The 288040-nt window shown below is 46.2% G+C and overlaps 1 protein-coding gene across 3 annotated transcripts; it reads right to left on the reverse strand.

The window, feature by feature from the left end:
• Positions 1-34292: 34292 nt before the first annotated feature.
• On the reverse strand, positions 34293-243309 carry OLFM2 (olfactomedin 2). Of its 3 annotated transcripts, none has more exons than XM_060272127.1 (6): positions 243064-243309; positions 106277-106426; positions 77708-77866; positions 58622-58841; positions 51357-51463; positions 34293-35248 (listed from the first exon to the last, which is right to left on the reverse strand). In XM_060272127.1, exons 1-6 carry the CDS (start codon positions 243118-243120, stop codon positions 34571-34573), a joined length of 1371 nt encoding a protein of 456 aa, XP_060128110.1. In that variant the 5' UTR covers positions 243121-243309; the 3' UTR covers positions 34293-34570. The 3 variants fall into 3 exon arrangements, with proteins under 3 accessions (XP_060128110.1, XP_060128109.1, XP_060128108.1); XM_060272126.1 differs by lacking the exon at positions 243064-243309 and adding an exon at positions 190521-190840 and having other exon boundaries at positions 77708-77863; XM_060272125.1 differs by lacking the exon at positions 243064-243309 and adding an exon at positions 190521-190840.
• Positions 243310-288040: the final 44731 nt, after the last annotated feature.

The raw sequence follows: 288040 nt of genomic DNA on the forward strand, positions 1-288040 counted from the left end.
ATAATTTTATATATATTACAAGAGCACTGTTGCCTTTAGGTGAACATTTCCCTATTGTAACATGTCGGTTTCAGAAGCTGGATTTCTGTTACTTTCACAGCTGTTATAAAAGGCAAAGAATCCTGCTAAAAGAAGGGGGGCAGAGAATCTAGCACACCACTTCTCCCATATAAGTCTTGAAGACGACCAGTCCTTCCCTCCCCTCTCCCCACATCAATACACATAGATGGGACTGCACAGTCATTGCTTTCACAGCAGGCAGTGCAGTCTAGTAAATTTCTCACTTCACAGCTCTAGTGATTTTTGCCCTCCATGATAGTAGGGAGGTAATTAAGCTCAAGCAGGGATGATTATTAACCGCCATTGGGAAAGTGTGTGCAACAGGCAGCAAGGCCACGGATTCCTGCTTCTGCCATTCAGATAGATCTTCTCTGAGCTGCAAATGGACAACCAGCTTACCTCAGAGATCAACTCCACCTTCATCAGAAAAATCCTGTTGTTTTCCTCTCCTCTCCCCTCCCCTCCCCTCCTTTCCTTTCAGGGGGATCTTCATTGTCTTTCTTGGGGGAGTTTAAACATGGTTTATGGAATTATGTATTTACCTTCTTTCAATATACAGTATATGCAACTGCAGTGATTTATATTAAGGATGGGGAACCTGTGAACTTTCTGGATTTTGCTGGACTCCTTTCCATCACCCCTGACCATTGGCCATGCTGGCTGGGGCTGATAGGAGTTGTAGTCCAACAATATCGGGGGGAGGGCACAAGTTCTCCATCCATGCTTTATATTATCTGTAGCCGGGCTGTTGATCATTCGTGCAAATTAATGAGCGAGTGAAAACCTGGTGGTAAATCCTTACATGAATTCTCTTAATCACCCTCTGGAATTTACTAGTGAGCATATCTCTATTTTCTTATATCCAAAAATGCAAGAAGGGCCTTTACACTTGCCAGAAGCTTGGCTCTGCCCTCCCCGGTACTGGAAGGATCCTTCAAAAAAGTCCCATACGCCCAGAGACTTTGTGCCTGCCCATTGGGGGATATAGGAACAATGGCGTAGCAAGGGGGGAGATGGGGGCGGGTCACCCCAGGTGCCACCCTGGAGGGGGGTGACACTCGGCGCCCCCCACTGGGGAATTTTTTTATTTTCAGTTGCATGAGATTTTTTCAACTGTTCTTATATGTTCTTTCAATGCTGATTTCATATCTGAAGTCGGTTTTGTTCTGTAAGCTCTAGGTTTTTTTTGCAATTCATGATTTTCACTTTTCACCAGAGCCAGAGCCGCGTGGGGGGGGGGGTGACAAAAAAAATCCACACTGGGTACCACCTGGGCTTCCTACACCTCTGTATAGGAAGCCCTGGACATCTATTTTTTAGACGTCCTTTCTATAATGAGGCACGTAGAGATACTATTGACCACTTGCTGGAAAGGCTTGCTGACCTCCCGGAAAAACACAAATTAAATCTTCTCCTTTTAGGTAAAGATCATAAGACGACCTGGATGGTCGCCAGATTCTGTCTACAGATCTGTAGGCGTAGACCATCCCCCAATACAAATTAGTCCATCAAGAAAATCCCTATACTCGGACCCACGAGTGACTCTGGGCCAACTTTTTATGGTAGTTTTTCCCAAAGTGTCTATGTGTTTAGATGCTTAGTGCTTTTAAAACATGTAAGTCATTGCTGTATATTGTTTTAAATGTCTGTTTTGGAAGTGCAGTCCCATTATGTCTTTTACAAGACTGGGGAGGGGACTCAAGATGTATTAATATACTGAAATAAGCAAACTAACACATCATGTTACTTTGGTACCATTTCACGTGGGAGGTTGGAGGATCCTTCAAACTCAAATGCTGAAACCATGCCAATTTCCAACTCTGTTGTTTCCAGTCTCGCATTAGTACCTTTCAGATTCGATCTCCACATTTGTTCCCTCTTGGCATCAGAACAGATTTCTCCTGCCATTGTTGTAAAAATCCAGTGACCTGATGCAACCTGTGTTTCATGTCTCAGTCATGGGTCAACACTTGTTCAGCAACTCTGAATTCTCCAGTTTGCTGAACAATACGTGGTCTTTCCACAGCAAAAGCTGGTGCCTCCTATTACAATGGGAGCATGGCAGCCATACATAACAAATGGTGGCATAATGGTTGCTCCCTTCCTGTGCTGCTGGGGCACTGTAGAAATCCCCAGCCCATATGCCAGGAATCTAATGGCAGCACCATACAAGTTCTCTTAGGTCCTAGTATCAGTGCTGGCATGGTTTAGGGCTGGCTCCTGCCCCATGGTCCATGTTTTGTGACTTACTCCTTGTGGCTTGGGAATGGAGGCATGGCCTGGGCGGGGTTCCAAGGACTGTATAGAGAGGCCTTGGAGGGTCGCTTTTGGCCATCTGGCCTGAGATTCCCCACCACTGGCATTAAGTCATGGATAGCTTAGTAATATAAACATGCTCTGAAGCTGAATCTTGCTTAGCTTGAATTTCCTGCTCGTGGTTCTTTACCACCACAGCCTTTGCCAAAATGGCCTGTTGCCGAAAGACCAAAGCTGGAACTGGAACAAAACAGTCCGATCAAACAATAGCAATGCACACAAGTTACATTATTTATTCCAAGCATAGATGGTTTAAAGTGGGGAGGACTGACGCTCCAAATAAAGGAGTGCCCTGTAGCAAAAGCCTGTGTTCTTTCCCTAACCAGGGAGGGGGAAGTTGTGGCCCTTCAGATGTTGTTGGACTCCAGCTCCCATCAGCCACAGCCAGCATGAGCAATGATGGCCATTGTTGCCACAGTTATTCTGTCCTTGCCTTAAACTGAAGGTGGAAGGATGGGGACACTACAAAATGGCATCTTAGAGCACAAGTTCCTGCCAATGCAAGCAGCACAACTGCAGAACATCCAGCAGAACAGGATGGACGGTACATTTAAATAAGTGCAGAGCCAAGAGGTACCAAAGACTCTGGCACCATCTCAGACTCTGCTCTTGCTCATAAGCAGATAATGGGATTAGTGGGGATTATCCCCTTGTTCCCCTACTGGCTTCTCAAGAGTTGGGGATATAAATGTGACATGATGATGCATCCAACTCGCTTCCACTTAATACTTCATAATCCAAATGTGGCCATTTCCCCCCCTTGTCCCTAAGGATTTGGAAGAGAGAGAGAGAGGTGGAGAAAAGAGCTGAGTTATTGTCAACCATATGAGGCTATTAAAAATAAGACATCATTTCAATTTTGGAGTGAAATATATCTAGTTTCCACTTTTTGTGTCTGCCAGAGGATGTGTTGTTTTAACTGCTGTGTGGCAGGCAGAAATTTGACCTCCAGCAGGGACTATGACACGTAAGGGAAAACCACACTTGCTGAATCTTTGCATGCCATAAAGCGACCCTGACCATTAGGTCCAGTCGTGACCAACTCTGGGGTTGCGCGCTCATCTCGCATTATTGGCCGAGGAAGCCGGCGTATAGCTTCCAGGTCATGTGGCCAGCATGACAAAGCCGCTTCTGGCAAACCAGAGCAGCACATGGAAATGCCGTTTACCTTCCCGCTGTAGCGGTTCCTATTTATCTACTTGCATTTTGACGTGCTTTCGAACTGCTAGGTTGGCAGGAGCTGGGACCAAGCAATGGGAGCTCACCCCGTCACAGGGATTCGAACCCCCGACCTTCTGATCAGCAAGCCCTAGGCCCAGTGGTTTAACCCACAGCGCCACCTGGGTCCCCATACAAGTGTTTAAAAGCATGCCATACAAGTGTTTAAAGGCACCATATATACCGGTAGCAAGTGCTAAACTTTAAAATCCTTCCACACTTACTTAGCACTATCTTAGTGTCCAATCCCTCTCCATCCACTAGTGCCTCCCCAGATGTTGTTGCACTTCAACGCCCATCAGCCCCAGCCAGCAAGATCAATCAATCATCAGTATTTAGCCATGGGCATAGCTGGGGACAGGGTGGGCAAGGGGAGGCAGCTGCCCTGCCCTTCCCCGCACATCTGCAACCAATTGTGTTGCAGATAACTCCATTCTGTCTCCCAGCATAAAGCCTGCCACCCTAAAATAAATCCTGGCTGTGCCCATGGTTGTAGCAACATCTGGAGGGCCACAATTTTTCCACTCCCACTCTAGAGACAGTGAGCTGAAGGAAGGAAGGAAGGAAGGAAGGAAGGAAGGAAGGAAGGATCTATCTATCTTCTATCATCTCTCAAGCACCCAGAGCGCCGCTATGCCTGTGAGCATCCCCTAGTTCAGTGGTGTCCAAACTTTTTCCAAAGAGGCCAAATTTGATGAAGTGAAGGGCCGTGAGGGCTGACCAGAGGGCCGACCAAAGTTGTTAATGTTTTTTCTAAGATTGAAGTGGTTGAGGTTTTTCTTAGGATAAATAAGCTGCCACAGGGGCCGCATTAAACCGACCGGCGGGCCTGCCGTAGTTAGAAGCGTCATCTTCCTTCCTTACCTTCCTTACTGTTGAAATTTATCTTTTCTTGGAGCAGGGACCTACCTTTTCTTGTTTTGCTTATACAGCTCTGCAAAGCACCCTTGATTGGATGATGGTGATGATGACTGCAACAACAACCATGGCACATCTGGATGTCTGTCATTTCAGAAATGGGGTTTGCTGTTTCAACATATTTGACCTCACAATCCAGACATGAGGATGCTTCTGCCTCTTCCTGCCCTGCCTTGTTGATGCCCTGGTGAATTGCCTTATTGCTGTATTGATCTATGCAATAGCCTTATTTGGCCATATTTGCTTATTGATGGGTGCACATGGGCCTTCCATGGTCCAATAAGCCCTTTTCAAGAGGAAAATTGGCTGTTTCCCTAATGAGAATGCTGGCTCTGTTAAGAATATTGTTGTTTCCAAAATCTGGGCAATCTTGGAAGATTCTTCATACCTGTTTTATCTTACAAGATCTTTGTTTTATCTTACAAGACACTCTCTTCTGTTGTCCAGAGGACAATGGGTGGGCCTTCTACGCAGATCCTTAGATCTGCTTTCCAGCTAATGGCCAACATTTACAGATGTTTGTAATGGATAACTGCAATCATAAAGCTGACTCCTGTGTTCCTCATTGTGGACAAGCAAAACCTCAGCATCACTAAAACGGCTCTAGTGTGGAAGCAATCTTAACTCAGCTCTGTATGGCATGGGAGAGCTTTGAAATCTCTCAGGCTAAACAGGGGTCTCCTTGAAAAAAACCCTGTTCCTTTTCTTTTTTTAAAAAAAGTCAAGGACAAAGTACTATAATGCCAGTGATCAGATTCATCAGTTTGGCTCTTGGGAACAGGCCAGGGGAACTAGGTACTGGCGAATAAAGCTTCTTTTATATCTGGACCACCCTTCTCTTAGTGGTTTTGTTCTTAAATCAGTCAGAGAGTTGGCTCTGGGGAAAAGGGACATTCAAAGGGATCTGCCGTCCGGAGCACCAGTTATGGCCCAGAGATGGTGTGTGCTCTGTGGTCCATGAAGCCTATTCTCTCTGGATTTAATATAGCAAGCATCAGATACTGCTGTGGGCAGAACCCATGTGGGTGCTAAGAGCAGAGGGACTGCAGATATTTATTTTGTAAAGTTAGAGCTACAAACCTAGGGGTTACTATTTGTAAAAATTATATATTGCTATTCATGAAGAGCAGCACAGTGGTTTACAACAGTTATACATGAAACCATACAATAAAAACATATTTAAAAAGTTAAAGCAGTAAATCAACTATTATGGAAATGTGCATTCTTAATTGCATGCTTAAGGCAGATAAAATACCAAGGTTTTAAGCAGGCTTCAAATGGAAGTTGCCTGCTGAATTTATTTATTTATTGAATTTGTATACCGCTCTTCATCCGAAGATCACAGGTGGTTCACAACATAAAAATACAAAATGAGAACACAAAATACATAATAAAAACAAAAACAAACCAATAAACCCCCTTCCAACAAACACATTTTAAAGGACATAGAATGTTAATCAGCCAAAGACCTGGTTAAAGAGAAACATTTTTAGCTGGTGCTTTAGCTGCTAAGGGACGCTTACGCCGGCTCCCTCGGCCAATAACGCAAGATGAGCGCCGCAACCCCAGAGTTGGTCATGACTGGACCTAATGCTCAGGGGTCCCTTTACCTTTACCTTTTAAAGATATGTAAGGAAGGCAAGGTTTTAAAACCAAGTTTATATATGTCTATAGTTTTAATCAGTGCTCAATTGTGTTTTAATGATTGACTTTTTCATGCTTTTAGTGTCAGGTAGTGTCACAGTGGCCGGAGTGGACTACTTCAGAGTAACGACGCTACGCAGCTCTGCATTTTATTCTTTTATTGGTGCTGCGTATTTACAGTGCTCAAGTCATTGCTATTTACACGGAGCGATGTTGTCAGTCGGTTTCAGAACCTCCTAATGGCTTTTGGCGCGTCTTTCTCCAACACAAAAGCTTTGGCAGACCCATCCTCTTGCCCCTCCTCTTCCTGCGTAATTCTGGAGTTGGGGGGATGGGTCTTCCCCCCTTACTTGCCCCTTCCTGTCCCACCTGGGACCCTGGCTCCTCTACCTTGCCTGAGCCTCGGACACGACTTCCTGCTTCCCCACTGGAATCGGAACTCTCCCTGCTTTCCCCTTTGCTCGGGGACGGGCTTGAACTCAGGAGGGGAGGGACTTCGCGATATCCCCTGTCCCTCACATCCACCCCCCTCCCAAGCTCTCCTTCACCCCTCCCCAGGCCCCCCCCATGTGTCGGTGACGACTGGAAGCCTAAAAACTCGGTGCTCTCCGAGCCCGTTGGTGTGAACACCTCCCCCCAGTCCTGCGAGCCCCCCCCTTCCGCCTGGGAGGACGGGAATCCCAAAAAGTCCGTGGCGTCAGAGCTGGTGGGGGTAAAAATGTTTTGCCAATCTGCTCCTTCCTCTGACTGGGTGGATCTTGGCGACACCCATACCTCATCCTCTGGTTCCTCAAACTCCGCTTCCCAGCGCCATGGTGAGCTGTTCTCCCGTGCCTCCTCCTCCTCCCCCTCCCTTTCCATGTGCCAGGGCTTGGGTCTGTGGGGAAAGAGGGCGTGAAATTCTTCCACCAAGAATTCCTCCTGTATCTGAGTGGCGGGAACCCATTCATTCTGGGACGGTGGAGCATCCTCCCATGCCATGAGGTACTCCAGGCCCCCCACCCCCCACCTTGAATCCAGGATGGCCGTGGCCTCATTGAGTTGCTCCCTGCTTTCCCTCTCCCCCCCTCCCTCGGGGGTTTGTTCGCTGTCTCTGAGCCTGCTGCTTTCCCTGTACGGCGACAGCAGCGATCTATGAAACACTGGATGCACCCTCATGTCCTCTGGCAGTGCCCGCCTGTATGCCACCGGGTTGACCTGTTGCGTGACCGTGAAGGGGCCCAGCCATTTGGGTGCCAGCTTTTTGCACCTCCCTCTGGTGGGAAGGCCCTCCGAGGACAACCACACCTTGTCCCCCACCCTGATGACCTCCCCTTGTCGCCTGTGGCGATCTGCCCCCTTTTTGTACGCTTCCTTGGCCCTCTCCAAGTGTTCTCTGAGCTGCTGGTGCACCGTCTCCAGTTCCTCTGCCCAATCCTCAGCCTGTGGGCCCTCCTCCTCCTCCTCCCTCTCCCTCTCTGGGAAAGATCTGAGGTCGCGCCCGTAATTGGCCTTAAAGGGCGACACCCCTGTGGAGACGTGCACTGCATTGTTGTAGGCAAATTCTGCTAGTGGCAAGCGATCCACCCAGTCCGTTTGCCGCTGGCTGACGTAGCATCTCAGGTACTGCTGCAGAATGGCGTTGACCCTCTCCGCTTGTCCGTTGGTCTGCGGGTGTCTAGCCGTCGACAAGCTGACCTCCACCTGCAGGAGGTTCATGAGCCGCCGCCAGAACCTGGAAACAAATTGGCGGCCACGATCCGAAATAACCCTTAAAGGTAATCCATGCAGTCTGAAAATGTGATCAACAAACAGTTTGGCTGTCTCTTCTGCCGAGACTGCCCTGGCACACGGTATAAAGTGACACATTTTGGACATGAGGTCCACCACCACCAACACTGCAGTCTTACCCCTGGACGAAGGCAGATCTGTGATGAAGTCCATGGACACCACTTCCCACGGCCTGTGTGGTGTGGCTAAGGGCTCCAGCAACCCTGGTGGCGCTGCTCTGACCACCTTCGCCCGCTGGCAGGTGGTACAGCCCCTTACATAGTCTCGAACATCTTCCCTCACCCCTGGCCACCAGAAGTGTCTCATGACTAGGTGAGTGGTCTTGTCCCTTCCAAAATGCCCCGCTGTAGGGTTGTCGTGCATCTGCTTGAGGACCGTACGTCGAAGCTGGGTGGTGGGTAGGTACAGCGCACCCTTGTAGAAAAGCAGCCCTCTGCGTTCTGCAAAGTCTTTTGCCTGCTCCCTCCCCCCTCTCAGTTCTCTGAAGATGCGGTTGGCAAATTCATCCGCTGCCGTCAGTGCTGTGAGTTCTGCCTCGCTCACCACTGCTGCTCCGCAGGACCATGCCGACGGGGGGAAAATGTGCCTTGGGGCTGGTGGCGCCTCCTCCTCCATGTACTCTGGCTTGCGGGAGAGGGCATCCGCCCTGACATTCTGCTCTCCTGGGATGTAGTGTATGGAGAAGTTGAAGTTCGAGAAGAACTCCGCCCACCGTATCTGCCGCTGGTTGAGCACCCTGGCAGTTCTCCAGAACTCCAGGTTCTTGTGGTCTGTGCACACCTGGATGGGGTGCTTGGCGCCCACCAGGAAGTGTCTCCAGTGCTGGAACGCCGCGTGGATCGCAAGAAGTTCCCGATCAAAAACTGTGTAGTTTCGCTCGGGCTGGGTCAACTTCCTGGAGAAGAAGGCACAGGGTCTCCACTCTCTGTTGGCGTCCAGTTGCAACAAAATGGCGCCCACAGCCTTATCAGAAGCATCTGTTTCAATGCGTAGGGGCGCGTCCTGAACCACGTGGAACAGGTTCTGGTCTGAGGCGAACACCCTCTTGAGGCTTTCGAACGCTGCTTGCGCCTCTGGTGTCCACCTGAACTTCTGCTTGCCTCTCAGGCAGTCAGTGATGGGAGCCGTAACTCGAGAGAAGTTCTTGATGAACTTCCTGTAGAAGTTGGCAAAGCCTAGTAGGCGTTGGGCATCTTTGCGCGTCCTGGGGCTGTGCCAGTCCAGGATGGTCTGCACCTTGTCCTTGTCCATTGCCAGCCCCTTGTCTGACAGCTTGTAGCCCAGGAAGTCCACCGCCTTGGTGTGAAACTTGCACTTCTCCAGCTTCACATACAGGTGGTTCTCCTTCAGGCGCTGTAACACCTCCCTGACGTCCTTCACGTGCTGCACTGGGTCGTTGGAGTAAATAAGGATGTCATCCAGAAAGACCAAGCATTTCCTGAAGAGTAGGGACCCCAGGACGTGGTGCATGAAGGCCTGGAAGCATGCTGAGCCCCCTTGCAACCCGAAGGGCATCACCAGATATTCAAAAGAGCCCAGAGGCGTGAACATCGTGGTTTTCCACTCATCGCCTTCCCGGATCCTGATCAAGTTGTACGCCCCCCTCAGGTCTAGCTTGGTGAAAATCTTGCCTCTGCGTGCCGCTGTCAGGAGATCATCCACTCTGGGCATGGGGAAAGCCACTGGCTCTGTCACCGAATTCAGCCGTCTAAAATCCACCACAAGACGGCGCTGTTGCGTGTCTTTCTTGTCCACCCAGAAGACCGGGCTGCCCCCTGCTGCCTTGCTTTCTCTGATGAACCCCCGCTTGAGGTTCTTGTCGATAAAAGCGCGCAGATCCTCCAGTTCCTGGTCTGACATGGCGTACAGCTTGGCTGGGGGTATAGTTGCCCCAGGCACCAGGTTGATCTGGCAGTCAAAAGGCCTGTGTGGGGGCAGGTGGTCGGACTCCGCTTCACTGAAGACCTCCTGCAGGTCCCAGTATGGTTTGGGTATCGCCTCACCCCCTTTGACGTGCATGGTGGCCACCGTGGCTATCGGAGGCCCCTCCCCTGGTTGGTGCTGCATGCAATGTTCCAGGCAAAAGTCCGATCCAAAAGTGATGCATCTCTGATGCCAACTTATGGAGGGGTCGTGGCGCGCCAGCCAGCTCATGCCCAAAACGATTGGGGGGTCTGAGATGGTGGTGACGTTGAATGCCAGTGTCTCTGAGTGCCTTCCAACCGTCATTCTCATGGGGGGGGTTTGATGAGTGATGGCCCCTCCCAGCAGCTCTCTGCCGTCAATGGTTGCCACGTGCAGAGGAAAATCCAGCTGCAGAAGCTGGATCTGGTGCTCTTCTGCAAAGTTTCTCGAGAAGAAGTTGGCTGAGGCACCACTGTCAATTAGGGCGAGGACCGTCAATGGATAGCCATTTGGGAGCGTGAGCGTCACTTCTAGAACCACTCCTGCTCTGGGAGGGGTGGGCTGGCTCTGCTCCTCTCTGTGCGGGTGGGTGGGCTGGGGCTGTTGTCTGCTGACTGTGCCTGGCTGCCGCCCCTTGTCTCCTGCAGCCAGGCTTTCCCGTTTCCCTGCTGTGGTGCTGCGTCAGTGGGGGAGGGCACAACCGTTCCCGCCTTTCCTTGCCACTCCCTGCGATGTGGGCAGTCTCTGACGAGATGCTGGGGGGAGTTGCAGAGAAAGCAATTCCCACCCCTTCCCTCCTTGCGTCTTGGCGCCGCTGGGGTTTGAAAAGCCCGCGCGCGCGCGCTATCAATCTGCATGGGTTCCTGGTCCTGACTGGCCCCAGGCGTGGCTTGAAAGGGTTGTTGAGGGAGTGGCTTCTCCTGCGACCGTGGGAACCAAGCCCGCTTTGCGCGCGTTGCTTGCTTGTCGCTCCATCTGGATTCCTGCCTCACCCCCACCGCCAGAGCCGCTTTGCTCAGTTGATCCATATTACTGGGCTTTGGACCTCTCGAGAGCTCATCCTTCACCTCCTCATGCAACCCCAAGTAAAACGCCGCTTGCATTGGGGCAGACTCCAGATCCCACCCCAATCTGTGCACCAGCATGGTGAATTTCGCCCAATACGCGCGAACTGTCATATTTCCTTGGCGTAAATTATGAAGTTCCTCCTTAGTCTGGTCCATATGACTATCGGACGAATACATCGTTTTCAAACCTTCTAGAAATAGTTTGACATTCTTCATGCAAGGATTCCTTGTTGCAATTAACGGTCTTAGCCACTCCCTGGCCGCCCCTGTAAGGTGCTCCACAATAAACGCTACTCTGTGCTCATCATCAGGGAACTCATCGTGGTGCAGCTCAAGAGCATACACAATCTCAGTCTCAAAGCCCTGAAACTCCTTCGGGTCTCCATTGAACTTGCTTACTAGGGTCCCGGCTCTCCTTCCTGGCAGCACTTGGACTTGGGGTGCCCCTCCCGCCTTGTTTTTCTCTGCATCCAGCTTGTTTTGGAGGTCTACCGCCACCGCCCTTAAATGCTGCTCTTTTTCCTGGAGCTCTCTCACCTGTTCCGCAAGTTGTAGCCGGTCGTCCTGGACCTTCTTAGTCTCCTCTTTAGCTGCCTTCAATTCTCCCTGCGCCTGCAGCGACAGCTGTTGCAGTTCTAGCTGGGCTTGCTCAGCGATCTGCCGCCACTTCTCCGCCTCTGACACGCTCATCCCGGCAACTCCAAAGTAGCCCAAAAATGATTAGGAGGTTGCTGTCACAGTGGCCGGAGTGGACTACTTCAGAGTAACGACGCTACGCAGCTCTGCATTTTATTCTTTTATTGGTGCTGCGTATTTACAGTGCTCAAGTCATTGCTATTTACACGGAGCGATGTTGTCAGTCGGTTTCAGAACCTCCTAATGGCTTTTGGCGCGTCTTTCTCCAACACAAAAGCTTTGGCAGACCCATCCTCTTGCCCCTCCTCTTCCTGCGTAATTCTGGAGTTGGGGGGATGGGTCTTCCCCCCTTACTTGCCCCTTCCTGTCCCACCTGGGACCCTGGCTCCTCTACCTTGCCTGAGCCTCGGACACGACTTCCTGCTTCCCCACTGGAATCGGAACTCTCCCTGCTTTCCCCTTTGCTCGGGGACGGGCTTGAACTCAGGAGGGGAGGGACTTCGCGATATCCCCTGTCCCTCACAGGTAGGTAGCTGTGTTTTTAGTGGTTCTTGTTTTCCTCTGTTTCTTGTTTTTCCCATCAGGTTAAAAGGCGGGGTATAAATATACCAACAATGATTACCAAAACCTCCAAAAATTTATTTTAAGATTCTCTATACAATTCCAAGCTACACTAGGCACCACCAACAAGAAAGGGGGTGAGATTATATTTCATCTTGCCAGCTAGGAAGATATTTTTGCTTGACTTTTTCACCCCAAGGTAAACTTTCCATCACTGCATCTCCAGGTAGGGCTGGAAAAGGCACCTGCTCCAAACCCTAGAAAGCCACTGCCAGTTGGGGTTAACAATACTAAGCTAGATGGGACAATGCTATGTTCCAGACCAGAGAGATGCATCCTCGACTGACCTTGCTTTCCCATTAATCAGCATTCATCGTTAATGAGCAGCTAAGGCAACGAGGCAGCATTTAGCTCGCCACCGCCGCTCCACCTCCTCCTGCACTTAACCCTTCCAGATTTCAAACCCTTTTTCTCAGCTCTTAAGAGGAGCGCGAGAGAAGCAGCGTGAAGCTAGCTGGGAGGGAGACTTTCAAGACTCGGCAGCCGTTTCCCCCTCTTTAGCATCCGAATAGCCTTCTCCAAATCGAGCCTGACACTGCGAATCCCAGAGTGCAGGTCTATTCTTAGCTTCGAAAACAGCCATAAAAATCAATACAGCACAAACTGCTCCCTAATGGAGAACAATCAAATCATTGAACTGAGGCCCAGCCAGGGGAAGAGACGGGATGATAGAGATGCATTTGAGAGGGAGAGAGACTGAAGGAAGCCAGAGCTGCTCTGCAGAGGGAAATCCAGGCAGAGGACATCCAGGGGAGGGTGCGCCAGGCAGGCTGCAACGAAAAGAGGTTGCAGGGAAGAATTTGCAGCAAGTGGCAACTGTGTGTGTGTGTGGGGGGGGGGACGTTTTCAAGAGGAGAGTGTTGTAATGGCAAAGACGACACGACTCAAGGCAGGTTGAATTCAATGGGAAGGCGACCAAGAGCAGAGCTTGAGCGCTTCCTTTTATTGAAAGCTCAGGATGACAGTTAATCATTACAACGACAGTGTAACTTCTAGCCAATTACAGCAGTGCAGTCCCATACAAGGTGATGTTTCCTGTAACGTCACAACCGGTCACTCCCTAAGACATCCTCCATAGCCCACGTGTTGTTTTGCCATGCCCTCTGTCCATGCTCCAAGCACATGTCACTCTGTAAACACCCCCTCCTAGTTCCCATTGTGTTGCCCTCCTTGGCTTGACCCATCTGGTTTGTCCTGATTCATCCAGTTCCGTCCAGATCCTCCTAGATTCTTCTGGCTCTGTTGTGACCTGTTGCCCTGCTGACCTGAGCCTCTGACCTGTCCTTCTTCACGTGTTTCCCATTCTGACATTAGCCGGTTTGCCGCGCTAATGCCCACACTCTCAAAGATCGGTGTGGCTTGCCAGCACCAGATCTCAGTCATTCCCACACATGCCAGTGCCATTTCCTCGTGTAATCCCCACAGGAGAGAGCACCCACCAGTCCTTGACACCAGTCCTTGACACCAGTCCACTGCATCATGACTGCATTATCCACCCAACTACCAACACCACTCAAAACTCCATCTGAACCAGGAGTTCACCAAGGCCTCATTGAGCACATGAGGTCGTAAATACAAATTCCGATGGCAGTGGCATGGAGGGGGTGGTTCTCAGGAAGTGGGAGTTTAATGTCAGGTGGGGTGGGGGCCACCAGTCAGAGAAGGTGAAATTGGGCCTCCAAGAAATGTTGGCTCCTAAGAAGAGGGTGGATGAGACAGCACAACAGGATCCAGAGGAGATATCAAGCAGGCTCACAAAGAAACTTCTCCTCCCATGATATTGGATACCTCCAGTCAGACTTCTCCTCTTGTGGGGCCACCTCCACAGCACCTAATAAGCCTCCTCCTTCTGGTGAGGCAGCTGAGAGTCAAATCAGATGCTGAGCAGGCACCAACTCCAATCTCCATAGGCCCAACCCACATGAAGGAGTGCTGTTTGCTTGCCCAGTTCAGGGACTCGGGCCACTTACCTTGCTAAGAGCTGTCGCTTGCTGGATCAACATCTTCACTTGTGCTCAGCCCTGCTTCTTAACTTTTATTATAAGGTAAAGGTAAAGGGGCCCCTGACCATCAGGTCCAGTCGTGTCCGACTCTGGGGTTGCGGCGCTCATCTCGCTCTATAGGCCGAGGGAGCCGGCGTTTGTCTGCAGACAGCTTCCGGGTCATGTGGCCAGCATGACAAAGCTGCTTCTGGCGAACCAGAGCAGCGCACGGAATCGCTGTTTACCTTCCCGAACTGCTAGGTGGGCAGGAGCTGGGACCGAGCTGGGAGCTCACCCCGTTGCAGGGATTCGAACCGCCGACCTTCTGATCAGCAAGCCCTAGACTCTGTGGTTTAACCCACAGCACCACCTGGGTCCCTAACTTTTATTATACAGGTACTCAAATGTCAGGAGGGAGGCTCAAGGTTATTTCTAAGTGGCTTGTGTAAAAATGGCCAAGCCATCCTTGATATCTAGGATTGAATCTGTTTGATACACACACAGAGGAACATTCCATTATGTGAATCCTGAAGTCTGAACCACAAACCTAATCCGAGATGGAACCTGTCAATTCCAAAGATGCCTTCATTCATTTCAGGGAAAATGGATAATGTCAAGAGAGAAATCCTCATTAGTCTCACTAATGCATAGCACTTGTTTTGCTTTGTTTTGTTTTTACCCCCCACTCCCCATTCCTACAAATATTACTTTTTGTATTTGCTTTCCAACACAACATGCCCTTTTAAAGCCAGAAATGTGAAACTGACGAAAGTCTTCCTATCAATTCCATAGGTCATAGTGTTGCAAGTTTCTGAGAGGTGTGAGATTCCAGGGGTTCCAGGCACCTACCCAGAGTTTGTGCTCCTTTAGGAATGAGGCACAGCAGAGACTGTGGTGTCTTTAGGATATATGGTTTCTTTATATATACAACATGAGCATACGATGGAGGGGTTCACAGTAGTAGCACCCCAAGAGGGCATTGCTTCCCCCATAGCCACAGTCATGGATTTCAACAGAAATCCAGCATCACTTTGTCTTTTTGGCTTCCCAGCCAGCTCCCTTGCTTCCAGCATCTAGTTTACATCATTAGAGGGATGCGGGTGGTGCTGTGGTCTATACCACTGAGCCTCTTGGGCTTGCTGATTGGAAGGTCAGCAGTTTGAATCCCTGCAACGGGGTGAGCTCCCATTGCTCTGTCCCAGCTCCTGCCAACCTAGCGGTTTGAAAGCATGCCAGTGAAAGTAGATAAATAGGTACTGCTGTGGCGGGAAGATAAACAGCTTTTCTGTGCGCTTTGGCACTTGTCATGGCCCTCTGTGCGCCAGTAGCGGTTTAGTCATGCTGGCCACATGACCTGGAAAACTGTCTCTGGACAAATGCCAGCTCCCTCGGCCTGAAACCTAGCCTGGCTATTCCAGGAATTAGAAGGCGTCCCAGCCATGCAGCCTGCCCCTACCCAACTAATGCCATTAGTAAGACACTGATGAAATTAAGGTCTTCTCTTCACCAGAAGTGGAAAATCTGTAAATTTCAATTCTCCTTTCTCTCCATGCTTATTTAGTTTTAAACTTTAATCAAACACTTTACAAGGCCTCTAAATCAAATGGGGCCTAGATCCATGTTGGGTCAGTCCTGGAACATCCCAAGTCAGTTAGGGGCTGCTCTGAAACACTGGATTGGGCCCTGAATTGAAGGGTGGGCATGCACAGTGCTAGCCTATACCTCTACCAGCTGATACCAGTTCCCCAACAATGTTTGGGACGGGTCCTAATGTATAGGCAGCTGAACTACAGGGCTCAGCTGTATGATAGTTAAATGGGATTTCTCATATGCTACTAAGCCAGAGGAGCCCAAATTCAAGCACACATAAAATGTGAGGCTGCAGTCCTGTTCTCAACCACAGAAGGGCTTCCCTCTCTGAGTAAATGTGCTTGGGGTGGAATGGCATAGGCATGTTGACATAGGGTTTCTTTTTCTGGTCCTGCATTTTAAACAAGAAAATACTCCACAGATTCATTGCATGAAATAAGAAGGTGTGGATGTGTAAATATATCAAACCTGGGGGTTCCCCTCCAACAATTGCCAGATCAAACTAATGTGCAGGTGAGGATGCTTTGCTGGCTCTCACCTTCACAAATTGTTGCCTCGTCAGTTATGCCTTGTTGATTTCACTTCTGAACAAGGACATCAGTTTCCTCCCTGTTATTTCTCCTGGTTTATTACTGACAAACAGGCGGGAGGAAAAGTGGTAACAGCAGGTAAGGGGTCTGCTTTATCTGAGGCATGTGGCTGTGGTGGTGGGTTTTGTTTTTTGACAGGTTGAAGTCTCAGAGTTCTCAGACATATTTCATTAAGGAGATGAGTTACAGATCCATCTCGCTGCCAGATTATATATATTTTAGTTTATTAAATTAACTAGCACTCTTTAACTTGATAAATCCCCAGTCACAGATTTCCACATGTTCATAAGCAAAAGTTACATCATGCAAATATGCACCTCCCCAGGCAGCCTTGTGAGGGCAGTAGCTGGCAAAAGTGCATCTCACTTAATAAATCCTGGGAGAAGTTATTAAAGGAAGTGGAGCATTGTCCTGTCATTGCCATCCATCCATATGAATGAATAAGACATTTTGTAAGTGGAGGGGTAATTGAACTTGGAAGCCTGGAACAAGAAATGGAGAACCCAACAGCCTCATCCACGGGCTGTTTATGGGCTTTGTTCTAGCAAGCGAGACAGTGGGAGAGTCCAAGATAGTACAGAGATGTCTGGAGGGAAGCATGAACCAATAAATGAGATACCAGGAATAATGTATTATTTTTTAAAAATAGATATTTCATTCTGCCTGGCATCTGTCAGGCTTCAAGGCTTAAAGAGAAGAAGCAGATATGGTGAAAATTCTAAGAATCAAAGAAAAGTGACAGACGGTAAAATATTTAGAAAGCTGGAGTTATGAAGAAAGCTGGAGGAAAGAGAATCTCAGGAACTTAAGAGATGGGCGGCGATGATGGGTGGCTAACTGTGTAATCTTACCATAGAAATGTTGATCAAAAGGTAAGTTTCATTAGCTCAGTGGGACTCAGTGGAGAGTGGTCCATTAAGACAAGGGGGCACTGTCCCACCGAGGTTGCATTGCCTCCACCCGGCCTCCACCATACTTCTAACCAGCCTAGAGGGTGTCTCTGACTGTCAGCTTCCTCCTCCTCAGCCAGGAGGAGGATGAGACAAAACCAGAATGAATTGCCTCCCTCACTGACTCTTGCTCTGCCAGCCACTTGCTTTGGTGCCAACTGCTGCTGGCCAGCTCTACCAATCCCAGTGGGCACCAGCCGCTACAGATAAGACTTATTCCCAAATAAGTGTGCATCATTGACTGATCATTTACATTTTAAAAGTAACATTAATCTATTCAGATAACAGGATGGTCTACACAGGATTTCAGCCTAGCTTTCTGTCATTCTCTGTGTCTGAAAATTATAATAATCTGAGGCCATGAAATTTTGCACAATTTATACAGGTCATAGATTTCATGGCACAAAATATAGGTTCCTCTTCGGCAGAATGTTTATAGCACCATCCTAAAAGCCAGTTATAACACCAAGGTGACAGTTCTGTATCAATCTACCTGCATGTAAGGTGTGTGATATAGGGACCCAGGTGGCGCTGTGGGTTAAACCACTGAGCCTAGGGCTTGCTGATCGGAAGGTCGGCGGTTCAAATCCCTGTGACAGGGTGAGCTCCCGTTGCTTGGTCGCAGCTCCTGCCAACCTAGCAGTTCGAAAGCACGTCAAAATGCAAGTAGATAAATAGGAACCGCTCCAGCGGGAAGGTAAACGGCATTTCCATGTGCTGCTCTGGTTTGCCATAAGCTGCTTTGTCATGCTGGCCACATGACCTGAAAGCTATATGTCGGCTTCCTCGGCCAATAATGCAAGATGAGCGCGCAACCCCAGAGTCGGTCACGACTGGACCTAATGGTCAGGGGTCCCTTTAAGGTGTGTGATGAGCCTGTTGGGAGCTGGAGTCCAACAACATCTGGAGGGCCACAAGTCCCCCACCTCTGTTGTAGCATCTTTTCTACTCAATGTATACATTTTAAATAAACTAGTTCCTTCTAGGATTTCACTGAGTTATTGGGAGGTGGGAATATTTAAGGTTAATTGGGAAAATGGCATTTGGTGAACTTGACACATTCTGAGAAAAACCTCCACACGTTTCTGCCACCCTTTACTTCAGTACCTGTTTGCTCCTTCTTTCAGAAGCTGCATCAGCAGCAGTGAAGAAACAGAAAACAAAAGGGGGGAATGTTTTTATTTCAGGCAATCATGTTCTAGCCAACAACAAATTACATAGCCAGCATGAGGACATCACACTGTGCCACTGTCTGAGCTAGACCGAGTGAGCCAGGAGCCAGGAACTGGTAATCAGAGCTAAACAGCTATCAGGATCAAAGTGCACATAAGAATGCTGAACAGGAGACCAATCCAGGAATCAGAAATGGCTCAAGTAGACCTTGTTGCCCCACTGAGACAGGAAAGTCTTGTTAATTGTTTAATTCACACTGAAATGGAGAATGCCTGTGTGTGTTGATGAAAAGGTTTAACTGGAAGATTCCATTGTAGCTAAAGAAGAGCTAGAAGCTCCTATCTGGTTTGATAATTAACTGTTTTTGTTCTCTGCTCTAACACATAGTGTTTAACCTTAGATAGGTGATTAAGGTATTGAATTGCAAATAACCATATTGGGAGTGGATTTTTTGTCTTTTTTTTTTGTCTAGCCAGAGTGGAAGTAAGATGTGATTATGAAGTTCTCCAGGAGCTGCATAGCCTGAGGCAGGATGCAGGCCAATACAGGTTGGAATGGGGGGGGGGAGAAAGTTTTGATCTCAGTCCTGTTTAAAGTCATTTTTAAATGCTGAGCTTGTGCTGGATATGCACATAATCTTATGGAACAGTTTGGATGTATCTTTTACTGTTTTTTGTTCTGTTTTGCAGAAAGTTCTGCAAGTAAAACTTTGAATCAAACTTATGGGTCTGGATAATGTTCTATTCCAAAATGAGTCAGGTTTTATGCATTCAGATGCCTCAAGCTGCACAGTATTAATATCTGCAATAAGCATCTTATGCTCTTTCATGCCCAGGAGGTTTCAATGGCCAGCATAGGCAGAGTCAATTCAGAATGTTCTGTCCTGAGAAGCTGTAGTAACACTGCTTGTCACATGGGCAGCAGTCAGCCATTCCTTACAGCCATCAAGATGTCAAGATGTCACATTGCCAAATCAAAGTGAGGGTATTGCTTCATACCTTTGCTTAGAAAGGGCAAGCATGTTTGCCCTATTTCCCCCTCCTCCCCCAAAATAATCAAATTGGGAAAGGCACATTTCATGCATTTGTGAGAAGCTGTTGCAAAACAGTCCTCCACCTTGTTATAGCTAAGCTCTGCCTATTACATAAGTCATCCTAAATTCTTAACACTCTCTGTTAACAAAGGCAGTGACTTTGCAAAAGCCTGTCCCCAGAATGTACCACTTTTCAGAGAAGTGGAAAGTAGAGAACACATTTTTGGAAGGGGTGGGTGGATGCTATGGCTCAGTCTTTAAGCACATGGACAAATAAGGGACAAGTATTTCTGATTACATGCAGAGTGCACTTCTCTCACCACAGAATAAACATGGTACATTCTTATACATCTGGGATCAAGAGGTTGGGCTTCCAAGTCAAAGGTCCCAATACAAATGAACCAGTTTTATGTTTTTCCTACAGAGATCCCTGCTTTAAATATTGGCAAACCAAATGGGGAATTTTTGTTTTTCAAAACCATGGGGCCTCGTACCCAAAAAATTAAAGCACAGAAAAGCAACTGCATGAGGAGGGGGCAATTCCCTTATTAAAATTATATTATGAAGTGTATCCACTTCAGCATCTGCTCTCATATCAAAGACTCAAAAGACAAACAATGGGTGCAAATTGAACACTTTTTATTAGAACAATCTAATCCACACTGAAACCCAGTTATCAGAAAAGAAATTATTAATAGCCCTAAATCACAGGATAGCACACTGAGAAGAAATTTATATGGATGCAGAAGAACAATTTAAGAAATGCATCTATAACATGGTTAATGTGCTATCAAATTAGTACATTCATCAGATAACAGCATATTATACAGCAGGGTACCAGAAGCTTAACCCAATTTGAAACAAATGATCAAAAGAAAGGGTTGATATCCATTTTATATACCATGTTACTTAAACTGGACATAAGATCAAAAGACGCCCTGAAAGGAGTGTGGGAATCTGACTAGAATTAAACTATCATGGCTGAAGATTGGGGAACATGTCATTCTAAAACAAATTCATATGGATTAAAAGAAAATACTTTGAAAATGATGCAAAAATGGCATCTAATGCCTACAAAAATAGCCAGAATGGATAAATCCTGCTCACCTGCTTGCTGGAGGGGATGTACAGCTCACAGTTCATTGTCCAGTTCTGGGATGAAATATTTGTAGAAATAGCAAAAATACTGAGGAAACCTGTAAAATACCCAGATCCCCCTGAAATATGTAGTATTGTTGGGTATATTCAGTGGAGACAACCAAGGTTGATTATACAAACATGTAATTGTTTACTTATTAATGGCAGCAAGAATTGATAGGTTAAAACTGGAAAGAAGCAAAGGGTTTGAATGTACAAAAATTGTGTAACATAATTTCTGGGGGCAAACTGATGCAAAAACTACATGTGGCAAAAGGCAAAAAATAAAAACAAAAACCTTGAGAGACTTTCATGGCAGACTGGTGGCCATTCATTCAGCACAGGAACAAAGACTACAGGACAAATTGTACCTGCCATCAAATGCCAACAGTGCCCTTCAGCTCTCTATATTGGACAAACAGGCCAAACCCTACACCAAAGGATAAATGGACATAAATCTGACATCAGGAACCATAAGACAGAGAAACCAGTAGGAGAACACTTCAATCTCCCAGGACATTCTATGCAAGATCTCAAAGCAGCTGTTTTATTACAGAGAAATTTCAGGAACAGACTGGAAAGAGAAGTTTCTGAATTGGAACTCATTACCAAGCTTAAAACCATGGAGCCACCTGGGATGAATAAAGACATCGGATTCTTATCTCATTATGCATGATCAAGCTTTCTTTGGCGCCTCAACCCTTGCTCCCCCCCCCGGACTAATTGCAGTCATCAGCAGTCGTTAACAGCCATCTACAGGTTTACCACTCCCATCAGCCCATCACCCATTCCCACCCACCCCCACCACCATCTGTATATACATAAGGGTCTGGTTACTTCTGTTTCAGTGTATCTGAAGAAGTGTGCATGCACACGAAAGCTCATACCAAAATAAAAACTTAGTTGGTCTTTAAGGTGCTACTGAAGGAATTTTTTTTCTATTTTGCTTCGACTCAGACCAACACGGCTACCTACCTGTAACTGTACCTGCCATATTCCACAATATATGGGTGGCTTAACATTTTCCTTCTTATTGATATTAGCAACTTCCAATCTCTCACATTTCAGTGCTTGTATGAACTTTACTATTACTGTTTACATCTGAACTATGCCATTTCAACAAACAAAAAAAAAAACACAAATGAACCACAAAACCAGCAACCATGCCATGCCAATCAGCTATTTGATAAGGAGAAGCAGTGTGTGTTTGTGTGCACATGCATGCCCATGTGAGGCCACTACCTTGCTGAAGCTATCCAGGTCTGGGTATGGTGGCAGCACCTGGGGACTCTGAGTTCCATGATGGGAGAAAGGTGAGATCTAGATGCTAATAAGGAGATGGATTGGAGTGTTGGAGAAAGATTCGGATTGTGGCAACTTTGTATTTTCTGAATTTCTTTTTGCTTGGACCTCACCATTCCCCTCCTCACAAAGAAGCCCATGCATGTAACACAGACAATGCTTCATGCATCTATTAAGTGGACTATAGTGCACCAAAGTTCGTGCCATAATAAATTTGTTAGTCTTTAATATTACAACACAAGACTCTGCTGTTTTTCCTGTCAGGGACCAAAGCCAGCTCCAACCTCCTCTAGAAATGGACTACTTAGAAACCAAGCAATGACTGCAAATGGCAGGCAGGCAGCATAGCGGAGGTGCACTGGCTCCTTTGCCTGAGGGTGCGGCTGTGTTGATGTGGAAAAAGAATTCTCTGCCTCAAAAGGGGACTGCCATTCCAAAGAAGCAAAGCATTAAAAGGCCAGAGACAGAAGGAGAGGAGGAGGGAGAAGCTCAGGGTCACTGAGCTTAATCAGGCCCAATTGATCCCTGATTCCCAGGCTATAATTCTACTAGTGGCAAGGTCTGGCCAAGGATGGGGGAGGATGCTCTGTTGTGCACCACAGAGCACAAATTGCTGTCTCAAGGACTGTAATCATGGAGGCTGGGTAATAAAAAGCTCAAGGAATCAGGCTGCAAACTGAGAGTAACTGATGGGCACACATGGTCCAAGGTCCATGAGGATGAGTCCCTGACCTAGAGGTCCTGCCGTCTAAACCCAGGCTTTTCAAAGCACATTGCAGAGTCTCCAGCTGTGATCCATTTGAGAGAGGGAGGGAGTCCCAGGTGGGCAGGAGGGGGGAAGAGAGAGAAATTATTCTGACCTGAAAACCCTGATTTCGTCTCAGTTTTATATGTGCTACAAGGTAGCTGTGCTTGTGCTGAGGAGGTCCCTCAGCATGCTCAGAGGCACTTCAATCTTTGTTATAAACTTGGCACATTCCAGAGCTGATCCTGATGTTAAAAACAAGCTGGGACAATATCTGGGGGTCGGCAGTATCAGATACCTGCTGAGGTCCATGCCTCAGCAAGAAGCCCCTGCAAGAGGCCCTCCTGGCGCTCCTGCCATTGCTGCCTGCTGTCTCCCTTTGACCTATAGGAAGAACATGGGAGAGTGATAGGTGAAATGAACCTTACATTGCTAGGAGAGCTCTCTTGTGTTAGAACACTGCAAAAATGAAACATCCTAAGTCTCCTGCTATGGGAAAGGGGTTGATCTCAGATGTAAGGGTGTGTGTTTGTGTGCCTGTGTGCATAGGGACAAAAGGCACAGTTTTGGGGGGACAGAGACCAACGACCATGTTAGACATGATGGGAGAGGGTGAGAGTCCCTTGAAATGAAAAGAACATCTTCAGAGAAGACTTTTTCTCATGACTGTGTCAAGAAGAGAAAGGGTTAAGCTCCCCCAGTCCAACTTGCATGGTCTCAAGGCAGGTCAGGCTCCCCCTCAGCTGCAGTGTACATGGTTGGTTGGCATCCATCTGTCTCAGGAGACACCATAATATCAAACTGTTGGAGAGTTACAACACCTGCTGCGTCTGTAGAGACTGATACAGGAGAGACATGTTTTGTTGCAAGTTGGGCAGATGAAGGTGTCCATTTGTGCTGATGCAGGTGTATCATGACATTTCTGTTTTCTGTGATCCTCCCAGCGGTCATTCCTCCTCTGGTCACTGCTGTGGATACATGCGCTGACTGATTGGAGGTTGAGCATTTAGACCTGGCATCTCATGAAATGTGGGCATGTTTCAGGGTGTGTGTTCAGTGTGAGGAGAAGCTGAGCCAGTGCAAACAGGAATGGAGCAGAGCAGCAAACATACATGATGATATTTCCAGAGACCTTTCACAAGCAGCATAGAAGGTCTTGGTGTGCTTGCTGGCCCTTGTGAGCAACAAATTGGTGGCCCATGGTCTAAATTATTTAAGAAATGATTAGAGAGTGGAAGAGGTTCTGTTCCTTCTTTTGATGTCAACGATTTTGATGCCAACACCCCCAACACTGCAAAACATTAGATGGTTTCGTTGCTTGCACTCAGTTGGAGCAGCTTATTTATCTGTTTCCTTCTTTAGCAGATGTGGGGTAAATTAATTTCTATGGGCAGAATTGATCCAAATTTAAATACCGTACTTTTTAAGTGCCTGGGATTGCAGAGGGAAAATTGCTATAAATGGGGATTGGAAAAGTACACAAAAGTACCCTCCAATACCCGGTATTTCTCTGATGAAAATAGGGGCGTCCCTTTCTATCATGAAAATTTTACTATTTATACCCCACACATCTTACTGGGTTGCCCCAGCCACTCTGGGCAGCTTCCAACCTGTATGAAAACATAATAAAACATTAAATAGCCTTTGCTATACAGGATTGCCTTCAGATGGCTCGGTGGTTCGATAACTCCATATCCTCCAACATTTATCCAATGAAAATAGGCTTATCTAAGTCAAGGATGTCCCTGTAAATAGGGACACTTGAAGGGTATGCATATGGGTGCATCACTGGTGTACTGTTGCGGTTTATAAAGTTTGTTTTCCTGAACCGTGTTAATAGGGTCAATGTAGGCTAGGGTCATGAGCCATATTGCCCCCACCCCTGCCCCATATACCTGCTGTTTAGTTATAAAACACCATTCACAAGAAAGTAATTTCCAGCACAATCCTAAAGATGCCTATGCAAAAATGTGTCCCACTGAATTAAAGGGACCCCTGACCATTAGGTCCAGTTGTGACCGACTCTTGGGTTGCGGTGCTCATCTCGCATTATTGGCCGAGGGAGCCGGTGTACAGCTTCCGGGTCATGTGGCCAGCATGACAAAGCCGCTTCTGGTGAACCAGAGCAGCACACAGAAACACTGTTTACCTTCCCGCTGTAGCGGTACCTATTTATCTACTTGCACTTAGACGTGCTTTTGAACTGCTAGGTTGGCAGGAGCTGGGACCGAGCAATGGGAGCTCACCCCATCGCAGGGATTCAAACCACCGACCTTCTGATCGGCAAGCCCTAGGCTCTGTGGTTTAACCGACAGTGCCACCCGCTGTGCTTACTCCCAGGTAAATGAGGTTAAGATCGCAACCTTGGGGTGCATTGGGACATGGGTATTATTATGTACTTTTCTCAGTTGGTGCTTTTACACTGCATTGCTTGTAATGTTATGGAATTGTGGATTGATATACCACCAGCGGGTGTGGTTTGTGACACAACAGCAGGAATGAGTGGATGAACCACGCCGAGAAACTGTTGCCAGAACTTGGAACATAGTTCATAGCTTGGTACATAGCTGAGCCAGATCATTGATCCATGTAGTTCAGTACTGACTACACTGTCTGGTGGCAGATCTCCAGGATTTCAGAGAACCTTACCTGGAGATGCTGGGGATCAAACCTCAGACCTTTGGTATGCACAGAAGATGCTATGAGCTATGATACTTCCCCAAGATTAAATGGTTGGTATGCTTTTGGCATATAAAAGATATAAAGCTGGGGTATATGACAAGCTAACTAACACTCTTCCCTGTTCCTTTCCTGGGATGTTTTGTTGAAGGAGGAATCTCCACATTATGCTGTGAGATCAATTCAATTGTAACTGTATTCAAAGATGCCCTGAAAATGCATGCTATAAAAGTCTTCTACTTCCTTAGAATAGGTCTGAAATAGTGATATTGAAATGTGTCAAACAGCACAGTTTCATTCCATTCTTCTGACCTGAAACAGCCTCCCTGTTTTTTTGACTAAAACTCCCATCTTCCTTAGCTAGTAGGACAGGGATGATGAAAGTTTTAGTCCAACAGCAGCTGGGGGCCCAATTTTGAGAAACACTGGACCACATGGTGCTGCTAAAGTAAAACCTATTATCTCTCATAACCCCTGGGAGATGTGAAGGCACTTGAATCCTCTCCCACTGCAGAGTATAGAGTAAATGAGTTTGTTGTATCCTCCCAGGCAGAGAATATCTCAGCCCTAAGCTCCATTGCAAGATGGACGGTGCCTGCCTTTGATCACTTCTTTGAGTCAATTTGGTGTCAGCCACTGAGACGAGCGATAGGATCTCCGCTGCTTAAACAAATGTCCACTTGGCTATGCCAAGAGCCTTATCTGTGACACAAGAAGGCGGATAGCAAGTGCCTAGGTGAGTCCTGCTGTAGATCTCAAAGACATAATCTGGGTCTCCACAGGTCTAACAACATTGATTAAAAAGTGTGAGATTATGGCTAAATCGGTAACCGACCATAACCCGATAATGGTAAAGATTAGGGAAGAGAGGAAAAGTATTAAAAGGTGGAGAATGGATGACAGACTATTAGAAGACGAAACCTTTGTTGGAAAACTGAGGGAGTCGGTGAGGGAATTTTTCCAGCTTAATGTATCGCCAGAGGTAAATATAACATCTGTATGGGAGGCTAGTAAGGCCTATATCCGAGGATTATACATACAACAGAAAAGTAGATATAGGAGAGACAAGCAGGAAAAGATAGAAAAACTGAAATCTGAGATTGAGTTAACAGAAAAAGAATTGGGGAAAAATCCAAAAAATGCCAACATAAAAGTACAAATGAAAGTATTACAGAATAATTTAAAACAATTAGTGGATGAAGAAATAGAGAATAGAATTATATGGGCAAAACAAAGAACCTTTGAATTGGGAAGTAGATCCGGCAAACTATTGGCCTGGCAATTAAGGAAGAGACGGAGTCAGCAGCAAATTATTGCAATTAAGGATGGGGGAAAGCTTAAGACCAACCCAGAGGAAATACAAGATGGCTTTGTGAAATATTACAGTAAATTGTATAGAGGGGAAAACATTAATAATAAGAAATTAGAAGAATATTTAGATAAATTCACTGGATTTGGCATTAGCTTAGAAGAATTGGAGAATTTAAATAAACCAATTTCATATCAAGAAATTATAGATGAGATAAATAAACTTAAATTGGGGAAATCACCAGGCACGGATGGCCTAACAGGAAAACATTATAAAGTCTTACAAAATGAATTAAAAGAAGTGTATAAGGTAATGGTTGATGAAATTTTAGAGGGAAGAGAGTTTCCAAAATCGTGGCAAGATACATACATTACCCTGATACCTAAAGATATCGAGAGAAGAGAAGAAATAGGGAATTATAGGCCAATATCATTATTAAATATTGATTATAAAGTATTTACTGGAATTTTAGCCAACAGATTAAAAGGTGTATTAAATAAAGTAATAGGCAAAGAACAACAAGGCTTTCTACCCCAAAGGAAAATGTCTAGTAATATTAGAATCCTATTAGATATGTTCGAATATGTGGAATGGAACCCTAGCAAGAAGACAGCTTTCATATTCTTGGACGCCGAAAAGGCATTTGATAATCTGGCATGGGAATTCATGATAGGGGCGTTGAAGAAATTAGGAATTAAAGGAAGATTTATGGAGGGAATAAAGGCCATATATAGTAAACAGCTGGCGAGGTTGATCATTAATGGGGACATATCAAAAGAATTTGAAATTTCTAAGGGAACGCGGCAGGGATGCCCATTGTCCCCATTATTATTTATATGGGCACTGGAATTTCTAATAAAAGACATCCAAATGGATAGGAACCTCAAGGGCATATCGGTTGGGAGAAGTGAGTACAAATTGCGAGCTTTTGCCGATGATTTGATAATAATGTTGGAAGACCCTGTGGAGACCTTACCCAGATTAAAAAGTAAATTATTAGATTATGGCAAGGTAGCGGGCTTAAAAGTCAATAATCAAAAAACTAAATTGATGATCAAAAACATAAGAAAGGAAGAAGAAAGGGAAATACAAATGATTAGTGGGTGGGAGATAGTAAGGAAAATCAAATATTTGGGGATTACTATTTCCAATAATAAAGCAGATTTATTTGATAATAATTACGATAAAATTTGGAAGAAAATAAAAGAGGATTTAGAGCATTGGAAGGGACTGAATCTAACATTAGCAGGTAGGATTGCCGCAATTAAAATGATGATCTTACCTAAACTGATTTTTCTATTTCAAATGTTGCCGATAAAATTGAAAAAAGAAACATTCGAAACATGGAAAAGAGATTTAAATAACTTTATTTGGCAAGGAAAAAAGGCAAGAATACAATATAGGTTGCTAACAGACGCAAAAGAAAGAGGAGGTTTGGGAGTTCCGAATTTAAGACTGTATTATGCTGCATCTTGCCTGTGTTGGCTGAAAGACTGGTTCCTGTTGGATGATTTGGAGTTATTGAAATTGGAAGGCTTTAGAAATACTGGAGGCTGGCACGCATACCTATTAAAGGAAAAGAAAGGTGAATATACATCCTTCAAAAATCATATATTTAAAAAACCTCTGTTCGATATTTGGGAAGAATTCAGATGCTTACTAGAACCTAAAATACCGTGGTGGGCTTCACCTGTAGAAATGTCAGCAACAAGCAAAGAACCCAAAGGGAATAATTGGCCAACATATAAAGAATTAATTGAGAAAATAAACAACCAATATGAGCTAAAACCATACAACCAAATTGAGCAATATTGTCAAAGCTGGTTACATTACCTTCAAGTGCAATCGATCTTTAAAGAACACAAAGTAATTGGATTCGAGGAGGAAAGATCAAAATTACAAGAATTACTATTAGAAAATCAGGGGAGATCATTGGCGAAAATATACAAATTCTTGCTGGAATGGGAAATGAAAGATGAGATGGTAAAAGATGTAATGGTAAAATGGGCAAAAGATATAGGGAGGGTAATCTATGTTGAACAGTGGGAGAAACTATGGATTAAAGATATAAATTTCACAGCATGTATGACAATAAGGGAAAATATATGGAAAATGGTTTATAGGTATCATCTCACACCAGCAAAATTAGCTAAAATTTATAGAAACAACCAGGATAAATGTTGGAAATGTAAAGAGAAACTGGGTGATTTTTTTCATTGCTGGTGGAACTGCGATAGGATTAGCTCATATTGGTCAAAAATATACGAAGAAATGAAAAAAATGCTTAGGTTGACATTCGAGAAAAAACCTGAGATCTTGCTGTTGAGCATGATCCCAGAGGACATACCAAAAGATAGGAGGAATATACTTCTTTATTCGTGTGCGGCCGCTAGAATGCTGATCGCCCAAAATTGGAAAGGAGATAAGGTTCCAACTATTCAAGATTGGCATATAAAATTGACTGAATACATGACACTTGCAAAGCTAACCGCAACGATCAGAAGGATACCAAAACAAAAAATCAAAGATGAGTGGAAATATGTGGATGAATATTTTCATAAACAAAAAATAAGCACAAAATTAATGATATGTTTAGACTAAGAGACACAAGAGGATAGGAAACAAGGTGATGGGAGGAGAGAAAGGCAATTGATGTAAATAAAAGGAGAAGCTTAGTAAAATTTATTTATGTGAGGGAACCGATGATAAGTGTTGGGAAGTCAAAATTTTATCTTACTTTACACCTTTTCTATTTTTACTTTATCTACCTCTATTCTTTGTTTATTTCCCCTTCCTCCCCTTCCTCCCTTCCCTACCCCCCCGTCCCACCTTCCCGTACCTCTGACTTACCTGGATTCCCTTTCCTTGTTCGTTCTTCCTATGTTTGTTCTTTTTTCATTCTTATTCTTTCTCTTGTCCGGTTCCATATATTCTTGGCCCCCAGATCCAATTGTAAAGATTAAGTTTTGGGTTAGTGGGATTTTATGGCCGATTTTAGAATGCTACGATTGGAAAAGGCTGTTTATCTGTTATACGTATTTTCTGGTTTTGTAACTGGATTATATGTATTTTCTTTTGTATGTATTTTCTTTGTAATTTTGTAATTTTTAACAAGTAATAAAGGTTTTTCAAAATGAAAAAAAAAAAAGAATTATCACTAGCTGACAAAGCACAAGATATTCACCCTGCAATGTAAGTGCTCTCTCACGCTCCCCCCCCCTACAGTTGGCATTCTTCCCTGCATTTAAAAGAGAAAAGGCCACTCTAAATGGCCCACCTTCTGTGCTTGCATTTTGTTGATGTCTGTAACACAGATCTGAATTTTGTTCACAAAACTCAACAGTGGAGGCCATTCTGCCTAGCCCCCCACCATGGGGTAGCCAGGATTTATGTTAAGGGAGCAGGCTTTATGTTGGGGGTGTGTGGAGAAGCTCAGTTAGTTAAATATTGTTATTGATTTACTTGATTTACCGGCGGCAGCTGCCCCCCTTGGCTACGTCCATGCCCCCCCAAGACATTTTGGCACCTGAGGCGAACTACAAAATGGCGCCCTCCCAACTAGGCAAGAAGGGGCAGGTGAAGATCTACATCAGGAACAAGAGGCAGGGAAAAGCAAATCAACCTTACTTGATGATTGAAGAGGGAATAAAGTCCATCTAGGGCTCCCTGCTCTAGAGGTGTAGAGCCCAGGTGACCTCAAAGGGCAGCTCTTGCCATTTCCTCCCGGGGGGGGGGCAGGGGAGAGACCAGCAGTGCTTCCTATTTGCCACTGTAGATGCAGCATTGTGGGGTGGGCTGCTGAAGAGGGTGCGCTGCAGCCGTCACTGCTATCATGGCAGCAGCAGTGGGCAATGCATTTCTTGGGGGCGAAATCTGCTGCCTCTGTGTATCCTGCTGCCCAAGGCAGTTGCATAACCTTGCCTCATGAGTGGGCTGGCCCTTGCCACACTTTGAAATTCAGATTGAGGCAAGGAAAGTTTTCCAGTCTGAGGGCCACGTTCTTGCCTGGGTAGCCCTCCAGGGACTGCATGCCATTGATAGAAAGAGGTGGAGCCAGAAGTGGGTGGGACCAGAAGAAAAAATAGGGAAGAGCAATGGATGTGACTCTTACTTTAGCAGCAGAATGCATTATAGCAATGGGAAAACCAGCACTTGCACCTCTTTCACCCCATCTCTCGATTCTCCATTCAGGCAAACAAGAGTCATTCAAGGACAAATTCCAGACTAGCGAAAGCACCCAAAGAGGGTGAGTGAAGCGTAGAGCTGATGAGGAGTGTGGCTTTGGGAAAATCCCCAGACCCAGGTTGAGAGACCTCAAAGGCCACAATTGGCTCGCAAGTCCCAGTTTTATATAATAACTACTATCATTAAGCCCGTTAAATTAACGGGTGCTAGAACAGCCACTTCCCGCCCCAACTAATTAGTCTATACATACCGAGAGGGAGGTCCTCTTGTTAAATTGAGGCAGCCTCTGGAGGTCTGGAAGAGGCGGGTTAAACTCTGGTCGGGGCGGCGAATGGCGTTTCCTGTTTCCAGCCAGCCTCCCTCCCTCTGGCAGGCGAGCAGCATGAGAAGCCTCCGGGACAGGTATGGAAGTGGTATGGGAGCAGAGCATGGTCACGGCAGCCTCTGAGCATATGCAGGGCACAGGAGGAGCGAATTGGGGCGGGGGATACAGAGAGGGAATGAGGCGCTGAAACTGCTTGCGACGTCCGAACTCTCTGCTCTCGAAGTCCCAAAGGCTGTCCGTGGGGCACATGCGCAGTAGCGCAATCCCACGGACACAGGGACTGGACGCAGAGACACTTGGATATTATTATAGAGGATAATAATAAATTTATTATTTATACCCTGCCCATCTGGCTGGGTTTCCCCAGCCACTCTGGGCGGCTTCCAACAGAAGTATTAAAATACAATAATTTATTAAACAGTAAAAGCTTCCCTAAACAGGGCTGCCTTCAGATGTTTTAAGGAACTCTCTTCCGGTTGAGATCAGAGAAGGCTCCTCCCTATTGAATGTTTGGCACCTTCTGAAGTCTTTTAACTGAGGGGAAAGGAGGAATTTGGGGAACAGGGAAGGGGTGTCTTGATGTCTGCTTGGAGTCTGTTGAATGGACTCGATAAGCAGCAGGACTGATACTGTGGAACCGAGGTCTACATTCCAAGATCAGCAGACAGGATTCTAGAAGCAAGAGGTCCCCATGCCTCTTGTGATTTGTGAAATCTGTTTTTTCTGTCAGCATTAACAGGCCACAGAGATCGCAGCCTCCTGCAACAGTAGCCTCTCTTAACTTCTAATTTTACATACCTCACATGGACACCTTTTCAGCTCACTTCACAACTGGAAGGCCTTCAGTCGACCTTGGAGATTGCATTGTACCAAACATAGTCACCTGGCTAAAGCTGGTTTGTAAGAGGCCTGAAAGTATCCTGGGAGATGACATGGTTCTGCCTTTTTGATTGGTGGTGGTGTGGACTTGCCTTCCTCCTGCATGACCTTGTGTGTTTTTTAAAACCCCAAGGTATTTAAAACAAAATATTTAAACTCACGTTTCTTCAACCTGTAAAATTCTGCCAGGAAGAGAGACAGCTGTTTTGCCGAGGGCATAATAGGACTGTTCTTGCAGCTAAGATATTCTGTTCAGTTTCAAGGGAAGTTCACAACACGATTCACTCTGAATAGCAATCTGCTAGGTGCTTCATTGGGCAACTTGTCGGGAAAGGCCAGAAACCATTGGCTGATGCTCCATCCTGCTGGGCTACAGCAGCTATTTTCTTGCACAAATTATGTGCAAGGGTACTGCTAGGGTGGTGTGGGAGAATGGCGAGTATGCTTGGCACAACCAAATCTCCTGGGAACCCACGGTATCTATCGTGTTGTGTCTCTCCCTGTCGTTTCTCTGGCTGTCCCTTCATGCAAGCAGCCTCTGCTGAGGAGGACATATTCTGTCCCATATTTGCATCAATTTGGATTACTGTACTGATTGCTCCTAACATTAAGATTGAGGAGAATGACCTCTCCTCAGAGGAAGGTGCTTGTTGTGTCTCTGCCTAAGGCATTGCTCTGAGCTTGCCTCCTTCATGAGAAGTGTAGGTAGTTGCCTTACACCAGATCGGACTCCCTGTTCACCTTGCCCAATCCTGTTGATTCTTCCGCAGTGCCTCTCCACACTCTTGGGCAAAAAGAGGTATTTCCCATCACCTGCTAAATGACCAGGTCAGGAGATGCTCAGAATGGTGATTCATGCAGAAACCCAGGAGGGATGCTTCTTCCAGAGCAGATCATTTTACCAGTTAAGAGGGCTTCTCCATGGCTTTTCTGACCAGTTCCTGCCCTGCTTGTTGTTCCTTCCTCTGCAGCACTCAAGCCATGCCTGTGCACAACCACTAAGCTACTGTCCCTCCCATTACACAGGAGACAATGTTGATAAACACATGTCATTTTTTCCTATTCTTTCCTTCCCTGTCTATGAATGGTAGACTGCAGAGCTCCCACTGGCAACAACAGCTCCCACTGTATTTTCAGCTTAAGAGCAGCAAAACAACTTTCCAGGCTGCAAACTGGGAGTTTACGGGCAGACGTAGGACTGGGCCAGCCAGCCTTTTTCAGATCCATCCCACTTTTGAATCTGTTTAGACGCAAGTCTGTTTTGTCCCATTTATGCATAAATTTGCCTTTTAAAAAACTCAACCACTTGCATAGACATCCACATTTAAGGCCCTATTTTTAAAAGCATTTTCAATTTTTAAATTTCTTTCTGTAAAAAAATACACATTTTTTAAAAAATGTATTTTGGTATGCAAAGCAGTGGAGACCTAAGTTCTAGCCCACACATTAGTCTGGGAGGTTTCGTACACCTCTTTCCTAATATGTTCATTTTTGCATGGGATTTTGACTAATAAACACATTTTTGTAAGCTGTCCCACTAACAGAATGAATTGTTGTATGTTATTTCCGCCAATAGAAGCTGTGTGTGTGCACATTTTTTGCTTGAAGAACTGCAGTGCAAAATTCAGATCAGTGTCAACGTAAAAACATAAGAAGAGCTTTGCTGGATGAGGCCAGTGGCCTATCCAAGTCCAGCATCCTGTTCTCACAGTGGCCAACCAGATGGCTGTGGGAAGCCTGCAAGTAGGAAATACCTGAGAAATACCTGCATTTTGGGTTGCATATTGGTTCAGGGAATTTTGAATTCCATTGGTTCCCATTAAAAGTGAACCAAGCAGTCTTCGCTAGTGAGATGGAGCCAGCCTAGCTGATGGGAGGCAAACTCCAACAGAAGAAGCCCTTAGCACAGCCTTTGCCAACCTGAAGACATCCAGAGGTTTGGGACTACAATAACTACCATCCCCAGTTAGCACATGCTGGTTGGGGCTGATGAGAGCTGTAGTCCAAAACACAGCTTTAGAGAGGGCTGGGGGGGGGGTGCAGAACTGGAGCTCACAGCCTCCCAAGGAAGATTTTCCTCTTGCGTTTCCTTGGAGCTGGATCTTTGTTTTCAAAGCCAATGACCACATCCCCAGTTAGAAGCCTGCATATCTCCCAGCACCCAAGTCATTCATTGCACCAAGAAGGGCCCAAACTCCATCTAACCTCAATGAGATTGTCTTTATTTGCCACCAGTAAATAAATAAAATAAAATCAATACAAAAATAAAAAATAGCCGCCGCCCCCCAAAGAAGCCCCAAACCAGATCCATGCGTCATCAACCACAGGAAAGAGAGAAAAGAGAGAAAGAGAGAGAAAGAGAAAGAAGAAATCTGTTTGCTTTATTATGTAGAAATAATGGCATCACGGAGTGTTTTCCCAGGCCACTGAGTTTGCAGGCCACATTGCTCCCCCACCTCCCAAACCCGCAAGGATAAGAGAGAAAATGAACAAAAATGACAACTGAGAGAGAGTTGAGGCCTCTTTGCTTATGGGATTATAACTCCCCTGAAGTCTTGATGACATGGAAAAGAGTCACGTTGTAGATGACCTGGTGGCCATTGTTCCAGGTATAGAGGACCCTCTCCCGGGGGTTGTAGTCCAACATGGATATGTGGGAATACTGATTGTGGAAGGGAATATCCGTGTACTCATAGCTAGAAGTGTTTGTGTAGTAGGCAAAATAGATCTTAGCCCCAGCCAGGTGTGAATTGGTCACATAGAGGGTCCCGCAGATGATGAAGGATTCACCTGCACTCCGCTTGGGGTAGCCGGTGTCCCAGCTACGGAGAATCTCCAGCGTGACAGGGTCCATCCTGCTTACTACAATGTTGCCAGCATTCTGGTTGGTGGTGTAGACTGCCCAGAGCCCATTCTCGTCCACCATGAAGTCGATGTCTGAGAAGCCGCCCCAGGAGTAGGGGAAGGTGTTGTTGTAGCCAGCGGTGTTGAGGCTGCGCTGCACGACCACACTCCGCGAACGGAAATGGTACTTCACCACTATGTTGCTTTGGTACTTGTTGTAGTAGAGGGACCCATTGTAGACCACGTGGCCGGTGCCAGCCCAGGGATGAGGCAGCAGGTGCTGGACAAAGTTTTGGCCTGTGATGAAGTCATTGAGTGTACGGTACTCCAGGACACGGCGGCCTTTGTAGTAGCCATCCATGTACCAGACCTGAGGGAAGAGCACAAGGGGCATTAGAATGGCCTCTGCTGAGATTACTCTGTACCAGATCACTTCAGTGTAGCTATAGGAAGAACAGGTATTTTGAGGTCCAAAGCTGAAAATCTAAATGGAAAAAAGAGACCAGAAAGAAAGGGAGGGAGGGAAGAGAAAGAGGGAAGGAAGGAAGGAAGGGGTGAGAGAGTTGAAAGAAAGAGGGAGAAGGAAGGAAGGAAGGAAGGAAGGAAGGAAGGAAGGAAGGAAGGAAGGAAGGAAGGATGGACAGATGGAAGTGGTGAGAGAGAGGGGGGGGGAGGAAGGATGGAAGGAAGCTGGGAGGAGGGGCGGAAGGGGCTCCCTTCCGTCTCTCCTCTCACCTCGCTCGCTGTCACGGAACAGCTGGTTTCCCACTGCGCGTGACTCTGGCTCTGGCTCTCACCTTCGTGGCTCTGGCTCTGGCTCTTGCATTCATTCCATATGACTCTTGGACTTTTCCCCTTCTTTTTTGGGAGGTAAAAAGTGCGTCTTATGGAGCGAAAAATACGGTAATCAGAAATTTAAATTGGGATAAATTTGGTGCTACTCTAGAGCAGGATTGCCAAACAGGTCGACTGCGATGGACTCTCTTAGGTCTGATTGATTTCTGTCAATCGCAGCCCAGCTTCTCTCCAAGGCAGACTGTGAGAGCTCAGCACACTCCTCTAGAATGATGCACGTGCAAAGGCAGAAGGAGAACAAGAAGCGAGCAGGCTTGAGGCAGGAGGTGGGAGGAGGAGGGCATGGTGTGTGTGTGTGAGAGAGAGAGAGAGAGAGAGAATGAGTGAGAGAGAATGAGTGAGAGAGATGCCCTGCGCAGAGAGAAAGGAGAGAGAGAGAGAGAGAGAGAGAGAGAGAGAGAGAGAGAGAGAGAGAGAGAGAGAGAATGAGTGAGAGAGAGAGGGAGAGGGAGAGGGAGAGGGAGAGGGAGAGGGAGAGAAGTCCAGCGAGCTCTGACTGGCTCCTCAGAGAGAGAACTTTTGCCTCCCTTTCCTTCCCACCAAATCCCCTCCCCGTGTCTAGTTAGCCACCTCCTTCCACACAGACACCCCGTGCAAGCTCCTAATCCTTCCAGTTTGAGTGTTTTCCCTCACCCCCAACTTAAACTCCCCCCTCCCGCGTCCACTTAGCCACCTCCTTCCACACAGGCACCTGTGCATGCTTCTCATTCCTCCAGTTTGAGTATTAATTGAGCCTGTATTTGGCTGGTTTGGATGGCGCTGGTGCTGACCTGAGCAGACAACGCAGACGTCACTGGCCCACCTCAGAGCTGTGCAGATGGGGCTTGGGAACAATCCCTCGCGAGTGTGTGGCGCAGCCCCAAAGACTCTGGGTGCAATTGGTGCCTTGCACTTGGTTGGAGCGTGCCGCTAATTTATTAATGAATGGGGGTCTCAAGGTGCAACTGACCAATTGGAGAGTCCCGCTAGCCATGCACACTGGAACATTCTCCCTTTCAGCAGCTCATTAGGTGGGGTGGGGTGGGGTGGGGGGAGTCAGAGCCTCCCCTTCACTAATTCTTCAGACCCCAAAGGGGCAGCTCACAAGAGGCACCCTGCTCTGCCCACTTCAGCATCAAAGATGGGGAGGAAATTGCCCCACCCCAAGGATACAGCCCTCCCCACTTGCCTCCTCAATTGTTGGACTCCTGTCCTTAATGCATATTATTAATTTTCTTTGCAAGATCATAACATGTGGGACAAACTTGCCCACTTCTAAATCAAATTTACCCTTCTGTGCCCCTCATTTTTCTGGTTTTGCCACTGGCAGCAGTACCCACCATTTTCTAGTATTATTATTAGTACTAGGTGGCCCGGCCATGCGTTGCTGTGGCTCAGTCTATTAAATGGACCCTCAGAGTCTCCCTTCAGACTCCCCTCATCTTCAGAGTCCCCCTTCATTTTGTTGAAATATTTTACATGTGTTCTGTTTACACAGGCTCATCCCTGTGACTCCCCCCACCCTGTCCCGACCCATGAGGTATGCTGCCCCCTCCTCCTCCATCTCCCACCCAGGTGAGCCCCGCCTCCACTCGGCCCAGTCTGGAAAGCCGAGCCGAGATGCTGTGGAGAGGGAAGCTTTCCTAGGTGCAGTACCAGTGTATTTGTTGCTAGAGGGCGCTATTTTGCAACCTCTCCTGTGCTCCCAGCATGCACTTTCATCTGAGTTGTGAGTTCTGGACCACGTGGTTTTGGGGTTTTTACCTGGCCCAGGTGCAACATCTGTCTATGCAAATGGTATGGGGTCACTTGCATATTCGCTTGGGAGGTTGTGTCAAAATTTGAACGCAATCAGTCAAGCAGTTACGTAGAAAATTGGAGACACACCCACATGGCCAGTTTACATTTATATATATATATATATATATATATATATATATATATATATATATATATATATAGATTATCATTTCAGAGAAGAGGAAGAAAGTGGATGAGAGAGAGCAGGATAAAAAGAATCAAGAAGAGGAAGTAGGAAAAAAGAAATAGGGGGTGGGGTGAACAGTGTAAAAATACTAAAAGTGATCCAACATTGGAGGATGAGAGTGAATGTAGGTGGGGTGTGTGGAGGAGAGGCAGACAGAAGAGCTAATTTGTCCTTGGCTAGGGGGCACAATCTGGACGGTTCTGCCAGGGCCGTAAGATCACCTAGCTGTGGCTCTGGGCCTGGAGGGGGTCTCAAATAAATACAGCAAGTACACACATGCTAACAGGGGGTGGGGAGAGTATGTTTAAGTTGAAGAATGACAATGGGAGAGTGTGGTAGATCACTGCCAGTATTTTATGCTCATTAGTAGATCACAGCCTACTTGATTTGGATGTGCCTGCTCTAGAAGATCTAATGATTGGTTCTGCTCCTTTTATATTTGGAGATGATTAAAACAAACAAACATCTGATCTACAAATCTGCCTCACACCTGGGACACTGCTACACACCCCTGTCTCCCCAAAAGGAAGGTTGAGCATAAAAAGGATATGGATTGATATTTGACTCTCAGCGAGCATCTTCAATGGACAGTAAACTGAATGGGGGTTAGACTGCAGCAAAGGCGAATTGCATCCTGTTCAGCCATTGTGAGACAGAGGAGGTGGATGTAGCTGCCACATATTGAACAAAATGGCACTGTCTCATTTATGGGGATCAGGGATTGGCACAGTGAGTGATGGATGGGGAGGCATCAGACTCAACACCCAACGGACTGGGAGGCTTCAAACCTTTCAAGAAAAGGAGTTGACAGTTCACAAACAATCAGCCTGTAATTGAGATGATGGTCATCAAGGGGCATGGAGTCAGAGAAGACCTTGCAGTGACGGGTTGGGGGGGGGGAGGAAATTTGGTTCAGTCTGCATTGTAATGAGAAATTATCTCATTTGCACTTCCCCAGAACAATAAAAAACCAAAGGCACAACTACCTATCTAAATTCACACTCCTCCCTCATGCCTACATCAGGGGTGCCAACTTGAACAAAATATTGGGAAGGGGCAGGTAAGCCTCGCCCTGCATAATCAATCACATGATGTGGTGCATGCACACCATTTGAATGGCAATGCCCATCAACTTTAGATGGCTCAGCTGCCTCAAATATTTTATTGGGGGGGGGGGCTGAAGAGTTGGCTCCTATGGCCTACATCCCCCCATCCTTAAATTTTGCAATGCAGTCTCCAGCCAAATATGTCCAAAAATGCATCATTTAGCAGAAAGTGTGCATTAAAAAAAATGCTTATGGATTAGCAAAAATAATACATAAAATGCATTAGACTGCTAGCAAAGATGGGTACTGTTTATTACACAAAAGCTTCATGTTAAAATGTATATATTAGAAAAGGCTCTAAAAGCACTAAAAGGCTCATGAATTTTCATGAGTACTTTTTTTAATGTGGGGAACATAACTGAAGAATGCAGTAGTTGAGAGACCCAAATGGCCAGAGGTGCCTGTTCTATGGATTCCCTGAATGCAGCAGGTGAGGGAAGCGGATGGGAGCATGGCCTTTGCATGGGGAGCTGCACAGAAGGTGCCCCCAGGCACAAAGGAGGAAACCCTTCATCGCACTCCTGTACTTCTGTACAGCAGCTGTGTAGAGGAAAGAATTTTGATACATGCAGCCTTTCATGCAAGGTTGAGAAAAACTGCTAGAACTGCCACACTTGGGCCAGCTGAAGGATCAGAAGTGCTGATCCTTCCAGCAGAGCTGCTCTGAAACGATAGCTAATGGGAAGCAAAGCTTAAGACAGCACACAAACAGTTAAAACTTCAGCTCCACCCCTTGGGGAACCAGATTAGCTAGAAGCCTGGAAGGCAGAACATTGCTGCCCAATGCTTTGCAATCTTGTAGTTGTTGCACACTTTTAGTATCTGCATCTGCAATCATCCCCCTGGTTCCTTCTTCACACTCCACCCTCTGGTTGTATCTTTCTCTGCACATCTTCCACAGGGGTACCTTGAACAGCTCTTAGTGTCAGAAAGTTCTTCCTGAAGTTTTGTCGGAATCTCCTTTCTTGTAACTTGAAGCCGTTGGTTCAAGTCCTGCCTTCCAGCTTGCTCCATGTAACAGCCCTTGAGTTATTGGAAGATGGCTATCATATCTCCTCTTCTCCAGGCTAAACATATCCAGCTCCCTCAACTGTTACTCATAAGCCTTGATCATTTTGTTTGCTCTCCTCTGCACACCTTCCAGCTTGTCAACATCCCTCTTAAATTGTGGTGCCCAGAAGAGAGTGAGACTATGACGTCCTTTGATCTGGACACTAGACTTCTATTGATGCAGCCTAGAATAGTGTTAGCTCTTTTTTTTTACTGCTGCATCATACTGTTGACTCATGTTAAGCTTGTGGTCTACCAAGACCCCTAGATCCTTTTCACATGTACTACCGGTATCTGCTCTATGATTTTGTCGCACCACTTGCTCAGACCACTTCACTGGAAAAGGCCCCAGGCGTTGTGCAGACCCAGATCTAGGGCTTTCTTCGCTCCCTCTGATCCCCAGAGGGTGCACGAGGTTGCTTCAGCACAGGACACTGGTGCACCTGTGGAGCAAGCTAGATAGGAGACTCAACTGCCTTTGGTGCCACATGCAAGATGGCAACACTCTGAAATGTGACCTCTGGGCAGTCAGCACAAGTGCTGATCACAAGCCGAGTCACCCCAGTGTAGATCTCACTCTCACATCCTGGGATGGAGCTCATAGTCACAATGCAGGATGGGGAATGTGCAGGAGATAACAGGTTCTGCTTAACCCTCCCCTTGCTTGCCGAGTCTTTCACTGTAGCTTGCCTTCATAGTTCTCTCTCTCTGTTTTTCCTTCAGAGAATAAGCTTTTGGTGGGAGATGGTGAAAAATAACCTGGTAGCGAAGGTTGCAAGGGGCAGTTAGCTAGTGGGACCCAATGGTAGTCCCCTGCAAATGCCTTGGCAAGCACTTCTAAAGCCCAAGCAGTACATTCTTCCAATCTCAGCTCATTGTCAGCTGCACAATTGGTCCAGACCATTAACATGCTCATCAGCAGCTCTCACAGGCCCTGACCAGATGCCAGATTGGAGAGCTCCACTGTTTGCTTCAAACATTGGCAAAGGAGACGGGAAGCCTTGAGTGTATAAACTTTGCCGGAGGCTTCTTTGCTCTCTGCCTAACACTGGGGCTCAGCAGAGCAGCCCCGGGGATCTGTGCCTTTCTCTTCCCCTTTCATTCTTCTTTAAGCAATTAAGCCCATTTGATGGAGCAGCTGACATCTCCCTGCATCGGAATAGCTGTGTTTGGTGCCTGAACTGGATCCCCCCTCCCCCTCCCCTCCCCCCCTCTCTCTCCAAAGCTCAGGGCTACCTTTTGAAATTTAAAATATAATTCACTCAAAAGGAAAGGCATAGTGGGAGGGGGAGAGAGATACAGCCAGACATATAACATGCATGCTTTCCAAGTCCCCTGGAGCCAACTGTCAACTAGAAAGAAGACACTGGGAAAGTTTGCATTATCACCAGAAGTTAATTGGATGGGACTGAAGACTGAGAGTGCAAAAACTATGGTTTGGAGCTTGATCATTTGACTTGATCATTAAAATTTGCCGCCTCAGCACCCACCACCCTCAGATAACTGCTGGGGATCCACTAGTGTTAATTCCTCCCCTGTTATCCCAATGCTAGGTCAATGAAGCACCATTTTAAATTCCCCATAATGCCCTGGAGCAACCTTTCCCAACCTGGTGCCCTCCAGGTGTTGCTGGACTCCAGGCTCTTATCAGTCCTAGCCACCCTGTTCAATTGCCATGAATGCTGGGAGTTGTGGTAAAACAACATCTGGAAGGCATGAGGTTGGAAAGACAGCTCTGGAGCGCCACTTGGTTCAGGGGCACTGTGGGGAATTTTAAATGGTGTCTCAGAGACACCTACTGCAGTTGATAGTGGCAAGGGGCCCACCGATGTTGGAGGGGGTCCAACGGGAGCACTTGCTGAGAGTCCTCTGAAACCTGGAGATATTGTTTAACTGTTACATATGTCAGGTTTTAGAAGAGTGTTCCTGGTGGAAATATCTCAAGAGAGAGCTGGTTAAATCCAAAGAGGCTATGTAGGGTAGTAGACAATGTGGCCAGCTCTGCCTAAGGGGAAACCCTTTTCAAATTCCAGTTCAACCAGGGATCCAGTCTCTCATGTAACTTCCCAGTTACTGATCACATTTCTATCTTGCCTTCTCCTTCCAAGGAATGGTGTATCCTCTTAGTTTAGACTATTTTGACATTCCAGTTCTGGGGCCTCATTTGTGACTCATCTGGGTGATAAGAACATACAAAGAGTCCTGCTGAATCAGGCTGATAACCCACCTAATCCAGCATCCTGTTATCACAGTGGCCAACCAGATACCTGTGGGAAACCCACAAGCAGAATTTGAGCACAACAGCGTTCTCCTCTCCTGTGGTTTCCAGTAGCTAGTGTTTACAAGGTGTCCCCTTCACACTGCCAAGACAGACATGAATTTGAGATGGCAGTGGAAGTTGGACACAAAGCCTAGATTCCATGTGATCCCTAGCCTATGTCCATGTTTAAAGTGATCTGGGCTACTGGCATAGCTGCCAAGTTATCCCCTTTTTAAAGGGATTTTCCCTTATGCTGAATAGGCTTCCTCGCGAGAAAAGGGAAAACTTGGCAGCTATGGCTACTGGCCACAACTTAGCCATTGCAGTCATGGGAGATTTGTCTTCATGAATTCCAACATGCATTGGTCCTGGACATGAGTCCCCTACCAGCCAACCTTCTTTTTCTTTGGCGATCACTTGTAGCCGTGTAAAATTGTCTTCCATAAACACAGTTTTAACAATGAGTCCACAAGTGACTGTGGAGGCCAATTCTGGATCCGCACATCCTTCCACAGTGGGGACATTGGTTTATGGGCGGGAGTTGATCACGGTGTGGATTTGCCAAGCGTGCCTTCCTCTTAGTACGTTTCTCCCTTGCATCCTGAGTTTGAGTGTCTTCAAAGCCTGTTCTCTAACTGGAGTGCTCGCAGACCAGTGTTTCCCAGTTATCAGTGTTTATACTACATTTTTAAAGATTTGCCTTGAGACAGACTTTAAACCTCTTTTGTTGGCCACCAGCATTACGCTTTCCATTTTAAAGTTCAGAATAGAGTAGTTGCTTTGGAAGATGATCATCAGGCATCCGCACAACATGACCAGTCCAACGAAGTTGGTGTTGAAGAATCATTGCTTCAACACTGGTGATCTTCGCTTCTTCCAGTACACTGATATTAGTTCGCCTGTCTTCCCAAGTGATGTGTAAAAATTTTTGGAGACTCCGTTGATGGAATCTTTCGAGCAGTTGGAGATGGCGTTTATAAGTGGTCCATGTTTCACAAGCATATAGTAAGGTTGGTAGTACAATAGCTTTGTAAACAAGCATTTTGGTTTCCCTGTGAATGTCCCGGTCCTCGAACACTCTGTACTTCAATCGGGAGAAAGCCGCACTTGCAGAGCTCAGGTGATGCTAGATTTCGGCATCAATGTTGGCCCTTGTGCAAAGGTAACTGCCTAGGTAGGAGAAGTGATCAACATTTTCCAACGTCACACCACTGAGTTGGATTTGTGAGCAGAGGGGTTATTTTATACTTGTTGGTGCAGCACTTTGGTTTTTTGGATGTTGAGTGACAGGCCAAGGTTTTCGTAAGCTTCTGCAAAGACATTTAGGATGGTTTGGAGGTCATCCTCTGAGCGTGCGCACACTACGTTGTCATCAGCATACTGAAGCTCTATGATGGATGTTACGGTAACCTTACTTTTTGCTTTCAGCCTGCTCAGATTGAAGAGCTTTCCATCTGTTCGATATATGATTTCTGCTCCGGTGGGGAGTTTCCCTTCGACGAAGTGTAGGATCATGGCAATGAAAATAATGAATAGAGTTGGGGCAATAACACAACCCTGTTTAACACCTGATCCCACTGTGAATGGTTCACTTTGAGAGCCATTGTTATCTGCGATTGTTGCTGTCATGTTATCATGGAGGAGCCAAATGATATTTACAAATTTATCTGGGCAGCCAATTTTCAGATGTACAGTCCACAGGGTATTACGATTTACAGTGTCGAAAGCCTTAGCCAGGTCGACAAACGCCATATACAGGGGTTGGTTTTGTTCTCTGCATTTTTCTTGAAGCTGTTGAGTGGTGAAAATCATGTCCATTGTCCCCCTAGAGGGCTGAAAACCATTTTGGGATTCAGGAAGGGTCACTTTGGATATTGTTAAGTTTGCTAAGATCCTTGCAATAATTTTGCCAGCTGCAGCTAATAGAGAGATGCTTCGATAGTTTCCACAGTCAGTTCTGTCACCTTTTTTTAAAGAGATTGATAATTTTGGCATTCCCAAAGTCTGCTGGGATTTCTTCTCTTTCCCAGATTTTTTTTTGCTGAGCTTGTGAAGTTGTTGTGTAAGTTCAATTTGGCCCACTTTGAAGATTTCGGCAGGTATCCCATCAGGTCCACTGGCTTTGTTGTTTTTCATTTGTTTAATAGCTGTACACAACTCTCCCAGATTTGGAGATATTGCAAGCTCATCTCTAACTTGTTTTTGTGGAATTTGTGAGAGGGCCTCAGCAGCTACGGGGGAGTTGTGGTTAAGGAAATGTTGGTAATGTTCTTTCCAGAGCAGTGCAATAGCTTCTTTATCTTTTAGAAGTGTGTTACCCTCTGCATATGTAGGGGGCATATGCCATGATTTATTGGCCCATAGATGGTCTTTGTGGCTTTAAAGAAACTCTGTGCATCATGAGTGTTGGCTAAATGCTGGATCTCTTGAGCTTTTTTTTATCCACCAGTTGCTTTTTAGTTCTCTGGTTCTTCTTTGAACCTCAGACTTAGCGTTGGCATAGGTTTTTTTCTTAGTTGCACAGTTTCTCTCTCTTTGCCAGATCTGAAAGGTCTTCCTTTTCTTGTCAATCATGCGTTCAATCTCACTGTCATTCTAATCAAACCAGTCCTGGTGTTTCGTGGTTTGGTATCCAATAGTTTGTTCACAGGCTGCAATAATGGATGTTTTTAGCTTGGTCCAGTTTTGTTTTTGCAGAAACGTATGGGTAGACTGACCAGTCAGCTATATGGTTAGCCTGTCCATGTGCAGAATACATGCAATGTTCTTGGTGATAATCTATATATTTAGGAAATAAAATCATGTGATTTTGGAACCCTTTAGCATACTTTAGCATACAGAGAACCAGCATCTCTTGGAGAAAGCTAGTCTGGATTCCTTCATCCTCACACCCCAGAATCCCGGGGCTGCCAACCTGTATTATTAGGCCCATGGGTAAAGGGACCCCTGACCATTAGGTCCAGTTGTGACCGACTCTGGGGTTGCGCCCTCATCTCGCATTATTGGCCGAGGGAGCCGGCGTATAGCTTCCAGGTCATGTGGCCAGCATGACAAAGCCGCTTCTGGCAAACCAGAGCAGCACATGGAAACGCCGTTTACCTTCCCGCTGTAGCGGTTCCTATTTATCTACTTGCATTTTGACATGCTTTCGAACTGCTAGGTTGGCAGGAGCTGGGACCAAGCAACGGGAGCTCATCCCGTCACAGGGATTCGAACCACTGACCTTCTGATCAGCAAGCCCTAGGCTCAGTTTGTTTAGCCCACAGCGCCACCTGGGTCCATGGTTACATTTTATTTTTGACCAAGTGCCATGGGTACCACCCACTCTGGTCACTTCTAATTCCCCTCCCCAGATCATAAAAGAGTGCACAAACACATCACTTTTCCAATGGATCTGGGTAAAAGTCATATCCAGAAGAATCCAGAATCTTGGAAAAGCACATGGAGCTGAAATTGGAAGTGGGGAAGGTTGTCGCTCTTCCAACTTCCCCCTTCAGCTCTATGTACTTTTCAAGAGAAAAATGGTAACCAAGCTGACCACCTCACAACCATGAGGGCAATGTCTGACTTGGGGTCTCAGAGGCAAATGTGTGGCTTGGGGGCTCAGGGTCCCATTGAGCCAAATGGAGTGCTGCTCCACCAGTTTACAACCAATCCTGGAGGTGGCACTGTCAGCTTCTACTTCCTTTGTCTCAACTGGGAGGAGGATGGAGACAAACTAGAATTAGTTGGCTCTGTCCATTACTGGTTTTGCCTACTGTTGATTTTCTGCCCTACTAGTCTCAATGGGCACCAGCCACCAATGCATACATACCCCCCCCCCCAGCCCCACTGCTTGTACTGAATCAGATGATTGAGCTATCAAGCCCATTCTGCTACCTATTCTCTATTAACTGAAGATACCGAGTCTGTGAATGCTGCTTGTAAACTCTGGCCAAGTAACTCATTCATTATGGGCTTTCTGCCATCCAAATTTTGTCTCCCATTCGTTTCCCTCTGCTTTATCCTGCCAAGAAGCTCAACTGAAAAGACTAAGTAAACATATCCCAACCTTTATGGATGATTTATGCTTGTTTTATTAAATGTTTTCTCTCCTTTAATTTACAGAGTTAAAACACATTTTCACTCTTTTTCTGCTGATCAAATGCTTGAGTAGTTTTTAATAACTGAAGAAGCATTGTGATAGCAAGAGATGGGCAAGATTGATTTCACACTTGGAGGATGATCAGACGAAGTTCCCCTCCTTGGTCTCTTCTGCAGAGCTGGGGTGGAAGGGAGGGGAGCCTGTTTGGATTTCTTCTCAATAAATCATTTGCTATGGAGTCACGGGACTTTGCCAAGTCCTTGAAAACTGGGAATATGTGATCCTGCAAAAGTTTATAAGGGCTTGTATTGACTGAAATTTACATTAAGCCTCGGTTAACATAGGAGCCCATGAAAGAGACTCCACATTATGAGAAGTCTCCAAGTGATTGTAGCAGCTAGAGGTTTGAACAGCTGCTCCCTTCCAACCCTGTTTTAGCACCACCACAGCATCAAGGTTCTTCTTGGGCTCAAAGCAGCAGGGGAGACTATAAGGAAGTTCCTGCCCAATTCCCAGCAAGGAGGGAAAGTGAACTAGTAGTGAGAGGTAGTGCAGGTAGCTATCACAGCTGTTGGAACTCTCAGCTGCTATATTCACCCAGAGACTTTTGACCATAGTGAACCTCATTCACATGTTCTTGTATGAACTGGAGATAAGCTTCTTTTACATGTAACTTGAAAGACAAAGAAGCAAGTAGAACGATACACTGGAATTACAAAATTTGAAGGTACCATATTGTCATCTACTCAACCCCCCTTCCACAAAGTGGAATAATCCTCAAGACAGATCTTCTGATTGACCCAAATAACTAAGACCACAGAATTGTGGGGAAAGCTTCAGTCAAAAGGACCAATATGTTTTTATAAATAGGAATATGAAGGGGTTAAGACACGTAGGGTTCCTAAATTCCTAGAGGGCACTCTATGAGGTAACATCCTCTACTTGCACAAGCAGGACAAATATAATGGCTCTTAATTTTTTGAACTTACTCCCACCTGAGGAACAGGTAGGGTTGCCTTTGTTTAATTTCCAAGCAAAGGGTCTGCTGGTTTCTCTTTAAGGTTTCCAGACTCAAAAGAGAGCAGAGCAATTAAAGGCACAGAAGTCCTGTCCTCTATTGAGTCTGGCAACCCTAGGAACAGTCTTTTTCTCGTCATGCAGCTATAGGGATAAGATGCAGGGTCTGTGCTCTCCCAAGCCCAAGCACCATCTTCAATCTCAACCACGTATTTTTTGAGTAATTTAGAAGTAGCTTTGCCTGTCTTGTATTTCTAATTGCTCACTGCTGAGTCCTGAGCAAGACTATTACCTGTACGTAAGTAAATGTTACATTCTTCATGTTTACAATACAGTCTGTTGCCTGATTATTTTGTAGAAGATAAAGAGGGGAACCCAGCCTGCTGGGGCAGTCTTAATCAATATATATAAGTGTCAGCTCCGTTCCTTCAGTGACAGGGAAAGAGAAGGCAGGCATAGAGAGAGAAGAGAGAAGAGTGGAATGCAGAGGGGAGGGAGAAGCAGCAGGGAGCAGCCATAACCTGATCTCTGGACACAGGGAAAACGAAAGGGAGAGCCAGAGTGAAAGAATGCAACTTGTCAGTTCAGACAGTGACACAGGGATACAGGGAGTGCCCTCTCCAAAATCTCGTAGACTCACAAGACCGTCCGAGAAGCGTGAAAAGGACAGGAAGAGAAGGTGGTGGGGGTGGGGGTTTCCTGGACTAATAAATCAGAAATAATTAACTGCCGGAGTCGTCTCGCGTGTGTGGGAGAGACCCAAGCCATTACAATAAGGTTCCAGTTTAAATGCTGCAAGGGATGGTATATTTTTAATTCTGCAAATCCAATGCTATAAATCTGGTGAGGCAAATTAAGTTTCAGCAGATAAATGAAGTTTCAAATTCAGCGGAAAATCTTTTACTCATAATTTTCATCATACTCAATTTACTATAATTCTCATTATAAATGATGACACTAAGATTGTTGTTGTTGTTTAGTCGTTTAGTCGTGTCCGACTCTTCGTGACCCCATGGACCATAGCACGCCAGGCACTCCTGTCTTGCACTGCCTCCCGCAGTTTGGTCAAACTCATGTTCGTAGCTTCAAGAACACTGTCCAACCATCTTGTCCTCTGTCTAAGATTGTAGTCCTGCCCTATCTCCTAGAGGAGCACAGGGACAGCCACACAACATCACTTAGTTGGCTTCACATATACCGGTATGAGAGTTTAAAAACAATGCATCTCTTTCCTATGCTTAGGCATCATATTACCAGACTAAATTCCAACAGTTAACATTTCTGGTATCCCATTTTTCAATTTTTGCCTACAATAGGGATTCTGAACTTCCTAGGGACCAAATAGGCCACTTTCAAACACGTACATTTCTCACAGAGTATCAATTAAGCTGAACTGCAAAACCAATGTAAATTAAGTTATAAAATATGCTGACTTAGTCATCCCATACTTATCATAGCTGCCAAGTTTTCCCTTTTCTCGCGAGGAAGCCTATTCAGCATAAGGGAAAATCCCTTTAAAAAAGGGATAACTTGGCAGCTATGATACTTATGTTGGAAAACTCTGTGTGTGTTTGTTTAAACAGCCAGCTTCTCTGTCAGTTTTTGGTGTGACCAAGAAAAAGAGAGTTTAGAGCTATGTCGACAGGAGGAAGCTATGTTTTCCAGGCCACTCCCAAACCCTCTTTTACAAAAAGGTTGATAATTGGGGATGCATCGTGAAGGTGGGAAGATAAGAGATAATCCTCTGACTTCTCAACAGATTGTATAAATCTTTCACCTTTTCAGTTGAGATAAGATCTCAATCCAGCCCAGTACCTCCACTGCTGAGCCATTCCCCCCCCCTCTCAATTTATGTCTGCACCACACACTTAAAGCACATTTACCGTATTTTTCGCTCCATAAGACGCACTTTCCCCCTCCCAAAAAGGAAGGAGGAATGTCAGTGCATCCTATGGAATGAATGCGAGAGCCAGAGCCAGAGCCACGTGCAGCGGGAAATGGGCTCTCGGGCTGCTTCTGTGACAGCGAGCGAGGTGAGAGGAGAGATGGAAGGGAGCCCCTTCTGCCCCTCTTCCCAGCTTCCTTCCTTCCTTCCTTCCTTCCTTCCTTCCTTCCTTCCTTCCTTCCTTCCTTCCTTCCTTCCTTCCTTCCTTCCTTCCTTCCTTCCTTTCCCCTCTTTCTTTAACTCTCTCTCACCCCTTCCCTCCCTCCTTCCTTCCTTCCTTCCTCTCTCTCCCTCTCTCTTCCACCCCCACCCTCGCTCCCTCTCTTTCTTTCTCTCTGTCACCCCTTCCTTCCTTCCTTCCTTCCTTCCTTCCTTCCTTCCTTCCTTCCTTCCTTCCTTCCTTCCTTCCTTCCTTCCTTCCGTCTTTCTCCCCCCTTTCTCTTTCACCCCTTCCTTCTCTCTCTTTCTCTCTCACACACACCCCTTCCTTCCTTCCTTCCCTCCCTCTTCCAACTTGAAAAAAATATTGGGAGGGGGCAGGTAAGCCCCACCTCACATACTGTATCAGCCTTTCTCAACCTGTGGGTCCCCAGATGTTGTTGAACTACAACTCCCATCGCCCCTAGCTAGCAAGGCCAGAGCTCAGGGATGATGGGAGTTGAGGGATGATGGGAGTTGTAGTCCAACAACATCTGGGGATGCACAGGTTGAGAACCGCTGCAATTGATCTCAAGACAAAGTGCATGCACACTATATAATGACAATGCCCATCAACATGGGGGGGGGGACAACTTCCTCAAATATTTAATGGGGGAGGCAAAGGCACCTAGGCCTCTAGGAGTTGGCTGCTATGCCTAGGACAATTCAAGAAAGCAATTAATTTTTTTGCTTTCCTCCTCTAAAAACAAGGTGCGTCCTATGGTAAGGTGCGTCTTATGGGGCGAAAAATACGATATACCATAGCTCCCCCCACAAAAAATTCTGAACTATAGTTTGCTCCCCACAGAGTTATAATTTGCACCACCCTTTTCAAACTACAGTTTCCAGGATGGGGGGGGGGCAGGGTGTTAAAGTGCTTTAAATCCTAGAAGCTGTAGTTTACACCTCACAGGGCTATAATTCACAGCACCATTAAACTACAGGTCCCAAACTAGAGGTCCCAGGATTCTTGGGCAGGGAAGGGGGAACCAGCCCTGTACAAGTGGTATAAATGTATGGTGTGGCTGTGACTCCAGCCCACCACCAGATTAATATGAGGAACAGAAAAGGAAAGGGGTTCTGGGTGACTTGAGATTACTATCAGAAGTAAAGGTAAAGGGACCCCTGACCATTAGGTCCAGTCGTGACCGACTCTGGGGTTGCGCGCTCATCTCGCCTTATTGGCCGAGGGAGCCGGCGTACAGCTTCTGTGTCATGTGGCCAGCATGACAAAGACGCTTCTGGCGAACCAGAGCAGCGCACGGAAACGCTGTTTACCTTCCCGCTGTAGCGGTACCTATTTATCTACTTGCACTTTGACGTGCTTTTGAGCTGCTAGGTTGGCAGGAACTATCAGAAGTAGTAGAGCATAATAATCCTGTACCCCACCTCCAAGTCCAAGTCCAATGTCAAGTGGTGGCAAGAGTTCTCCTTCTCTCTTCTAAGATGTTAGGAGGATAGGAAGCTGCTTTATGCAGAGTCAGACCGTTGTCCATTTAGATCGGTATAGTCTACACTGACTGGCAGCAGCGTTCAGGATTTCAGGCCGGGAATCTCTCTCAGCTTTTCCTGGAGTTGCTGAGGCTCAAACCTCCAATCTTGGACATGCAAAGCTGATGCTTTACCCTTGAGCCACGACCCTTCCCCTGTTAATGAGCACCATTTTCTCCCCCTGCCTTTTGCTACTCTTCCATCTTACAATCTAGACAGAAAACTAGTTTATGCCATGTGTTTGGTACAGTCTCAAAACTTAGAAGGTTTGTGCTCATTTAGTCAGGTTCCACTCATTAAAATCAAATAACCTGGGGGAATTCTGTGAGCTTAGTCTAATTTATATTTGTGCTAGGATTAAACAAAACATTAACCTCCTGGGTTGTGGGCTGTTGACATACAAGCCAGCAACCCCGCTTACGAGCAGCTCCAGCGTCTCCTGAGAGCAATTCAACCTTGATTCTAAATAAGTGAGCCTAGGGGAATTTCGTCTCTCATGCACTCACCCGGCTGTCAGAACTTGGGGCCATGGTGTCCGTCATCCAAGAGCCAAATCTGGAGCCTGATGCCCGGATGGTGATGGGGTTGCTTACCCCTGTAAGCTTTCCACACCCTGAAGTACAAAACAGAGAGGGATGAGAGGCTTAGAGGACATGTGAGAATGGAAAAGCTGGAAGCAGGTCTCATTGGCCAAGGAAAAACAATGTGGCCCACCTGGTAGATTTTTGTCTTGAGACCCGAGTTCAGATTCCTCTTTGGCTATGGGATCCCTGGGCAGCCCTGGACAAATCACTGTTCTTTTGTGAGGGAACAGAAGTTTGTTGGTTTGGGCCCAGTTGCAGTGCCACCCCCCCACCCCCACCCGTGCAGTGGCTAAATGTAAATTATTATTAATAAACTCAAGCAGGCAATGGTGAGGATTAGTAAAGACTGCAACTTTATTGATTACAGATACAGATGGATTTTTGGCTCAGGCATTGATTGGGTGTATATCCATTCCAGCCCCCACAGGGGAAAAATATTTAATTTAAAAAGGTTAAGGGAGCTCAGTCCCCCTGAGTTCCTGCTCAAAAAAATCCCCTGAGCCTTACTTCAGCACTGATATCACTGCATGATCAACATTGTTGGCTTAACTTGAACAAAACATTTCCCCCTGATTTAGAAAACCACAACCTCTCAAAGTTAAATTCCAAAAGCATTCAGAATTCTTCAATGCCACATTTGAATGAGTTCAATATATCCACACTGTGCACTGTATGCTCTGTGATAATTCAGCTCTCGGTTAAGCAACCATACCACTGAATCAGCAGCAGAACCTACAGGCCGCAAATGAAGATGCACATTTGCCCCGCGGATTCTCTTCCACCCATTTCCCCAGCACTTTGCAGTCATGCAGTAAACGTGAGTTGCATTGCAAGCTGGAAGTGGGGCGACTCGTCTGAATTGCCCCTCTGATAAGTGCACCCTAGTGATGTTCTGACATCTCTGCATCTTTTACTTTTCTGTTCAGCACAGCAGTAAGGCCCACATGACACCTGGATTATTATTCGCAAGGTATCAGCAGTGCAGCAAAACAGTCTGCGCTCACGAGCCCAGGAGAGCTCACGGCAACTGCTGCCTGGAAAAGAAAAACATATGGTGGAGCAGCTAACAGAGGCAAGAACTTGCTCCAGACACCCCCATGGGTTGCATTTAGATTTCAGCACACAGAATGGAAGGCTTTGCCCTTTATAAAGGTTCTATCAGTATTACCCGCTTTACATCCAGCTCAAACATGCAGCATCAGCATGTGGTACAGCCCTTCCTGGGCTGTTCCACTTCCAAGTGCAGCTGGAGTTCCTTCCTGCCCAGGGAGAGAGAAGGTTTTAACCTAGATTTCTCTCTGGCATCTCTCCATGAGTGGGAAATTTATACCTGCGGGGGGACATTCAGATGTATGATTTTCTGTCATAAGTGAGCTTCTGAGGCTGGGGTACTCTCTGTCATGAGCCCCATATGAAAGTGTCATGGAGGAGGTGGCCTGATCCTGAGGAATAATTGGGGGGGAGAGAGATCAGAGATGTGGAGTCCTACTGGAAGAAGAAGAAGAAGAGGAGGAGGAGGAGGAGGAGGAGGAGGAGGAGGAGTTTGGATTTGATATCCCGCTTTATCACTACCCGAAGGAGTCTCAAAGCGGCTAACAATCTCCTCCCCCCCCCCCACAACAAACACCCTGTGAGGTGGGTGGGGCTGAGAGACTTCAGAGAAGTGTGACTAGCCCAAGGTCACCCAGCAGCTGCATGTGGAGGAGCGGAGACACGAACCCAGTTCCCCAGATTACGAGTCTACCGCTCTTAACCACTACACCACACTGGCTCTCACTGGAATGGAGGAAGTGTTGGCAAGACCCAAAGAAATCCAGGAAATGGATTGGCAGCAGTGTGTAATATGATGAGCTTGATCCAGGCAATTGGGGTAGCAGAGGATTCTGCTCTGGTGCAATTGGACACCCCAGTCCAATCCCTCCTGACATAGAACTGCCCCCAGTGCCTCCCCCTGTCCTGGATGAGCCCCCTTCAGAGAGGAGCCTCTTGAGAGCAAATCAGATGCTGGGTTGCTCCACCTCATGAACAGACCTTACAAGCTCAGCCCACCCAGAGGAGTACCTGCTTCCTTGCCAATCTTGGGGCACAGGTTGTTTGCCACCCTAAGTGCCATGTCTTCCTCTCCTTCAAAAAGTAGGTGCAGCAAGCATATTGCTTGTTGGCAGTGGCATAGCATGGGGTGAGGGAGGCTGTGGTCTTGGGTGCAGAATTCCGAGGGGGCGCAACCTGGCATCCCCACAACAGGCTCCCTGCCAAGGCCACATGACTGCCACCTTCCAGAGCTGTGGGTAGGTGAGCTGCGCTGGGCCAGGCCTTTGGGGCTGTGGTGGCATCCCCTTCTCCTAACAGCCGGCAAAGGGATGTCCACCCCAGGTGGAACTCCTGCTGGCTGGAGCCCTGATTTTTTCCTGGCCTGCACCAGTTCTTCCCCAGGGTCTCCGTCCCAGTATGTGTCCTTGGGTGAAGTGCACACCTCACAGAGGGAGCACAGAGAGGAGAGCTGTCTGCTTGCCCAGGACCCACCAGCACCAGCCCACACACTGCATGGCCAGGAAAGGTGGACAGGGAAGAGCTGCACTTGGCGCCTCAGCCTGCTCTCTGTGTCCTTCCTTTTTTTTTTTAATAATTTTTATTAATTTTTAGAAAAAGAAAACACATACAAAGTATAGAACATAAACTCTGTCCCTTCATTTTCCCTCCACCCACAAGCCCACCTCTGCCACCAGTGAGACCCATGGGTATTGGGGAACAAAGGGGTCCATTTTAAGCTGGGTTTGACCTCCCCCCTCCTTCCTCCCCCCTCATCCCCCCCCTGCCACTGAGAGGACAAAGGCGGAGGATCTCTGGGGATTGGCTTATCCCCCAGCTATTTCTTCACTGTACTGGAAAAAAGAAAAACAAGGAAAAAAGGGAAGAGAAAAAAAGCAAAAATATAAAAAGGGAAAAAAAAGGAAAGAAAAAAAAAGGAAAAAGGAAAAATATTAATGGCTTCCACGACTCTCCTCCTCCTGGATTTCCCAACCTCTTTACATAGTTATGGCGGTTTTTCTAATCCAATTCAGAATCTTATTCTTATAATATTAACACAATCCTCCTCCTTCTTCATGCTGTCCCCCTCTGAGCCCCCCCCCCCTGCCACTGGGGTAGCCCGAGGAGTCCAGCAGTCAAAAGGTTCCATTTTTGTGTCTGGGTTTCCCTCCACCCTTCCCTCTCCCCTCAAGGCACCCCCTGCCACTGGGTACCAAGAGTAAGAAGGGGGAGACAGGCAGTTTTCCACCCAAACACCTCCTGATCACCAAAATTATTCAAAAACAAACTCTAAGCATATTTCCTCAGCCATTCTTTTTACTCCCTCCAGAAAGCTCTTAACCTTAAACTATAAAAATCTCTCCTCCCCCCCCCAATGTCCCTCCTCCCAATTGGATCAGCATATCCTTTAACAGGCCAAGATTCCGACACCGTTGTTCATAAACCAAAAAAAGTACCTTAGACTAAAATTTTTACCCCACACCAATTCTTTCCCACATCCACTTCCAGACCTCTGCTCCTCCCTCTTTCTGCCTTTCCCTCCCTTCACTAACACCATTCAACATTTCAGTCTCTCCAGGATTTTCACTTCCATCAATCTTCTCTTCACTTTGCTTCTCCTTGTCGGCCTCATCTCTTTGTTCTGATCTTTGTTTTTCATCATCCAACACATATTTTTTATGGTCTGAATCAGTCTCCAAATTGTCCTCAAATTGTTGCTCCTCACACACAATCTCATAATCAAAATTGTCCTCTAAATCTTGCTCTTGCACCTCATTCTCCTTTTCTGTTGGATTGAAGCATTGCCTTTCCTTGTAGATATCTTCCCATGTTTGTAGATAGCCCAGCACAGCCTCCTGGAAAGCTCGAGAGAATTTTGTTTTCATAGTTCACTTGACCACAGGCAGACCAGAGATAAGGGCAGAAGGGTACTGGAAAATTCCTCTCTACCACGTTGTCGGCTCCATCTTGGCTGTTCTTATCCTTTGTCTTTAACCTCATCAGATTTCAAATTTACAGTCCACTTAAATCCTTTTAAAACCTTTTGAATCAATTTTTGCAATTCACAGGAATAAAATCGTCTTTCTTAGTCCTTTAACAATTTGACAGCTTTTGACAGCTGTCAAAGCGTCCTCCCCTTTGTTGCTGCTGAACCTCAAGGGGCAACGACACCGGGGGTTGGGGAGGTTTGGAAAAGTCTTTCTTTCTCTTGGGTCCGCAATCTTGAAAGAAGTTTTCCCTTTTCGGCTTGGGAATATTTAATGCGCCTCCCGATTGTCCATTTGGAAGAGATCGGCTTCCGTTACTTTAGAATCTCTTCCTATCTTCAAATTTAAAATTTTTAAGATCCGAATGGAGATTTGACTTACTTTGAAGAAGTCTTTTGTTTCCTTGGAAGAATCCGCCGCTTGCAGGCTGAGGACTCGGAGCTTCACTTCAAGGAGGTAAGATGAAACCCAAAAATGGCTCCCGCGACTCCACTCCGCTGGCTCTCGATTGCTCTACTGAGCTCTCGGGCAGCAGAGGATTCGCGTCCGGAGCAAACAGCTGGGCACTATGTCACCGGGACTCTCTACCCGGTGTTTTTTCGGGGAGTCCGCTCGCTCTGCGGACTTCCCCCCCCTCCACGAAGCCAGGGACTTCGGAGCACGAAGTCCCTGCGTCCAACTTCACCAGCGCGACGAATCTGTGTCCTTCCTCTTAGACCTGCTGCAGCTGCTAAGCCCACCAAGGAGCACCAGCCGCTACTCCTGCTGGGAGATCACCGAACTGAGAGGGCAAACGTGGCAAGTGGCAGGCAATCTCCATGAGCAGCACCCACTGAAGGCACAGCCAAGTCCGCATGTTGCCTCCCAAACAATGCCTGCAAGGGGGTTAGGAGGCGCAATCCTTGCCCTACCCTGGGCGCTGGCAACACATGCTACACCACTGCCTGTTGGATCAACAACTCAGCATGCACCTAGCCAAGTACCTAATCCTCTTGCGCACCTGGTATACCTTGTAACCATGGCTTGCTCATGTACCTGCACCGATTTAAGAATTAAAGTCTCTGGCAGAAACCAAGCTGGGAGTTTGAGTTCTTTGTCTGGTATGCCCTCCCATCCAATGGCAGGCTTTTGCTCATCTGGGTGTAGCCTTCAGGCCTTGGTTGCTCAGGTACAAAGGGAGGACCAGTCTTCCTCCAACATTTAGTCAAAAGCAGTGCAAGGAACAGGCAACTCTGTAGGCACAAAAAAATGGCTCCAAAAAGGTTTGCCAAGTGGCATCCGATGCTGACAACAAGTGAGGAGGGGAGAGGAGGTGGAGGAGGCACTGAAAATACCTCCATTGTACTGACTGGTGGGGAAGTGGTTTGATACATGCTGTGCTTAGTTCATCTTTATTAAATGCATTTGCCGTCCTCTCTATCGCTGGGGTGCACTCCTGTTGTCTGTTATTTGGCTTGATTGCAGGCTGTGAAATTCAGGCTTAGGAGAAAATGCACTTGGCTGATGCTTCCGTTTTTCAGCCAGGTGTCTTTTCTCTCCCCTTTGCTCTTTATTTGGTTACAGATGTATCTGTCATCATTCTCCTGCTGTTAAAGTTTTCCAAGCTTACAATAGGGCATTACTTTATTCAAGCTTGTAAAGTGTCGTTGCACAATGACTGCTGTAACATCAATAATAATAGAGCCTGGGTTTTCCTACCTCAACTCTGCTGTGAGGCAGAGAGAGGAAGCGGTCACCCACATGCAGCTCAGAGCTGGCAAGCTCTCAGTCTGCTTAATCTGTAAACCAGATAATCAGCTCACAAACAAGTTTGCATGCAAAGTGCTGTCAAAGTGTCTTCATTTTCTCCAGATTCCAGGATCCCAGTTCAAAGCTCTGCTCTCCTCCACCTGAGTTTTCCCTCCAGGGAAAATCAGGCAAATACCTTGAATGTGCCCGAACAGATCTACGTAATTGCCAATTCCTGTGGGGCAATCTGTATGTCTTGTCAGAATCTAAGGTTGATAACATGCCAGCATCTCAGGATGTGATGCTTTAGCTCTCTCAGCTCTGTTTTTTGGATTTTCCAACTCTAAAGCCAGGGGAAGTTAATAGCATTCCCTAAGGAAATCTACCTTCCACACTCAGTTCTGTGAGGGACTTTTACATGCAGACTGCAACGCACATATGGCAGGGTAGAATTACTTTCACCCTTCAATCTTTGACTTGCACAGTGGCTCCTCATTGGCAAGATGGCATGGGAAAGTTCTAGCAACAGCCTTCCTTTTCAGGAATAGTATGCCTCTGAAAACTAGACGCTGAATACAAAGGAAAGCAGGGGGCTATTGTCCTCATCTCTTGTTTGAAAGTTTTACAGAAGCACTTGATTGGCTGCTGTTAGAAAGAGGGTGCTGGACCAGGCAGACATTTAGCCTAAATTAGCAGGGAAAGCCAGTGTGGTGTAGTGGTTAAGAGTGGTAGACTCGTAATCTGGTGAACCAGGTTCGTGTCTCCGCTCCTCCACAAGCTGCTGCTGGGGGACCTTGGGCTAGTCACACTTCTCTGAAGTCTCTCAGCCTCACTCACCTCACAGAGTGTTTGTTGTGGGGGAGGAAGGGAAAGGAGAATGTTAGCCGCTTTGAGATTCCTTCGGGTAGTGATAAAGCGGAATATCAAATCCAAACACCTCCTCCTCCTCCTCCTCCTCTTCTGACATATTGGCATGGAAAAGATTAAAATGGCCACTACTCTCTTGCTGAGACAATCTAAGCTGCCATTTCTTTCTTAGCCACAACAGGAAGCATGAGCAATAACTATCCTTTGTCTTACAAACAAGAGCAATTCTATGGTAGGGTTGGGGACAGTGTTCCCCAGCCTTAACTCCCTGGATGTTGTTGAACTAAAACTCCCATCATCCCCATATAGCCCAACAACACTGAGGGACTCGAGGTTGAAGAACACTGCTCCAGAGCAAGGATGAGGACCCTGTGGCTCTTCAGAGGTTTTTGGCTTTCACCCACCATCACCCCAGTCAACTTAGGTAATGATCAGTTTTAGTCCAGGAGGAGCCCAAGTTCCAAACTCTGCAATAACAGGAAGAAAGAGGATTGAATACATCTACCACCTCACTTAGAGGGTGGCTTGTGAATCAGTCCACAGAGGAAGAGAGAAGAGGACCCAAAAAGTACCCACCTAGCTTTTGCATGCAAGCATGCAAGCGAGCTTCCAGGACCAGCACACGCTGTTGGAGCTCCTCGTAATCATAGGCTCCCATCTCTTCCTGGATCTGCAGCAAGCTGCCCGAAAGGTTCCTCACTTCTTCTTTCAGCTGCATGATGGTGCGGGTGTCTGACTTGTACTGATCCAGCACAGGGATAAGTGGCATCAGCTCTGCCATTTTGTCCTTTAGTTCCTGCCAGTGGGGAAATGAGAAATCAGAGGTGCAATAAAAGGACACTAGCAAAGGGCTTTGGAACCTGTGGTCCTCCAGGTGATGTACAACATCCCATAATGACCATCTCTGGCTCGAACCCGCAACCCTGAAATTAAGAGTCTCATGCTCTACCGACTGAGAAGGTTCTCAGTAAAGTGCTGTTCAATGGGCTTCCTTACCTACAATGGTAGACCCCAACCCTAGGATCCATGGGGGGGGGACACTGGTTGAGGTGAGTAACTGCCACCACTATAAAGTATTTATGTAGCAGTAGCCATTCCTCCCCTCATCCTGTTCTGTAGGCTCTCAGTAGAAAGGGATAGTCAGGGGTTGGCAAGGCTTACCAGGCATGGCCTGGATCACTCCCGCGGAGATCCTCCGTGGGCCGGACCGGCAGAGTGCAACGCCGGAAATCGCATCAGCGCATGTCTGCGGTGCCGGAAATGGCTTCTGCGCATGTCCAGATACCGTAAATTGCGCCTGCGCAGATGCGATTTTCGCCGTCTGGGCATGCGCAGAAGACATTTCCAGAGCAGTGGAAGTGAGTCCCCATGCCACGCTGGTTTAGCGCAGTGCGCAGGGACTCGCCGAGTGGGCGGCTCGGTTTGGGGGCATCTCATGGGCCGGTTAAGTGACCTTCATGGGCCTTAGGTTGCCGACCTCTGGGATAGAGTCAGGCCACATCTGCAAGGGTCAGGGAAGTCAGAACCATGGGCAGCTCATAGTGGCCCTATTGCCTCCTGTAGCATCTACTGTATGATGTTATCTCAGCAAAGAGCAGAAGCCTTGTCTAACCTGAAAAAGTCTCACCTTCTTGTAGGAGCTGGCTGTGTTTTTAAAAAGGCTCTTGCTTGATTTTGTATCCTTTGGCTTCTGCAAGGCTGAGGAAGTGCTGTTGATGACTCCTGAGACCAAAGAAAGGGATCCTTCTTCTGGCACGGAGGCCATGGGAGAAGGTACTAATAGATCTTCCTTTGGTGAACCAGCCTGTACCTTGCTCTCCTCTGAGTCTTCCTTGCTATATTGTGGGTCCCGGGGGGGGGGGGGGGATGGAAGAGGAAGTTGACACAACATCTGGGTCATTGCTTAGGAGTGGGGAATGACGACCCGTTTTTTTTTTTGTTGCAATGGCCATTTCACCTCAAAATGCCCAAGAAGATGAGTCATCTTCCAAGACACAGCTGAAAACAGAAATGGTGCCTGGAAGCCTAGGGTTCCAGCAACTGCTTGGAGATGCCAGGGGCTGAAAACATCCTTAAACCTGTGTGTGCTCCACATAAACAGTAGTATACCATCAGCTATTTTCTCTTTCTATTCAAGCACAGAAACACTGCATTGCTCTCTTTCACCTTCTCCTAATGAAGATCAAAGGCTTCCTATCTTGTTTACCACAGGCCTGTTAATGATGACAGAACTCCTGGAATATGGTTAGGGAGTCATAAATATGCACAAGGCATATTTTGCCTCCCAGATTCAAAATCAATAATAATGCTTATGCTAACTCTGGTTCATTCCAAGCACTTTAAAAACACAACCTACATCATTTGATGTTTGAGAAAATTAGATGTTTGAGAAAAATAGAAATGATTGGAATGGATAAGAAAAGGAAAAAAGGATACTGTTAGTAAGAACCTGTGAAAGACAAGATAGATAAAAATGTATAACAAAAGGGATGGGAAGTATCTGTGTACAAAGGTAATGAGTGTATATATTCTGTATCTTTTCTTTTTTTCCTAGAGGATAGACTTGGTTTGAATGTTTTTTTTAGATAAGGCTTTATAGCTTTTTTCTTCTTTTTCTTCTTTTTCTTTTCTTTTTTCTGAATTTGTAACTTTGTGTATTCTTCTTATGTATATTTGTGTTTTTATTCATCGTGCTTTTAAACAATAAAATTAAATTTTCTATTAAAAAATAAAATAAATAAATAATAAAATAAATAAATAATAATAATAATAATAACAACACAACCTAATTGCTCACTACAGCCCCAAATAACACCCCTCATTATTTGGGATAGCGAGCAAGACCTAAGCAATGAAAACTGCACCCACAGTTTGAAAGGGGGGGGGACATCCAGCCCATTACCAAGAGAGAGCAAGTCTCCTCCTGTGGACAGATGCTCCATGCCGTCAAGAGCTACATCATACACACTCTAAACATATCAGAAGAGCCCTGCTGGATCAGGTTGGAAGCTCACCGAGTCCAGTATCCCATGGGAAGCCCAGAAGCAGAATCTGAATGCAATGGTACTCTTCTCACCGTTCTCAGCAACACTCCCTCTGACACTGGAAGTAGGACATAGCTAACATGGGTAGTAAACAAGCTGGTTCTAGAACTGATAAGGCTCAGTTCCCCACCCCTGCCAGCTTGAAAGGGGCAAGTATCTGGAGCAGAGGGGTCAGATGACTGAAGGCATACACAGCCGAGAGGCTTCTCACAAGAATGTGGTGGCCAGACTGAGAACCACTCTAGATGTAGCTTATGGAGGACTTTCGCACTTTCCTTTATTGCCCTCTCAGGTGCCATACCTGCCTTCCTTCCTTCTCGCTGTATGTAGCCAACAGCAGCCGCTTTAGAAAGAGGAAGGAATATTTACATTAGGAAAAGGGCAAAGGAGGAAAGGGAGAAACACTGTTTCCCAGAGCACCCCCAACTTTCAAAGCAACCACAAGGGGCTACAAACTAGTAAAAAAGAATAAGAAAAATGGAGGGTGCAGGAACAGAACAAAAACCCATAGAAAGTGCAGAATGACATATCCACTTTGGTTCTAAGAGAGTGCAGCAGATCTCAGAGTTTTATAAACAGGCAGCACCATGGAATTGGCTCTCTGGAATCACATGCTTGCCATGAGTAAGAGGACTCTGGCCTGCAGTGTGAGTCTCCCAGAAGTTTCCTTCTTCAGTCAGATGCCCTTGTGGTGAAGCGAGAACTTGCAGGGCGGATCCCAAAATTCTGCCAGTGGAATGCTCCATGATTCCAAAGGGTATTGGGGGGGGGGAATCCTCTTGAAGGTGGGTGACGTTTGGGTGATAAAAGTCCCAGTGAGAGGCTAGGAAGAGGCATGTACAAGGACATTCTTACAGACCCATTTTGAGAATGCGTGGCAGGAGCCATAGGCGCAGAAGGAAAGGCTTATCTAATCCAGCATGCTGTTCTCACAGCAGCTAACCAGACTACCAGAGGCCTATGGGAAGCCCAGAAGCAGGGCATGAGCACGATAGCAATAACTACACATCAGAGAATTCTTTGGGATTCTTTGAAAAACTGTTTCAAAAGCCCTTGGACTGCCAATGTAGGTTTGCTAGGAACCCTCCTGGAAGTCAAATTACTTTCTTAGGAACGAAGGCAAGAACATAGAAAGTTGGTCTTGTATTGAATTAGGCAGCTGCTCATCTAGTATAGCACTGCCTACTTTGGCCACCTCATGAGAAGAGAAGAATCCCTGGAAAAGACCCTGATGCTGGGGAAGATTGAGGGCACTAGGAGAAGGGGACGACAGAGGACGAGATGGTTGGACAGTGTTCTCGATGCTACGAACATGAGTCTGAGCAAACTGCGGGAGGCAGTGCAAGACAGGAGTGCCTGGCGTGCTATGGTCCATGGGGTCACAAAGAGTCGGACACGACTAAACAACAACAACTCTGGCAGTGGCTCTCCAGGATTTCAGAGGGTGGTCTTTCTCAGTCCCACCTGCAGATGCCAAGGACTGAACTCTTTCTTCTGCATGCAAAGCAGGGGTTCTGCAGCTGAGCTATGGCTCTTACTTAATTAGTGCTAATTACATGATTTACTGACGGTTTCCAATCCTCACCCCCACCCTGGGTATATAAACCTGAAATCCAGATGACACCCCATATTTTTCCTCAGCCCACAAATGTTACCACTTTCCCTGCCCACTTTCAAAGGAACAAAAGGTATGATGGGCTGGAGAAATGAACTTTCGCCAGCTCAAGAAATCAATGCCTGGCACAGGCCGCCAGTAGTGGCAGAACATAATAGCAAGAGAAGCATTGGCAATTAAAAGAGGTCTGTGAAAATATGAATAGGAACATAGGAATCTTCCTTACACTGAGTCAAAGCCTTGTCCATCTAGCTCAGCACTGTCTACACTGACTGGCAGTGGGCTTCTGCAGGGTTTCAGGCATTCCCAGCCCTACCTGGAAGATGCCATCGGGGATTGAACCTGGGACCTTCTGTGTGCAAGGCTACTGGTACTGGGCCACAGCCCTTCCTCAACAGAGTAGGCAATGTAGAGAAGCATCTCTCTCTCTTAATCTCTCTCTTATAACCATTGAATATGAGGAGGTGGAAATGGAGCCAGGCTTCCTGCCCCACAAGCATGGCCATCTGCAGCATGTTAAGACACTGCACAGAATGCCTCATGCTGGTGGATGCCTTCACAGGTCAAGCAGGTTGACATCCAAAGGTGAGACACAATGCAGGTGCCAGCGCTGCTGGCCTTTGGCAATCCTTGCGCCATCTTCTAGGCTCTCTGAACTTTAAAAGCCAGATCTTACTTGCTGGGGAAGGCCAGCTGTGTGCAGCCGATGGCAAGCTGAGAGACTTAAAGGTGGGAGAGAAATTGCTGCTGCATTTTTTATGACCCTGGCTGAGAGTGAAAGTGTGTTTGTGAAAGAGAGGGAGGGAGGGATGGAGAGGGGAGGAGGGGTCATGAACAAACAGCAGCAAGGAAGGTGGAACCTTTAGGAGAGAAAGTGTAGGTGATGTGGAGAGGGTGGGGAAAATGGCTGAGCTTGCTGACATTTGCACATTAAGCAAGGAGAAGAGGGCTCCAAATGAAAAAAATGGTGAGGGAGGGTTGGAATGCTGAAAAGAATGGGGGCAATAAATATGGTGGGTGTGCATGCAGTGCAGTGAAGCAGGCAGCACAGAATGTGTTGGAAGATGCAGAGGTAGCATAAGAAACAGAACATGCAAATTAGCCAGGAAACCTTGGGTTGTGGCTGATGTAAAATATGGTGTGTGTGTGTGTGTACAACCAACTGCTACACTTAATGATCAGTGCTGGCTCCAGGGTTTTGTTAGTTCTGTAGACCGAGACACTCTCCATGGACCGTCTTAATGTGGAGCAGGTTAGTGGAGCAAACATAATTCTCTCAAAAGGCCCCTTGATCTCCTTGGGATAACAGGCCCTTTGACAGCTACTGAGTCCTGGCAAGGATTACTAAAGATGGAACCATTGCTTTGAAATAAAGAACAGATGCAGCAATCCTTGTGGGGGCTCTTCTTACATCACTCTTGGAGCTTTTCTCTCTCTTCACTTTCAGCTGGTTCAATGTTGGAATTTTTGAATAGTCAGGTTACTTTAGAGCCGGTCTAATGTAAATACTGTCTGTTTAAGAGAAACAGGTGCCGGTGTTTCTGTTAATTGCCCACAGGCGTGGGCTCTGCTTCTTGTATATAAGGCTCTGCCAGAAAGCCTTCTGTATCTCTTAGTTAGATCTTTCAGTTTGATTCATCTCTAAGTAGATCACTCTCTCAGTTGTTCTCAGTTTAAGAGATTCCAAGTTGAATCTTAGTGAGAGAGTTGCTTAGTTATAATGCTAGTTTGCTGTTAATTCTTGGGGAGTTTTGTGGGAGGTTTGGAAAGTGGGTAGATAACATTGCTAAGAGAGAAAGCATTTATCTTTAGTTTAAAGTCTCTTTAGAGTCAGTTTGTTTTTCAGTTAAAGAAACCCAACCATTTGTATTTTCAACTGCATACTTTTACAAGTGTGCAGCTAGTAAGGGGTTTCATATAAGGGAGATAATTCCCTACGCTCTTGGTGGTGTTTTCTTAGCCAGGTCAACTTCTGACTGCGTATACTCTGCGTGAAGCGTACTTTAAAGAGCCGCTGTAAAACTGGGCTATATGATTTAGGTTAAGCAGGTTTCAATATCCAGTTTTCTCCAATATTATTCTCATCATATATATATTATTTCTCAATAGCTTTCCCTGCAGTTACTTAAATCTGCAGTTGAGGATGGAGGAAACCGTGTGCAGTATTTTGAATGCTTCTGTGTTATGTGTCAGGGACTACTGGGGCTAGAACTGGGGGCCTTTGTTTCTGTTTGCAGCATCCCCGTGTGGTGAGCTTCTGAAACTGCAGCTTGGAACATCTTTTTGGGGGTGGTTGGAGTACAGTACAAACTCTCAAGTTTTGGTCTGGCCCCACCCTGGCTAATAGGGTGCTCCTAGGCAGGAAAGGCTATCACCTCCCATTTGGGCTGAGACCTGGCCTGAGCAACAAGGTCTCCCTGGCTTTAATGCACTCCTCAGCTCCCATATGATAGCTGCTTATAGGTCAGCCCTGATCCAGAACGCACGCACAGACCAATATGCGAGCAAGAAGGCTATGCTGGGTGCTTCCTCCTGTTCTGCTAGCTTAGGCATGCAGCATATGGCACCAGAGTCTGGTAACTCTTTGCCAAGGAACAGCAAGTCCCACCCTCCCCTGGACAGGCTGTTGTTCAAGGAAACTTAAAATTTGTGACCCCCCCCCCGTTGCAGCCTAACATGGTACAGTCCAGGAAAAGCTTTAACTCTTGACTCTTTTGAATGTATAAAATGCCCCTTTGTTAACTGATTTTAATTTTGTTCTTACTGAGAAGCTGCAAAAAGTCAGGTGGGAACCCTTTAAAGAGCAGAAAGGTCTTCTCTTTTTGTATTAGCAACCCCCGCACAAAATGCTAACATTGGCAAAGTAGGCTCTACTCTACCTGATCTCAGGGTGCTTCTGTTTATGGCACGTGGGGTGTCCAGACTAGCATTACCCCACCCCAAATATGTCCCACAACATACCAACGTTACCTGGTTCTCCCATCCCATGTCACGTCCCCAATTAATGCCATTATTCCATATCTGTTTTTGTTCTCAGGAAGGTAATACCAAACCAAAAATACAATGAAGGCAGATGGGTCTTGAACCAGGAGCTTCATGGTCTCAGGCAGCAGCCTAGCCTAGCATATTATCCAGAAGTGTATGCATTCAGTATCTTCCGCTGGCCGCATTCCAGATCCCCTGGAGCTGAATACTCAGTCCAGATCTGATTCAAAATATGAGAAGCCAGGCTCTGACACTTACTATAGCTCAGCAGAGCATATGATGGTCCCATGTCCAACCCATTGGCATATCCACTTTAAGGAAAGGATCCAAAAGTGGTTAATGTGAAAAACCACTGCCTGTGCCCCTGGGCAGCTGCTGCCAGCCAGAATAGACAACACTGAACCAGGTGGATGAAGAGGATGACCTGGTATATAGCAGCTTCCTTGTGATATTTGGGAGCATGCACACAAAGTGAAGATCTTTGCTCCTTGTGCACAAGGACATGTAGTTAGTTGCTGGTTTGCTCTGGGAGAGGGGTTCAACGTTAAGCAGGTAGCTGCCACGCCAGGATGGGTGTACTTGTGGAGAAACACTCAAGCCTATTTTTCCAAGAAGCAGGCTGACCCATCTACCAAGCAGTCTATCGACCTGGGCATAAGTGCTCCAGTCTGCCACTTGATATAGGACAGAGACAGATAATGGGCTAAAGGATCCATAATGGCACATTTGAAGTGTTCATTCTGCACCACTCTATTAGTAGCCAGCAGGGACATCACTTGTGTGTGGAATGCAAGCTTTACCAGCAGAAAGTCCCCGGTTCAATCCCTGGCATCTCCAGGTAGGGCTGTGGAAAAGGCTCCTGTCCACCATGAAGATCCGCTGCCTGTCAGTGTACCATAGCTGTCAACTTTTCCATTTTCTCACAAGGAATCCTATTTGGAATAAAGGAATTTCCTTTTTTTTAAAAAAAAAAAAGAAACATTGACAGCTATGCAGTGTACTGTAGACAATATTGAGCTAGATGGGCCAACTGGTCTGACTGTGTCTAACGCCGCTTCCTAAATTCTCACATTCCTACAGTGGAACAGTCTCCCTTAGGAGATGGTGGGCTCTCCTTCCTTGGAGGCTTTTAAGCAGAGGTTGGATGGCCATCTGTTGTGGGTGCTTTGGCTGAGATTCCTTGCGCTACAGCGGGTTGGACTAGATGACCCTTGAGGTCCCTTCCAACTCTACAGTCCTATGATTCCTAGTGAAAATGGTGTGTGACCTGTCACCTGTGGAAGTGCTGGGCCCTAAAAAATGAGCTCAGGAAGATGACAAGAGTGAACAACAGGATAGGGGGTTTTTTTTGGGGGGGAAGAATGCAGGAAAATATAATAATAATTATTAATTGCTTTAAAAGAAAGACCTATTTTTGGGTGGAAAAAGAAAGAATCTCTGGCTATATATGTGTGCTCTCAAAAGGAATGGATGGCACAATAGCTGACAACATAAAGTGATGAGAAATTGAGTAAACTGAGTAAATTTCAGTCAACTTTCTTTCCTCTCAGATACCACAAAATGCTGGAGGGGCAAAGGGATAAGCGGACCCATTCACTCTGCCAACCCCAGAAACAGTAGTCTATTTTCTAAACAATTTAGTGATTCCCCCTTGCCCAGGGCAAACAGAGAGCATAACAATGGGAAAAAAACTGGAGCATGTCTGCCCACATTTCTCGCCATGCACGAAAAAGACACTGGAGAAATCAAACTGTCTGCAATGTAAGCAAGCAATGAAAGCTGTATGGTTTAGAATGGTTTGCGAATGATTTATTTTTTATATATGTTAAAAAGAAAACTAAGCTATAATGAAAAGAAAACATAATTAAAGAAATCAGGATATTAAGTGTATTAGGATTAGTGGATTTTAGAAGAAATATGAAAGCTTGAATAAATGCACAAAAAATAAGTCATAATCAGAAAAAAAAAACCCAGAACCAGCAGCTGAATGCCGCAGTGTATTTTGCTCACTTCTTAACATGTGGTGTTCTTTGTTCAGGGATCCAGGCAGCCATGCCCTTGTCCACAATACTTTTTTCCACCCACCCTCCTTTTTTTTAGCCTTTTGTTTCTATCTGACAAGCACCATATTGTGACGACTGAGCATGCTCAGTTCTCACTGGGATGGCTTGCTGTTGTGGGGTTTGTTTCTTTGCTGGAGGAGGGTTGTCTAAGCACTTTCAGATGGATTCCCCCAAGCATTCATAAGAACACCCAATGGATCAGGCCAATGGCCCACCTAGTCCAGCATCCTGTTCTCACAGTGGCTGACCAGATGTCAATTGGAAGCCCACACATAGGACCCAGGGCAACCGTGCTTTCCCCACCAGTTGATTCCTAGCCACTGGTATTCAGACTGTAGAGGCAGAAAACTCTAATTCTTCCTTCTTGCTTCTCAGTTGCTTCATTTTGGCTCCAATTCTGCTGGCACCCAGTGCCTGCGTTTGCCATTAAAGAGAGCGATACACTGCAATGTTCATTTCTTTTGGCATATGTTGATGAAAGGCTATCTATTTAAAGATAAGGAATGACATTCTAAGGTGGCTACTGCTAAGATGGAATTCTAACACGGGCAGGAGTCACAGACACCAAATACAGTGGTACCTCTGGTTAAGAACTTAATTCTGGTACTTCTGGGTTGTCCCGGGATGTAACGCGGAAAGATGCAACATGAAGCGGATGCAACACGAGGCGTGACTGTATATATATAAGTGTACAAGTTAGGTTTAAAATGTTATGATCTAACATACCTCATTATGCTCCCTAATAAATATTTTTCCAATTCAAAAAGGCAGAAATTTGAAAAAATAAATAAATAAAATAAATAAAGAAATAAAATTAAATAAAAATTATGTGTGGATATCTTTAAAGTACTCACTACACTTTAAGACAGGCCATTTGGCATAATGCTTCCGCTTCCACCTTTACGTGGAATGAATCTGCTTTTAATACTGAAAATGGAAAAGTCTGCCACTGCTTTATGCTTGTGCCATTGTGGAAGAGTGACATGGGCTAGACAGAATCATAGAATCATTCTATGGAAGAGTTGGAAGGGGTCCTGAAGGTCCTCTAGTCCAACCCCCTGCAATGCAGGAATCTCAACTAAAGGACCCATGACAGACGCCCATCCAACCTCTGCTAAAAACCTCCAATGAAGGAAAGTCTACAACCTCCCAAGCGAGTCTGTTCCACTGCCAAACAGCTCTTACTGTCAGGGTACAGTAATATAACCTCTTTGAATAGTATCATTGCGTAGGTTGCTATCTCAACATCAGAGGCTTCCACCTTGCCCCCTTGATTTAAAGTGTCCTGTTAAATGCTTGTTTGTACATGAAAGCTAATTAGGATCCTAACAGCTTGATACTGTGGAACATCTGCCCAATGGCTGCATCTCCACCTCAACCTGCCAGTAACTGCTCCACTTACAGTCAGATTGGGCCTGAGGTCCCAGTGGCAAATGGCAGCCATGACCCAGTGTCAGAAAGGCTCCATCCATTCTAATTAGACTGGCACTGCCAGGCCAGCATTGCTATGCAGGGGGCAAGGGGCAGAGGCTGGGGTTGGGGCACATCCAGTGGAAGGAAGTCAGTGCTTACTGACAATGCCTAGGGAAGGGATAGCTGGCCTCAGTTTCCAAGAGGAACTGTGGAACAAAAAGATCCAGACTAAACAAATACAATAATGGGAGTCAAAGAGCAAATAAATTGGGGTGAACAAAAAAGGAGGAGAGATCCAGTTCTCTGAAGCAAGAAAGCTAAATTAAAAGTAAAGCAAATTCTATAAAGAGAAAGGCTAAACATGTAGAAATTGTCAGGTTCAATCCCTAGTGTATCCAAGTAGGGTTGTGAAGGACTCTTGCTTTCAAAGATGGAGAGCTGCTGCTGGTCAGTGCCAACAGTATTGAATTAGGTGCACCAATTGCCTAATTTGGTGTAAGGCAGTTCTTGCGTCCCTAAGAGATAGGGGAAACGGAAATGTTTGAGCTAAGAACAATATTTATACCTTTAGGTGTGTGAGCAGAATGGGTTATGAAAATATGGCATTCAAGTGGATGGATTGCAAGAGCAAAGGTGTGGGCAACCCTTGATTTTGGTTACTGCTTCCCTTTTTGCTAAGCAGATATGAATTATCTACCTCAAGCCATGGCTAGAAGTTATTTGTTGCATTAAAAGATAATAATCCAGTTGTGGGGTGGGCACTAGGTCCACTGCCCCACTCCACTTTGAGCACTGAGTAAATATGATTCTTAGGTAAATATATCACAAAACAATAAAAAAAACCTTCTGAGAACTGAGATGTGAATGGAGTGGTGGGGGTTGGGGAGAGGGATGTGTTGTATGTGCCAACAAAACTGGAGCCTTAGCTGTGCCCCAGGGCACAGTGATGAGAAGAGACCTCGGGGTGAAAAAGTCATGCAAAAATATACAGAGCTTCTCTCTCTCTCTCTCTCTCTCTCTCTCTCTCTCTCTCTCTCTCTCTCTCTCTCTCTCTCTCTCTCTCTCTCTCTGTGTGTGTGTGTGTGTGTGTGTGTGTATGTGGTAGGTGGGAATAGAGTCTTATTTTGAACAGGCCAGGCTCCATATCTGGCTGGCCCACTGGCTATCCAAGCGGAATCTGTTTTCCCAGGCACCTGGTCTGGGAGAGAAAGAAGGGGCAAAGATAATGAGAGCACCTAGTATCATCAAGAACGTAGGCTCTGCCCTGCTGAGGAGTACAAGAAGCTGCCAGCTTAGACAGAGTCAGATTATTCTTCCATCGAGCCTAGTACTGTGTACAATGACCAGCAACAGCTCTCAGATTTCAGACAGGGATCTCTCCCAGCTCTTTCTGGAGCAGCCAGGAATTGTACCCAGGACCTTCTGCATGTTGTGCCACTGAGCTATAGCCTTTCCAAAGGTCTACTCATCTAGGATCCAGTTCCCAAATATGACCAACCAAAAGGCTGGGAGGCTCCAAAGCAGTTATGGCCTTTCCTTCTTGTTCATCCCATGATGGGTCCAGTAGGCTATCATGAATGTTGGCCTTCAACAGATTGATGCTTTTTTTTCTTTTTAAGCCAAAAACCATCACACCCAGTGTCAGGAGTCTGGCTACCATGTAGTCATGGGAAACGGAATATGGTTCCACTGATGTCAACATGGATGGGTCAGTAGAATTCACCTGAACAACAGTTTCATGGGACTAGATCTTGGGCTGGGTCAGCATAGTTGGGCACCTATTGAGACCCAAAACCTTCTCCCTAGGGATCCTTTGCCCTCCTCCTCCTCCTCCTTGCTTTTGCTACCTGTCTATCTGCCCTCTCCAAGCATGTGAGCTGTGCCAAGAACAAAGAGAGAGAACAGCAGCCTTTCCCTCTCCTTCTACATAGGTGGAAGTGCAAATCATACCTAGGGGGAAAGGACAAACAATGGGCAGTGGTGAGCAATGGTAAGGAAATGGGCCCAGGGAGGTGCCTGCACCAAGGGCATCTTGACCAGTTCCCCCCACCAAAACTGGAGCCAACACTTGGTGAAATAGCACTCAGGCTCAAGGGTAAAGCCTGTAGCTCGATGGGTATAGCACCTGCTCTGCACGTAGAAGGTCTCAGGTTCAAACCCCAGCATCCTAGGAGAGAGTTGGGAGAAAACCTTATAAAAAATCCTGGAGAGCCACAACTAGCCAGTGTAGACAACACTGAGCTAAATGAATGGATGACATAGCTCAGTATAAAGTGGCTCCCTATGTTCCCGAGAATAGGAAGATAACCGAGGCAAGGATGGATAGAAAGCAAAAGCAGCAGAGAGAGTAGGTTAATGTTGTCTAGGTAGAAAGGATGACCCTGAAGTAGACTTCAGTGCAGGCTGAGATGGCAAAAGGAGTTTATATAGGTTTAGAGACAAGGCTGAGATGGGCATCAATCAGGCACTGAAAAACCAGTTGAGGAACTGGAGAAAGGTCAGAACACACTCTTGCTGACCAGGTCTCCTCTATAGGAGTATAGCATCTAGATCAAGGGAGGTAATAGTACCACTGTACTGGTCAGACCTCACCTGGAATACTGTGTCCAGTTCTGGGCACCACAGTTCAAGAAGGATACTGACAAGCTGGAACGTGTCCAGAGGAGGGCAACCAAAATGGTCAAAGGCCTGGAAACGATGCCTTATGAGGAACGTCTTAGGGAGCTGGGCATGTTTAGCCTGGAGAAGAGAAGGTTAAGGGGTGATTTGATAGCCATGTTCAAATATATAAAAGAATGTCATATAGAAGAGGGTGAAAGGTTGTTTTCTGCTGCTCCAGAGAAGCGGACACGGAGCAATGGATTTAAGCTACAAGAAAGAAGATTCCACCTAAACATTAGGAAGAACTTCCTGACAGTAAGAGCTGTTCGGCAGTGGAACATGCTGTCAAGGAGTGTGGTGAAGTCTCCTTCTTTGGAGGTCTTTAAGCGGAGGCTTGTCAGCCATCTGTCAGGAATGCTTTGATGGTGTTTCCTGCTTGGCAGGGGGTTGGACTGGATGGCCCTTGTGGTCTCTTCCAACTCTATGATTCTATGATTCTATGACTTTGTTCAGAGAACCAAGGCCACTATCTTTATAAACATAATGGACTCCAAGCTCTGGGACCCAAGAAACAGGTACACCCCCCCCCCCCACAGAGCTCGGCTTCATCAAGGTGGCCCACTGGTCAAGGGCTAGCCCTGAACTGATCATAACTCAGCATGCACCTGGACCTATCAAATGTTGGCACAATGATCTAGAGGGGAATCATAGACCCTAGCAGGCCAGCTGTCTAATCAAGAGACCTTCCAAGGAGCCACCCCCACCCCAGCTGTCTGTGGGACGGCATGGAATTCTCTGGCTCACTGCTGCACTCTCAACCATGCACATACACCAGAGGCCCATTATTCTCAGCAAAATGTCTCTAATCACTCTGGCTGGGGGTGAAAAATTACCAGGGAAGGTAATTGAATGGCAAAGGGCCCAGAATATGGATGGCCTGGGCTCATTTATCAGCAGCACCGATTCCTCCTCACAGGTGCCTGAAGGGAGGCAAAGGGGGATTGTTGATTCGCTTGGTTTTTAAATTGCAAATGTGATACTCCTCTGGCTGATTCATGAGTTACGTCTGCGAACAGAGAGTACCAAGAGCAAGCAGCTCCAAGGCAAAGCAATCAGTTCCCTGGCCCACCTTCTGCAGCATATGCCCTGGACTCTGGGGAAAGGCCAACATGAAATTGCTGCCGCCAAGGAAAAATGCTAGTTGTTTCTAAAAGACCCAGAAACAGTCAGTAACCACTTCTGGTGCTATTAAACCACTTCATATCTTTCAGGTGGGCATTTTAAATGTGTAATGTGCAAACATGGCAAATGCATGTCTGCAAACAATCAGGTATGCTAATCAGAGAACAGTGACTGGCTACCATTCCCCCTTGAGCATGCAATCAATGGTGAATGTGGGTTTTTCTCTGTATAATACACAGAGTAGTCCTATGGCTTGCTAAGCACCAGCCATGAGACACGATAGACAGACTTGTTCAATAAGGCTGCCGTAAGACTCCATAGGAAATTCTTTTGGGAGTGAGTCCCATTCAGCTCAATGGGATTTGCTTCTTAGTAGATGTGCAAAGAATTGCATTGTAAAGTGGTCTTTTTCTTTGCCACGGACATTGAGCATCCTTGGGGAAGAAAATGAAAATTGGTTGGCTGATTTGCTGCAGTGGCATACCTTGCCTCAACTTCCATTTTATTATTTATTTATTTTTAATGTATTTTTTTTATTAAAATGGTTTGCAAAAGTATGTGCAATGTCTCTTTTTCAAGTTACATTTCCTACAGATCAGTTTCATTTGCTGAGACAGCTGCCTACCATATAGCTTGGCCTTACTGGACAACCTGTAGCCTTTTTACAGTCAGCTTTCCCAGAGTTCTGCTGTCCATGGTGCTGAAGTGCTCAAAGAACTGTGGCTGTAACATGGCTGTTACCCTTCTCGGGATGTGGTGGGAGGTGCAGCCTCATCATCAGCCCAAAGAAAGAGGTGTTATGGAACATATATATCTGAACATATTAACTTCCCAGCTGCCTCTATGCAAAGCACAAGTTTCTTTAAAATCTTTATGTTATGTAAGGTTTATCTGATGCTGTCACACTTGACAGTTCAATATGAACCTTACCAGCCACAATACAAACCTTACCAAGGAAACTGGCACAGGCAGCCTGGAGTCTTAGAGGGATAGCCTATGGCAGCCTTCCCCAACCTGTTGCCCTTCAAATGTTGTTGGACTCCAGCTCCCATCAACTCCGCATGGTCCGCATGGCCAATGGACGGGGGTGATGGGAGCTGTGGCCCAGCAGAGCACATGCTTTTGCATCAGAAGGCCCCATTTTCAATCCTTGCTGTCAGGTAGTAGATTATGGGAAAGGCTCGTGCCTGAGACCAAAGATAGCAGCTGAGAGTCATAATCTGTAATGCTAGACTAGATCAGGGGTCCCAAGACTACGGCCCGGGGGCCGGATGCGGCCCAATTAGCCTGCCAATCCGGCCCGCGACAACCCCCGCCGCCCGCCGCCCGCTCTTACGGCGCGCAGCGCGGCAGCACTCTTCCGGGTTGGGATAAAAGCGCCGAAAATCATTTGTGCACATGCGTATGGGCCTCTCCCGACCCGGAAGAAGTCATTTCTGGTGCACTTCCGGGTCGGGGGAGGCCCACGCGCATGCGCACAACAGATTTTCGGCGCTTTCCCCACCCTGGAAGCGCGCCGCCGCGCCAGTAAGCGCCCATGCGAATGCGCACGGGCGCGCACTCCCCCGCCCGCCGGCCCGCACAGGCGCACGCTCCCCCGCCCTCTGGCCCAAACGCTGGTAAGTCTGGGGACCCCTGGACTAGATTAACCAAAGGTGTGGTTCTTAGGCATGAACCACGATCCTCAACCTTTACTTAAACAATAAGTTTCTAACATTTGTAAGACACAAGATGAGTCAAAATGCACAGATACTATTCTCCACATTGTAATGGTGATTCCCCCAAAGTCCCAGATAGCCTTCCCTTCACAGTATGCTTTCAAAACATGGTCCGTACCCATCCCTGCTGCGGATGTTCTAAAGACAGGACAGGGTGGTTTGTTTGTGGCTGGTTCATCCATTGCATCTCTTGCATTTCTCTTATTGTTGCACATCAAGGAAAACTCAGATCCTGGAATACTTTTGATAATCGGTCAAATACTTTGTCATGGTGTTTCCTGAGCTTGTATTCTTTGACCAAGTGTATGCATGTAGCAATGGGACCCCGAAAGAGCCACTGCCCATCAAAGGAGACAGAACTTAGCTAGATGGACAAAGGGTCTGACAGCTTCATACTGGCTTGTATATGTTTATATGTGATGCCCTTTGGATTCCCATCCTCTGTGGGTGCACAAAGGCACCTTGGGGATTTCTAAATGCCTTCTGAATTATCCCAGTGAGAGGCAGAATGCCTGTTGCTGTCTTGAAGCTTGGCGCTTCTCCATGCTGCAAAGTGTAGCTGTTCCCTGAACTCAAGCCTCTGCACTGAGCTCTCAACTGGGCTCGCCTCATGGAAGGGGAGCCTGCATTCTCCCTTGCCAATGTGTCCCATTTTAAATATATGGCCAAGATATGCCAAACAAGAAAACATAAACAACAGTGTATACAACAGCAACAACACTTTTTCAATAAATTGCAAAAGCACAACTATCTTCAAGTCAACCAGATTGGGGGGGGGCAGGGATATCCTACCTGCCATTCATTACATTTCTACCCAAATTATCTTAAGCATTAAACTGGCCTCTCTTATTTTTCTTCCTGCCAGTTGACATTTATATTTTTTACCTGCTTCCTTGGAGACAAATGCCACAATATGCAAATTTCACAAATGTTAGCAGTTTGCATTGAAGAATCCATCAATTCAGCCTCATACGAGGAATGCTTGACTATCAGCCATGATGGCTGTGTTCCACCTCCAATGTCAGAGGCAGTCTGCTCTTGCACTCAGGTCCGGCTTCTGGGCTTGCCATAGGGGCGTCTGACTGACCACAGGATGCTGGCTTTGATGGATCTATGGTGTGATTCAGCAAGTTCTTGTTATGTTCTTATATTCTCAATGGCATGTTAGTCCTAACACTCGATTGTGCAGTTTGGTTCATTTCTCTTTTCAATCTGCCCAGAGCCTAGAATAATGACTTATTATTATTATTATTATTATTATTATTATTATTATTATTATTATTATTATTCTATTTATCCACGGAGAGGTGTTTTTCTTTTCCATTTTGGATATGTCACTCTACTTCTACTTCTTCGCAAAAGAGATGGGGGCTGGGCTATTTTCCATTGATGTTTTGATAGAAATCACCACTCCATTTCTACCCTCTTCATTCTCTTTTAAGCAATCACTTTATTATGACCAATTTGTGCAGCACTTGGTCATTCCCCCAAACTGCCACCTCACTCTCCAGCTGCTGCTGAGTAGGAAGCATGCCCACTTTGCCCCTCCCTCTTTTGTCATATTTCTTCTCACTGTCCCCTGATTTCCCAGCAGGGCTGCCTGGGCTGTACTCCAGCTCCATTGGCTGGGCTACCAGCAGCCCCTGAGGCCCCACTGCCTACACACTGTGACTAAAACTAAACCAACCTGTTGGCTGCTGCTCTGATATTTAACCAATGCCTTGGCTGCTGCAGCTGTCAGGCTCAAGGCCGGACAGCTCATGCCTCTATCTCCTTTGGCTACACTGTAATATACAGCATATTTTGTGTTACTTTCACTATTTTATGCACTGGTGTGCATAAATATGCATTTATGTTCAGAGAATTGCATGGCAAATATTTGGGGAAGTGCAAATTTCATGCAATGGAGTAGCCTCAGGTGAGACTGAGTCAAAAGGTGTGTTTAATCCTTCTTCCACCTGCTTTCCTACTCCAAATCATTCCCCTCCTAAGCTACAATGGGGAGGCTCCTGTTGTTCGGTCCCAGCTCCTGCCCACCTAGCAGTTCAAAAGCATGTCAAGTGCAAGTAGATAAATAGGTAGGGAAGGTAAACAGTGTTTCCGTGTGCTCTGGTTCGCCAGAAGTGGCTTAGTCAAGCTGGCGAAATGACCTGGAAGCTGTCTGCGGACAAACACCGGGTCCCTCGGCCAGTAAAGCAAGATGAGCAGCACAACCCCAGAGTTGTCCGCGACTGGACCTAATTGTCAGGGGTACCTTTACCTTTACCAGTCTAACTAAAGAGGGAAGGCTGGAAGTTGAAGGCTGCAAGCTGAATTTATTCCTTTTTGTAATTTTATTCTTCCCCAATGGGGAAATTGCGTCCCTCTGAATGTTTTTTTGACTCTAACCCCCATCAGCCCCAGCCAGCATGGCCAAAGGTAAAGGATGATGGGAGCTGTAGTCCAACAACTTCTGAAGGACCACACCTGCTTCCATCAGGCATATATGATCACCACCCAACACCTTCTCATTCTCAACTGGCTTTCAAACAGCAACATTAGCAATCAAAATAATACTCTAGGAACCCACCAACATCAGAAAACCAGTCCACAAACAATGCCCCTCCAAAGTTAGTGACTATGTAGATTGGGAAGTACTTGGCTTTAAAGCCCTAAACAGCCTTGGTTCAGTATACCTGAAAGAGTGTCTCCACCCCCATCATTCTGCCCGGACACTGAGGTCCAGTGCTGAGGGCCTTCTGGCGGTTCCCTCACTGTGAGAAGCAAAGCTACAGGGAATCAGGCAGAGGGCCTTCTCGGTAGTGGCACCTGCCCTGTAGAACGCCCTCCCACCAGATGTCAAAGAGAAAAACATTACCAGACTTTTAGAAGACATCTGAAGGCAGCCCTGTTTAGGGAAGCTTTGAATGTTTAATGGATTATTGTATTTTAATATTCTGTTGAAAGCCGCCCAGAGTGGCTGGGGAAACCCAGACAGATGGGCGGGGTATAAATAATAAATTATTATTATAATATTATTATTGGCCAAGCAGAAGAGTTACCTGGAAACTTTTGGCATTCAGATTTTTCTGACTCTCTGTGGCCACTTTCAGCCTGGAGTCCAGCCCCTTTATTAGCGACTCAGTATTGCGCACGTACTGCAGGTCCCGGTAGGTCCGAAGGTCCAGCACCTCCATGGACTGGGAGATGTTTTGCACCTGCTCAATGAAAAAAAGGAAAGGAAACTTAAGACACACCACCTAAAGGATGGTCAGATTGCAGACTATTATACATGGGATTAGATAGATGGAGGAGCTCATGGTGGTTGAGGCAACCAGGGAGTGGATCTTCTTCTTGAAGGTACCCCTGACATTAAGAATCAGAAACCCAGGGTAGACATTTTGATTCCATTATGTTTCAAATATTAATGGTACTTAACCTTTAGAAAGATAGAATGCATCACTGACATTTTGTAACATTTTAAAACCCCTGTGCTCTCTAGGCTATAAAGAAGAAACCCCATCTAACCCTGGAAGTGCCACAAATGGTCATTAAAGATGTTCTAGTTAGTATCAGGGTGTAAATCCAAACATCTTGAAGCTTCCTGAGATATCTCAGGGAAGAGGGGATAGAGACAGAAATGTCAACAACCCCATCAAAGGTCTGGTTGCTAAGGAAACACTTGATAAAGTAGGACATTTGAGACCCAAATGGCCTGGGCACCTGGGGCACCCCAAGGTAATTGTGGGGGAGCAGATAGCAGTATGGAGCCATACATGTTTATCATCCCTTTAAAGCCCTAAATGGCCTCAGTCCAGTATACCTAAAGGAGCATCTCCACCCCCATCGTTCTGCCTGGACACTGAGGTCCAGCGCTGAGGGCCTTCTGGCGGTTCCCTCATTGCGAGAAGCCAAGTTGCAGGGAACCAGGTAGAGGGCCTTCTCGGTAGTGGCGCCCACCCTGTGGAATGCCCTCCCATCAGATGTCAAAGAGAAAAACAACTACCAGACTTTTAGAAGACATCTGAAGGCAGCCCTGTTTAGTGAGGCTTTTAATGTTTAATAGATTACTGTATTTTATTTTTCGGTTGGAAGCCACCAAGAGTGGCTGGGAAAACCCAGCCAGATGGGAGGGGTATAAATAAATTATTATTATTATTATTATTATTATTATTATTATTGTTATTATTATCCCATGACCTGTAACTTTTCTTGATATATGTAGAAGAATGTTTGAGGTTTTAAGACTCTTTGTTTGCTATGTTTGAACTACAACATAAGCTTTGTTCTGATTTGCCTCTGGGCAGTCTTTTCTGACTGGTTCTGTTGAGAAACTAGTTGGCAAGGCTGACCTATTGCTATAGTTAATAAACCGGGTCCCTAACTGGATCTGCTGTTGCTTGCTGTAATTCTCTTGGTTCTGTGTTTTATTTAAGAGGTGTTCCCTCAGCTGAGCCTCTAAAGAGATCAGAATGGCTGACAAAAATTAGGGAGATCGCTTTGAATGCAAAACTCATGAGGTTTTCGTGTGTGCACACTTTGTAAAATCTAAGCAAAATGAGCAAGAAAATAAGTGTCTAGAAAAGTGGTCCTTATTTATTAACTGCTGTAATGAAGATGACGACAATCATATCCGAGCTCGTGTCTCTCTCTCTCAATTCTATACTTTAAAATATTATGGCCACAATCCTGTGGTCTTAAAAAGAAATCATCCCATATATTCTGTATTTTATGTTGCTGCTATATTTTAAAAAATAATTTGGGGTGCAAATGTTCAGGTGCCTCTGCTGGAACTTGCCATTTCCTTTTTTTAAAAAATATATTTTTATTGAACAAATTTAACAAAACCAATGATCAATCAATGTAACCAATTACATTTTGCCCCTCCCATCTCTCCCTCTCCCACCCTCCAAAGACTTCCCTCAGCTCCCCTCTCTGATTTGTTTATACATATTATTCTCTGCATGTTATAAAATTGTACATATCTTGCCATTTCCAGCCATGAAGTCAACAATATGGCATATAGATGAGGGATGAGGGGACCTGCTGCCCTCCAAATCTTGATGGACTCCAATTCCCATCAGCCCCAGCCAGAATAGCCAATGGCCAAGGATTATGGGAGCTGGATTCCAGCAACATTTGGAGGGCCACAGGCCCCCTTCCCCTAGCATCAATCAACAGAGGGAATGTATGAATATGAAAAGCAAAGGCAAGCCAGGTCCCTCCATCCATGTATACCTGAGCACCTCTGTCACATTACAGACTGCAATTGATTCACAGTCTTGGTTCGGCAGACATACAGTGGAGTCTTCTCTTCTGGGACTTGAGCTGGAACCGGCAGTCTGGTGCACCAGCTGGAATTCAAGCTCCTTTCCCCTGCTTTGCACCCATGAAATATGAATGATAATGTAACCAGGCTGTGTTGAATACTTATTAGAGTTGGAGCAGGGTAGAGAGGAAAGAGAAATAAGCCACCAAAGCTGATCTTTTAAAGTGAGGTGGCTGAGTAAGGCTGCCCTCGATGCAGGGTGGAGTGGAGGGGAGCCCAAGGCCTTAAGAAGAGGGGCAAGACACTCACATCTGATAGAACTGTATCATACACCAGTCCCTCTGGAGTCTGCTGATGAGGAAGGGTCTCAAAAGCAAGCTAGCCACCACCTGAAGTGTGGTGCTACCACTAAACCAGGAGCTGTGCATTAGTTCATCTCTTGTCCTGATATCATGTTCTGGGTTTCACCCAGATCAGTGTGCCCTACATTAGTGTTGGGAAGCCTGAAGCCCTCCAGGTGCAGTTGGACCACAACTCCCAACATCTCTGGCCATTGGCCAACCTGGCTGGGGCTGATGGGAGCCAGAGGAGCCTACCAACTTCTGGAGGACCACAGGTTCTCCATCCCGGAGGTAAAACGTGAACCAAACAACCTCCTTCCTCCCTAGATGAATACACCTTTCTTTACCTGAGATGTGTGTTTTTAGGGCCCCACTCTTTTCACAACTGTTCTCAGCTCTGGGATCTGCTGGTGAAGGGCAGGTAACAAATGCAATTAATAATGATATTGATGATGATGAGAGGTGGAGTCAGCCTAGCTAAGGGGAAGCAAGCTTAGGAAGGCAGATGTTTGCAGCAATGGGGTCTGCACTCTCTCAAGAGGGTGGTTTTTCTCTTGTGCTTTTTTGGAGCTTTCAACGGTCTATAAAATCAGCTATCACCTCACTTGTTATCCCAGCTGGATATCAGCTTCCACCATCCCTGACCACTGGCCATCCTGGGAGTTGGAAATCCAGCAATCTCTGAAGGGCCACAGGTACCCCTCCCCTGATCTACATCATTGGCTGCTGATGGCAGATGGTGTGGAAACTCAGAACATCAAGGCATGGCGTGTGCGTGTTGCAGGTGGGGAGAGGCAAAGGCCCCATGGTGAGTATGATTCCCATCTGTTACTGTGGCTGAGTGGTTAGAGAATTGCCCTGTGCTGCTGGTGGTGTGTCTGAGTCATGGGAGCTCCCTCTTTTTCCTCCGAGATAACTAGTCATACAAAAGGCAAGTGGATTCATGCTTCTCCTTTCTCTTAGTGGAGCTCAAACTCATGCCTGCTGCTTCCCAACCCCACGTCCTATGCAGGGAGCTGCTGTGGTCAGTGTGTAACTGTGGTTTGCTTTGTCGCCTGACCTGCTCCCTTGTCAAAAGAGCGGTTTTCCTTAGCCTGTGTGTGCTTTATGTATGTCTCCCGCCCAAAGAATCTATGCAGCAGGTCTGCATTGTGTGGCTTCTCATTTCCCTACATGCAGTGCACAGAAGTACACATATCCCTAAACATTTTGTGAATCTTTGTACTTTTGTCCAGGTACTGTATTTATTTTTCCAGATTTGAACTACAAAATGGTGATTTTTTTGAGTCAAAATTAGAGTACCCCTAAACTTTTTTTTAAGAAAAAAAGCACTGCCTACATGTATTTTGCTACACAATGGTGGTTGTGAGCAGCGTAAAGGGACTCTTGAATCCCTGCCTGGGGACCTTGCAGGAATGGGGCCACAGCTTTCTTTGCCACTGGGGCCGCAACAGGGGCACTTAGGCATTGGGATGTGGGTTGTGCAATTCAGGTGTGCTTTTTTGGGGGGGGGTGTCCTTATGGTCATGTGCTCACTGGCTCCAATCTCATGTCTGTGTTGTCACATGCAGAAACCCTGATTGGTGGGCTTTGACTATGTTTCTCTGGATATCTCTGCTGATTGGGGATTTTCCTCTGTGCTTTCCCCTCCCATCTCAGACTGAGCATGTACAGGATGCAGGAGCACCAGTGTGAAGGTGCTGAATCTTCCCCACTGGGGTCATGTGAGTACAGGATTGCTAACCTCAATTCTCTTTGAGTGGTTACTTAGCGACAGGGGGAAAAGATCCTGTCATGATGAAAGTGATTAGGGAGGTGTGTGTGTGTGTGTGTGTGTGTGTGTGTTTAAAAGCCTTCATTAACCCAGCAGAGGGAGGCAGTGCAAGGAAGAACACTGAAGACTGAAAGTAGGCAAAAAACTTCATTTAGAAGAAACTGGCCATCGCTTTGTGATCCACTATCAGGGAGGGCAGCCACAAGTAAGCAATGTGGATTTTATGTGATCAGACTCAGTGATCAGAATCAATTTTGTGAATCTGCATATAAGAATTTAAACTGTTTTATTCTGTTCTGCTGGCCATGCCTCTGGATCTGGAAGAGATGCAGACCCCTAAAGCCCTGACCTTCAGTCCTGTTTGCACATATGCACCCTATGTATTGCCATCCAGTGTTGACCACCATCTTGGCAAGCTTATCTCTGAAGATGCAGATCCCAAACTCCCAAAATAATGTTTTATAAAGAGCACAGTTTAGCAAGAATCTCCACAATCCTCAGCCTGAGCTCTCCTAGCAACATGATCTCAGTAGCTTCCCTGATCCAAAGAAAGACATGTTCACATTCAGTGTGTTCAATGGGGAAATTAGTTATGTGACTCACCTAAGTCTCGTTGCTTTCAAATGGGACTGAACTGTGACTAATCTTCTCCAGATGGGGGCCAGGAAATCAAGTGACCTTGGAGATGTCAGCTTGAATAGGTTTGGCATTTTAAATTCCGACAAACATCAAAGTAATCTCCATGGTCCATTGTGACCTTCTGGTCTATGAAGTGCTAAATCAATACTACTCCATTCACTTCCCCAAACAACAACTGGTGGAGTCCCTCTTGCCATTCCAGAATATGTCCAGACTCCGCAGCTGCTTTCATTAGAGAATTTGCCAAAGGTGCTCACTGTTCTGCCAAAGGAGGAGAGGCATCAAAATGGCAAGTCGGATCAGACACCTCCATATCTGACTCCTGCCAAGTTGTGCATGCTTTTGGAGGGGTTTGGCTTCTGTTACCAGAGAATAATCTCATCTGCGGGACTTGGCCCAAAACATCAAAGGAAACCAGCTCCTCTGATAGGTTGGCAGATTTTGGGGTGTGATCTGCTGCATGTGCTTCTGCAACTCCAAAACCAACTCTCAAATGTTTGAATGCCTTGGTTCTCTCACCTCCTGCTGGCATAGGTGAAGGAGGAAACCCAAACCCCTCTGATCCCCAAATAACCCAGGACTGTATTCCTCCCAAGCATCAGTTCCTTTCTCATCTCGTCACACGCGGCAGCACAATGTCCATAGCCCCAGGTTAAGAGTCGTTGCGTGAAGATATTTTGCAAATGCAATTTGCTTGCTCAATGGCTGTGCGTGGTGTCTCGGCTGGCGCACCAGCCAACTGCACCAGTTCCAGCTGAACAAACAGCTAGCAGAGTTAGTTGCAGCAGTGTGGGCACGGATGACATCCCTGGCAGAAGACACACCTACTGTAGGTCTGGAGCCCAGATTTATGTAGAACGTTGTCAAAACAGTTGCAAGTTCAGGGAAGTATTCCAACAGCAGTCGTTAGGTTCTTACGCTTGTAAAGGCCCTTTTATCTGCCTGATATTGCAACTGAATAGTTCCCATTTAAGTCATAGTTGTTTAGGGTTGGATTCAGCTAAATAGTTGCACTAGCAGGAACCGGCACGAGTCCCACTAGTGTGATGGGGCATTTTTTACCTCTCCTTTTGTCCCTCCGCCCCACCCCAAATTGGCTCGGGGTGGGGGTGGGATGGGAGAACCCCCAGAGGAGGTTCAGGAGGAGAGGAGATCATTCTGACTAGCAAGCAGAAATGCTCGCATTGTTGGAACAATCAAATTTGTGTGATGTTGAATTCCATCCATGCATTTGTCAACAACACTGAGTTAATGTAAAAAACAAAACAAAAACCACCCTGAAATTAAGGGTTCTTGTTTCTAATGCATGGGTACAAATATACAATGATTATACCTGGGTCTCTATTAATAGCTCCTTCCACGCACACCCATGTTACTTCCTATGGCATGTGCTAAGACATCTTTTTCACGCTCTTTCTCCTTTAACTCAAAATATCTTGCATGCATTAATGGCTGAATCAACATATAGTACTTACTGAATTGTTTAAATAATGATTTCCACCATGATATGGTGATTTAGCCCCTGGACTCCTGGGTGTGCAATCAATATTAATGGGAGTCCGGATTTTGACTTCTTTGACATTTTTGTCAAATGCAGGGTAATTATATAGAGTGTTGCTGTGTTCATACCACTTGTCCTCATCAGGAGGGAGGGATAGGGAACCTGCAGCCCTTCATATGAACATTCTACTGAGTCAGACCATTGGTACACCTAGCTCAGTATTTTAATAAGGACTGGCAGGGATTAACCCAGGTTTCAGATGAGATACCAAGGATTCAAAATGGGACCTTCTGAAAGCAAAGCAGATCTACCACTCAGCTGTAGTCCTTTTCCTGCAGATGTTGTTGGACTCCAACTCCTATAAACCCTGACCATTGGGCTAAGCTGGCTGGTGCTGACGGGAGTTGGACTCTAACAATATCTGGGAGGCCTCAAGTTCCTCATCCCTGAGTTCTTCATGAGAGTAGATTACTGGAGATCTTGAATGTGATTTCTGACTTTCTTCAACATGGACTCAACATGGAGCCCCCAGATAAGAACGTCATCCCAAACAGCACAGCCACAAGTTCTGCCACCCCTAAATGAATAAATCAGAGGTCGGCAACCTTAATCGGAGGATGGGCCAGTCGACACTCTGTCCGTCGGAGGATGGGCCAGAGCCATGTGCGCACGCGCACTCTTCCAGGTCGAAGGAATGCCCGTGCGCGTGTACATATGCTATTTCCACGCACACGGGCACAAGCACTTCTCCATCCTGCATGCATGCACACACACTATTTGCGGCGCACATCCGGGTTGGAGGAGCGCCCGTGCACATGCGCACAAGAGCCATCAACCCAGAAGTCGGTCCCTGTGCTGCGCCATGCCGGTAACAGCGGGTGGCGGGGGCAGCAGGGGTCACCATGGGCTGGTTAGACAAGCCCCATGCACCGCTACCGGCCCATGGGCCTTAGGTTGCTGACCCCTGGAATAAATGAATCCACTCTCAATTAAGTTCAGAGGCCCTATTGTCATTAATAGCTATCAAAAAGTTCGGCCGATTCGCATTCCTCAGGAACCTAGCTGAAATTTATATAATGTGAATGATTTGGTAGCAGAAATTTATACACACACACACATATATTTACACACAGAGAGAAGTACACATATGTAAGCATATGTGCAGGGACACATTTATTTGTTACAAGCCATGCACATTCTTGTGTGCGAGTAATTTACATGCCAAATGCAAGACAGGAATTAGCTCGGTTGTAACAAAGAAATGCCCCCTCTCTGCTGGATTTCTTTTGCTCTTGCACGGATCATACAAACTTGCGTCTGCATGGTAGGTTACGTCCATGGTGTTTGGTGCAGGTGTCACTTTGCTTACATTGCATTTGCATGTGGCAATTGCTTTCCTCCTCCTGGTGCTTCTGCATTTTTGCTTTCACAAACCATGCTTCAGTTGGCACATATAATATATATACGAAATCCCTATTGTCTTGAATGTACATTCAGGTGAATCCACCTTCTTTCCTCTAGCCTTCACTGATCCAAGTTAGAGAGTGATGGTCTCAATGCAGGAGGAGTGGGAATCTCAAGGGTCAGATGTGGCCCTTTGGGCCTTCCTCCCTTGGAACTCTCTTCAAGCCAGCTCCCTACCCAGCCACATTCCCTCCTCAGCCTTGCTTCACATCTGCGTTGAATATTTTCACTGGGCTGAAATGTCTCCTTGAACCCTGACAATGCCTCATTGCATGGACAGAGGGTAGAGAGGGGCATCCGAGTGTGTTTAGAAACTAGACTCCTGTACAAAGGAAAATGTACAGTAATTTTTTTGCCCACTTGTGCCTCTGGTCCCACACACCACTGGCATGTGGCCCATGGAAAATTGTTAAGAAAGGAATTCAGTCCTTAAGCTGGAAAAGGATACCCACCCAATGAATGCCCTTGGGCATGTGATACATGGTCTAGGTTTGCATGCAATGCTAAGCCAAACCAAATTATGGGTTAGCATGGATGTCCAAGTGTGCAGGTTCCCAGAAAAAAGATTGCAACTGCATGTGCTGCTCTTTCTCTTGGTCCTCCTGCTACCATGACACCTGGGGTGAAACCAAGGCATAGGTTGTCTTAGTACAATATTCGGTGCAAAGTGGATCACAGTGGCCTTACTGAAGCTAAGCAGCTCTAAGTCTGGTCAATGCCCAGACAGGAGACTGCCCATCCATGCCACTTTGAGTTCCATGATGGAGAAGTACAGGAAATAAATGTAAGAAGGAAAGGAAAGGGGCTTCTTAGTACCACTTGGGAAAGTGTCCACAGGTGCCTAAATGGGCCTCCCTACATCCCTTTGACCCTCATCACCTCCTTTCCTTTTCTCCCCTGACCCTCTTGTTTCTGAGTTAACTCTTCATTTCTTGGCTTCCTATTTGGAGTGGATTTTGGATACTTTGCAAGCCTTGCAACCTTATGCATCATTTATTCCATTACACTCAGATACCAGCCCTCTCACCCTCTGCTGGGGTTGCAGAGCATATTTAGGGCAATCATGTAAACATTGCCAGGAACAGGCCTCCCTCAGCACATTCAGCATTCAAAAACGAAGGCGTTCTCTCAACTTACTTCCAGCAATTATTTGCTTTATTCCACCACAAACACCCTAAGTCACTCAAGTGTACCTTCCGTTACCCAAACCAAGCACTTTCCTCCCTTTCCCCAGCTTTTTTTCAGTTTCATCCAGCATAAGCAGTAAAGTAATTTTATTTTGGGGGCTTTAAAGAGACTAGACTGCAAGTAGTGTTCTTTCAATGGTTATTTATTTATTAACATAGCCCCTGCTGGTACTTTATGGCTATGGCTGGGGCCTCTGAAGGGAGCTATTTAAGAGCCATTTTGCAGTGTGTTGTAATAAAAGTTTAATCAGCTTCCAGCTCCCTTTTCTTTCTTTCTTTCTTTCTTTCTTTCTTTCTTTCTTTCTTTCTTTCTTTCTTTCTTTCTTTCTTTCTTTCTTTCTTAGCATGCACACTTGTATACAAAAAGTCAACACAGGAAACACAGCTTGCCTGAGGATCCCTTCTGTGATACAGACAGGAAACAAGCAGTCATTAAAACACATAAACCAGGGGTTCCCAACAAAATTTTCTCGAGGACCCCTCATTGAGCCGCTATTGTGACAAGGACCCCTATTAATTCCTAATCCTAAAATTTAAAAGTGAGAGCCAAATTAAGAGTCTTTTTATATTTTATATTTATACGTTTTTTTACAGTTCTTCCTCTTCATCTGTAGGCCTTTGTCGTTTTAACGAACCACTTTTTAACCAATGGTCCATTTTTAACTACGCGAACTGTAGCTTCCGCGGAAAACAACACTTTGTTTACAAACACTACTGTTTTGTAAAGAGGCAGCGCGCACCAGGGAGGAGGGAGGGGAATGGAGAAGACAGGGTACCTGCGCAGTAGCGCACAAATGAAGCCGACGCGCGCAAAGCATCTTGAGGAGGTGAGCATTAGTAGAATGCGCGCATTGCCTCTTTGCAAAACAGTAGTGTTTGTAAAGTGTCACCTAACGGCATACAGCAGAACTACTGCCTCTATCTAATTCTAGTTTTGCGCTAGACTCTGCTCATGCAGGAAGCGGCCAAAACAAAAAATCTGTTATCATACGAAATATATTTAATATATTTTTTATTCTAATAGCATCTTGCGGACCCCTCTGGCATAGCTCGCGGACCCCTGGGGGTCCCCGGACCACCTGTTGGGAACCACTGACATAAACAAATGTCTAAAGTAACAACAACTTGAAAGTGACCTTGAAATCCATATTGGTGGCAGAGGACAAGGCTGGCTTGCTTGTTTTGTGTCCAAGCCTTTTTGGAGACGTTAAAACAAGCTTTATTTCAGCTGGGACTCCTCCCCAGTACCAGAGGCTATTTAATTGCCAAGGTGCCACCCAAAAAGGAAGAAAATCACCATGCAGCACCTGTCCCTAGTAAATGCTGCATCTGCAGATAGAGTCCCTCTTTCACAGAACAATTCAAGGTGCAGGAAACTCTTGTCCTCTTTTCCAGCTGGCACCCTGTCTAAAGGCCATCAGCCCCAGGTGGAGCTTCTAAGAGCTGGTTTTGATTCTTGTTCCTTGGGAGCCACTGTATCACTTTGGAAAAGTACAATCACCCTGGGCCCTAGCAGCTTTAGGAGGTCATTGCCTCCCCTCTTGCATTCCTGCCTCCTATGAGTGCTCCCTGACCCAATATCAGTTCTGAAATATACTCAGAGTCATGTAGTGATTTCATGCTCAGGGCCGGCTTGCCCATTGGCCCTAGTGGTGCAGGGTGCCGGGGCGCTGCGGGGCACCCCAGCAAGTGGGGGAGTGCGTGGCGGCCTCCCTTTCCCTCCTCCTGGACGCCCACCAGCCACGCCACTCAGGGGAGAGAGGTAAACGAGCAGAGCAGGGGCACTAGGACCCTGTTCCGCTATGCAGTGCCAGGGCCATCCCTCACCCCGGTGCTGCGTTTCATTGGTAGAGGTGATGCCACATGGCAGCAGCTCTACCAATGAAACGCAGCGCAGAGGCAATGGCGGGACGGTAGCAGGGCTCGAGCACTGGCTGCAGCCTCAGCTACCACCGGCGCCGCGTCCTCATCTTCCTCCTGCTTGGCCGTGCTCCCCTCGGCAAGGGAGGTCGTCAGTCGGCCGGACTTGCACCTTGGAAGGAGCACTGCTGCTGGTGCTGCTGCGTTAGCGACGCTGCCCCTGCTGCTTGGGATCCTGCCCGAGAGAGATCGCAGATGCCGGCGGAGGGATGAGCGGCAGCGTGGTGCCCCCCGGGCCCGGCTCGGGCTCGGCAACCTGCCACTTTGCGCACTACTTAGTGGTGTGCGGGATCGATGCTGACAGCAGGCTGGAGCCGGACGAGCTGGCAGGTAAGTCGAGGAGGGAAATGGAGACAAAGACGGGCCTGGGATGGGCTTGGGGGGGATCCTGTCCCCGTTTCTCCTTGCGAGGCACACAGTCCCTGCTCGGCCCTGGTCCGCCGCGGCCTTGCTCCTTCTCTCCCTGCGCCGCTCCCCAGAGCCTACTTGCATCCCCTGCCCTCCAAGGCTGTGCGCTGCTCCTGAGGATCAGCTGGAACCTTTTCTGGCTCCTTCCCCACTTGCGCTGCGCCCACCCTGGCGGAGAGAGCAAAAAACAACTCAATGGTCGCGTGCGCGCAGTCTCCATCTGTGCCCAGGTTGGCGTGCGGGGGTCTGCACTCTGCATGGCGACATTGCGCCGGCCAGGCCCCATGCACATGCTGCCCGAGGCTCCATTGCTGGAGACTTTACTTATTGTGTTCGCAGCTCTGTTTTTAAATTTTTTTTATTTCTCTCACGCGACCCCGCTCCCACAACAGCTCAGGAGGAGCCCTCTTCCAAACACTGGTCCCCGGTGGGGGTTTTTTTTTAAAAAAAAGAGTGGGGTGGGGGGGCACCCGAGGGATCTCTGCACCAGGGCGCCCGATGAGCTTAAGACGACCCTGTTCATGCTCTTTATTGCAGATCGTAAAACAGTGAATGAATTTCCCCCCAAACCTCAGGCTTTACATACATTATTTACACAATGCATCCTGTCTGATTGGCTGATTCTGCTTCCCTCCTAGAGCCTGATTGGGCTGCTCCTGCAGGCCAATCAGGTTGTTGCATTCTAGGATCCTGCCTGCCTGTTGTTCTAGGATCCAAGCTTAGTACATAACAACTTCCCTATCTTGTCTTGGGCAGTCAAACACTGTCTATGTGCAGCCCATAGGCCAGCCTGATTCAGAAGAGGTCAGAGGGCTCCTGCACATCAGACCAATCATTTAATGAGTGGGGAGATGGCAAAAATCCCCCTCAGATGATTTGCATAGATCAGCCAAGGGTGTTGTTGCTGTGTGTGTCCCATGTGTATATGTGAGATGGTGTGTGCAGGAAAGTGAGGCCGTCACACCCACTGCTAGCATGCAGCCCCCAGAAGATTGGCCAAGGGCAAATGCAGTCTTCAGACCAAAAACAAAAATTAAAATTAGCCCATCCAGATCTATTGCTTGAGTGCACTCTGGAATTCCAGAGCCGGTCCCTGTCATGAGGCTCGGCCTCAAGCAGCTGAATTTGTGCGCTGCTACAGGGCAGCAAGCTATGATTAAATTTAATTTAACTCTGATCATCTGCACATGCCACTCATTCTGCTACATAAAATGTAATGGTTTTGTGTTATAAAGGTGATGTTTAAAGAGGCACAGAGTGCGATGGAAATAAATGGCTTATTAAAAAAGGAGGGCGGTGTCTGTTTTCATATGCTGAGTTGTGGAGGAAGAGACATCACTTGTGTTTTCTGCCTCATGCACCCAAATGGCCTGGGGACTTCTTTGTGTAAACAAGAGGTGAGGACTGAGGGGATCGAGGACATCAACCTTGAATCATCACCAGCATTTAAGGCATCCTGATGGTACAAAGCCAGGGAGACCCATCTGCGCTATTCCTCTGAATTGGTAGCAGCTCAAGCTGAGCTCTCTGCTGTGCAGATCTATGAAGAAGGCAGCTTCTGACCCATCCCTCTTCCCTTCCAGGTATTTCAATCCTCACCAAGGTCAGGCAGTGACTTCACTGTCACCTGAGCCCTGCTGGTGCTCAAGGGAAGATTTATAGCTATGTTATGCTGCATCATCAGGAGGTACGTTTTTCTCACTACTTCCTGCTGTGAAGAAATGCCTCTCTGACTTTCTCCAAGGAGGGCTGTGCGTGCCATCTCAAACGATTTCTCTTGGGCTACTAGACAAATGCCAGCTGCACTCAGCTTGCCTTTTGCTCAGGCTTGATCTTCTACCACAACCACTACCCACACCCCTACCTGAGAGGAGGAGTTATTAGAGAGTATTTCTCTCATCAGTACCAAAATGCAGCAGCAGACAAAGGAAGGGTCCGTACTTGGCGCCTTCAAGCAAATAGATAACCTGTGACTCTCCAGCTGCTGCTGAACTCCAATCTCAGCCAGCATGGCCAATGGCCAGACATGATTGGAGATGCAGTCCTGCAACATCTGGAGGGCTGCAGGTTCTCCACCTCTGAAATCTGGCAATATGTGTGTCTTCAGAAGGGGTGGCCTCACCTGAAAATATCATTCAGTTCTACCATAAATGTTACAGAAGTTCACTTTTTAAAAAATGCAAAGGTGACCAGCAAAAAATGCCCCATAATTTGGCAGGAGCAAATATGCCTGAAAACTTCATCCACTTCTGTCAAAAGAAAAAAGAAACATATAGCTGCTTTTTGATCTCCTGATAGTAAATAGTGAGGAGAGAACACTTACGACCCCTGGGTAAAATCAGGCAGCCTCTGAAAGTACATGGCAGCCTCTCCCAGTTCCTACTAATCTAAATAAAGTATTCCAATTTCCAAAAGGATCTCCTGCTCTTGCCCTGCTCTATATGGAATGTTTTCTCTGTTACAGTGGTACCTCCCTAGACGAATGCCCTGCTAGACGAATTTTTCGCTAGACGAATGGGTTTTGCGATCAGAGGTTGTCTCGCAAGACGAATTCGTTTTGTGAAAAATTCATCTAGTGAATCGCGGTTTCCCATAGGAATGCATTGAAATTCAATTAATGCGTTCCTATGGGGAGGAATCAATGCATTCCTATGGGATTCGCAAGACAAATTTTTCGCAAAACGAATTGACTCACAGAACAAATTAAATTTGTCTTGCGAGGCACCACTGTACTTCTCTTTTCCTGAAGCTTTAAAACGAAAGCATTTGCATCCACAAGAATGAAAATGAATGTTTTGTCATGATTTCACTGAGGGAAATAGGAGTGGCAGGGGCAGGAGAGAAAAAGGTTGTATGCTATTATATAGGTCAGGAACAAACAAATTAGAAGAAAAGAAAAAAGAAAAGATGTTACAGGGAGGGAACAAAGTATGGAATGTATTGACATTCAGCATAGAGAGTGTGTGGAAAGCGGAAGGAACTGGCTGCAGAGAACACAGCACAGCTCTTTTTATGATGAAGCTAACATGTACAAATTGAAAGGGAGGAAGAGAAACAAGGTGTGCATTAATGGGAAAATAGAATCACTTTTGTTATTCCCTGATATCTGAACTACAGCCAGAAGGTTCCTTCAGATAGGACACTTCTGGCTAATATGTGAAATAAGGCCTGATGTGTGAGAGTGAGACATCTCACCAAATTATGATTTATTGTTGTGGGGTGGGGTGAATATGTATGTATGTATGTATGTACGTACATACGTACGTATACACACACACAGAGAGAGACACAAACAACAACAACAACAACTACAATAATAATAAAAGGAAAAATTTGGCTGGTGTGCAAGCTGCACCCTCTCCTAGAGAAGGGGAAAACTTGCCACAGTCTTCCAGACTGTCTCCATCACTTCCAAACTAGACTCCTGCAAATGCCAGGGCTGTTTGTGAGAAGCATTTGGCGGGAGTAGAGGAATATAGCTGGTCCCTCCCAAACACAGCAGTGAGATTGTTTAGCAGGACGTGCTACACTATGAGCACACTGCACCAAGGTGAAATCCAGGCACAATTCAAATGTTGGGCACTAACCTTTAATGGTCTGGGTCCAGGATAACTAAAGTATTGACTACTCCTATATGCTGAGATCATCGTGACAGGCCTCTTCCTCTTACAAGGCAGTGTGGTGTAGTTGTTAGAGTGTTGTACTAGGAGCAGGGAGACCAGGGTTCAAATCCCCACTCAGCATGAAGATTCCTGGGTGACCTTGGGTCAGTCACAGCCTCTCAACCTAACCAACCTGGCAGGGCTATTGTGCACTCCACCTTGAGCTCCGTGGAGGAAAGGTGAGATATGAATGTAATGAATAGATGCTCCTAGATGGGTAGAAAAAGGTGGCAGAAACAGGAGACATATGCTTAGGGTCAGGAACATTCCCCCCAGAAAAGCCCATCTAGTCCCCTTCATTTTAGACACCAAATAAAGCAATTCTAGGTGCTGGAGGAGACTCTTGAGAGTCCCATGGACTGAAAGAAGATCAGGCCTCACCTATCCATTCTTAAGGAAATCAGTCCTGAGTGCTCACTGGAAGGACAGATCCTGAAGCTGAGGCTCTAATACTTTGGCCACCTCATGAGAAGAGAAGACTCCTGGAAAAGACCCTGATGTTGGGAAAGATGGAGGGCACAAGGAGAAGAGCACGAGATGGTTGGACAGTGTTCTTGAAGCTACCAACATGAGTCTGACCAAACTGCGGGAGGCAGTGAAAAACAGGAGTGCCTGGCGGTCACAAAGAGTTGGACACAACTAAACAACAACAATTTAGTACATCTCTGAAAAGAAGAGAAGCGGGAACAATGGCTTCAGGAAGCTGTTCTACAGTTTTGCATTTGCATGATTTGCTTATTTCTTTATTAACCTCAGGTTGGATAATTAATGGTCAGTGATTATGGCAGTTGGAGTCCAGCAACACCAGTAGAGCCACAGGTTCCTCACCCCTGCTGTATACACTTAGCTGAACTCAATGGAATCATATAATTGTAGCATTGGAAGGGACCATGAGGGTCATCTAGTCCAACCCTCTGCAATGCAGGAATCTTTTTCCCAATATGGGGCTTGAACCCACATCCGTAAGATACTTACTTCTCAGTACTTGGCCTGCAGAGAATTGTGCTGTTTCATCTGCTGCAGCAACAAGAAATTCACGTGGCACCTTAAAGACTAGAAACCACTTAGTATAATCTGTCTTTTGACTAATTAAAAAGATGCTTCAATTAATCAGGCAGCAGGTTTTTAAAAACACTGCCACCTTTAATTTAAGTACTTAGTACCTTCTTAGAATGTACCTTCTTAGAAGAGGCATTTCTCCTCCTTAGGAACAAGGGAAGAAGTTGCCTTTTACAAGGTTTGACCACTGGCTCATCTAGTCAAGTATTCTCTACACCAGCGGGGGGCGGGGGAGAGAGACTTTGACCCTCTAGATATATGTACCTGGATAACAACTCCCATCAGCCCCTACAGTTATGGCCAATGACCTGGGATGACTGCCAGTAGACCTCCAAGGTTTCAGGCAGGCTCTTTTCCAGCCCTCACCTGAAGATGCTGGTGCTGAACATGGGACCTCCTTCATGCAAAGTCTAGGCTCTTCCACTAAGCTATGGACAATCCTTTCTCTCTCTCTCAGGAGGGAGTGACTTTTCTGAGATGGTGCCTTCTGTGACACATACTCACATCATCTAAAGCACAAAGCTTGTTTCCGTTAGAACAATTTCTTTATTCATAGGCAAATGAATGCAGATGGAGGCCATTAAAACTCATGCAATGAATCAACTGACATCTCTTAGAGTTATAAACTAAGTAAGTGCTAAAAGGTTAAAACAAATGATGAAATACAAAAATGGGAAAAAGAAAAGGCAATGCCAGAGGGACCTAACATGTTATCTTGGGGCAGTGGGGGAGGGGGGAGGATAGGGCAGAAAAATGTCTCTCCGGTACTGATAATCTGTGGTGGGGGCATTGCAGACTTATGACTAATAATAATAATAATAATAATAATAATATATTTATACCCTGCCCATCTGGTTTGGTTTCCCCAGCTGGACTGGACTGGACTCGGTTGTCACTGGGGTACAGGGAATCTTCATATTTGCTGCATGGAAGATCACAATCCTTGCTCTTTGAAGATCATTACTATTTCCTTCCTTAAGACCAACCACATTCAGAGGTCCATGAAAGGCTTCTGCATTAACATGCAACCACTGCATTTGCATGTTATGACCACAGCTCCAAGAAAGCTCTATAGACACACAGGAGAGCCAAGGGCTTAGGCTGCAAGATCTACCCTACAGACCCCTCCATCCCCCACCACACACAATTAGGGCAAGCTGAGACATTCATTCCAGGCAATGAATCGGGACAAGTGGCTGACTGGTGCTCCCCACCCAACCTCACTACAGGACTAACCACTGCTGCTGTTTGGTCCTCCACTGACAATCCATGGGCTGGCTGCTCTCTGCTACCCCAATGTCTCCCTCCGAGGAAGGATCCTTTCTTAGATCAAGGCATTGTAAGGCAAGGTGGCCCTGGAGAATCTCCATGCCACTGGCCCACTACCGTGGCATACACTGTTTAAATATTTGTCACTATAGCAAAGTGGTCAATGACACCCTCACAGAGATTTCTGAGGCCATTCACCCCAGTTGCGCCAGCGCCTCAGTCTGGCAAAGGATCCTACAAACATAGGGTAAGGTTACCAGATTTTTTTCCAATGAATCCGGGGACACTTTTCAACTTCAATGGATTTTGTATGGGGACTGATTTGTAAATCTGGGGACTGTCCCCGGGAAACGGGGACGTCTGGTAACCTTAACATAGGGTCCTTCCTCAGATCAAGGTGTGAGGGTTGTGCCCCCTGATCCTTAACTATTGGAGATGCTGGCTGGATGCTGATGGGAACAGGTGTACAGCAACACCTGGAGGAACACAGGTTGCCCACCCCTGCCTTAGAGCATGAGCTGGCCAAACAAAATCCAATTGGACCCTTCATGCAACCATCCCTGAATTAGGCCCATTCCCTGCAGTTGTCATGCACACAAGAATTTTGAGGAGCTGTCCTTTGGAGTTGCAGCTGTCCCTCCTTCAGCCTTCCAATACACTGTGATGTGAGTCTGGTTTAACACATTAAGAATCAGGCTGAGATTACAACCAGCATAAAAAACTATCAATAAAAGCCAGGATAAAGCCAATGTGCCGTATCCAGGGCTTTGTGAGCCATAAATGATTTTAAAAGGCAATTTAGAGGGGGGAATAGGTATATTTAAGGCAAATCCTATGTTTCTCATAAAACAGGGAGGGAGGGAGAGGGTTGGTATGAAATAGCTCATAGAATTGGCTATTTGGAAGTTACCATGTCTCCTTGCTTTCTATGCTTCCACTCTAAACTCAATTCTTTCTGGATCAATAAAAACATATGAAAATGGAATCAAAATAGCTAGAGGTGCTTGTGGGGATAAGAACTAACACTCTTCCCTGTTAAGGATGAAAATTAATTCTAACAACACCATCCTGAAAAGACAAGAAAAACCACTCCCATAATGTACCGTATTTTCCTAAATAGTTAGCTAACTGGATACCAAATACCCATTCTTGAGATTTTCTGAAACTCCTGGAGAGAGCTGCACAGTACCGGAAAGGTCTAGACACTTGAGAAGGGTAGAGATCAGTGGTAGAGCATAAACCTTGCATGCAAAACATCCTGGGTTCAATCCCAGGCATTGCCAGGTAGGGCTAGGAGAGACCCATGTTTGAAACCCCGGAGACCCACTGGAATCTACACTGCCAGTCAGTGTAGGCAGTGAAGAGCTAGATGGACCAATGGCCTGATTCAGTATGGCAGCTTCCTATGTTCATAAAGTGGTCCAGGCATGGCTTCCCAATGCACCTTGATGCACTTTGCCCTCAGTGGCCCATTGGATCTTGGCCTGGACCAGTGAGGCCAGTTGCACTTCAACTAAATTTCCCAGGTGTACAAGAATCACAAAAATGCAATATAAAAAGCAACATTAAAACCACAAAATTGTCAAACTCACAGACCAGCAAATTCACCAGCAAAAACAAAAAACAGGCTAGCAATTGCATCAATCCAAAAAGGCCAGACAGAACAAGTTTGCCCTCAGCAGAAGTTGAAAAGGCATCAGCAAGGGGGACAAGTGTACCTTTGGTTAGGGCTGCCATATTTCAAACACTGAAAAATCTGGACAGAAATGTTGTTGAGCTTTTTTTGCAAAATCGCAGAGAAGGCCCTACAGCAGGGGTTGGCAACCTAAGGCCCATGGGCTGGAAGCGGCCCACAGAGGCTGTTTAACTGGCCCATGAGCCGCCCACGAACTGAGTCGCCTGATCGGCGAGTCCTCGCATGCTGTGCTAAACCGTCGCAGCGCGGCACAGGGACTCTCTTCCGCGGCTCCAGAAATCACTTCTGCACATGCCCAGATGCCAGAAATCGTGTCTGTGCAAGCGCAATTTCCAGCATTTGGGCATGCGCAGAAGCGACTTCTGGTGCTGCGGACATGCACAGATGCGATTTCCGGTGTCACACTGCACCAGTCCGGCCCATGGAGGATCTCCGTGGGAGTGATCCGGCACATTCCCGGTAAGCCTTGCCGACCCCTGCCCTACAACAAGTCACTGAAGAATAAGCCATGGCTGTAGCTGGGACTCTCAGCAGGGCCTCTCTAGGCACATTTGAAAGAGGTGTGTCATCTACCTGTGCAATATAAACAGTGCTGGGGAAACGGTGTGCTTGCAAACAGTCATGCCCAAAAGGATGGTGGGAAGTATTTCATTTCTCCCTCAAGACATTGTAGAAAGAAACAGAGCAGGTCTGGGCAACCCATCGGCTGCCAGATGCAGCTGAACTCCCATCATTCCTGAGAGTTGATCATGCTGGCTAGGGGTGACGGGAGTTGGAGTCCAGTTATTCCTCTTGTCCAGTTTCTGTTTGCATCTGACTTTGCCATCCCTAGGAGCCCTTCCACCCTTGACCTTTGAAACCTTTTCTTCACTCTGTCCAATTAAAAAGGAAAGGGAAGCCTGCAGGTCAGACCAAACCTCATTAGAAGTGTCACTTGCTGGAACTGAGGATGCTGAATGTGTTGTTTTTTGAAAACTCTGTAGGCCCTGCTCTCAACTGGCTCCAAATCTATTTGCCCACTTTGATAATTTACTGGCAAGGAAACAGCAGCAGCAGCAGCAAGTAAGGTGGTATGTGGGCAGGAAGTCCAATTTTTCACCCCACCAGGAGACGATAATCCTTTAATCTCCAGGGTGCCATTACTCTTCTTTCCTGATCCCTCAGTGTCCTTCCAGCATTCATGGCTGCCCACAGCTCTTTTTCCTGCCTCAACTACAACCGCCCCACCGGAGTAGTTAATTAAATGTCAAATGTTTCTAAATGGCAGGAGCAAAGAATACATTTGCGGTGTGAGGGGGTTGGGGAGAAAGGATCGTTTATACATTTGTTTGTGACTCACAGTGGCCTTTCTGCCCCATCCAAGCAGGATGTCCTTGGCTTCCCAGGTGGTAATGGAAACAGCAATGTATAACCCTTTGCAACAAAAGGCTGAGATAAAAGAAATATCAAGTGCAAGAGCTGTCCACTCAGAGCATCTAAAGATCATGGTTTCAAAAGTGCATTTTTGCAATGCACTCCTTGCCACTTGCTTGCAATTCAGTATTTTTGGGGAAGTAAAGAGGCGCTGGGGGATGGAAGGGCTGGGCAGGGGTTTGTGTGCTCATTCTCCCTTCTTCCCTCCCGCTCTCAAGAATATTTTATATCATATGTGTGCATGTACATGCACACTCAAACAAAGGCTGAGTGATGTCACAGGGTTGCCAACAGTTGGAAGTCTGAAACCTGACAGGAGGGTTGAACATGAGAGCCTGGCTCAGTACAGCTATATATTTATAAAAATAGTTATATACCGCCATTCATTAAAAAACATCAGAGCAGTTTACATAAAACCATACCATTAAAACAACATAAAAATGTTAAAATCAGGGATTAGCTAGCTATTATGAAAGATGTATTCTTAACTGCCTCTACAATACTAATAGAATAGAAAAGCTTTCAGCAGGCCAGAGATATGAAGGTCCAGGGGTATGGAATCAGGGAAGAGATGATGGTGGGCTTTTAAAAATATATTTTATATATTAAAAATATATTCTGAGCGATTAGTGAGATTTTTAAAAAACACTTTTCACTGCTCTACTTACTTCTCTGCTGCTAACTTCTGGACCAGGGCAATTCACTGCTAGGCAAGTCCTAGTTGTGCCTTCAGTTGCTGCCATGGGGAGGCAACAGGCAAGGGTCAGCTCAGCTAGGCTAGCACAGCTGCACACAGGGAAAACCATCAAGCCTGTAGGTGTGCCAGACCAGCAGATAACCCGAATATAACTTACCATCCTGAACCCCCAAACACAGACCCTCCAAGTGTCTCTATTTTCCAGGGACATCCCTGATTTAGAGGAGGCATCCTGGTTTCGGATTTGATCCTGGAATGTACCACTTTTCCTTAGGATGTCCCTATTTTCCTTGGAGAAACGTTGGAGTTATCTGACCCCTGAGCCATCTGAAGGCAATCCTATATAGGAAAGTTTTTTAATGTTTACTGTGTTGTTATGTTTTTATATAGCTGCCCAGAGTGGCTGGGGCAACCCAGTAAGATGTGTGGGGTATAAATAGTAAAATTATCATTATAGAAAAGGACGTCCCTATTTTCATCAGAGAAATGTTGTAGGGTTTGTAGCCATGAGTCTTGGAACCAAAGCCTGGTATTTGACTTCTCTACCCCTTGCAGAAAGAAGTGAAAGTTCACAAAGCATAGACAGCAGGCAGGCACATCATACTGTACAGAGATTAGTAACCACCTCCACACCTTGTAGTGGTTGATTCTGTGACTGCAGCGGCCTGATTTGTGGGATGCTGTCACTAAAGGCAAATCTACACCACAAGATGCTTCAACAGAGACCAGTAGTGCTGCAAGGAAGCCAGTCTAATTTGCAGCACCCTCACCAAAATACAGTCTGGGGGGGGGGAGCCAGAGACAGCAAAACATGTACTGTATAAGTATAAAGCAGATGGTGCAGATCTATGAAAAATAGGCTCTTTATTTTGTTTTCCTGCATAAATTCTCAGCCATTGGGTGACAGTATTACTGTACCATCTTGACTGTTGCATTTTTCAGTGCAAATGATCAACAGGACTCAAGAGTAATAGTGCCCTTAGCACCCAATCGATCAGTGTGATTTGTCTCATATCCTAACCTGCCAATGCAGACCATAAAGCCAAACCTCTGTTGAGAAACGGAGCTCCTTTCCCATCTCAGCTCCATTATGGGGGAGGGGGCCCAGAGCACCCCCAAGCAACACTGCCAACTGACGGCCACTTAAATGTCTCTTGTGGAGCTCAGAGAGAGCAAACAAACTTGGAGACTCCACTGACCAGCTGTTGCCTGTTCTGTGCTTTCAGTCATGTTAACACATTCTGAGCTGCAAGGCAAGAACCATATGCTGGGGTTGCCTAGCTGGGCTCTTGCTATAGAAGAAGCAAGTAGCAAAGACTGCCTTACCCTCCAAGTGCCCCTATTTTCCAGCAACAGTCCCAGAATTGCAAAAGCCACCCTGGCTTCTGATTTGATCCCAGAATGTCCCTATTTCCCCCACCAGTGCCAAAACCACCACCAGGCTTGGGGATGAGGAGGAGCCGGCACTTGTCCTGCTGGCCTCCTCCCTTGGGCAGCTCGTAGCTGCTGCTGGGGAGCAGGTAAGGAGGAGAGGCTGCTGAGGCCCAGCCCTGCTTGATGCGCTGGCTTTGAGCTATAGGCAGAGGGCAGGGCCACCCTGGGTGGGAAGAAAGGGCAAGCAGAGTGGAGCACAAGGAGTCTTGATTTTTGAAAATCAAAGATCTAATCTTGCCCCTTTCTATTTATTGGTGTGTGTTTTTCCTTTTGTAAATCTGCCAAAGAATAGAATAGAATAGAATAGAATAGAATAGAACAGGCATGTCCAACAGGTAGATCGTGATCTACCGGTAGATCACTGGACATCTGTGGCAGATCACCGGTAGATCAGTGGCTCCCCCCAAAGAAGCTAAAAAACTTTGGCTCCCCTAAAAAAGCTCAACATCTTTGCCCTGCACCCCTAAAATGACCTGAACCACAGGGCTTTCCTTCTTAAAAAAAAAGTTCAATGTTGCTTTCCTCTTCCCTAAAGAAGCTCAACAACATTTACATGAACCCCCCCCAGCATGGGCCTTCCTCCTTCCTAAAAAAAGCACAACAACTTTGGCCTGAAACACACACACCCCCAAAAGGGAGTAGATCACTCCCGGTTTTTAACTCTGTGAGTAGGTCGCAGTCTCTTGGAAGTTGGCCACCCCTGGAATAGAATATGTAAGGGGGCGGAGTTCCAGAGAACCTGCCCCCCATCATAAAGTCCAGCTCCTCAACCAGTCAGAGCTCCAGCAGCGGGTCCAGTGAAGGGCAAGAGGAAGTGAGTAAGTCGGTACAGGGCTCCGGCAGCATCCTAGAGCCGTGACTGCAGCCTAGAGCTCCTATACAGGAAATGGCGAGCGGCGGAGCATCGGACAGGCGCCCCTTTTCCCCAACGCCTGATTTGAGGCATGCCAGCTCCTGTAGGAGCAAGGGGTGGTGCTTTGGCGTCCCCAAGCTAATTTGCTGGACGCGTAGCCGGAAAGCGCCATTGCGAGATTCTGATGAAGACTGAACAGTCATGTTTCCCCTATCTCTTGCACTGTAAATAAGTATGCACCAATAAAAGTCTTAAAGACACGACGGTGTGGAGCGTCGTTACTTGAGGGTAGCCACCAGCATCCCTGACAGAACAGAATAGGGATTAATGGATTTTCTCAGGATTGTGGCTGGCATGTGTGCTGTGTCCCATTGGTGAAATGCTGACGGCACTCTCCCTTCTTCTGAAGGGAAATGCTCTGCAGTGGCTGGTGTGTGTTTGTGTGGAAAGGGCAAAAATGGTGGGTCAAGGAGGGTCAGTTGCAGGGGAGTGAGAAATGTTGGAGGGTATGTGCTGCTGAAAGGTAATCAAATCAGTGGTGCTCATTGTGAGTACCGGTAAGTAGTAGCTAGATCTGTGGAACAAGAAGAAGCTCTTGCAATCAAGGGGAAATGCAAGCAGGAAAAACATGCATTTATTTCATAGCATTTATATACCACTTGATTGCAAAAGGAAACCCTCAAAGTGGTTTACAAAAGGATAAAAGGTAGGGAAAGGTGAAGGGTCCCTGGACAGTTAAGTCCAGTCAAAGGCAACTATGGAGTGCGGGGCTCATCTTGCTTCAGGCCGAGGGAGCCGGTGTTTGTCCACAGACAGCTTTCTGGGTCATGTGGCCAGCAGGACTAAACCGCATATCCGCGATGCAGCTAAATAATTATAGACTCTGGAGTTAATGGACCTAGCAGGGATTATATTGCAGTATGTTTATTTGCTTACTTTTGTTGCAGCCACTATGCATTCTCTCCCCCCCCCCGGACACACACACCCCACATCCCAAAATGATGCTGTATCATGGTCATCATCTGGGAACAGAACTATGTTGAAGTGATTGCCACTGTCTACAAAAGCAATAAACTTCAAATTAAACATAAAACATGAAAGAGCTGAATGGTAAGGGGTGAATTTTGGTGCATTTCAAAAACTTCCAAATATGGCAATGTATTTTTTGGGTGGGGGAATGCAGACCACCCCTAGTTTAGACCCAGTCCAAACTTATGAGCAGTCTTACAGCGTCTTTTATACCAGGACCCTCCCTATTTTTTGTAATTGTGGATCGGGGAATGGCAAGTTTTAAAAACTGTTTATTAAGTTGCATTTTGAATGGTTGTAATCTGCCCTCGAACTTTAGGGAGAAGGGCAGGTAATAAATCAAAACCACCACCACAATCACGTCAGATCCATTCAGATGTCTGTCATCCCCGGTAAGATGGGCAATGATCGGGGATTCTGGGAGCTGTAGTTAGGGGGGGGGGACTGTTTGGTTTATGTTTTCATGAAAATCTACCAAATATGCACAACCCAAATCAAAATACAAGTCAAAACATAGCTATCCTTTGAAATTTGCACTTCACTGAATTTTGGCATGAAGTTCTCCGACCAAAAATAAAACAAAATAAATGCATATAGTATGCATCCCTCATTTGATTTCTTGACAAATTTACCATGGGCCTCACAATCACAAATGCTGCTTGCACTGCATCCCATATATACTTCGCAAGGGATATGGACGTAACAGTCCTTGCAATCCTCCCTCTGTTCCTTCCCACACCTGTTCCACCAACCTCTCTTCTAAACTTGAATCCTTAACTTCATGCTTAATTTCTTCCACCTTCTCCTCAGTGTCAAATGTGGGCAGGCCTATTACTTCCCACTCTGCTCTGTTGTTTGTGCTGTCTCAAAGCCCTCTTCCAAAAACTGTGAGGGCTAGAAACTTATGTTATAAAACACACACAAGCACTCCCAGGTTTCTTATCAACAGCAAGCAGGTAAATGTGCCAAGTGGGTCCCTGCCCCCATTTTGAAGCTTTCAAAGTTATGTGAAAGCTGAGCTTGGCAGACTCTTTTGCCGGGGGGGGGGGGGGCTTCTAGTAATTGCAATTGTAAATTGATGTGATTCTTATTTGGCTAATAAATACTTAATTTGCACATGCGAAGTCAATAAGAAGCCATCTTCTCCTTGTAATAAGATTTTAACGCAATTAATCAGGAGGAGGGGGATTTACTGCTCATCCTGCCACGTGGAGGCTCCATGTGGAGCAATAAAGGCACCATTTGCATCTCATTAAGCAGAAGAAGGTGAGACAGAGGAAGCCTCCACGCACCCTCCCTGGAATCCTAAGAAGCGGAGCTGCCTTGGAGAAGAAAGCACGGCTAACAGAAGGATCAAAGTCTCCGGCTTCCAATTAAATGTTGCAAGAGCCATGGGGGAAATGCAGTAATTAAAAGTTGTTTTGAGGGGGGTAGGAACAGGGCCGGCTCTAGGTAGACCCCCGGTGGCGCAGGGCACCACGGCGCCGGCCGGCCCGGTCCGCCGGTTCAACAACCGCGCTGTGCCTGCCTGCCCGCCCACCGTGCCACTGCGCAGCAGCGCCTGTGGCAGCCGCACTGCGCCCGCCCGCCTGCCCACTGCGCTGGGAAACGGGGCGGGGGGGCGCCGGAGGGATCCGTCGCTCCACGGCGCCAGGGGCGCTTAAGATGGCCCTGGGTAGGAAACAGGCCTTGTACCTAAATGAGAGCCCAAACCTGAGATTTACAGGTACCCCTTTCTTCCTTGTTTTAGCAATGGGACAGCAGTCTATGCGTTCTGATGCACAAAGGGCAACACTGTGACCCCTCAAGCTCTGTTTTGGAACGAATCCTACAATAGAATGGAAATGAACCTCAACCAGACTCAAAGGTTTGGCTGAGGACACAAATGTATGATTGGTGTGGAGGAAGGGGACAGGGAGACCCCCCCTTTCTCAACTCCCTCTAGCTTAATACAATGTATCCAGTGATGCTGACTGTTGGGACACAAACACTTCCTGACCCGGCGGGTAGGTAAACTATAGAATTTGCTCCAGCAAGATATCATGATGGCCATGAATTGGGATGGCTTTAAAAGAGGATTAGAGCCCCCCCCACACACACATATTAAGCAAAATAGAAACATCATCGCCTACCCCCACCCCCACCCCCACCCCATCTACCTCTCTTCCCCTTTCCTTCCCAATGTCTCAACAAATGAAACTGATTTGTAAAAATGTTATGAGAGACATTGCACATATCTTTGTAAACCAAGAAAACCAATAATAATAATAATAATAATAATAATAATACATCCATATTAACAGTTAAAAAAGAGGATTAGAGCAGGCATCCCCAAACTGCAGCCCTCCAGATGTTTTGGCCTACAACTCCCATGATCCCTAGCTAACAGGACCAGTGGTCGGGGAAGATGGGAATTGTAGTCCAAAACATCTGGAGGGCCGAAGTTTGGGGATGCCTGGATTAGAGGATGGAAGAACAGGCTATTAGTGGTTGCCCACCATGATGGCTGTGTTAGTCTCCCTCCACTGTTGGAGGCAGTAAGTGGCTTAATGTTGAATGTCCTGGGAAAAGAGAAGTGTTCTGTGTTCACTCCTTTCTCAACCAAAATGGGCACAATTCCTGCAGCATCTGTTGGCACTAAGGATGCTTGAGGAATTTGATATTTGTGAACCCCAATACAAACTGCTGAACCTCCTGGACTACAGTGGAGGCCGGAATGTGGAAGATAGTTATTCTTCAAAGTTAACAGCTCCAAATTCTGTGATACAGTTCTCAGCTCAACCTGCATCTTTGAAATAAAATACCGTACATTGAGAAATAAATGGGGTTTTCTGAAATACGTTTTCAAAACCTCTTATGTAAATGTGGATATTCTTGTTTGTTCATTTTTTTAAAAAAAGCATAGATTAATGTAGATATATTACCAAAAGACTTGGTCTTATATATGATATTGGCAGCATGAATAGTAATGGCAACTCAATAGGAAGCATCCCAAAATCTTACGCTAGGTACCACTGTCTCTGGAATATAGCTATAATGGAGAAAATAACACATAATTTGTGATAAGGACTAGAACCTGAAGATGCTTTTAATATGATTTGGCATTCTTTTATGACATATATAGCAGAACCATCATTTTCAAGAAGGACCCATGTCACAAGCTTGTCAAATCTGGAACTAGACTTGATAATCTGGTGGTGTATGTTTACTTGGATTTTGTTTTGTTTTTTTAACCCATGTGCAACTGTATTGATTCTATATGCCTATTTTGCAGTTTTGTTTTTCCATCTTTTAATTTTCACCTGTTGTTATATTTTTTTGTTTTCAATGCTGTTTAAATATCTGTTTTAAATGTGGTACATTATAGAATGAATTTTTTTAAAACTTTACCAAAAAATTAAGGGGATGGGACAGAAAAGATTGATGAATGAACACCTGCAAAAGTGACATGCCGCAGAAACAGTTGGCATACCTGCCAAGTTCCTGCCGAAAAAATAAGGGATCGGAGCGGAAGTAGCGGACCGGAAGTAGCGCTGCCGCCATTTTGGAACTGGGCGGAGCATGCTCAGAAGCGACTTTTGATGCTGCTCTGCCCAGCTCCAAAATGGCTGCCAGACCAGAAGTCACGCTGCAGCCATTTTGGAACTGGGCAGAGCATGCTCAGAAGTGACTTTTGATGCTGCTCTGCCCAGCTCCAAAATGGCTGCCGGACCAGAAGTCACGCTGCAGCCATTTTGGAACTGGGCAGAGCAGCATCAAAAGTCGCTTCTGAGCATGCTCTGCCCAGTTCCAAAATGGCCGCCACACCAGAATAAACCGGGGGGAAACAAAAAATTTCATTTTTCGGCTGGGAACAGCTGGAAAAACGGGGGTTTCCCGGGGAATACGGGAGACTTGGCAGCTATGACAGTTGGATCTATTCCTCCATCCCAATCAGCATCTGCAATAGGTCTGGAGGTGTCCAATGACTGTGATCAGTCCCCACCAGCACCCCAAATTAAAAATACATCACTTACTTTTTCCATCAGCTGCCGTAGTTGTCGGCTGCGCAGGTCCCTGGAGCATGTGCCCTGGACAGGGATGACAGCCGTGCACAGACATTTGCCGTCGGGGGCCTGAGCTGAAGTGTAGACCTGCCAGCCTTCATCGGGGCTCTGGAAGAGAGTCTGCAAAGAGAAAGAAGCATATAGCACTCAGCAACACGGTCAGGGATTCTGGCCTTGCTCCTAATCCCAGTACCTGCAGATGGAGGAGACACCAGTATATTTGCACTACACATTGAAACCAGTTTTAGAATGAGAGGAAGTCCTCACAGCAAGCACTACATACTGGATTCTCTCGCAGGGGCGGGCAGACAGTCAAAGGAGTTTTAATGAAGTGTTGTATTTGTGCTGAAGTTCTTCATAGGAAAACAAAGGCTCAAAATCCTGGAAACTGCTTCGAGTTTCATTTGTGGGTAGAGGATACAAATCTAATAAATAAACAAATAAGCTTTTCAGCAGGCATAGAAGTTTAGTTCAAATGAGCCAGGGAAAGAAAGGCAAGATGTCATGTGCCTAGATAAGTTCTCTTGCCCCAAGTTGAGATCTCATCATGTGGGTAAAATGCGGGCTAGACAATGCTACCATTCAGTGGATTTGTAACTGGCTGACTGACCGAACCCAAAGGGTGCTCATCAATGGCTCCTCTTCATCCTGGAGAGAAGTGACTAGTGGGGTGCCACAGGGTTCTGTCTTGGGCCCAGTCTTATTCAACATCTTCATCAATGACTTGGATGATGGGCTTGAGGGCATCCTGATCAAGTTTGCAGATGACACCAAATTGGGAGGGGTGGCTAATACCCCAGAGGACAGAATCACACTTCAGAATGACCTTAACAGATTAGACAACTGGGCCAAAGCAAACAAGATGAATTTTAACAAGGAGAAATGTAAAGTACTACACTTGGGCAAAAATAATAATAATGAAAGGCACAAATTACAGGATGGGAGACACCTGGCTTGAGAGCAGTACATGTGAAAAGGATCTAGGAGTCCTGGTAGACCACAAACTTGACATGAGTCAACAGTGTGATGCAGCAGCTAAAAAAGCCAATGCAATTATGGGCTGCATCAATAGGAGTATAGCGTCTAGATCAAGGGAAGTAATAGTACCACTGTATTCTGCGCTGGTCAGACCTCACCTGGAGTACTGTGTCCAGTTCTGGGCACCACAGTTCAAGAAGGATACTGACAAGCTGGAACATATCCAGAAGAGGGCAACCAAAATGGTCAAAGGCTTGGAAACAATGCCTTATGAGGAATGGCTTAGGGAGCTGGGTATGTTTAGCCTGGAGAAGAGAAGGTTAAGGGGTGATATGATAGCCATGTTCAAATATATAAAAGGATGTCATATAGAGGAGGGTGAAAGGTTGTTTTCTGCTGCTCCAGAGAAGTGGACACGGAGCAATGGATTCAAACTACAAGAAAGACGATTCCACCTAAATATTAGGAAGAACTTCCTGACAGTAAGAGCTGTTCGACAGTGGAATTTGCTACCAAGGAGTGTGGTGGAGCCTCCTTCTTTGAGGTCTTTAAGCGAAGGCTTGACAGCCATATGTCAAGAATGCTTTGATGGTGTTTCCTGCTCGGCAGGGGGTTGGAATGGATGGCCCTTGTGGTCTCTTCCAACTCTATGATTCTATGATTCATCAAAACAAAGGGTATTCTAGTTTACTACATACACTCTATAACTTTGGGTCATATCTATATATGCAACAGAATAATGTGGGACTGAGAGATTTGTTTCTCTCTCACTTGCTCTCTTTGCAAAGAATGAGGAAGATTAAAAAAATGTGCCCCTTCTTGAAGTGGTACAGCTCATTCCACCATCCCATCCTGCTCCAGGTGTGTATCTTGCTCCACAGACAGTGTCGAAAGGGTCTTACATAGGAAGTCCCACAGTAAGCCCTTGTCACCATCTCAGATTGGGCTGTCACATAGGGAACACAATGGAAGAAAGAGAGACTTGGAGCTATATGCACGCACACACTATATATGCACGCACACAAACACACACACTGCTCATCCAAGAAGCCAATCACCATTTCCCAAACCATTTCACAGGCGTCGTTCTGAGGATGAAACCTGTATATTTCCATGAATGCTACCTTGATCTCTTTGAAGGTAATTCAGGATATGAATGCAATTAATTAACTAGACAACAATATACAATAATGATTAATTATTCATTAATAGTGTAATAAATTAATAATATATAGTAGTATAATTCACCAGAAGGTGTAACCATCAGGAATTATGTTAATTTGCTTGCAAACAATCTGGAGGGACACAGCTGAGAATAAGAAAGGTTTTATCTATTGATTAGGAAATGTAAAGAAACACATTACACACAGTCTCCATTCCAAGCTTGAAACCAGCCTCCCCCAACTTAGTGCCCTACAGATGTTGATGGGACTCTAACTCCCTCCATCCCTGAAAATTTGGCCATGGGGGCCATGGGGCTGAAGGCATCTTAAGAGCGAAAGCTCTAGAAAAAAGCCTGAGAAACAGAGTCAGGGTTCTGCTTATCCTGCTTATTCGGAGTTCCCCTGAAAAAGAAGCCACCAGAGAGAGTAGAGATGCCAAGTTCCGCCAACACAACAGCCTGTGGAAAAGGTTTGCTGCTTGTCTCTCCTCATCTTCCCCAGCCTGAATCCCTCCCTCCCACATGGCATCTCTTTAAATATTTGCTGGCTTTTTGAAGAGTTAGCATTGGCTGTTGTCATTGTGTGCACGCACAGACACACTTCCCCACAAAACCTGCAAAACTGTGAGATGCAGGCAAGTCTGGGAGATCTTTAATACAAAATAAAAAAACAGGCAGTTATCAAATTATGCTAATGTGCTGCTTACAGTTAAACAAGAATACATCATGATTCTTAGGGGGTGTACAGTTTCCCCCTCTATTTTGTAAGTCCATTTGTTTCCATTATTAAAAACTTCACTCATTTCATTATTCAGCCATTAAAAGCACATTTGTTTCAGCATTTATTTGTTCATGTTCAGTTCCATTCCCCCCTTTCTTTGTTGTTACTGTTTTATGTGGCGGCTGTGACAGACTTTGAGCTCTCAAATTTCAGCAGTGCCCTGTGCAATGCTAACATTTTACGTCCCCCACCTCTCATGCTCCATTCTATAGCATTGCTTTGACACCCCCTGCAGTGTGTGCCCAGTGCAGCCACACCAGTTGTGCCTCTGCTCCTGGTAAAGTCTTCCCTGTGGCTTGCTGTGGCATGGAAGCTGGGTGAGTGAAGAGATGCCCTGCTGAGGTTGAGATACGATCCCAGGTTTCCAGCCACTGCTGAAATCAGCTGATCAGAATCAAGCATAGTTTCTTATCTGTCCCCTTCTTCCCTTGTTTTCGTTTCTTGGTCACATGGGAGTGTGACAGAACATTGGGAACTCTTGTATGTTGCTAGATCCTGGAAACATAGGTTATTGTCTGCTTGTTTGACTAAGACAAGGAGGAAAAACTCTCTGGCCCAGTGCATCTTGTTCATTAAAGTGCTGTCTCTGTGTCCAAATGCTTTAGGGCTCTGGGACCATAACCCTGGGGTTATAGGCCACAAGAGCAGACCTGTCACACTGACTCCATCCCAAGCCTGCACTGCCTGCCCTCTTTCCCTCTTTCCCACGATGCCACCTCCCTCTTCCCAACCCACACAATCGCAATGTGTTTCTAAAATTCACTTGATTCCTTTCTTACCCCAACTAAATATGGAGCGGCAAATGCTATTTTTAGTCCCCGCTTGCCCTGGGACATGCCGAATGCACGTAATGAGTTGTGGCGTGACCTATTCTGTCCTTTCCTGTTATGTCACGAAGCTTCATCACCCATTTGGCTGTCTTCTCTCTTCCCCCGCCCCATCCCATTTCAGTTTCTTAAAGAGGCGCCTGCTAAGAAATTGGAGTGGAGGACTATTGCAAGAGAGAAAGGAAGCCCCACAGAGCACCATTCCCAGGCAAGCAAGCCACAGCCAGATACTCTATACTCTTTCAGAGTCCATCAGTCCCTCCTTTACACCAACCACATCGTGCAAGGAAATTGAGAAAGCCTCTTGGGAAACAGAGCAGAAGGAACAGCCCTTAGCAGAGTGAAGGGTGGACAGAGAATGCAAACTAGGTCAGACCCGTGTTAGCCAGCCTCATGCTCTCTCCTTCTGGATGCGGCATTGCAACCCGCCCATAATTTACATTCAGCACATTAGAGATTATCAGTGAGTGATACAATGCCAAGTCTTCCAATGACTTCTCAGTAGATCAACCAAATTTGAGTGATACCAAAATGCCAGCGGAAGAGTTTGTGCCTTCCCCCCTACCTAAAGCAAGTAGCTAGTCCTCCTGGGTGTAGTGGGGTACTCAGGGCAGGACTCTGAGGCAGGAATCCAGACCCCTGCTTAGCGGAATGAGCAGGAGGGCCCCCAAATGTTGCAAGGCTTGAAGTAAGTGAAATAATTACTCAGTGCCATCTAAAGCAGAAGCGGGTGACGCATAAGACCATTAAGTCCAGATCTAAACTCACCTACTGTAACTGGACCACTGCATGATAACAGAAACAACACTCCAGAATGTGTGGACAGAGATGGTAGAGCTGTACAAGAAAAGTGTAGAGAGGATGAGCAGCATCCCATTTATTTGGACTTACATCCTACTCTGCTTTGGATATACAGCCTAGATTTATTTATTTGTTAAACCCGAAACAAAACTCCTCACGCTAACCTGAAGCCTGGACCATGATTGCCTGAAAATATTAAACTTGCCCTGAATTGCTTTCTAGAATATAGGCAGGTCAATCTTCCAAGAGATTGCGTAATAGGTAGCAAGAATTAAAACTCTACATGTACTTTGTGTACAAACTTAGATAGTCAGTGGGTGGGTAAAGTTCTGTGATATTTTTCCGTTGCTGCACCTCAACCAGTCTCCCCAAAACCTGGTTCAAATGTAAGGTCTGGGTTGTGGGATGAGGCACATCCTCTGGGCCCCTCTACTTCTTTGCATACCTACATACTGCTCCATTCAGTTTTGGTGTTGATGTGTACACCTATACCCAATCTGGATGTCTGCAAAACATGACATGAAGGCTGGCAACATCAACCCTGCCATGTGGGAATCCCTTGCAGACGGCAGCAGTGCCTGGACACAGACAGTCAGCTCCTGCATCCAGAGCCGTGGCCAGAAGAGAAATGACCTCTGGGAGGAGCACAGAGAGAAGAAACGCTGTGGTGCATCAGCATCAGCATAGCTGGTCATCTTCATCCACCCCAGCTGCAACAATACATGTCTCTCCTGTATCAGTCTCTGCAGCCACAGCAGGTGCCTTAACCCTCCAACAGTTTGACTTCACCCCCAAAGGCATACCCTTCTATTGTCTCCCAAGACAACATTTGTCTGATCCTCTTTTAAAGCTATCTAGTTTGGTGGCCATCACTGCCTCCTGGGGGAGCAAGTTCTATAGTTTAACTTGGCACTAAAACATGAAGGACTTTCTTTTTATCTGTCTTGAATCTTCCAATATTCAGCTTCACTGGATGATCTATAAGTTACATGTTTATGTTTAGGGATGGGTGGGTTTCCTTTATAGGGTTTCCTTTTTAAAAGGAGTAGAATTGTAACAAAACCAAATGATTAGATGCAAAACATTCAGGCTCCAATCCCCCCCCCCCCAAAATATATATTTGTGGGTCTATGTTAGTAGAGCTACATTTTAAAAACTTTAAATAACAGCCTGGAACTTAAGATTACAGTGAAAGTTTTTTCTTGCTTTAATAAATATTTCATAAGTGTGAAAATAAGAAATTCCACTTTGAGCCTTAGAAAGGCATACTTCTTTCTTTATTTTTTTGGTTTGGGCATAGAAAAGAAATTGTTTACTGGGGGGGAAAGCAAACAAACTCGAGAGTGGCTGTTAATGTATTGTTTACTGTAGGGGTATTGTTATAGACTGGGTGAATAATAGGTTTTAAGTAGTTGTGGTTCTTTTTGCAAAGGCAGGTTTTTCTTTCTCCTTTCACCTGTGCTTCTGTATTTGTGAAGATAAAAGTAAAATCAAAAGCACTGAATTGCACCCTTTAAATTGCATACGCCCACACAACAAAGCAGCTTAAAACAGTTGAGGCTCTCCTGCATCTTCATCCCCACCCTTCCCACCAATACCTTCCTATGGGCTCAGTCACGCTGCCTGCAGGATTATCCCAAGACACATGTGTTTTTCTTGCTTTTGCTACACGCTCTTTCATTTCCCTGTGAAAACCCCCGTTATTACGGGGGAGGGGGGATACATGAAGATGGCCATTGAGAGGGATGCAGGTGGCGCTGTGGGTTAAACCACTGAGCCTAGGGCTTGCTGATCAGAAGGTTGGCGGTTTGAATCCCTGTGACGGGGTGAGCTCCCGTTGCTTGGTCCCAGCTCCTGCCAACCTAGCAGTTCGAAAGTACATCAAAATGCAAGTAGATAAATAGGAACCGCTACAGCGGGAAGGTAAACGGCGTTTCCATGTGCTGCTCTGGTTCACCAGAAGCGGCTTTGTCATGCTGGCCACATGACCTGGAAGCTATACGCCGGCTCCCTTGGCCAATAATGTGAGATGAGCGCGCAACCCCAGAGTCGGTCACGACTGGACCTAATGGTCAGGGGTCCCTTTATATTTCCCTGTGCAACCCCCCGTTATTATGGGGGGGGGGGGATACATGAAGATGGCCATTGTCCCAAAGGGTGCCTATAGGTGTCTGGTGATCCTTCCCTGACTGCTTGAGGCAGATCCAGACTCTATGGAATGCATTGCTGGCTGCTGCCACAATGGGAGCAAAGTCCTTCAAATCTGAATCTGCCTCCTCCACAGCACGCCCCCCCCAAAAAAATACCACCTCTACAGTCAAAAGGCGACTGTCATCTCCTCCCACCATTAGGGAGGAAATGGGGGCTGTCTCCTGGGCTCCATGCACTCATCTGGTGTGACTCAGAGAGGGCCCCCACCTCCATGACAGCCTTTGATTCCCACTTCCACTATCAGGGAAGGTTGATTTGACTCCCCATTTTTATTTCCAGTGTAGTTCCCACCTTGTTCCTGATGCAGATATTCGCTCACTCCCTTTTCCCTAGGTGGGGGTGGGGGGGAGAGAGAGACACCATTTTGTGGTTTGCCTCAGGTGCCCAAAGATCTTGGGCTGCCTCTGCTATTCTCCATTGCCTTGCACCAAGTCACATCATCCTTCCATCTAGCTCAATGCTGTCTACACTGAGTGGCAGCAGCCCTGCAGCTTTTCAGGCAAGGGAAATTCTCAGCCCAACCTGCAGATGAACCCGGGACCTGCATGCAAAGCAGATGCTCTACCACTGATCTGTGGCCAGTGGGTGGGGGCATTTAACCCATTTCCTGCCAGTTGCTTTCCCACTGAAGCACCCTATGAAACTAGTTTCACCGCCTCCTGCATACCAGGTGGATGTCTTCTTGTATGGGGATTGGGGACAGCGGCCCTGCTCAGGAACCATATTCTCCAAATTCCCAGTTTCCTTTTCCCTTTTTTAAAAAGAGTGATTTTCCAGCATTTGTAGGCCCTGAACATATACAGGCACTAGCCTTTGTTTTTCATGTGAAAAATCAGCCTGCTCATCCCTTTCAGTGCGGTATTATACTTTTCCACCACCGCACTCCAGAAAGGTTCTTGCGGATGATATCACCGAACTCCAGCTCCCCACAACCCTGCTAGAAATGGCCCATGAGCAGGGATTATGGGGCTTGCAGTTAAACGATATCTGAAGGTTTTCATGTTGGCAACCCTAGTTGCAAATACAGTTCCAGAGCCCCATGAGGAGGCTGTTTCAGGGGCAAATGACTGGCAAGGAAATGGTTAATCACCCACTGATCTTCACCCTCCCCCCTCCTCAGTCCTCCCAGGCCCCTTGGCAGCAGGGAAAGGGGCCATTAGGGCAGCGGAGGTTGGGCCATTAGGACAAATACAATGCTGCCCCACCACCAACGCTCAGGCTGCCCTCCAGCCAGCCCCTACTTGCCTGCTTCCTTGAACCACCATTCCAGAGGGTGGAACTGCCTGTCAGCATTGTCTTCCTCAGGTCGCAGTGTTACCCCTTACAGAACTCACCAAGGAAGTGGGTGCAGGAACTTACCCAGTGCTTTTTCCCTTTAAAAATGTTTAGGGGTACTCCCATTTTCCTACTCCTATTGAAATACTGCCCCTCAATGAGGCCAAACTTAGATTCACAAAATGTTTAGGGGAATGCACCCCCCTGTGTCTCCCCAGAAAAAAGCACTGGACATACCTAAAGGTTGGGTAGGTTGGCTCCTGCCAAGGGTGCAGGCCCAGAAGGGTGCAAAGATCACACCTCTCCACTCTGGCTTGGAGTGGCCAGGAGCCTGTCCACCCATCTGCACACTCCCCGGGCCACTCCTCTGCTGCTCTGGGTGGCCAACATCTCCTTAGAATCATAGAATCATAGAGTTGGAAGAGACCACAAGGGCCATCCAGTCCAACCCCCTGCCAAGCAGGAAACACCATCAAAGCATTCCTGATCCTTGTCACGGATGCAAAGAACGTGTGTGTGTGTGTGCTTGCTGAAACAGTTCTTTGACAAGGGCGCAAGGGAGCCTAGTAGGTATGCCTCTGGGTGGATGAGGACAAAATTCAAATTCCTGGTGGCTCCACCTGGCTCTGGCTCCACCTACTGTTGGCCTCCGTGCCACTCTGATGGTCTGCCCTGTCCTGGCTATGCTTTCTGTCACTCATTTTACCCCAAACTTTTCTATTGCGGCCTGTCTAGCTGTACCTTTGTCCCTAAGTAGCTGTCACACAGGCAAACCATGGCAGACTTTCCCAAAGTAACTTTCTTGTTGTAGTCGCAGAGAAGGTGGGTTTGGACAGGGCCTATGGCACTCAGGGAGGAGTCACACACACACACACACACACACACACACACACACACACACACACACCAGATCTGAATCCTCACTTCTCAAGGCTGCCTTAAGAAGACAAAAATTACTCCCAGAGATTCAATTGCTTCACATAAATCTCCTGAGCACAGACCGCATTGTCTCCCTTGGACTAGTTCAGGCATGCAGGGACAACATCCAATCCATCAATTGACTCCACCCTAAAGTAACTGTGATACAGGCAATAGGGAACATAGAAAGCTGCCTTATGCGGAGTCCCTGGTCCCTCCGGCTCAGGATTGTCGATGCCTGACATGGGGGGGGGGGAATCTTGTTCAGCCCAAGGGCCACAGTCCCTTCTGGGCAACCTCCCAGAGGCCACACGCCACTGCTTTGTGGGGCCAGAGGTAAAAATTGGGCAGACCAGGGAATGCAAATGTACCCTTTGTCTAGGAGACTCGTCTCTACACACACTCACAGAAACCTCTCTATCCTATCCTCCTCCCTCCCCTCCTCACTGCATGTTTATGGGGGTTTAAAGCCCACATTAAACATGGGGCAGTTCCGTTTGGGGCCAGATATGGATCAGCCCCATAATGATCCAAGCTGGCTTGTGATTGCTCTGTGGTTGCCATATCAGCCTCTAGATCAGGGGGGCTGTGCCCTGCCTTCCCCTAGGCACAAGGCATACACCCCTCACATTTTAAAGTCAGTGGAGGGGGTTAGGCTGGCTAGCCCCATCCACAGCTGGTATTTGGCACCCATTGGTTGTCCAACCTCTACTCCATGCTGGCAAAAGACATTGTGAGAAAGTATTGTTTTTTGGAATTCTACGACAGTCAAAACCATTGCAGGCCTTTTCTCTATGATAAAAATGCTGCAAACAAGACCATACTTTTTTCTTTTTCTAAAAAACCCCAGTCCATTTATTTTCACATATGCTAATGCCAAATGTTGATTTTGCTGCAGGAGCACGGACACTCGGCAGAAGGGACGTTTGTCAAAAGCTGGCAGTGTGTTCTTGCTGTTCTCCCAGGCACGTCCAGGAAATATTGCTTTTGTTGTGAAAGCTCTCCCCTGCCCCTCCCTGGCCAGACTCTCTTTTGACACCACAAGATGTGCAGATTCCGTCCCTTGCTTTTCAGAGTTTGGAGCTTATCAATTATGGAGGATGCGGCAAAAATGCCCACATTCCTTGGAAAGGAAATAGCAAGGTCTGGGAATCTGGGATGGTGTCATAACTGGAGTATTACTTTTACCAGAGAGAGCCGGGTTCAAATCCCAACTTGCCCAGGAAGCTTATTTTGTTGCCCCTGGCACACCAGTCCCTTCTTCTCAGGCCAGCCAGATTTGATGTGAGGATGGGGAGCTACACCTCCACATGCGCTCTTTTGAGATCCTTGGTGGGCTAAAAGTTGTGGGGTGGACTGGATGACCTGCAGGGGACCTTCTCATCCAGTGATTCCATGAACAACGGGGCCTAGACAGCCCCAGCCAGCACAGCCAATGGTCACAGGTGATTTGTGAGTTGTAGTCCAACAACATCTGGAGGGTGCCAGGTTGGGGAAGGCTGGCTTAGGCTGTACTTCTGCCTTAGCTCAGCCTGTATATCTGTAAGCAAACCCAAGTTTAAAAAAGAAAAACAACTGCCAAGAAATCTCCAGGGCTCTGTTTCCAAATGGAAACAAAATCTGGGTGAGCGCTGCACCCCAGGAACATCTCACTGGTCACAGAATAGAGGAGACCTGCAACAACATAGCTACATGAGAGAGCACAGTCTGCATTGGAAGAGGGCACCCTAGTCTCTTTCAGTGGAACTGTTTGTGGGATAGCTGAAATATAGGCAGCAGTTCATTTCTTTAAAATCCTTTCGACTGTGTTGAAAACATGACACACAATACATGAAACTTAGCATGCAGAATATCACAATGCTTGGGGAATTTATGAAATGTAAATATTTGCAAGATTAAGGACAGGATCTGGTCTGTGCCCTGTGCAGGGCAGCATAGACCCCGGGCACCAGCGCAACTCAGTGACACAGCGGCCTTGTACCATCTCTGCTAAGAGGCATCATGACTCTGAATACCAGTTGCTACAAATCACAGGGGGACAAATGTAAGCTTTGTATCAGATGTACAAATATAGGGCGGGAGACACCTGGCTTACTAGCAGTACATGTGAAAAGGATCTAGGGGTCCTGGTGAACCAAAAGCTTAAAATGTGTCAGCAGTGTGATGCAGCAGCAAAAAATGCCAATGCTATTCTAGGCTGCATCAAGTAATAGTCCCATTGTATTCTGCCTTGATCAGATCATACTTGGAGTACTGCATCCAATTCTGGGCACCACAATTTAAGAAGGATCATGTTGACAAGCTGGAACATGTACAGATAAGGGCAACCAAGATGTTCAAAGGTATGGAAAGCAAGCCTTATGAGGAAGAGTTGAAGGAGCTGGGTATGTTTATCCTGGACAGGAGGAGACTGAGAGGAGATATGATAGCCGTCTTCCAATATCTCAAAGGCTGTCCCATGAAAGAGGGAATAAGCTGATCGGCAGTGGAATTTGCTACCAAGGAGTGTGGTGGAGTCTCCTTCTTTGGAGGTCTTTAAGCAGAGGCTTGACAGTCATATATCAAGAATGCTTTGATGGTGTTTCCTGCTTGGCAGGGGGTTGGACTGGATGGCCCCTGTGGTCTCTTCCAACTCTATGATTCTATAAGAATTGAAAACATTTTCTTTTCACCCCTGCAAACTGACATATAGTCAAATTCCCAAATCAGATTTCTCTCTCTGTGTGTAGAATCCTGTAGATGCGAAAGTCGCAAGTCTATAATCATTGCTTCTAACACACACAGAGGGAGGGGGTGCCTCTGATGATTCCAGCTTGGCTCTGAAGTATAAGGGCAAACATCTCTTGGAAGGCAAATTCCTTTGCTAGTAAAACATAGTTGCTTTCAAAAGGTGCAAACCCTCAAATTTCCCTTGTGGCATTTTTTAAATGCTTTTGTAGAAGAAGGTAGCAGTTTCATGCACTCAAATCTTTTCTGGCACATAAACCACAAATGGCCTGAGGGCAACCCGTTATGAGCAAAGAAAAACTTTGAATCAAACTCCCAATCGCTTCTCACCCCCCCCCACTTTCTCCCCTCTGTTTTACGTTAATAATATTGATAAGCTACACACATCACGTTCTCAGAAGCGTCAACTGCAAATGATTCAGGACAGAACTTCATATGAGGCAGGCATGCCCAGGTTTTCAGGGCTAACAAGGGGTTGGGGGGGGCACCTGCAGGGAAGATCGGCAGCAGGAAGAGGTGATTTACAGACAAGGAGGGCATTCAATAAGAGGAAATTTTAGGGTACGGAGTGGATTAGGAGCCCACTTCACCCCACTGCCCCACTGACTCCTCCACTCTACATTTATGCCAGAACGAGGAAGTACGTTTACATAATATGTGCAGTTCTGCACTGAAGTTCACATGCCATTGTGGCTGTCAAGTGATAAGCTACTTTGGTTGATCAATTACGGTACCTTAAAATTTTAAAATGGCACAATATCAGCATAAGCTGCTTATTCAGGTTCTGGGAAGAACTGCAAGATTAGTTAGCTGCTGAATTATCAAATGTTAACCACTCATTACTACTAAGCTAATTTAAGAAAGAAAGAAGTTATTCTCTATTGAGTAGCACAGCAGAAGCAAAATAGCCTTAACAAACATGATAAATTGTGCCCTATTCGGTAACGCATCAGAACCAAAAGAGCCTTAACAACAATTGTGCCCTATGCCCTGAACCAAACTAGTCACCACCAATATCACCACCACCACCAAATAAATAAAGCCGGGTAACACACCAAACCAAAACAGTCACAGCCACCAGCGCCGCAGCTTGTCTTTAACTTGCAGCCATGCTGTTTAAACTTTGCCACCATCAATCAATCAGTCCAAGGATGCAATCATCCATGGTTGCATCTTGTGGAGCTCCCATCAATTTCAGTATCACAGACAACTCTGAGGCAAGGTAAGCTGCAGCAGCGATATGCCCAGCATAGGTTGTTCCTTTCTGGACCCACTTCTGCAACCCACAAACTAGCAATGTGTGCCATTTCCCTCAGCCCTGACATGGAAGATGCAGCCAGTAGATGGAGAAGCCTTGGAGTTGGCATGGCCTGTCAAAAGCCAGCTAAGTTATAATGAGAAAAGTGCTGGCATGAGATTGGCAACTGGAGAGAGAAAGGTAGGAGATCAAGGAGCTGTGTTTATCCTAATTTCCATCACCATATGCTTCCCTGGAACAATTTCAAATGCCAAAAGGAATCTATGAGTGACGGAGTAGCGGGGAATAGGATACTTTTATAGGCTGCCAGCTGCTTACATTACTGTGTCAGCCATAAATCCACACTCCTCATGTCATCATTGATGGAAACAGTGTGAGCATTTCAGAATTGGTGGTATGGCGAGAAGAGCATTGTGAAAGATTGGTCCAATCTTCAGCCTCCACATTCAGAAGGAATGTTGTCTACGAGGAAGGCTGGGCAGCAACCATTCAAAGTGGAGGCTATGCCATGGCAACCCAGCTCTAGCTCCACCCACATACACTGTGATGTCACGTTAGTGGGTCATGGAAGTGGCACATGCTGAGGATGGGTAGGGCTTGCTGAGGCACAGCCCTGCCCCATGAGATGTGATGCAGTGGCTTCTCCATCCAAAGGCCCTGGGCAGGATCTAACCATGACAAGAGAATTTCCCCACTCTGATAAGTCCACTCAATACTTCTGAATTTCTAGTATCAACACTCTTTCACCCTTGAGGAAAGCACAGCTCAGTAGTAGAGCATGCATACATATATATGCAAAAGGTTCAACCCCTGGCATTTCCAGGTAAAAAGCATCATGGCAGCAGCTAATGGCAAATACACCCTTCCACTAGGAGCACAGGACAGGCACTGCCAGTCAAAACATGTGGTGTAGTGTTTAGCGTGTTGGGCGAGAACTTGGGGTACCCGAGTTCAAATCCCCACTTGGCCATGAAGCACACTGAGTAACCTTGGGCCACTCACCGTCTCTTAGCCTAACCTACCTCACAGGATTGTTGTGAGTATAGGAATGGGCAGTGGGAGAACTATGGACACCACCTTGAGATCATTGGAGGAAAGGTAGGATATTAATGTAATAAAAATAATAGCATCGGGGTGGCAACTGTGAGAATGGTACTAGATGGGCAACGTATCAGCAGGCTGGACAGGCCTTTAGCTTTGCAGGAGTACATAAAATCTTTGAGGGGAATCTAATAGGCAAACCCCAAAATGGACCAATGAGCACTCAGCATGCCCAGTGAGATGCAATGCCGACTGGCTATTGGGAAGAGGAATGTGAAACTAGGGGGTGGGAAATGGAATGGAGTGCCAGGATTCTGAACAGGAGGGCTCAATGTTGCAACATTTTGTTGTCGACCCCTTGTCTTTTCCAATGCAGGGCAATGTTAAAGGAGAGCAAAAGGCACTGACTGAACTTTTCCTCCCACTGTGTAGGAGAACTTCGCTTTCCCCAAAGCAAGAAGCACTGGCTCAGATCATCCAATGATTCTTTCTTTCTACCTCATCATAACCTAAGAAGAGTGAGATCACACATTCAATGCAACCAGAGTCCTGTTCTCTTCATTCCCAACAACAGTCAAGGAACTCACATGAAACCCCCCTTTGGTGGCTAGACATCATACTTCAGCCAGCACAAAGTGGACTGTAGTCCATGAGAGCTTACAATCACAGGAGAGAGGGGGAGAAATAGAGGAATGCATGGTGGGGCTGTGCTATCCACTGACCACTTCTTTAGTTTACAAGCATTTTAATGTTGCTCACACATTTCCAAGGTTGTTGTTGTTTTTCCTTACATTTCTATGCAACCTCTCTCCCATCCTGGAAGGCAAAGCGCCATTCATGTGCTTCCTGTCCAGTCATCCATCAAGAAATGGATCAGACCTAAACCGCCTTAGCCTCAGTAAGGTGGTAGTCACTTATGCCTTCCGGCCAAAGCCTGGGGACTATGGATTGGCAGATGCTGATTGCTTGAAGTGAAAGCATGGACTTTCCAGATTCTGCACTTGCTTACAGCCTCCACCTCCTGGTCAGCCTGACTCTAGGCTTCTCTGTTCCTTCGCTCCCCCAGCTTCCAAGGTGCTCTTTCCAGCCACCTGTCTTCTCACAACCATGCCCTGACCTGACCTGGATACATCCTGTCTCTGGAGCCTGGGTAAAGTTAGCCCTTTTGAAAGTAATCCATATGTACAAAATACGGATGGGGGACAGGGAGCAGGGTCCTGCCACTGGAGCCACTACCGACACCTTGTGCACCACAGACCCTGCCCACCCCGAAGCATGAATGTTGATCAGGATGTTTGCAGGAGAGCTGACTTGCATTCAGCTCCATGGGATTGGGATCTTGCCATGCAGCTCTCCAGACTACATGGAGCACATGTGCATGTTCAGCTGGATGTGGATAGACTGTGTGGGGAGGCAGCAGGCTCAGTGGCTAGGTGTGGGCCCAGCGGCACAGCTCTGCTATTTGAACCCATTCAAATTAACATCTCCCTTCCCATACAAGAATTGGCAGTGTTTTACAGCATCCTGTTGCTGACCCCACTCCCTGGACAAATGAAGCACTTCTGAAACATTAGAGCATCTCAATCAGCAGCAGAATATGGGGAGAGAAAGCAGTCAGGCCTTTGAAAGCAGAAGGACATTTTCCAGACCATCTCATAGATAAGAGAGTCTGCCGATTAAGATTGTACCAAGTGTGTCTTCTCCCAACACGGATCCTATTAGATGTGTGGAAGCTCCTTTGTGTCACGGTCCGGTCGGCGGGCGGTTGAAGCCCTGGCTGAGGACGTCAGGACCAGGGCAAGATGGTGGTGTAGAAGCAGGAACCGGTGCAGGGTTGAGGGTCCAGCAGCAGGCAGTCGCAGGGTCAAGGAGCAAGGCAGAGACGAAAGTCTGGGAGTCAAGGAGCAAGGCGTCGGCAAGGCAGAGGTCCAAGGGTCGAGGATCAAGGCATCAGCAAACGCGAGGGTCCAAGGAGCAAGGCGTCGGCAAGGCAAGGGTCCAAGGAGCAAGGCGTCGGCAAGGCAAGGGTCCAAGGAGCAGGGAGCAAGAGGCCAGAGGCAACCAGGCAGGGATAGTGTTGCTGTGGCAAAGAGCTGAAGGGAAATGCTGAGCTTTTATCCCTCCCAGCTCCTGCCACCAGGTGCAGTGAGATATCAAGTGGTCTCACCTGAGTGGTCACTCCTTGCCTCTCCAGCACAAGCTGAGGCCTCATCTGAGTGGCCACTCCTTGCTTCCCCAGCACAAGCTGAGGCAGGCCCCAGTCCTGCAAAGCACTACAGGCCCCAGAGCCTGACTCCTGTCCATACTCCTGACACTTTGTTTGTTTTCAGCCCCATTTCTGAGACCATGTGAAGGTTGCATACTTTGAAAGAAGTCAGGGGTGGCAGACCTTGCCACACCCTACCCAGTTATGCAGAGGTAGAAGGGAGACAGGCTAAAGGCAGATCTGTGCTGGATGACGCATGGTAACATTAAGCTCTCCAGGGTGCCACTGCATTCCTGATGCAACCATTGAGAGCACCATGAGACTGAGATGTTTCCCTGCACCCGCCCCCCCCAAGCTGACCAGAATGCCTCCCCCCTCCTGCACTGGAGATGGTGGTGATGCAGGACCTGCCCAGGTTGGGAGGGACAGAGGCTGCAATTGTGTTTTCAGGAGGAGCACTGAGTATTTAAATGTGTCACTGATTGGGACCCAATTAATTTGGATGACCAGCGCTTGTCCTCTAAACACTTATTTTGTTTTTTAATTAAGCTCTTCCAAGTTCAACAGGGGAAGAGGGGGAACTTCCACCCATCCATCAATAGAGCTTTTTGCCCTGGACAAGCAAGGGCATATCCAAGTGTCGATGAGGAACACAAGACTCTTTTAGTCTCCCACTCAACTATGGAAAATGTAACTTGAAAGAAGAGACATTGTGCATACCTTTGTAAACCAAGAAAACTTCAATAAAATGTTTAAACCATTTTTAAAAAGTACAGTGATCAGGCTGAAAGGTACTTCAGGGAAGGGGAAAAAAAAACCCTCAGCCTGAACTTTCTGTGGCTGCAGCTCACCTCCTGCAGTGAAGTATGACCAGAGCTGGATCCAGGCCATGGATTTTATTTATCTTGCTGTAGAATTAGGCAGGATCCCTGGGTCTGTCACATCCCTTCCCAGAGAACCCTGTTGTGAGAAAGTCTAGCTAGATGGACCACATGTCTGATTTAGCCCGACAATGTCTACTGTGTTTCCATGCAAAATTCATAGCCAGGAATGGGCCAATTATGTTCCCATGGAGTCCCATTGGGCCGCATTGCCTTTTGGTTGGTTTCCTTCAGCACGGAAAATTGAGAGGTAGGTGTGTGTGTGTGTGTGTGTGTGTGTGTGTGTGTGTGTGTGTGAGAGAGAGAGAGAGAGAGAGAGAGAGCCATTCCACCTTTTCAACATTCACCCACTGATTTATTCACCCCATATGCTGGTGCTTCTCCACCGAAGTGCTTAGCATTTCCATGGGTAATTCATAATTATTAATTATGAAAATCAAGAGTAGAGTTGTCCATTGCATACAGCCAGGCAAAGATAAACGACCTGATCTCTTCTTATAAGGCCAGGATGAGATGTTGTTTTTGCAGAGACTGGCTTTAACTTCATGTTTCACTTTGGAGGAAAAAGGGGATTTATTGGACACACTGCTGGATAATACAGTCTGAATGCAGCTGGCACAATGAATCTTAAATTAAATGGGGAGTGGAATGCTGGGTGGGCCTGAGAGCAAGGCGACACAACATGTATTATGGCAGAGCAGAGTGCCCTATAGCAAAATTGCTCTTCTGAAAATCACAATTTATTGTTTAGCGGCTAAACTGGTATCCACATCTTCCTCCAGAAGAACACACAACAGCTTACATATGGTAATAGCCTGGGCTGCCATCTATTCCCAAATGCAAATGGTTACTATTCCAAAACAAAGCAGCAGCCCCCAAAGGAAAGAATGTTGAAACACACTCAAAACAGAATTAAATCAGGACAGGACAAAGCAAATCAAATAGCCAGTGTCAATCCTGAAATCAAGTGGCTAATAACTATCCATTTACAGGCCCTTGGATGTGGTTCCACAAGATTTTTAATCATTATTACTACGGGGCTGCTGCCCCTGGTCAACCCACTCACTAACTCCACCTACCCACTGAACCATTTGTCAACTGCCCTGAAACCACAGCTGCCCCCCACTCTCTTAGCCTCTTTCAGATCACCCTTCCCTGTCCCCCTGCAGCTCACCTCTCTCCCCACTCTTTCTTAAAGGAGGGGAGGTGCTTCACAGAGTGGCTCTTGCGAAAATGACCCTCCCACCTCCCTTACACCTTTCTGTTGAGCCCTTGTCCTCATCGCACCCCAAAGACCCAACCCAAAGAGATCATGCCCTTTGGTATCACCCCTGTCAGCATCACAGCCCCGCAAGAGGTGCTGGTTTGGGTTGTGTCCTGAGCTCCTGGGGATTGGCAACAAGGTGGTGGCGGCGGCAAGTACACAAGGACGGGGTTTTTTAAGGAATATGAGGGAATGGGGGTTGGCATGGGGCTGGCAAGTGGGTTTGGTGGGATGTAAGGCAGTTTGGCAGGCAATGCCCCTAGTTTTTTTTTTGTGGGGGAGGAGGTTTCTCACATCTAAAAGGTTTTGAGTTCTGCTGGATTTTGCCCATCAACATGAGATGTTACAAGATTCAATAGTTTATAAAGACCCCAAATAGATTTGGCACTTGCATTTGTAGGAAATCTGTAAAACTTTATATTCTGCCACAATTCCATTTCAGTGCTACTTCAGATCTGCATTGGGTGTTCAGCACTTCCATCTGGGTTGCACTCTGCAATCGTGACAGAATCACTATCCTTTTTATTTAAAAAGGGGGGGGCAGAGGCAGAGAAAATGTGAATTGAAAAAGACAAGGCAGAGTCTGAGCAACAGAAAGGAAGAAAAATGATGTACCGTATATTGCTCTCCTTCAGCCTTGGCTTCCCATCTATAAAATGGGAATAATAGATTGCTTTCCTTATATGGCAATTATGAGCTTGAATTAGATAAGAAATTTAAATGTGTTTTCAAACTGCTGTAAAGGTAGCCAATAGTCAGTTCCACTTAAATTTTGCTTTTGAAGGTGGACACCTATGATTTAATTTAGAAATTTCTGCATAACAAACAAATGTATTGGTTGGGCAGCTGTGCTTGTTCAGGGCACACAACTCCCTAATTCAGGATGGAAATCTTATTTTAAAGAACACTGGATTCACCTATACCTTAGATGAATTCTCAGCCCTGCAGAAACAGACATGATTACTCTATAAGCCCAATTAAGGGTGTTATTAAACCTGTTACCACTGCACATTAAAGTCATATTAAGAATGCACAGATATTGCACAGATATTGGGTGCCTTGTATGAATGAAGCCATTCCATCTACACTGCTGAAAATCATTAGGTGAGGGAATTCCCTCCAGTTCATTCTAGATCACTTTACATTCTGAATGGGTACAGAATGTGCCAAGCCATTTCAACTGCACATTAACAGAGGGCTTGGGTGCCAGTGAGCATTATAGAATTAAGTCTTTTAATCCTGCACCAGGAACAAGGAGAGTGGTGGTGGTGAGAATCTAGTAATTAGGAATAAGATACCTTAAAAAATGTGGCCAGGCTTGGGTTGTTGATTACTTGATAGAAATTTCCACATCAGTATCAGATCACTGACTGAGTGACGTATTTGCATCATTAACAGTGGAGGCTTATAAACCTGTACCTGTTGGGTTAAACCCAGGAACAGATTTATCAGGAGATTCTGGGCAAGTTGAATAATTACAGAACCACATTTCAGCACCTTTCCACTCCACACACAGCTGTTAACAGCTACCAACCCCTAAAAGCAGAATGGGGAAACCCATGCGCCAAGCACTTTGAACATGCCTATTTACTCAGCTTTGCAAACCACAAGACACAGTGTGATATTTAAGCCTTTTCCTGATAGCCATGTGCGACAAGGATTTGCATGCAGATAAGTGAGTGGGCTAGAGGACTCTATCCCTCCTCCCTGCCCAGTATAGAAATCTAGCTGGCTACTAGAGGATGGAATACCCATCCTCAGCACCAGTGTTAAAAACTGAGATATGAAAGCTAGGGCGCTAAATGGTACCTTAAACCTTGGTTATGGGCGCAACAACAGAATGTCTAGGTGCACATTTTTATAACAAGAATACAAAGCTGAAAATGAATGAACTGCAGCTAAAATATTATGTTCATTTCCCACATGAACATAACTCCCATCAGCCCCAGCCAAGGGATATTGGGAGTTATCATAGAATTGTAAAATTGGAAGGGACCTCAAGGGTTATCTAATCTGACCCCCTGCAATGCAGGAATCTCAGCTAAAGCATTCGTGACAGATGACCATCCAACCTCTGCTTAAAAACCTCCAAGGAATAAGAGTCTACAACCTACCAAGGGAGACTTTTCCACTGTCATTTAGCTCTTACTTCCTGATGTTTAGTAGGAGTCTCCTTTCTTGTAACTTGAAGCCATTGGTTTGAGTCAGGGGTCCCCAGACTATAGCCCGGGGTCCAGATATGGCCCGTGAGGCTCATTTATCTGGCCCCCCAGAGACCCCCGTCGCCCGCTGCCACTGCTAGCTCTTATCGGCGCGGCTGCCCACTTCCAGGTCACCGGGAGTGTTGGAAATAGCTTGTGTGCATGCGCTAGCGTCATTTCCGGTGCACTTCCGGGTTGGAGGAGGCCATGCACATGCACACAAGTTATTTCGGGTGTTCCGTCAACCCCGGAAGTGCACTGGAAATGACACTGGCGCATGAGCACAAGCTATTTCTGACGCTGCCAGCGACCTGGAAGTACGCCGGAAATTGTGTATGGGCGCACGGTCCCCCGTGCTCTGGCCCACTGCACGATTCGGTGCTCGAGGCACCGGCCCAAGGCCAGGTAAGTCTGGGGACCCCTGGTTTGAGTCCTATCCTCCAGAGCAGGAGAAAACAAGCTTATTCCTCCTTCCATGTGACAGCCCTTGAGATATTTGAAGATGGCTATCATATCTCCTGTCAGTGTCCTCCTGTCCAGGGTAAACATACCTAGCTCCTTCAACTGTTCCTCATAAGGCTTTTCTAGGCTAAACATACCCAGCTCTGTCAAGCACTCCTCATAAGTCTTGGTTCCTATCCCAGACCCTTGATCATCTTGGTTGCCCTCCTCTGCACATGTTCCAGCTTGTCAACATCCTTATTATATCATGGTGCCCAGAATTGGACACAAGGGGCAGCAATCCCATGGTCCAATACATGCTTTGCTTGCATAACATCCCAGGTCCAATCACCAGCATATCCATCCAGAAACTTTGGGTAACAGGTGGTGAGAAAGATCTACCATAGACACTGGGGACCTGTTAGGCTAGATGGGATAAAAAGTCTGACCTGGTAGGTCTCTGTGAAAGCATGTGAAAAAGACCTTATGAAACTACAGAAGGCAGATTGGGAGTCACGTAGGAGTGCCAGCAGTTAGATGGTGTGGCTCAGATGTCCTTCATTGTTCCTTGCCCCTCTCCCCATGAAGAGGAAAGGAAGATCATCTGACCCTGCAATCCCACAATCACTTTCTTGGGAATACAGGAGGAATCCATAGCTGCCAAGTTTTCCCTTTTCTCGCGAGGAAGCCTATTCAGCATAAGGGAAAATCCCTTTAAAAAAGGGATAACTTGGCAGCTATGGAGGAATCACTTTTTCAAAGTACACATCCACCACAGTTTCACTGTTAATTTGCACAAGTTACGCAAGCCATATAATACTGCCTCTTTATTTTTAGTGAAGGGATACTGCTCTAGGGACATCCTCCCCCCAAAGGAAGAATATTCTACTGCTAAGCAATACAAGGTTAACACAAAGTAGACAAACATTGTATTATGCCTATTTCATTGCTTGTACCAATTTCAAATGGGTTAGTATTCTTTCTGCCAATCAACACTCCAGAAGAGCTCATGGCCCACCTCCCACTCTGAGAACCAGTCACTAAGAGAAGTCAATACCATGCAATATTATTATTTTTCATAAACTATTTTTATTTCATTTCAAAAGGAGTATAAAAACACACAGGTATAATACTAGGGGAAAATAACCCATAAACAAATTCTCACATGTAAGGCAGTGGTAGGTGACACTTGAGACATCCATGTACACAAACTGTCTAGTATAATAAATGGGAAGGGTGCTGATACCGACAAAACACCAGGAAGTCTCCCATTATTAAAAATCAATGTTTATGGAGATGGTCAGACCAAAATGGTAGCTCAAAGTCCAGAGAAAAAAGAATATATGGCTCTAATGGTGGATATTTCCAGTTTAACAGCTGCTGAAAGGAATATAAGTGTCTTGTGGGGCACTTGTTGGAGGTCCACAGTAAAAACAAACAAACAAACAAACAAACAAACAAACAAACAGATCTGAGCTAGTTGGGTATAATCTGGGACACCATGGAGGAAAAGTCTCCTGGAACATTCCCCCTCCCCCAGGTGCTTTACCACCAGTTTAAAGTTCTAAGTAGGTTCCTCAGTAAGATTTGGTCAGAATTCAATGCCCTTTGCCAGCTGAATTGTCACACTGGATGCTCTTGATGGGCCATTCTGATCTTAATATTGCTCAAGCCAATGAATTACAAGCAATTTCCTGCCAAAACACAGACAAAGCAGCCTTGCCAAGTTCCTTTCTCCTTTCCTTTCCTTTCCTTTCCTTTCCTTTCCTTTCCTTTCCTTTCCTTTCCTTTCCTTTCCTTTCCTTTCCTTTCCTTTCCTTTCCTTTCCTTTCCTTTCCTTTCCTTTCCCCTCTTGATGCAGTTATGATGACCCCTGTCAAATGAGAATTGGATGGGAACCTGTTTTTTATTGGTATCGATGTGTATCTGCTTGCCTGCCTGCCCACGCATAGATGTATCAAAGCCAACCTGCATAAATCTATGCACCAGAGATCCTTAACTCTAAAGATAGCTTATCTACCTGGAAAAACAATATCTCATAATAATGATCACTTAAGAAATACAGATCTGATGCACTGAGCGGTATCATTCATTTATTGCTATGACAGATAAAATTAATATCTTGCACAGTCATCAAATGCATATGTCAGGAATGACAGCTTACTGTCTGTCACTCCTAGGTTTTTAAAGAACACTGCACTGTCCTTTCTATTATCTACTGATGTATTACACCAATTCCACTTTGATTGATGAGCTGGAGGATCCCACAGAGGAGATTAAGCAGGCTTGCCAAACAATGCCATTGCAGTTCGCTGTCCAGCAGAATCTGCTCCCTTGGCTCAGAGCTGTTCTCGGTGCCACAGGTGACGATGAGGGGAAACAGCATTAATGTATGTGTGCGTGTTCATACACACATGTTGCATAAAACAGTCAGCACGGAGTGTAACGGAAACCAGCACCAGTTGTTTCTATTACCTGCATATGCTATGCAAATCTCACATACTTGAATGTGCTCTCCTATTTAGTCACTGGGAAAAGCAAGGATTTAAGCATGGAGCAGCTGTGCTGCCTTCTGACCATTAGAAATCTCACCCAGACCCCTCTCTAACTTGAGCAATCCCATCAAAAATTGCCTACATGTATTTCCAACGTTTAGAGAGCTAAAAACTTGTGTCTGGTTTGGTTTTTTTACAATATAAAACCAATGATTCTAGAGATGTTGAATTCTGTTCACATTGCCAAATTATGTGCTTGCGTAACCCTGCCCAGGATGCTTAACACATTCAACAAAATAACTTATGAAGGAGAATGGGGAAGGGGTAATTAACAGCAGCCAATAATCTGCAATCAAAGCAGAAATGTTAGTCTATCAAGACTACAGCCAGGGAGGACAGCTCCTCATTCACAGATCCAAGAACTCTCCTTTCCTTCCACGCTGACCGTTAAATGGTTACTAGATCCCCCTGCTTTGAAATGAGCCAGTAGAACAGACTCTGTCCTAACTATTACAGCTAAGAATGCAACTAGCCTAGGATTCTGAGGGTTGATTGATCTGTAGAGATCATAGCGACACAGGCAATAAGCGTTTGCTTAAGCATCTCAGCTGGGCTCATTCCAATTTCAGGACTGCAGACATTTCTGAAGAAGCTGGATGTGTATGCAGTGCATAATAGATTCCTCTAACCCTCAACTCATGGCAGTAGTTCTGCCCTGTGGCGTGTGCTACAGGCAGAGGCAAGCAAACTTAAAAGCCTGAAGTCTGTACCACCCAAAATAGATATTCTGGGCTTGCATGTTGGATGGCACCTGCCATTTTAAAAGGTGTACTTCCCAAGATACAAGCTTAGCATTAAATCACTGACAGGGGTGCTGTTAGTTCACATAAACACACACCGTGGTGTTTTTTTTAAAAAAAAGAGCAGGCATTTATATTGCACATTTCAAGTGTTCAAAACACTTTAAGCAAATTTATCTGGAATCCTTACAACAACCCTGCAAGTTAGATTGCTCCCATAATGTAGATGGAGAGGAGAGAGGGATATTTTATTTATTGCTACACAGTGAGATTATGGTGAACATGAGATTTGAACCACAGATCTTCCCACTCACTCACTCACTCACTCACTCAAGTCTACTTACTACTACAGATTAAACTTCCTCCTACCTAAGCTATTTCCCCCCCTTTTGCAAAGCAGCCACCTGGAGATATGCAGAGGGAGGCTCCAGCAGAGGCTTTAACACACTTCTCCAATGTAGAACTGTTATGTCGTGAGTGTGATTTCAGCTCTTCGTGAAGTCAGCTCAGAATAGTGATTCAGCATACTAGCAAGGAACTGCTAGGAGTCAAGTATAACAGGAACAGTCTTCTTTATTGCAGTAGGAATCTTGAGTGAACTGGAGGGAAAGGGTGAGCTCCTTTTATACTCTCAGGAGCAGGGGTTGGGGAAAGGATACATTTAGATTTTGGCGGGAACCTATCAGAGTGAGGATCCAAATTGTGCTAACAAGTTAACCAATAGCAACTGTCACCGCACCCATTTGTATCGCCCAGGAGCGGGAAAGGTAGTTACAGGACTAGCAGAGAAATTCATGTACACAAATTAAACCAATACATAACAAGAACCACACCATCCATTTGTTTTGCCGTCGCTACTGTACTCTTGCCGCTTCTGCCAAACTGTATCCATGACCCACAGTCACTTGTCAGCTGCTAGTTACAGGTAGGTAACCATGTTGGTCTGGCGTAGTCGAAACAAACAAACAAACAAACAAAAATCCCTTCCAGTAGCACCTTAGAGACCAACTGATACCAATGACAAACTTAGTTGGTCTCTAAGGTGCTACTGGAAGGGGATTTTTTTTTTGTCAGCTGCTGTTAGACTCTTGTGGGCAGTTTGTGAAGAAGGCTGTGTGCAGCCAGCTCAGAGAGCCCATTCTGTCTCCCTTACCGGCTTGTGAGTGAGAGCAGGAGACAGTGAGGCAATTGCAAAGAAGCCCTGCTTAGCTGCTAAGTGGCGAAAAAGAGCTCCTCTCACCAGGAGTAAGGACTTGCCCATCTCTCCCTGTCCCTAGCCACAGTAGCACTTACATGCTCCTTAGAAAACTGATATACCACTTCCAATCCCCGGTGCCATCAGCACCAGCTTCCTTGTGGAACGCCCTTCCACCAGATGTCAAAGAGAACAACAACTACCAGACTTTTAGGAGACATCTGAAGGCAGCCCTGTTTATTTAATGTTTAATAGTTTATTGTATTTTACTGTTGTGTTGGAAGCCGCCCAGAGTGGTTGGGGAAACCCAGGCAGATGGGTGGGGTATAAATAATAAATTTAAATTTTGTATCAGATGGAATAGGCTGTAGCTCAGTGGGAAAGCACATATTCTGCAGGCAAGAGGTCCCAGGTTCAATCCCTAGCATCTCCAGGGGCGTGTGAAACTTGTGGCCTTCTAGATGTGGTTGGACTCCACTCCCCATCAGCACAGCCAGTGGCCAGGGATGAAGGGAGCTGCAGTCTGGAGAGCACCCTGTTGTAGGCCCTGCCCCTGAGGTAGGCGGCAGACAGACCAGGGAGCAAGGAGTGGAGAAAATCCCTCTCTGCCTGGGACCCAGAGCAGACACTACTGGATGAGATGTTGCTTCCTAAGTTCTCATCCTGCAAATATATTTGTTGTAAAACTTGGATTTTCTTGGCACACAGTTTCTACGGAGAGATTCCCATCCCCCGACTGGCACATGGCCTTATCTATACTTCTTCATTCATGCCTTGTTACCCTTGCCTCTTCCATTCTTTCTGCTATATGCTCGCCTAATCCTTTGGTGCCCCACTGCTGACTGTCAACATTTTATACCATAAGCTCATTGGGGTAGGGATTTACCTTATTTTTTCCTTGTAATTCTCACTAAAGCCCCATGTTTGCTGCATGAGCTATGAAGAACAAACCAACAAAGAAAATACAAAAACAAACAAACAAAAAACCAACCCCATCCTAAATCCTCTGGGAGAGAATATTCAGACCACCTGAATATTCCATAAGAGGCTTCAAAGTTCTCCTTCTCAATAAATTCACTTTTAGTGGACATATGGAACACAAGGAAGCAGAGCAGGAGTCCATAGACAGATCCAATTGCATAAATCAAGACCTAAACAGAAGCGACGCGTTCCTCTCCCATTATGAAGACTGAGTGAGCCACTAGCCATTCTGCACACCCTTCCCTGCCATTTAAATTTGCATCATAGGCCCATTGGGAGTCAACGCTCTGCTTTGCACCGCTTACTGTCAGCTGTTCTGGGGAAACATCCCAAGAAGGGAGGGCTCAGGGATAAAGGATATGCTTTGCATGAATAAGGCAGCTGGTTCAGATAAGGAATCAAGGCAGCAAGACTGGGAAGCCCTTGGGTCAGAACACTGGAAAGCTGCTACCAGACAGAGTTGTTAGAATCAGCCTAGATTGGGGTGAGGAACTCCTGAGTGTCACCTTCCCTCAACAAGCCATCTGTTGGGGGCTGCATGCCAGCAGTGGGAGGGGCCAGAGCCACAAGTGGGTGGGATTTGTAGGATTGCATGGTCGCACAGCACTGTCTTCCATTCTCTCCGGGTTCCTCTATTGTTGGGTTTAGGGGAGGTGTGTGCTGCATTATGTCATTAACGCAGTTAGACTGCACTGGTGGTGGATTTACTGTATAGTAGGCTGCACAGTATTATTCCACTTTAAGACTGTAGTTGTTCTGTGATGCTTCCCCAATGTCACCCCATTATTGCTTCCTGGATGCGCACTCCTGTGCTACAGCACAACAGAAGCAGGACAACAACAACCCTGGAATGGTCATGGTATGGAAAGTTACAGGATTTCAGCAGGAAGCTACAGGGCATGCACTGAATGGCAATGAAGCAGTACATGCAGGGTCTGCCCTAGGGCAAGGCTGGGTGGCGCAGGGTGCCAGGGCGCCAGGGGGGCGCCGCGCTGCTGCGCCTGTGGAAGCCATGCAGCCCGCTGCGCCCGCCAGCCAGCCGCGCCGGGAAACGTGGCGGGGGGGGGGGGGCGGAGGGATCATTGCACCACGGCGCCCGGGTGCCCAATATGCTTAAGATGGCCCTGAATACATGGGCCCTAAAACATGCACAGTATTGAAAGTAGGATCATGTATATCCACCTGATATTGTTATGAATGTATAATATATAAGATGCATATGGAGGGTCTCTCTCTCTCTCTCTCTCTCTCTCTCTCTCTCTCTCTCTCTCTCTCTCTCTCACACACACACACACACACACACACACACCTCTCTCTCTCTCACACACACACACACACAGAGAGAGAGAGAGAGAGAGAGAGAGAGAGAAGAGGCAGCAATTCCAGAAAGGTAGCCCAGAGAACAAGAGTGGGCCCTAGCATCTGCAATTAGGCCAGGGCCTGAAGGTTGCCCACCACTGGCTAGGCAGATGACTATTGTGACTCAGTATAACAACACTTATAGTGGTATAACATACAGAAGCTGAAGTGTCCAGAGCAGGCACCCCCAAACTTCGGCCCTCCAGATGTTTTGGACTACAATTCCCATCATCCCTGACCACTGGTTCTGTTAGCTAGGGATCATGGGAGTTGTAGGCCAAAACATCTGGAGGGCCGCAGTTTGGGGATGCCTGGTCTAGAATATCAGTTTATTTGAAAAGGTGCTATCAGAGTCACAGTTCAAATTGGGAAACGCACAGAACAGCCTCCTTGAATCTGCCCTTTCCAATCACTGTAGTATATTCGGACTCTGTCTATTCTGCCACACTTCCACTAGCAATGGCGGACCTTGGCGTCTCAAATTACAGCAGCACACTGTGTGATGCCAAAATTCAGCACCCCCTGCCGCCTGCGCTCCATTTCTAAATCGAAGTTGCAGCATCCCCTGTGGTGCCTCCAAGGCTCAGTGCCCAGTGCTCCCCTAAATTGGCCTCTGCCGTTTAGCCCCCAGCTTGTGGCCAGACTAAGATCATACAGTATCTCCTGCCCTTGAGGCCTCTGAGGTTGTCCGCCAAACGCTTTCTAAGGAGCCCTTCCTGCCCCAAGACTCAGTGTCCTCCTCTTCTTGCACCTCTTAAGTTGCTGTGCATCACTCTACTGACCTCTTGGGAGCTCTTCCCCCTCATTTTGCTACCCTCAGCCTGCCACACACAATCCTTTCTAGGCCTGGGGCCTGTGTGAAGTTATCATTCCAGATAAGCCACCAACCTTATCTTCCCTCTAAAGAGCTGGACAGCTGCTTCCTCCCCTGAACCCTTGGAATGTTTTGGACATTCTGTGACATCACACCAGGCTAGCCAGTCTGAGGCAGAGACTCCATTGCCACAGTTTGTGTGTGTGTGTGTGTGTGTGTGTGTGTGTGTGTGTAAATATGTGCACACCAACACACACACACACACACACACACAAATATTGCAAGCCTGGCCCTTCCCTGCCCCCGCTTTCCTCCTCCAATCTCATGTTTCATAGGGTAATTTAATCCACTTCCCTTGAAAATAGGCCACTTTCCCTTGGTAATGTTTCCTCTGTTTAACAAAGAAGGTGGAAATCAGTCTGGTTCTTTCGGTTGTTATGCCCCCTCCCTCCTCCCCCAGGCAGAGATGCTCCACAGCTCTGAGTGAAGTCAACTGGAAATAGAGAGAGGAAGAGACAGAGAGAGAGCACATTACTTCCCCTCTGCCCACCCCAACCTCTCCAGCAGTAGGGAAATGGAGGAAAAAATAATACCAAAAGGTCATTTTCCTGATGTATGGATGTGCACACTGGGCTGCAGGGGCCCCGGAAGGCAGCTGGAAAATAGTAATTTCTCTCTCTCTCTCTCTCTCTCTCTCTCTCTCTCTCTCTCTCTTTCCCATTTGATTTCTGGCTGCAATGCGCATGTTTGCAGAACCGAGAAGCGACTGGAACCTGGTGGACTGAAAAAGCCCTAAAGGGGGACTCGTAAAGGAAGAAGATTCGACATGATATAATTGCTATTATTCTTATTTACCAGAGGGTTGCAGGCTCGGTTGCTTCTGTAACGTGGAGCTAACCATGTTATGAAATCGGATTTCAGAAAACAATAAAAACTATCACTGTGCTGTAATATATATGGATCCCTGAGCAGAGGCAGGTTCAAGTCCCAGGCTCTGACATGAACCAATTGGATGGCCTCAGGAGGAAAGCACTCCTTGTTCAGCCTGGAAGAAAATGCTAGGTGTTAGCCACTCATTTATGGCATCTGTTGGTACAATAGGGGGTGATTGCCACAGGCTGAGAAGGGCTTCAAAGGAGCGGATTGGACAAATACATAGGAAAAAAAGTCTATCCATGGGCTGCAAACCTCAATGGCCAGCATGCACTCTCCTAGGTTCAGAGGCAGCAAATTCAGCCAACCTATAACCTTCCCCTATCCCTGCTCCACATCATTGTTTGGCAAAGACAGGGCAACCCCACAGAGAAAACCAGCTGAAGAGAAAATCAGGAGGGGGGAGAACATGAGAGCTGATGTGGTGTAGTGGTTAGAGTGTCAGGCTAGGACCTGGAAGACCAGGGTTCAAATCCCCACTCAGCCACAAAGCTCACTGCCTTTCAGCCCAACCTACCTCACAGGCTTGTTGTGGGAATTAAATGTATGCCACCTTGAGCTCCTTGCAGGAAAAGGTGGGAGGTAAATGCAATTAAAATTTATAGCAATAAAATAATAACTCAAATGTCTGAGTGCCATTTTCAGCGGCAGTAGTCACAAATCACATGTCACCTCTATGTCTGCCTCTAGTGAGGCCCCAAAGGCTACCTGGGGTCAAATCCAACTTGGGAGAGTCCATGGGAAAATAAGATCTCAGTTCCTCATCTGTGAGATGGAAAAATAAGGATCTGACATAGGGCCCCACTCGTATACCTTTCCAGATGCTGGAAAGATTGGGAAGAGAAACTCTCTCAGGTGTATATTCAGAGCATGTCAAAGGTGAGAAGTGAATTTGATAAGCACATATAAAAGACAGTTGCTGTGGGTTCAGTTTGTGCCTCTGTTTGTCTGGAAGAGTCTGCCAAGCACTCTTTCAGAATTTCCTTCAGGCTTGTGGTGGGTGCCTGGCAAGACATAATCAGTGCCCCTCTCCCTTTACCCACAAATGGAAGCCTATTCAAGCTGCAAGCACAATCAGATGGCTCTAACAAGCCAGTCAAGTCACATGAACAAAACGTTTTGAACACACACCACCTTTCCAGCTGCTGGCATAACTAAAGTCTGTTCTGTATAAACATTAAAGAGACTTTTCATAAATTAATATTCAGGTGGTATTTGACATGGACTGATAGGATGCAAAGGAGTGGTGCGAGGTGCCAGTTGGGGAACCCCCAAGGGAACCCCATGGGGAAGAAGGCTCAGAGCCTGGTGGTACGATGATACCTGGTCAGAGGGAGAAGCTGGGGCAGACTGGGGGGAGGAGGTGTCAGAAGCTGAAGAGGCAACAGGGTTTAGTGAGAAGGAAGAGGCTGCAGCAGAGAGCAGTCCAGAGGCAGAAACAGAGGCTGGAGACAAGGGGCCACTAGAGGCAGAGATGAGACAGGCTGCTGAGGAAGACAGGAATCTCCTCCTGCTGCTGTGACCAATTATCCTCCCCCCCCCCATGTCTCCTAGAACACGGAGAGGAATGAAGAGTGCAGAGCATAGAGAAACAAGATGAAGGAGCCTCAGGCTGCTGGGGAAGGATCCAGGGGAGAAGAAGACATAAGGAACTCTGGGAAGATAGGGACCTTCATTCCTCGCAACCGCCTCATTGGGGCAAGAGCTACTGGGAAGAGTTCCCATACTCATACTTCCTTCTTTGAATGAAGAGTTAACCAGACTTATATCTTGTGAGTTATTGCTGACCTGACCCCGACACCCACCCTGACCAAATGGGTGGAGCAACAAATGGAATTTCTACCTTTGTACAGTAGGCTAGTTTCTGCGCACATCCCTCTCCCTCCTCCATCCAAACAAGCAAAAGGCAAGACCAAAATTCAGGGACGCATTCCAGCCAGGCAAAACACATCTGGCCCCCAGGCCTGTCATTCCTTACACCTGCACTGTGTGATGTCTTTATGTGAAAGGGTGCTTTTGTGTCCAATCTACTCTACAGACCTTTTCACTGGGCCCTCTGGCAGCTTTAGGACCTCTGCCATCTTTCCTACCTCACCCTCCACCGGAGGCAGACTTGCTCCCCTTGCTGTTGCATAGAAGTACTTTCATCCCAAATTCCTACCTAGAGTGGGTCTGTTCTGAGTATGACTAGCATGGGACATCACCGGAGAGTACCAGGTTGCAGAGCCCTTAGCCAGGTGGATGGCAAACTAGACACGAAGGCTGCTTAACCAGCTTGTCCTGGTGCCACTGCAGCAGATCCTTACACATACTCATGGGATTGGGATGCCAGCCAAATAATGGAATAGGGCAAAGGGGATGGAACAAAACCACACGGTTTTGACTCACATTTGGAATGCCTCTCACATATCCTGCAATTCCCTTTGCTTCTGTGGGCAGGGCAGACCCACCAGCCTTTTCAACCTTTCTGCATTAAATCTAAAGCATCTTTCCTCACTGGTTTGGACCCTTTCCAACCATCCCCTCTTTAACAGAGCACGACCGCCCAGACTATGACCCTAGACCGCCAGTGAGGTCTGATCAATACAAAGCATAAAGGCTCTAATAATACACCCAGTGTCATTTTTACTTAACTGTGCTGTTGGCAAAGGGGGGATATGGGGGGGGGGGTAAAAAGGCAAAATCCAAACAGACCGTGACCCACATGGCAAATGACATGTTCCAGGGTGATCTGTCCCATGAGGCTCTTTTCTGCCATCTCTCTTTACAGCAAGGGATGTGACTGGAGGCTGTAACATGATTTGACAGCGACATGGAAACAAGGGGTTTTCGAGGAAAGCCAGATACTCTTGAGACAGATGAGGGCTGCAATAGTACATGTATTTCCAAGAGCTATGATTAGCACTTGGGAATCATTCACTCAGCTTAGGTTCCTGTATATTACCACCATACATTAATATAACACTCTTGCTTTAAGGGGTACATCATACCCCCCCTCCAGCTTAGCAATATGAGGAAACTTGAGGTGAAGCAGCCCCCCCCAAAAAAAAAACCCCTCTGGAATGTGTCAAGAGGGTGAGGTCAGACACATCCACTTCCAGGTTTCAACCTAACAGTGCTTTGCCATTACATCTAACAAGGACAAACTGTCATTTAAGCCACACTTTATTGAATCAAATCCCAAGGAAACAATGCTTTCTGATCCTGACATGGTCTAATAAACCATAATTTAAAGTAACCACAGCTCCTAAATTCAGAGGTAATGAACTGCAGCTAGTTTAAACAAAGATTTGGATATTCCCAATCTCCTCCTCTAATGAGAACCCAGATTGGAACAGATATTAATACAGTGTTACCTCTACTTACGAATTTAATGCGTTCCGAACGCACATTCGTAAGTCGAAAAAATTTGTAAGTCGAATCGCATAGGAATGCATTGGGAGAAGAAATTCGTAAGTAGAAAAAATCCTATCTAAACCGCATCCAAGATGGTGGACGGAGCTCCATTCGTAAGTAGAAACATTCGTAAGTAGAGGTACCACTTTAATCCATGACATCTAAGAGACCAAAACTCTCTCCATCAGCTTCCTCCAAAAGTGGGTATTTGCAACTGGTCAATGGTTATTCCAACCCAGGGCTGATTTCTTTTGAAGTGGTCACCCCAACACCCATTTCAATGTAGCAGGGACCACCCCCTTGCATACTGAAGTGTTGGTCACACTCTGGACCCAACCTTCCTCTGCTGGATTTAATTAGCCAGGCGGGACAGGGTGAAGAGGGCACGTGGTCAGAGGCATTTCCACCAGCACCTTGTCCACATCAGCGAACTGCATAAACAGAAACCATTCCCACAGCACATCTCTGACTCTGGCATTGCATACTTCATCTGGAACTGCAACAACTGCAGCGTCAAAGTCCCTCTGTCCCTCTTATAGCTCCCTGTCTATAGTGTCACCACCTGAACATCAGCCACACCTCTGCAACTGCAGCAGGTAACAAATCAACCCCGAATCTTCTCCACATGCCACCCCCTCTCCTGCCATCCACTTGCCTCTCTCACATTCCAAGCACACCATCAGGTTGAGGGAGAGGGGCAGGTGCTGGGAATGTAAGGGGAAGGATGGAATAACATACTGCATTTAACCCAGTAGAGCCTTTGATCTCCAGGAGCTCTCTTCGCCACTTGTGTGACGTGAGACTCTATTCAAGATTCTTAACAGGAGATTCTGGAGATTGGGCATGGGACACCTGGCCAATCTCCAGAATCTCCAGAATAAATAGTTTACATCTCAGCAGGAAACCTGTTGCTACCAAATGATGGCTTGGATGGATGGCTTTAAAAGTAACTGCTAGCCAAGATCACTATGTTTTACTCTCTCTGTTGGAGACAGTATGCCTCTGCATAACAATTGCTTTGGAATCACAAGTGCTGTTGCCCTCAAGTCCTGCTTGCAGTTTCCCCTAGGGACATCTGGTTGACCAATGTGATAATGGGAAGCTGGACCAGGTGGACCATGGGCCTGATCCAGGAAGCTCTTCTTAGGCTCTTATGTAACCACACAGTGTGGAGAAGATCCCGTAAGTTCACTGAAGATATGTCAACGTCTGGAAGCTTAAGGGGTAGGGGGGAAATTATTTTGCAGTGGGGCACAGCAAAAATGCATAGCCTAGCAGCTTTCCTCCGCCTCCTCTAGCTCTGTTTGGCTGTGAGCTCCATTATTACATGAAGCACACACCACACAGGGTCTTGTGTTATCTGTCACCTGGTTATTAGATGGAGCTGCCAGCTCCAGTCTCAGGAGCAACAGAAAGAAAGAAAGAAAATCGCTGACGCCAGTCCAGGTGATGGATTGAGCCATCAAGTGCTAACCCCACGCCCTCCCAAGCTCCTGCTGAGACCTCTCCTTCTCTGTTGCTGTTCGTCTGCTTTCCTCAGCATCTTTCCCTTGGAAAAAATAACAACCACCATCTGAATGCCCCATTTTACTTATTACAAAGTGAATTGCAAAGCTGGGTAGTAAATTCACAGGCTAAACAGCTCTCCCTATAAGCAGGGTCAATTAAGCTTAAACAACCCCTGAAAGGTATTTGTCCTTTTTTAAAATTATGACAACCACTTCTCCTCTTTGGTAATTTGCCTTCTCCTCCACCCTCTTCACAGTGTTAGCAAATTCTCTTAGGGTGGAAACCAAAAGACATTCTAAAGCAGGAGGAAGTCAATGTGGTGCCCTCTAGGTGTTGTTCCTTCTCCCCTCATCTCTGACCACTAGGCATGCTGGCTGTATCTGATGGAAGTTCGAGTCCAACAACAGCTGGAGGACCACAGGCTACCCAGCCCCATTCTAAATTATGGTGGAAGTGGTTTGAATGACAATTTGCTGCATTATCAGGCAATTGTTTTGAGAGCAGAGAATGCTGTTTTCAGACCACTCAGGGGTCAGCAAACATTTTCAGCAGGGGGCCGGTCCACTGTCCTCAGACCTTGTGGGGGGCCAGACTATATTTTCTTTTTTGGGGGGGGGGGAATGAACAAATTCCTATGCCCCACAAATAACCCAGAGATGTATTTTAAATAAAAGGACACATTCTACTCATGTAAAAACACCAGGCAGGCCCCACAGATAACCCAGAGATGCATTTTAAATAAAAGGACACATTCTACTCATGTAAAAACATGCTGATTCCCGGACCGTCCGCAGGCCAGATTGAGAAGGCTATTGGGCCACATCCAGCCCCTGGGCCTTAGTTGGGGGACCCAGTTCTAGCATGTTTCATTTTCTCTCCAGCTCTACAAATTGGGCTCATCTCTCTTTTTCTTTTTACTGAACAATAATTCTACCCTGTTCGGCGAGGGTTGGGAGAGAACCCTGTCTGAAACCCTGGAGAGCTGCTCTCTGTCAGTGTGAAATATCCTGAGAGCTAGACAGTCTCGGGCATCTTCACATATTCCTGTCGCTGGACATTAGCCAGGCTGGGTGGGAATGGTCAGAGTTGAAGTCCACAAACATCTGGAACACCACAGGTTTTCCCTCCCCAGACTTAGCAGCTTGCTTGGGGAAGATGCACCTTTCTAAATCCCAAAAAACTCTAATAGAAGGGAAATGGTCCCTTCCATAGCTGTGCATTTGACACAAGACTGAGTTAGAGCCACTTCATCCATCATATCTGCTGGTGCACACACAAAAGAAGCAAAAGCTTTAAGCACATACCTAAAAATGTAAATTTCACAGATCTCCCTCTGGGTACTGCAGGGATGGGAAATCAGTGGCTCTTCTCAGGTTGCTCGACTACAACACCCATCATCCCTAACTGTTGGCTATAAAGGCTGTTGGAAGTTGGAGGCTTAACAGCATCTCGAGGGTGACATAGCATAGCCTTTGAAATAACTATTTAGTGTGGTAGTGAACAGCTGGGTTTGTGGAGCTTCAGTCACATAGAGGAATGAACACATGCAAATAATGTTAGCAGCAACTGAGTGTTCTTCTTCTTACTGTTATTATTTGGTAACTATGTTGAATAAAGAATCAAGTGGGGGATACATGGGGGTGGGAGAAGAGCAAAAGCCTCGCATGGGTATTAGGACTTGGGGCTGCTTCATCAGCTTAGTTTCACCAGATGCAAGGCAACTAACACATTGAAAGATTAGTAATGAACTTCTCTGCACCCGCTGTGAGTTGGCAGCCATTTCTCTGAGCACAGCTGCTGGGGTGGGAGTGATCCTGGAGATAACTTCTGGCTCTCGGCACACACAGTCTGGTACACATTAACCTCTCTCTTCACCGACATGTACGAGGGCACACGATTGCAGGAAGGAATTCAGCAGTGCAAACTGACCCTACCAGATTTCCCATGGAGAGAAAGCCGCTACCACCACCATCAAAAACAGATGGGGGCAGGGAAAAACAGGAGACCAAGAGGCTTGCAGTCTGGTGTCATCTGTGAGTGGCCAAAAGCACCAGGGGAAAGTAGAAGGGACCACACACTGCGGACGACATGGGACAGCTGCCAGCAAACTGTACCTCTGCGGCTAGTGCACCCCCCCCCCGGCTGCCCCAATGTGCATGAACACTTTTGCAGTGTAGCAGGATGAGTTTCCCCATCTTCACCACCCAGTGGAGCAGAGTAGGGCAAAACACACACTCTTATCACATGAAGTTGAGTGAGGACACACATTACAGGGGAGCCCCACTGAGAACTCAATAGAGGGATGCCATATTTGGCAAAATGCCTGTGTCTCCATAAGGGATGGGGGAGAAATGTGATTCAGTTCACATTCCAGGCTAAATCTATCAACTCTGCACTTTCTGAAACAATGCAAGAAACACAGCCATCTCTTATGTAAATGCTGGGATGCAGTTCACAAAAATGCATTAATTTTACAGGGAAATGTGCAAACAAATGAATATACCACTGAAAATAACATTAAAATGCATTGTATCAGGAGAGGTTGTTTATTTGTTTGTTTGTTTATTGATTGATTGAATTTATATACCGCCCTATACCTGGAAGTCTCAGGGCAGTTATTTGCAAATATGTGCACATTTGTCAAAAATGTGTACAAAAAAAGTGTTGATAAAATACTGAATAATTTTCATGATTATTATTATTTAATCACAAATTGCTACGGAGCTGGGGAGAGGTGAATTTGGGTAAGGGACATAGTTCAGTGGTACAGCACCAGCATCTCTGGGTAGGGTTGGGAGAGCTTCCTGCCTGAAATCCTAGAGAGCTGCTACCATCCAATTTAGACAATCCTGATCTAGATGGAGCAATGGTCCGGGCTCAGTATAAGCCAGCTTCCTGTGTTTCCAAAAGATTGGAACAATGAGAAACTTAAGAGAAGGGACACTGGCACATCCTTCTATCCCGAGTCTCCATTCTGCCCCATTGTGCCCATAGTGCCTCATCCTGCCCAAAGTTTTTCAGGAAGCTACATTTTTTGAGACCACCAAGAAATTACTGCATATAGCCAGCCTTGCAGATTTCACACTTAAAAAGCTGGAAACTCAAATGTCAATGAACATGGAGTCCCTTTTCAAGCCTCACTCCATATGCAGTTAGACTCAAACCCCAATCCTGGCATAGCTCAGTTGGTAGAACATGAGACTCTTAACTTCAGGGCTGTGGATTTGAGTCTAGTGTTGGGCAAAAGAATGCTGCATTGCAGGGGTTAGACTCACTGGCGGAGGAAGAGGGGGCGGGGGGAGCGCACTGCCCCGGCACCACGATCCCGGTGCGGTGCCATTGCGGCTGCACCCGCCCTGCGCTGGGCGCCACGCCCCCACAGGCAGCGTGTCACGCCCCCCCCCCAGGATGCGTGCGTCAGCCACGCCCCCACCTGCTCTCCACCTCTGGTGCCGGAGCATGGAGTTCTGCCACTAGTTGGACTAGTTGACCCTTGTGGTCCCTTCCAGTTCTATGATTCTAACTCCCATCAGTCCTAGACAGCATGACCAAGCATCAATCATGATGGGAGTTTGCAGTCCCACAACATCTGGAAAGCCACCACTACCCTATCTCAGGTTAGAGCACCATAACTCTACCAGTGAGCAACCCAATCTTTCATCACTAATACCAGCAGCTGTTTTGAAGGCAGCTATTAATCTTCGCAGGAAGGGCAAGTCGGGACAATACATTCCCAGCCACTGGCTTACCATGTGGAGATTATATATTCAACACTCCCCCCCCTCTTTCCCAGAGATCCTTTTGGCTTTGCTGATGCTGTTTAGCCAGATGTCCCCAGGCACAAATTCTCCTTCCCCTGCCAGCCACCAGAAATAGTGGCTCCATCTTTTGCCACTACCAGTTCTAAGGAAATAAAGCACTCGTTTCCATAAAGGATACTAGCTCTGAACAGTGGGGGGAAATCAATGGAGCATTGAGGAAGAATTGTTAATTCCCCCTTTCATTAGCAAAGAGCTCCCTTGTAAGCTCCCATTTAAATCCCATTTGGGAGGTGTAGGAGGGAGACGGGCGGCTCACAGATTGGATTATGCTCTACTTAGTGCAATACAGTGGCTCGTTCCTCGTGAGACCTCTGTCAGGGAGTTTGCACAATCCCACTGCAGATTGTGTCTGCCTGGTCCATTGGTGGACGGCTGGTTGACAGAACATAGTCTCAGTTACTCAGTGAGTGTAAACGGTGTCAATCAAGTCCACTTTCTAAACTTATTGGTTCAGTATATTGGTTCAGCCCTCAGAGGGCCACTTTCCCATTGTTACAGCCTAGGCATCTTTCTTCTTTTTTTTACATATAGTTTTTATTAATTTCTTATTTAACACAATATTTCCAACATTACAATAGCAAATAAAAATACTCTTTGCTCTGCCGAGCTCGTGACTTCCCTCCATCCCTTCAACTGGTTTTTTTGTTTTCAAGTCTTTATATCGCACTTTAAAACCTCCACTTCTGACCTTCATGTCCTTATATTAACTGTGTCTCTTTGGTAAAAAAAAATGTTTTAAATTTCGTTGCAGGATTTATTTCAATCCCGCTAGTGTCTTTACATTTTTACAATAATTATTCATATACTCAATAAATTTATTCCAGTCTCTTTGAAACTTTTGGTCATCTTGGTTTTGGATTCTACCGGTCAGCTTGGCTAATTTCGTCTGCCACTCCTCAATCGTTGCTTGGCAATTCCTGCACTTTCCACTTTTGAGCTAATAAAGTTCTTGCTATCATCTTGACGTACATAAATTGTCTTTGCTCTACCTTCGCAATTTTCTCTCCTATCAAACCCAGCAAAAATGCTTCTGGCTTTTTGGGGAAGGTATATCTAAACATCTTTTAAAACTCATTATAGATCAATTCCCAGAATGCTTTTACTATATTACAAGCCTACCACATATGGTAAAAAATTCCATTTAAAAGGGAATGTAATGAAAATGATGTATAATTTCTGTATATTCTTTTAATTTATACATCATTTTCATCTAAAAGGGAATGTAATGAAAATGATGTATGAATTAAAAGAATATATAGAAATTATACATCATTTTCATTACATTCCCTTCTAAAGCCATGCAAGCTGTAAATTTTAAACTTTCATTCCACAATTTTGACCAAGATTCAAACTCAATATTATGCCCAAAATCAATAGCTCATTTTATCATAACTTCTTTAGACTCTTCATCTTTTGTATACCATTCTAACAACAGATTATACATCTTTGATAGCAATTTAACTTTGCCCTCCAACAATTCAGTTTGAAATCTAGATTTTTTTATTATCAAAACCTAAATTTGTTTTATCTCCATTAAATATATCATTTACTTGATGATATTGCAACCAATCCATAAGTACTTCCTCTAATTGATCATATGGTTTAAGTCTTAATCCTTTGTCAGTTTCCATCAATATCTCACCATAGGTGGTTACAGGTAGGTAGCCGTGTTGGTCTGACGCAGTCAAAACAAAATAAAACAATCCTTCCAGTAGCACCTTAGAGACCAACTAAGTTTGTCATAGGTATGAGCTTTCGTGTCATAGGTATGAGCTTTTTGTGTGCATGCACACTTCTGAATTGCAACTCATTACCAAGCTTAAAACCATGGAGAGTCCTGGTCTGAATAAGGACACTGGATTCTTATCTCATTATACATGATAAAGCTTTTTTTTTTAGCAACTCAGCCCTTGCTTTTTCCTGCAAGACCAAGTGCAGTCGTTAACAGTCATTAACAGTCGTCAACAGGTTTACCACTCCTATCAGCCAATCACCCATTCCCACCACCCTTCTGAGTAATACCCCTCCCCACCCTCTGACTATACATAAGGGTCTGGTGACTTCTGTTTCTGTGTATCTGAAGAAGAGTGCATGCAAACGAAAGCTCATACCTATGACAAACTTAGGATTGTTTTATTTTGTTTTCACCATAGGTGGCCCACCTTCCCTCCATATATATTTTTTAAACTGTCAATGCCTCTATTGGCAATAGCCACCATGGTGTTTTCCATAACAGATTTTTATATCTGTCCTCTACAGCCTAGGCATCTTTCATGAGGTTAGTTGGGTCTACATCATGGGTGCTAAAAAGGTGGCTGATGGGCTGGATCTGGCCCCTGAAGCAGCTTCATACTGTCTTGCTTCATACCTTCAGTCAATCATTTTATTTGTATGCTGCCTTTCCAACGTTAAAAGCATGCTCAACATATAAAAAATAACTACAGACATAGCAAGTCACAAACAATAAACCAAACTTCAAAAAGTACACAACCAAACCAAACAATTTCCACATAAATCATAAGATCCAAAATAGATACAAGAAATTAACAGCAACAGGCCAACCGCAACAAAAACCCCTAAACAACACTTTGGCCCAAGAACTGCCAGAACTCTCAGAGATTAGTACAACACTCATCATTCAGGGACTCAGGAAGGTGTACTAAAGGCTCTCCGCTAAACCTTTCAAAACCTCAGAGGAGCTATGGGTGGTCTCAGTTATTATTAGAGAGATGTGGAGCTGACACCATTCATTGTTTCTTTCTCTACCCTCCCTGGTAAAACATCTAGGATACTCAGGACAAGTATTATGATATGATACGAGGTCACTATGTGTCTCCCACTCCCACACCCAACCCACCTCACATCACCCTCCAACATTTCTCTGATGAAAATAGGGACGTACAATTCCATCATGATAATTTTACTATTTATACCCCACACATCTTACTGGGTTGCTCCAGCTACCCTGTGTAGCTTCAAACATATATAAAGGTAAAGGTAAAGGGACCCCTGACCATTAGGTCCAGTCGTGACTGACTCTGGGGTTGCGTGCTCATCTCACATTATTGGCCGAGGGAGCTGGCGTATAGCTTCCAGGTCTTGTGGCCAGCATGACAAAGCCGCTTCTGGCAAACCAGAGCAGCACATGGAAACACCGTTTACCTTCCCACTGTAGCGGTTCCTATTTATCTACTTGCATTTTGGCATGCTTTCGAACTGCTAGGTTGGCAGGAGCTGGGACCAAGCAACGGGAGCTCACCCCATCACAGGGATTCGAACCGCCGACCTTCTGATCAGCAAGCCCTAGGCTCAGTGGTTTAACCACAGCGCCACCTGGGTCCCTCAAACATATATAAAAACATGTAAAAAATCAATCATTAAAAAAAACCCCTTCCCTATACAGGATTGCCTTCAGACAGCTCAGGGTTTGGATAACTCCATACCCTTCCAACATTTCTCCAAGGAAAATAGGGACATCCCAAGGAAAAGCGGGGCATTCTGGGATCAAATCAGAAACCGGGATGGCTTCTCTAAATCAGGGACATACCTGGAAAATAGGGTCACTTGAAGAGTCTGTGGTAGTTTCACTAATGTCACCCACTCCCGCCCAAAAAGAGGGAAGAAGATTTATGACAGCCAGGGGTGCCAACTTGAATAAAATAGGAAGCAGGTAAGCCCCACCCCACATAATCAATCACAAGACACCTTGCACACACACACCATTTGAATGGCAATGCCCATCAATTTTGGAGGGCCCAGCCCCCTCAAATATTTCATTGGGCAGGGGGGGGGGGGTCTGAAGGGACTTTGGCCTCTAAGAGTTGGCTTCTAGGGTGGCAGCTATAGGTATCTTGCAATGTTTAGTTCTATCCAAGTTTTCAGAATTGACCCCTTCCCTGGACTATTCCTTTGTGGACACAGCTCATTCACTGAACACCTTGAACATAGATCCTGAAAATATCAAACCACAAACATCTGAATATATATACTGTATGGGCAAGGCACAGCAATGGTCTCTTCCTTACACATATTTCAGCAGCTGGAGAATCTCAAACAAACCACCTAGCCCAGGTTGGTGGCTAATTTAAATGAAGCTTTGGGAAAGAGACATGGGCTGACATTTACCTGAGTTGTTTACTTAGCTCATCACATGCATGCTCATATGCATAAATATGCACACAGTGATTGCTGTTCACAGGGCAACAGGCTGCTGGCTAGCATCTCTTCTTTCCTCTTGGATCAGCCACCAACCCCCTGAAGCTTCACATCCTGGTATCCCAACTGCTGGTGCCAACATCCAGTCTGCAATCTTGTGAATTACCTGGGTAGAAGCTCCACTGAGGGCAGGGACCAGACCTTACAAGGTGGCCTCCTAATGCTTTTGAGGGAAGGTAGAAGCATCGGCAGGGAGAAATTGGTAGGTAAGAAGGAGATTCATCACTCTTCATCCAAGGCTGGACCAAAATTCCCACCCCACTCCCTGTGTGAAAACAGGGGTTAATTTCCTTATGCTTTCTTGGGGTGGGAGAAATTTCATCAACATTTCTTTTTAGGTGGTTGTGCTTACCTTAGTGGTTCTAGTGCAGTGTTTCTCAACCAGTGTGCCTCCAGATGTTTTGGGACTACAACTCCCATCATCCCTAGCTAGCAAGACCAGTGGTCAGGAATGATGGGAGTTGTAGTCCCAAAACATCTGGAGGCACACTGGTTGAGAAACACTGTTCTAGTGGTTCAAAGCTGTAGAGCAGGAGTTGTTAAGCTATAGCCCTCTAGATGTTGCTGGACTCCAACTCCCATAATCCCTTGCTGGCTGGGGCTGATGAGAGCAGGAGTCCAACAACATTTGGAGGGGCACAGATGTAGGAGAAACGTAGAAGAACATTGTAATTTCGAGGAGTTAGATGACATGTCTCTTTCCCTTTACATCCCCGGTTTAAAGTTTGCCAATTCATGCTGGTATAACTTATTTTCCACACACTTGTGTCAGGAGTTTCCTGGGTCTCCTGTGTTCTAAGTGCTGACTGGCTAGTGGGGAGGATACCCAGTTGCAGTGAATTGGGTTGGAGACTCTCAGCTGCTCCACATTCCTGTTGAGTCACACCCCGTGTCCCGGGCTGATCATGAATGATGCCTGCTAACCAGGTGCAGTCAATCAAGTCAATCAAAGTTGACTATAAGAGCTGTAGGTTGAAGGGGTCCAGAGAGCTTCTTCACAGGTCGAGGTACCAGATGTTGTGAGACGTGGTCTCTCTCGCTGCTCTAACTGGAGCTCCGGGCAGCTGAAGGGGAGATTGTGTGTGACTTCTGTCAGGTATGCTGTAATTTGTATTTTGTATGCCTGCTGCTATCTGTTAACCTTATGCAAATAAAGCATTACTTATTCTTCATCCACTGGTGTGCTTATTGGCTCCAGATCAGGAAAGAACAACAGGTTAGGCACTGTTGTACAGCAGAGAGAGCTTTGTGTAGATTTTTGCCAGCCACACTTGCTGAAATGCTTGGGAGCAACATGTTGAAACATGGTGCAGTACTGCTCCCAACACAGTCAGAGAAATGTAGTCGGCAGAAAGATGCGGTGAGAGCCTTGCGTGGCTGTGCATGGATCGTGGCTCTTTCAATATGTGCATTGAAAAGTAAGAAAAACTAGAAAACACCTGCCCACTTTGTAAGACTAAGTGAGTTAAGCAGCAACAAACATTACAGAGAAATTTCTTTCCCTCCCCGAGGATTGTGTTTTGTCCTCATCCACTGAACAAATGCTTGAACAAGAACTTCTTTGCCATTTTGAGCATCCTTTCACCAGCCAGCTGATTTCCTCCCTCAGCCAGCCATTCCTACAAAAACTACGGAACCGGTCCCCATCTAATGCACAAAGATGGTCCCCAGTTTGCTGAGTGCAAGATCTCTACTGAGGGAAAGAAAACTAGCTAGGGAGTGTGTGTTGTTTCTGTGTTCTGCCACCAATTCACGACATCTGTTCCTGGGATGGATCCTGCTGCCAATGTCATGTTTGCCAAAAGGTGGGGGTACCACCAATAGGGAGAGCTTTTTTTTTTTAAGTCCCTTATTGGGTCCTTGGGCTGCAAAGCTAATTAGCACGGCCCAGGGGAAAGCGAGCGTCACTTTACAATAATTGGCTAATCATTAGTCACTGTAAAATCATTAATCACAACAGGGGAGCATGTTGCTAATGCAGCTCTAAGAGGCATCATCATCAGCACTCTCATTTAATGGATGGCTCCGTTAATGGGGAATGGCGGGAGCCAGGAAACCCTACCTGGAGATGAGGATACACATTCGGCTGAAGAGCAGTCTAACAGTTTCACCTAAGCCAAAAATGTTAGTCACACTGCTGCCTAGATTGTGTGTTTGTGTGGCAATTGGGACACATTTCAACTGAGGACAGCCAAAAGCACCTGCAGTTATTTATTAAAAGAGGGGAAAGATTGGCAGGGTGGGCATGGCAAAGGATTATAAAATTATGTATCAACACCATCCATGCTACCTTCCCATGGTAAACCATGCCCAATGCAACTCATGCCAGAATAAAGAAATTAGATATCTAATTAGATATAAGAGCAACATCCCAAAACAATGCATTCACCATTCATTCAGAACACATCAACAACATATAAACAGAGAATGAATATTTCAATAGTCCCACCAAAATGTCTCACATTAATAAATTCAGCATTATGCTAATACCAGACAATCCACTGCATTGTGTTGTGAGATCATTCTTCACATCTTCTCCACATGCATAATATGTGAAGTCAGTGTCACCCAATGATATTGACTCTGAAATTCACTGCCATAAGGTGCAGTGAGAGCCACTAGCTCTGGTGGCTCAAAAATACATTAGACTAGCTCTCCTTAGCCTCGGCCCTTGTGGCCATTGGTCAGGAAGTTTGGGAGGTGTGGTTCAGCCACATCTAGTGGACACCTTGTTGGCTCCCCCTCTTTTAGATCCATTCTCCATGAATATGTCTTAACAGATATTAACCAAGATAGATGCTCAAGGACAATATACCTCTGAATAACTAACGTGCCTTTGCACCCTGTTTGTGATTTTTCGCAGAAACATATGATTTGCCACAGCTGGAAATAGGATACTGGGCTAGACAACCCCTTCATATCACCCAATAGAGGCCTTACGTTCAGTCCCTCATCCCATAGCCTTGCTGTGAAAAAGCAGTGTGGGGAATAAGAAGTGGATTGCTGGGGCAGGAGACTATTGGCAACTCTCTCTTACTTTGCGTCTACCACTCCTTCCAGCTGCTCTGCCTCACTAATGACACAGGTCCCCACTTACATACCCTTGCTGTCTTGGATGGGCAGCAATGAAACTATACTCAAATAATGTCATTCAGCATGCATAGCAGTAAATCCATTTGAAACAAATAATATTAAATGGTTTTCATGAGTCAGTTGTCCCCAACATTGTACCCTCGAGATGTTGTTGGACTCCAGCTTCCAACAGCTCCAGCCAACATTGCCAGTGGTTGTGGGTGATGGGATTTGTAGTCCCATCAGGTTCGGAAAGGCTGGTGTAGAATGTGGAATTTCTCAAAGTTCACTTAATGTTTTTAATGCTTGATGTTTTATCATGTTTTTAGTATTTTGTTGGGAGCTACCCAGAATGGCTGGGGCAACCAGGACAGATGGGTGGCATACAAATCATAAAATTATTAATTACTACTACTATCCTGTTGCTCGGTCCCAGCTCCTGCCCACCTAGCAGCTCGAAAGCACGTCAAAGTGCAAGTAGATAAATAGGTACCGCTCTGGCGGGAAGGTAAACGGTGTTTCCATGCGCTGCTCTGGTTCGCCAGAAGCAGCTTTGTCATGCTGGCCACATGACCCGGAAGCTGTCTGCGGACAAACGCCGGCTCCCTCGGCCTATAGAGCGAGATGAGCGCCGCAACCCCAGAGTCAAACACGACTGGACCTGATGGTCAGGGGCCCCTTTACCTTTACCTTACTACTACTACTACTACTACTACTACTACTACTACTACTACTACTATGTTAGGAGCTGGCTGGATGCCGGCTTGAGAAAACAGCACACACGAGGTAATTAACAGAAGATTTATTGCATACAAGCAATTAGCCTCCAATCGCTCTCATGTTGACTCTTCTGAAGAATACTTCTGGCAATTGCAGATTATCCTGAACTTCCTACCCTTACGTTTCTGGGGTTGTCCTCTGTCCTGGACATTTCCCATTCATCTAGCTCTAGGACTGACAGGGTCAGCTACCTCCTCTTCCACCAAGGAAATTCTCTCCCTCTCTTGTGCTGTAAGTGACTAATTCCTCAAAGAGCTGGCTCCCATCCAGCCCACCTTTCCGGTGTTGATAAGCCACATTCCTGCCAGCTACAGAGGGAGGAGGCATCAGCCCACTGGTTCCAGCTGTCTGAGAAATCTTCAAGTCTCTCTGTTCTCCTTCTGCCTGCCTGCCTGCCTTCTAGCTCAGGCTGTCCTTCTCGGTTTTGGGCTGTTGTGTCCATGGCATACTACTACTACTACTACTACTACTACTCCTGTGGTTGCTGCCTTTTCCAATTGATGTTTTGTCCTCTGATTCCACAACCCTATCACACATTCACTGCTCACCAACACTGCTCTCTCATTGGCTCCCTCTTCCTGAGAGACAGATACTGTGTTCCCTAGATTTGTGGCCCTACTTGGCTTATTGTGCATTCTTGTCTCCAGTCCTGATCAGCAGATGCTCTGAACAGCTCTCAGAGCCAGAGTTGCTTGGCTTGATTAATGGAGTAAAGGTAAACGTAAAGGTACCCCTGACTGTTAGGTCCAGTTGCAGACGACTCTGGGGTTGCGTGCTCATCTCGCTCTATAGGCCGAGGGAGCCGGCGTTTGTCCGCAGACAGCTTCCGGGTCATGTGGCCAGCATGACTAAGCCGCTTCTGGCGAACTAGAGCAGCGCATGGATTAATGGAGTAGTCTTCTCAATAACTGAGGTCCACCATACACCAGAATTCCTCTTTCTATACATAACACCTTCCTTCGAGATTCATGCCCACTTCAGATGCTAAACTCACAGTGAATTGTAAGTGAGCATCACCAACTGTGACCAAGTACAACAAACAGAATTAAATACATCAGTGCTAAGTACTTTAAGAGCACATTAATTTGTCTTGGGTAATCACGGGCAGTGGAGGAGAGGATAACAGACCCTATTAACAGCTACTAATTAAGGATGCTTTGCTGAAAGTTTCCATACATTGAAGGATGGAGAGCTTTTCTGGAAGATGCATAGCTGTTAACATCCATCACACACACTGTGGACCCAATGACAAATCAGCTACTTTAGCACTCAAGTTGTTTGAACTTTTTCTATTGTTAGGATGGGAGGGAATGGCCCTCTTCTCCACAACAAGTAACCATGGAAACACTTATTTCTCTCCTGCATGCAAAATTCAAAAGGAAAAGTTGTTGTGGTTTGGTTGGCTGCATTCACTTTTCCAGCTTTCCAGCCTCACCGAAGATTATATTGGGAGGGTGAGCCTGAGATTAAGTAGGAACAGTGGGAGAGGATCCCAGGGCACCCCACTGCCCCAGCTCAGAACAAAGCCAAAATGTGGTCAGACCAATTCTAGGGGATTAATCCCTGTGTGGTCTTTGTTGACAGCAAAGAATGCCTGATCCAATTGGAGTGATTACCCACTCCCATTCACCGGCCCACAATTGGCACTCAGATGTGCATTAGCTGCTTGATTAGTTACACTTTTATGCTGGCTGAAGCATTTGCAGAGATTGCAGGCGACAGTTCCAGGAAATTATGTGGCTAGAGGGAGAAGGAGAGCGAAAATATGAAGATCTCCTATTTGTGTCAACCTGTGATAGGTGCTTCCTGCCCCTCTACCTAGCAGTTTAGAGGTGGTACATCTGGTTAACTCTTTCCCTTTGCTTATAGCACTGAATAATATGAAACATGTCATTAAATATTTTAGCTGCACAGTCTACTCCAGCTGCTAAAAAAACTAAGAGCAGTCCCAAGTAGAGCACCCTAGTGGTGGACTATATGGGCCCTTGGTCTAATTCAGCAGGGCCCTTCTCAGGCTCTTATGCAGTAGTTACCAGGCCTTCCTCAGAAATCCAAAAGCTATAACATAAATGTATTTTTGAAAACTGGACTATGGCCAATCCTGCCTTCCACTTTTGCATTCCTGGGATTTCCTGTGCATTCAATACTCTCTTCTTTAAATGGGCATAGTCTGCCACCTGTCTGCTCATCATGAAGCTTCTCACCCTGGGTGAGTAGGTGCGTAGTAGACTGCAGGGCTGTGTTTCATTTACAATAACCCCAAACCACACCTAATTGCCCACATCATCATGGCCAACTAAAACTGCAAAAATCAGCTGCAATGCCATTTGATGTGAGTACATCCATTATAATGGCTCAGGTGGAGGATCAGTGCTGCCTGATCAAACCTATAAAATGTGACCTATAAAATGTTTTGAATAGTTTGCACTGGATAAAAAGTTCCAAAAATGCTTTCCTTAATAAAAGGTAATCAAGAGCAAGTTTGAGAAACTCAGAACTAATTCAATTCAATTCAATTATTTCTACTTTTTATGCACAAGTCAAGATAGATTGCCTTATTCATCATCTCAGGAACTAATAGGGACCTTTTCAAATTTTCGAATGTATTTTAAAGAAACATAACTATACTGTTTCTGAACTGCAAGTGATCTCGCTTATACTCTGTGTAGCTGCGCCCATTACCAGCCCTACATTCCCCTAAGCTTGCTGTTCCTTTCAGCATCCATATTGTAATAAATTTAATGAAGAATAGCCAGTTTGTGCACACTGAGGGACTATCCTATTTTCCAGACTATAGTTGAGAGACTTGAAGATTCCCAATGGGTAGTCCGGCTTTATGAGGTCAGCATTACCTAGGTATGAAATCCACATGCTTGGATGGTGTTACTGGCAGGGAGAAAGAGATTTGGAGGAATGACTTAGGGGGGACCTAGGCCTCTTCCTCTTTCCCCCTTGACTTCAAGGTTTTCAAGATGGAGGTGGAGGGAACAACCGTTGTCACCTGCAATTCCTGTGCAATGTTTGTTTTCTTACCAAAGGATGTGGGTAGCTACACCTGCAACAATTGCAAGTTGGTTGCCCTACTAGAAAACAAGGTTGCCCTTCTGGAAGAAAAGGTGCAGCAGCTTCAGGGGCGTGTATCTACGCTCCAGAGAATTAAAGAGCTGGAGCTTTTCTTGGATGCAGCAGAGCACACTGTCTGCACCAAGGAGGAGACAGGGGATCTCCCTGAGGAGGAGGTCAGTTCCCCAACACAGCAGCCAGATGTATGGAGGAACGTGACTCATAGAAGTAGAAGGCCCAGGGATCGCTCTGAGTGCTTAGAATTACACAACCGTTTTGAAGTGCTCATGGAAGACGAGGAACAGACTCCACCTGAGGATCTCTCCCTCATCACAGTTGATGAGGAATATGAAGACGAGCAGCAAAGTCAGTCCTCCGGGAATATGCAGGTAACCTTGGAAGGGAAGCACATGGAAGAATCCCAACCAAGCCTATGAAGAGGCGTGTAGTGGTGATAGGGGATTCCCTGCTGAGGGGTACAGAAGCAGTGATCTGTGGGCCTGACAAGATGTCTCGAGAGGTGTGCTGTCTACCTGGGGCCAAGATCAAAGATGTAACAGAACGGCTGCAAGGAATCATAAAACCCACTGACAAATACCCCTTCCTTTTGGTGCATGTGGGAACCAATGACACTGCAAGCCATAGCTTACAGAAGATCAAAAATGATTATGAGGCTCTGGACAGGAAGTTGAAGCAATTAGATGCACAAATTGTCATCTCTTCTGTCCTCCCAGTTGAACGACATGGCCCAGGGAGAGAGGGAAAAATAGGGGAAGTGAACAACTGGCTTCGCAAATGGTGCAAACAGGAACGGTTTGGACTCCTAGATCACGGTCTGCAGTTTCTTGAAGATGGACTTCTGGCAAGTGATGGACTGCACCTCACAAAAGTTGGGAGGAATGTTTTTGCCACGAAACTCAAAAACCTCATCAGGAGGGCTTTAAACTGACTTATGTGGGGGAGGGAGACAGTGGTCCTGAAGGTAGGAGTCTATCAAATGCTGAAGATGATCATCCAAATGTCAAGGACCAAATGGAGCAAGCAGCATGCAGACGTAGTGGTGGGACGAAAATATCCTTAAATAAGAGACATGGGGGAATGATCAACGGTCTTCAATGTCTGTATACTAATGCACAGAGCATGGGAAATAAACAAGATGAACTTGAGCTCTTGGTACAGCAAACTAAATATGACATAATAGGCATCACTGAAACCTGGTGGGATGAGTCTCATGACTGGAATGTAGTAATAGAGGGATACAATCTATTTAAGAGAAATAGACCAAACAGGAAAGGAGGAGGAGTAGCTTTATATGTTAGGGATATGTATACCTGTGAAGAGATCCAGGATTTAAAACTTCAAAGCCAAATTGAGAGTATCTGGGTCAAAATTAAGGGAGAGAAAAACAACAGTGATCTCATTGTGGGAGTTTACTATAGATCCCCAAGCCAAACTGAGGACACAGATGATGCCTTCCTGGAACAGATGGCCAAGCATTCCAAAGGAAGTGAGATAGTAGTAATGGGGGATTTCAGCTATCCTGATATTTGTTGGATGTCAAACTCAGCCAAGAGCATAAGGTCGAACAGATTCCTCACTGGCCTTGCAGACAACTTCATTGTCCAGAAAGTGGGAGAAGCAACAAGAGGATCAGCCATTTTAGATCTGGTCCTAACCAATAGTGATGACTTGGTTAGTGGGGTAGAAGTGGCAGGATCATTAGGTGGGAGTGACCATGCTCTTCTGGAGTTTATTATCCAGCGGAAAGGAGCAACCAAGCATACTAAGGTCCAAATTCTAGACTTTAAGAAAGCCGACTTCGGAAAACTTAGGGAAACGCTGGGTGAAATCCCATGGACAGTAATACTAAAAGGGAAGGGAGTTCATGATGGTTGGGAGTTTGTTAAAAGGGAGATATTAAAAGCACAACTTCAGGCAATACCAATGAGACGGAAACATGGAAGGTGCCTAAAGAAGCCAGGCTGGCTATCTAAAGAACTTTTGACTGAGTTAAGATTTAAAAGGGATATGTACAAAAAATGGAAAAGGGGGGAAATCTCCAGAGAGGAATTCAAACATATAGCCAGCACGTGTAGAGGCAAAGTCAGAAAAGCTAAAGCACAGAATGAACTCAGGCTCGCCAGAGAGGTTAAAAGCAACAAAAAGGGCTTTTATGGGTATGTCCGTAGCAAAAGGAAAAACAAGGAAACAGTGGGGTCACTCAGAGGAGAAGATGGTGAAACGCAAACAGGGGACAGAGAAAGGGCAGAACTCCTCAATGCCTTCTTTGCCTCAGTCTTCTCCAAGAAAGAAAACAACGTCCGACCTGAAGAATATGGAGCAGATGATTCAGCAGAGGAAACACAGCCCAGAATAAGTAAGGAGGTAGTACAAGAATACTTGGCTAGTTTAGATGTATTCAAGTCTCCAGGGCCAGATGAACTACATCCAAGAGTATTAAAAGAACTGGCAGAGGTGATTTCAGAACCACTGGCAATAATCTTTGAAAATTCCTGGAGAACAGGTGAAGTTCCAGCAGACTGGAGGAGGGCTAATGTTGTCCCTATTTTCAAAAAGGGGAAAAGAGAGGACCCAAACAATTACCGCCCAGTCAGCCTGACATCAATACCAGGAAAGATTCTAGAGCAGATCATTAAGCAAACAGTCTGTGAGCACCTAGAAAGAAACTCTGTGATCACTAAAAGTCAGCATGGGTTCCTGAAAAATAAGTCATGTCAGACTAATCTGATCTCATTTTTTGACAGAATTACAAGCCTGGTAGATGAAGGGAACGCTGTGGATGTAGCCTATCTTGATTTCAGCAAGGCCTTTGACAAGGTGCCCCATGATATTCTTGTAAAGAAGCTGGTAAAATGTGGGCTAGACAATGCTACCATTCAGTGGATTTGTAACTGGCTTACTGACCGAACCCAAAGGGTGCTCATCAATGGCTCCTCCTCATCCTGGAGAGTAGTGACTAGTGGGGTGCCACAGGGTTCTGTCTTGGGCCCAGTCTTGTTCAACATCTTTATCAATGACTTGGATGATGGGCTTGAGGGCATCCTGAGCAAGTTTGCAGATGACACCAAATTGGGAGGGGTGGCTAACACCCCAGAGGACAGGATCACACTTCAGAATGACCTTAACAGATTAGACAACTGGGCCAAAGCAAACAAGATGAATTTTAACAAGGAGAAATGTAAAGTACTACACTTGGGCAAAAAAAATGAAAGGCACAAATACAGGATGGGAGACACCTGGCTTGAGAGCAGTACATGTGAAAAGGATCTAGGAGTCTTGGTAGACCACAAACTTGACATGAGTCAGCAGTGTGATGCAGCAGCTAAAAAAGCCAATGCAATTCTGGGCTGCATCAATAGGAGTATAGCATCTAGATCAAGGGAAGTAATAGTACCACTGTATTCTGCTCTGGTCAGACCTCACCTGGAGTACTGTGTCCAGTTCTGGGCACCACAGTTCAAGAAGGATACTGACAAGCTGGAACGTGTCCAGAAGAGGGCAACCCAAATGGTCAAAGGCCTGGAAACAATGCCTTATGAGGAACGGCTTAGGGAGCTGGGTATGTTTAGCCTGGAGAAGAGAAGGTTAAGGGGTGATATGATAACCATGTTCAAATATATAAAAGGATGTCATATAGAGGAGGGAGAAAGGTTGTTTTCTGCTGCTCCAGAGAAGCGGACACGGAGCAATGGATTCAAACTACAAGAAAGAAAATTCCACCTAAACATTAGGAAGAACTTCCTGACAGTAAGAGCTGTTCGGCAGTGGAATTTGCTGCCAAGGAGTGTGGTGGAGTCTCCTTCTTTGGAGGTCTTTAAGCAGAGGCTTGACAGCCATCTGTCAGGAATGCTTTGATGGTGTTTCCTGCTTGGCAGGGGGTTGGACTGGATGGCCCTTGTGGTCTCTTCCAACTCTATGATTCTATGATTCTATGACTCTATCAAGAAGCAGTTTTGCAGAGGTCTCTTGGTTTTCCGGAAAGAGCTGTGTTTTTAAAGAGAGAAAAAACCTCACCATGAAGTTGTTACAGTAAGTGCCACACTTTTAACATGGAGGGTGTTGTTACTTAGTACCCTTGAGTACCTCCAGGAAAAAAAAACACTGAGAAAGAGCATAATATATTAGCAATGCAACATTTTAAATGAAATGCAGTCTCATCCATTCTTTTTCTCTTTGCCTCTGTTTGGCACCATACCCTAATTAAAGTGTATAAGATGGCAAACCAACAGCCCAAGAGCAGAATTCAGCCACCCAAGTAACAGTGGACCTGTCCCAGCCTTCTCCATCCTGCTGCCCCTTCAAACAACAACAAACATTTATTTATACCCTGCCCATCTGGCTGGGTTGCCCCAGCCACTCTGGGTGGCTTCCAACACATATAAAAACATAATGAAACATCAAACATTAATAGCAACAAGCTAACCCAATATAAAAACTCACAATAACTTTAAAATAAACAACTTATATCAAATAAAGCAATATTCCCTACTAGAAAACAAGGTTGCCCTTCTGGAAGAGAAGGTGCAGCAGCTTCAGGGGCGTGTATCTACGCTCCAGAGAATTAAAGAGCTGGAGCTTTTCTTGGATGCAGCAGAGCACACTGTCTGCACCAAGGAGGAGACAGGGGATCTCCCTGAGGAGGAGGTCAGTTTCCCAACACAGCAGCCAGATGTATGGAGGAACGTGACTCATAGAAGTAGAAGGCCCAGGGATCGCTCTGAGTGCTTAGAATTACACAACCATTTTGAAGTGCTCATGGAAGACGAGAAACAGACTCCACCTGAGGATCTCTCCCTCATCACAGTTGATGAGGAATATGAAGACGAGCAACCAAGTCAGTCCTCTGGGAATATGCAGGTAACCTTGGAAGGGACAGCACATGGAAGAATCCCAACCAAGCCTATGAAGAGGCGTGTAGTGGTGATTGGGGATTCCCTACTGAGGGGTACAGAAGCAGTAATCTGTGGGCCTGACAAGATGTCTCGAGAGGTGTGCTGTCTACCTGGGGCCAAGATCAAAGATGTAACAGAACGGCTGCAAGGAATCATAAAACCCACTGACAAATACCCCTTCCTTTTGGTGCATGTGGGAACCAATGACACTGCAAGCCATAGCTTACAGAAGATCAAAAATGATTATGAGGCTCTGGGCAGGAAGTTGAAGCAATTAGATGCACAAATTGTCATCTCTTCTGTCCTCCCAGTTGAACGACATGGCCCAGGGAGAGAGGGAAAAATAGGGGAAGTGAACAACTGGCTTCGCAAATAGTGCAAACAGGAACGGTTTGGATTCCTAGATCACGGTCTGCAGTTTCTTGAAGATGGACTTCTGGCAAGTGATGGACTGCACCTCACAAAAGTTGGGAGGAATGTTTTTGCCACGAAACTCAAAAACCTCATCAGGAGGGCTTTAAACTGACTTATGTGGGGGAGGGAGACAGTGGTCCTGAAGGTAGGAGTCTATCAAATGCTGAAGATGATCATCCGAATGTCAAGGACCAAATGGAGCAAGCAGCATGCAGACCTAGTGGTGGGATGAAAATATCCTTAAATAAGAGACATGGGGGAATGATCAACGGTCTTCAATGTCTGTATACTAATGCACAGAGCATGGGAAATAAACAAGATGAACTTGAGCTCTTGGTACAGCAAACTAAATATGACATAATAGGCATCACTGAAACCTGGTGGGATGAGTCTCATGACTGGAATGTAGTAATAGAGGGATACAATCTATTTAAGAGAAATAGACCAAACAGGAAAGGAGGAGGAGTAGCTTTATATGTTAGGGATATGTATACCTGTGAAGAGATCCAGGATTTAAAACTTCAAAGCCAAATTGAGAGTATCTGGGTCAAAATTAAGGGAGAGAAAAACAACAGTGATCTCATTGTGGGAGTTTACTATAGATCCCCAAGCCAAACTGAGGACACAGATGATGCCTTCCTGGAACAGATGGCCAAGCATTCCAAAGGAAGTGAGATAGTAGTAATGGGGGATTTCAGCTATCCTGATATTTGTTGGATGTCAAACTCAGCCAAGAGCATAAGGTCGAACAGATTCCTCACTGGCCTTGCAGACAACTTCATTGTCCAGAAAGTGGGAGAAGCAACAAGAGGATCAGCCATTTTAGATCTGGTCCTAACCAATAGTGATGACTTGGTTAGTGGGGTAGAAGTGGCAGGATCATTAGGTGGGAGTGACCATGCTCTTCTGGAGTTTATTATCCAGCGGAAAGGAGCAACCAAGCATACTAAGGTCCAAATTCTAGACTTTAAGAAAGCCGACTTCGGAAAACTTAGGGAAACGCTGGGTGAAATCCCATGGACAGTAATACTAAAAGGGAAGGGAGTTCATGATGGTTGGGAGTTTGTTAAAAGGGAGATATTAAAAGCACAACTTCAGGCAATACCAATGAGACGGAAACATGGAAGGTGCCTAAAGAAGCCAGGCTGGCTATCTAAAGAACTTTTGACTGAGTTAAGATTTAAAAGGGATATGTACAAAAAATGGAAAAGGGGGGAAATCTCCAGAGAGGAATTCAAACATATAGCCAGCACGTGTAGAGGCAAAGTCAGAAAAGCTAAAGCACAGAATGAACTCAGGCTCGCCAGAGAGGTTAAAAGCAACAAAAAGGGCTTTTATGGGTATGTCCGTAGCAAAAGGAAAAACAAGGAAACAGTGGGGTCACTCAGAGGAGAAGATGGTGAAACGCAAACAGGGGACAGAGAAAGGGCAGAACTCCTCAATGCCTTCTTTGCCTCAGTCTTCTCCAAGAAAGAAAACAACGTCCGACCTGAAGAATATGGAGCAGATGATTCAGCAGAGGAAACACAGCCCAGAATAAGTAAGGAGGTAGTACAAGAATACTTGGCTAGTTTAGATGTATTCAAGTCTCCAGGGCCAGATGAACTACATCCAAGAGTATTAAAAGAACTGGCAGAGGTGATTTCAGAACCACTGGCAATAATCTTTGAAAATTCCTGGAGAACAGGTGAAGTTCCAGCAGACTGGAGGAGGGCTAATGTTGTCCCTATTTTCAAAAAGGGGAAAAGAGAGGACCCAAACAATTACCGCCCAGTCAGCCTGACATCAATACCAGGAAAGATTCTAGAGCAGATCATTAAGCAAACAGTCTGTGAGCACCTAGAAAGAAACTCTGTGATCACTAAAAGTCAGCATGGGTTCCTGAAAAATAAGTCATGTCAGACTAATCTGATCTCATTTTTTGACAGAATTACAAGCCTGGTAGATGAAGGGAACGCTGTGGATGTAGCCTATCTTGATTTCAGCAAGGCCTTTGACAAGGTGCCCCATGATATTCTTGTAAAGAAGCTGGTAAAATGTGGGCTAGACAATGCTACCATTCAGTGGATTTGTAACTGGCTTACTGACCGAACCCAAAGGGTGCTCATCAATGGCTCCTCCTCATCCTGGAGAGTAGTGACTAGTGGGGTGCCACAGGGTTCTGTCTTGGGCCCAGTCTTGTTCAACATCTTTATCAATGACTTGGATGATGGGCTTGAGGGCATCCTGAGCAAGTTTGCAGATGACACCAAATTGGGAGGGGTGGCTAACACCCCAGAGGACAGGATCACACTTCAGAATGACCTTAACAGATTAGACAACTGGGCCAAAGCAAACAAGATGAATTTTAACAAGGAGAAATGTAAAGTACTACACTTGGGCAAAAAAAATGAAAGGCACAAATACAGGATGGGAGACACCTGGCTTGAGAGCAGTACATGTGAAAAGGATCTAGGAGTCTTGGTAGACCACAAACTTGACATGAGTCAGCAGTGTGATGCAGCAGCTAAAAAAGCCAATGCAATTCTGGGCTGCATCAATAGGAGTATAGCATCTAGATCAAGGGAAGTAATAGTACCACTGTATTCTGCTCTGGTCAGACCTCACCTGGAGTACTGTGTCCAGTTCTGGGCACCACAGTTCAAGAAGGATACTGACAAGCTGGAACGTGTCCAGAAGAGGGCAACCCAAATGGTCAAAGGCCTGGAAACAATGCCTTATGAGGAACGGCTTAGGGAGCTGGGTATGTTTAGCCTGGAGAAGAGAAGGTTAAGGGGTGATATGATAACCATGTTCAAATATATAAAAGGATGTCATATAGAGGAGGGAGAAAGGTTGTTTTCTGCTGCTCCAGAGAAGCGGACACGGAGCAATGGATTCAAACTACAAGAAAGAAAATTCCACCTAAACATTAGGAAGAACTTCCTGACAGTAAGAGCTGTTCGGCAGTGGAATTTGCTGCCAAGGAGTGTGGTGGAGTCTCCTTCTTTGGAGGTCTTTAAGCAGAGGCTTGACAGCCATCTGTCAGGAATGCTTTGATGGTGTTTCCTGCTTGGCAGGGGGTTGGACTGGATGGCCCTTGTGGTCTCTTCCAACTCTATGATTCTATGATTCTATGACTCTATCAAGAAGCAGTTTTGCAGAGGTCTCTTGGTTTTCCGGAAAGAGCTGTGTTTTTAAAGAGAGAAAAAACCTCACCATGAAGTTGTTACAGTAAGTGCCACACTTTTAACATGGAGGGTGTTGTTACTTAGTACCCTTGAGTACCTCCAGGAAAAAAAAACACTGAGAAAGAGCATAATATATTAGCAATGCAACATTTTAAATGAAATGCAGTCTCATCCATTCTTTTTCTCTTTGCCTCTGTTTGGCACCATACCCTAATTAAAGTGTATAAGATGGCAAACCAACAGCCCAAGAGCAGAATTCAGCCACCCAAGTAACAGTGGACCTGTCCCAGCCTTCTCCATCCTGCTGCCCCTTCAAACAACAACAAACATTTATTTATACCCTGCCCATCTGGCTGGGTTGCCCCAGCCACTCTGGGTGGCTTCCAACACATATAAAAACATAATGAAACATCAAACATTAATAGCAACAAGCTAACCCAATATAAAAACTCACAATAACTTTAAAATAAACAACTTATATCAAATAAAGCAATATTCCCTACTAGAAAACAAGGTTGCCCTTCTGGAAGAGAAGGTGCAGCAGCTTCAGGGGCGTGTATCTACGCTCCAGAGAATTAAAGAGCTGGAGCTTTTCTTGGATGCAGCAGAGCACACTGTCTGCACCAAGGAGGAGACAGGGGATCTCCCTGAGGAGGAGGTCAGTTTCCCAACACAGCAGCCAGATGTATGGAGGAACGTGACTCATAGAAGTAGAAGGCCCAGGGATCGCTCTGAGTGCTTAGAATTACACAACCATTTTGAAGTGCTCATGGAAGACGAGAAACAGACTCCACCTGAGGATCTCTCCCTCATCACAGTTGATGAGGAATATGAAGACGAGCAACCAAGTCAGTCCTCTGGGAATATGCAGGTAACCTTGGAAGGGACAGCACATGGAAGAATCCCAACCAAGCCTATGAAGAGGCGTGTAGTGGTGATTGGGGATTCCCTACTGAGGGGTACAGAAGCAGTAATCTGTGGGCCTGACAAGATGTCTCGAGAGGTGTGCTGTCTACCTGGGGCCAAGATCAAAGATGTAACAGAACGGCTGCAAGGAATCATAAAACCCACTGACAAATACCCCTTCCTTTTGGTGCATGTGGGAACCAATGACACTGCAAGCCATAGCTTACAGAAGATCAAAAATGATTATGAGGCTCTGGGCAGGAAGTTGAAGCAATTAGATGCACAAATTGTCATCTCTTCTGTCCTCCCAGTTGAACGACATGGCCCAGGGAGAGAGGGAAAAATAGGGGAAGTGAACAACTGGCTTCGCAAATAGTGCAAACAGGAACGGTTTGGATTCCTAGATCACGGTCTGCAGTTTCTTGAAGATGGACTTCTGGCAAGTGATGGACTGCACCTCACAAAAGTTGGGAGGAATGTTTTTGCCACGAAACTCAAAAACCTCATCAGGAGGGCTTTAAACTGACTTATGTGGGGGAGGGAGACAGTGGTCCTGAAGGTAGGAGTCTATCAAATGCTGAAGATGATCATCCGAATGTCAAGGACCAAATGGAGCAAGCAGCATGCAGACCTAGTGGTGGGATGAAAATATCCTTAAATAAGAGACATGGGGGAATGATCAACGGTCTTCAATGTCTGTATACTAATGCACAGAGCATGGGAAATAAACAAGATGAACTTGAGCTCTTGGTACAGCAAACTAAATATGACATAATAGGCATCACTGAAACCTGGTGGGATGAGTCTCATGACTGGAATGTAGTAATAGAGGGATACAATCTATTTAAGAGAAATAGACCAAACAGGAAAGGAGGAGGAGTAGCTTTATATGTTAGGGATATGTATACCTGTGAAGAGATCCAGGATTTAAAACTTCAAAGCCAAATTGAGAGTATCTGGGTCAAAATTAAGGGAGAGAAAAACAACAGTGATCTCATTGTGGGAGTTTACTATAGATCCCCAAGCCAAACTGAGGACACAGATGATGCCTTCCTGGAACAGATGGCCAAGCATTCCAAAGGAAGTGAGATAGTAGTAATGGGGGATTTCAGCTATCCTGATATTTGTTGGATGTCAAACTCAGCCAAGAGCATAAGGTCGAACAGATTCCTCACTGGCCTTGCAGACAACTTCATTGTCCAGAAAGTGGGAGAAGCAACAAGAGGATCAGCCATTTTAGATCTGGTCCTAACCAATAGTGATGACTTGGTTAGTGGGGTAGAAGTGGCAGGATCATTAGGTGGGAGTGACCATGCTCTTCTGGAGTTTATTATCCAGCGGAAAGGAGCAACCAAGCATACTAAGGTCCAAATTCTAGACTTTAAGAAAGCCGACTTCAGAAAACTTAGGGAAACGCTGGGTGAAATCCCATGGACAGTAATACTAAAAGGGAAGGGAGTTCATGATGGTTGGGAGTTTGTTAAAAGGGAGATATTAAAAGCACAACTTCAGGCAATACCAATGAGACGGAAACATGGAAGGTGCCTAAAGAAGCCAGGCTGGCTATCTAAAGAACTTTTGACTGAGTTAAGATTTAAAAGGGATATGTACAAAAAATGGAAAAGGGGGGAAATCTCCAGAGAGGAATTCAAACATATAGCCAGCACGTGTAGAGGCAAAGTCAGAAAAGCTAAAGCACAGAATGAACTCAGGCTCGCCAGAGAGGTTAAAAGCAACAAAAAGGGCTTTTATGGGTATGTCCGTAGCAAAAGGAAAAACAAGGAAACAGTGGGGTCACTCAGAGGAGAAGATGGTGAAACGCAAACAGGGGACAGAGAAAGGGCAGAACTCCTCAATGCCTTCTTTGCCTCAGTCTTCTCCAAGAAAGAAAACAACGTCCGACCTGAAGAATATGGAGCAGATGATTCAGCAGAGGAAACACAGCCCAGAATAAGTAAGGAGGTAGTACAAGAATACTTGGCTAGTTTAGATGTATTCAAGTCTCCAGGGCCAGATGAACTACATCCAAGAGTATTAAAAGAACTGGCAGAGGTGATTTCAGAACCACTGGCAATAATCTTTGAAAATTCCTGGAGAACAGGTGAAGTTCCAGCAGACTGGAGGAGGGCTAATGTTGTCCCTATTTTCAAAAAGGGGAAAAGAGAGGACCCAAACAATTACCGCCCAGTCAGCCTGACATCAATACCAGGAAAGATTCTAGAGCAGATCATTAAGCAAACAGTCTGTGAGCACCTAGAAAGAAACTCTGTGATCACTAAAAGTCAGCATGGGTTCCTGAAAAATAAGTCATGTCAGACTAATCTGATCTCATTTTTTGACAGAATTACAAGCCTGGTAGATGAAGGGAACGCTGTGGATGTAGCCTATCTTGATTTCAGCAAGGCCTTTGACAAGGTGCCCCATGATATTCTTGTAAAGAAGCTGGTAAAATGTGGGCTAGACAATGCTACCATTCAGTGGATTTGTAACTGGCTTACTGACCGAACCCAAAGGGTGCTCATCAATGGCTCCTCCTCATCCTGGAGAGTAGTGACTAGTGGGGTGCCACAGGGTTCTGTCTTGGGCCCAGTCTTGTTCAACATCTTTATCAATGACTTGGATGATGGGCTTGAGGGCATCCTGAGCAAGTTTGCAGATGACACCAAATTGGGAGGGGTGGCTAACACCCCAGAGGACAGGATCACACTTCAGAATGACCTTAACAGATTAGACAACTGGGCCAAAGCAAACAAGATGAATTTTAACAAGGAGAAATGTAAAGTACTACACTTGGGCAAAAAAAATGAAAGGCACAAATACAGGATGGGAGACACCTGGCTTGAGAGCAGTACATGTGAAAAGGATCTAGGAGTCTTGGTAGACCACAAACTTGACATGAGTCAGCAGTGTGATGCAGCAGCTAAAAAAGCCAATGCAATTCTGGGCTGCATCAATAGGAGTATAGCATCTAGATCAAGGGAAGTAATAGTACCACTGTATTCTGCTCTGGTCAGACCTCACCTGGAGTACTGTGTCCAGTTCTGGGCACCACAGTTCAAGAAGGATACTGACAAGCTGGAACGTGTCCAGAAGAGGGCAACCCAAATGGTCAAAGGCCTGGAAACAATGCCTTATGAGGAACGGCTTAGGGAGCTGGGTATGTTTAGCCTGGAGAAGAGAAGGTTAAGGGGTGATATGATAACCATGTTCAAATATATAAAAGGATGTCATATAGAGGAGGGAGAAAGGTTGTTTTCTGCTGCTCCAGAGAAGCGGACACGGAGCAATGGATTCAAACTACAAGAAAGAAAATTCCACCTAAACATTAGGAAGAACTTCCTGACAGTAAGAGCTGTTCGGCAGTGGAATTTGCTGCCAAGGAGTGTGGTGGAGTCTCCTTCTTTGGAGGTCTTTAAGCAGAGGCTTGACAGCCATCTGTCAGGAATGCTTTGATGGTGTTTCCTGCTTGGCAGGGGGTTGGACTGGATGGCCCTTGTGGTCTCTTCCAACTCTATGATTCTATGATTCTATGACTCTATCAAGAAGCAGTTTTGCAGAGGTCTCTTGGTTTTCCGGAAAGAGCTGTGTTTTTAAAGAGAGAAAAAACCTCACCATGAAGTTGTTACAGTAAGTGCCACACTTTTAACATGGAGGGTGTTGTTACTTAGTACCCTTGAGTACCTCCAGGAAAAAAAAACACTGAGAAAGAGCATAATATATTAGCAATGCAACATTTTAAATGAAATGCAGTCTCATCCATTCTTTTTCTCTTTGCCTCTGTTTGGCACCATACCCTAATTAAAGTGTATAAGATGGCAAACCAACAGCCCAAGAGCAGAATTCAGCCACCCAAGTAACAGTGGACCTGTCCCAGCCTTCTCCATCCTGCTGCCCCTTCAAACAACAACAAACATTTATTTATACCCTGCCCATCTGGCTGGGTTGCCCCAGCCACTCTGGGTGGCTTCCAACACATATAAAAACATAATGAAACATCAAACATTAATAGCAACAAGCTAACCCAATATAAAAACTCACAATAACTTTAAAATAAACAACTTATATCAAATAAAGCAATATTCCCTACTAGAAAACAAGGTTGCCCTTCTGGAAGAGAAGGTGCAGCAGCTTCAGGGGCGTGTATCTACGCTCCAGAGAATTAAAGAGCTGGAGCTTTTCTTGGATGCAGCAGAGCACACTGTCTGCACCAAGGAGGAGACAGGGGATCTCCCTGAGGAGGAGGTCAGTTTCCCAACACAGCAGCCAGATGTATGGAGGAACGTGACTCATAGAAGTAGAAGGCCCAGGGATCGCTCTGAGTGCTTAGAATTACACAACCATTTTGAAGTGCTCATGGAAGACGAGAAACAGACTCCACCTGAGGATCTCTCCCTCATCACAGTTGATGAGGAATATGAAGACGAGCAACCAAGTCAGTCCTCTGGGAATATGCAGGTAACCTTGGAAGGGACAGCACATGGAAGAATCCCAACCAAGCCTATGAAGAGGCGTGTAGTGGTGATTGGGGATTCCCTACTGAGGGGTACAGAAGCAGTAATCTGTGGGCCTGACAAGATGTCTCGAGAGGTGTGCTGTCTACCTGGGGCCAAGATCAAAGATGTAACAGAACGGCTGCAAGGAATCATAAAACCCACTGACAAATACCCCTTCCTTTTGGTGCATGTGGGAACCAATGACACTGCAAGCCATAGCTTACAGAAGATCAAAAATGATTATGAGGCTCTGGGCAGGAAGTTGAAGCAATTAGATGCACAAATTGTCATCTCTTCTGTCCTCCCAGTTGAACGACATGGCCCAGGGAGAGAGGGAAAAATAGGGGAAGTGAACAACTGGCTTCGCAAATAGTGCAAACAGGAACGGTTTGGATTCCTAGATCACGGTCTGCAGTTTCTTGAAGATGGACTTCTGGCAAGTGATGGACTGCACCTCACAAAAGTTGGGAGGAATGTTTTTGCCACGAAACTCAAAAACCTCATCAGGAGGGCTTTAAACTGACTTATGTGGGGGAGGGAGACAGTGGTCCTGAAGGTAGGAGTCTATCAAATGCTGAAGATGATCATCCGAATGTCAAGGACCAAATGGAGCAAGCAGCATGCAGACCTAGTGGTGGGATGAAAATATCCTTAAATAAGAGACATGGGGGAATGATCAACGGTCTTCAATGTCTGTATACTAATGCACAGAGCATGGGAAATAAACAAGATGAACTTGAGCTCTTGGTACAGCAAACTAAATATGACATAATAGGCATCACTGAAACCTGGTGGGATGAGTCTCATGACTGGAATGTAGTAATAGAGGGATACAATCTATTTAAGAGAAATAGACCAAACAGGAAAGGAGGAGGAGTAGCTTTATATGTTAGGGATATGTATACCTGTGAAGAGATCCAGGATTTAAAACTTCAAAGCCAAATTGAGAGTATCTGGGTCAAAATTAAGGGAGAGAAAAACAACAGTGATCTCATTGTGGGAGTTTACTATAGATCCCCAAGCCAAACTGAGGACACAGATGATGCCTTCCTGGAACAGATGGCCAAGCATTCCAAAGGAAGTGAGATAGTAGTAATGGGGGATTTCAGCTATCCTGATATTTGTTGGATGTCAAACTCAGCCAAGAGCATAAGGTCGAACAGATTCCTCACTGGCCTTGCAGACAACTTCATTGTCCAGAAAGTGGGAGAAGCAACAAGAGGATCAGCCATTTTAGATCTGGTCCTAACCAATAGTGATGACTTGGTTAGTGGGGTAGAAGTGGCAGGATCATTAGGTGGGAGTGACCATGCTCTTCTGGAGTTTATTATCCAGCGGAAAGGAGCAACCAAGCATACTAAGGTCCAAATTCTAGACTTTAAGAAAGCCGACTTCGGAAAACTTAGGGAAACGCTGGGTGAAATCCCATGGACAGTAATACTAAAAGGGAAGGGAGTTCATGATGGTTGGGAGTTTGTTAAAAGGGAGATATTAAAAGCACAACTTCAGGCAATACCAATGAGACGGAAACATGGAAGGTGCCTAAAGAAGCCAGGCTGGCTATCTAAAGAACTTTTGACTGAGTTAAGATTTAAAAGGGATATGTACAAAAAATGGAAAAGGGGGGAAATCTCCAGAGAGGAATTCAAACATATAGCCAGCACGTGTAGAGGCAAAGTCAGAAAAGCTAAAGCACAGAATGAACTCAGGCTCGCCAGAGAGGTTAAAAGCAACAAAAAGGGCTTTTATGGGTATGTCCGTAGCAAAAGGAAAAACAAGGAAACAGTGGGGTCACTCAGAGGAGAAGATGGTGAAACGCAAACAGGGGACAGAGAAAGGGCAGAACTCCTCAATGCCTTCTTTGCCTCAGTCTTCTCCAAGAAAGAAAACAACGTCCGACCTGAAGAATATGGAGCAGATGATTCAGCAGAGGAAACACAGCCCAGAATAAGTAAGGAGGTAGTACAAGAATACTTGGCTAGTTTAGATGTATTCAAGTCTCCAGGGCCAGATGAACTACATCCAAGAGTATTAAAAGAACTGGCAGAGGTGATTTCAGAACCACTGGCAATAATCTTTGAAAATTCCTGGAGAACAGGTGAAGTTCCAGCAGACTGGAGGAGGGCTAATGTTGTCCCTATTTTCAAAAAGGGGAAAAGAGAGGACCCAAACAATTACCGCCCAGTCAGCCTGACATCAATACCAGGAAAGATTCTAGAGCAGATCATTAAGCAAACAGTCTGTGAGCACCTAGAAAGAAACTCTGTGATCACTAAAAGTCAGCATGGGTTCCTGAAAAATAAGTCATGTCAGACTAATCTGATCTCATTTTTTGACAGAATTACAAGCCTGGTAGATGAAGGGAACGCTGTGGATGTAGCCTATCTTGATTTCAGCAAGGCCTTTGACAAGGTGCCCCATGATATTCTTGTAAAGAAGCTGGTAAAATGTGGGCTAGACAATGCTACCATTCAGTGGATTTGTAACTGGCTTACTGACCGAACCCAAAGGGTGCTCATCAATGGCTCCTCCTCATCCTGGAGAGTAGTGACTAGTGGGGTGCCACAGGGTTCTGTCTTGGGCCCAGTCTTGTTCAACATCTTTATCAATGACTTGGATGATGGGCTTGAGGGCATCCTGAGCAAGTTTGCAGATGACACCAAATTGGGAGGGGTGGCTAACACCCCAGAGGACAGGATCACACTTCAGAATGACCTTAACAGATTAGACAACTGGGCCAAAGCAAACAAGATGAATTTTAACAAGGAGAAATGTAAAGTACTAGACTTGGGCAAAAAAAATGAAAGGCACAAATACAGGATGGGAGACACCTGGCTTGAGAGCAGTACATGTGAAAAGGATCTAGGAGTTTTGGTTGACCACAAACTTGACATGAGTCAGCAGTGTGATGCAGCAGCTAAAAAAGCCAATGCAATTCTGGGCTGCATCAATAGGAGTATAGCATCTAGATCAAGAGAAGTAATAGTACCACTGTATTCTGCTCTGGTCAGACCTCACCTGGAGTACTGTGTCCAGTTCTGGGCACCACAGTTCAAGAAGGATACTGATAAGCTGGAACGTGTCCAGAAGAGGGCAACCAAAATGGTCAAAGGCCTGGAAACGATGCCTTATGAGGAACGGCTTAGGGAGCTGGGTATGTTTAGCCTGGAGAAGAGAAGGTTAAGGGGTGATATGATAACCATGTTCAAATATATAAAAGGATGTCATATAGAGGAGGGAGAAAGGTTGTTTTCTGCTGCTCCAGAGAAGCGGACACGGAGCAACGGATTCAAACTACAAGAAAGAAAATTCCACCTAAACATTAGGAAGAACTTCCTGACAGTAAGAGCTGTTCGGCAGTGGAATTTGCTGCCAAGGAGTGTGGTGGAGTCTCCTTCTTTGGAGGTCTTTAAGCAGAGGCTTGACAGCCATCTGTCAGGAATGCTTTGATGGTGTTTCCTGCTTGGCAGGGGGTTGGACTGGATGGCCCTTGTGGTCTCTTCCAACTCTATGATTCTATGATTCAACAATCCATTAGAATCTAATGCTAAACAGACTACCATTCTCCCTAACCATTAGCCATGCTGGCTCAGGCTGATGAAGAGTTGTAGTCCAAAGCACTGGGGAAGACCCAAGATTAGAGAAGGCTACTGTTAGGTCCACTGTTGCTTTGGCAGCAAGATTCTGCCCTCGGACTGCCAGTTAGCAATCACTACACCTAGAGATTCTGTGGTGGCAGCAGTAGCAGCCAAGAATTATCTTGCTACAACTGGCTTGGCTGTCTGGTACTCATTGAGGAGCAGGGCAATCAGAAGGATCCCTGACTGGCTGCCCAGTATCTCATAGGGTTAGGAGTAAAATAAGACACTGTAACACACACCTTGAGCTCTTGAATATGATAGTTATTCAAAAGGAACATGGGCTGCATTTCTGGCCAGTCATTTCATTTTGCTTTTGTTAAAAGCAAAAATGTTGCAGAGAGAAGTTTAGCCCTCTCCAAACCAATGCAATTTCCCATCTGGGTTAATGCAACACATACACCAAATGCAGGTCATCTGTGCCCTAAAAACTACTGCTGCAGTCAAGGGAAGTATGTTAGTCGAGATAAGATTGTTGAGCTAGGAAAAACTAGAAAATAACGTGCTGCTCTGTCACTCACCCTCAGTTTCTCCCACTATTCACCCCACTAAAAGTCACTTCAAACCACAACGTTGCTACAGAAGTGTCATGTTGTCTCACAATCTTACTGCCAATTGAATGCTATAGAAACGATTGGGTGCAAGACTGCATTGCTTACCACAACCCTGCAGTCCTTAAGTTCAAGTTTAATGTTTTATTATGTTTTTATATATGTTGGAGGCTGCCCAGAGTGTGGCTGGAGCAACTCTGTCAGATGGGCGGGGTACAAATAAATTATTGTTGTTGTTGTTGTTATTATTATTATTAACCCCCCCCCGAGAAATGAGATCTCTACACAGAAAACCAACATTTACCTGAAGCTGATTACTGTCATGCTGTCGCATAGACCTTCAGATCAAACTTAAGCCCACTGCCACTGTCCAAGGTGCTGCTCCAACTGTGTTCCATTAGCAGCCCTTTCTGGCTTTATCAAAACATTTCATCTCACGCTCCAGTGGCTGGTGTGGTGGCTTTATTTTAAATTTGGTTGCAACACGCAGCATGTAACTCAATGTTTAGGAGGGTAGATCCATTAGGGAAGACGACGGCACAGAGGCTTTTTATAGCTTTAATGTGCAGCTGTTCTCACAGAGCTGGCATGGGTTGGCAGTGTAAATTCTTAAAGTGGAAGGAAAATTTTGCTGCTGGGGGCATTTATGGGCTGGCTGAAACCAGATGCACTAATAAAACTTTTGGCAGGAAAAGCGAACAAGCTGTCTTGGGTGTGTGGGGGAGCAGTAGGGAACTAATGGATGGAAGTGAAGGTGGAGAGATCCAAATGAGAAAGAAAACAATGTTTTGTAGCAGCCAGAGTCATGCGCCAGTTGTGGACTGCCCAAAGAGGAAGGGCTATCTTACTTGCAAGAGAGCTACAGCAAGGTGCCATGTGCTCCTTGGAAAGAGAAAACAATAGGAGATGCTTATTGCATGGGACAAGTTGAAAGAGCTCAACTGCTTCTAAAAGGAGATATCTAAACCCTCGCCTTCCTAGAAGTGACCTGGGACTTTTCCCCTAAGATGCATTTGGGTCACGTCCGCTTGAGGCGCGACGGAAGATGGCTGAACATTCCATCACTCCAACTATCAAGGGCTAATTAGAGGCTGTTATGGGAATTCTTCCCAGAGAAGGGAAGATGCAGTCTCATCCGCAGATGTCCACTCAACCTGGTCCCAAATTTGGAAGGAAGGAAGGAGGGGCTAGGGGGCACTGGGTGGAAAGCACCCGAGATAGCCGCTCTCCTGGACGCCATCCCCACAGCGCATCAAGTTCCATTAATTAAGATGAATAATGCTGTCCTGTCCACATCACCCATGCAATTCCACTTTGCATGAAGAACATGTTTGTCTTCCTTGCCCAACAAGGACAGGGTCTGGTCAACTATACAAAGCCCTTCTCAACAAGGAATCAAAGCCTCACCCCCCCACCCCCCGATCTGAGAAAACCACCACACAATAAAAGTGGTGGTGGGGTTAGTGTTTGACTAACTAAATAAACTGATAAAATGCTTGGTGACCTGGGAAAAATGAAAGTTGAACATCTAAGTTGGGTTTCTCCAAATGTAGCAGTCAGGAGAAAGAATGTCTGCTGGATCTTCAGCCTGCTTCAGCATCAGACTAGTAGGGGGGGGGCTGTATTTCTGCACATGCCAAGTACCTTCCCACAGGGTGTGGAGCTCAGCCAGTCTCTCTGCAGCTGTGAAAGGTGCTATTAAAATGGAAAGCGGGTGGTCTCAATAAAATGACTTAAGAAATCACCAGCACATGCTTAACATAAGATCTAATTGTTTTAGAGGCAGACTCTTCTGTGATGGGAAGGTTTACAAAGTTCAAGAAAATGTGGCAGCTTTTCAGTATCCAGAATGAGGTAAGCTGCTCTAAAAAAAATGATAAACATAAGGTCAGCATGGTGCAGTTGTGTTGGAAAAGAATCAGGGATACCCAGTTTTACAGTAAATTCCTTTTTGTCTATAAAGCTCCTTTAGTGACCTTGGGCCATTATCTCTCAGCCTAATCAACCTCACAGGGTCCTGAACAGTACAGTACTTGGGGAGACGTTATAGACAGGGCAGTTGCTCTCCAGGCTGTCTCTCCACACAGTGGGCTGCTGGTGATTACTGAGAGCCAGCAGGAAAGAGTGAGGTGCAAGGAGCTTGGCTCAGTGTGGTGCATGGCAGGGTGTCCAATCTGACACTTCTGCTGCCGTGCACCAACAGGCCACACTCCCCGTGCCTTGCACTTTCCCCCTCCCTCTCAGTAAACACATGGGCTGCAGCTCACAAGCCACTACTGATTGTTGTGAGGATAAAACGGGGGTGGGGCATGTATGCTGCCATGAGGTCCTTTGGGGGGGGGGGAAGGGTGAGACAGAAATGTAAAAAACAAAAAACAAAACCACCCACAACTATAGTAACTAGTATGCTTCAGTCACAGGCAAATTGAAACAGGAGCCACACCAAACTGTTGAATGGGTTGACTCATTTTGTGCAACATGACATCATGGGGGAAAGGGGTGGAAAGGCTACCAGAGAAACTGCTACCCCATTTTCTCCTCTACATGAATTATCCCACTTGCCTTCTTTAATGCACCATAACAGTTCTGCTGACCAAGGCTGTGTGCTGTCAGCTGATGGGCAGATGGGCAGGTTTCATTCCTATCCTGCTGGGATCTGCTTTGCCAGTGCGGTCCCTGCGGGGAACTGGTGAAGCAGACTCCAGCAGCAAGCAAGATCAAACCCTCTGCTCAACACCTGGCGAGTGGTAGATTCAATCCAGCTCAGATTGGCTGCATACACCTGTTCACCTCCTGGAAACAGGCATGCAAAGTCAAAGTGTAGTGTGGGGTTCTTTGCAAAAGCGCTTTCAAAGAGCCCCTCACTGCCCTTTGAAGTCCCAGCAGTTGAGGTTTCAAATTTCAACATTGCCTAGCATTACCTGTCAAATTTGGCCCTTGAGGGGTAAGAAGGTGAAGATCTGGCCAGAAGGTTCTCCATCCCTGCTATGGAACAAAAGCAGCCAAATATAGTCCCAGTGAGTTCAAGGGGGTGGGGGTACTGTATTAAATTAGATTAAATGAAGTTGTAATTTTTGCATGGGACATATGTGGGTGAGGAACACAGCTCATCCATATCTTGGTATGCCTTTCAACCACCTTACTTATATATCCCTAAGGTACCATCATCTCCTGGGATGTTCTGTTTAGCATTAATTGGGATGCAAGTTTAATTCAGTTCAAATTACTTTTCTAAAAGCTTTGAAGCAAGCGCATTCAACAGTGAATTCAGCTTCAGCGTGAATACATTGAAGATATTCTGCACTTAATTTCTTGCTTGTAAAATTCACAGTTGTGTATTCAAGAAACAGATCATTATGTGGGAACAACTAATAATAATTGAGAATGCTTCCAAAGGATGTTCAAAATAAGGGGGGGGGGGAGAGTGTGTTCAATGCAAAACAAGACTGCATTCAGAAGAACAGCACTGGAATATTCTGTTGGGTTTACTCAGAGAGTGTGTTTTGTTTTTGTTCCAGCAACATTATGCTCAGTGGCTTCTAGCCTCTGCTTCCTACATGACAAAACATTTCAGACTTACTCATAGGGGCATAGGAAGGGAGGGGCAATGGGGGCGCTCCACCCTGGGCAGCACGATCCCGAGGGCGCCATGGCGGCTGCCCCTGCCCATGCTGGGTGCCCCGCCCTCAGAATGTGCACCCCGCCCCTACAGGTGGCACGCCCCGCCCCAGAACGTCTGCCATGCCCCTACGGGTGGCACATCACTCCCCCAGAATGCACGCCAGCCTCACCCCGCCTGCTCTCCGCCCCCAGTGCCGGAGAATGACGCTCCGCCAGTGTTTACTCATTTAATGAAAGTCTACCATTGATGCCCACAAAGAGAACTGAATATTGTTAAGGAGTGGGGCTCTATGGCCACAAGATTCTAGACTGAAACCACAGCTTGTATTTTCAGGGCCAGTCCAAAGCCTGCTGATTTCTGGGTTAGCTTTGGAAATAAACTGAAGTTGAGCATAGCACAATCTTGAATGTCTCTAGGCTCTGCACTGCCCGCATATACAGCATATTTTATCCCCCTTTCCAGACAATCATTGTCTCTGAAAGCAGCTCACATCATCAGTTTGTGTTTATGTTTCTTTTTTTAAGAGAAAGACAGCACCCCCTGCCATCAATGTTTTTAAAAAGTGGGGGCATGACATACATGGGGACGGAGTGAAGGAAATAGGTGTGTGTGGGGGGGGGAGATATATCTTTACAGCCAGAATGAAGCATTAAGACAGAAATGGGCATTTATGTCCAGTAACGGCCAGGCTGACCTTTTCTTATTGGTGTTCTTGCTTCAATAGCAGTTGGTGGCTCTTGTTTCATTGGCCAATGGATGTGGGGCAGAGAGTCATTTCCCCCTTACTTCTGCACTCCTAGGGGGCAATTTGAGAAAAGCATTCCTTCTAGCAAGGCAAGGGGGAAATCAAGCTTCCTACAATGTCTCCTTTTTTGGTCAATGGAAGGGGCCAGAATGGCCTCCCAGGTGCCATGATGTTCTTCCTGGGAGACAGGCAGAGTAGCCTCCCAGTGGTCTTTGGTCCTGTGTGCTGATGGAAGAGGCCAGCACATGCTGCCCTTCAGCTCTGCAGCCCCCATCTCCCATGCCCATTTGCAGGGTATCACTGCCTCATCAGTATGCAAGAGGCTTGAAGCAGACAAGCTGAGGTGTAGCAAGGTTACTCTAGGACTCTTGCCCAAGAAGCAGGTAGCAACATTCAGCCCTCAGGCCCAAAAAGGTTCCCAACCCTTGTTCTAAACCAAAACTTTCAAGCTTACTTCAATACGATGTGTTGACCATTCCCTTCCAGCCAGCTAGCTCACTCTGCACTTCATAATCATTAATTTAAAATGAATGTAAATGTGTTTCTTAATAAATAAAAAAATCAATGGAAGCTGAATTGCCTAAAGTGAATTCACTGTGGAATTAATGCAGTTTATTGGCATTCATGTTAACTCATCTGAATTCAAATTCATTCAGATTCAGAGTAGTTCCAGCTCTGTTTGAATTTGATGCTGCCCAGAGGAAGCACATTTGAATCTGAATGTTCATCAGAATGAGCCAGTACCAAAATCTGAATCACAGATTTTTGCTTCAGCTCCTATGGAGATACATGGTATAACAATCAGGGGTACCAGCTTGAACAAACAAAACAAACAAAATTTTATTGCATTAGCCAGTTGGCCATAGCACATAAAAGGATCCAGGTGGTAACCTACCGCTATTATACAGAGAATGTATCAAATACACTTGCAAAACAGTGAATATAAAATCATGCTATATAAAACAAAGTTTGGTAAAAGCTATGACACATCATGTGGGTTTTGTCCGTTGCAAAATATTTAGAGAGATCCAAGGCTAGAGAAAGTCCGTCAAAAGGGCCCTGAGTTTCAGGGCCTGCAAGATATAGATGGCCACTCCGCAAGTAACCATGGGGTTAGCATCCACCAATAGAAATTTCATGTGGTCATCTTCCAAGGCAATGAGCGGTGGAATTAGTAGGAGCCTCAGTCTTATTACGTTGTATAGGGGGCAGTGAAAGAAAAAGTGGATAAAGTCCTCTATCTTTCCCTTGTTACATGGGCAGAGTCGAAGGTCGAGGGATGTGTTGGAGAAGATACCCTGTAGGAATGCTGTGGGAATTTGAGTGGAAGCGTGCAAGTGTGAAGGCCCATCTTTGCGTAGGGTTCGTCAGGTCACTCAGATAGTGAGCCATAGATCTTACTGCTTTCACGCGAGGAAACCACGTGGATAGGTTGGCCAAATTGGATAAAGCCAGATCCAGCGCTTTGTCCCTGTCTAGAATCCTTTTACGGATTTTGTCTTTGTCCCAAGCGATCAGAGCGGAAAACTCTGGGAAGGAATAGCGTTGGTCTCCATGCCTTTTGACCAAGTGCGTCTACCAGTAAAGGCTAGAAAGGGTTGTTTAGCAAGAGTCGAGTTTGGGGCTCCTGCAAGTGATTTATAGTAGGTGATTATCCTGATGTGGGCTCTTGCAACGATAAGATGGCAGTCCCAGTTCCATTCTTAGTTGGGCGGGTATGGTCCCATTAGGGAGGCCCAAGATCTTTCTTGCCAGGAGGTTTTGCAGGGTTTCCAGGCGTTGGAGTGCCTTCAAATTCCACCCCCATATTTCCACCCCATATAGCAACATTGGAGGAATTTTGCTGATATAGACCTTTCTGATTGGCGCCACCAGCTAGCCTCCTTTGGCGTAGAAATTTTTTACCAGGGCCTCCACGGCTCGGCGGGTGGCCAAGGTGATCATACGCTATTTAGATGGGTTGACCACGATAGTCTATGGTGGAAGGTAATGCCCAAGTATTTAAATACCGGGCATTGTTCGATGGTGTTGCCCTCGAGGTTCCACGAAGGACTCGGTTTAAGCGTGCCACAGGGTATGATTTTGGTTTTAGAATAGTTGAATTTCAGGAAGTTTTCCTCACAGAATTGCATAAGCCCTTTCATCATGTTGTTGAGGCCTAACTTCGTTAGCGAGAGGACTGCCATATCGTCAGCATAGAGTAAAATAGGAACTTTAACCTGATGCAAAGACGGGGCAGGTTGGTTGAGGGCTTTAATAGCTGTTACGATGTTGTTTATATAAAAATTGAACAGAAGGGAGCCAAAAGGCAGCCTTGTTTGATGCCTCTGACTAGAGGAAAGGGGTGGGATAGAGCACCGTGTGGTCCAAATTTCACTCTGGCCGATATGTCCGAGTGAATTTCCATTAGCAGGCATAAGAGCCTTTTGTCTATAGTGGTTGTGCTGAACTTCAGCCAGAGTCTGGATCTGTTAATGGAATCAAAGGCGGAGGACAAATCAATGAAGGCTAGATATAATTTGGAGTTAAACTTGGTTTGGTATTTATCAATCAATGATTGAAGAACTAGACAGTGGCCTGAGGTGTTGTGGCCTTTACGAAAGCCCACTTGTTCTGGGTGGAATAGCCCTGTTTCATCAGTCCAATTGGACAACTTCTCCAGAAGGAGTCTAGAGTAGATCTTGTAGGTTGTATCCAGTAGGCTGATAGGCCTATAGTTAGAAGGGTCCTGCGGGTTCCCCTTTTTGTAAATAGGAATGATTATGCTCTTTTTCCAGTTTGTCAGAATCGTGAGTGAGAAATTTATGGTGGTAAAGAGAGGGGCTAATGCAGTTGCCCACCAAAGTTGGTTTGATAGAAAAACCTCGGGCGGTATCATGTCTTCCCCAGGTGATTTTCTGCCCATTAGCAAACCAATCCGCTGAATGCATTTCTTTGGGGAGACCGGATCCCATATGGGGAGAGAGGAGCTGCAGGCAGACAGAAGGATTTGTTTTTATTTGTAGAAGGCGCAGAATATAGCTGGGAAAAATGTTTATGCCAGCTGTCTGCAGAAATATTGTTGCAGGAGAGGCCAGGGGTGGTTAAGCCCGTGTTTATTAGTTGCCAAAATTTCTTATCGTCTCGGTGTTTAGTAGCTGCGTCCAGTTCGGTCCATCACTCTTTGGCAAAAAGTTGTTTGAGTTTAAGAAGCTGTTTGTAGTGTGTACGGGATTGAGCAACCACCTTGATTTGGCTTTGAGTGGGGTCTGATTTCAAGTCAGCCTGGAGATGTCGAAGCTTCCTTCTAGACTGCTTGCATTCTTGGTCGAACCAGGAAGCATTCTGAGGGATGTTGGACATACGGGGAGGTTTAGTGAGGATCGGGGAAAGGGAGGAGGTGATTTGCTGAAACAATGAGAGGGAAAGGTTCCTTTGTTCTTGTGAGGTGGTCTTTCAAGTCCAGAATTACAGGGGAGGTTAGGAGGGCCTTAGGGACATGCTCCAGATGGAGGACCCATTTCTTTCTTCTTGGCGCCAGAGGCAATAGCTCCTGATGACTGGATGGGGGGAAAGAGCTTAAACGTTGAGTTTGTATTGTGATGGCAATTGGGAGGTGGTCACTGTCCACCCTATTGAAGATATTAAAACTATGCACCTGGTCTACCAATGTAGGAGAGAGCCAGATGTAATCTATTACACTTGTGCCTCTGGGGCCTATAAAAGTGAAGAAGCCCTCTACATAAATCCCCTCGATATAGTTGTCAATAAGTGGAGTGAAACAATTTGAAGTTTTCACCTTTATAGGTGGTCGCCTCATTTTTTGTGTGGGTCATTTGAAAGGAGGAGTCAATCTTGGTCTGTTTAGTTCTCAGGGGAGGGATCTCCACCTCCGGGCTCGTGGGCGCTTGTCATAACCCATTTGAACAAAATATTGGGGGGGGGGCAGGGAAGCCCTGCCCCACATAATTGATCACACGACACAGCACACACACACCATTTGAATGGCAATGCCTATCAACTTTGCGGGGGCAGGCCCCTAAAATATTATATTGGGGGCTGAAGGGATCTTAGCTCCTAGGAGTTTGCTCCTGTAGTAAGAGTTGTTTTCTATGGTCCTCAACACTCAGCAGCTCTTCAGTAATATAGAATGTTTGGCTGCTGCTAAGGGCAGTCTCTAAAGCAGTCTTCATCAACCTGATGCCCTCTCCAGATGTTTTTGACTAAAACTCTCATCAGACCCAGACAGCCTAGTATGGGAGTTGTTATACAAAACATCTGGTGATGGCTGCCTAAAGTGTCAGATACAATACCATTAAATACCAATCCTGCACCCCCAAAGCCTGGGTTAAGACAGAAGAAGAAGAAGAAGAAGAAGAAGAAGAAGAAGAAGAAGAAGAAGAAGAAGAAGAAGAAGAAGAAGAAGAAGAAGAAGAAGAAGAGTAGTTTGGAATTGATATCCCGCTTTATCACTACCCGAAGGAGTCTCAAAGCGGCTAACATTCTCCTTTCCCTTCCTCCCCCACAACAAACACTCTGTGAGGTGAGTAAGGCTGAGAGACTTCAGAGAAGTGTGACTAGCCCAAGGTCACCCAGCAGCTGCATGTGGAGGATTACGAGTCTACCACTCTTAACCACTACACCACAGATGCATCAGACCTATGGCCCATCCAGTCTAGCATCCTGTTCTCACCCTGTGGGGAACCCACAGGCAGGACCAGAGTGCAAGAACACTCTCCTCACTCGCAATTCCTCATAACTGGTATTCAGAGGCAAAGTGCCTCAACAGTAGATGTAGAACATACTGTAGACACGTATTGCCAACTTGATGGTTAAGAATGGAAAACTATCATAAAACAAAACAAAAGCTACCATGGGTCCAAGAACCAAAGTGGAAGAAACATCATTTAGACCAGAATTCAGAACTCAGCTCACTGTGTGGTCTTGAACATGTTAATATTTCAGGTAATGGTAGCTATTATAGTATAGTATAGTATAGTATAGTATAGTATAGTATAGTATAGTATAGTATAGTAGGCCAAAAGTCGAGAAATGTAAATATCTCTTTTCCTGATAATTCTCTATGTTTCCCGTCCTTTGCACACTTATCTGGGAATATGCCCAATGGACTCTGGTAGATAGATCCACAAAGGATTGTGCTGTACCTTATGAGCAATATGGGTATAATAATGAGCAGCATACTATGCTTTTCAGACTAATTCTATCCAAGTGGGATGTATATACAAATGTAACATATATTTTTTTAAAAAAAAAAAACACCTTTGAAAATCCTTAAGATACACAAGATCAAAAATGAGTGGAACATAGTAAAATGAAACAAAACAGCTAAGTCAATCATAAAACACTTTAATGTTCTTATTACTGCTACTACAGAATGTTTTAAACACCATCTTAAAATAAATGAAAGGAGAGAAAGCATGCCAGTGCCCCCACAAAGAAAATTCCACAGCTGTGGTGTCACCAGCGAGAAGACTCTTAGAATGTTGTTGTAACAAGATTTGTAAGTGAAGCACATTTAGCACTGTAAAATATTTACTGTTGTTTATTAGGAAAAGGTAAGGCCAGCCTCTTACCCAGTTCCATTGAGTCCAGTGGGATTTATTCCCATGTAAATGTGTATAGAATTGCAGCCTATTTATGTATTAATTTATTCATAGAATTCATATCCTTCACTTCCTCCCAAAGGAACCTTGGGTACCAAACAAATTCACAATTGAAAAAGAATTGAAAAATTTAAAAGCAAAAACATTTAAAAAACCAGTTCAAACATTCTAAAAGCAATTAATCAAAAACATCTAAAAGCAATTAGTGACTACTAGCCTACCCTACTGCATAAAACAGTACACGGGTGGTGCTGTGGATTAAACCACTGAGCCTAGGGCTTGCCGATCAGAAGGTCGGCGGTTCAAATCCCCGCGACGGGGTGAGCTCCCGTTGCTCAGTCCCTGCTCCTGCCAACCTAGCAGTTCGAAAGCACATCAAAGTGCAAGTAGATAAATAGGTACTGGTCCTGTGGGAAGGTAAACGGCGTTTTCTTGTGCTGCTCTGGTTCACCAGAAGCGGCTTAGTCATGCTGGCCACATGACCTGGAAGCTGTATGCCGGCTCCCTCAGCCAATAAAGCAAGATGAGTGCCACAACCCCAGAGTTGGTCACGACTGGATCTTTACCTTTACTGCATAAAACAATACTAAGCTGAAGGGCAGTAGCTCAGAGGTAGAGCATAAACTTCACATGCAGAAGGTGCTGGATTCAATCTCAGGCACCACCAGGTAGGACTGGGAGAGACCCTGGAGAGCTGCTGCCAGTCAGTGTGGACAGTACTCAGCTAGATGGAACCCCTGGCCTGGCTTGGTATAAGATGGCTTCCTACATTAAACATCTAATCACTAGGACACACTTCCTGGAGGCACATTTCATTCTTACGTAAAGCAAGGTTTGCTTTTAAGACTATTATAGCCTAAGAGCATGCATCCCCAAACTTCGGCTTTCCAGATGTTTTGGACTACAATTCCCATCTTCTCCGACCACTGGTCCTGTTAGCTAGGGATCAGGGCCGGCTCTAGATAGAGTCCCGGCGGCGCGGGGTGCCAGGGCGCCGGGCTGGTAGGTGGGGCGCTGTGCGGCAAAGCCGCATGGAAGCCATGCTGCGCCCTGCAAGGGCGGGGGCGCCGGAGCGATCTCCGCCCCTCAGCGCCAGGGAGCCCGACCTGCTCAAGACTGCCCTGCTAGGGATCATGGGAGTTGTAGGCCAAAACATCTGGAGGGCCGCAGTTTGGGGATGCCTGCCTAAGAGCTATAGCACCACCCCTCCAAACAGAAACCCATGCTGCTTGGGGCATTCCTCCTCCAAGGGGAATAAATTCATCTGAGTCTCTGCATCAGGAGTGACTGGATTTCATAGTCTTATGGGGGGCAGGCGGCTCCTTACATCATATACGTGGTGTTCTAGCCATCATCACTTCACTTCAAAATGTGGTAAGTCATCCATGCTGCACTGAGAGAGCCTTCTGCACATGCTGCTGAGCGAGACCCTGGCTTCTGACCCTTGACAGCACTACTGGCAAATGGATCGTGCATTCTCACCGGATGCAAACATCAGGCAAAGGCCAGAGCAATGGCTCACAAAGAGCTGGAGCAAGTAGCTTATTTGCTGGGCTGGATCAGAGGAGAAAATTTATTTTTCCATGCAGCACACTCACCTACCCTAGCATACAATAAGCGAGCTGCTGCCAGAGTATCTCAAGGAACATTTTAAACATTTTAAAATATATTTTTAAAAAATATTGATGCATCAAATGTGGGTTACAGAACCTCTCAAGTTCCTGCCACTATGACTAGCTCCTCATTGCAGGAGGCAGGTTCCCACCCTTATTCCAACACAGCTTAGAATGCCATACATACTGGTAGTTCCTGGCAGATACTGTCATGAATCACTGCAATAGGGTGGGCACTCAAAACCCACTTCGGAATTCATTAGAGAACATTCTGAAGCAGGCTATTCCAAACCAATCCCCCCCTTCAAATATCAATGAATGGCTATCAGAAAGTAATGCTTTGATACTCATCAAAAATGACATGAAACTGTCATTAGAATAAAAACAAGAACATTTCTAAGGCTGTGACCTCAAGCACATTTACTGGGGATTCTTTCCCATCAAAATTAAAAGGGGCCCATAGGAATAAAAGCTGCTTGGAACATATAGATGTGACAAGGTCTGTATTGTCTTCAAAACTATTCATGCCCCTTTTTAAAAGCTAACTGTTGATGTTGAAAAATAATATTTTGGCAGTTTAGCTTTGACATTCTGGTATTGAATTTATGATTGCTTTGTTGGGACACAAGCATTCCTATTTGTTGTCATAAGACCTGTTGCCTAGACTATTAATTTCATTTAGCTCATCTATCGTTTCATCATCTTTCATTAAAAAAGAGAGAGACAATGGACAATGCCACAGTCCACCTGGTTCTCGTAGCTCTGAGATGGTGCCTCTGAAAAAAATCAAACCTAGACATGAAAGAAGCTACAATTGTACAGGACAAGAGGATTAATTTCAAGCAACAAAGTATAATCAACAGTAGACTTCGGAGCACAGTCTTATCAACACACAAAACTTGATTAAGCTTAAAAATCAGTTGGTTAGTTGATTAAGAGCCGGATGATTACATTTATGTGTTGACAAAGATTCAGTAGCAGCCTCTGACAATATTGAAACAAACAACACAGTTTTCATCCTGGCTACTTGCAAGAAAACAAACCCCTACACTTCCATTCTCAGAAACAAAGGAAGCTTCACTCATACAGAGCTGTATTGTCTAACAGAACTGTCCACATTATGGTAGTGCTGAATCCCTAAGCATGCAATTGTGTAATAGCAAGGGAAGAGCACCAAACCTTTAGAACCATATTTTCATCAATAGCAGGGGATAGATGTCATCAGTTAGATTGAAAGAAAAGTCGGAAATTAACCTTATTGCACTCACAACTACAACTCCCTAACGTTACAGGCTGGAACATATGCACCGGTTCATCACTAGGACAACGATATTATGATGTCTTTAATGCATGAACAGGCCATAAGAGATCTAGCAAAACACAGAACTCTTGTATCACTACAAGCGTAACTAAATAAGTATAGACAGCCAGCTGTCAGCCACCAAATGATAGTAGATCAAATAGTGGAGATGAAAGATATCATTCAATCCTAAATTGATCCAGAATAACTGGTGTTTTCTTGCCTTCATATTAAATCATTAACAGAAATCAGAATTTCTGTCATCTTCCCCACCCCACCCCTGTCACATGCCCTAGGATTACACTTTTACCACTTCCTCTATCCCTGGCTCCAATTAACCAACCAATATGGTCATGAGGGAAGGCATATGGAAGCTACCCACAGAAGATCTGCAGAAGCAATTCATGAAAATAAAGAAAAGCATGGGGTTCAGTACTTCACTCCTAAGACTGCAAGAGAATTCATGTTTGAATGCTCTCACCCTCATCAAAATGTACGAGGAAGAAGTCTAAGCTAGAACCATTTTTCCTCCCAAGGAGCATTGAAGCACACCCCAAAACCCACCCATATATATTATGGTGGCCTAGCCCTATTGTGCAGAAGGTGGAACAGTTCTATGCCCTTTTCAAGGTTTTAAGATCAGCTCCTTGGAGAGGCTCCACAGCAAGAGAAGAAAGATCCATAGTGAAGGAGCACCACTGAGCCCTCTTTCTTCAATGCACACTTGCATAGTTCCAATTTTGCCTATACTGTAGTAAGCAAGAGGCTAAGAAGCTGCTCTAGAATGAATACAGAGCACTTCCACATGCAACACAGAAAACACCTCTGAATCGCTCACTATTTATGTGAGCGTGTGAATGGCAAATCCATCAAATGCAGAAGACAACACCAGTGGTTGGTTGGTTTTCTTGATCCATCACATTCTAGAAGACGATGGAAGTTTCACAACCACATTACAACATGTGAAAGACAAAGGACAATTTTGATCGGAGTGAGGTTAGAGATGCAGTGCCAAATCAATAAGAACTAGCAATACTTGAACTGACAAATGCGTATTTTACAATGGAAGTGGGGGACATGAATGTCACATCTCAGTCCTGACTTGGTGGAAGTCAGATCCATGTAGGCAGGAAGGAAACATCAGGGGATGGACATTTAAAGTGGGTAGATTAGCTGCAGCCTACAGAGGTGGAATGCAGTTGTGGTGGCATGGGGGAGGGGTGGCTTGCCAGCTGCCGTAGAAGCTCATTCACTTGCTCCCAAACATTCATTTGCCACTTGCCAGATTCCACACACTCAATAAAGAGTCTTTCCTGTTTCACAACATCTACAGCCTTGTATACTCCCAATTTCTTAATACCTGGCACGTTCAATGTCGGGGGGGGGGGCTTCCTTCTCCCAGCCCCTACATTTTGGGATGAGTGGGAAACTAATATGCAACTGGCCCTACTAAATCCTACCCACCCCTTTCACAAAAGTGAGCAGGAATTGTGATCCCACTTCTTATTAAGATTGCATTTCCCTTAATTAAGTAGACATTTGACAACTTACTTTTCACAGGTAATTATTTTGCCATGCTGGGCAACTGCATTTACACACTTATCACCTCTGCTAAAAACCAACAAATCTATAATGGAGCTCTGGAAACAGGCAGTGTCCACATGTACACACACATAATCCCATGATCAGTGTTTCCAGACTGGACTTGCCTGCTGTGCCATTAAGCAATAATCACTAGAGGGACTTCAGCACAGGATCCAGCTCCACTAATAATTCTATATAAATGAATTAGTAGCTGAGCTGTGAGGGAGTCATTCTAATCTGTGCCAGTCCTTCAACTCCCTAATCTCTCCAGAGAAACCTGCCCTGTCCCAGACAACAAACCTGTTACTCCAATCAAGAGCTCCTTTTTGAATATGAAATAAGCCGTTTGTATGCCTGCACTAACAGATTTGTTTTAAAGATCATTCCAGCACTGCACTGATTTATCCAGGGAAAGGCAGCTCCGGGTTCGGGACATAGAATTTTTTCGCCCGGTTGCAAATGGGACACAAAGCTAGAGAAAATTTACACATGCGCGCGCGCACACACACACACAGGGACGGACGGACAGACAGACAGAGACAGATGCAGACAGAGTCTTGTGGAAGCGTAGACTAGCACATTTATTGTAACATACATTTCCCTGGAGAACTGTCCATCAAATGCGCCAGAAAATTCCAGGCAACGGAAGGCTTGATCGCATCAAATAATAAGATATTTACTCCCCCCACCCCGCGGAACTAACATCTGCTCTATACAAGAATTTGTATCTATACATTTGCTGGACACTATTTAAGCTGACACCTATACCCCCCCGAATTTCTAAAAATGACTGTGTAGATTAGAAAAGGCAGCTGCAATAACATTCTCCTTCGCTGCAGGAACTTGAAAGGGGACAAGTATTTTCTTCCCGCACATACCCAACATACCCTGCAGAGTCCACGACCCACGGGGCTCTTCTGAACCAACTCTTCCCCCTTCTCATACACAAAGCAAGCACTTCTCCTTTAAGAAAGGAGGAAAGTTTTCTAGTAGTAGAGAAATCTACTCAGACAAGCGTGAAAGCTATGGGGGCGGGAAGAAAAGTGTGGGGGGGGGGAGAGAAGAGTCCTTTCTCCAGATTTAGCGTAAATACGGTAAATACGGTAATCAAGCCAAATTAACCCCAAGGTGGACGTAAGGAAACTACAGCGCCTTTGGAGTAAGTGCGGATGCTGGCTGCATCCTTGGACGATCTCGGGCTGAAGATCGTCGGTGCACACCCGAAAGCGGCCAGACTACAAGTGGCCCTCGGGAGCTCCGAGTAGAAGCCTGGGAGGGTGTCATCTAGCCAGGATCTGTAGGGGGACTGTTGAAAGGGGGGGCGAAAAATTGCCTTGCCATCCTCCACTCCCCACGGTCAGTGGGAGGCGTCGTGGATGGGGTGGGGTGGATCTGGAGGAATAAACAAACACTTGAAGGAGCTGCGGGGCGAGGGAAAGAGGAAGCCAACCGCGGTCTGAGAGGAGCGGAAAGCTGGAGGAGATCGTCCTCGACTGGACAAGAGACTCTAGCGGCCCAAGCTGCAGCAAAGGCACGCAAGGCAGAAATCACGCAACCCTAGGCAGGATCATGCAAAGCGCGTTCAAGGAAATCCGGGTGTCAGGTCACCCGGCGAAAGACCCGTTGGAAAGGCTGGAGTGTGGGTGTGACTGAACATCGTCCGTCCAGGCACTCCCCACCCCCCTCAAAAAATCTGCTGATAAATAAGTTCTCTCTCCAGGGTTACACACACACACACACACACACACACACACACACACACACACACACACACACAAGCCCCGCGTCAGCACACTCGGAAGCGGGGATGGCTGGCCTAGAAAAACTAGTATACGCCCAACGCGGGATGTCAAGGGCCGGGAGGAGGCACGGGGACCCGGCGCCTGGAAAGCTGTTCCGCGGCGCGCGCCTTCCTCGCAGTGGATAGATAGAAGCTCCTTGCCGAGCAAAGAGACGGGCAAGCGCGGAGGTGGCAACTTTGCAGATTATCGCAGCTCGTCTGGAGGGAGGAGAGGGACCCTCGCGAAAGCCCCGTCGGACAGGGTGGGGGTGACAGAGGCCCGGAATGGCAGTGTGCCCGTACCCCGCCTCCCCGCCCGCTTTGCGCAACTAGATGAACTGGGACCCTCGACCCTCCAAGCCGGCCTCCCTATGGAGCTGCAAAGGCGCTAAGGGAGGCCCACCGGCTCCAGGGAAACGCGCATTCGCAAGCCTCGAAGGGGCGGCCGTGGGGCAGGCGAAGAAGAGGCGAACTCACGCTTCTCTCGGAAGTGCCGGCCTGGGAGATGGTGCCGTTGAGCCCCACGAGCGACGGCAGCGTCTGGGACATCCAATTGGTGACCATGGCCATGGTGCTGAGCACGGCGCCGATCTTGAGCAGAGGCACGGTCATGTCGCCCCCTGCCTCATGCCCCTCGCCCTCCGGCGAAGCCCGCAGCGCAGCACGCCTCCCGGCTCATCTGCCCCGTCGGGCACGCGCCGGCCTCCGCCCCGCTCTCCCTTCCTGGCCGGGCCGCGCGTCTCCGTCTGCCGAGGCGAAGGAGAGGAAGCAGCCAAGAAACGGGGCGCTTCGCGCGCCTCTCCTTATAACAGCCCCGGCCTCTCGCAACCGCTCTGACGTCACGCCGCCACTGGCCACAGGCCGGCTCGGGGGGGGGGGAGCGCCCAGCGAAAATTAAAGGGAGGGTGCGCGTGGCTGGGGGCGGCGTGGGTGTAATTCGCCTTGAGGCTTGCACTTCGGGTTGCAGCCAGCTCCTGAGCCAAGAGGAACGGCCCCCCTGCGCGCGCTTGCTTCGAAGGAAACCTCCACCGAATGCACGCAGGTTCGTGTCCGTGCAAGCCATGCAATAGGAGCGGGGTGCCTGAAGAAACGCACAGCTCAGAAAATACTAGGAGTGCAGGGGGGATAATCCGATTTCAGGATAATCCGCTCTCACCCCAACTCCTGCGCCAAACTAGCGCACTTCATTGCTCACTGGACAGGATTTCCCCCTCTTCTCAGTTTGCGGACTCCACCACCTGCCTCCCTACAAGGAATTATGGAGCTTCTCTCAGGCTGGGGCGGTGGGGGCTGGGGCTGGATTGAACCTGCGTTCCGCTCCCGCGGTCGCTGCATATTACTCAAATAAGCGTTCCAAGTTCCAACTTAACTTTCCAGAAGGTAGCCATCTGTGGTAGCAAAGACACTAAGACAGCAAAAACTCTTGTGGCCCAAGAGGCCACCTAAGGAAGAGCACAGACGACGCTAACTCTAGCCGCCCGCCCCTCTGCTCAAGCAGCGCTCTTGCTGGCGTCAGCCACCCCTTCTGGGGTTCATCCGTCTGGTCATCACCTTCAAAGGTGATATGCTAGGCCGCAGTCTGCCAGCAGTGCTCTTCTGCAGCCTACCTGGAACAGATGCAGGTTAGTCTCTGCGCAAAATGGACAGGTCTGATAGCAGAAAGGGCACTATCCGGAAATCATTTCAACCTACCAGAGCACTCGGCAGCTGACCTTAAGGAGGCCAGGCTTGAGCAAAGAAGGGAAAGTCCAGTGGGGAACTGCTGAATTACAATTGATCCAGCAATTCAATCCTGTCACCTGTGGCCTGAATCAAGATTACAGCTGTTGGTGCTGCTTTTATTAGGCTACATGTGTTAATTATCTTACCAATGCCGGGAAACTTCTGTCCCCACCATTGCTTCTTTGCTAAGTGGGGTCACAGCAACTAACTTCCTTTCAGGGACTCATCACTATCTGCTCATTTCACTTTCCCCACCCCTTTCTAAAATTATTCCTCTACATCAGACATCCCAAAACTTCAGGCCTCCAGATGTTTTGGACTACAATTCCCATCTTCCCTGACCACTGGTCCTGCTAGCTAGGGATCATGGGAATTGTAGGCCAAAACATCTGGAGGACCGCAGGTTGGGGATGCCTGCTCTACATGCTTACAGCATGTAACTGCACAGTTGACAAGCTGGAACATGTGCAGAGGAGAGCAACCAAGATGATTGATGGTCTGACAACCAAGTCTTAGGAGTCTTACAAGAAAGGAGATTCCGACTAAACATCAGTAAGAACTTTCTGATAGTAAGAGCCATTTGACAGCAGGGGGTTGTTGGCTCTCCTTCCTTGGAGTTTCTTAAGCAAAGGTTGGGTGGTCATTTGTCACGCAGCGGCAGGGGGCAGCTGCCCCCCCCCCTAGATCAAGTAAAACAATAGAAATACTTAATTAACTGACCAATCATCTCGGTTCTGCCCTCCCTAACAAAAGTCCTGCCCCCCACTAACAAAAATCCTGGCTATGTCCATGGATGCTTTAGCTGAGATTCCTGCATTTCAAGGGGTTGGACTAGATGACCCTTGGGGTCCCTTCCAACTCTACAATTCTATGATTTTCATAAGATAGACTACAACAATTCCCACTATTACACCACTATATGTATAATACATAGGCTTGCCTGCTCCAGATTATGCTTTCTGTATACAGTGAAGTGGGCTCTTGTCCACCAAAGCATATGCCATAATAAATGTGTCCCTTGTTTGTCTTCCCAATAGTGTGTCAATTTCAAACACCAGAGATGCCCCGGCTCCACTTTTGCCAATGCTACTTCCATCACAAAAAACTGATTATCTCTGCTACTGTATCTTGAGATCTCCCTGAGATCTCAAGTGTTATGCATGTTTACAGACAAGCCCCATTGGACTCAGTACATAGAGTGTAGACTGCAATACTATGCCCAATTACAATTACAGTGTAGCCAAGTGGTTAGATGGGTCTGTGTGCCCATTGAACACAGTGGGGCTGGCTTGTGAGTATCTGCAGCTGCATGAATTCCAAATTACTCTCATGGAGGGGCTATTGCTCAGTGGTACAGCATGAGATTTGCATGGCCAAGGTCTGAGGTTCAGACAGGTTCCTATCTGAAATCCTGGAGACCCGCTTCAAGCCAGTGTTGACAACACTGAGCAAGATGGACATTTAGTACAAGGCATTGTCTTCAATTCAGAAAGATGTAATTCAGAATAACTGCACAAAAGGTTGCATATCTTCTACACACACAAACACCTGTATGCTTGGGTTAGGCTTCCAGTAGTAGGCTAGGGCAGGGGTAGCCAATGATGTCCTCCAGATGTTGTCAAGAATCATGAGCAACTCTCATCACTGAGTCCAAGTCAACAACAACATCTGAAGGATACCACACTGGTTGCCCCTTAGGGCAGGCACCCCAAACTCGGCTCTCCAGCTGTTTTGGGACTACAATTACCATCATCCCTGACCACTGGTCCTGTTAGCTAGGGATGATGGGAGTTGTAGTCCCAAAACAGCTGGAGGGCCAAGTTTGGGGATGCCTGCCTTAGGGTGTGGGAGTTATTTGCTGCCTGGTTTGATTTTTACTGTTGCACAGGTGCTCTGCTTTTGTTGCTTTAATCTGCCCCACAATTTGATATGGATGGAGGCAAGGATTTTAGTCTTGGTGGATTCTTTCTTTTACTAGCCATGCAATTCAGCCAAAGTCAGATCCTTACAAGACTGCAATCCTATACCTACTCAGTGGGGCTTGCTTCTGAGTAGAAATGCATAAGATTGTACTGTAAGTCACTGTTTTCAATGGGAAAAGTAAATGTTGCAATCCTGCAAAAATAACATTATAGGGCTTACTTCAAAGTAAATGTACAGAATCAGGGCGTATATCTTCCCCATTGAAATCAACTGGACAAGCAACACATCAGTTTGCTTGGATCATACCCTATGTGTTATAATTTGGGGGTGCAATATTTGCTATTATGTATCTGTGTAAGTCACACATACAGTCATTTCATGAAAAAATGTTTATCTGTTTGTAATTATTCAGGGGCAACTGGTAGCATCCTTTGTCAGCAATGTGGTGTTTTAGCACTAAACCAGGTGTAAAAAGCAATATCTACAAGCAAGGAGAATTGAAAAAGATCCATCTGCATTGATTGTGCTTCCTATGCTATGAATTTTTTTTCTTCAATTTGCCGGATAGACTAGCTAGTATTTCTGTAGAGATTAGATGTATTATGTTGGTGCACTGAGCTATAACACAATCTTTTTGCGGATTCAAAGTAGAAAAGGCCAACTTCTGTATGCTTGAGGAATACTATATTCTACAAACCTTCCCAAACCTTCAGATATTTTGGACTATAACTCCCTAGTTAACATGGCCAGTGGCCAGAGAACATGGGAGCTGTAGTTCAACCACACCCACAGGGCAGCAGGAAGCTTGCTCCAGGTAGTGGATCATAGACTACCCACAATGATGTCCTCATTGATTATGAAGATGGGCCCACCAAGCAGAACGAGTTATGGACCACATCTGCCCAAGCATAGCCATAGCATTATGCACAGCTATGCACAAGGAGAGATACAGTGCTAATACCTAGACTCAAAATATTTCCCTCACCTTTTCAAACAAGTGGAACTAGGCATCCCCACCTTTTTAGAAAGCAAAACAAAACAAAACATAAATTGACTCAAATGTGGTTGGGCCCACCCATTTTGGCCACCTCTATCTGAAGAGTCTGGACTATTGCAGATATATTCTGCTTCTGCTTCTTTGGCGATCCCTCGTAGCCGAGTAAGATTGTCTTCCATAAACACGGTTTTAACAATGAGTCCATAAGTGACTGTAGAGGCCAATTCTGGATCCATACGTCCTTCCACAGTGGGGACATTGGTTTCTGGGCAGGAGTTGATCACAGTGTGGATTTGCCAGGCATGCCTTCCTCCTAGCACGTTTATCCCTTGTGTACTGAGTTCAAGTGTCTTCAAAGCCCATGACACCTTTGGTAAAGACTGTTCTCCAATTGGAGCGCTTGCAGGCCAGTGTTTCCCAGTTGTTTCCCAAATGTTTATATGACATTTTTTTCATATTTGCCTTGAGACAGTCTTTAAACTTCTTTTGTTGACCACCAGCATTACGCTTTCCATTTTTAAGTTCGGAATAGAGTAGTTGCTTTGGAAGACGATAATCAGACATCCATACAACATGACCAGTCCAACGAAGTTGATGTTGAAGAATCATTGCTTCAACACTGGTGATCTTTGCTTCTTCCAGTACACTGGCATTAGTTTGCCTGTCTTCCCAAGTGATGTGTAAAATTTTTCGGAGACACTGTTGATGAAATCTTTTGAGGAATTGGAGATGTCGGTTATAAGTGGTCCATGTTTCACAAGCATATAGTAAGGTTGGTAGTACAATTGCTTTGTAAACAAGCATTTTGGTTTCCCTGAGAATGTCCCGGTCCTCAAACACTCAGCACTTCAATCGGGAGAAAGCTGCACTTGATTTGGCATCAATGTTGGTCCTTGTGGAAAGATAACTGCCAGAAACATGTTCTTAACCCAATAATAGTATATTAGTGGTGGATTGATTCTGTTCTACTAGTGCTGTGATGCTACACTGTGCGCTAATGTAAAGGGACCCCTGTGCGCTATAGAGGTGCTATAGCACAACAAAGGTTGGAACCAAAAAAAAAAAAAAACACCTCAGAACAGTTGAGGTATGGAAAGCTATGGGATTTCAGCAGGAAGTTACACTGACTGGAAATGGAGCAGAGTGGCTACCTCAAAACCTTTGCAGGCACAAGCAGAATTTAAAATGGAATTGCATATGACAACCCATATAGTATCATGGGTATAAAGGTAAAGATAAAGGGATCCTTGACCATTAGGTCCAGTTGTGACAGGCTCTGGGGTTGTGGCGCTCATCTCGCTCTGTTGGCTGAGGGAGCCGGCGTACAGCTTCCAGGTCATGTGGCCAGCATGACTAAGCTGCTTCTGGCAAACCAGAGCAGCACATGGAAACGCCGTTTACCTTCCCGCCGGAGTGGTACCTATTTATCTACTTGCACCTTGATGTGCTTTTGAACTGCTAGGTTGGCAGGAGCAGGGACCGAGCAATGGGAGCTCACCCTGTCATGGGGATTCCAACCGCCGACCTTCTGATTGGCAAGTCCTAGGCTCAGCGGTTTAACCCACAGCGCCACCCGCGTCATGGGTGTAAATCATGATAAATGTGGAATAAAAAGGGCATCTGGTGGGGCCCTTTATTTATTTCCTATCCTTCAGCTAAGGAACTTAGTGTGGTGTATGTAATCATCATGTTTAAAACATATGAACACAAAAATGTGTTTTAAGCAGTGTTTTTTCTCTTTAAAATGTTTAGGGCTATTCTCATTTTCCTACTCATATTGAAATACTGCCCCTCAATGAGGCCAAACTTAGATTCACAAAATGTTTAGGGGTATGCATACCCCTGCATCCCCCCCCCCAGGAAAAAACACTGGTTTTAGGATAAGAATATGTACAAACCCCTGAAGTTTACATGCTACCCCCTCCATGCTTTTTCAAAAAATCTGGGGGTGGGGCAAGAGGACAGGATGAACCCATGAGCACATTTGAAACTGGCATAGAACAAATATTGGCTACTCCATCCATTTCTAAGGAGCAGATGTGGGAAATCCTGGTGTTATTTCATTCATTTAGATCTTCCGATTTAAATGCAGTATAGATTTCAGCCATGGTTGGGCAACAAACACACCAACTCTGGTACAGCTAAGATCTATTTTCAAATGATAGATGAAGGAGAGGCAGGATCATGGCAGCAGAGTGTGAAGGAGGGGTGGGCGAGGTCATGGTGGCAGGCCCCACCCTACCAAAATGTGCGTTCACCTGAATATTAGAACTAGGCATGCCAACTCCTAGGGGCAGAGATGTCTTGGGCCCCCTCAATATCTGCTGGCAGGGGGCTGGGCCCCCATGATGTTGAGGGGGTGGAGGAAGCTGAGCATGGTGTGGTTCAGTGGCTGGCTCCTCCTGAGTGCAAGAGAGGAATCTACGCCATGCTGACTTCTGCGCTTGACCTCCTCCCAACAATGCTATGTTGTGCATGCATTGCACGCATGACATCACACGTGTGCACCGCTGCACCTCCCCCCACCCAATTTTGGGTGCAAGACAGCACCTCTGGTTAGAACATAGTCAATACAGGGATGACTATATCCATGTAGAACTGTCTCCACATAATAAGGAAACACAGATCATACAGACAAAGGTTATATTTGCAGTTCAAATGAGCATGCAGGCTGATTCAACAATCCTGCTCACTCGCACTCGCTCCTCATGACTCCAGCCTACGCACATGTGAGCAAGGCTAGACCTGAAATGAGAATGATGTGAGATAAACTTAGGAAGATGTTGAAGGGTTTGGATTGGAATGCGGGGTGGGAAGAGAGACACACATCTGGCCAATCAAAACTTTTCTCCAAGTGCCACCAACTTAGGTGTGAAAGTAAGAGACAGGGTGTCAGAACACAGCAGTGTGGAAGGGACCCTTGATTAGTCTTAATGGAACATTCCCCAGTCTATTAGACAATGCTCATAATCTTGGTGTAGGAGAACAATCCTTTGCAGAAATGCTGGCGAGAGGGGGAATGCACAACAATTGGAAAGTGATGGTGTTAGATGCAGGACCATTAGAAGTTGCCTTTTACTGATTCAGACCATTGGTCTACTAGGCTTATCAGGGATGGGGAATCTGTGGCATTCCAGATGTTGTTGAACTACAGGTACCATTGGACTATAGCTACCATCAACCCATAACCATTAGCCCTGCTGGCCAGGGCTGCTGGGGAGTTGAACAACGTCCAGAAGGTGCCATATTGACTGCCCCTGATCTACACTGACTGGCAGTGGCTCTCCATCATTTTGGACATGAGTTTTTCCCAGCCCAAAGTGGAGGTGCGAGGGATTGAACTTGGGTCCTTCTAAATGCAAAGTGTTTGCTCTGCCATGAAGCAACGTCCCTTCCCCAGCTGGCTACAGCTCTTCAGGTTCTCGGGCACAGTTCTTTCCCAGTCCAGCTGCAATCTTTCATCTGGAGATGCAAGATAGCGAACATTGGACTTTATCACGAAATGCATGTGCACTGCCATTGAGCTTTGACCCGTCAGAGAATGGGAAGGTATATGCCATTCTCTTAGATTTCAGAACACAAGAAGGTGAGATGATTCTTCTTAGCCATAGAATAACAAGACATGAAGTTGTGGGCTCTCAATGAAAATCACTGAGAAAGAGGCATATTTTCCAGCACTATTTAAATGTTTGTGTAAATCAGTGAGCCCTAGTTGAAGGATACAGTAAAAGAGGCTTAGATTTAAAAGCAGAAAGCCTAGTGGTATTTGAGCAATGGAACACATTGTCTAAGGTGGCTGCAGAGTCCTTTCCTGGTCAGATATGAATTTCCCAGCAGTCCTATTAGTTTAAAATGTGGATTTTTCTACAGGACTGGGCTTAAGGCAGCCAGTCAAGAGCAGCAGAGAATGTCATAGTATGGCAGAGGTGCTTACCTGACCTCCCAGCAGTTAAGTTGCTGCCGTTTACTGAGCAAGGTGAGTTGGTGGTGAGGTTGGTGTGTAGTGCAAACATACCATCAGCACTCCTGCCAGTGTGCTTACACCACATCACTCTATCTACTACCTCACCCCTCCCCCTCCTGATAAGCTGTAGAAACTCACCTGTGAGAAAGTCAGGTAAATGCCTCTGGCCAGCTGTGCCAGCTTCTGCTGGTCAATGGGGACCAAATGAGGCCCTTCAAACAACCCCGTGATTCTGTAACATTTTACAGAAGATTCAGTACAGCAGTGAGCAACAAAAATGAAATGAAAAACAGCAAGTTAATATGTTATAATGGTGAATGAGGAAATTATGGCTCTGCAGCCATTTAAAACAGCTGGGACTCCTGCCTTAAGGGATGCAGATGGAAAGACAGCAGAGCCCTCTAGTGGTGGCTGTCAAGATCCTAATTCATCTCTCCATTCAGAAAACGAAAATTGCTTTCTTCTTTGGACAAAAAGCTAGTGACTTCTCAATTTTCTTCTGATGCAGGACCCACCTTTTGCTCTAGCCTACAATATATCACAAACAGAGCAGCGCAGGACATCCACTGAAAACCAAACCAACCACAAAACAGGGGAAGCACCACTGCTGGGGAAAAGAAGAGAGGGGGGAATATAGTTCAGAGATGGAGAACCTGTGACTTTCCAGATGACACTGAACTAGAACTTCTAGCACCCCTGGCCATTGGCTATGCTGCCCACAGCTGATGGGAGTTGTAGTCCAAAATATGAAGAGGCTACCAGTGTCCCCACTCATGCCACCCCCACCCATTTTCAAGGGGGTGGGTTGGGAGGATCCCTCCTCAAGTGCACACGTCTAAATGGAAATATTGTAGTGGCTGCTGTCATGAGAGCATGACAAGAGCCATGCTGGATCAGGCCAAGGGCTCATCTAGTCTAGCATCCCATTCCAAAGTGGCCAACCAGGTGCCTATAGGAAGTGTCCAAGCATGACCAGAGTGCAACAGTCCTCTATAATTGCTAGCAACTGAAAGTGAAGTTAGAACAGAGGCTATCAATGGCTACAATGGCTATCAGTGTCCATCTGTCATCTACAGTGGTACCTCGGTTTACAAACACAATTAATGTATTGTAATCCACAAAGTAATGGAAAGTGGATTAATCCATTCCAGACAGGTCTGCGGAGTACTTAAACTGAAAATACTCAAACCGAGGTGTAAGGGGGAGGGATTACAGAGACCCCCCCCATCAGAAGCAGCCCGTCTCCAAGCAGTCATGAGAGCGAGGGGCCTGAACGGGTGAGTCAGGAAACGGAGAAGGAGTGCCAGGGCTCTGGCAGCACTGGAGAGCCCCTGCTCCACAGGCAGGAAGAGAGAGAGGCGGGAGGAGTGGACAGGAATAGGGCTGACCGTAGACCCTTCACCCCGACACCGGAATTGAGAAGGAGGAGAAAAGGGAGGAGATTCACTGTCCCGAGGCTTTTATGTTGGTCCCGATCACGGAAGGGGGCAGTGCCGGATTCTGATTCGGAATGAGAAGACATGAAACCGACAGCTCACTACACTGTAAATAATGTGCACCAATAAAGACTTTTGAAAGACAAGTATGTGGAAGGTTGTTACTCAGGAGTAGTCGCAATAATCCCTGACACGAGGCATACTTAAACCAAGGTATGACTGTATTCTATCAATGTGATCATTCCATTTTCATTTCCTGCCTCTTTCCACCTGCAGGCCTGTCAACCACAACCAGCCAAGTGGGAGAATGCCACCGGTTGCCCTGCTTGCCTGTATCTAACACTGGTTGGCTGTTTATTTGCAATGTTACAAGCTCATTACTGCTTTTACTAGACACCAGGAACAAACTATACCTATAAATAAAACCACCAATTAACATCTGTCTTTTGATTCTGTTGTTATATTGCTCTGTCAATAGAGGGATATCCTGAAACTCCTAGAGAGAGAATTGACTGGAAATGTATTGATTGCAAATAGAATAATTTTAGAAAAATGCTAGTGAAGGGGGAGGGGATCCATAGTGTGTCAAATACAATGGATAAAAAAAAATACATCCTTTAAGTGTCTGTAAGAGAAAAGAGCACTGGAAGTCATTCTTCAGCAACATGATCCAATTTTCAAAAATTTCCATGATGTCTTTTTTAAAAGCATATTTTATTCTGCTCTTGCTAATAATGGGAAATGCAAGGAGCTAACTGAGGCACTGAAGCTTGAGGGCATGGTAAGACAAGGCCAGGAGTCATGAGCAGCCAGATCTGTGCATGTCTTGTGCAACCTGATCACACCATACCAGCAAGCAGAGAATCTGGGCTCTGGAACGGGATGCAGGCAAACACTTGAGCCAATGCCGGCAACACCTAGAAGAGTCTCAGAAGCCAAGGATATTCCTGTGCATGTATACTCGGGGCTAAGTCCCCTCAAGTTCAATGGAACCTTTTCTCAGGTGTGTGTATACAACAAGAGTGGGAAACCTTCCAGTGGTAACCGTGGCCAATTAAGAGAGAGATATGGAGATGCTTTTTGTTGTTGTTTAGTTGTTTAGTCATGTCCGACTCTTCGTGACCATGGACCAGAGCATGCCAGGCACTCCTGTCTTCCACTGCCTCCCGCAGTTTGGTCAAACTCATGTTCGTAGCTTCAAGAACACTGTCCAACCATTTCATCCTCTGTTGTCGCCTTCTCCTTGTGCCCTCCATCTTTCCCAACATCAGGGTCTTTTCCAAGGAGTCTTCTCTTCTCATGATGTGGCCAAAGTTTTGGAGCCTCAGCTTCAGGATCTGTCCTTCCAGTGAGCACTCAGGGCTGAATTCCTTCAGAATGGATAGGTTCAGGGGCGTATCCAGGATCAAAACCAGGGGGGCAAGGGGCGGGGCCAAGGCACGGGAGGGGAGGGGCCACAACAGATGTCAAGGCGACAACAGACCACCCACCAGGGCCATCCCAAGCCCATCCAGCGCCGTGGCGCAAAGGCACCCCCGCCGCCCCCTCCCCACACAGGAGAAACAGGAGAGGGGCGCCGACGAGCGCCCTGACGGGCGCGGCATCCCCCGGTATCCAAAGTCCGAAACGGAGCCTTCACTGGCGCAGGAGCCGCCGAGTGCGCAACTCGCCCCGCAAAGCCTCCCTCGACGACTGCGGTGCCCCCGCCAGCGATGCCCTCCGTGGCCCGCAAGTGGCGATCCCGGGCGGCGACTCCGGAGCGGGGCCACAGCCCCCCCCAAGCGCACACACCCCCAGCGCAAACCGCACGGCGGCCGCCCCGCTGGAACGCCAGGCAGCGGAGCGGGAAGCCTCCGCAGGGGGGGTGCCGGGGGGGGCTCCGAGAGAGCGCCCCACCCGAAAGCGCCGCCCGGCGCACGCTCCCTCCGCACTCCCCGCCGAAGGCGCCCCACGAGCCTCCCGCTGGGAGGAAGGAGGCGGCCGAGGCGGCACGGCCCGCGGGGCGAGCAGCGGCCGCCCGGACGCACCCCTCCCAGCTCACAGCAGGCCCACCTCAAGGACATCGGGTGCCGTGGCTCGAAGGTCCCTCCGGCGCCCAAACATCCTTCGGCGCCGCCACCCCCACAGACAGGGCTGCCCGGGCCGCGGAGGGGGCGGGCGGGGGGCAACCCCTCCCCCACACCCCATCGAGGAAGGGGCACGAAGAGAGGAGGAGGACGCCACAGCAGCCACCAGCGGGGAAAGGAGCTGCGCCTCCGGGAGGAGGAGGGCAATTCAAGGAAGCAAAACGCAGCAGGGCGACAGTGGCTCGGCTGCGCTCCCTGGCTGCCCACCCCGCCTGGCCCCGCCGGAGGGCGTGACGGGGAGCTGGAGGGAGGGCGCGGAACAGCGAACCCGCGCTCCGCCGGGCTGCGCTCCGCCTCCGCCCCTGTCCACCAGCCCCGCCGGCAGCGCCGCTCTCGCCCACCGGCCCCGCCTCCAGGGGGGGCAGGGGGGCCTGCTTCCAGGGGGGCAGCTGCCCCCTCCTGCCCCCCTGCCTACGCCCATGGATAGGTTTGATCTTCTTGCAGTCCATGGGACTCTCAAGGGTCTACTCCAGCACCATAATTCAAAAGCATCAACTCTTCAATGATCAGCCTTCTTTATGGTCCAGCTCCCACTTCCATACATCACTACTGGGAAAACCATAGCTTTAACTATACTGACCTTTGTCGGCAAGGTGATGTCTTGATGCTTAATTTGCATCATTTATACGAAGTGCAGAATCTAAATGGGATTTCATGCAATTTTAGCTATGTCTAATTGTTCTTCTAGTTTTGGTCAGCATGTGGAAGGGTAGCGATCATAAAACTCCATGGAGGCTAAGGCTGCTTACTATGATGGCTCTGTTCTCCCTCTGAGAACCAGTTGCTGGGAAGCGCAAGTGGGGGGAGAGGGGGGCTGCGGTGCTCAGGTCCTGTTTCCAGGCTTCCACATTGGCATCTGGCTTGTTACTGTAAGGACAGGATGGGCCTTTGGCTTGTTCCAATAGGGCTCTTCTAATGTTCTTAAGAAGTGCTTTGCAAGGGCAAAAACAAAACCAACAACTCTGCAATGGATCTCAATTGAGTGGACTGCATAAGAAAAATAAGCATGTGGTGCCCATTGATTCTAGAATAAAATGTTGTGCATACACAGCCTCTGTCTCTGGCTTCTGAGATTTCCTTAGGCAATCCCTCCATAAATCTTTCTGGAACAATGAGGGCTAGAAACTTGGGTGTTGCTTGTTTTTTAAAGGGAGCCTAACGTTGTTAGGTAAACACTCAGTACCATCTTTTTAATTCCCCCCTCTTCAGCTTATGTGGAATCACAGCATAAATAAAACCTCTAGATATGCAATGAAAGGAGAGACCTGGGATCACAGAGAAAATGCCTTAGCCTTGTCAAACATGCAGTCTCCTGAGTTAATTCAGACACAGCATGCAGAGTTACAGTCGAGAGAGATTTAAACAGATCTGGGAAGTCTTGTCAGGCAGCCACGTATAAGGTACAAATGACATTAGATATGAGCAACTGAGATAAAAATGGTCTCCAATGAATGCTAAAGTGCAATGGGAGGTGGGGGACCCTGAGCCCAGAATCCCTAATTCCTCAACACCATTCCCTCCAAGCAATGCGGCACACTGAACAAATCAGAGGATTGGAATGCAGGTCTTGTATTGCCTTTCTTAAAGAAAGGTGATCGGTCAATAGGTTTCAATTATCAAGGAGCCAGACTCCTGTCAATAGTTGGAACTCTTTTCATTGCAGCAAAACTTCTGCTGGGCAGGCAGAGGAGGTGGGACCTACAGCTGGCTAGGGGGGCAGATGCTAATGTCTCCCTCCCTATGCAGACCAAGTGTGGCATGTAGACAGGACTGCCCATCTGCCCATTCCCTGATGTCGCAGCTGATCAGCTGATCTTAGGGGACTGGAAAGAGCCATGCGGGAAGTTATGCAAACCACTCGTGGCTCTTTGCCAGCCCTGACAATCAACTTTGCAAGTGATGATCCACTGATTGGCACCACCTGCAAATCTCATTGACCCAGCTGCATCTTTACATGACATCAGGCATAGGCATGAGCGTAGGCAGGGGGGGCAGCAGTTGCCCCCCTAGAAGCAGGGCCGCTGGCCAGCCTGCCCCGCTGCCCGGTGCTGTCTCCCTTCTCCCTGGCTGGCTGTGGGGTGGGTGGAGGGAAAGCCCCAGAGCCACGCAAAGCGTTTGGCTGGCTTTCTCTCCGCCCGCCCCACAGCCAGCTGGGTAGAGGACGTCTCCCTTCTCGCTGGCTGTGGGGCGGGTGGAGGGAAAGCCAGCCAAATGCTTTGCGTGGCTCTGGGCCGTTCCCTCCACCCGCCCCACAGCCAGCCGGCTAGAAGGGACATCTCCCTTCTCCCTGGCTGGCTGTGGGGCGGGTGAAGGGAAAGCAGGGCCGCCCCGGCAATCGCGGAGGGGGAGGAGGGGATCGGAACAGCCCGATTTCGGAACAGGGGATCGGAACAGCCCGATCGCGGAGGGGGAGGAGGGGGTCGGAGCAGCCTGGTTTTGGGCTGATCCTGGCGCCCCCTCGCCCCTGCCAGTCGCGGAGGGGGAGGAGGTGGTCGGAGCAGCCCGGTTTCGAGCTGATCCTGGCGCCCCCTCGCCCCTGAACGACCATGGCTTTCCTTGCCCCACTGTGGCCCCTCCCCTCCCGTGCCTTGGCCCCGCCCCTTGCCCCTTGCCCCCCCTAATTTTGATCCTGGCTACGCCCCTGGGCGTAGGACATGTGGGCATGGCTTGGCCATATTGTCTGCTGGGCAAAATAGGGAGGCCTGGTGGAATTGGGCCCTCTGGCCAAAGGCTTCCCACCACTGGTGTAATCATATGCATCAGGATATTCAACATGGCAACCTCAGATATTGTTGGACTGCAACTCCCATCAGCCCTAGGCAGCATGGCCAATTTTGTTAGAGAGGATGGATTTTGCAGGTCCAGGAGCTTCTCATTCATGCCCAGTCTTTGGGAACCAAAGCATCCTTGGGGGTATCTAACATAGTGGAAAACTCTTCTCTTTGGGTGCTTTTATTAAAAGTTCTATGCCTCCCTTGAATATAAACATCTGCAGGAAGAGGAATTTGACGTAGCACTATGGCAATAATGCCACCAGCACAAGCCTTTCAGCTTGCTGGGTGGCACAATCCCTCTCTCCTCCCTCCATGTGACGTTCTGGGGGTTCTCCTGACCCCCGAGGAGTTCAGGGGAACACGGAGAGGGGAGGGGAAAGCTCCATTGAACTAGCACAAGTCTTTGTGCAGGCTTCTGCTAGCAGGACTAATTAACTGAATCCCAGCCTTGATAATGCACAAAAAATAAAAAAATAAAAGTACATCATAACAAAAATGATAATAAAACAGCATAGTATAAAGGCCTGGGAAAATGAAGAGGTTTTTGCCCAGTGCCAAAAGGTTAATAGAGCATCTAGGTCATATCCAACTAAATTTTATTCACAGTGGACCCATTGACATGAATGGACCTGAAAGATATATCACCCCATATAGACCCAGTCAATCTCTGCATTCTGCAAGTGAGGGCCTCCTACATCTAATCAGGAAGCACATCCCACACAAAGTAGAAATCATGTCTTTAGTGTTGTGGCATCTGCCCTTTGGAATGCCATCCCCTTGAATATTGTCTTTTTGGCACCTGCAGAAGACCCAGTGGCGGGGCTGGCACCCATTCTGGGTGCGGGGCACACCTCCCGGGGGCATGGTGCACCTCCCGGAGGGGCGTGGCACGCGTTCCGGGGGTGGGGCGTGCCTCCTGGAGGGCTGTGGGGCGCGTTCCGAGGGCGTGGCGCGCCTCCCGGAGGGGCGTGACACACATTCCAGGGGCGGGATGGGCATTTTGGGGGCAGGGTGGCCGCCCACGATGGCGCCCCTTGGAGCCCGCCACTCGGGACAGCCCACCCCCACCACCCCTATCTTCCTATGCCCCTGAGAAGACCTGCCTCTTCTAACCAGCCCTTTAAACTGAGATCATTCCCAGTCTGCATGTGTACTGGAATTGTTTTAAAGATGCTTTTAGCACTTGTTGTCTGCTGCTCCTTGGGGAGCTCTTTGGGGAGGAATGGTGGGGTATAAACTTAAAAATAAAATAGTCACACTTACCAATTTCAATGGGTCTACACTGAGTAAGACTGGCAGCGGATGCAACTCTCTGCTTTGTGTTTTCCCGTGTGCCACTTCTCAAGGTGGTGTGCATGGTTATCCCCTCCCTATATTATCCTCACAAGACCCCTGTGAGGTAGGATAGGCCCAAGGTCACACCACAAGCTTCATGGCTGAGTGGAGATTTGAACCCTGGTCTCTCAGGGGCTGGCCTGACAGTCTACCCACCACTCTGCTTGTCAGTGCCTGGGTGCATGGCTCTTCCCAGCCTCTTCTCCTGAGAGTCTGTAGGCAGGGAGCAAGATGCTTTCCCACTAAGCGATAGCTCCACGGAAGACAAGTGGCTTGAGAGGGCAAGGCAGGGGTGAAACTAGACTTTCTTTCATCTGGTCAAAGACCCACTTGGGCATCCTGCCACACACATGCACATTTGTGTAAACACACACATAGGCTGGGAGCCCTACAGGTGCCCTTCCAGTGGCTTCACCTGGGGCAAAGAACCCAGCTGGTCCCCCTGTAGCTATGGCACTAGTGCAGGGCTCCCTGGGAAGGGACCATGGCCCAGTGGAAGAGCACATGCTTTCCATGCAGGGGATCCTTGCTCCATTCACTTTGCTGCTTGTTGTTGTTTAGTCATTTAGTCATGTCCAACTCTTCGTGACCCCATGGACCAGAGCACACCAGGCACTTCTGTCTTCCACTGCCTCCCGCAGTTTGGTCAGACTCATGTTGGCTTTGAGAACACTGATCAACCATCTCGTCCTCTGTCGTCCCCTTCTCCTTGTGTCCTCAATCTTTCCCAACATCAGGGTCTTTTCCAGGGAGTCTTCTCTTCTCATGAGGTGGCCAAAGTCTTGGAGCCTCAGCTTCAGAATCTGTCTTTCTGGGCTGATTTCCTTCAGAATGGATAGGTTTGATCTTCTTGCAGTCCATGGGACTCTCAAGAGTCTCCTCCAGCACCATAATTCAAAAGCATCAATTCTTCAGCGATCAGCCTTCTTTATGGTCCAGCTCTCACTTCCATACATCAGTACTAGGAAAACCATAGCTTTAACTATACGGACCTTTGTCGGCAAGGTGATGTCTCTGCATTTTAAGATGCTGTCTAGGTTTGTCATTGCTTTTTTCCCCAAGAAGCAGGCATCTTTTAATTTTGTGACTGCTGTCACCATCTGCAGTGATCATGGAGCCCAAGAAAGTAAAATCTCTCACTGCCACCATTTCTTCCCCTTCTATTTGGCAGGAGGTGATGCGACCAGTGGCCATGATCTTAGTTTTTTTGATGTTTTTCACTAGAACCTTCATTGAAAAGGTTCAGGCAATAGGTGGTGGCGAAAGACCTAGGCCTGAGACATGCCAGTTGCTGGATTTAGACTGTTGTTACTCTGGGGAGGGTACTAAAATATCTTGTGCCTGGCTCTCTTTTGTGGCTACACTGATGAGCAGGTGAACGGAACTTGGTACAGGTAAGACTGAAGTGAGAGACAGAGAGGTGGCACCAGGTGGGTGAGCAAAAGGAATGGAACAATGATTTAATGACCAAAGTGGCTGAAATCTAGGATCTGCTGATCCCATCATACTCCTAACTGAACAGTCACTACAAATCTTGGCTTCTCAAACTGCTGCTGAGGCAGCAAAATGTGGATTCCTTTTCAAAACAAGTAGTTCAATTCATCATTTTTTCTTTTTAAAAAAGCACTCCACACCCCTCAATTTATCATAAAATAGCTATCAATACACACTTCACTGGAAACAACTGATTTGTCTAGCTCAGCTTTTTATTATCAGCAAATGCAGGTATTTCACATGAAACAACCACCTGATGAATTAGCTCAGCTGCTGCAGAGCCCAATAAAAGCCATAAAACAGAGCCATGGACCTGATCCAGCCAAAGTGTAATGTAATGTAATACTTTATTTGACCGATAGTCAGAAAGAAAAAACATTTCTCAATACAAATATAAAAATATAAAACTGAAGGCATCAGAGGGATACATAAATGAAGTATGACTGCGCTACTGAACCTCCTACAGGTAACCCACATCAAGGCATTCGATTAGACGTTTCCGACACTTGAGCGCCAGGAAGAGGAATTTAGCCACTGAAAAGGTTATTTTCCCAGTGGGCTTGTTTAGCAAATATGCTGCCTGCCGTTCTCTTAGTCGGGAACTTAAGTGAGATAAATATGGGGTTATAAGATATTGCCTTAAATCATTATAAAAGGGACAACTCAGTAAAATGTGTTCTGTGGATTCTACCTCACCCAAGGCACAATGGCACATTCTCTGACCGTATGGGACTCCTCCAAATCTCCCCTTCAAAACCGCCAAATCAAGAACATTCAGTCTGGCCGCAGTAAGTAGTCTGCGGTATTCCATGTAGTGGATATCCGCCAGGTAATGGGCTGGTGCAGCCCGATACACCTGCTCCCCTAAAAACACCCCAGATTTCACGCAAGGTTATGTAACGGATTGACACGGTTTTGAAATATTTATTCCTACCTGGCTGGAAAAGAGTTAATCCACCTCCAGCCTGACTGACATAACATTCTGATGGGGGCGGGACTGTTCCCAGTTTAAAAGGAGGGAGCAGCGGTTTTGTCAGTTGAGGAGAGGGCAGGTGTGAGGAAGAAAATTGAGAGGCCAAGATAGTGGGAATCTAGATGAGGTTCAGAAAGGCTTGATGTTAATGGTTTGACAGAGATTACCTACAACCGAAATGCTTCTTATAAACTCATGAAACGTTAATTAAATAACTATGTTCTAAGGTTAATAAAATTCTTCTCTTTTGTGCCAAGAAGTATCATCATTATTTTTCCAGCAAGGTATCAGGACTCACAGAAGTGGTAACTCATTAGAGGACAAAATTTACCTCAGGAAAGGAGGCAAAAGTCCGTGTCTTAGACGAGTAACACTGAGGAGGCTTAGAAAGATAACCTGGAGTGTCAACAAGTTGCCAGCGTGGAAAGGGGCAAACTTTTACAGTAAGGGGAATCAGGCCGAGAGGGACCCTTTACTGGCGACAGGAGGTTATTCTAACAAACAGCCTAGAGTTTTTCTTTGATACCAGGCCACGTGAGCTGGAGGGAGAGTCTCTTTACTTATAAACTCCCAAGAATAAAGTGGTTTATTTGGGAGGAGGCGGGAAAAGAGTGTGTGTGGCTTCACCTCTGGATTCCTGTGTTGCATTTAGTAATAGAGAGGAGGACATTCGTCACAGGTATGTCCTCCTGTCTGGCGATATTCCCCAATCTCTGAACGATCACCGCTTTAGCGCGGCTATACGTCATGGACTCAATATAAAGGGAGGACAGACCACACCTCTGCACTTCCTCTACCACTTCCCCTTCCCATGGAGATTTAAAATTATCCCTCAGAATCAGGGGGGCCAAACCCACCAGTCTGAAACATAGTTTGAGCCATAGCCATAATTTCGCTTTCAGGGCCACATACTGAAAGGCTCCAACCTCATTATCACAGCTGCAACAGAAGGGGAGATCCTGAGAATGGCCCTGAGGAATTGTGATTGGATAGATTCCAATCTTACAAAGTCCCTACGTGAACCCAAGGCAATGCCTACCAGAAGTAGTGGGAGAACTTTCATTTTAAAGAATCGCAGGGCAACTTCCACTGTTTGTGCCTGTTTCTTGGAATACAGGGATCTAATCAACAGAGCTGCTTTAGAAGCATTTGTGGCTATGTATCTTTGTGGCAAAGTTAACTTCCAATCCCATGCATGTTTACCAAGGAGTAAGTATTTCCTAGTTCAGTGGGGCTCAGTCCCAACTACAGCGAGCAGGACAAAATGGAATCATACAATGGGGTAGTTTTAACTGTGTTATCACATGGAGTCAAAACATGGACTTACTAAGCAAGCCAATGGAAAGTATCTCAGCCTCCTTGATTCTTAAGTGTTTTGCTTCAGATATAGAAGGGGAATTTAGCAGCAGTAGCAATTGGAAGTGTGCCAAAAGGATTTCTCTGGCTGCTCTATCATGTCTGAAACCCTCCTGTTGCTTGCTTGAATGAATGGAACTTGCATCCCCATAATTGATGGTTGTATTGTGTTCATGCAGCTCAATGCTGCACAAGTTTCTTGGGTGGTAAACCTTGCTGTGCTCCTTGGAATTTACTCCCAAGTATGTGAGCATAAGATGGCTGCCTTAGCATGAGACACAGCTTAAATAGACATGTCTAGTTGAGTGTTGGAGACCAACACAGGCTAACCAAAGGGATTAAGTGAATGGCTGCAATTACTTCACATTTTAAAACTTCTCAGTTAAATCTGAGAAGCAGCTCAGAATCTAAGAGCACTTGTCTTGCACACAGAAGACCCCATATTCAGTTGTGGCTCTATCAGACTTTTTAACACACAGACCCTTCCCCAGAATTTGAAATGCCATAGATCATATATTCTGGACAAATGCCCATCTTAAGTAGTAAGTGGGCTGGGGCTTGAACCTGATGTTTGATCCTTGGGCAAGATGGACAATAGCAATAGATGGAAGCACCGATCAGGGAACTCAACCTGAGTTGACTTACATACCGGTTAGCTGCACTGTTCAGCCACTTCTGTCCTCCTCCTGCAAATCAGTTCTCATGGAGGTGTTCTAATCCAGCCCTCAAAGGAAAGCATCCCAAGTCTAGTGGGCACAAGCCAGATGAAGCTACCTTACAGCTATGTACCTGATCTCCCTCCTTTGGCCCACTCTCTTCTGGCTGCTTGTGATGTCATAATGGACCACAAAGGAAAATCAGTCAGTATTCCAGACCCAGGTGCTTGTGGAGCTAGCTCTGGCTGGCATGAATCCAGTTAATGAATCTAGCTAGGATGGACTTGGCCATGCCTGAATACAACTGCTCCAGTGGGTGAAATGACTTCCTGAAAGGAGAAGTCTATCACCACCAACCCATTCCTATGGAAACTCATTGTGACCCAGTCTGGTGCAGAATGATGGAACTGGATATTTGCCTGTTGAACGGGTAGAAGGAGAAACTAGAGTACTGTACTGTATCTTGAATGAAAGTAGGACCCATTAACAGTTGTATGCTGCCATCCTGTGGATACAACTGGAACCTCTGCTTGCCCAATGGAATGATCTCCCTCCTCCTCTACTACCTGTGCTGCTCTGAGGGATCTCCTGATCCCCCCCCCCCAAGCTTTTCCTCTCCAATCAGCTGAACAGAATTGGAGATTCCTCTCTTCCTTCATGGGAAATTTACTGCACTTGCACTCAGCATGGATGCCAAGCAAGCTAGGGAGATGATGGACAGACTATTCTCTTCCTCCATGGGCATTTTGTTGTGTTTCTGTTCTGGGTGCCAAGAAAGGAAAGCACTTTATAGCATATGGCATGGACACAAAGCAGGCTGCAGTTGTTTGTTCATGTGCAGGGGGGTGACAGGGAGATGTGAGAGTGGGAAAGAGAAAATGGTTTGTATAGAGAGTGTGAGTGTGCAGGTGTGCTTTGGCTCTGCCTACAGCCAGGATGCGGGACCCAGGTGGCACTGTGGGTTAAACCACTGATCAGAAGGTCGGCGGTTTGAATCCCAGTGACGGGGTGAGCTCCCATTGCTTGGTCCCAGCTCCTGCCAACCTAGCAGTTCGAAAGCACGTCAAAATGCAAGTAGATAAATAGGAACCACTACAGCGGGAAGGTAAACGGCGTTTCCATGTGCTGCTCTGGTTTGCCGGAAGCGGCTTTGTCATGCTGGCCACATGACCTGGAAGCTGTACGCCGGCTCCCTCGGCCAATAATGTGAGATGTGCACGCAACCCCAGAGTTGGTCACGACTGGACCTAATGGTCAGGGGTCCCTTTACCTTTACAGCCAGGATGCAACCCCCACCCCCACCCTGATGGAATGTGGCCTGAGGAGTGGGGAGGGAAGATTCCTATCCCTGTTCCACAGGAAGAGCTATGTTAAGTGTTTTGCACAGTCTTGAAGCACCTTAAAGAGTAACACATATGGAATGAGCTTTCATGCCAGTTTCTCTAGGACACCAGAGCAGAAAGGAAGTGTGTTCTGGTCCAGTTCATGAGCCAGTGGCTGGAGACAGACAGTCAGGTTGTGTATCTGCAGCAGTGACCAGAGGAGCATTGGCTGCTGGGAGGAGCACAGAGAGATGAAACCCCCTGGTGCATTTGGAGCAGTGAGATCTGATGCCTCCATATGCCCCAGCTCCAACAAAACATGTCTCTCCTGTATTAGACTCTAGAGCCATAATGGGTGCCATAATTCTCCAACAGTTTGATGTTAGTCCCAAAGGCTCACTTTTCCATTGTCTCCCGAGACAGACATATGCCAAAAACATCCACCAGAGGGCTGCATGGTTGTGTATGTCTCTCTCTCTCGGGGTGGGGTGGGGACTTCTGTATTATTGGCTAGTCCTTGTAAACTGCCTCAAAAATCCTTTGGTAGAAACACAAAGTGAAAATCTTTAAAATAGCAAACAAATAGGTTGTTACTTCTTAAGGTGCTACAAGGCTCTTTGTAGTTTCTTATGAAGAGAACTCTCTTATGAAAACTCCTGGGTCTCCTCCCAGATCTTTATTCACTGCAGTTGACTTACTATTTCATTTATATTTATTCATTAAACTTGTCTCCCACCTTTCCTCCCAAAGGAGCCCAGGGTGGCAAGCATCAACATGGTAAAACAATACTTACTCACACCTGTCTGTCAATCTTCACATGATGCCAGTCTTTAGGTCACGCTTCCTCAACCTTGGCCCTTGAGATGTTTTGAGACTACAATTCCCATCATCCCTGACCACTGGTCCTGCTAGCTAGGGATCATTGGAGTTGTAGGCCAAAAACATCTGGAGGGCCGGGGTTGATGAAGCCTGCTTTTGGTCAATGAATACAATAAAGGCTTCATAGTTACAGAGCACATGCAGAGGTTGGGCACAGGCTTATTCCTAAGTGCAGGAACCCTGTAACTCTGGAGTCCTTATTAGTGCTGACTTCATTGCAGCGCCTCATGGCTCACAAAGCAAATCTGGGCAGGAAAATAATGGGTCGGAGACTGCAATATGCTACAGTAAAATAATAAATAATAGAATGGAAATTAATGTATTTGATTGACAGATCACATTCAAAGTGTATGAAAATTCCTTTTTCACAACTGATCAACTGCATTGCATTATTATTTTATTTAATATATTGTGCAGCCCACACTTCCTCCAAAGGGCTCTCAGTGTCATCTATGTTTTGCCTGCTACCCATTTTAGCCTCACAACTATGGTAGATTAGGCTGAGATAAGCACTACACCAGACATACTCTTCCCCCTTGAGCCATCTGATATTGTTTCCCACTGGCATGTCCTAGACGAGGCACAAAACATATACCCTGCATTGTTGTCCATGCACCTTGTGCCAGTCCCCTCTGTGAATCCTTCTGATGTGGTTCTGTATTTTGACATTTTTGCTCTGATATGATTTCCCTGTGGGTTGTGTTGTCCCGTTGCTTCCCCTTTCTTTCCTGTCAATCACCATTTGTTTTGGTTTGTTCCTCTTCCTGTCTTTCAGCGTATCTTGACATCCCTCGAGGCTGTTTGTTTCTGCAATGTCTCACTGAGGCTGTGCATGAAGAATGATGGCAGCTTCATCCGCTACTGAGATCCTGCATTGTCCCTTTTTTGCAGGGATTGTCAGTAAAACTCTTTCTTTTAATAATTATATTATATAACACAGTACTTTTTACTCAATAAAGATTTTCTTCCTGCCTTTCTATATTGATTTATTGGTTGGTTGGTTTGTTGCCTGTATAGGATATTCTGTTTTTCAATGTTTGATGTTTTGTTGTGTTTTTATAGATGCTGTGAGCCACCCAGAGTGGCTGGGAAACCCAGCCAGATGGGTGGGATATAATAATAATAATAATAATAATAATAATAATAATAATAATAATAATAATTTGTCCTCTTTTCTCAGGAACATTTGGTCCTTTCTCATGCTCTCATGAGAACAACGTATTATGGAGGTGCAGCGCTTGCAAACTATAGTCCAAGAGTAGCACTTAAATGTGCTCAAGTGCAGAGATCTGCAAGAAGATCATGAAACTGACAAGCTGTTCTTCTCATCCAGAGATAAAATCAGTGCTTTTTTTTCTGGGAGGACACAGGGGTATGCATACCCCTAAACATTTTGTGAATCTAAGTTTGGCCTCATTGAGGGACAGTATTTCAATATGAGTAGGAAAATGAGAATACCCCTAAACATTTTTCTTTTTTAGAAAAAAGCACTGGATAAAATTAACCACTAAGTGTCAATATTGCATCTATGGCAAAAGAGCTTCTCTAGATTCCCTGAAAGTCAGTTTTATACTCCTGAAAACAGGGAGTAGGCAATGCACAGCATCTTGCTGAACCTGCAAGAATTGCGTGAAAAGAAGGGAAAGGCAAGAGAGGTAAAACTGACAAGTCTTTCCCTTTACCTCACCAGGGAGTTGAATCCACTGTGGAATTTACAGTCAATTGTACCTCTAAAAGAGATGAGGGGCCTTTGAGCACAGTTGGAGCTTATGTACATTATTCCAAAGATGATATAGAACAAGATTGGAAAAGAGATTTCACTCACCTCTGTGGCCCGCTGAAAGCCACTTCAGTATAGAGGCAAAAATTGAGATCCTCTTCTCATTTTAACCACTCCTTGGTGGAATGGCTTCATTGTGGCTGTAGATGTGAGAGGTAGGTCTTTTCAATTTAATTGTCTGCCCTTCAGAGCCTTTTCACATAATTCTCAAGAGTTTAAGCAAAATGTAACACATTATCTAGTCTGCAGTCACAATGAAGACAAACCAGCAGGAACCCAACCGACTCATGCAGGGAGAATCTGCAAGTTTAGCACACAGAAAAAGAGGAAAGATCCTGCTTAAGTAACAGGAATAATAATGTTTTGCTGCTTCCAGCAAAATATCTTTTTTTAAAAATGTCAAACATCAAAAACTCCCCTATACAGGGCTGCCTTCAGATGTCTTCTAAAAGTTGTGTAGTTCTTTATCTCCTTGATGTCTGAAGGGAGGGCTTTCCACAAGGAGGGTGCCACCACTGAGAAGGCCCTCTGCCTGGTTCTCTGTAACTTCACTTGTCACAGTGAGGAACTGCCAGAAGACCCTCGGAGCGGGACCTCAGTGTCCAGGTTGAATGATGGGGGTGGAGACACGTCTTCAGGTATACTGAAGCAGAGAGAAGGAATAAATGGACTGTTCTCCAAATGAAGAGAGGTAAACAGTGGAGCCCCCCCCCCCCAAGATCAGAATCAGGACTTGTGCTGGAGCTCTGTCTGGTTGAGTTGCATGGAATCAATTTCAATCCGTTACCCTGAGGATGTGGACAGGGTGCTTGGACGTGTGAAACCAACCACCTGTCTCCTTGAGCCTTGCCCATCCTGGCTAATAAAAGCAAGCTGGGAAGGGCTGGGCGATGGGCTCTGCAGGGTGGTGAATGCTTCCCTGTGTGAGGGAGCGTTCCCAGACCTGCTGAAAGTGGCGGTCATTAAACCGCTTCTTAAAAAACCATCTTTAGATGCGGCCAATATGGCCAACTATCACCCAGTCTCAAATCTTCCATTCTTGGGCAAGGTGATTGAGCGGGTGGTTGCTGAACAACTCCAGGCACGCCTGGAAGAAGCGGACCATTTGGATCCCTTCCAGTTGGGATTCAGGCCTCATCATGGGATGAAACTGCCTTGGTCGCACTGGTCGATGATCTCTGGTGGGCTAGGGACAAAGGTGAGAGCTGTTTCCTAGTCCTGCTGGATCTCTCAGCGGCTTTTAACACCATCGACCATAACATCTTTCTGGACTGTCTAGAGGAGCTGGGAGCTGGGGGCACTGTTATACAGTGGTTCCACTCCTTCCTCCTGGGCCGTGTCCAGAAAGTGGTGGTGGGGGATGAGTGTTCAGACCCCTGGGCCCTCACTTGTGGGGTGCCTCAGGGTTCTGTCCTCTCCCCCATGCTTTTTAACATCTACATGTTACAAGCCGCTGGGAGAGATCATCAGGGAGTTTGGGCTGGGTGTCCATCAATATGCGGATGATACCCAGCTCTACCTCTCTTTCAAATCAGAACCAGTGAAGGCAGTGAAGGTCCTGTGTGAGTGTCTGGAGGTGGTTGGAGGATGGATGGCGGCTAACAGATTGAGGTTAAATCCTGACAAGACAGAATTACTGTTCTTGGGGGACAGGGGGTGGGCTGGTATGGAGAACTCCCTGGTCCTGAATGGGGTAGCTGTGCCTCTGAAGGACCAGGTGCGCAGCCTGGGAGTCATTTTGGACTCTCAGCTGTCCATGGAGGCACAGGTCAGTTCTAAATCCAGGACAGCTGTCTACCAGCTCCATCTGGTATGCAAGCTGAGACCCTACCTGCCCGTGGATTGTCTCGCCAGAGTGGTGCATGCTCTAGTTATCTCCTGCTTGGACCATTGCAATGCGCTCTATGTGGGGCTACCTTTGAAGGTGACCCAGAAACTACAACTAATCCAGAATGTGGCACCTAGACTGGTGACTGGGAGTGGCTGCCGAGACCATATAACACCCATCCTGAAAGACCTACATTGGTTCCCAGGACGTTTCCAAGCACAATTCAAAATGTTGATGCTAACCTTTAAAGCCCTAAACAGCCTCGTCCAGTATACCTGGAGGAGTGTCTCCACCCCCATCCTTCTGCCCGGACACTGAGGTCCACTGCCGAGGGCCTTCTGGTGGTTCCCTCACTGCGAGAAGCGAAGTTACAGGGAATCAAGCAGGTGGCCTTCTCGGTAGTAGCGCCCACCCTGTGGAACGCCCTCCCATCAGATGTCAAAGAGATAAACAACTACCTGACATTTAGAAAACATCTGAAGGCAGCCCTGTTTAGGGAAGTTTTTAATGTGTGACATTTTAATGGTATTTTAATCTTTGTTGGAGGCTACCCAGAGTGGCTGGGAAAACCCAGCCCGATTTGCAGGGTACAAATAAATTATTATTATTATTATTATTATTATTATTATTATTATTATTATTATTCTCTAGAGCATGGGTAGGCAAACTAAGGCGCAGGGGCCAGATCCAGCCCAATCGCCTTCTAAATCCAGCCCGCAGATGGTCTGGGAATCAGTGTGTTTTTACATGAGTAGAATGTGCTTTTATTTAAAATGCATCTCTGGGTTATTTGTGGGGAATTGGAATTCGTTCATTTTTTTCTTCAAAATATAGTCTGGCCCCCCACAAGGTCTGAGGGACAGTGGACCGGCCGCCTGCTGAAAAAGTTTGCTGACCCCTGCTCTAGAGTTAGGACTGAGCAGTGAGGTGGCCAAGTTTGCTGATGATACTAATTTGCTCAAGGTTGTTAAAACAAAAAAGATTGTGAAGAGCTCTAAAAGGACATTTCCAAATGGAGTAAGCATGTGCTAAATGGGCAAATGCAATTTGATGTAAACAAGTGTAAAGCTATCCATGTCAAGGCAAAGCATATCTGCTCCTGGGGTCTGAACTGGTGGTGATTGACCAGGAACGAGATCCTGGCGTCAGAGTGAAGATGTTGAACCAGTGGGAGGCAGTTGTGAAAAAGTCCAACTCCAGGCTATAAATCAATAGGAAATGAATTGAAAATAAAACTGCCAATATCATAAATGTCGTTATATAAATCTATGTTGTGACTGCATTTGGAAAACTACCGGTATGTAAAATTATGTCTGCCGGACCTCAAAGGGATATCATAGGGTTGGAAGGGGTCCAGAAAAGGGCAACTGAAATGATCAATGGGGCGGAGCAATTCCCCTATGAGAAAAAAGTTGCAACACTGAGGATTCTTTTGTTTAGAGAAAAAATGAGTAAGAGGTGACATTATAGAAACTTATAGAATTATCCATGGCATGGAGAAAGCGGATAGAGGAAAGTTTTTCTCACTCTCTTATAGCTCTAGAAATTGTGGGCCTTCAAGGAAACAGAAGTTGGAAGTTTCAGGAAAGACAAAAGAAAGTACTTCATCAAGCAGTGCATAGTTGAACTATGGAACTCCCTCCCACAGGAAGCAGTGATGACCACCAACTTCAGACTCCTGCAATTGAGTTTCTAGCTGTATGCACGCCATACGTTTAAAGCACATCAAAAACACATGACCTCCCCCAAAGAATTCTGGGAACTGTAGTCTGTAAGTGTGCTGAGAATTGTGGCTCTGTGGGGAGCAAATTAGAGCTTCCAGGATTCTTTGGTGGAAAGTTGTGGTGTGCACACACAGCTATCCCTTCAAATACTGGGATGTTTCCCCCCTTTTTCTTTCCTAGGCATCCAGCACATGCTAACCACAGACAGGTGGCAGCACGATGCTGCATTGTGCAGAAACATTATTCCAAGCCAAGTTATGCCCTGCTTCCCTCTGGCATGTTACAGACATAACTCCTCAGAAAGGTAGAAGTCTCATGCACCTTCAGGCCATGCCCTGGAGCCTCCAGCAATGAAGCCTCCATGTTCAGAAGCAGTTTATCTCTGATTACCAAATGTTCAGGACAAACAGCTGGGTAGGGCCGTTACGGACCTTGCACCTTTCATGCTAGCTTCCCAGAGGCATCAGACTGGCTGCTGTGGGGAAAGAGGAAGCTGGGCTTTCTTACCTTTTTGGACTGGTGCAGGACTTAAGGCCCGTTAATACGCTTTCATCCACATCTTAAAGGCCATCTGGGCAAAACTAGAGCTGAATCATTTTGTGAGGAGGGAAGAGGAATGGCAAGCAAAGGAGCGTCGCTTTAAACTGCTTGCGAGAATGTGAATGTTATATTCTTCTAATCAGAGGCTGATTTCTGCCCCTTCAGTGTTCTTGAGTGCGGGGGGGTTTGGATTAGGAGATCGTAGGAGGTGGGGAGAAGGAAAAGACTGATCAGCCAGTTAAATTCCACAAGTGGTGGTTGTTGTTGTTGTTGTTGTTGTTGTTTACACATCCTTCAAATTCAAGCTTGACAAGTGACATTTTGAAATGTTTCAAATGTTGAAAACTCACCACCTGACAATTTTGCCCAGTTTTAAAATTCTGCAGCATTTCATTTTGACCATAGTCTAAATTCCTGTTGCAAGGAAGGCAGAACCATTCATTTGCAACTGAAATCCCAGCAATCCCACAGGCAGGGGGCTGGAGTGCTACCCTTGGCACAAGTCAGCGAGCCAAACCACATTCAGCATCAACTCCCCTCTGGCAGATGTCTTATACAGGGGTTCTTGGGATCAGAGTAAAAAGCTTACTGAAGACATCAGCTCACAAGAACTTCAAATTCAGTACTGTCTACACTGAAGGGCAGTGACTCTCCAGTGTTCAGGCAGGTGCCTTTCCTGGCCCTACCTGTCCATGTTGTCAACCTATTAACATTAAGAACATTAAGAATGTTGGTTAAGATTTGATGTCATCTTACCATGTTCATTTATCACTAAGGATGTCACAGTTGAAATGGCTCCATTTAATGGACATGCTTTAGCAAAATAGGCCGAATTGGCTTTTTAAAAAGTAGCTTACAAAAATGCAATCATTTTCATTAACACTGTCATGCAAAAGAAATCCAGTCATCCACTCTGTTCCCAGGGTCCCTTGAATGAATGACTGGCTTCCTATACTAAACACTTGTTTGCCAGGAGAGGGTTCATGCCACTAAAGATGCTCATCTATCTTGTGCGTCTACATGAGCAGAAAAGAATGCCTATGAGTGCACCTGTTGCAATGCCAATTGGACAGTGGATGTCTGCAACAATAACTGTCTGTTTCCATGAAAGCTAAGGTGAAAAGGTTTTGCTAATTAATATTGAGAGGTCTGGGCATTTTGCAGGTACATCCCCCAAATTTCCAGCTCTCTCTCTCCATTACAATGAGAGTAGGTTCTGTTACTGAAGTGAATAGCAGCAGGCAGATAGAATGAAATGTCGAACCAGGATCTAGGATGCATAACAAGATACTAGTCCTGTTGAGGTGTTCACGTCCATGTGTTCTCAGAACATGAGGGGGAAAGTAGCTTCACTCCAGACTTTCCTGTGTTGGGGGGGCAGGGGAGATCTGTAGCGGGAATCTTCATGTGGCCGAATGCTGATCCTACAGGGTGTTGATCACACACGGCATTCTAAGCACATTCAGCCCTCAGAAATTCTGCTCAATGTGCAAAGGGTCAAGACTGCAGTCAGCAGGGAGGGGGGCAGCTTTTCCCTCCAGGGCCAGCTTCTCCCTCCATGCTTTTTGGGAATGTGTGGAGGTGAATACCTGAACAGGGCTAATGTTTCACACACACACCCAAATCGTATTTCCATGCATGCAGAGAGAGATCAAAATCACTCCTCTCTACGTAGTAGCATGCTACGACTACAAGACAGCCACTGGAAACCCACTCCCCATTCTCATTCCACACAACCCATGGAGAGACGCTGGCTGAGTTGCTAATCTCAGCCTCTAGAGCCTCTGGTCTCCTCTTTTTCTTTTCTTTTTTATTGGCCGGCCCTTTAACATAATTACAGGGAATCTGCATGTAAATTGCTCATTAATTCAGGCACGTTTTGGCAGCATTTAGAATCAGAGAAACCTATTTGGAAACAACTCTCTGCAATAGTGGGAGAAAGAAGAAGAGTTCTCTAAAGGGTGGGTGGAGCAGCAGGCTAACAGAGGCTCACATAGCCATGGGAGGACTAGTATACAATTTCCCTGCCTCCCACTGGGTATGAGGTGGACGGGTGGAGAGCCCATTCCATTAAAAAGGAACAAAGCAGGCGCTTGCCAGGGAGAGAGAGGAGAAAGAGATATATCAAGCAGAGCATGAAGAGAATATGGCATTGGACACGGATTCCAGATGCAGCTTTGTTTTTTAAAAATAACAATAACAAAAAACGAGCTCCTAGCCCCTGGGATTTGGAAGATGCATTGTGTTTGCAAAGCCTCATTAAATCTCACCAAGAAGAAGTTTGAGCCAAGAGGTCAAGGAACAGAGCTTCTCACCCCTCTCTATGCCTAGGAAAATAAATTATACAAAGCAGTTGAGAATGCAGAATAAACAACGAGTCTAGTTAGGCAATGTGGGGAACAGGAGCCAATCTGCTGACACCCAAAATGAGGAATGCTGCATGCCCTCTCACCCAGCTCTATTCAAAGCAGGTGCGACCCATGCATATGCCCAATGTGTTCACCATATTTGTGAGGAATGTAGTACACAGGCTGAGTTTTAAATTCGGCTACACAGTTGTGACCTATAAGGGGGGACATTGCCTCTGCACAGCCTTCCCAGTGGCAACAATGCTTGTTGGTACCGCAGCAAGGTGGGGCAGTGGTGGGGAAAGTTTGGTGGTGGCAGCGGGCACAGGCAGACCCACATTCGGCATGGCTGCCAAACCAGTGCTTTGCCCGACCCTTGCCCCACCCCACCCCAGTTCTAGTGAGTACCAACACTATTGCATCTGGGAAGGCGGTGCAGGGGTAGCATCCCAACTCACATGCATGTACCTCATTCACACAAACATCAGTGCAGGCTTCGTGTACATGTGTACAGCAGAACCTATGGACAGCCCTACTCTATTGAACTGAAGTAGGTGCTGCAAGATCAGGTCCCTCTAGGCTCTAGGCTCCGGAAGATCCCTGGTAACATAATCAGAGTTTCCTAGGGCCTAGAGGAGGGAAGGGGAGGAAGTGGCCCCCCAAGGTGATGTTGGAACTCCAACTCCCATTAGCTCCAGGCAGCATGACCAATGGTCAGATATAATGAGAGTTGTAGTCCAACTCTGAAGGGTGCCAGTTCCCCACCCCTGCCTGGCCTAGATGCCTAGATGGCCTAGAAGTCCAGACCATTTCAACCCCAAACCGAGGGCACTGAAGCTGGACTTCTAAAGCCCATTATACTCATAGAGTGTAGTGGGGGTTGCGGACGAGCTCAAAAGAAATCTGGGAGGGGTGGGCTGTAGTTAGGCTGAGTCACGGGGCGTGCCATTGAGTTTGATTGACAGCAGCATTTTACTTAACGCCCACGTTGCTTTCGGTTTCCCTCACTCTCGGAAAAGCCTTCGAATCTCACGCCCGCCTGCCGCTGCTTTTAGGCTTAGTCGACACTGCTTGCCCATTCGCGGGGGGTCGCCTGTATTCAGGGGCCCAGTAGGAATTTTGCCACTTGGCTGATTGGCTGTTGCCATTTGGTTTTTGCCTACTGACAAGCAAATTGTCACAACTTGTTAGGTTGGCCGTTAGGCTTTGGTTAAAAATTGGTATAGGAGGGGCATGGCATAAAAATGCCTACCTCCCCTTACTTGCTCCTTATAGAAGTATTCCGTTAAAGGAATCCTGGGGCTCAGGGACTCTAGTCCATTCATCCTGCCATAGGCAAGGATGGTGCGGCCATTACAGAGCCGAGCCTTGGGGAACACTCCTTGGGGGAAGAGAGTGCCTGTGAACAGTACCTCCAATCCCTTGGGGTGTTTACTTGACTTACCTACCTTTAGGTAAGTCGGAGCTGGTCCTGACCCAAAGGGGTCAGATGGAATTGGTCCTGCCCAACCAGGGCAGATGGAATGGTCCTGACCCAACGGGGGTCAGATGGAAATGGTCCTGTCCCTTAGAGTGGACAGATGGATTAACCAAAGCCTAAGCCAACACTCAGAATTAATATGTATTTTAAATAAAGTTTTGGCCAAAATTAATGCCAAAAACCCAAACCTAAAATATCGTGTCAGTTGTGAGTTATTTTGGGATTTCTGGGAGCTTCGTCACGCAAATCAGGCAGCAAGCAACTGATTCCACAAATCTACCATCCAAGCCCAGTATTTCCAGAGTTCAGGACCATAGTACATCAGCTTCAGACCTGCAGTGAAATCACAGGTGGGTATCCAGATCCCTCCTTGCAACAAAACAAAGCCACAGGTGTGATTTCCCCATTGATTCCAGTTCAACCCCCTCCCCCCAGCAGCAGAGCTGGTCAAACAAAAGGGAACATTCAATGTACCCCCAAATGCTTTTTTTTTTTTGCCTTTAGGCAGGTTGAGTTCCAGAAAACAATCAAATCCCCATGGAAAATTCTAGCCCACCCATGTCACTTTTCCTCCCCAGGAAAGGGAACATACAGCTACTAATTGCATAGTGAAATGTGGAGAGGGTGGAGCGAATGTGACACGGTGTACTTTAATTTTCAGTGGTGAATCTTAAAACAATAGGCTGTTAAAAATGGAAGCTATAAAAAGGGGGGCATTACAATAATTGAATACCTCAGCTCTAAAGCAATGAAGCTTTTCCCCTTTCCTTTTTCTGTAATGCTAAGCTGCAAAATGAGGGTAAAGATTCCTTTCCATCAAACATCTGTCTGTGTAAAATGTAAACATCTGTCTATATGAGCTCTGGTCCAAAGACCTGCATCAGCCTTCACCAACCAGATGCAATTCAGATTTTTTTGGACTACAACACCCATCAGTGCCTGCCAGCCCCAGCTGGTTGAGGCTGATGGGCAATGTAGTCCAGAATTCCTATAAGGCAACAGAATGTCCCTGTTTTCATTCAGAATGTTGGAGGGTATGGGCACCAGGTTGGCAATGGCTGCCCAACATGAGGCTATGAGGCTCCAGAGCTAACTTTCTTCCACATGTACTTGCTAAGCCCTGTGGGCAAACTGTTCAATCTAATATAAAACCCAACAGCACAAGTTTATCCCTGCTATTAGGACTGGTGTTACCACTTCCCCAAATCATCCCCAAGGCTGTTCATCTGACAGAATGTGCCCCAGATTTTTGTACTCCTCTGCCCTCAACTCAACAGTTTTCTGTGCTACCATTAAAATGCTAACCAGTTGGAAAGAAAGTCAGGCAAGCACACAAGCCAGGGGTCTGCTCTCCAGGGGCCTCCCTGCTAAGCACTGTGGGTATACTAGAAGACTTGTCTCAGGCATGCTCACTTTCCCCCAGAGAAATCCGAGTGCTGTGGATTGATGTTCTGCAACTGCAGCGTTTTTCTCTCAGGAAGATGTCTTTGCTCATAGATTAACAAAAGGGAGATCATTCTTGCCCAAAGCCCCACTGCTCAGAAGAGCAAAGTGGATCAGATGCCCCGGTGACAGCAGCTGAGGTTACAATTGCATACACACTTACCTGGGAGTACGGTATGTGCTCCTGAACTGAGCTGGCCTGATACCTGAGCCAGGCATAAGTAGGCTGGCACTATTGATTTTTGAAAGCACATCTCGGTCATGCTTCAAAACACACCATGTGGGAATCACTGGGTTATACATGTGCACCACAGAAACTATCTCATTTTAAGTGGTCTTCAGTTCCAGCCACTCAGGCCACTGGATTATAAACCTTCTGGGTGGGTTATAATAATTTTTAAATCTTCTAGGTGCTGCCTGGGGGAATCATCCTTCACTTTGCTGGAGGCAAAAGGGGATGGTGCCTTCTGCTTCAGAAAATAATAATAATAATTTGAATTAAATAATGTGCCATGCCAAGCTGGCTGAAAGCTTGCTTATTCACACTGAAGGCCTCCTGACACAGCTGTCTGTCTTCTTCTCTCTTTGTTTGTATATTTTTTTTCTCCCTTTAACATACACCAAAAAGAAAAAAAAAACAAATATCCATCAACATAAAACAAAAAAGAAAATTGATACATCGAATCATAATCTCAAAATCTTTAAATAAAAATGGTCTTTTTCTATAGACCCAACTTCCCGTCTACTCGTTACTTCAATTTCTCATCATTTGTTCACTGCCATAACATAACATAACATAACATAACATAACATAACATAACATAACATAACATAACATAACATAACATAACATAACATAACAACATAACATGTTTCGTTAGAGTTCAACTATCTTTAATCTATATTAAATTATACTTCATACTTGAAACTGCTACTGAAATTATTCGAAAGCTGTGACAGACTTTAAGTTACAAATTGTTATTTTTCAAATAAATTTTAAAGACTTCCCATTTTGACATAAATACCTGTTTTGGTTTATTTTTAATTTTTTCTGACAAGCTATCTAGTTCCGCATATTCAGCCATTTTTTGAATCCATTATAATCTTGAGGGAACTTTATCACTCTTCCAATTTGCTGCAATGAGAACTCTTGCTGCGACCGTAGCATATAGAAAGATCTCTCTTACCTTTTTGGGAATGTCTAAATCTGTAATTTCCCCAAAGGAAAGCTTCAGGGGTTTTTTATTAAAGGATATTTTTAGCATTTTTTCCCAATTCTATATAGTTATCTTCCCAGAACACCTTGATTTCTTTACACTGCCACCACATGTGGAATAGTGTGCCTGGCTTTTCTTTACACCTCCAGCAATTACTTGGGACACTTTTATACATCTTAGAGAGTTTTCAAGGAGTTAAATACCACCGATGTTGCATTTTAAGGAAGTTCTCATTTTAAGGAAGAGACACTGCTATTTACCACAGGACAAGACTGGGAAGGGCGGAGAGGCAGTCAGAAACAATATTACTCGTAGTGCTGAAGAAATTGTCTCCTTATGGAACAGAAAGTAAAACTTTTGCAGGACTAGACTAGGTTAACTATGCCTAATGTATGCACTCGTCCAGTTTTCCAGTGTTTTCAAGAAGACTGTCAGCTTGACCCAGAAAAACCAGCTCCTTCCCAACAGGTGTGTGTGCATGCACATTTGAAGGCTCGTACATAGCTCAGTGGGAGAGCAACTGCACTGCAAGCAGAAGGTCCCAGGTTAAATCCCTGGCATCTCCAGTATCTGAAACCCTGGATAGCCTCTGCCAGTCAATGCAGACCAGAGGTAGGGAACTAGCTCTGGCCAATATGTGCTGCCAGGGAATCCCACTTGCAAATTTAAAAAATGAGAGCTGCCTCTAAGCTCCCAATCATTCCTTTCAAGCTGCATCTGTCTCTGCCCCACACCTGACATCATGTGCGGGGCAGGTGGACATCATGATTTGTGGGAGATGGCCTTCTGATGAGCCTGATTAGGGCTGCACGCCAATGACATGTGGATGTCGTTGCTGTGGATGATGCTGAGCCAGAAAAACCAATGGGTCTGATTCAGAATAAGGCAGATTCCTATGTTCCTAACAAAGGCCTTCCTCAATAAGTGTGTGCCTGGTTCCTCAAATATATGGTGATATTGTACCTGCTCCTGGTCTCTGGGCAACGGACCACCTTCATACCTGTAGGGAAGGGAAGGGCTCCATCCTAACCTCCAAAATATGGACTGACCATTTGTATGATGTGCGATTATCACAAGTAGCACCAACACAACACATTTATATCCTTTCAAATCATCATCCACCCCAAGAGACTGTGAATCAAACTTATTGGCAAAGTTTGCTAGTAGTGAGATGACAATCTGACAAGCATTCCAGAAATACCCTGCCTGCAGTCAGCTGCCAAAGTAATATGCACAAATGAAATCCTTTTTCATAGCAAGTCTGTTTTTTCAAGTTTACAGGAAAATGATCAAGGTCTTTTCATGTTGAATGAGAAAGAGAAAGACGGGGTGGGGCAGCTTGGGTGAGGCCCTGGCATATCTGTCCATGCTAATCTTGTGTAACCCTCCTCTTTTGTGACATGTTAGTGATGTAGCAATGATGTATTGATGATGCTGTGGGAATTGTATTGTGGGATATGGTGGGAAAGTTTTAAAAGTCAATGTCACCCCATGCTCTGGGTTCACTCACTGCTGTTGAACCTGTTGCACAACAATAAAGGATCTAAGTCTATCATGACTGCTGTTTTGCTCCAAATTGCTTGGCTGGAATTTCCTTCTTTTACTGACCGCACGGACCCGCGGGGGGACTTGTACCCCAATGAGCTGGGCTGTTGAGTAGTCTCTCAACCCGCAATTTTCCTTAACAGGTGGAGCCCCATGTGGGGCCTAGCGGTTCTCCTGTGTGGTTTGGCAGGAAATTTTGAATTTTCTAGCGCGCACCAGGCAAGCTTAGCCTGGGGAAAGTGTCCTGATCTCAGGCCATACTGCACAGGCGGTAACTAGCTGGCCTCGAAGGACCCAGCCAGGGAGCAAAGGCAAGATCCAGCTGGCTTGTTTCATCGATCTCAGGATCACTAGGAAGACACGTGAGCATAGGTTAAAATCCAGTGCACTGGTGGGAGTGGGGTGGAAATTTCCTGGCAACCGAATTCTCTGCCCTCTTGCCCATTGTTCTTTCTTGACTTTCTCTCGCTCCAGTCTATGAGAGAGCCTGTGGACCACCGCTCAATTCGACAGGGGAGTTCTGAGCTCTATACCTTCTCTTAATCTGCAGCCAACTGCCCCAAAGAGAGCCTGCGTTAAGACACAGAGGACCGGCTTCAAAACCCACCTCTACACACGAGGTTTCGTCTCTTTGAAAGCAAGGGGCTGGAAGGTCTGTTCTGTCTGTCCTCACCCCAGCTGCACCAGTCGAGTCATGTAACATGCATGTCGTGCGTGAACTCGCTTCTGAAATCAAGGGGAATGTTCTGATGTGAAATCTCTATCCAAAGAGCCGCATGAGCTGGCACCACACTTCGTGGGCATCCAGTAGGGTCCCTTTTCTCAAGTTTATAATGATAGGTAGGAGGTTGCCAGGAGGGATAGCCTAGCAGGAGCTAGGGGGGCACGGCAGAGTGGAAAGGAAGCACCCACGAAATACGGAATAGGGATGGGCGAGGGCCGAAGGTCTGGGGAGGAAACCAGATAGCTCAAGACTCAGGGGCCAATCCTGTGAAAGGTCAGTCCATGAAAAGGCACCAGACAAGTGGTTGGAACTTGTGGGTATTTTCAGGATCCTTGTAATTTGCTTTTCCTCTAAGTTTTCATTATCCTGGGCAGCTTCCCAAAGTGGGCCCTGAAAAGCAATGGAGGGGCACCTGTCCCTTCAGCTGCACTCAGGGTAGATCCTTTGAAGGCAGGGAGCCAGGGGTCCTTTCCCTTTAGTTCTCTTTAAAAAAACTAAAACAACAACAACACATATATAAAAGGGTACCCAGTCAACTAAGCGTTGTGAGCCCTGCCAGTTTGATTAACTGGTGGTGTTTGAAGAGGCAAGGAGGCTCCTAAAACCACTTCATGCAGGACCTTCCTACTAACTTCACTTAATGAAAGAAACAGGAAGCGAGCCAACTCCTTATAAGGATGGAAATATCTATGTTTACATGTTACATGTTGTCTGTTATGTTTCTGTCCCTTGTATCTTTGTTATTTTGTTTTCCTTGTGTAACTTCAGTAAGCTTAAAAAGGCCAGAAAGAAAACCAAATAAATAATTATAATTATCCAGCCTGACCAGCAACTGGGATTCAGAGGCATGATGCCTCCTGGCAACAGAGGTAGAACACAGCCATTGTGACTGGCAGCCATTGATAGCCTTTTCCTCCATTACAATAATTTGTCTAATCATCTTCTAAAGCCACTACTTCTAGTGGGAGCCAATTTCAGAGTTTCACTATGTGCTGTGTGCACTTGTGATGTGATGGAGTTTGTGTGAACCTAGTGCATGAGCAACCTGTGGAACTACACCTGCGTGAATATGCTGGCCACATGACCTGGAAGCAATACGCCGGCTCCCTCGGCCCATAATGCGAGATGAGCGCTGCAACCCCAGAGTCGGTCACGACTGGACCTAATGGTCAGGGGTCCCTTTACCTTTAGTGCATGAGCAACCTGTGGAACTACACCTGCGTGAATATGCAGGCCAGCCCGGAGAATAAGGCAGCCTTCAGCAAGATGGTGCTCTCCATATATTCTCCCCTTAGTCCCAGCTACATTCAGCTGGGTTGGCTATTGCTCATGGAATCTGTAGTCCAAAACATCTGGAAGTCACCAGGCTGGTGAGGGCTGGAATAAGGGAACAAAACCCTCTCTTGCCCCAAGTGTTTCTCCTTTCCTAAATTTCATCATCCAAACTGCTGGAAGCCCAAGGCAGAAGCAGAAGCATCTCCTTTGGTAGCCTCTCTTATCCAAGGGCAGGAGGAAGAACCCTTTGCCAAAAGCTCATGGACTGCTTCCAAACAGCCTCAGCAAGAGCAGCAAAGCTCTTGGCAGCCTCCTGAATATTCAGTAGGCAAAGCCAATGTGAAGAAAGGACTTGCAGCCCCCAGTGAATATTCAAGAAGCCAAGCTGTCTAATAAAGAACCGCTGGGCAAACTGAATAAAAGAAACTAAGTGTACCACCCACCTTCAATTGGCTTCCAAGAACAAAAGCATAGTTAAAATCCAGTTATGCAAGGGGGCGGGGGGGGGGGGGGCGGGACTTCAAAGTCTTATCCTTGCTAGACAGCCAGGTTAAGTAAGGGATGCATCACAGATTATAACAAACCAACATGGAAGTACCCACAAGTCTGTAGCACATGCAGCAAACCTGTATATTTTTATGGGCTTAACGATTATTAACTGATCCCCATCCATCAACTAAAGCTTTGCTCAATTGATCTGTGCCATCTGCTTTTACATAGAGATGGCCAATTTTAAGTGGCAAGGCACACATCAACAAAAGAGGAGGCTCACCACTGAAAGAATGCTCAGCAGGGATGCACAGTTATGTCTGGGCAAATATGGGTGGTTTGCACAGTTAAAACTCCCATAGACTATAATGTTGGCCTCCAATTGTGAAAGCTTTAAAAGGGGGTTAGACAAATTCATGGAGGATAAGGGTATCCATGGCTGCCAGCCACAATGGCTGTCTACTACCTTCACTGTGGCAATGCATTGGAATCCCAGTTGCTGGGAATCACAGGTGGGGAGAGTGTTGTTGTGCTTGAGGGCTTCACATGAACATCTGGTTGGCCACTGTCACTGTTAGAACAGGATGCTGGAAGGAACTGAGACCCTCCAGAAGTTGTTGGACTCAGGATCCCAACAGCCTCAGTCCTTATAGCAATGGTCAGGGGTGGTGAGAGCTTTAGTTCAGCAACAACTGGAGGGCCACAGCTTTCCTTTTGCTTGCACGGGAGAAAGCTAGGTGCTCTAGGGGTGGGGAGCTCATCACCTACAAGGTTAACTTACTAAGAGATCACTTGGCTGTATTACATATAGAGGAGAAAGTACAGTAAGAGGCTGCAGCAGCAAGAGGGATGGATATGATGAGACTTCCACCCTACCCATGTGTTTTGCTACTGTAGCCTCTTAAATCTGTCCCCATTCAATGGAGACTGAGAACTGAAGTGTTTTTTCCAGTCTTCTGAACAGCAGGGGGTGGGGATTATCTTTCTGATTTAATCGGTGGTGCTTTTGAGAGAGCTCTCCCTCTCTACTACAAATGCTTGTGGCTATTTCACACATCAGAGACGAGCCTGGTTTTTACTACCAGATGCATGCTCAGTACTGAGCTGTGGCCAATCACACACATTTGGTGATTGTATCGATGTAATGCATTCATCAGCATGCACACATCTGATACATTCTCTTCCTTTTAATTTACACATTGAAGGATATACACTGAAAGCAGCATAGGTGGTACACCTGGAACAGGGGTTCCCAACAAAATTTTCTCGAGGAACCCTCATCGAGCCGCTATTGTGACAAGGACCCCCATTAATTCCTAATCCTAAAATTAAAAAGTGAGAGCCAAATTAAGAGTCTTTTTATATTTTATATTTATACGTTTTTTACAGTTCTTCCTCTTCATCTGTAGGCCTTTGTCGTTTTAATGAACCACTTTTTAACCAACGGTCCATTTTTAACTACGCGAACTGTAGCTTCCGCGAAAAACAACGCTTTGTTTACAAACACTACTGTTTTGCAAAGAGGCAGCGTGTGCCAGGGAGGAGGGAGGGGAATGGAGAAGACAGGGTACCTGCGCAGTAGCGCACAAATGAAGCTGACGCGCGCAAAGCATCTTGGTGAGGTGAGCGTTAGTAGAATGCGCGCACTGCCTCTTTGCAAAACAGTAGTGTTTGTAAAGTGCCACCTAACGGCATACAGCAGAACTACTGCCTCTATCTAATTCTAGTTTTGCGCTAGACTCTGCTCATGCAGGAAGCGGCCAAAACAAAAAATCTGTTATCATACAAAATATATTTAATATATTTTTTATTCTAATAGCATCTTGCGGACCCCTCTGGCATAGCTCGTGGACCCCTGGGGGTCCGCGGACCACCTGTTGGGAACCACTGACCTGGAAGATCCGGATGCTTCATCTGTGCCTAAACAGCTTCTTTACGTGAATTCAAGGAAACGATGATTTAAGAATAGCAATAGCCAAACAACTTCACCCCACCCTGCAACATACAAAAAGATGAACTCTTCTCCCAAAGCCCCACTCCAAACCTCATTTCCTGGCCATTATTTTAATCAGAGGAAACCTGTACAATGCCTTTCCAAAAAACAAAAACCAGGCTTGGGAAATACAATTCAGAACTCTAATGATTTCTCTCAAAAAGAAGAAGAAAACACAATGGATTGAATGGATTAAATAGAGACTCTGGCTTTGTGAGTCACTCTCTCAGTCTCTATAGCATTTTGCTACTTAACCCACTATTGTCTCAAAAGTATTTGATGTGCTAATTAGAGCTGAAACACAGGAACCAAAGCAATGCTGCTTTCAGTGAACTATATACAGTGTGAATTGAGCCATGTTATCCCAAACACATTCACTTGCAATACCTATTTATTATTTTGGCTGGATTTTGGCTGTCTGAATAAAACAAAATGCAAAAGCAGGATTTTAATGTTCATTTTGAAAATGCTAATCTCTCTCTGTGTGTGTGTGTGTTTTTTTTCTCATCCTCAGTCTTTGTAACATGATAGGTTAGAAATCTGAATGCAAAAGTTGTGTTTCCTTGATGCAGAGTTTGGGTTCAGGTAGTTGACTTCGTATCACCATTCTCAGTGATCAGAAGAGTGACCTTTCCTTCCTAATCCCTTCTGCAGAAAGGGAGAACTGAACCACAGCACAGCACAAAGCAGCCACTTTAAAAAACAACCTTTTGTTAAGTAAGAATTACGAAAGGTACAGGCCCTACAATGAATCACTTTTCTAAGATCATTAGAGGCAGATCACATGAATGTATTTAGTCACATTGGGATTGTGCTTCTATATTACCAACAAGTACATCAGACATCCGGTTTTTCTCCTAATGGAAATGTTTTGATTAGGAAAGAATTTTATTATAGGGGAAAACCCTTTGTAGTTTTCACATGAGATTAACATACATGTGTACAGTATTTTGCTGCATGCCGCTGCTGCCACTGGGGCCTCACAGCTTTGGGTGAGATCTTGCGGAGATCTTGCAAGCTAGCTCAGAGCTTGCTCAAGACCTTGTGAGAGCTCCACAACATTGCCAGAAGCCACTGCTGCCACCCAACCCCGGAAGTTTGTTTGTTGTTGTTGTTGCAAATTCCCATCTCACCCCAGGCTGCTCCTGCTGAGGACTGGAGTGTGTTCAGGGTGTTCACAGAGACCCCTGTTCCCCTCACATAGCTACAATTTCAAGAGTTCGCTGGGAAGTGGGATTGAATGGTAAACCACTACAGTAGGAGCTGTAGCTCTGTGAGGAGTGAAAGTTTCTCCTTGGGGGGTAGAAATCACCACAAAGGGAGAGGGGCATTTGCTCATCTATATATATATAAATCGTGAAACTGCGTTTTCCACTTTTCTCCGTAACCGCTTGACCGATCGTCCTGAAATTTTGACACAACAATCCAGGCCACTCCCCAAGCGTTGTTGGGGACAAAAATCCCTCAAATCACACACCTGGGCAGGTATAGACCTGGTTTTCCACCAAGTCAAACAGCGCCCTCAAGTGGTGTAATACCCTCCTCCACCCCCTCCCTTCCTGTGAAATCTAAGCCACACCCACAAACCAAATGACATAATCAACCAAGCAACTGAAACCACCAAGGTGGCCATTATCAGACCCCTAGGCCCCCACCAAATAACCAACATTGCCAAGTGGAGGTAGGCGCCTGCCTGGAGCGGATGTGGGCGGGGGAGGCGAATAGGGAGCAGGGATACATAATGGGTCACAACAGGGTGGGGGGAGACACAGGGATGAAACCTGCCCTTTCCACAATATCTCACCTCGGGTTTGCAGACTAGGCTGCTTTCCAGACTAGGACAAGTGGAGGTAGGGGCCTGCCGGGGGGGGGATAGGGTGTCCGAATAGAGGGCAGGGATACGTAATGGGTCAGAACAGGGTGGGGGGAGACACAGGGATGAAACCTGCCCTCTCCACAGTATCTCGCCTCAACTTAGGGGGACTCTGCGGCTCAGGGGGATCTGAAGGGTGGCTATTACCCTCCATTTCACAGACTAATGCACAGCAACGCGTGCAGGGCCAGCTAGTCCTAGATAAGAACATATGCATATGAAACTTTGCCCCCACCCTCTCAGCTCACCCTCTGGGCTCATTTTTCATTTTATACCAGGCTTTCAGTGGAAAAGGCAAAATCAGCAAGGGAGGTGAGAGGTGTTTCTACGTAGCTTTCTCTAAAACCTGGAGAAATTGAGGCACTTACCCCACCCACTTTCTGTGATCTGTAAAGGAGATCCCAGAACTTCCTGCTGCAATCTGTTCCACTGCTTAACATCCCCTTGCTGTTGGAGGATGTTTCTCCTAAAGTTTTGCCAAAACTTTCCACCCCCTGGAAGGAGCAACAGAGAACAAGCCTGGCTGGGAGTTGCAGGGAAGCAATCTCAGTTGAAAGTCCAGTTCAAATTTGTGGATGATAATTATTTATACCCCACCCATCTGCCTGGGTTTCCCCAGCTACTCTGGGCGGCTTCTAGCAGAATATTAAAATACAACGATTCATCAAATGGATCCCTGATTAAAAAGCAGGACTTCTTCTATAGCATGACTTCCAATAAGGCAGGAGATTGCACCTTCTCAGGTTATAAACGCCACCACAACTGCTGTGTGATCATTCCTTAGAAAAGGATTGCCCTCTTGCATGTGCTGTTTACTTGATGTACATGGGACTGAGTGACTTCAGTTTTTCTACTGACTATCTGCTGGCTGTACTGCACTCCTTGCCCTGAGGGTAGGAGAGAAGAAAGAAGCTGGAGGAACACATGCCTTCCAGCTCCCATTGTGGGCCCTCCCTCCCCACAATTGTCACTGCAGGGCCATCTGAGGGGAATAGCAGCAACTTTTTCTAAACAAAGAAGTTGTCTTTTCCATTGTAGTGTAACTTTTTTCTATGTACATTGTAAACACAAGCAATTGAGAACAAGGACAACAGAGGACTACTGGCATAGGAAGCTGCTCGGGCACCCGGAGCGACAAACATGACGCGCACCCAAGGGTGGGGTGTTATTACATAGTGCGCATGCGCAGCGTCGCTACTTACTAAGTATGCGTCGCTACGTACGACGCATGCGTCACTATGTTCAACGCATGTGTCACTATGTAGCAACACTGCACATGCTCGCTACGTAGCAGGGTGCCGGCAGTGCTGCTCACGCTGCCCCCCCAAAAGACGGAGCTGGGAGCGGACCGCCCCCTCTGCTCCCCCCTTGCTACACCCCTGCAGAGAAGGTGCTAGGATAGCAGCTGGCTTCAGAAGTGGGTTCACACATGTATGCTTCTCACTTGAGAACGGAGACTTGCATATGTGAGTGGGCCATCACGGATAAAATGTCACTGACAAAGCATTCTTCTTTCATGCCACACAAGCACAACCTTCCTTAGTTCATGTCAGCAGCCAACAGTCAAGTGTAAGAAATCAAGATATGTCCATGCAGGTGTGAACCAAGCGCAAGAATTAAATTTCACTGAGCTCAAAACAGAAGCCTTGGAAACAAGGCGAGGTTCTCTTCAGCCAAGACTCTGGTGACTATGAACAAAACACACTCCATCTTCTGTTTCTGCCTTCAGATCCTCACCACAAGGGATGCTCTCCAGTTGTCCTCCTATACCTCACGTATCCTCATCTTGTCATGTATTGTACTTCACTTCTTTCCTTCCACACTGTGACCTAACACCGGACCTCTTAGTAACCCATCCACAGAGCTGGGGGACTTGAGGTCCTCCAGATGTTCTTGGACTCCAACTCTCATCAGCCTCAGCCAACATAGCCAATAGCCAGAGGTGATGGTGCTTGTCATCTGACAACATCTAAGAGGCCACCAGTTGCTTGCTCACTTCTGCCTGACAATATTTCGCAGTGCAGCAGCAGCCTGCCTGTTTTGTCATGACAGCTGGAACTTGATTCTTCAGAGGCCTCAACACCATGCAACTTGACGATGAAATAAGATAATATGCATTTTACCTAAGCTGTGGGCACTATAGAACCTCATTTGGCAAGCTATAAATCTAAATATAACTACCGGTAAAACACCAACAATCCTACCACCAATACCAATCGCAGTGCTGAGTCTACAGAAGACCCCCACATTTTCTCCACCTTCCAAATCCAGCCAAGAAGACAGAAAAGAAATGGGGCTTAACTCCCTTCACTTCACATCATCAACACAACTGGCCTCCATTATTAAAAACAAAACCTCTTTAAGTAAAAGTTAGGAACACATGCATATGTCTGACCTTTCTAAACACTACAGGCTTTTTTTACCTTGAGTAAAATCTATCTGACACCTGCTGTTTGCAGGTGCACTGAATAGACTAGGGTTCATTCTTCTGAGAAACCAAAGCATGCTGGGCTGGTTGGAGGGTGTGAGGCTTAGCAGGCTAGGATTCAGAACCAAAAGGCATAAGGGTGCCTCTGAGTACATGAAGAGTTTCATAAAATACTAGCCACTGACCAACTGCATCCCACTTATACCTATATAGGGTTAAGAGGCAAGCCCCCCACCCAATGGTTTTCAGTCAAATCTTAAGAGCCCAGGACCTGGATGTGAATGGACTCCCTCAGGGGTCAACAGATTGTAACTGGCATATGCAGCCAGTCACTGCTTTCTTTTGAAGCTTCCTACCTTTTCGTGGTAAGGGACGCGGGTGGCGCTGTAGGTTAAACCACAGAGTCTAGGGCTTACCGATCAGAAGGTCGGCGGTTCGAATCACCAGGCCGGGGCGAGCTCCCATTGCTCAGTCCCAGCTCCTGCCAACCTACCAGTAGCAGTTCAAAAGCACATCAAAGTGCAAGTAGATAAATAGGTAGCACTCCAAGCAGGAAGGCAAACAGCGTTTCTGTGCGCTGCTCTGGTTCGCCAGAAGTGGCTTAGTCATGCTGGCCACATGACCTGGAAGCTGTACGCCGGCTCCCTCGGCCAATAGAGCTAGATGAGCGCTGCAACCCCAGAGTCAGTCACGACTGGACCTAATGGTCAGGGGTCTCTTTACCTTTACCTTTTCCTGGAAGCACTCTCAGCCATGGCCAGTTGATTCCCACCCTTCCGCTGCACCAGGAGTACTCACATTGGCAACTGCCAGGGCCCCAGCACCTGGGCCTGGGAGCTGTCCACCATTTTAAATTACCCACAGTACACCCAGCAGAGTATTGCTCATTGGAGACCAGCATTTTAATTTCCCATGGTGCCCTGGAGCAATTATTCATCAGGGACATTACAGTGAACTAAAATGATGGTTGGCCTGAAGCTACCTCACAGATCCCAGCACTGCTGCTTGTCAGCACCTCAGCCGGCAGTTTTGCCCTCCATGGAGACCCACATTGTGGATCCCTTCCAGCTCTACAATTCTATGATTCTATTATTTAAGTGATATTGCATCCGGGTCACCAATAGGTGCAATGGTGCCCTTTAGAGCAGGCTTCCTCAACCTCGGCCTCCAGATGTTTTGAGACTACATTTCCATCATCCCTGACCACTGGTCCTGCTAGCCAGGGATCACGGGAGTTGTAGGCCAAAAACATCTGGAGGGCCGAGGTTGAGGAAGCCTGCTTTAGAGTTTCCTGTGGTTCCTCTGAGCTTTCACCCCTCCCCATTCAAGCTTCCTGCCCCCTTGATCTTGAGGTGGTGCAGGTGGTTGAGTTATTCTCCCTTGAAAAGTATGTATAGGCAAAGGAGGCAGTTGAATGAGTGGTGCTCCTTCCCGCTTCCTCTTTCAACCAGATCTCTTGGGAAATCAATGTGTGCATGCACACCTTTTCCCTCTCTTTCTCTTAGTGGTGGGTGGCGGGCAGAGAAGTGACCTGAGGGTCCCATGGCACTTGTTCAAAAATCCAAATGGGACCACAGGACTAAAACGGTTGGCAAGCCCTAATACAGATGCTGCACAAACTATCAAGCTTTTAATTGTATTCACACTTGATATTTGCTGTTCTGTTAAATCCCTTACCATGCCTGCAGTTTACATCAGAAATTCATTACAGAGCGAAGAGGTGCTGGGTGATAGTCTATGACCACATTTTAATCATGACTTTAATTCAGCTACTGCTGTTTTTTTGGGGGGGCACCGGTATGGGGGTTTTAACACTGTACTTTTTGCCTAATTTTGTAACGTTTGGGAGAAAAGCAAGAGATGACAAATTTGTTAATACATTGCAACTAGAAATCTGTTTATCGGTGGACAAGGAAAAGGGATGTTGATCACAAATTTGAATTTGCAACTTTGTACATGTAACACACATGGGTAGAATTCTATTTTCAATTTCAAAGCAAGATACACACACACACACACACACACACACACACCTATTCAAATCCTGTCAATTTTAAAATAAATTTAGACTGCCATCCTTTCAATACTCTCCAGGGGCATGGGGGGCTGTGGGGGGTGCAGTCCACCCCGGGTGTCATTCCTGAGGGAGTGACAAAATGCCACAACATGAGGAGTGGGACTTGCCACAGGGTCTGGCCTGCAGCGTGCATGAGCCACGCGTCTCTCCTGGGAGTGACACGGTGGCTCAGGGCCCCGTGCTGCCCAAAACGGCAGCATGGGGCTTGCATTCACCAGGCAGACTCCGGGGAGGCTCACCCCGCCCTGGCTGTTCCGGGTGCTGGAGCACCTAGCTACATCCTGATACTGTCCATGGCATAATTGGGCCCCTAATTTTTTTTAATTTTTATGCATGGAATTTGGCTCACAAAGTCACACTACACCACAGATTCTAAAATTGTCATGCATTGGCTTTCTTTCAGCAGTTACCATAAGAATGAAACCAAAGGGTTAAAAATAACTCCAGGGTGTGTTTGCTTTCGGAAATGAAAACACAGAAATTTTGCAAGGTTTAATTGCTCATAAACAGAACCACTTAAGTTTGTAGATTTTGCAATGGTCACCAGAATTTTGAGATCAGAATTCAAAAGTGAGAAAAACCCAATATTCAACCTGCATTCCTGTTGTTGTTGTTTTAAATGGCAGTGTTCTCTTGATCCTCATGTCTGCTATAATATGGTTCATTTCTCTCTCTTTCACTCACTCACTCACCCACCCATACAACACATTCCTGTTATAAGAACAAGTTTATTTTAAGAGCAAGTTTCTAGAACTCATTACTCTCTCTCTCACTCTCTCTCTCTCTTGTGTGTGTTTAAAAAAAGTCTGCCAACACAGCCCTCCTCCCTGAAGAAGGTGGATAGGACAATTATGCTCTTCAGCCACTTTCTCTTATCAGGGATGAGGAAGCTGTGGTCCTCCACAGGCTGCTGGACAACTGCCACCATTCCTGACGATTGGCCATGTTGGCTGGGACTGATAGGAGCCATAGCCCAATGGCATCTAAGGAGCCAAAGGTCCTATGGCTTAAGTTGGCACAAAGACAATGGACTCCTTCACCTGCTGTCACCCAGGGTTAACAGCAGAAAGGGCTCTGCCAATGTCATTTCCTTTTTTACCACAGCTGTTCACTCCCATGTACAAGAAACAGAGAAATTGATACAGGTAGCTGGGTTGTTTGGAGGTAGAGTTTCAATGGTGGGTGAGAAGGGGTTAAAGAGCCATTTGACTACATCTCATTTCTTATGGAAGTGAGTCAATGGGTAGAGGCAATGTTCTCAGCTCTTTGGCATCTGCTCAGTGGAACATATGGCTTCTGTTTACATTTCTTATAAGAGTATTTTGATAGCAATCTTCTGTTTGTATCACTATGTACATATGGTTTGACTAATATACTGTATGGTCTCTGTTTAAAAAGTCAGTGCTAACCAGGTCCCTATTTAACACCAAGAGACTGCAATGAAATAATGCAGGGATGAAGAACCTGTGGTCCTCTGGCTGTTCCTGGATGCCAAATCCCATCATCCCCAGCCAACATGGCAAGCGGTCAAGGATGATGTGATTTGTAGTCCAAAACATATGGAGGACCCTAGGTTCTTTATTCCTGAAGTAAAGGACACAGAAGGGCAAACCAGGACTCATAAAAGTAGTTGACCAGCTATTATTAATAAAAATTATTATTATTATTTGATTCCACCTTTCAGATTTGGAGCTAGAGATGGACTGGTTTTAGTGAATGGAGCAAGAGAAAATAGATTCCCTCATGAACCCTTTTCCAAGTCCTCGTCTAGTCATGCTTAAAGCATCTTGTAGATCTCATGCTGATCATGTATTCATAGCCACACTCAACAATGCTCTAGGCTTGTTTAATCTTTTCCCCCATTTGAGCCAGGGTTAGTCAGGGCTGCCTCCAAATCAATTTCTAATAGCTCCGCTCCACTTTGGACTATGAAGAAGTCTTAGAATACTTCTGAGCATGTGTAAAATTAATGGAAGACCCACAATCAGCTTTCTTATATCTAGGGCTGCATGGTGAGCTTGGGAGGGGATTTTTCTTTTTCTTTGGGGGGGGAGATCAGTCAGGGCACCGCGATCAACCAGGAGCAGCCTGTGAGCGACCTGTAGATCACAAGTGACTGGTTCAACATGCCTGTCTTACAACATCTACTTTAGATTAGTCACCCTTAAAATGAGTGTGAATGCGAGCCTTCTAACACTTTGTGTGGGACCCTGCATGAGCAATATGATAACATTTTTCCTGGAGCAGTGCTTGTTTTGCTCAATCTTTCTACCTACATGGAACACTTTCCGGATCACCATATTTGCCAAGGAAACTCAAGTACACCTGACTAAAATCCCTTGAGAACATTGACACATTGCAAAAGGGGGCAGTATGTTTTGAAGTACTGGGACCCAGGTGGCGCTGTGGGCTAAACCACTGAGCCTAGGGCTTGCTGATCAGAAGGTCGGCAGTTCGAATCCCTGTGACGGGGTAAGCTCCCGTTGCTTGGTCCCAGCTCCTGCCAACCTAGCAGTTCGAAAGCACATCAAAAGTAGATAAATAGGAACCGCTATAGTGGGAAGGTAAACGGCGTTTCCATGCGCTGCTCTGGTTTGCCAGAAGCGGCTTTGTCATGCTGGCCACATGACCTGGAAGCTATACGCTGGCTCCCTCGGCCAATAATGCGAGATGAGCGCGCAACCCCAGAGTCGGTCACGACTGGACCTAATGGTCAGGGGTCCCTTTACCTTTACCTTATGTTTTGAAGTACAGTCATACCTCGGTTTAAGTACGCATCGGATTGAGTACTTTCAGTTTAAGTACTCTGTGGACCTGTCTGGAACTGATTACACTGGAACCTCGGTTTATGAACACCTCGGTTTACGAATTTTCGGTTTACGAATGCCGCGGACCCATCTGGAACGGATTAATTCACTTTCCATTACTTTCAATGGGAAAGTTCGCTTCAGTTTATGAACGGAACAGACTTCCGGAACCAATTACACCCATGCTTCGGGTTAAGTACGCTTCAGGTTCAGTACTCCACGGACCCGTCTGGAACGGATTAATCCACTTTCCATTACTTTCAATGAGAAAGTTCGCTTCAGGTAAGTACAGACTTCCGGAACCAATTGTGTACTTAAACCAAGGTACCACTGTACATCCAGTTCATTAGTGTCACTGGACAGGCTTTTTGGTCCCTCTCTGTTGGCCACATGAACTGAAAGCTTGGCCTTGAAGATGGGTGGGCAGACTTTAGGCTTGCAGGATTGACTTCCTTGATGCTTTTTTCCACTAGAACCCCATCAACAGGACTACTGATTCCACCCTACATATAAGGTGGAATTCAACTATGTAATGACATACATAGAACAAGGTTCACTCTTGCAACAGGACTTTCCACCTCCCCCAGTGCACCTCCCACACTTCTTACACCTGCTCTGAAGGGTTGCAGGAAGCCGCAGCACAGGTTTAGTGGACATGCAGGGGCGAGGAGCCCCATTGCATGAACGGACCTTGTTTTGTGCACACATACCACATTTAGCCCTACACTGAATTCCACCTGTAGACTTTAGGATCACATCACCACCTCTGAACACATGCTCAGAGCAGGAATGGATTTTCAGTGTCATAACAGGGCTCATAGTCTTTTCCAGTGGCGTGCGGTGAAATTTCCCATAGGGGAACAGTTAGGGCCAGAAGCACCAGCTTGTGAGGGCAGGGGGTCTGACATCACATGCGAGACATAACAATGTCCTGATGTCACATTGCAGCATCCTGACATCACACGTGTGAGCATCATGCCTCCCTCCCTAAGCTGGGCAGAAGCTTCCCAGGCTTTGGGAAGGAGGTACCAAAGCTGGGCAGGCTTTGGGAAGATGGTGGGAGTGCTCTTTGAACCCATCAGAGCATTGCGCCTCCCTCCCTAAGCCAGGCAGAAGCTTTTAATTTACTGGGAACATTTATGGGACTAGCCTAGTCCACTGACTGCACACCACTGCCCCTTTCCCATTAAAAAAATTCAATTTCTGGTTTCTCCCTCTGCTTCCTCCCCTTCAGCAGCCTAATCTTGCAGGCAATTCCTGATTCTCAAATTGAGGAACCCATCACAATTCATTTCTAAGGAATGCCAGGATGCCCTGGTTCACTGGTGTGGCTTCATCCTTCATGGTGGCTGGTGCCCATTGAGACTGGTAGGGCAGAAGGCAGAGAAACCAACAGTGGGCTCAGCCAGAGCCAATGATAGGCAGAGCCAACTGATTATTTTATGGCCATAATTAGAGCCATGCCTTGCCTGGTTGTAAGTAGATAGAGAGTGCTTCATCCACCCTAATGGACTGGCACCCCCTGGGAGCACACATATGTTCACCACAGCAGGACTGTCCCATTCAAAAAACCAACTTACACAAACGTTGACAGAAACAAATCAACTTTCTCAGCCATTGTGAATCAGTGTGTGGAACCACAGCTGCGAAACCTTCAACATGTGATGTGTCCTGCCAAATAACTCACTCTCAGCATCCTGATTCCAACCACTTTCAGGAGTATCTCCCCCTTTGGGGGCAAGACTTGGGAGGAAACTTGTCCATGTTGTTGGCTTAATGTGTTAAAGACCAGTAAAGACTTCAGGGCCACCAAAATCAACATCAAATTGTTATCCTAAGTACAAGTTGATGTTGGGAGGGGGGAGAAGAGGAGGAAATCCGATAGGCTGGTTTGCATATAAAGGTGTGTTTCAAGAAATAAGAGAGTAGCTTTTAAAATAAAACCACACTGACCCTAGAACAGAACTTTGGGAGTCAGATCTCAAAGAAAATAAATATACATAGACAAACTCACAGCATGGATGGCAAGAGGACAGAGGCAGGAAAGTGCACGGAGAGATGGGAAGGTGGGTGTGGACTCAGGAACTGAGGCGGCCGGGGAAAATTAAAATGGACAGCGTTGCACACTAGTCGTGGGGGTTAAAATGCGAATAAATTAACTGGGTGCAGGATTTTTTTCTGCGAAGATCCGGTCAAATCACACACACACACACACACACACACACACACACAGACACACACACGACTCCGCCCCTTGACCCGTGTTTGGCACTCTTTCCGACTAAGGAGCAGGGGGTGACTTCAGCATCACCACCCTGACCCTCGCTGGGAGAGAAGGCGCCAACTCTGCTGCTGGCTCAACTCGCGTCCCTCCCTCTACCAACCCCTTCTGGCCAGAGCAGCAGGCTCCGTTTGCGTCCTGCACCGAGGCGCGAGGGCAGAGCGCGCGCACCCACACGCGCACCCTTGGGTGCGCCACGACGGGCATTTACCTGAGCCGTCCTGGAGACAGCGATCGACAGCAAGAGCAGGTCTGCGAGGAAGCGCATCGTGCAGGCGCCCAGCCCAGCCCAGCTTCGCCTCGGGCGGGTGCCAGCCAGCCGACTCCCCCCGCCGGGCTCGCTCACTCAGCGGCTCCTTCGCATCCCCGCGCCAAAAAGGGAGCGGGGCCGCTGTCGCCAGACTCCAGCGCGCCCCAGGCGGGCGGATGGACGGGTGGACCGACGGCGCCCGCTGGCGCCCCCTTCTTCTCCCCCGGGCAGGACGAAGGCGAGGGAAAGGCGGTGGCCGCCCGCCGCGGCGGCTGCTGTTACTGCAGGGGAGGGGAGGGGGGGCGAGATCCGGCCAAAGGCAGCCAGGCAGGCTCCGCCTAGCGCTGGGCCAGCCAGGCAGCGCGCCCCGTGCGCTCCCACGGCCCCAGAGCCACCTCTCTGAACCGGCGAGGGGAAGGAGGCGAGGACGGCGGGGTTCCACCTTGAAGAGGGGGAGAGAGGAGGGGGGGTTCTCCGAGCCGATATCTCATTGGTCCTCTCAAGCCGATCGCCTGCCAATACCGAGCGCTTAGGGGGTCGCAGGGGAGCCCCTTCCCCAGGCTGCTAGAGAAGGGAAACACTATGCTCGATATCACGACGGGATTCTCTGCTTAAGGGTGTTGGCGGGGGATATTCAACTCCCAGGGCGTATCCCTTACCCCCCAGTGACCCCCTCTTTTCCATCTTTTAAAACCTCTCTGACTCGAGAACGAGGAGGGTCCATATATATAAGATCGCTAATGAATCTAACATAATGGCCACTTGTTTTTGCTTTTTGTTTTAACTAGATCAGTAGTGGGTCAGAACCGCAAATGGTCTGTTTTATTTTAATACATGTCTCCCTTAACCAGCCTTATTGGACTCTGAACTTACTGTACATCACAAAGCCAGGTTAACACAGAGGAAAACGATGACAGACTGTCTCTTGCTGCCATGCTTCAACCATGCCGCGCATGAAACACTCTCTTCCGGGCAACTGACCCATATTAGGCTGAAATATACATTCAGGGTGCTTCCTGGAAGAGAGTCACCAGGGCGATTATTTCCCTCCTGCTTGACCAGTTTCTCCTAAAAGTGTATGGGTGAAGTGGAAATTATAACTGGTGCTGGCAATTTGGGGCACATTTGACGGATCTCATGCCTAGCTCTGGATTAGTTTTTCGGAATTCTATTATGTATTATATCGACGGTAGTGGTTACATGATAGAATTCCCGAGGAGTACTGTATAGGAATTAGTAAAATTACAGCACAAGCCCATACTTCTCAATTCAAAAGTACTGTAAACCAAACTGAATCCAGCAGAAAGTACTCCCAAGGAATTAGGTATAGGATTTCATTCTTAATTATCTCCTGAGTAAACCAGTGTAATCTCTTCTGGTGGTCCTGGATTGTAGCCCTGGTTTAGGATTGGGGAGGGGGTGGGTGTACCTAGGGTCTCAGCTTTAATAGTATGAAGGAATCCCAATCCCTGAATTTTCAAAGCTGAGTGGTTTGTTATTTATTGGTTATAGGTTAATTTTATTTACAGCTCACTTTTTTGTCAACAGTCAGCACTGACCTAACAAAAGAAATATGAAAGGCCCAGGCATTCCCTGGCTCGTAAGCTCAGAGCCTATTTTTATTGGATTGCTTTTCCTGAAATCCTGTTTTTATACTACTGCTCTACTGCTTTTATTGTTCTGTTTTTGTTTTAATGACATCAATTTTTATGTTGCACTGCTTAAAAGTTTGTTTAGCTAATAAGTGGTTTACAAATGCTTTTAAATAAGAATTAAAAAATAAAATACAAACGAATCACAGCAAACCAAAGAAAGAGGATTTGATCTCACTCTCTTTTTCACTCCATCCACGGCAGAGTTGGCTGGTGATTGGTGATAAGGGGGCAGGGGGGCAAGTCCATCTAGGCAGAAGAGTGGGAAAAGCCTCACAATCTCACCCTTCCCTGCTGCTAAACCTCAGAATGGCAGGTCGTTAATGAGAATCCAAAAGGAGAGGAACCAAGTGTTGGCTGGGCCAGGCAGGTGGGTGGCATAGCTGCCAAGTTATCCCCTTTTTTAAGGGATTTTCCCTTATGCTGAATAGGCTTCCTCGCGAGAAAAGGGAAAACTTGGCAGCTATGGTGGGTGGGAATGGGCTTGTTCTGCTCTCTAAGTTTCTAGAATGGTTAGCCACATAAAAAGGGAAGCCACGGGGATACTGGGAGAGGGATGTCAGGTTAGGGAGATAATTCAGAGTGCATTAAAGTGGGAAGACAAATGCAGGAGAGTCCTGCACTACTGTTTTCAGTGGCCATACATTAAGCAACATAGAAATTAAATAATCAAATCAAAGGAGAAAGGGCTTCCTCTGTTTTGCATTACCTGTCACCCTCCTGATGACTCCACCCTGAAATGAAGCCACAGTTGGAAGCTATTGTTAGCTTCTGGAAATGTGTCTGTGCTAGTGGAAGCAAACAAACCAATATGGCTCCAGCTTCCCAATTAGTTAGAAGCCCAGCTCCTAACTGACTCCCTATTGCATAAATTAGTACATCTGTAAATATGCAAAATGTATTCTGAAGGCACAGGTATGTTCCTGCTTGCCACAACCCCCCCCCCATGCATGTTTGCATCAGTGTCCAGAAAAGAGAGCGAGGGAACCAACTGTTTTATAATTGTCTGTTAGTAGCACTTGTACTACACATTTCGTATCACAAGAGAAAATGCATAATAGGAGGGTGTAAGAGATGAGGTGCCCTAAAGATATGTATTGGAAGGGAACCCATGCTATTTAACTTGTTCATATGTGAATTGAAGTTGTGAATAGTGAGGTGATCATTTTGTTGATCATAACAAACACGGTCATAAAAAGGGGGAAAATAAGGAAGGGAGGAAGGAAGGAAGGAAGGAAGACACCAAAAGAATTTCTCCAGACTGGTGGAAAGGGCAATAAAGTAGCAAATTTTATTATTTTTATTTTATTTATTAAATTTGTATATGGCCATATACCCACAGGTCTCGAGGCAGTTCACAGGATAAGACCACAATATAAAAACACAAAACCTCAGCAAATGTGGTTCAGTGTAAGTTAGCATAAAGTACCCCAAGGGTATCTGTGTTAGTCTCATGCAGCAAAAATAATCAGACAAGCACATTTGTTTCAGCATGAGACTCAAGCCCACTTTGTCAGATGCGTGAAATGAAATCTTGCTATAAATGGCAATATCCTTAAACCATTTCAAGAACATGTCAGCCTTCCAAGACACTCTGCAACTGACTTTAAGGTGGCAATTCTGAAACTTCAGAGGAAGAACAGTGTGAAACAGATGAATTACAAGTCATCAAGTTCAGTGCCATCACTTGTTGATTAAATCGAGACACATGATTCCCCCCCCCCAACACTACATGTGCTGATTAGCTCACCAGCACCAGGATGGAAAGAGCTGTGTGGAAAAGCATCTCCTTTGCATGCAGAAGACCCCAAGTTCAATCCCTGGTCTCTCCAGGTAGATAATGCTGGGACTGTTCCCTGCCTGAAACCCAGTAGAGCCAACACCCATCAGTGCAGACAACACTGAGCCAGATGAACCAAATGTCTGACTTGCTTCCTGTGGGTGTTTCTGATATCTATGCTGTCTATGACTGTTCCTTCTGAATGACTCCCTGCCTCACAACAGGGGTTGATGCCATCATCTCAGCAAGTAACGGCAATCTGCTGCTGCAAAAAAGTTAAAGGTGTGCCAATTTAGCATATATTTAAGATCCAATTATCACCGGTGGTAATTTTTGCATCTCATTGCCATTCGACTCCCACCTTACAATTTTCTCCTTTTTATATCTGCCAACTAAAATTTCACATAATGCATCTATTAAATTGAGCTTTAGTCCATGAAAGCTTATGCCATGATAAGTCGGTTGGTCTTTAAGGTGCCATCATGAGACATCATGCAAATGCTGACCTGGCATGTGGCTGCTGTGAAAAGAATGAATTCCTTGCTAGAGATCACCAGGAAAAGGTTCAAAAATAAAGCTACCGATTTTGTAAGGTAAAAAGGTAAAGGACGCCTGGACGATTAAGTCCAGTCAAAGGTGTCTATGGGGTTGCGGCGCTCATCTCGCTTTTCAGGCTGAGGGAGCCAGCGTTTGTCCACAGACAGTTTTCTGGGTCATGTGGCCAGCAGGACTAAGCCGCTTCTGGTGCAACAGGACACAGTGACGGAAACCAGAGTGCACGGAAATGCTGTTTACCTTCCCGCCACAGTGGTACCTATTTATCTACTTGCACTTCGACATGCTTTCGAACTGCTAGGTTGGCAGGAGCTGGGACAGAGCAATGGGAGCTCATCCTGTCACACAGATTTGAACCGCCAACCTTCCAATCAGCAAGCCCAAGAGGCTCAGTAGCTTAGACCACAGCGCCACCACCTTTACCTACCAATTTTGTAATGCCATGTGGTGAAGGTAAGGGGGGCATTTCCTTGCTTATTTTATTAACAAAACTCAACTTCCTAAACCAATTCCACTGCCACAATTTGGTATTGCTTATACTCTTTGCACCCTAGACTCACCAATAACCCTGGCAATAGTGGGATAGTGACTGGTGGTAAAACCAGTCAAATATAGTTACTGTACAGTGGTACCTCTGTTTATGAACACAATTGGTTCCGGAAGTCTGTTCATAAACTGAAGCGTTCATAAACTGAAGCAAACTTTCCCATTGAAAGTAATGGAAAGTGAATTAATCCGTTCCAGACGGTCCGCGGAGTAAGCGTTCATAAACTGAAGCAAACTTTCCCATTGAAAGTAATGGAAAGTGGATTAATCCGTTCCAGACGGGTCCGCGGAGTACTTAAACTGAAGTGTTCATAAACTGAAGCATGGGTGTAATTGGTTCCGGAAGTCTGTTCATAAACTGAAGCGTTCATAAACTGAAGCGAACTTTCCCATTGAAAGTAATGGAAAATGAATTAATCCGTTCCAGATGGGTCCACGGCGTTCATAAACCGAAAATTCATAAACCGAGGTGTTCATAAACCGAGGTTCCACTGTATTTAACAAATATATTGATGCGTATTTTTCCAAGTCATGTAGCACACAAGCTTATGTGGTTATAGTACTGACTCTTTTAATGAGTATACCTAATGAGAACGTGTTACTTCAATACAGCTTATTTTACTAAACTAAGACAGTTGTGAATAATTTTATTAAAACTCTGTTGCCAGAGTGCAAACCTAACGAACACCATAATGGAGGGCTTTTGCTAGAGCTTCTGTTTCAACTACTACTGACGTATTGAAGCACAGGTCTCTTTTTGCTGCCCTGCCCTGGAATCTTCCTCTGATTTTCCTGCCAAACACCAGAGCCCAAGATTCCGAACTGCCTCTCACTTCTTTTCCATCACATCCTCCAGACATTGTCTCTTCAGCCTGAGGCAAGTGATCTGGACAACCAACAAAGTTCAGATGCCAAGCTACTCCACCTTCCTCTCAGTCCTTCCTTCATCTGCTGTATTCTTATTCTTCCGGCTGTTCACGATGAACACCAAGCACCAACAAGCACAGATTCTTCTCCAACCTGGGCTGGCCCTGACTGACAAGCACCTGGCCATATCTTCACTCCTTCTGATCCCTCTAGCCCAGTCCCAGGCAACCACACTCTCTAATGGAAAATTAGACATCCTTCTTTTGAATACTGAGAGCATTGTCTCCACTCCCCAGCTGTCAGTTGAGGTCACCCACTGACAGTTAAATCAACTTCCACCTGGCTGTACAAAAGACTTCCCCCAACAAGCACATTACAGTGTTATATAATACATATAATACAAATGACAGAATACGTTACAATTCCGATTAGAACACAGTTTCAAATAAACAGGCTTTCTTCACTCTTTCTTGAAAATTCATGGAGTGTGATCACACTTGTAATGCTGTGCTTGCTTCTGAGCACTGCACCTCAAAAAGGATGCTGTAGAGTTTAGGAAAGTACAGATAAGATAAGGGAAACCGCAACAATCAAGGGGCACAAGAAGTCACCTATGAGGAAAGCTTCCAGTATTGGAGGCTTTTTTGTTTAGAGGGGAAGGCAAATGGGGGGGGGGAATATGATAGAGGTTTGTAAAATTATGCAGGGTTGTTCTTAGGTTAAAAGAAACCCTCCCTTTGTCTTAATATTAGTATCCAGAGTCATCCAATGAAGCTGAATGGTGGCTGATTGAGGACACACACAGCACCAAGGACAGCAGCTGGAGGAGGAGAGAACATAAGGTGAAGAAAGGGTTGTGGGTATAGGGGGAGCACTTTCCCCACCCCCTGGACCCCTTGAGAAACTCAGCAAACCTGTTGTACCTAGAACTGGGTGTGGAGAAAGTGCTGAGGAAGTACCGGTACTAACCACCTTGGGCTTATCTATAAAAAACAAGTCTAGAGTGGGAGACTAGGGTGATGTCTGCTGTTTCCAGGAACTCTTCTTGTTGTGAGGTTTTTGGGGTGAGCTGAGAATTTGTTTGGACCCTAGGTGAGAACCCTAGGTGAGGCTGAAAGGGAGGGTGTGTTGGAGGGGAAATGAATTGATTCTGATTTATGTATCTCAGTAGCATTGCATTAATGTAACATTTATATAGATAACTGTATTTTTGTAATGTTTTGTTTAAGTTGCTGCTGCTTCAGTTTTCTGTATGCCACTTTTTATATATTAAGCAGTATAGAAGTTAAATAATCAATCAGTCAACCAAGGACTTCTTAATGCTGCACATCGTTCTAGTCAGACTAAATAGAATTTGCTGCTACAGGTTGGGATGGTGGTCACTAATTTAAATTTGTGGAGGATTAGGCTATCAGTGGCTAATAGTCGGGATTACTATATTGCCTCTAGTCTCATGGTTAGCATGCCTCTTAATAATAGTTGCTGGGGATTATGAGCAACACCATGCTAGTGCACTCAAATCCTGTTTGTGAGTTTCTGTTGGTCAGTTTGGTGCGGGAAACATGATCTGGACTAGGTAGGCCTTTGGTTTGATCCAGCAGAACTCTTGCTATATTCTTACCAAGCGCGCAAATTTATGGTCTTTCTTGCCCTATTGCTCTCAGTGACTGTAAGTTAATCTCTAGACATTTGCACGCTTTTCAATGCAGTGCTAATGTGTCAAATAATTTAAAACATCTGTTTAGTTCACATTATAACTTGAATGAGGGAACAAGCCTGCAGCAGGTCTTGAACTGGTGGCTAGAGGGCTGGTAATGAGTTTTCAGACTCCGGTGAAAGAGTGGAATTGCAAGGAGGCCAGCCATGCTAACAAGAAAGCCTTTACGCATCAGTGGAGCTGGTACTGAGAGGCATTGCCATGTGTTCTGGCCAGGTTCTGAGATCACATGGGGACTTGCTGTTAGCTCAGCTCCCTCGGAAAACTTGTCTCTGTCTTTAAAGAGCTGTTGCTCTGTTTTGCAGCCTTTTGCAGAAGGGTGAGAGGGATGTCCCAGGAGAGAGTCTCCTGGAATCTGGTAGAGCAGAATCCTCATGCCTGGAAGGACTCTTTTAGGAGACACTTTCTTCCCACCTATGACCTTAAGGAAAGAGTAGGAGGGTGTTAGATGAAGTAAGGGACTGGCAATGAGAATGTTTTAGGGATCAGGGGCAACTGATAGGAAGTGGAGGAGTCAGGGCCGGTGCATCCATTAAGGCGAACTAGGCAGTTGCCTAGGGCGCCAAAATGGAGGGGGCGCTGGCACGATGGGGAGTGCTGCTGGCTTCGCAGGACTCACTCTGTCACACGGCTGCTGTCACTCTGTCACACGCCACCTACCCAAAAATTCTCCAGCTTGGATTTGAATTGTGAGGTTTCTCTTTAAGAGAATTGTGAGGTTTCTCTTTAAGAGACTTTGATGTTTGTTTCTGAGCCCGACTTGGAAGAACTTTGCTGGCTTCCTTAGATGATCCTGAATCGAAGTATGCTTCCCTCTCCCACTCCAAGAACATAAGAAGCTGCCATTGACCCATCTAGCTCAATGCTGTCCACACTGACTGGAAGCAGCTGTTTCAGGCGGGGGTCTCTCCCAGCTGTACCTGGGGGCGATGAGGATTGGAAATGGATGCTTCTGTGTGAAAAGCAAATGCTTTGCCACTGAGACACAGCCCTTCCCTGCCCTTCGACTGGGCCAGCCCTGACAGCATGTTATGGAGGATTTTATCTCTGCAACTTGAACTGTCCTTTTCTGGCCACTATCTTTTCAATGTTTGATATTCATCTAGTCTCTGCTGGAAATGATGTTTGAGCCTATGCTTTTGTCAAACCCAGGACCTTTCATATTCCAGATAAAAGGAGGGGTGGAAAGGGGTGTGTGTGTTCTTTGTTCTGCTGAGGGAAGGGGAGTCACATGGTTTTGTCTTTTCCTGAACAATAGTTTGCTGGAGACAGCCCAGCAATTATCTTGTTAAAATGTACTGTGTTAGCCACCTCCGCTATGCTGAAGGTGTGCTCCTCAGAGAAGTGGGTGTGTGAGCAGCACAAGGCAAGGGCCCCAGGAGATTATCTTCCCACTGTCTTCAAGGCAGTGTCTTCAAGGTGATAACCAATAATCTGTTGTTCCAGCTTCCTCTTCACTTAAGTCCTCATCAGTCAATAGGTTTGGTCAGGGATGGGGAACTTACGGTTCTCCAGATATTGATGGAGTCCAGTGTCCATCAGCCCCAGCCAGCACAGCGCATGGCGAGGGATGACGAGAACTATAATCCAACAACATCCCAAGGACCACGGGTCCCCAATTCCTACTAAATAAGAACTCACCCTAGTTCAGTTATGCTTAGCCCTTCATGTATTCTTAGTGTGTGGGGTGTTAGGGAAGGGATAGTAACCCGGGGGAAATGTTGTGCTCCTTCTGGGGTGGCTTGTCCACCTTTGTCCACCCTGCACTCAGCTCTCACCTGTGGCTCCTAGGAAATTTTATTTAAAAGGGGTCTCTGGCTTGTACTCAACTATGTTTTACTCAGAGTAGACTAATTTAAATTAATGAACCTAAATGTTTCCCACCCTGCACTCAGCTCTCACCTGTGGTTCCTACAAGCTGTCAGCATGCAACAGCAGCCACACCCCAGGAACGGCTTTAACTGGCTGGCTAAATCAGGTTTGGGTAGCCGATGGGTCTCAAACTCAGTGAATTAGGGACTTGCACTGCATGTGAACACAGGCGGATTGAGCGGACAAGACCAAGAGTGGGACCAACAGTCAAGAAGACGGTTTCTTCATGTGCTGTAGGGGGACATGAGGAGCAGATGGGGCTTGCCAACCTGGAAAGGTAGTCCATGTAGGAGAAGGAAAACTCTGATCCTAAACCTTGTGGGGTATCTTCAGGAAAAGAAAAGGCTGAGGAGTAAAGTCTACACAAATTTAGAATGCAAGTCCTGCAGCCAAGCTGATGCCAAACAGATTGTTCTGCTTTCCTTTAGACCACATCAGTGAGGCCAGGGGGTGGAGGTCTTGACACCTGGGCAGCCCAGGCCCCCCATACACACTGCCCAGGTTTGTGCCCCAGGGAGGTCACTTCAGTGCTGCTAACACAGTGGTTTGACTTCACCCCCCAGAAGCTCACTCCATTGTCTCTCAAGACAACAACAACCCCGTAGTAAATGTGCTTAGGATTCTAAACTTAATGCTTTCCTGCTTTCATATGAACCCCTCATCTTTTACTGCCTGCATCCATGTAAAGAGAATGCAAGAGGAATTCGACATTGCACTATGTAGAACATTCCCACCAGTGCAAATTTTTCAGCTTGCCAGATGGAGCAATCCCTCCTCCCCTCATGTTCTCTTCTGGGTGTTCTCTTGACTCCCACCAGCCAATTTTGGGGAGGCTTGCGGGGAAAAGGGGGAAGCCCCATTGCACAAGCAGAAGACCTTGTGCAAGCCTTCTCCTGATGGTACTAGTTAAGACAATCCCACCCTATGCAGTATAGTTGCCTGCTGAGAATAACACTTCATTGATATGTTGAATTGGTCTCTAGACCCACAGAAGCTTATACCCAGGAGAGACAATACTTGACCCTCCATATGCTGTTGGAGTACAACTCCCATCAGCTGCAGCCAAAACAATAAGTCATAGATGATGGGAGCTGTAGTCCACCAACATTGGGAAGGTCACAGGTTCCCCATCCCTGAACTTGGTTAAAGGGCTCACACACAGAGGATGAGAAACTTTACTGGCTTAAAAATCCAGCAGGTTGCACTGCCATGTGGCAACGGAGGTCCTGAAACCCAGTACCCAAGGACCAGTAACTAGTTCATCCTTTTATGTCTATCACTGGATGACTGCAGGAGCAAGCAATGCTTCTCATGTCATCACAGATGGGCCATCACAGATGGAAAGTGTGTATTGTCAAAGCAGCTATGCTTTTTAATGGCATCAGTTCACACATTTTTTCCCCTGTGTTGAATTTTAAATTGTCCCTCAAGACAGAGGTCTGTCCTGTTGAACTCTGTTAAGGGCTGTGCATCAATAATAAACTAAATAATAAATTAAATATTAATAGTATTCAGCCCACAGCCATCAAGTATGTGGGCACTGCGCTGAGAAATGTACAAGGGATGTACATGCATGTGTGAACCAGCTTTAATCACCCCCACCCCCACCCCCCAAAACACATTGGAGCAAGGCTTGCATTAGTGAAGGAGGGAGATGGGTTAAATTCTATTCCCTGTTGTCAATATTTTGGAAAGACATAATCTCTGCCACCAAATAAGCCCACGCTCATATCTTTTACTTTGTCCTCCGAGTCCCCTTGCAGCTGTTAGCCATTATTCTTATGAGCATAGTAAGCGTTTATGATGCCATCCGGCCAGGCAGATAATTTTAAATGATTAGCATAACTCCAGCTGGAAAATTGGTCTCTGCCGCTACCACAAAATGAGCCACCCAGATGCAGCTACAGGTCCTTCCTGCACTGCACTGTGTGTTGGATACCAGACTCCATTTGTGTACATTGCAGGATTTTTTTCCCTTGAAATACACGAGGAATTTCATTTTTCCATGGAAAATCTTGCCTTACTGTTCTAACTTCATTCAGATATTCCCAATATTTCCTTTAGTCTGTCCTGAACCTTACAGCATTCAGTTTTATTGGATGCTCCCAAAATCTAATATTATGACACGTCTCTCTCAGGCAGCATCTATTGCAGATCATGAAAGGACGGCGTCCTTTAAACATCTCACACTGGCCCAGGTATTGTGAAGGCTGTGCATTATTGGTGAAAAGGGGAGGGAGAGAGGTAAAGGTGACGTCTCTGGGGTTGCGGCGTTCATCTCGCTTTACTGGCCGAGGGAGCCGTCGTACAGCTTCCAGGTCATGTGGCCAGCATGACTAAGCCACTTCTGGTGAACCAGAGCAGCACACAGAAACGCCGTTTACCGGACTTCCGGTGAGGCGCCCCAAGAGCGAGTCACGAAAACTTAGAGCTCCGCGTTTACGGAGCCTAACTAAAAGGATAGTGGCGTTTAAGGAGGGGGGCTTAGCGTCAAAAGCCACCCCGAAACGGCGAAAATACGGGTTTTTCGCTGGAGACATTAAAAAAGCGGCAAGAGGGACGGAACTCCGCAACCGGCACATTTTGTGGAGGCGGCGGAGAGGAGTCCAGCTTTTAACCACAGACGCCATTATCGTGACGCGAAGGACTTGCCCGGTAAGCGCCGGTAGCTCACCGACTTAGAGAATTTTGTGAAGGACCCCCCCCCCCCGTGAGTAACAGAGGCTTTAAATACTATCCGCTGTGGAAGGGAGAAAATTAGCGGCTCTGAAAAGCGCTGTCTATAAAATCGGCTAGAGAAAGCGCCGGGAGGGGGTGAAGAAAAGTCGGAGAAACACTGTATCGTCGGCGGGGAGAGCGGCGGTAACAATTGCTTGTGAGTTGAGAGCGATTGGAAAGAAAGTATCACATCCCGAACCTGCATTGAATGGTGTTTTTTTAAAGAGAAGAGTGAGAGACTGTAAGACGGGGCGAGCGGATTAAGTACAGACCGTGATTTGTGACTGGAATCGTAACCCCAGGGAAGGGGGGAGAAGCAGAGAAGGAAAATAAATAATACCCCTGTGGAGAGGGGGAGTGAGAAGTGATAAAGAGGAAGGAGAAGGAGAGGAAAGGGAGAAGGGGTGGTTTTGAGGAATTTAAAGAAAATGGCGATCGTCTACCTTCGCTAAACTGCCTGGGCAAGCTTCCGTCTTCTTCAAGGAAGTGAAAGAACTTGGCTGCCCTGATAGGAGTGACACCTGGCGGACTAACATTGTAACGACGCCCCTGTTTCTCACCTTACTCACTTTTCCTACCCCTCTATGAGACCCTGACCCTGGAATCCTCCCTGGGGAAGGGATTGAGTCCCGGACCTCCCAACGTAAGGCACTAATTTGGAATCTGAAATTTCACGCCTAATTCCTAGCTTGAAAATAATGAATCATTAGAGCCCGTCCTGGGGAGATTTCCCACAAAGGAAGGAGTGGGGCTCCATTTGAAGATTTAAAGAAGAGCTGGAGGATCTAGAGGTAACCGGTTTTGGGAAAATAAAGAGTGAAAAGAGACGCAAGAACATGGGTTCCAAAACCAGAGCAGCAACGGCGACTGGGAAACGTCAATCCCTCACAAGTGATAATGACCCGCTAGGGGATGTCAAGGAGTTGATCACAGAGATGAATAAGACCTTAATTGTTGAAATGAATAAGACCTTAAGTGATAAATTAGATTCCGTGGAGAGTAAACTAGAAAACAACTCTAAAGTTATTTCAGAATTGACTGGTCAAATTAAAGAGCTTTTCGGTAAAAATAAGGAAATGGAAAAAGCGGTGAAAGAACTGAACACCAAAGTTAATAACCAGGAAGACAATATCAACAAATTGACATCAGAGAGCAGAGATTTGAAAAGAATACAGGAACGAAATGATAAGGAGAGAAGAGAATTGTTAAAGATGCAAGAAGATCTGGCGGACCAGTTGGCCCTAGTAGAGATGAGACAAAAAGAACTAATTCTCAGATTAAGGGGCGTACCGGAGAGACATGGTGAAAAGATCGAGGAGAAATTGTTTAAGGAACTGGCGAATTGGCTCTGTGTCAAAGATGAAGATTTGATGATGGACGTTGATAAAATATATCGTATAAGGGGTGATCGATCCAAGAAGTTTAAGGGACCTGGGGATTGTTTGATTTTCCTAAATTCCGGACTGCTAAAGGATAAAATTCTACAAAGGAAGAAGCAGGAACCTCTGGTGATAGAGGGCAAATCTATTGCCATCTTCAAAGAGGTTCCAAAGAGGTTTAGAATAAAAAGAGTGAAATATAAAAGACTAACGGACGCCCTATCAGCGAAGGGGATTTGGTATGTGTGGGAATTTCCCGAGGGCCTCACTTTTACTTTTAAGGAGAGAAGAAAGACAATAAAGAGCGTAGAGGACGCAGAAAACTTTCTGGAAAGATCAGGAAAGGAATTGCTGGGAGGGGGGGAAGAAGTGGAAGAAGTTGAAACTGAAACTGAAACTGGTCACTAAGAACAGACGGTATCTGAAAGTACCGCGCATTTAAGGAGGTGGTAAAGAGGGGAACATAGGTATTGAGGGGTTTGAAGTACCTGCAGATATTTTCCATTCTTTCATTATTGAGATAATAAAATTTGATTAATCAAAAAAAGGGGAGACAATTTGTCGAGAGAACAAGATAATAATAATAATTCTAATTTTAATCATGGAAATTAATATTGTGTCATGGAATATAAATGGGTTAAATTGTAAGCGAAAAAGAAATAGGGTGGAGTATGTACTAAAAAAAGGGAACTGGAATGTGATTTGCTTGCAGGAAACGCACATTACGAAAAAACATGAAAGGGTCTTAAGGAATGATCGATTGGGGACAGAGTATATATCGGCGGATAAGAGGAAAAAAAAGAGAGGAGTAGTTACGTATGTAAAGGGGAATTTAAAATCAGAAAAGATATTTCAGGATGAGGAAGGGAGGGTGGTAGGGGTGAGAATCTACACACCCAAAGGGAAAGTAATGGTGATAAATATATACGCGCCAAATGGATGCAAATCGAGTTTCTTCCAAAAAATTGGACAAATGCTAAACGAGGTAATTGATGGAGATGAAGTAATATTGACTGGGGACTTTAATGGTGTCATGCTGCCTAATATGGACAGATCGAGTGATTCTAAAAAGGGAGGTAAGTTGCCAAAGATCTTCTTCCAATTAATCGACAATTACGAGTTAAAAGATATATGGAGGGTCAAATACCCAAAGGAGAGGAAATATACGTACTATTCTGAGGCCAGGAAGTCGGCTTCCAGGATAGACATAATGTTGATCTCCACCGGCCTAACAACATTGGTTAAGAAATGCGAAATTATGGCTAAATCAATAACCGACCATAACCCGATAATGTTAAAGATCAAGGAGGATAAGAAAAGCTTTAAAAGATGGAGAATGGATGATAGGATGTTGGATGATGAGGCCTTTGTCCAAAAATTGAGAGAGCTGGTTAAAGAATTCTTTCAAATCAATATGTCGCCTGAGGTTGACATAGCATCGGTATGGGATGCCAGTAAAGCTTATATCCGAGGGTTGTATATACAACAAAAAAGCAGATACAAGAGGGCTAGACGAGAAAAAATAGAGAAATTGGAAAAAGAGATAGAAATAAAGGAGAAAGAATTGGGGAAAAATCCGAAAGATACTATTATAAAAACACAGGTGAAAATTCTACAAACTAATCTGAAACAATTAATGGATGAGGAAATAGAGAATAGGATTATTTGGGCAAAGCAAAGAACTTTTGAATTAGGAAATAGATCAGGCAAGCTCTTAGCCTGGCAGTTAAGGAAAAGACAGAGCCAGCAACAAATAATAGTGATAAAGGAGGGGGGTAGGATTAAGACTAATTCTGAGGAAATCCAAGATTGTTTTGTGAAATATTATAGCAAATTGTATAAAGGGGTAAGTGTTAATAAAAACAAATTAGAGAAATATTTAGATAAATTTAATGGAATAAGAATCAATCCAGAAGAGCTTAGGAAATTAAATGAACCAATTTCGGAGCAAGAAATAGAGGAAGAAATAAACAAATTTAAATTGGGGAAATCGCCGGGCACAGATGGCCTGACGGGGAAACATTACAAAGTGCTTCGGAATGAATTAAGAGAGGTGTATAAAAGAATGGTAAATAGGATTTCAGAGGGGGAAAGGTTCCCAAAGTCTTGGCAAGATACGTTTATTACCCTAATACCAAAAGATAAAGAGAAAAGAGAGGAAATAGGAAATTATAGGCCAATCTCATTGTTGAATATTGATTATAAATTATATGCTGGAATCTTAGCTAATAGGATAAAACATGTTTTGAATAGAGTTATAGGCAAAGAGCAACAAGGCTTTTTACCCCAAAGAAAGATGTCTAGTAATATTAGAATTCTGCTAGATGTATTTGAATACCTAAATTGGAACCCTAGCAAGAAAGCAGCTTTCATATTTTTGGACGCCGAAAAGGCCTTTGACAACTTGGCATGGGATTTTATGAAGGGGGCGCTAAAGAAATTAGGGATTATGGGCAGATTCATGGAAGGAATAAACGCCATATACAATAAACAAACAGCAAGGCTGATTATCAATGGGGAGATAACAAAGGAATTCGAAATATCTAAGGGGACGAGGCAGGGATGCCCACTGTCCCCCTTGCTGTTTATATGGGCATTGGAATTTATGATAAAAGATTTGCTAATGGATAAAGATCTTAAGGGGATATCGGTTGGGAAAAGCGAGTTTAAATTGCGAGCATTTGCCGACGATTTAATAATAATGTTGGAGGATCCAGTGGAGACCATACCTAAATTAAAACAAAAGTTATTAGACTATGGGGAGGTAGCTGGACTAAAAGTTAATAATCAGAAAACCAAATTGATGATCAAAAACATAAGAAAGGAGGAGGAAGAGGAAATATATTCGATCAGTGATTGGGGAATAGTGAAAAAAATTAAATATTTAGGAATTGTTATATCTAATAATAATGTGGAACTTTTTGAGAATAATTATGGTAAAATTTGGAATACAATAAAGGAGGATTTGGCGAATTGGAATGGATTGAGTTTAACATTTGCAGGCAGGATTGCCGCAATTAAAATGATGGTGTTGCCAAAATTGGTATTTTTATTTCAAATGCTACCGATAAAACTCAAAAAAGAAACATTCGAGAATTGGAAGAAAGATATAAGCAACTTTATTTGGCAAGGAAAGAAAGCGAGGGTACAGTTTAGGATATTGACGGATGCAAAGGAGAGAGGAGGTTGGGGGGTCCCGAACTTGAAGCTGTACTATGCGGCTTCTTGCTTGTGCTGGATGAGGGAATGGTTCTTACTGGAAGATCCGGAGTTACTCAAATTAGAAGGATTCAGGAACATTGGAGGTTGGCATGCATATCTAATAAAAGAAAAGAAGGGAAATCATGCATCATTTACTAATCATGTGTTTAAAAAACCCCTATTTGATATTTGGGATGAATTTAGAAATTTGTTAGAACCCAAAGTTCCTTGGTGGATCTCACCTCTAGAAATGTCATCGACAAGTAAAGAACCCAAAGGAGGCATTTGGCCCACTTACAAAGATTTGATTAAGAAAACTAATAACCAGTATGAGCTCAAATCATATACGGAGGTGGAACAATTTTGCCAAAGTTGGTACCATTATATTCAAGTTCAATCGATATTCAAGGAGCATAAGGCAGTAGGTTTTGAGGATAAAAGATCGAAATTGCAGGATTTGTTATTAGAAAACCGGGAGAAATCATTGGCCAAATTGTATAAATTTTTACTTGAGTGGGAAATGAAAGATGAGATGGTTAAACATACAATGATAAAATGGTCTCAAGATATAGGAAGGGTAATTTTTGTTGAGCAGTGGGAGAAACTTTGGAATGAGGATATAAATTTTTCAGCGTGCATGGCAATAAGAGAAAATTTATGGAAGATGGTATACAGATGGCACCTGACACCTGCCAAATTAGCTAAAATTTACAGGAATGACCAAAATAATTGTTGGAAATGTAAGGAGAAATTAGGAGATTTTTTTCATTGTTGGTGGAGATGTCGCAAGATTAGCATCTACTGGTCAGATATATATGAAGAATTGAAAAAAATGCTCAAATTCACCTTTGAAAAAAAGCCTGAGATCTTGCTGCTGAGCATAATCCCTGGGGACATACCGAAGGATAGGAAGAACATATTACTCTATGCCTGTGCAGCAGCCAGGGCGCTGATCGCCCAAAATTGGAAAGGAGATAAGATCCCAACAATCCAGGATTGGTATATAAAATTAGCCGAATACATGACCCTAGCAAAATTAACCGCTTTGATTAGAGGAATATCAAAACAAAAAATTAAAGAAGAATGGAAATATGTGGAGGACCACTTTTATAAACAACAGATAAGCACAAGGATGGTGATATGTTTAGATTAAGAAGCATAAGATAATAAGAAATAAGGAAATGGAAAGGGAATGAATATATGGTAAGGTCAAGGATAAGGAGTAGCCTAGAAGAATTTAATTATGCAATGAAACCGACTATAAGTGTTTGGAAGTCGGAATTTCACTTATCTTTCTCAACTGTCCCTTTCAGTCCTACTTACCTTTTGCTCACTCTTTTCCTATTGTTTCCCCCCTCCTCTCACCTCATTTCTCCTCCCCCCCTTCCCCCCCTTGGACTTACCTTAGATGACTTGTTTGCTCTCCTCTGTTTCTTCGCTTTCTTCTTTCTAGTCTGTTTCTTCGTTTATTTTCTCTCTAGTTTTGGGATACTGAGATTTGGAAGTTTATTTAACAATGTTCTAATTTTCGAATTGCTGAATAATTTGTATTTATTTCATGCATTCCTCATCTGTAATTTAGCCATTTGTATCTTTGTTGGGTAATTTTTCGTTTTTTTTCTTTTTTTTTCTTTTTTGTTTTCCTGTCTTGGTATTCTCTTTTGTAATTTTAATATTCAATAAAGGCTTTTAAAATATATAAAAAAAAAAAATTAAAAAAAAAAAAGAAAAAAAAAAGAAACGCCGTTTACCGTTTACCTTCCCGCCAGTTTACCTATTTATCTACTTGCACTTTGACGTCCTTTCGAACTGCTAGGTGGGCAGGAGCAGAGACCGAGCAACGGGAGCTCACCCCATCGTGGGGATTCAAACTGCCGACCTTCTGATAGGCAAGCCCTAGGCTCTGTGGTTTAACCCACAGCGCCACCCGTGTCCCCTAGGTAAAGTTAGAGCTGCTGAAATTCACATATTGATTTCAAATTGCTAGAGCTGGCTTGGTCAAGTTATATTTGTCTAACCTATGCTGGGCATAGAAACAGGGCCAGCGCATCCATTTAGGCGAACTAGGCAGCTGCCTAGGGTGCCAAAATGGAGGGGGCGCTGGCCAGCCTGTCCGCCTCCCCCCGGTGCTGCCTCCACTGCCCCAGTAAGCTGTTGAGCGGCTTCAGACCGCGCTATCCCGAGGCGCGCGCGTGCCTCCGGAGAGTGTCCTGAAGCCGCTCAGCAGCTGACAGGTGCAGTGGAGGCGGCCCCAGGCTTCTGCTCTCAGCTGTTTTTTATTTTATTTTTATTTTTTCTACTTTTTATTTTTTCTGTTATTTTATTTTATTTTTTATTAATGGGGGGGGGCAGAAGGTGATCTCGCCTAGGGCGCAAAAAACCCTAGCACCGGCCCTTCATAGAAAATGAGCTGCCTCTGTGTGCCAGTATTATGGCTCTTACACAGGATCTTGTGTGAAGTTACATCACCATTAAAGTTAACATTAAACCATTTTTTGACTTTGTTGTTGTTGCTTTTAGTTTCTTCTCTGTGTTCTTTCCATTGTTCTTATGTAGACCATAACAACAGTGAGCAAGAGGTTGATTCATATAAAAAAGAATGCTCTCTATACAAAATTTTTGCCACAGCAAAGCAATTTGTGGTATCCAGTTATTACATTCCTAATAACCATGAATTAATATTCCCTTCTCACGTTGGGTTTCTCTTCAGATTCCTCATTGTTGATCCTGCACATGGATACTTCCTAGTCTCTCAGAGGCACCCCCAGCTGTTTGGGGGACATTGGCCCCAGCCAGTAATCAGGGATGATGGGAGTTGTAGCCTAATAACGTCCAAAGACGCCAGGCTGACTACCCTTGCTCTAGATTGTTAACTCCATAAAAAGTGAGTTGTGCTGGTTTATGAATCTTTTCCTATGAAGCACCTGAAACTGATTTCACAAGACAATAAAACATGCATAAAACAATTGCATATATAAAAAACAATTTCAGATCTAATATGGATACCATCTGGGATAAAAAAAAATACACTAAAATGGTGATTAGGAAAAAAAAATATTCAACAGACATAAAAAAAGATAATAGGGATGGCGAATCTGTTACGTAGCAGGAGGGTATGGAAAAATGGTTCAGGATGCTGAGCTAGAAATTATTTGTCAAATAGTTATAATAATGATAATTTATTATTTGCACCCCACCCATCTGACTGGGGTGCCCCAGCCACCCCGGGCAGCTTCCAGTATATATAAAAACATTAAACCTTAAAAAGCTTCCCTATAAAGGGCTGCCTTCAGATGTTTCCTAAATGTTATATAATTACGGTACTCTTCTCTTTGACATCTGATAGGAGGGTGTTCCACAGGGAGGGCACCACCACCAAGAAGGCCCTCTGCCTGGTTCCCTGTAACTTTGCTTCACAGTGAGGGAAAAAAGCAGAAGACCCTCGGATGAAGACCCCAGTGTCTGGGCTGAACAATGGGGGTGGAGATGCTCCTTCAGGTATCCTGGACCGAGGCCATTTAGGGCTTTAAAGGTCAGCACCAACACTTTGAATTGTGTTCAGAAATGTACTGGGAACCAATGTATTTCTTTTCTTTTTTTATGGATAATTTTAATTGGTTTTTCACATAGAGATATTCTTTACACATTGTCACAGTGGCCGGAGTGGACTACTTCAGAGTAACGACGCTACGCAGCTCTGCATTTTATTCTTTTATTGGTGCTGCGTATTTACAGTGCTCAAGTCATTGCTATTTACACGGAGCGATGTTGTCAGTCGGTTTCAGAACCTCCTAATGGCTTTTGGCGCGTCTTTCTCCAACACAAAAGCTTTGGCAGACCCATCCTCTTGCCCCTCCTCTTCCTGCGTAATTCTGGAGTTGGAGGGATGGGTCTTCCCCCCTTGCTTGCCCCTTCCTGTCCCACCTGGGACCCTGGCTCCTCTACCTTGCCTGAGCCTCGGACACGACTTCCTGCTTCCCCACTGGAATCGGAACTCTCCCTGCTTTCCCCTTTGCTCGGGGACGGGCTTGAACTCAGGAGGGGAGGGACTTCGCGATATCCCCTGTCCCTCACATCCACCCCCCTCCCAAGCTCTCCTTCACCCCTCCCCAGGCCCCCCCCATGTGTCGGTGACGACTGGAAGCCTAAGAACTCAGTGCTCTCCGAGCCCGTTGGTGTGAATACCTCCCCCCAGTCCTGCGAGCCCCCCCCTTCCGCCTGGGCGGACGGGAATCCCAAAAAGTCCGTGGCGTCAGAGCTGGTGGGGGTAAAAACGTTCTGCCAATCTGCTCCTTCCTCTGACTGGGTGGATCTCGGTGACACCCATACCTCATCCTCTGGTTCCTCAAACTCCGCTTCCCAGCGCCATGGTGAGCTGCTCTCCCGTGCCTCCTCCTCCTCCCCCTCCCTTTCCATGTGCCAGGGCTTGGGTCTGTGGGGAAAGAGGGCGTGAAATTCTTCCACCAAGAATTCCTCCTGTATCTGAGTGGCTGGGACCCATTCATTCTGGGACGGTGGAGCATCCTCCCATGCCATGAGGTACTCCAGTCCCCCCACCCCCCACCTTGAATCCAGGATGGCCGTGGCCTCATTGAGTTGCTCCCTGCCTTCCCTCTCCCCCCCTCCCTCGGGGGTTTGTTCGCTGTCTCGGAGCCTGCTGCTTTCCCTGTACGGCGACAGCAGCGATCTATGAAACACTGGATGCACCCTCATGTCCTCTGGCAGTGCCAGCCTGTATGCCACCGGGTTTACCTGTTGCGTGACCGTGAAGGGGCCCAGCCTTTTGGGTGCCAGCTTTTTGCACCTCCCTCTGGTGGGAAGGCCCTCCGAGGACAACCACACCTTGTCCCCCACCCTGATGACCTCCCCTTGTCGCCTGTGGCGATCTGCCCCCTTTTTGTACGCTTCCTTGGCCCTCTCCAAGTGTTCTCTGAGCTGCTGGTGCACCGTCTCCAGTTCCTCTGCCCAATCCTCAGCCTGTGGGCCCTCCTCCTCCTCCTCCTCCCTCTCCCTCTCTGGGAAAGATCTGAGGTCGCGCCCGTAATTGGCCTTAAAGGGCGACACCCCTGTGGAGACGTGCACTGCATTGTTGTAGGCAAATTCTGCTAGTGGCAAGCGATCCACCCAGTCCGTTTGCCGCTGGCTGACGTAGCATCTCAGGTACTGCTGCAGAATGGCGTTGACCCTCTCCGCTTGTCCGTTGGTCTGCGGGTGTCTAGCCGTCGACAAGCTGACCTCCACCTGCAGGAGGTTCATGAGCCGCCGCCAGAACCTGGAAACAAATTGGCGGCCACGATCCGAAATAACCCTTAAAGGTAATCCATGCAGTCTGAAAATGTGATCAACAAACAGTTTGGCTGTCTCTTCTGCCGAGACTGCCCTGGCACACGGTATAAAGTGACACATTTTGGACATAAGGTCCACCACCACCAACACTGCAGTCTTACCCCTGGACGAAGGCAGATCTGTGATGAAGTCCATGGACACCACTTCCCACGGCCTGTGTGGTGTGGCTAAGGGCTCCAGCAACCCTGGTGGCGCTGCTCTGACCACCTTCGCCCGCTGGCAGGTGGTACAGCCCCTTACATAGTCTCGAACATCTTCCCGCACCCCTGGCCACCAGAAGTGTCTCATGACTAGGTGAGCGGTTTTGTCCCTTCCAAAATGCCCCGCTGTAGGGTTGTCGTGCATCTGCTTGAGGACCGTACGTCGAAGCTGGGTGGTGGGTAGGTACAGCGCACCCTTGTAGAAAAGCAGCCCTCTGCGTTCTGCAAAGTCTTTTGCCTGCTCCCTCCCCCCTCTCAGTTCTCTGAAGATGCGGTTGGCAAATTCATCCGCTGCCGTCAGTGCTGTGAGTTCTGCCTCGCTCACCACAGCTGCTCCGCAGGACCATGCCGACGGGGGGAAAATGTGCCTTGGGGCTGGTGGCGCCTCCTCCTCCATGTACTCTGGCTTGCGGGAGAGGGCATCCGCCCTGACATTCTGCTCCCCCGGGATGTAGTGGATGGAGAAGTTGAAGTTCGAGAAGAACTCTGCCCACCGTATCTGCCGCTGGTTGAGCACCCTGGCAGTTCTCCAGAACTCCAGGTTCTTGTGGTCTGTGCACACCTGGATGGGGTGCTTCGCGCCCACCAGGAAGTGTCGCCAGTGCTGGAACGCAGCGTAGATCGCAAGAAGTTCCCTATCAAACACTGTGTAGTTGCGTTCAGGCTGTGTCAGCTTCCTGGAGAAGAAGGCACAGGGTCTCCACTCCCTGTTGGCGTCCAGTTGCAACAAAATTGCGCCCACAGCGTTTTCAGAAGCATCTGTCTCAATGCGTAGGGGCGCGTCCTGCACCACATGGAACAGGTTTTGGTCTGAGGCGAACACTCTCTTGAGGCTTTCGAACGCTGCTTGCGCCTCTGGTGTCCACCGGAACTTCTGCTTGCCTCTCAGGCAGTCCGTGATGGGAGCCGTAACGCGAGAGAAGTTCTTGATGAACTTCCTGTAGAAGTTAGCGAAGCCTAGTAGGCGTTGGGCATCTTTGCGCGTCCTGGGGCTGTGCCAGTCCAGGATGGCCTGCACCTTGTCCTTGTCCATCGCCAGCCCCTTGTCTGACAGCTTGTAGCCCAGGAAGTCCACCTCTTTGGTGTGAAACTTGCACTTCTCCAGCTTCACATACAGGTGGTGCTCCTTCAGGCGTTGCAACACCTCTCTGACATCTTTCACATGCTGCACTGGGTCATTCGAGTAGATAAGGATGTCATCTAGGAAGACCAAGCATTTCCTGAAGAGGAGGGACCCCAGGACGTGGTGCATGAAGGCCTGGAAGCATGCTGAGCCCCCTTGCAAACCGAAGGGCATCACCAGATATTCAAAAGAGCCCAGAGGCGTGAACATCGTGGTTTTCCATTCATCTCCTTCCCGGATCCTGATCAAGTTGTACGCCCCCCTTAGGTCCAGCTTGGTGAAAATCTTGCCCCTGCGTGCCGCTGTCAGGAGATCATCCACTCTGGGCATGGGGAAAGCCACGGGCTCTGTCACCGAATTCAGCCGTCTAAAGTCCACCACAAGACGGCGCTGTTGCGTGTCTTTCTTGTCCACCCAGAAGACCGGGCTGCCCCCTGCTGCCTTGCTTTCCCTTATGAACCCCCGCTTGAGGTTCTTGTCGATGAAAGCGCGCAGATCCTCCAGCTCCTGGTCTGACATGGCGTACAGCTTGGCTGGGGGTATCGTCGCCCCTGGCACCAGGTTGATCTGGCAGTCAAAAGGCCTGTGCGGGGGTAGGTGGTCGGACTCCGCTTCGCTGAAGACCTCCTGCAGGTCCCAGTACTGCTTGGGTATTGCCTCACCCCCTTTGATATGCATGGTGGCCACCGTGGCTATCGGAGGCCCCTCCCCTGGTTGGTGCTGCATGCAATGTTCCAGACAAAAGTCTGACCCAAACGTGATGCACCTCTGGTGCCAACTGATGGAGGGGTCGTGGCGCGCCAGCCAGCTCATGCCCAAGACGATGGGGGGGTCGGAGATGGTGGTGACGTTGAACGCCAGTGTCTCTGAGTGCCTTCCCACCGTCATTCTCATGGGGGGGGTTTGATGTGTGATGGCCCCTCCCAGCAGCTCCCTGCCGTCAATGGTTGCTACGTGCAGAGGAAAATCCAACTGCAAAAGCTGGATTTGGTGCTCTTCTGCAAAGCTTCTCGAGAAGAAGTTGGCGGACGCCCCACTGTCAATTAAGGCGAGGACCGTCAGGGGATAGCCATTTGGGAGCGTTAGCGTCACTTCTAGAACCACTCCTGCTCTGGGAGGGGTGGGCTGGCTCTGCACCTCTCTGTGCGGGTGGGCGGGCTGGGGCTGTTGTCTGCTGACTGTGCCTGGCTGCTGCCCCTTGTCTCCTGCAGCCAGGCTTTCCCGTTTCCCTGCTGTGGTGCTGCGTCAGTGGGGGAGGGCACCACCGTTCCCGCCTTTCCTTGCCACTCCCTGCGATGTGGGCAGTCTCTGACGAGATGCTGGGGTGAGTTGCAGAGAAAGCAATTCCCGCCCCTTCCCGCCTTGCGTCTTGGCGCCGCTGGGGTTTGAAAAGCCCGCGCGCGCGCGCTATCAATCTGCATGGGCTCCTGGTCCTGGCTGGCTCCAGGCGTGGCCTGAAAGGGTTGTTGAGGGAGTGGCTTCTCCTGCGACCGTGGGAACCAAGCCCGCTTTGCGCGCGTCGCTTGCTTGTCGTTCCACCGGGATTCCTGCCTCACCCCCACCGCCAGAGCTGCTTTGCTCAGCTGATCCATAGTACTGGGCTTTGGACCTCTCGAGAGTTCATCCTTCACCTCCTCGCTCAAACCCAAGTAAAACGCAGCTTGCATGGGAGGCGAATCCAAAACCCACCCCAGTCTGTGCACCAGCATGGTGAATTTCGCCCAATATGCGCGAACTGTCATATTTCCTTGGCGTAAATTATGCAGTTCCTCCTTAGTCTGGTCCAAATGACTATCGGACGAATACATCGTCCTCAAACCTTCTAGAAATTGTTGGACATTTTTCATGCAAGGATTCTTGGTTGCGATTAATGGTCTTAGCCACTCCCTGGCTGCTCCGGTGAGATGTTCCACAATAAACGCTACTCTGTGCTCATCATCGGGGAACTCATTCTGGTGCAGCTCAAGAGCATACACGATCTCAGTCTCAAAGCCCTGAAACTCCTTCGGGTCTCCATTGAACTTGCTTACAAGGGTCCCTGCTCTCCTTCCTGGCAGCACTTGGACTTGGGGAGCCCCTCCCGCCTTGTTTTTCTCTGCATCCAGCTTGTTTTGGAGGTCTACCGCCACCGCCCTTAAATGCTGCTCTTTTTCCTGGAGCTCTCTCACCTGTTCCGCAAGTTGTAGCCGGTCGTCCTGGACCTTCTTAGTCTCCTCTTTAGCTGCCTTCAATTCTCCCTGCGCCTGCAGCGACAGCTGTTGCAGTTCTAGCTGGGCTTGCTCAGCGATCTGCCGCCACTTCTCCGCCTCGGACACGCTCATCCCGGCAACTCCGAAGTAGCCCAAAAATGATTAGGAGGTTGCTGTCACAGTGGCCGGAGTGGACTACTTCAGAGTAACGACGCTACGCAGCTCTGCATTTTATTCTTTTATTGGTGCTGCGTATTTACAGTGCTCAAGTCATTGCTATTTACACGGAGCGATGTTGTCAGTCGGTTTCAGAACCTCCTAATGGCTTTTGGCGCGTCTTTCTCCAACACAAAAGCTTTGGCAGACCCATCCTCTTGCCCCTCCTCTTCCTGCGTAATTCTGGAGTTGGAGGGATGGGTCTTCCCCCCTTGCTTGCCCCTTCCTGTCCCACCTGGGACCCTGGCTCCTCTACCTTGCCTGAGCCTCGGACACGACTTCCTGCTTCCCCACTGGAATCGGAACTCTCCCTGCTTTCCCCTTTGCTCGGGGACGGGCTTGAACTCAGGAGGGGAGGGACTTCGCGATATCCCCTGTCCCTCACACACATGATAATATTTACATCTTAATCTTCACATTGAATTTCAAACAGATTTACAAAAGAAAATAAAGAATCGACTTCCACTCTACCTTCTACTGCTTTTTTGTTTGTTTGTTAAAAGCGTTAATATTGTAAATCATATGAATAACAGTTGATTCATGATTTAATGAATAAGGAATGTAGGTATTTCAGGCCTGCTGTTATATGGTCTTGGCAGCTGCTCCCAGTCACCAGTCTAGCTGCCAGTATGTTAGTTAGCCTGGATGTGCAATATACAGTATTGCAAGTGGTTCTCTCTCTCTCTCTCTCTCTCTCTCTCTCTCTCTCTCTCTCTCTCTCTCTCTGTGTGTGTGTGTGTGTGTGTGTGTGTGTGTGTGAGAGAGAGAGAGAGAGAGAGAGAGAGAGAGAGACAGTGTGTGTACAGTGGAACCTCGGTTTACGAACACCTCGGTTTACGAATTTTCAGTTTACGAACACCGCGGAGAAGATGGCCCTGCCATTGTTCTTGTTGCTGGCATCCGTCTGTCTCGAGAGACAATGGAAAGTGCCTCTGGGGGTGAAGTGACCTCCCCAGGGCACAAGCCTGGGCAGTGTATATGGAGGTTCTGGGCTGCCCAGATGACAAGATCCCACTCTTGACCTTGCTGTTGTGATCCTAAGGAAAGCAGAGCAACATGCTGGGCACCAGCTTGGCTGCAGGAGTTGCCAGATAGAGTACAAGGCACCATCCAACCACATTCAGGATTCCACTCCAGATTTGTGTAGGATTTACTCCTTAGCCTTTTCTTCTCCCAAAGATATCATACAAGGCAGTGGGCTACCCTCACCTGGTTTAGGTGGCCAGTTGAAGCTTTCCCAGGTTGTGGTTGCTGTTGTACAGAGCCCTTTTTTTGCAAGGTGTTCTGGGAACAAGAAGGAGGAAGTGGGGAAGAACTCCATGTGGGGCTGGATGGAGGAGGCAGCACTGAGAGACTGGGGGTCGTGACTGGCTGCTGCTTTGGACCCAGGCTGGCTGCAGCTATGAGAAGAGCAGTGAGAGACACTCTTGGAGTGTAATGTTCTGTAGCCCCTCCCACTGAAGGCTTCCAGGGGTAAATATGTGTGAATAAACCATATTTCTCGGGGACCCAGGTGGCGCTGTGGGCTAAACCACTGAGCCTAGGGCTTGCTGATCAAAAGGTCAGCGGTTCGAATCCCTGTGACGGGGTGAGCTCCCGTTGCTTGGTCCCAGCTCCTGCCAACCTAGCAGTTCGAAAGCACATCAAAATGCAAGTAGATAAATAGGAACCGCTATAGCGGGAAGGTAAACGGCGTTTCCATGTGCTGCTCTGGTTTGCCAGAAGCGGCTTTGTCATGCTGGCCACATGACCTGGAAGCTATACGCCACCTCCCTCGGCCAATAATGCGAGATGAGCGCGCAACCCCAGAGTCGGTCACGACTGGACCTAATGGTCAGGGGTCCCTTTACCTTTACCTTTAAACCATATTTCTAAGACACTTCAGACTCCAATGGAAACACAATCCTGGGTGAGCACCTGGAAGGCCCTGGAATCTTGCTACCACTTGGCAGAGATTGTGGGGGGGGCATGTAGCAACACAGAGTTCATTCTCAGCACTCTGAAATCATTTAAAGCAGACCCCCCCCCAACACATCTGCAGTTCCAACAAGTCTTCCAGGAGAAGAAGCTGTTGCTTGCCAACAAGCACAGACTGAAACAATTCCCTCTTTGTAAACTAAGCACCACATGCCGGTATGCCGTTTTTATGGTGGCAGAGTTTTTAAAAAAGAAAAGAAAAGAAAGATCCCAGCAGAGTGTGTAGCTTTGAAAGCTCAATTAGCTCTGAAAGAAATAGCTCCAAATTAAAAGCTTGATTTAGGGATGAGATGGAAGTGAGATTGATGAGGGAGGTTATCGTTTCTTGCTGTTTGCCTGCACGAGCATTAAAGGTGAAACTATAAAGGAGCATTCGTGGATGAAAAACAGGTGGCAGAAGTGTCAGTGTAACAAGGGCTGGCAGAACTCAGCACCCTGCATGCACCCTAAATTGAATTTTATTTTATTGTTTTACAAGAGGTCCTAAGTTCTCCCTTAAATACATTGTTAAAATCATAGCAAAATAAAAAAATTCCTTCCAGCAGCACCTTAAAGACCAACTAAGTTTTTTATTTTGGTATCTGAAGAAGTGTGCATGCACACAAAAGCTCATACCAAAATAAAAAAACTTATTTGGTCTTTAAGGTGCTGCTGGAAGGAATTTTTTTATTTTGTTTCGACTACGTCAGACCAACACAGCTACCTACCTGTAACTGTTAAAATCGTGGTGCTTTTAACATGAATCCTGTATAGCAACTGTATTAGGGCTTAAGGTTGCCAGGTTGCAACCTGGAGATTGCTCCTTTCACTTTAAAGAATGACAAGTTTATTGTTGCAAAATTTACATCCCGTCAAGGTGGCTTTTAAAAGGTCCCAGGGCAGCCTACAAAACATCTGTTCACTCAAACGCACATCAATAACATGCAAGGTACTTAAACAGCAACAGCAGCATAATAAAAATCCATTGCAGAAATATTCCAGAGTCTTAAAAACAAAGCACCGCATGGTCTAGGCAGCAATGGGTAGCTGAAATGGAATGGTTTTTGCTTACCACCTAAATCAGGAGTGTTCAACATTTTTTGTATCAGGGGCTGATTTCTTGACGGGGGTGTACTCTGTGAGGGCCACAGCTGGCAGTGGGTGGAGCCAGAGCCCAAAGTGGGCAGGGCCACTCTTTTTCTACCACCCTCCATCTCTCCAAGCGCCCCGCCCCCCGTATATAATACCTTCCTCCCCACTAGGAAGCTGCCAGGAGAGACATCATCACTCATTCTTGCCAGAGATCAGATCATGCACATGAAATTAGGCCAAGGGCTGCCAGTGCTCACTCCTGAATCCCAAAGAGCACAACTTATTGGCCTTGTTAAGCTGCTCTGCAAAAGCAAATTCCATAAGAAACAAGACAGTACCATTGAGAAGGTGGGAGATGTTGCCACTGCTCTGCAGATTGTCTCAAGCCTTCCTGAATCACCATCACTCATCTTCATCTCCAGAGAAGGCAGGGACTGAGTGACCAAGAACCAGGAAGATTCTTCATGTGGTGAAGCTGTTTCAACAGGTCACAACCTGGCAGCTTCCTGGGGCTTTCAAATTATCCAAGGCCAATGTGTACTGAAGCAAGAAGAACTGAATCTCTTGCCTTGAAGATGGAGATAGATTGGCTAGCTCAACGCAAATCAGGCCAAGTTCTATATCTTATAAAGCATCTGCGGTACTGGTATGTATGCAGCCATAGTTTCACCAGGGACTTGGGGCTGTTCTCACTCAGCTCTGGAAGGAACACTTTCTCCCTTGTGAGGAGTTGCTATTTTACATGGCAAGCCTTAAAGGCATAGCCTGACATTGGCCATCCAAAGTGTTCCTGCCCATTCTACCACCTAAGGATTTGTTTATCTTATTCTGCTGCTTGTGTAGGCCAGATCTCAGCTACAGGACCAGGACCAATGTGTAAAGAAGTGGGATTTACTGGATCAAGAAGCATAGCCTGACTTTTGGGGCACTGACTGAGGCATTTGCTTGGCCCAAGTTGCTACTGCTGCTTCTTTTTGCCCCCCAAAATCAAATTGCTCCTAATTAATTCTCCATCATATTAATTGTGAAAAGAATGTGCCTTTCTATGGACAGGATTAGAAATGGCTCCAGGCAGTAGCGCATGGCAGCACTGGGCCTGGAAACCAAACCCCACTAAGGATAACAGATTAAAGCCTCGGTATGCCAGGTGCCAAGGGAACCATCACAGCTAAGGAACGGAAGCCAGGCTTCTGCTCCCCTTCTTTGCTGCCTTTAACCACTTAGATCTTACTCCCCATCCAGAAATGGAGATGGACTCAGTGCTGTACCTACTAGGCATTGCTCCCTTCCAAGAAACTTTGGGGACTTCCTTTGTTCCAGCCACTGGGATTTACTCCCCTCCTCAAACCCAGCAGCCCTGGCTCCCTATAGTGCTTTCCTTTCCCTTCTCAGAGGAGATATGTTAGCCCTTTCTAACGTCCAATTTTGCTGATGGGGAAAAACAAACAGCAGTGAAAAAGAAATATGGGCCACAGCTTGGTTAGTTTCGGCAGTTGTTGCCAAGATCCCCTGATCCATAGGGGGTCCACCATCTGAAATAACAGCTATGTTTGCTGGGGGGTAATTTTCTAGTGCCCCTCCCTTACTGACTACACCATCCTTTCCTCCCACTCCCTGCAGTTAAGACCAAGTTGCCTGATTCTGCTGCAATAGAAATCCAGAGGTGTTTGCTGGCTTCCTCCAAGGACAAACACAGCTTCTTGTGAAAGAAACTTCAGCTGCTGGTTAGTGCTGTTTCTATGTACTGTACTTTCCCACTGACAAATCCTCAAAAAAACAGAAATTGGTCCTACGAACAGATAAACTCAAGTGCATCCCTTCAGTTTAAAAACAAGCAAACACCAAAAGCCTTTATTTTTGCAGATTGTGGGTGCAAATAGATAATAGGTACAGGGACTCTCTTGGAATCTCAGCCAACAAATTTTTACATAAACTTTGCCTCCTTCATGTGCATTTTTGAGATCATAGGATTTGGATTGTTTGTCGCTTTCCTCACTCCCCAGAAAAGCTGGGTGGTTTGCTTTGAAGGAGGAAGTTTCTAGTCCTCATGGTTATAAGCAGAAGTTATTTTTCTAATGTAGTCATCTAACTGGGGCTTCCCAGTTCTAGAACTTCAGTAAATATTGCTTTTGCTAGTTCAGGTTTAAGAAGTTAAGCAGAATCCTTTGCCCAAAGAAAATACTGTTTTAATCTTCATTGGCTTTAACAAACTTAATTTTTTAAAGTATTTATTTGTAGCACTAAGGACTGTTTGGGTTTCCCCTTTTCTCAGACTATTCAGTTCTGCACCTGACACCAGGCTTCCTCCTTGTGCAATGCAAATCACAGAAAAATATGATACAGTTGCCAGGCTTTTCATTTCCCCTCTTTGAGCACATCTGGGCCCATTAGCCAGATGTGCTATTCAGAACTGTAAAGGAGGAGCTCTTCTGGCTTTCACTTTTCATCCAAACGCCGCTGCAGCCAATGACCAGTTTATCAATCAGTAAGGGGAAAGTGACAGCCTGAAGATTAATCTCCATCCTACTAACTTCGCTGCTGCAGAAGTAATGGCCTTGGGAGTCTCTCCAGCACTGAAGATAGAGCTGTCTGTGCCGGTGGAGGCAGCAGCTGCTGCGAACTGACAAGTTGATTTGTATGGATCATAATTTGAGCTGCTCCCCCCTCCCCATTCCTCCCCGGCTGCTCCCATGCCTTTGAAAGGGAAATTGAGGCGGGAGGGTGGGGAATACTCATGGATTTCCCAGAGGAGAGGTGGCTGGGTCGAGTACCATGGATAGCTCCTCAGTCCCAGAGTGGTGCTCTGCCCTGGATGGAAGCAGTAAAGATGTCATGGTGGGGGAAAGGTCTTTCGTTTCTTGTTTCCATTCATTTCTCAATGACAGAGATTTACAGGCAGAGCAGCGTATGTGCACCCTGTGCCAAATAAAACACAAGTTCCACACCAAGGTGACCCATATTCTGTGATTGGAATACATAATGCAGAGCAAGGTGGTCTGTGTATGTGCTTTTTTGCAAAAGGTAGTCTGTTCTCTGAAAGTGGAACTTCAAGGCATTGAGAACAATGGGGGATCTGGTCTCATTAGTTGGGATTAGAGGGCAGCCCTCTCAGCTATCCATATGATGCTTCCTACAGGCTACAGAGACCTGCCCTTTCTGCTCAATTGCCTCTCCTTCCAGCCCGTCTTCACCAATCACCTAGCAGTTTCCAGGGGACCCAGGTGGCGCTGTGGTTAAACCACTGAGCCTAGGGATTGCTGATCAGAAGGTCGGCGGTTCGAATCCCTGTGACGGGGTGAGCTCCCGTTGCTTGGTCCCAGCTCCTGCCAACCTAGCAGTTTGAAAGCACGTCAAAATGCAAGTAGATGAATAGGAACCACTATAGCGGGAAGGTAAATGACGTTTCCATGTGCTGCTCTGGTTTGCCAGAAGCGGCTTTGTCATGCTGGCCACATGACCTGGAAGCTATACGCTGGCTCCCTCGGCCAATAATGCGAGATGAGCGTGCAACCCCAGAGTCGGTCACGACTGGACCTGATGGTCAGGGGGCCCTTTACCTATGCATGCAGTAGCATCCTCAACTCAACTGCACCATCATTCCAATTGTTCCTAACACACATGTTTTTCATCCTTCGTTTCCAATGCTTCTAGCAAAGGCAGCCACACCATGCCAGACTAGAACCAGCTAGCATGGTGCAGGGCAGGAGTGGGGGAGATTTCTCCAGGTGAGGTCCACAGTCCCACATGGGTCATCAATTGGTTCAGGAGTGCATGCCAGTGTTGGGCAGAACCCAATGCAGAAAATGAAGCAATGTTGTAAGGGGTGACCCAGAGATTAAGCCTGTGTACACTTTACCTTTAAAGGACATTTGAAACACACTCCCCCCACCTAATAAGTCTGGCTGTGGTAGTTTGTTAAGGGTTGCTGGGAATCCTAACTCTGTGAGGGATAAACCGCTGTGTCCAGAAAGAATGTGTTTCATTTTTTTAAAGAATAATTTTCATTGATTTTATAGATAAACATATAGATGCAAATAACATTGGCGAATCCAAATAGAATATCATGTCAAAGCATATACACACACATACACTAAAAAAGAAGAAGAAAAAAAATTATCATATAAATCATATCTAAACTATGATTTTCATAACATTTTCATAACAGAAAAAGACTTCTTCGGTGTCCCCCCTTCTGCGGTTCATCACCCAGTCTCTTTAGCAAGTTCTATATCATAAATCTCAATCATTCACCTTTGAAACAAATTTCCCGCATCTCACACACTATCCAACCTATTCAAAAATCTGCAGATTCTATACATTGTAAATCTATTTCCTAATTCAATTCTACTATATATTTTTTTAATACATTCTAAATTTTTTCCAATCTTCTTCCACCGATTCTTCTCCCTGGTTGCAAAGTCTCCCGGTCATTTCAGCAAGTTCCATACAGAAAGAATGTGTTTCAAATGTGCTTTAAAAGTATGGTGTGTATCCAGCTCAGGAGTACCAGTGTGGTGTAATGGTTAGAGTTTTGGACTAGGCCTTGGGAGACCTGGTTTCAAATCCCCATTCAGCCATGAAGCTCACTGGAGCATACATCCCTCCCCTGCCAACTGCCTGCCCCCCCATGTCTGCATGGAGGAACCTGGTTTCTTTTCATTTCTTAAGGAAGGGCAAAGCATGTGCTTTTTAAATTGAAGGTTTTAAAAATTCTCTGCACGTTAGGAACTCAGGTGGTGTCATTTTGGGAAGCTCTGGAGTGAATTTATAACATTACTGATGCCTGAAGGCAGGGGGAAGGGAAACCCTGAAGAGATGGGAGGAAGAGATGCATGTCATCTGTTTCCCCTGTGTTTTGTGCAAAGGGAAACCCTGGAGGTTAGGGATTGAGGAATGAACAGTCCACATACATTTGCATAAGTAACAAGACATTTGGACTCTGAGCTGCTATCAGTACAATCATTTTATTTCATGGAGGAATACTATGAGTGGAGTGGCAAAAATGAAAAATATGTACTTTTGGGGGGGGGGAGTCCACAAGCAAAACACTGAAGATGCTTCAAGCTTTTTACTAGAGCACTTTATTTATTTACAGGGACCATCTGCCATTTTTATAAGGTGATACGAATACATCAAGGACATTTTAACCACATCAGCACCACAGTCAAACTTTTGTTTGATTTATTTAAGCAACGCGATATGAACACTTGACCCAGGACAGGGCCACCATGGGATTCTGTCTTGCCTGTGCATGGAGAAGAAACTGCCATGGGTGTAGGGTTGCCAGACTCAATAGAGGACAGGACTTCTGTGCCTTTAATTGCCCTGCTCTCTTTTGAGTCTGGAAACCTTAAAGAGAAACCAGCAGACCCTTTGTTTAATTTCCAAGCAAAGGGTCTGCTGGTTTCTCTTTAAGGTTTCCAGACTCAAAAGAGAACAGGGCAATTAAAGGCACAGAAGTCCTGTCCACTATTGATTCTGGCAACCCTACATGGGTGGTGTGCTTAGCACACTTGCAGAATTGTCCTCAATCCACTTCCAGGTAAACCATCAGCAGCCACACTGGCTATATGCCAGCTTCCGGCTCAGAAGCAGAACGCCACAGAATAATACCAGTTGCTGGGAAGCAGCAAAGGCAGAGTGCTGTTGCACTCAGGTCCTGCTTGTGAGCTTCTCGTAGGCATCTGGGCTCCCATCTGCACTTTACGTTTAAAGCAGTATAATGAGCTTGTTCTCACCTTCACTGTTCTGTATCTCCTTCCCAATGGCAGGAGCTCAAAGAAGCGGTGACCAGGATGCGATGGATCTCTTGATATGTCTAGTGCTCTCCTGTGGCACTTGGTGATATAGATTTGTTCTAAGGTGGAGACTGAGCAGCCAATAATGCTCTCCGCTGTTTTAATAATTCTGCACAACCCTATCCTATCCTGGGAAGTACAGCTTCCGTACCACACACATAACCCATAAGTGAGCTCGCTCTCAATGGCACAGTGATAGAAGGCAAGCAGCAGCTTTTGCGGAAGATGGTTTTTCCTTAGAATTCTCAAGAAGTACAGTCTCTGCTGAATAATAATAATAATAATAATAATAATAATAATAATAATAATAAATAAATAAATAAATTAAATAATAATAATATATTTATTATTATTTCCCCAGCCACTCTGGGCGGCTTCCAACAGAAGTATTAAAATACAATAATTTATTAAACATTAGAAGCTTCCCTAAACAGGGCTGCCTTCAGATGTCCTCTAAAAGTCTGGTAGTTGTTTTCCTCTTTGACATCTGGTGGGAGGGCTTTCCACAGGGCGGGTGCCACTACCGAGAAGGCCCTCTGCCTGGTTCCCTGTAACTTGGCTTTTCGCAGTGAGGGAACCGGCAGAAGGCCCTCAACACTGGACCTCAGTGTCCGGGCAGAATGATGGAGGTGGAGACGCTCCTTCAGGTATACTGGACCGAGGCCGTTTAGGCCCCCTTGTGTTGACACTCCAGGACAGATCCTCCTGTAACTCAATGCCCAAGTATTATTTATTTACAAATCTATAATCAGCACCTGCATAACAAAGATAGCAAGGTGAGGTACAGCATATAAGGATAAAATCAACAAAAGATCCATAGGACTATAAACAAGAACATTAATAAATATCAGTTTATCAGTTGTCAGGCCCTCCTTCCATTATTTTTTTTGAGTAGGAAGTGAAGGTGGTTCCTTTCACTGTTGCTTTTCTACTTTCTCCCACTTTGTACCCCAACCATCTATTTAAGAGTCATGGTGACAGAGTCATGGCTTCACCTAAAGAAGCCAATTATTTAAAAAGCCCTTTCAGCTTTTACAAATCTAACTGCTCTCCTTGACCCATTTTCCTCACGGCTGCAGATGCTTGCTATCCCACTCCCTCCTAGATCAAATGGGATGTTTGTCTTTCTTTCTTTCTTTCTTTCTCTCTCTCTCTCTCTCTCTCTCTCTCTCTCTCTCTCTCTCTCTCTCTCTCTCTCTCTCTCTCTCTCTCTCTCCATATCCCCTTCCCATCCCCACTGACCAGGGTTTCTCTTTATTGCACAGGGGCTGATTTGTAAGATCTGATTCAGAAGGATCATCTATTGTTTCACTGGACAATTCCTAGTTCAACCTAGAGCTGACACCTGCCCCCATAATGTCTCTTATAGGTACTGTTCACAAGAGTGGCCAAAGTGGTGCCCTCCATGCTGGCCAGGGCAGACCAGAGTTGGAGTGCAAGAGCCTCTTGAGGGCACCACATTGGCTACCCCTGCTCCGGGATCACAACCCAAGAGCATTCTTCAAATTCTGGTTTATTTACTCCTGGAGGAGGGAATCGCAAGTGAAATATTGTGGTGCAAATATTTCTCTGTTTGAGTGGAATAGGGGTTTTCTAACAACTCTCAGAACCCTTAACAAACTATACGACCCATGATTTGGGGAAAGTCATGACTGTTTCTAGAGATATCCAAGAGCTCTAAATGTTTGGCTTGTGGACAAAACACAGAAAGTTATAGGATTAAGCATGGAGTGTCTCCTTTTTCCAAAGCTGTGAGAGTTCCCCCCCCCTATACTAAAACTGCACACACAAGCTTTCCTTGCACCTCTCTTTAAAATGCCAGCTGGCCAAATAATTGCCGTGTGTACTGGGATTTGGCCCATGGAGTATCTGCTAACCATCACTGTCATAAATATTAGGCTGGTGTGGGTGAAGTTCACAGCTCTCTAGAGAAATGCTGTGACCGTGAATGGCCCAAGGTAATTAGCACAGCGTCTTGGCTGAAATAACCTGGGAGTCAGATAAATAGGATGCTAGTCAGTTTCTCTCACACACATGCACTCCCCGAGCAATCAAGTATTGTTTCAAGATCTTGACAAAATGAGACTCCAGGGCTGACCCAGGGCGCTTTGCTGCCTGAGCTGAGAGGCAAATGACATCCCCACTTCCAACTCAAGGGGCAAAGTAAGCAAGGCCAGCCCATCTGATCTGAGACAGAAAATCACCACAAACACCTCTCCCTGACACAATACTAAGAAGGAAGATAGCTGACAGTCAGCTCCTGTAGCTGCAACCCACTTTGCCTGACCCTGCAAGAGTCAAGGATTTATCAGAGAGCTTGAAACACTAAAAGAAAGCCACATTTCCACCATACATTTAAAATTACATTTTATCAATCATGCATTTCCCCAAAGTATCCTGGGAACTGTAGTTTATTAAGGGTGCTGATAGTTGTCTAGCTATCTGGCCCCTGCTCGGTGTAGGCTAGAGTAGACCATCCCCAACAGATGTCTGTCCAGACTATGCTTGAAGATCCTGCAGCAAGAGAGAGTCTATCAGCCCTCTTGGTAAGTGGTTCCATTGTCAAACTGAACATTCCATTTACAGGTTGGTCTGAGTCGAAGCAAAATAAAAAAATTCCTTCTGTAGCACCTTAAAGAGCAACTAAGTTTTTATTTTGGTATGAGCTTTCGGGTTGATGGACTTCCATTTCATGCTGCTCAATGCCTTCCACTCAGGGCTGAATTCCTTCAGAATGGATAGGTTTGATCTTCTTGCAGTCCATGGGATTCTCAAGAGTCTCCTCCAGCACCATAATTCAAAAGCATCAATTCTTCAGTGATCAGCCTTCTTCATGGTCCAGCTCTCACTTCCATACATCACTACTGGGAAAACCATAGCTTTAACTATATGGACCTTTGTAGGCAAGGTGATGTCTCTGCTTTTTAAGATGCTGTCTAGGTTTATCATTGCTTTTCTCCCAAGAAGCAGGCGTCTTTTAATTTTGTGACTGCTGTCACCATCTGCAGTGATCAAGGAGCCCAAGAAAGTAAAATCTCTCACTGCCTCCATTTCTTCCCCTTCTATTTGCCAGGAGGTGATAGGATCAGTGGCCATGATCTTGGCTTTTTTGATGTTGAGCTTCAGACATGGGTGTAGGCAGGGGGGCAGGAGGGGGCAATTGCCCCCCCTAGAAGCAGGGCTGCTGGCCAGCCTGCCCCGCTGCCCGCCCGGTGCTGTCTCCCTTCTCCCTGGCTGGCTGTGGAGCAGGCGGAGGGAAAGCCAGGCAACCGCTTTGCGCGGCTCTGGGGCTTTCCCTCCACCTGCCCCGGCGATTGCAGAGGGGGAGGAGGGGATCGGAGCAGCCCGATTTCGGGCTGATCCTGGCTCCCCCTCACCCCTGCCGATCGCGGAGGGGGAGGAGGGAGTCGGAGCAGCCCGAAATCGGGCTGATCCTGGCTCCCCCTCACCCCTGCCGATCGCGGAGGGGGAGGAGGGAGTCGGAGCAGCCCGAATTCGGGCTGCTCTGATCCCCTCCTCCCCCTCCGCCATCGCCAGGGCGGGAGGAGGGAAAGCTGGCAAGGGAAAAGGAAGGTTTCCTTGCCCCGCTGTGGCCCCTCCCCCGCCCCTTGGCCCCACCCCTTGGCCCGCCCCTTGTCCCCCTTGATTTTCATCCTGGCTATGCCCCTGGCTTCAGACCATATTTTGCGCTCTCCTCTTTCACCCTCATTAAAAGGATCTTTAATTCCTCTTCACAGTAGAGCTCCTGGTGCCTTTAGTAGTTGGTGCCTTCAAGCATTTTATAGAGTGAGAGAACTTCAGTAGGTGCCACTTTTTATTTCAGGGATTTAAAAAGGGGCACCTTGTAAGTAGGTAAAGCAATATAAGAAGTGGCCCTAGGTCAAAGGAGCACCACCTTGAGAAAGGTCTTGTTTTCTCCTCCTTCTGTGCTGCTAGGCTGGGAAGGTTTCCTTTTAATGGGTTGTCATGACTCTGACTGAAGCCTGATGGACTCTGGCCTGCTGCTGAAATATCTGCTGCCACATCCAATCTGTCTGCCCATTACTCAAGTGTCATGGCAATCACAGGAGATCTCCTGTCTGGGGCAGAGGTCTGAATCAATGTTGTCTGGGAGTGACGGAAATGCAGGTTTAGCCGGGGTGTCAAAGGAATAAACCGTGGTGTCCGAAGAAGAAAAACTGTAATAAGTGTGCAAAAGCAAGCAAAGAAATGGGATTTTGATTATCCCAGAATGACATATTTTCATGCAGCTCTGCATCGGGTTTGGGGGTCTTCACTCTCCATTGCGATCATCCTGAAGAGAAATCACCATGTGTGTCCTCAGGGCTTACAATTCTCGTGCAACTTGTGACTGGCAGCTTGGAACGGTCTTCAAGCTTTGTGACTTTTTCTGTGCTTTTTTAAGGGAATGCACTGTAGCCTTTTCAGTAGGGAGCACAAGACTTGATACTAAAGGTCCCTGGTTCAATTCATGGCATCTCCCAGTATAGCCCCAGGGCGAACCTAGAGGAGTCACTGCCAGACAGATGGACTAAGGGGCTGACTTAGTATCCGTCAGATGCAGATGTTCTGATAGGCATGGATGTTGAATTTTTTGAATAGTCAAGTTACTTTAGAGCCGGTCTAATGTAAATACTGTCTGTTTAAGAGAAACAGGTGTCGGTGTTTCTGTTAATTGCTCACAGGCGTGGGCTCTGCTCCTTGTATATAAGGTTCTGCCAGAAAGCCTTCTGTATCTCTTAGTTATATTTTTCAGTTTGATTCACCTCTTAGTAGATCACTCTCTCAGTTGTTCTCAGTTTAAGAGATTCCTTAGTTGAATCTTAGTATGATTGCTTAGTTTTAATGCTAGAATGCTGTTAATTCTTGGGTAGTTTAATGGGAGTTTGTGGGAGGTTTGGAATGTGGGAGAAAGCATTTATCTTTAGTTTAAAGTCTCTTTAGATTCAGTTTGTTTTTCAGTTAAAGAAACCCAACTGTTTGTATTTTCATTTGATTTAAGGGAGATAATTCCGTACACTCTTGGTGGTGTTTTCTTATCCAGGTCAACTTCTGACTGCATATACTCTGCGTGAAGCGTACTTTAAAGGGCCGCTGTAAACTGGGATATATGATTTAGATTCAGCAAGTTTCAATACCCAGTTTTCTCCAATATTATTCTTATTATATATATTATATTCCAATAATGGACCTGTTCATTGGCAAGCTGCAGTGCCCCCTCCATCCCCCTCTGCTTGCAAAAATCATGGCAAATGCTTAATTGCTACCATTCCCACAGCCTAATTTTTATTTTATTTAAGCAATTCACAAGGATACAATACACAAAATAAATATCAGTTAAAACTATAAAATAAAGCTTCAATTAAAATGTCTGTTGGAATAAATAAATAAAAAGTCTTCAGGGGACAATGGAAGCTCAGTAGAGAGCAGGCCTGCCTGACCTCAGCTGGAAGGGAGTTCCATAAAATTGGGCCCATAATACTAAATGCATAGCCCCTGGTGGAGGAGCCATGCATCTGAGCCATGGGGGACCACTAATAGTGAATCCCGCCAAGACCTCAATGATCAGGCAGGAATATAGGGGCTTAGGCAGTCCTTGATCAATACTAGAATATTGACATGACCCAGTTGCATAAGGGTAGCTGGCACAAACATTTGAGCACCCGAGTTATGTGCTGGTGATAGTCTGCTGCCACCAGCAGTCCAACCACAGTGCTTTGAACCAACTGAAACCTCTGCATTGAGGATATTTAATGTAGAGTTGGCATGCATCCATAATTTCTCGTATTTGGAAGATTGCAGATGGCAGCAGTGTTTGGCAGAAATCGGCAAAAATGTCCGGGAAAATCTGGACGTATGGCAACCCATGTCGGGTCCATAAAAATAGCTCAAAAACATCAATTTACTTTTCTGTTGTTCCTAGTGGTGAAAGGAAAGGAATCTGTACATGCTCACCAAATACAGTACCGTATATTCCGGCGTATAAGACAACTGGGCATATAAGACGACCCTCAACTTTTCCAGTTAAAATATAGAGTTTGGGAGATATTCGCCGTATAAGAAATACGACCCGGTGTATAAGACGACCCCCAACTTTTGAGAAGATTTTCTTGGGTTAAAAACTAGTCTTATACGCAGGAATATACAGTATATTCTTCTGTAGCTAGCTTTCAGGGGAGCAGGAAGAAGAAGTAAGAGGCCCAGCCAGAATATATTTTATGGGAAACTGAAGTTCTGGGGCCTGAAGATGAAACTCTGAAGCTGATTCTTGTTCTGTTCTGAAGGCAAAAGTGACTTAACTAAAGGACATTGTTCTATGCCAGGGGTGGCCAACTTCCAAGAGACTGCAATCTACTCAGAGTTAAAAACTGGGAGTGGTCTACCCCCTTTTTGGGTGGTTCAGGTCAAAGTTGTTGAGCTTCTTTAGGGAAGAGGAAAGCAACATTGAACCTTTTTTAGGAAGGAAAGCCCTGTTTCTGGTGGTTCAGGTCATTTTAGGGGTGCAGGGCAAAGATGTTGAGTTTTTTTTAGGGGAGCCAAAGTTTTTTAGCTTCTTTGGGGGGAGCCACTCTACCACAGACGTCCAGTGATCTACCGGTAGATCACAATCTACTTGTTGGACATGCCTGTTCTATGCCTTCTCCCAAACAGCGGAATATACTGAGCAGCTTCTTAATTTCTTTTGGAAGAGAGAACACAAGAGCTATAAATAATCTGTAAACCGTTACAACCTTTATGTAAAGGTTGGGGGGTTGCCCCTCCAGCAGACATCATACACACACCCGGCTACCAAAATCAACACAATCACTCCTGCAAATGTCCCCTGCAAATGTCATCACAGTTTTTTCCTAACTCTATTCAAAGGGCCTCCGCTGCACATTACCAAATGCAACAATTCACTGATAAAGGTATCTGTGTACTGGCTCACTGGGAAAACTTTAGAAAGTCATATAAAAGCACTCCAATATGGATTTGCACCATTCCAAGTTTGTTCTGTTCAGGAACCAAATGGCTACCAAGGGGGGAGTCTGGGATGTGAGCAGCCATAATCCCTCAAGCCTGAGACCACGTACTCAGCAACCTCTTGCACAAGAGATAATCACTGGCATCCTGGCAAATGGGTGCCAGGCAGGCAGTCGTCCCACAGACAATAGTCAGGACAAAGGAATGTGATTACCTTGACCAAGAAAACAGAACCTTGTAAATATTCCTATTGTATCACTTGATGAGTGGTGGGCAAGGGAGGTTGGGGGCAAACCTGATGGACCAGTTTCTACCAGAAAACCCCTCCCTGTTTGTGACATATTTATGATGTATCTGTGATGTATGCATGATGCTTCACCAGAGGTGTTTATGAGGGAAAGGGAATACTTATAAAAGAGGGAGCATACCTTTGTTCAGGATTTCTTCCTGCTTCTTCCAGGTGGTGGGTGGAAGTCCTGTTGCAACAGTCCTTGAATACAGACCAGGCCTACTGTCTGCTGTTTTGCTCCTCTATTCCTGGCTGGTGTCTTTGTTTGGCAATCCAAGTGAGCCCAAGGATTTTCCTATAACAGTACAGGTATTTGTACTGTTATTTGTATAACCTATGGTTATTTGTATAACCTATGAAAAGGTTAAAGTCCACAAAGGTATTTTGAATCATGGTGGTAAGAAAATCGCTATACATGGTGTGGGCTAAATATAAGGACTTGTTAGAACCTAAAACGCCATGGTGGCTATCCCCGATAGAAGCATTCTCAGTCAAGAAAGAAAAAGAAAAAACATGAGAGGAAATTGGGCAACTTACAAAGTTTTATTGGAAGAGAAGGAAAATAGTCTAAAACTTTTTTTAAAAAATTGAAGAAATTCAAACCTACTTAACAGACCGACTACAATATTTCCAGCTAAATGAGACATTTAAAAAAGACAAACAGAAGGGCTTTTCCACAGAATTATCAAGATTCGAGAAATAATTAATTCAAACTAAAGAAAAACCACTTTCTAAAATGTACAGACTCCTCCTAGCCTGGGAAGTCAAGGAGGAGGAAGTGTAATTGGTAATGGTTCAATGGGCCAAAGATTTGGAAGCATGGGAAAGATTACGGAGGGAGGACTTGAAATTCACTGTGTGCTACAATCTGAAAGACAATTACATGAAAATGCTTTACCGTTGGTACGTAACACCTTCAAAACTGGCCAAAATGTATAAAACTAGGTCAAGCATTTGTTGGAGATCCAGAGAGGCGGAAGGCTTGATGATCTACATGTGGGTGGACTTGTAAAAAAAAAGATACTGTAATTTTGGGATATAATATATAATGATCTTAAGAAAATGTTTAAATTTTCTTTCCAAAAAAGAAAGAAAAAAAAGCCTGAAGCCTTTCTGCTGGGTATAATGAGTAACGATATTCCAAAAAGTCTAAGGAGAATTTTTATGCATGCAATAGCTGCAGCAAGAATCTTAATAGCAAAATAATGGAAAGGAGAATCCATTCCCACTAAGTTGGACTGGCAGACGAAAATGCTAGAATACGCAGAGCTAGCAAGAATGACAGGAGGACGTAGAGATGTTACAGAACAAACATTTCATAGAGAATGGGATACTTACAGAGTATACCTAAAAGTACATTGTAAAAATTTAAATTTGGCAGGCTTGGATTGACCCCTGCATGACAGTAGGAAATTTTACAAAATCAGTACAATTGAGACAATTTAGGAGAGACAATGGAAAGTGTGCAGTCAAAAATGTAACTTAGAAACAACATTGGGGTGATCGGAAGTCATAATGGAATCTGTGTGCTTTTTTTCCGCCTTGGTAATATGTATCAAATTTGGATTGTTTTTGTCGATTGTTTTTCTTTGTTCTGTTTAATGCTTTATAAATTTTACAATGTATAGATGGTTTGGGGCAAGGGGGGGTAGGGAACACCATGGCACATGGGAGTTGTTAGGTGGTGGCCTGAAGAGCCTGAACTCCAGATCTCCTTCCCTTCTCCACCCCCACCTTTTAAAAAAACCACATAAAAATGCTTGCAGAGCATATTGCCAAAGGCAGTGCCAGTAAGATCCCAGACACCCAACATTTTAATTTATTCAGAGATCTGCATTTCTGCCTATACAGATCATAGGTGCCAACTTCCAGATTGAAAAATCTGGGATCATAGAATCATAGAATCATAGAATCATAGAGTTGGACGAGACCACAAGGGCCATCCAGTCCAACCCCCTGCCAAGCAGGAAACACCATCAAAGCATTCCTGACAGATGGCTGTCAAGCCTCTGCTTAAAGACCTCCAAAGAAGGAGACTCCACCACACTCCTTGGCAGCAAATTCCACTGCCGAACAGCTCTCACTGTCAGGAAGTTCTTCCTAATGTTTAGGTGGAATTTTCTTTCTTGTAGTTTGAATCCGTTGCTCCGTGTCCGCTTCTCTGGAGCAGCAGAAAACAACCTTTCTCCCTCCTTTATATGACATCCTTTTATATATTTGAACATGGTTATCATATCACCCCTTAACCTTCTCTTCTCCAGGCTAAACATACCCAGCTCCCTAAGCCGTTCCTCATAAGGCATCGTTTCCAGGCCTTTGACCATTTTGGTTGCCCTCTTCTGGACACGTTCCAGCTTATCAGTATCCTTCTTGAACTGTGGTGCCCAGAACTGGACACAATACTCCAGGTGAGGTCTGACCAGAGCAGAATACAGTGGTACTATTACTTCCCTTGATCTAGATGCTATACTCCTATTGATGCAGCCCAGAATTGCATTGGCTTTTTTAGCTGCTGCATCACACTGCTGACTCATGTCAAGTTTGTGGTCAACCAAAACTCCTAGATCCTTTTCACATGTACTGCTCTCAAGCCAGGTGTCTCCCATCCTGTATTTGTGCCTTTCATTTTTTTTGCCCAAGTGTAGTACTTTACATTTCTCCTTGTTAAAATTCATCTTGTTTGCTTTGGCCCAGTTGTCTAATCTGTTAAGGTCATTCTGAAGTGTGATCCTGTCCTCTGGGGTGTTAGCCACCCCTCCCAACTTGGTGTCATCTGCAAACTTGCTCAGGATTCCCTCAAGCCCATCATCCAAGTCATTGATAAAGATGTTGAACAAGACTGGGCCCAAGACAGAACCCTGTGGCACCCCACTAGTCACTACTCTCCAGGATGAGGAGGAGCCATTGATGAGCACCCTTTGGGTTCGGTCAGTAATCCAGCTACAAATCCACTGAATGGTAGCATTGTCTAGCCCACATTTTACCAGCTTCTTTACAAGAATATCATGGGGCACCTTGTCAAAGGCCTTGCTGAAATCAAGATAGGCTACATCCACAGCGTTACCTTCATCTACCAGGCTTGTAATTCTGTCAAAAAATGAGATCAGATTAGTCTGACATGACTTATTTTTCAGGAACCCATGCTGACTTTTAGTGATCACAGAGTTTCTTTCTAGGTGCTCACAGACTGTTTGCTTAATGATCTGCTCTAGAATCTTTCCTGGTATTGATGTCAGGCTGACTGGGCGGTAATTGTTTGGGTCCTCTCTTTTCCCCTTTTTGAAAATAGGGACAACATTTGCCCTCCTCCAGTCTGCTGGAACTTCGCCTGTTCTCCAGGAATTTTCAAAGATTATTGCCAGTGGTTCTGAAATCACCTCTGCCAGTTCTTTTAATACTCTTGGATGTAGTTCATCTGGCCCTGGAGACTTGAATACATCTAAACTAGCCAAGTATTCTTGTACTACCTCCTTACTTAT

Source organism: Zootoca vivipara, chromosome 2, assembly GCF_963506605.1.
Source record: "Zootoca vivipara chromosome 2, rZooViv1.1, whole genome shotgun sequence".
NCBI lineage: Eukaryota > Metazoa > Chordata > Lepidosauria > Squamata > Lacertidae > Zootoca > Zootoca vivipara.

Excerpts from the sequence above, each read along its gene's own strand:
- OLFM2 (XM_060272125.1), bottom strand. The coding sequence starts at position 190,655 with ATGACCGTGCCTCTGCTCAAGATCGGCGCCGTGCTCAGCACCATGGCC. Across the intron at positions 106,427-190,520 it reads CCGGCACTTCCGAGAGAAGC|ACTCTCTTCCAGAGCCCCGA; the intron begins GTGAGTTCGCCT and ends TTCTCTTTGCAG. Across the intron at positions 77,867-106,276 it reads TACGGCAGCTGATGGAAAAA|CAGGTGCAAAACATCTCCCA; the intron begins GTAAGTGATGTA and ends TTTTTCATTGAG.